Source organism: Elephas maximus, chromosome 1, assembly GCF_024166365.1.
Source record: "Elephas maximus indicus isolate mEleMax1 chromosome 1, mEleMax1 primary haplotype, whole genome shotgun sequence".
Lineage (NCBI taxonomy): Eukaryota > Metazoa > Chordata > Mammalia > Proboscidea > Elephantidae > Elephas > Elephas maximus.
In genome coordinates this window covers 13,253,551-13,541,908 of record NC_064819.1, presented here as the reverse complement: position 1 = coordinate 13,541,908, position 288,358 = coordinate 13,253,551, and the positions used below count along the sequence as shown (strand labels likewise).

The 288,358-nt window shown below is 40.5% G+C and overlaps 4 protein-coding genes across 6 annotated transcripts; 2 read left to right on the top strand and 2 right to left on the bottom strand.

The window, feature by feature from the left end:
- Positions 1-46,059: 46,059 nt before the first annotated feature.
- SLC49A4 (solute carrier family 49 member 4) lies at positions 46,060-144,522 on the bottom strand. 3 transcript variants are annotated; one of them, XM_049878220.1, is made up of 9 exons: positions 143,848-144,520; positions 132,187-132,280; positions 100,927-101,192; positions 96,229-96,358; positions 79,862-79,970; positions 72,956-73,023; positions 69,048-69,175; positions 56,255-56,437; positions 46,060-46,370 (listed from the first exon to the last, which is right to left on the bottom strand). In XM_049878220.1, exons 1-9 carry the CDS (start codon positions 144,323-144,325, stop codon positions 46,255-46,257), a joined length of 1,572 nt encoding a protein of 523 aa, XP_049734177.1. In that variant the 5' UTR covers positions 144,326-144,520; the 3' UTR covers positions 46,060-46,254. The 3 variants fall into 3 exon arrangements, with proteins under 3 accessions (XP_049734177.1, XP_049734186.1, XP_049734196.1); XM_049878239.1 differs by lacking the exon at positions 46,060-46,370 and adding an exon at positions 58,850-58,949 and having other exon boundaries at positions 56,348-56,437; positions 143,848-144,522; XM_049878229.1 differs by lacking the exon at positions 56,255-56,437 and having other exon boundaries at positions 143,848-144,521.
- Positions 108,403-110,030, top strand: LOC126057174 (60S ribosomal protein L31-like). Its single transcript, XM_049852622.1, has 2 exons — positions 108,403-108,445; positions 109,567-110,030. The coding sequence occupies exons 1-2, from the start codon at positions 108,403-108,405 to the stop codon at positions 110,028-110,030; spliced, it is 507 nt and encodes a 168-aa protein (XP_049708579.1).
- A 1,112-nt stretch (positions 144,523-145,634) lies between the features above and the next one.
- On the top strand, positions 145,635-222,057 carry HSPBAP1 (HSPB1 associated protein 1). Its single transcript, XM_049878135.1, has 8 exons — positions 145,635-145,878; positions 163,582-163,767; positions 179,236-179,417; positions 192,342-192,478; positions 204,337-204,508; positions 207,125-207,208; positions 220,927-221,037; positions 221,157-222,057. Exons 1-8 carry the CDS (start codon positions 145,815-145,817, stop codon positions 221,679-221,681), a joined length of 1,461 nt encoding a protein of 486 aa, XP_049734092.1. The 5' UTR covers positions 145,635-145,814; the 3' UTR covers positions 221,682-222,057.
- Positions 222,058-227,178: 5,121 nt separating this feature from the next.
- Positions 227,179-284,319, bottom strand: PARP14 (poly(ADP-ribose) polymerase family member 14). Its single transcript, XM_049877988.1, has 17 exons — positions 284,096-284,319; positions 279,527-279,660; positions 278,569-278,602; positions 263,741-263,992; positions 261,085-261,321; positions 256,012-258,260; positions 253,404-253,640; positions 252,318-252,539; positions 249,481-249,559; positions 246,997-247,146; positions 241,440-241,502; positions 240,955-241,122; positions 237,190-237,396; positions 236,509-237,108; positions 234,991-235,124; positions 228,769-228,943; positions 227,179-228,428 (listed from the first exon to the last, which is right to left on the bottom strand). The coding sequence occupies exons 1-17, from the start codon at positions 284,280-284,282 to the stop codon at positions 228,139-228,141; spliced, it is 5,418 nt and encodes a 1,805-aa protein (XP_049733945.1). The 5' UTR covers positions 284,283-284,319; the 3' UTR covers positions 227,179-228,138.
- Positions 284,320-288,358: the final 4,039 nt, after the last annotated feature.

The window sequence follows — 288,358 nt, the reverse complement described above, 5'->3', positions numbered from 1 at the left end:
GTTGATACACACATTTTTGGGGGGACATGATTCAATCCATGACACCTTACAACTTGTCAGCCACTCCTCCATGCCCACAGGAGACAATAGTATGTTCCCTTGAGACAACAAACCAGAGAGACACTGCACTTGAGGATACCAGCCATAGAGAGTGTGTGGTGAAAAGCTGACTGGACAATAAGGGGTTTGAGTGACTGTATGTGATTATCTGTGAGATTTATTTACCACGTGCCTTTTTTTTTTATTATTATTGAGGTAAAATTCATATAACAAAATTAACCATTTTTTAATTTTTATTGTGCTTTAAGTAAAAGTTTACAAATCAAGTCAGTCTCATACAAAAATTTATATACACCTTGCTATATACTCTTAGTTGCTCTCCCCCTAATGAGACAGCACACTCCTCTCCACCCTCTATTTTTGTGTCCATTCAGTCAGCTTCTGACCCCCTCGGCCTTCTCATGTCTCCTCCAGACAGGAGCTGCCCACATAGTTTCGTGTGTCTACCTGATCTGAGAAGCTTACTCCTCGCCAGTATCGTTTTCTATCCTATAGTCCAGTCCAATCCCTGTCTGAAGAGTTGGCTTTGGGAATGGTTCCAGTCTTGGGCTAACAGAAGGTCTGGGGACCATGGCCTCTGGGGTCCTTCTAGTCTCGGTCAGACCATTAAGTCTGGTCTTTTTACTGGAGTTCGAAGTCTGCATCCCACTGCTGTCCTGCTCCCTCCTGGGTTCTCTGTTGTGTTCCCTGTCAGGGCAGTCATAGGTTGAAAATTAACCATTTTTAAAGTGTACAATTCAGTGTTGTCATTAGGTGCTGTTGACCCGGTCCCGACTCATAGCGACCCCATGTACCACAGAACAAAACACTGCCCGGTCCTGCAACATCCTTACAATCATTGTTATGCTTGAGCCCATTCTTGTAGCCACAGTGTCAATCCATCTCATTGAGGGTCTTCCTCTTTTCCTCTGACCCTGTAATTTACCAAGCATGATGTCCTTCTCCAGGGACTGATCCCTCCTGACAATAAGCTCAAAGGTATGTAAGATGCAATCTCACCATCCTTGCGTCTAAGGAGCATTCTGGTTGTACTTCTTCCGAATTCATTGCCATTTAGCATATTACGATGTTGTACAACCACTGCTTCTATCTAATTCCAAAATATTTTCATAACCCCATTAAAAAACCTCATACTCATTACACAGTCAATCACTATTATCCCCTTCCTCTCAGCCCCTGGTGACCCCCAATCTATTTTTTATGTCTATAGATTTGCCAATTCTGGATATTTATATAAATGGAATCATACAATATGTGGCCTTTTGTGTTTGGCTTCTTTCACTTAGCATAATGTTTTCGAGGCTAACCCATATTGTAGCATGTATCAGTACTTCACTCCTTTTTATGGTTAAGTAATATTTCATGGCATATATATACCACGTTTTGCTTATTCATTCATCTGTTGATAGACATGTGGGTGTTTCCACCTTTTGGTTATTGTGAATAGTGCTTCTATGAACATTCATGTAGATGTATTTGTTTGAGTGCCTCTTTTCAATTCTTTGGGGTATATGCCTTGGAGTGGAAATGCTGGGCTATATGGTAATTCTGTTTAACTTTTTGAGGGGCCACTAAACTGTTTTCCATAGCAGCTGCATTATTTTTACATCCTCATCAGCAATGTATGAGGGTTCTAATTTCTCCACATCTTTGCCAACACTTGTTATTTTCCCTTTTTCTTTATTTTTATAGCCATCCTAGTGGAAGCAAAATGTGCTTCTTGGCCATTAGTATATCTTCTTTGGAGAAATGCCCATTCAAGTCCTTTGCCCGTTTTTTGATTGGGTTATCTTTTTTATTGAGGTTTAAAAGTTCTTTATATATTCTGGATACTGGACTCTTACTGGATATATGACTTGCAAGTATTTTCTCCCATTCCGTAGGTTGTCTTTTCATTTTATTGATAAAGTCCTTTGATACACATGAAAAAATTTTTTTTTAATTTTGATGAAGTCTAATTTATCTATTTTGTCTTTTTTTGCTCAAGCTTTTGGTGCCATATCTAAGAATCTATTGCCAAATCCAAGGCCATGATTTACCTGTTTGTTTTGTTCTAAGAGTTTTGTAGTTTTAGCTCTTATATATAGGTTATTGATTCACTTTGAGTTAATTTTGGATATGGTGTGAGGTAGAGGTCCAATTTTTTAAATATGTGACTGTCCACTTGTCCCAGTACCATCTGTTTGAAGAAACTATTCATTCTTCACTTAATGGTGTTGGCAGCCTTGTCAAAAGTTAATTGACCATCAATTTATGGGTTTATTTCTGACTCTCAATTCTGTTTCATTGGTCTGTATGTCTGTCCTTTATGCCAGTCCACACTGCTGTGATCACTATAGCTTTGTAATAAGTTTCAAAATTGGTAAGTGAGAGTTTCCCATCTTTATTCATCTTTTCAAATTGTTTTGGCTACTCTGGGCCCCTTGCAGTTTCTTATGAATCTGAGAATTGGTTTTTCCTTTTCTGAAAAAAAGGCCACTGAAATTTTGATAGGAATTGCATTGAATATGTAGATTACTGGGTAGTATTGCCATCTTAACAATACTAAGTCTTCTAATCCATGAATACAAAATGTCTTCTCATCTATTTAGGTCTTCTTTAATTTCTTTTATCAATGTATTACACTCTTTAGTGTACAAGTCTTTCACTTCCTTGGTTAAATTTATTCTTAGATATTTTACTCTTTTAGATGCTATTGTAGATAGAATTGTTTCCTTAATTTCCTTTTCAAATGTTCATTTCTGTCCTATAGAAACTCAACTGATGTTTGTGTTAAGCTTGTACCCTGCAAGTTTGCTGGCTGAATTCATTTATTAGCTCTAGTGGGTTTTTTGTTTGTGTATTCTTTGGAGTTTTTTATATATAAGATTACATCATCTGCAAATAGAGACAGTTTTATTTCTTCCTTTCCAATTTGAATGCCTTTTGTTTCTTTTTCTTCTCTAATTACTCTGGCTACAACTTCAGTACAATGTCGAATAGCAACATTGAAAGTTCACAAGTTGTCTTTTTCAGCTAACTCCGAGACTCTGGCACAGGCTTCTACCCCTCAGGCAAGAGATCAGAAAATGATTCTTTGAAGAAACAAAACCAACCCAGAGCAAAGACATATGGATTATGAAAGAACAAGTCAGTTGGCCACTGGTGCAGCAGTCCTACATCGAAACACACTCCTTAGCAAGCTGTGCCCATGTACAAAGAGCTTGCAGTTAGGTTTTTAGTGCCTCACCCTTAAATATGAATGGACAGCCAAGGATCACAGACATCAGAGAAAAACTCCAACATGAAAGACAGACCAAAACAAATAAACAGACAAATAGGAGCTCAGTGAAAACAAAGAAAATATAGAGAAGAACACTTCAAAGGCAAAGGCACCATAATTCTTCAGAGATAAGTGAACAAGTGGCATTCACAAAATAAGAACAAGATACTATTAAAAATAAGAGCAAATGAAAGCTCTTAGAAATTAAAAATATGACAGCAGAAAAAATAGTAAAGGGATTAAAAAATAAAGTCAAGGACATTTCCCAGGAAATTGAACAAATAGACAAAGAGGTGGAAAATAGGAGAGAAAAGATAAGAAGATTAGTGGATCGATTCAGGGGGTCCAACAACGCATTAATAAACTCAGAGGAAGAAATTATCAAAAAGAACAGAAGAACAAGAGACACAGAAGGTTCCAGTTAAATGGGATAAAAAGTAAAATGAAACTCAAAAAAGACCAGACTTACTGGATTGATAGAGACTGGAGGAACCCCCAAGGCTATTGCCATTTTAACCTGGAATGGAAGCGACTCCTGGAAGTCACTTTTCAGCCAAATAATAGGTTGGCCTATAAAATAACACCCATGAAGAATGCGCTCCTTAGAACAATCAACCATATAGACCAAATGGGCAACACTTAAACAAAACCACAGATGAAAAGGCAAGGAGAGGCAGGATAGAAATGGGGAAAGTGTTGACACATTGCAGGGATACCAACCAATGTCATGGAACAATTTGTGTACAAATCGTTGAATGGGAAACTAATTTGCTGTGTAAGCTTTCACCTAAAACACAATAAAACATTTAAGGGAAAAAAAAAAAAACAGGAAAATTTCCTAGAACAAGAGAATGGGTTATCCAGATAAAAGGGCCTACCTAATACCTAACATTATTAATGAAAAAGAGCTACACTGAGGCACATAATCATGACAGTTCAAAACATCAAGCTTGAAGAGAAAATTCCAACATAAACAGAAGAAAAAAATAAAAAGATTAGGAACACAAATGGCATAAAACCTCTTACAAGATTTGAAGCTAAAATACAGTGGGAAAATGTCCTCAGAAGTCTGAAGTAAAAACAGTGTTTATTTGTGAATTTTATACCTAGTCAAACTATCACTTAAATGAAGTTAAAATATATTTTCAGACATACAAAATCTCTAAAAATACATCTCACATGTGCCCCTGTTTCATTAAAACAAAGAAAGAAATGGTGGACCCAGGAAAGAGGGGATCTAGCACAGGAAGGAGGTAAAGAGGGGTATCAGGCTGACAATCATAAAACAGACCCTGAGAGCAACCAATACAGATTAGTGTTGGAGGATGACATGCACTCAGAGGGATGCCTCCAGGAAAAAAATGAAATATATTGGCAGGTTTTTATGGGAAAATGTGTTTGTTTATTTTACAAAACTACTGGGGGTGTATGGAAAGATTTAAATTTGGACTCAAAATAAGCAAATAAAAAAGAGGCTTTTGTTGTTATTATTGTCATGTGCTTTTTTTAAAGCTTAAATAATAATAATACACAGATACAGAGAAACCACACAAAAGTATAGCTTAGTGAATGTAAAGCACACACCCTTATACCAGCCATCCAGGTCAAGAAATAAAACTTGGACAACCACCCTAGAGTACCTTTCTTGTCCTCCATTCCTGTCACAGTCCCCTTCCTCCCAAAATGAGGTAATTATTAATGGCAGGAAAAACAAAAGAGCAAATAAGGAAAAAAAAAAAAATTTTTTTTTTTTTTTTACTATAAGAAAGGAAATGTGATCAGTCTACCACTTGGTTCAATCATGAACGTATTTTGTATAATCATAATAATTAAAATACTGTTTGTGGATTTAATTATAACTTATTAAATGGATATATTATAATTTTTCATCATGAGAAGACATCGCTTGAGGAGCAAGTTAGCTTTTGGTGTAACTGAAAATGTATATTGTGAGAGACCCTGGTGGTGTAGTGGTTAAGTGCTATGGCTGCTAACCAAAGGGTCGGCAGTTTGAATCCACCAGGCGCTCCCTGGAAACTCTGTGGGATAGTTCTACTCTGTCCTATAGGGTCGCTATAAGTCGGAACCAACTGGACGGCACTGGGTTTGGTTTTGGTTTATTGTAAGAGAAAGGAATAAACTTGAAAAAAAAAAAATTTAGTATTTTTTTCTGATTATAACCATAATACATGTTCATTAAAGAAACTTTAGAAAATTAAAAAAAAAAAACGTACAAATAGAAACTAGAAATGCTCTCAAATCCAACTAAGAAACAACCATCATTATTTTGATATATTCTCCTTCAGGCACTTTTCTATGGCTATGTATGGGCCTGAGAATGTTTTATAAAATTAAGACCAGACACGTATATGTTTTTTTATTTTGACTTTAACTTTGACCACTATATCAGTGTTTCACCATATTGTTAAAAATTTCTCTGCAAGCCTCAAGACCCCTTTCAGGGGCTACTGTAGGGGCAGCAACTGGGGAGACACGGCCTCTTTGGCAGAGCCCCACAGGTATCAACTTGTCCCCTCTCCCCCACTTCAGCCAGAGAACATTTGATTTTTATGTATTTCCTTTGTTTACACCACTAAGAATTACTTTGAAAAAATTTGCACAATGGTATCCTGACCTAAAACATTCTATTACATAATTCTATTCCTACTACATAGATTTATCTATTCTATTGCATAAATTTATTCTATTCCATAAGTATATCATTATGTTACATGTATCATACTTTATTTAAGCCATTCTCATTTGTTGAAAAACTTTCCTTACCAAAGAATATTATTATGGACCTCCTTTCTGACTATGTCCTTAGCATATATTTGCAGAAGTGAAGGCTCTTAACTTTTATGGCCCAAGTTCTCTTTCAGGGGATTCCTAGTGTTTTACACTTCCACCAGCTGTGTATTCTCATTTTGTGGATACTAACCATGCTAGCTAACACTAATGAGTGCTTATCACCTACGAGCACTATACCACGTGCCTTGCCTTGATCATCTTAATTAGTGCTCACAACAACCCTAAGAGGAAGATATTACTACCATTCCCAGTTTACAGATGAGGAATGAGAATTTCAACTAAGGCAGTTTGTGTGTGTGTGTGTGTTTATCAATTTGATATATTTTTTAAATTTAATTGTTTAAATTCTTATTTTTAAATAGTGAGTGACCACCCCCTCCCCAGTTTCCCTCCATATACATTTGGATTTCTTCTTTCCCAAAGGGGTTGTTATGTATTGAATTATGCTCCCCCAAAATACATTGTCTTAGTTATCTAGCGCTGCTATAACAGAAATACCACAAGTGGATGCCTTTAACAAATTTATTTTTTCGTAGTTTAATTTGTTTTAGTAGGCTAGAAGTCCAAATTCGGGGCGTTAGCACCAGGAGAAGGCTTTTCTCTGTCAGGTCTGGAGGAAAAGCCTTGTCATCAATGTTCCCCTGGACTAGGAGCTTCTCAGCACAGGAACCTTGAGTCCAAAGGATGTGCTGTGCTCCCAACGCTACTTTCTTGGTGCAATGAGGTCCCCGTGGCTCTCTGCTCACTTCTCTCTTTTATATCTCAAAAGAGGTTAGCTTAAAACACGATTTAATCTTGTAGATTGAGTCCTGCCTCCTTAACATAACTGCCTCTAATTCTGCCTCATTAACATCGTAGAAGTAGTATTTACAACACACAGGAAAATCGTATCAGATGACAAAATGGTGGACAAGTCACACAATACTGGGAATCGTGGCCTAGCCAAGTTGGCAGATATTTTGGGGGGAGACAGCTCAATCCATGACATATGTATCGTAAATTCTAACTTCTAGTTGGAATCGACTCAATGGCAGTGGTTAGAGGTGATGCCTGTGGTTATACTACAATTTGGGAATGGATTGTCTTTGTTATGTTAATGAAGAAGGCTTAGAGTAGGGCATATCTTGAGTCAATCTCTTTCGAGACATAAAAGAGAATAAACAAGTGAGCAGAGAGAGAAATAAGGTAAGATAAATGCCAAGACACAGAGATCTCCAAGTCACCAGGAAGCAGAAGCTGAAAAGACAAAGAATTTCCTCCAGAGGCAAGAAAGACAGAAAGCCTTCCCCTAGACCTGACACCCTGAATTTGGACTTTAAGGCTCCCAAATTGTGAGAAAATAAATTTCTGTTTGTTAAAGCCATCCTCTTGCGGTATTTCTGTCACAGCAGCACTAGCTAAGATAGGAATATCCTGTTCCTTTTCTCTTAGATGATCACCTTTTCCTATTGCTTTTATAAGAGCTCTTGTATACAAACGATATTAATCCTTGGTCAAAAATATTTAAAGATTAAAAAAATATTTAAGTAACCAACCCTCTGCCTGTTTTGATACACAGATGCTTAAATTTTTTACACAGTCAGATCTACTGATTTTTTTTAATGAAATTTGCACTACTTTTACATGGATGACCCTGTAGTAATGAGTCTTCTTTCTGTCATCCCCATTAGTCACAGGGATGTAGATTTGGGGGAACACATTTCTCACCTTCTGCATACCCTGCATGGTGGCAGTTACCCCAACCAAGTAAAGGCAGGGTCCAGGCTGGGGGCCTGTTAGTTTTGGGTTTGACTTTGGGGGACTCATATCCTTGCACACTCCAGAGGGAGGGGGATGCCCGAGAGTGAAAGAAATAATAGTGTGGGTGGAGAGACACCCTTCTTTGGGAATCGGAATTATCAGCCAGGCTTCTAGGAGGACAAGCAAGGTTTAGAGGAGAAACCAAAACCACAGCTCCTCTCTGGTGGCTGAGACTGGTCCTGGTGGTGGGCAGTTAGTTGGCTCCAGAGTACAGGGTACCCTTGACTCATAGCTGGGGAAGCCGGAACCCCTGAGCAGGTAAAACCTAACCCTCAAGCATCCAAGGTTGTTTTTAGTTGCCATCAAGTCAACTCCAATTCATGGCTACCTTATGTACAAAACAATGAAACTTTGCCAGGTCCTGCACCAATCTCATGCTATCAGCATGTTTAAGTCCATTGTTGGAGCTGCTGTATAGTGCTTTCCAGCCTAGGTGGTTTCATTTTCCAGCACTAGATTGATTCTGTTGTGATCTATAGGGTTTTCATTGGACAATTTTCAGAAGTAGATTGTAAGGCCTTTCTTCCTAGTCTGTCTTAGTCTGGAAATTCCATTAAAACCTTTCCACAATTGGTGACCCTGTTGGTATTTGAAATCCTGGTGGCATAGCTTCTAACATCCCTGCAACACACAGGCCACCATAATACAACAAACTGACAGATGAGTGGTAGCATTCAAGGTTAAAAAAAAATTAGGAGCCCATTAATGATGCCAGGAGAGCATCACCCCCACATGGCCCGGGAGGTGGTACACCTGGGTGGGGTCAAGACTTCTCTGACTGGATGCTGGCTTCCAAAGTCCTGATTCCAAAATTCTTCAGCACAATTCAAGCCTGTACTATTCAAAATTGAACTTTATTCGGACATGGGATATGTCCTCTGGGGACAGGGGATATTGGCCAAAATTTGCATTGGCAGTTGGCAGTGGACAGGCACCTATTTGTTGAATGGGAGTAGGGATATTGGACAAGGAATTAGGGGACCAGAGTCTAGCACTAGTTTTACCACCCACCAGCTATGGGACCTTAGGCAAATCCCTTCCCATCTTTGGGTTTCTCTTTTCTACTTTATGTAATGATAGGATTGAGCTCACAGTTCCTGTCAACTTTCATGGATGGGTCTAAATTCTATGACTCCCTGAGTTTTAGGAGAAAATCTCATACATCCTGTTTATTCCTCTTTGGATGCTTTTGTAGTCAAGAGCTCCTGTGTTGCTCTGGGTCTGGGCCTTTCTCTGCCACCTGTAACTTGTCTCAGAGTCCCATTGGTACTCAAGGATGGGTCATCTTCTGGGGAAATCAGGCACCCTGTGGAAATCAGGCACCATTCTCAAACAGGAATCTGGGACCACCAACTGGACATGTGTTGTCTCCCTGAACTCCAATATTCCAAAGGGAGGCTTTCCAGAAGAGAAGAGACACATAACCAATAATACCGAACAATGGGTCACTTGCCTAGGTCCAACGCCCCCTGAATTCCTAGGACTTGGTACAGTTCCTGGGGAAGGGCCTTTCAAATGGAGGCTAATCAGACCTGGGCTCCCTGTGGCCCTGGGCCTCTCACAGGCCCAGCTGCTCTGTCCCAGCCTGGCCCCTGCCCAGTCACTCTGTCATCTCCAGGTAGACCACCAGGTTGCTCCTGGTGATTTACTGGAGAATCCTTGTGTGCTGGCTGAGACCAATTCCTCTGGCAAAGCTTCTCTCTTCACCCTGAGCTGTCAACAGGTTGCTCACTGGGGTCTTGGGAGGTTGTGCTTTTAAGCCCATGGCTGTGCTGACTGTGCTTGTGACTACAGGGGGCTCAGGATCTGATCTGATGCCTCTGAAAGTTGTTGGAAATGCCATCTCTACCCACGAGGGCCTTCCAAACACCCCAAAATGGTAATATGCCCCCTAGAACTGCACCCCATGTCCAAGGGTTGTCGGGACACAAGACCCCCACCGTACTTGGGACTTTCCTACTCAGTTTTGTCCAGCCATGAGCATTTTCAAACACAAATGTTCCACTGCCTTTACCCTAGGTGAAGCTCCCTCACTAGATTCCCAGGTGTGCAGGCTCCAAGTAGCTTGTGGCTTGAAACTCTCCTACATGTAACCAGGTAGTACAGAATTCCTGCTCGACCACTTGCAACTTCAACAAACAGAATTTCCTTACTTGAATGTAAGCTCACAACTTTGTTCAATATATATGATTTTATCAATCCCTTTAATGAGCATTAAAAAAAAAAAACAGTTGCTGTCGAGTTGTCTCTGACTCATGGTGACCCCATGTGCCTCAGAGTAGAGCTGTGCTCCATAGGGTTTTCAATGGTTGTAATCTTTTGGAAGTAGATTGCCAGGTCTTTCTTCCAAGGTGCCTCTAGGTAGATTTGAACCACAAACCTTTAGGTTAGCAGCCAAGTATGTTAACCATTTGCACCATCCAGGTACTCCTTGGTCTTGATATTCAAGCAAAAATCTGTGGATTGGACTTCAGCCTGTTTTTGGAAGTCTAAATAGCTGAATTCCTAACTCAGCATCATTTATGGTACCCCGGAACTTGTGCCTGATCTGGAGATGGGATTACATAAACTACCACCAGAGCTAATCAGGGTATCAACATTAGTAACGTACACAAGCAACACCTTTGGATTTATTGTTAATATATCACACGTACTATAAATGTCTAGATGAATCTTGAGGTGAAAATGTCTTTTATGCTTCATATATTAAAATCCTATCAGTCAGTTGAAGTACAAATGTATACAGTGAAACCTGTAAGAGCCTGATATGGATTGAATTGTCTCTCAAAAATATGGGGTGATGGTCAAGATTGTGTGTCAGCTTGGCTGGGCCATGATTCTCAGTGTATATATGTGATCACTCCCATGATGGGATCTGCTGTGAGCAGCCAATCATTTGAAAGGGAGTTTCCTTGGGGTGTGGCCTGTAGCCGAATATAAGCAGATGTTCTGGGATTTTGCTCACTCTGAATCCTGCGGCTGCCTCCTGTTTGTCTGACCTCCAGTTCTTGGGACTTGATTATCTGCCGATTTTGGGATTCATCAATCTTCACGGCCTGTGAGCGGAGCCCTGTTCTTTGACCTGCTGATCTTGGGTTTCCCAGCCCCTGCGGCTGCATGAATCGGGAGACACTCCTATCCTAATCCAGACTTGGGACATTTCAGCCTCTACAATCATGTGGGCCATTTCTTTGAAATAAATCTCTCTACATATATATTTGGAAACCCTGGTGGTGTAGTGGTTAAGTGCTACAGCTGCTAACCAAAAGGTCAGCAGTTCGAATCCATCAGGTACTCCTCAGAAACTCTATGAGGCAGTTTAACTCTGTCATGTAGGGTCTCTATGAGTAGGAATGGACTTGACGGCAACAGGTTTGATTTTTGGTTTTATATATAAAACTGGTTTTGCTTCTCTAAAAGAACCCAGCCTAAGACATATGTGTTGTAAATCCTAACCTAATGAGTTGTAAAACCTAAATCTTAATGCGTGTGGGTATAATCCCATTTGGGAATGGGTTATCCTTATTATGTTAATGAAGGATTAGTGTAGGGTAGTCTTTTGAGATGTAAAAGAGATTAAATGAACAAGCAGAGGAGAGATGGGATTAGATAGATACCAAGACACATGCAGCTCTCCAGGGAAACAGAAAGCAGAAACTGATGAGACAATAGAGAGAGAAAGCCTTCCCCTAGAGCCGGCGCTCTGAATTTGGACTTCTAGCCTCCTAAACTGTGAGCAAATAAAATTCTGTTTGTTAAAGCCATCCACTTGTGGTATTTCTGTTATAGCAAAACTAGATCACTAAGACAGAATTTGGTACCAAGAAGTGGGGGTGCTACTCTAACAAATACCTACAATGTGAAACTGGTTTTGGAATTGGGTAATGGATGGAGGCTGGAAGAATTTTAAGGCGCTTTTAATAGTAAAAGCCTAGATTGCCTTGAAGGGACTGTTGGTATAATTATGGATGTCAAAGGCAATTCTGCTGAGGGCTCAAAAAGAAGTGAAGAGAGGTATAGAGAAAGTTTCTATCATCTTAGTTTTATTGTTAATATACCACATGTATTATAAATGTCTAAAGGGTCGCTATGAGTCAGAATCGACTCGACGGCACTGGGTTTTTTTTTTTACTATAAATGTCTAGATGAATCTTGAGGTGAATACATATGGTGCCAGCAACAGAATATTGCTATAAATGTGGATGTTAAATGTACTTATGATGAGGCTTTAAAAGAAAACGACGAATGTGTGATTGGACAATGGAGAAAGGGCAATACTTTTTATGCAGTGGCAGAGACCTTCTCTGAATTATGTTTGAATGTTTGGTTGGGGGTAGAACTTGTAAGTGATGAACTTGGATATCTGGCTGAGGAGATTTCTAAACAAGATCTTAAAGGGGCCATGTGGTTTCTTCTTTTCACTTATAGTAAAATTCAAGAGGAATGAGATGGACTTAAAAAATGAATGATGGAAAAGGAAAACAGAACTTAAAGATTTGGAAAATTCTGTTCTATAAACTAAGGACACATGTCCAAGACCTGGCTACACAATCTTTTGTTAAAGAGATTAAGCATGTGGCTGATGGACCTAACCAACCACCACAGCAGAAAATCCATCAACTTAGGCTGAAGGGGACAGAGAAAGAAGGAAAGGAAAGAACGCTGTTTGCCTCTTGGAATTTTACCAGCAGGAAACAGACCAAAGGAGCTACATGTGTTGTCCTCTAAGAGAAGAGAAGAACCATCTCTGCAGCAGCTCTGAAATCAACAGAACTGTTGGAAGGAGCACGGGAAGCAGGGCCTTCTCAGTTTCAAAGGGTGGGGTCAAAACATCCTAGGTGTCAAAGAGTCAGATCTTTGCCAACTGGGTTCTGGAGTGTGGGGCTGCCATAAAGGCGTGCCAGGAGGATGGGGGCCGCTGCCCAAAGCTGAGGGGATGGGGTGCCATGCCCAAGGGGCTAAAGAATGGGGCTTGCTGGGGCTGAGGGTTGGGGTCACCACTCAGATGGACTAGGAGAATGTGGCTGCCTAAAGCCCAAGGAGCAGAATTGCCATTCCAGTGGGCCTGGAAGGCAAAGCTGAAGCCCAGGACTGAGGGTCTCCCTCCCAGAATCCAGAGGGTATGGCCAACACCCAGAGTCTGAAGGGCGAGGCCATTGCCCAGATGGTCTTGCAGAACAGAGATTTATTTCCAACACTTGAGAGGTAATGTTAATTGTTCTGCTGGGTTTTGAACTTGCTTGGTGCCCATTATCCCTTCTTTCCCTTCATTTTCTCCTATTTGTAATGGGAATGTTTACCTTGTATCTGTTCCACCACTGTACTTAGGAAACAGATAATTTGTAATCTAGATTTCACAGGTTCACAGATGAAGAGGAATTTTGCCCTAGAATGGAATGTGCCTAAAGTCTCATATTTGATTTAGATACCTCAGAAGATGAGATTTTTTTTTTTTTTTTTAAGACCGTTGGGATGACTGATTTAAAATTTAAGACTGATTTAAGACTGATGGGGTGAATGTGTTTTGCATGTGGGAAGAACATGAATTTTGAGGCCTAATGGGTAGAATATTTTGGGTTGAATTATGTCCTCCATGAACTACATGCTGTAAATCCTAATCTCTATGACTGTGGTTATAATCCTGTTTGGGAATGAGCTGTCTTTGTTATGTTAATGAGATATGAAGATATAAAAGAGATTAAACAAGCAATCAAGAGTAGCAGAGATGGGGGAAAAGAGATGGCAAGCCACATGAAGATTGCCCAGGAGTAGAAGCTGAAGAGACAAGGACCTTCCTCCAGAGCTGACAGAAAGAGAAAGAGAAAGCCTTCCCCTAGAGCTGGCACTCTGAATTTGGACTTTCAGCCTCTTAAACTGCGAGAAAATAGAATTCTATTTGTTAAAGCTATCCACTTGTGGTATTTCTGTACAGCAGCTCTAGATAACTAAGACAGAGCCAGAACTCAAGGGGCTACCTTGTTTTTCCGAGAGTTGCAAGTTTCCCGCCCTTGAAAGGGTACTTACAACTTTTCTTTCACTCTTTATTAAGAATTCTACCTCATAAACACCCAGTGGGTTTTCCTTCTCTGACAGGTTTCTACCTTACACAGGTTCCGGTTTTCACCGGCATTACTGTATTTAGTATTGCAATAGTAAAATGCCACAATACTTAGTGATTATTTTATTTTTTTAAATTTTAGTAATTTTTCTAATCGTGCTTTCAACAAACCTTTACAGAACAAACTAGCTTCTCCTTAAACAATTAGTACACATATTGTTTAGTGACATTGGTTGCCAACCTCACGACATGTCAACACTCTCCCTTTCTTTTTTTTTTTAATTTTTATTGTGCTTTAAGTGAAAGTTTACAAATCAAGTCAGTCTGTTATAGAAAAACTTATATACCCCTTGCTATATACTCCTAATTTCTCTCCCCCTAATGAGACAGCCCACTCCCTCCCTCCACTCTCTCTTTTCGTGTCCATTCCACCAGCTTCTGACTCCCTCTGCCCTCTCATCTCCCCTCCAGATAGGAGATGCCAACATAGTCTCAAATGTCTACTTGATCCAAGAAGCTCATTCTTCACCAGCATCTTTTTCTATCCCATTGTCCAATCCAATCCCTGTCTGAAGAGTTGACTTTGGGAATGGTTTCTGTCTTGGATTAACAGAAGGTCTGGGGGCCATGACCACCAGGGTCCTCCTAATCTCAGTCAGACCATTAAGTCTGGCCTTTTTATGAGAATTTGAGGTCTGCATCCCATTGCTCTCCTGCTCCCTCAGGGGTTCTCTGTTGTGTTCCCTGTCAGGGCAGTCATCGGTTGTAGCCGGGCATCATCTCGTTCTTCTAGTCTCAGGCTGATGTAGTCTCTGCTTTACGTGGCTCTCTGTCTCTTTGGGCTCATAATTACACTGTGTCCTTCGTATTCTTCATTCTCCTTTGATCCAGGTGGGTTGAGACTAATTGATGCATCTTAGATGGACGCATGCTAGCGTTTAAGACCCCAGATGCCACTCTCCGAAGTGGGATGCAGAATGTTTTCTTAACAGATTTTATTATGCCAATTGACTTAGGTGTCCCCTGAAACCATGGTTCCCAAACCCCCCTGCTACAGTGTAGCCCCTGCTACACTGGCCTTTGAAGCATTCAGTTTATTCCAGAAACTCTTTGCTTTGGTTTAGTCCAGTTGTGCTGACCTCTCCTGTATTGTGTGTTGCCTTCCCCTTCACCTAAAGTAGTTCTTATCTATTATCTAATTAGTAAATACCTCTCTCCCTCTCTCCCTCCCTCCCTCCCTCCTCCCTTCATAACCATCAAAGACTATTTCCTTCTCTGTTTAAACTATTTCTTGAGTTCTTATAACAGTGGTCTTATACAATATTTGTCCTTTTGCAACTAATTTCACTCAGCATAATGCCTTACAGATTCCTCCATGTCATGAAATGTGTCACAGATTCATCACTGTTCTTTATTGATGTGTAGTATTCCATTGTGTGAATATACCATAATTTATCTATCCATTCATTCATTGATGGGCACCTTGGTTGCTTCCATCTTTTTGCTATTGTAAACAGTGCTGCAATGAACATGGGTGCGCATATATCCATTTGCATAAAGGCTCTTATTTCTCTAGGATATATTCCAAGAAGCGGGATTGCTGGGTCGTATAGTACTTCTGTTTCTAGCTTTTTAAGGAAGCGCCAAATCGATTTCCAAAGTGTTTGTACCATTTTACATTCCCACCAGCAGTGTATAAGTGTTCCAGTCTCTCCACAACCTCTCCAACATTTATTATCTTGTGTTTTTTGGATTAATGCCAGCCTTGTTGGAGTGAGATGGAATCTTATTGTAGTTTTGATTTGCATTTCTCTAATGGCTAATGATCATGAGCATTTCCTTATGTATCTGTTAGCTACCTGAATGTCTTCTTTAGTGAAGTGTCTGTTCATATCTTTTGCCCATTTTTTAATTGGGTTATTTGTCTTTTTGCAGTATCATGTAGATTTTTGAGATCAGGCGCTGATCAGAAATGTCATAGCTAAAAACTTTTTCCCAGTCTGTAGGTAATCTCCTTACTCTTTTGGTGAACTCTTTGGATGAGCATAGGTGTTCGATTTTTAGGAGTTCCCAGTTATCTAGTTTTTCTTCGGCATTGTTAGTAATGTTTTGTATACTTTTTATGCCATGTATTAGGGCTCCTAACATTGTCCCTTATTTTCTTCCATGATCTTTATTGTTCCCTTTTGAGTTAGTTTTTGTGCATGGTGTGAGGTATGGGTCTTCTTTCATTTTTTTGCAGATGGATATCCATTTATGCCAACACTGCTTTTTAAAAAGACTCTCTTCCCCATTTAACTGATTTGGGGCCTTTGTCAAATATCAATTGCTCATATGTGGATGGATTTATGTCTGGATTCTCAATTCTGTCCCATTGGTCTATGTATCTGTTGTTGTACCAGTACCAGGCTGTTTTGACTACTGTGGTGGTATAATAGTTTCTAAAATCAGGTAGAGTGAGGTCTCCCACTTTGTTCTTCTTTTTCAGTAGTGCTTCACTTATCTGGGGCCTCTTTCCCTTCCATATGAAGTTGGTGATTTGTTTCTCCATCTCATTAAAAAATGTTGTTGGAATTTGGATCAGAATTGCATTACATCTATAGATTGCTTTTGGTTGTACAGACATTTTAAAAAATGTTAAGTCTTCCTATCCATGAGCAAGTTATGTTTTTCTACTTATGTAGGTCTCTTTTGGTTTCTTGCAGAAGTGTTTTGTAGTTTTCTTTGTATAAGTCTTTTACATCTCCAGTAAGATTTATTCCTAAGTATTTTATCTTCTTGGGCCTACTGTAAATGGTAACACTCACCCTTTCTTGACCTCGGGTTCCCTATTATCAGCTTTCCTGTGCCTTCCTGCCTCCTAGTCCTTGCCCATGGGTTGGTATACCCATTTGGTCTCGTTTTGTTGTTATGCACCTGGCTAATCTTTGGTTGAAGGGTGAACCTCAGGAGTGACTTCAGTACTGAGCTAAAAGGATTTCCAGGGGCCATACTCTCGAGGTTTCTCCCGTCTCTGCCAGACCAGTAAGTCTGCCCCCCCCCTTTTTTTTTTTGCAGTTTAGAATTTTGTTCTACATTTTTTTCCAGCTCTGTCCAGGACCCTTTACTGTCATCCCTGTCAGAGCAGTCAGTGGTGGTAGCCGGGCACCATCTAGCTGTACTGGATTTAGTCTGGTGGAAGCTGTAGTACTTGTGGTCCATTATTCCTGTGGATTAATCTTTCCCTTTTGTCTTGGTTTTCTTCATTCTCCCTATCTCCAGATGGGGTGAGACCAGTGGAGTATGTCAGATGGCCACTCACAACCTTTTAAGACCCCAGATGCTACTCACCAAGGTAGAATGTAGAACATATTCTTTATAAACTATGTTATGCCAACTGAGCTAGATGTTCCTTGAGACCATGGTCCCCATAGCCCTAAGTTCAGTAATTCGGTCCCTCAGGGAGTTTGAATATGTCTATGGAGCTTCCATGACTTTGCCTTGTACAAGTTGTGCTGCCTTCCCTAGTATTGTGTACTGTCTTACCCTTTACCAAATTTATCACTTATCTATTTTCTATTTTTCCATTCCCACCCTTCTCCTCCCTCATACCCATCAAAGATTGTTTCTTTTTGTGTGTAAACATTTTCATGAGTTTTTGTAGTAGTGGTCTCATACAAAATTTATCCTTTTGTGATTGACTTATTTCACTCAGCATAATGCCTTCCAGATTCATCCACGTTGTGAGATGCTTGGCAGAGTCATCATTGTTCTTTATCATTGTTTAGTGCTCCATTGTGTATATGTACCAGAGCTTGTTTATCCATTCATCTGTTGATGGGCATCTACATTGTTTCCATCTTTTTGTTACTGTGAACAATGCTGCAATGGAACATGGGTGTGCCTATGTCTATTCCTGTGATGGCTCTTATTTCTCTAGGATCTATTTCTAGGAGTAGGATTGGTGGATCATATGGTATCTGATGATTTTATTTTTTAACAATGATTAAGGACTTTTAAATAGTAGACAAGGGACAAGATTGAGTTGAAAAGAATATTGAGAGAGGGTGTTATCTAGATAACTTAAGAACAATATTTTTTGTGTGTCAACAAATGCTAAATAATTAAATAATACAGGGCAGAAAAACAGGCTCGATTAAATCATAATTCTAATCTTTGTCACCTGTTTTAGTGTTTATCTTGCATTCATTGTATTAAACAAAATAACCTTTAAGAATTATGTTCAATTTTTGGTATTTAATTCCATTTAGTCTATGAGTCTTTCAGGAATAAATCCTCTTTGGGAATTCGCATCTTACAAAAATGAATTTAAAAAAGTAATGTCAGCTGATGGTGTGAGGAATGAGACTTCGTAGGCTAAAACACCTTTTAAACAAGTGAGACCAGGCTTGAGAAACTAAGTCAATATATCATATCTCCTTCTCTTCAGTTGATATTTGTTGTTAGTTGCAGTCGAGGTGATTCCAACTCATGGCAACCCTATGTATGTGGAATAAAACTGCTTCATAGGTATAAAAAAAAAAAGAAAGGTCAGCTTCTCCACGTCAACATTTCATAAGCATAAAAAACCATGAAATCCATGATAAATCACCTTTCATCCAGACATAATGAAGCAAATGGTATAAAGAAGAAAGTACTGAAAAATGTAGTAGACAAAAAATATCTGGCTTCTCCACTATTCTCAGTGGAAAGTGAGCATCTGTTTAATATCACAAAACTGTAGTGAAGTGATCACGGGGGCCATCTTGCAGCTGAATATACCGAGAGATTACTCTTCTTGCACTGTAACGTCAAACTGAAAATTTTACAACTAGCAATTTTAATAATAAAATACTAATAACTTCGGGATAAAATTAAAAGGAGTGCCGGTGGTGCAGTGGTTAAGTCCTCGGGCTGCTAACTGAAAGACTGGCGACTCGAACCACAGGAGAAAGATGTGGCAGCCTGCTTCTGTAAAGATTTACAGCCTCGGAAACCATAAGAGACAGTTCTACTCTGTCCTGTAGGGTCACAATGAGTCAGAACCGACTCAACAGCAGTGGGTTTTGTCTTGTCTTGTTTTGGGAGTAAAATTTCAGATTTAGTCTTGCATCCCAGAAGTCTCATTCTGCGACGGTCATATTTAGCTTTGGTCTCAACTTTAACTGAATATTGATTTTAACATTTGCCCAAGTTGGTATCCTGTGCAACGTCCAAGGCCACCTGTACATGCTGTTCTATGCCAGCTTTTTTCACGATGTATCTTGGAAAGTGTTCCCTGTCTCTCTCTCTCTCTTAGAAAGTGTTCTATATCTCCAGCTCCTTCTCTTGTATTTACTTATTTAATCAGGCCTCTGATGATGGATTTTTTAATATTTTATTACAATGTTGCAAAGACTATACTCACGTGTCTATGGATGTGTATGATGATATCTGCAGAACCAATTCCTAAAAGTAGAATGAGCTGGGCTGCTATCACACAAACACTGTAAATGGGTGTCTTTAAAGAACAGAAATTTATTTTCTCACGGTGCAGGAGACTAAAAGTCCCCATCAGGCTCTCAGCTGTATATTTGTCCCTTGTCAGTAGCCTTGGGTGCTGCTTGGTTCCTTGGCGATCCTCACATGGCGTCTGTCTTTACCCGTGTGTGTGTGTGTCTCTCTGTGTTTAATCTGCTCTTTTCATAAGTCAGAGGTGATTAGATTTAAAACTCTCCCTACTCAGGTATGATCTAAGTAACACAACAAAGACAATCCTATTTTCAAACAGGATGACATCCACAGGTAAAGGGGTTCGAATTCCAACACATATTTTGAGGGGGACACAGTTTAATTCATAACACTCAGAGTACACATTTAAAATTTTGACAGATTGCCCAACATATTATTACATTAGACCTTTTAGTTCATCTATCTCTATCTCTCTTTTAGCGGTAATTCTCCATTTTTAGTAGCAGGGCTCACTCTGATGGAAACAAGAAATTTGGCCAAGGTGATAGCAGTGTCCCTCCATCTCCGAGGAGCTCCTTTCTTCCCCCTCTGCCCCTGGTCCCTCATGACACCTGACAGATCACACTTAAAGACCCCACCACAGCTATTCTTTTTCTATCAAGATTTGACTATCCTGATGTCCTAGTTTTCCTGAATCCCTGTTCTCTAAACTACCAATTGGATAAGCTGATTCCATTTTAAGTGTGACTGGTTGACAGGGCATTATAATAAAGGCTTTCAAGACCTAACCTCAAAGAAGAAAATGATGCTGTAGGTGAGACAGACATTTTGGGCAGAGGGATTCCCAAACCTTTGTTCGTCAAATGAAGCAGGGAAGTGCCTGGTATGCTACAATCCTCCCTTTGTCTACCCCCTTTCTGTATTTACTTTTTTAACGGGTTCCTTACTTCAGGGTTTTGGAAAAGGCCTGAGGTTTCTAGAATTCTTCTTTGGCTCCTCCCTAACCCGCTGCTTCTAGCACTTTTAATCTGGGCAAAGATAAGATACTTCCTGTTGCTTAGGGTATTTTTTTTGGACTTAGAAAATTCCTGTGTTCTCTTGATCTTAATTTTAATGTCCATATGAGAATCAAGGCCTTTATTTCTACTTGATTTGTGGGAGGGGATTGGGACAAGCCAGTATGGGGAAGATCAAGCTTCCATCCCAACCCCAAAGTATATACACTCAACTGGACCTGTCAGTTACAGTTGTTTCTAATCCAAGATTCTGAAACCTCTGAAACAGTCCCCTTCCAGCACCCCTCCCATGAGGCAAGTAAGGTTAGACTGGTCTTTGCACAAGGGGACACCGACTGGCTGACACAGGTGGCCTGGCATAAAGGGCTCTGCCCAAAGGCCCAGAGGGAAATCTGCTAAGCCAGCCAGACCAGCCTCTGTGGTATTTGTGTGGGAAAATTAAGATTGACCAGTAGCAATGGAGCAGATACACAGAATCTCTAGGAGAAACATCAGGCTGGTGGAGAGAGAGAGAAAGAGATAGAGATGTGTGTGTTTATGAGAGACAGAGAGAGTATCTGCCTCCCGCCACCCCGCCATTGGCTCCAGTTCACACAGTACGTACCACTTTCTTCTTAAGATGGCCGACGTGACCCCGTGATTCTTGTAATCATGGGAGCACACTATTCCCGTACTTCCATGGGCGTGGCTTAGAACTCACGCTCCTGGTCTATGTATTTTTCTACCTCTTCCTCTACCCAAATATCCTGCCAAGAAGATTCTCCACCCATGGGGTGTAAGATTGGCTTCGCTTATGGTCTTTACTTCAAATTCCCTTTTAGAGAAAAGAGGAGTATGCCATATTTGTGTTTACCTTCCCGGGTCATATCCAGAAAGAAACAGTCTATATCCTGAGGTAAATCCAGCTTCCTGAACATCCTATCTCCCTCCTTAGGGGCAGGTGCCCAGCATTCAACCAGCACCACGCGTCCACCTGCTAGCTCTTGTCTGTGAGGCAGTACCTGGAGCAGTGGCTATTACCATTACTACATTTTTTTTTTTTTTTTTACCACATACTTTCTAAGAAAGTTTCGAAAAATGTAGTTACCCCTGCACAACTTTTAAGTTGACATCTAAAATTTTTCATTATGGCTTAAAGAGCTGCAACGGATATAATTTCTGGCATATCATCAATATTGACATTTTAAAGTAAGAATGCTCTTTTAAATGGAGCCCATAGAATCTAAAAAGCATACCAAAAACCAAACCAAACCCACTGCCATTGAGTCGGTTCTGACTCATAGCGACCCTATAGGACAGAGTAGAACTGCCCCATAGAGCTTCCAAGGAGCACCTGGCAGATGAACAGCCGACCCTTTGGTTAGCAGCCCTAGCACTTAACCACTACGCCACCAGGGTTTCCAATCTAAAAAGCATAGCATTTAAAAAGATCCAGGAAGAGCTGTTCTTTAACAATTGGAAAATTTACATTGTTCTTTTACCCCTTGAACTTGTATATCTTTCCACTTCCCCTACAGAATTTTATCCTAATATATTTTTAAGCTTGTAAGTTTTTTATTGTTTGCTCTATCCTACTTCTCTGCAGATAAACTATGTATATGAATTATCACATTAATTTTTAAAATCTCCTATGACCATAACATCTCAGCTAAAACATTTATTTAGGATTGAGGTACCATTATGATTATTATTAATACCAAGCATTATAGAGATATTTACATTTTGACAGTTGCTAAATATAAAGTAAAATTTTAGAAAGCAAGGGTTTGAAACGAATATTACTTATTACTAGAAATGAGAAAGAGTAAGTGAAGATTAACAGCCAAAAAAAAAAGAGCAAGAGAGAGAGATTGATAGAGATGGTCTTAGAACATCAGTAAATATTAGGACCTAGTTATTAATCTTGTTAGGTAGTGATGATTGTGATTAGGTAGAAAAAATGTCCTATTGTTAGAAATGCCATTTACAGTGAAATGCCGTGGTACATATGGGATTCCTTTAAAAGACTTCAAGAACAACAACAAAAATGGATGAAGCAAAACGAGCATTGATTGCGGCCAAGTGCCTTATTTACAGCAAGAATTCACAATGTACTCATGCTAGGGCACAAACACTGAAATCTATGGGAGGAACAGAAAAAACTAGAGAAGCTGGCAATAATAATGAGGAGACTTGCACTCAAGTAAAAGGTGAATATGGATTTATAATATTCAATAACTTTCAACAAAATTTAATGAAAGTGATCAAACTTTTAGAAGGGAAAAAAAAAAAAAGAGAAAATCTTTGTGACCTTGGTCTAGGGAAAGCTTTGCTATGACACTGAAAGCATAATCCGTAAAAGAAAATATTGATAAATTGGGCTCCATGAAAATGAAGCAATTTTAACTTAAAAGCCATTGGCCGAAGAATGACAAGATAAGCCACAGACTGGGAGAATATATTTACAAACTTAGAATATAAAAAGAACTGTAAAAATCGAATAATAAGAAAACAAAAACCCAATTAGAAAACAGGCAAAAGATTTGAGGAGACCCCTCACCAAAGAAGGTTTATGGGTGGCAAATAAACACGTGGAAAGATGTTCAATAACATTAGTCACTAGGAAAATGCAGATTAAAACCACAGTGAGAGAAGACCATATGCTATTAGAATGGGTAAAATTAAAAAGGCTGATCATACCCAGTGTGGGGAGGATGTGAAACAACTAGAACTCTTGGTACACTGCTGATAAGAATGTAAAATGAAACAATCACTTTAGAAAACCTCTCGGCAGTATCATTAGTAGTTAAAGATACACTTATTGGATGACGCAGCCTTTCCATTCCTAGGTATTTACCCAAGAGAAAAGAAAACATGTGCTTACACAAAGACTTGTCCACAAATGTTCACAGCAGTTTTATCTGTAAGAGCCAAAAACCAGACAGCCCAGCTATCCATCAGCAACTGAACAAATAAACAAATTGTAGTATATCCATACAATGAAATACTAACCAGCAATAAATAGGATTGAACTATTGATGCGTGCAACAACATGAATGGATATCAAAATATCAAAATAGTTGTGCTGAGTGAAAGAAGCCAGATTAAAAAGAAGTACGTACTGCACGACTCCATTTATATACAATTCTAGGAAATGAAAATTAATCTATAGTGACAGAAAGCTGGTCGGAGGTTGCCTAGAGATGGGATATGGGGACAAGAGGGCTAGAGGGATATGAAAGGGGGTGACAGATATGTCCACTATCTTGATGGTGGTGATGGTTTGTGGGTGTGTACACGTGTCAGAACATCATATTTTACACTTTAAACATGTACAGTTTATTGTACGTAAATTACGCCTTAATAAAGACATTTAAAAAGTTAATGAAGCCATTTCTCCCACAAGTGTGAACATGAAAATATAAAATCCTAACTTACCTTTTACAATGTCCTTTTACTTGGTGGTGTAGTCTTCATCTATCAGAAGTAAATAGAGAATTTCCCACCTAGTGAGAGCAGACCTGGTTTCAAATCTTAGCTACTGAGCAAAATAAGGATAGGATTGGGACAGGTTATTTCATTTTTTTAAGCATGGTGTTGCTCATCTGTATACATTAAAAAAAAAAAACTTTAACTATGGAATATGAAGCAGTAACTCAAGTATCCGTAGAGTTGCTGACGGTGATATCAACCGAGAAATGACCACTGTTCATCAGTATACCTCTGCCATGCTCTTGGCATTCATTTCAGCTGCAGTTTTCTCATGTTTTATGTTTTATTGCACCACGATTTCCTAAAGCACTCACCAGAACCAACCTAGAGATTCTTCTCCCTCATGTGGCTATTTATTTCCCTTTTTAAGTTTTATTGTGGTAAAAATACACAACAAAACATTTGCCATTTCAACGAAAATGGGGCCAGTTATCATTGCCAACGGAGATGGGAAGCCCAAATCGAGGGATGATTTCATTCAGGAGGTGTTTCACAACCTCAGTGGCCTTTTTAGTCCTCTGACGTTTTTAAGGGCCTGGAGCATGGCAATGAGCTTGGCCTTCTGGGCAGAGGTACCTGGGGGAAGCTCATTAGCTTCTAAAATCTCCTCCAAAGTGACTACCACATACCCAGCTTTTCTTTTTCTTTGTTTCGTATAACTGTTTCCATGAGTGAACAGTTCAATGTCTGGGTTTTGGAGTGGCTGGTCAGTGAGGTCAGGCCGACTGGCATATACCAGGTCAATGGTCTTTAGGCAAGCATGTTTTTTTCTTGCTTGGCAAGGTAGGCAGTAGGGTGGCTGGGCTTAAACTGATGGTTTCTTGTAAGGTGATGGCTGGGTCATTTAACAGCGCTGCCTGGTAGGGGCAGGGCGTAGGGAGGGGACAGCATGGGTCCTGAAGCGACGTGAACTGAAAGATCTTCTTCAGGGCCAGGAGCGAGGAGGACTGGCCGTTGTGATTTATCAGTCTCTTTCTAAACTAATATTTTACTTTTTTGGTAACTTTTTGTTCTGATACAGAGTCATAAAAGCTTTCACATAATACTTTTCATCTCATTTATCCTCTCGAGTATAGGAAAGATCAAGGTGGAGGATAGTATAATTTAGAGACCAATTTGTTGGTCACTTTTCTTCATCTGCCAATTCATATTGAGGCCATGTGGTGTTACAAAGGAAAATCACCTTTTTCTTTTTTATAGGGTCTGACCTGAAATATTCCCCGTTCTTAAAGATGGATCCTAATGGGCTACATTTTAGGATCCCTTTTTTTTTTTTAACTTCTTCATTGTCCGGACACACACATTACACATTCACACAACCTACTTCGGTGCACCAACAGAAACCTAGAGCCTTTTATGCCCTCAATGGTCAATACTCCTGTTTATTGGGACTCTTGTAAGGCCTTGCCTAGGAATTACCCTGTTACTTACCAAACCTAGAGTCTTTTATGCCCTTAACGGTCAATACTCCTGCTTCTTGGGACTCTTCTAAGGCCTTACCTAGGTACCAGTCACGTCTCATGTCACAGAGTCGCTGTTGGGTCCAAGGCTGGTTGGTGTTTAGAACTGCCCTAAGGTCTCCTGGAAAACTCTCCAGGTTGCACCAGACGTCACGCCTGGTCCCCGGCATGGCCCATCTCAGGAACCGAGCAGTGACTCCTGGCTGGCTCACCAGAAATGTTGCCAGGTGAAAACCCCAGGTTTTGCTCAGCGTGGCTTGTTACAGCCAATAAACAAGAGGCTGAGGTGGGAGATCAGAAAGACACCTTTATTTCAATATACAAGGAAAGGAGCAATCGGGGCTGCTGCCTCCAAGGCTGCTCACAGGCAGCTTGGGGAGGTGGGCTTTTACAAAGAACAGACAAGGAAATGCAAATTCATCATGAATATTCAGGATTGATCCTCATGCAGGTGCTCAGAGCTTGGGGATGACTATGCATTTTCTTTAGACAAGGGTTAGATCCCCCAGGATAGAGGAAAGGATGAACTTTTCCTCATTAGGATGTTAAGCCCCCACCCAGAGGCGGGTTGAGGCCACCTATGACCCGTTCTGTGGTTATCTTGTCAAGGACAACTTCAGAAGAAAGGGCAGCTGATTTTTGCCTGCAGTGGGAGGATAAGTCAGAGCAGGTGTCTCTCAGAAGGGTTGGGCTCTGAGGCTGCCTGTCTCAGTTATAACAACAAAAACATTTTTTCGTAAGCCCAGCTTACGTGTATCAATATACCTACAAGGCTAAAACTCTATGCTGATTTACTTTTTGAACCTTCTAGTGCACTCGGGCCAGAGTTGTCATTATTAACCAGTTACAATGATGCTTCAAATCACGTGGTTCCGTCTGCACATGTTACAAGCAGGAGCTGTTGTTTTCATTGCTGCAGGTGTTTTTATAGTCGCTGATTTTGTCAAATTTTCTGGTGTTTTAACTACAGGGTTGTGGTGATTAGTATTTGTGAACCTGTATCAGTAACTTCTTTGTGAATGTAGTAGTAATTAAAGGAAAAGGAGGAGAAAAATTAAAAAAGACTTCCACTCAGTTACTAATAATGTTGTAATTCAATGTAGATTTTATGAAACAATTTTGTTGTTAGTATTCATATAATCTAAGAAATATTACATTTAATAAAGCAATTTACAACTATATCACATATTATTTTATAACTAAAATTGATAATAAACTTTACTAAGGATTTCTTATGGTCTGGTATGGGAGGAGGTCCATGGGGGTGAGGGATGGTGATGCCATGAGTTACCAAACTGGGTGACAGCAACCCTAGTGATGCCACTGAGATATTTCATGTAAATGGGAACATACAATATTTGTCCTTTTGTGTGTGACTTATTGCACTCAGTATGTTTTCACAGTTCATCCATGTCATAGAATGTGTCAAAACTTCATTTCTCTTTATGGCTGAATACTATTCCATTGTATTGATATACCACATTTTATTTATCTGTTGATGAACACTTGGGTTGTTTCCACCTTTTGACTATTGTAAATAGAGCTGCGATGAACACTGGTGTTCATGTATCTGTTTGGATCCCTCCTTTCAATTCTTTTGGATACATGCCTAACAATGGAGTTGCTGGATCATATGATTATGTTTAAATTTTCAGGAACTATCAAACTGTTTTCCACACAACTGTACCATTTTACAATCCTACCAGCAAGGGATAAAGGTTCCAGTTTTTCCACATCCTGGTCAACACTTGTTGTTTTCCATTTTCCTGATAATAGCCATTCTAGTAAGGGTGAAGTGGTATTGCATTGTGGATTTCATTTGTATTTCCTTAATGGCTAATGAGGAGTTCCTGGGTCGTGCAAAGTTAAGCCCTCAATTACTAGCCAAAATATTGGCAGTTTGAGCCCATCCAGAGGCACCTTGGAAGACAGGCCTGGCAATCTACTTCTGAAAGGTCACAGCCTTAAAAACTCTACGGAGCTGTTCTACTCTGCACTCATGGAGTTTCCATGAGTCAGAATCAACTCAGTGGCAACTAACAACAAGAAGAAATGACTAATGACATTAAGTATCTTTTCATGTGCTCAATGGTCATTTATATATATTCTTTGGTGAAATGTCTGTTCAAGTCCTTTGTCCATCTTTTGATTGGGTTGTTTTTTTTGTTGTTGAGTTACAGGAGTTCTTTATATATTCCAGGTAGAAGACCCTTAACAGATATATGATTTGCAAATATTTTCTCCTGTTCTATAGGATATCTCTTCTTTGTTGATATAGTTCTTTGATTGACTTTTTTTGTTGTTCTTAATTTTGATGAAGTCCAATTAATCTATTTTTTTCTTTTGTTTCTCATACTTTTGGTGTCATATCTAAAAATCCATTGTTGAAAACTAGGTCATGCAGCTCTACCCCTATGTTTTGTTCCAAGAGTTTTATGGTTTTAGTTCTCACATTTAGGTCTTTGATCCATTGAGTTAATTTTCATATGGTATGAGGTATAAGTCCAACTTCGTTCTTTTGCATGTGGATATCCAGTTGTCCCAGCACCATTTATTGAAGAGAGTATTCTTTCCCCATTGAATGGACTTAACACCCTTGTCAAAAATCAATTGACATATATGCATGGGTTTATTTCGAGAATCTCAATTCTATTCCATTGGCTTATCGCAGAATATTTTGATTACTGTAGCTTTATAGCATGTTTTGAAATTGATAAGTGTGAGTCCTATTTTTTTTTTTCTGTTTTCAAGACTGCTTTGGCTATTTGTGTCCACTTACAATTCCATGTAAATTTGAATATTGCTTTTCCATTTCTGTAATGTTGCAATTTTGATAGGGACTGTATTGAATCTGTAGCTTGCTTTGACATCTTAACAATGTTAAGTCTTCTAAACCATGAACACACAATGTTTATTTCCATTTACTTAGGTCTCCTTTAATTTCTTTCAGCAGTGTTTTATAGTTTTTAGTGTACATGTCTTTCACCTGCCTGGTTAAATTTATTCCCAGGTATTTTATTCTTTTAGATGCTATTGTAAATGGATTTTTTTTCTTAGTTTACTTTTCAGATTGTTCATTGCTGGTGTATAGAAACCCAACTGTTTTCTGTATGTTGACCTTTTATCCTGCAACTTTGCTGAGTTAACCTATTAGCTCTAGTAGCTTTCTTGAGGATTCTCTGGAACTTTCTATACATGGGATCACGTCATATGCAAATAGGAATAGTTTTACTTCTTCCTTCCCAATTTGGATACCTTTTATTTCTTTTTCTTGCCTAATTGCTCTGGCTGGGACTCCTAGTACAATATTGAATAGCAGTGGTGAGAGTAGGCATTCATGTCTTGTTCCTGATCTTAAGAGGAAAGCTCTCAGTCTTTCTCCACTGAATATGATGTTAGCTGTAGGTTTTTCTTTTTTTTTTTCACAAATACCCTTTATCATATTGAGGAATTTCCCTTCTATTCCTGTTTTTTTTGAGTGTTATTCCTTGATTACAGGGAAAGTCAGTGGCCTAGGAAGAGGTGACTTTCTTCAGTGAGCCAACCTCCTGAGAGATGATACTGAAGGTAGGACTTGCAAGATCTGTTGCTGGCTGCAGTGGCTCAATTGTTCTAAGACTTCTTGGTACTTTCTTTACTGGAGAGCTTTTTTTCTTCATATGGCTTTGAGCTTCTCTCTCTTGTCGTTTCATTTCAACCTGAAAGACTGCCTTTAGCATTTCTTGTAGGGCAGGTCTCCTTGTAATGAACTTCCTTAGATTCTGTTTATCTGGGAACGTTTTTATTTCACCCTCATTTTTGAAGTTTGGTTGGACATAGAATTTTTGATTGACATTTCTTTCAGCATTTTAAATATGTCATCACACTGTGTCTGACCTCCATGGTTTCAGGGAGAAACCAGCACTTAATCCCATTGAAGATCCCTTGTCTGTGACAATTTGCTTCTTTCTCTCTTGCTGCTTTCAAGATTCTCTATATTTGCTTTTTGAGGGTTGGACTATAATATGTCTTACTGTGGATCTCTTTGACTTTATCTTACTTGGACTTTCTTGAGCGTCTTGTATATTCATGTCTTTCATCAATTTGGGGATTTTTCAGCCATTATTTTGTCAACATTTCTTCTGCCCCTTTGTCTCTCTCTTCCCTTTTTGGAACTCCCATAATGTGTATATTGATTTGGTTTATGATGTCCCACTGCTTGGTGAAGTCCCTTAGGCTCCATTCACTTTTCTTCATTATTTTTTCTTTTCACTCCTCAGACTTAATCATTTCAATTGTCATGCCTTCAAGTTTGCTAATTCCTCTGCCTGCTCAAATCTGCTATTGTACCCTTCCAGGTAATTTTTCATTTCAGTTATTGTATCTCTTAGCTCCAGTATTTTTGTTTGGTTCCTTTTTATAATTCCTATCTCTTTTTTGGGAACCCTGGTGTCATAGTGGTTAAGAGCTATGGCTGCTAGTCAAAAGAACAGCAGTTCAAATCCACCAGGCGCTCCTTGGAAACTCTGTGGGGCAGCTCTACTCTGTCCTATAGGGTCGCTATGAGTTGGAATTGACTAGATGGCAATGGGTTCTTTTGGGTTTTATCTCTTTATTTATTTACTCATTTTGTTCATGTGTCATTTTTCCTGATTTCTTTTAGTTCTTTGTCCACGTTTTTCTTTAACTCTTTGAGTATATTTAATACTGTTGTTTTAAAGTCTTTGTCTAGTAACTAGTCCATTATCTGGGCTTCCATGAAGATAGTTTCTATCACTTTATTTTCTTCTTTTAAATGGGCTATTCTTTCTTGTTTCTTTGGATGTCATGTGATTTTCTTTTCTTGTTTTTGTTGAAACTGGGACATTTGAATATTATAACATGATAAATCTGGAAATCAGATTCTTTCGCTTCCCCATTATTTGCTGTTTGTTTTTAAATTGTTCAAGTCTGTAGTCATCCATTTGTTTAGTGACTTCCCCTATTTGTGAGGAAACAATTTTCTTGGACTTGTATGGACACTGAAGTCTCAGTTTCTTAGCTTGTGTTAAGCAAGTGTTTTGATAGAGATTTCCTTGAATGCTGAGGGATGGGGGACTCTCCTAGTCATTGCATATTGGGGAACTCATCTGGTCTTTGAATATTGGCTCTGTGTCTGTGCCTCCTTCAACACTTATCCAGACTTGCAATGAGCCTAGGGATCAGATTGAGGTAAAAGTTTAGGGTCTTCTCAGGTAGTTTCTGAGCATGTGTCTTGTCCTAGGCATGTGTGTGGCCTAGGATGCACTTAAAAGCCTTAATTTATGAAAGAATCTCTTTCCCTGGCTTCTTCATTCAGTCTTTAGGGACTTATTACATACCTGAATAACGTTCTTTAGCCCCAAGTGCTGGCTACAGGTGGTTTTAGCCCTAGGTTATGGACCACTGCCCTCATCCCTACGTGAATTCCAAGATAGGCCAAACCAAGGTGAACACCTCCTTCAGTCCTTCAGGCTGTCCCCAGAGATGTTATAACAGACACACAGTCATTTGTGAATAAAGTCTGCTCTTCTGTGCCAAGAGCCAGAGACCAAGCTCCCTCTCAAGGAGTTTCTTGCAAGCCTCTGATTTAAGACAGCCACACCAACCTGGTGAGGTGGTGGGGTGCAGCTGAGTAGAAAAACAAAGATTTCCTACCATCTAAAGATTGCCTTTTCCCTGATTCAGCATTTGCTTAGTTGCTGTAACCCTTTGACTGGTTCCCAGAGTTCTGACAAAGTTGATTCTGCCAGTTTCTGCTTGCCATTTTTTGGGTGTTTTTGTGGGATATGGGAGTGTGGAGCTGCTTATCCCACCATCTTGCTCCCAACTCTGACAGAATAGATTTCTCGGATGTGTAGGTTCATCTTAGTCTCCTCCTTTTTTTTTTTTTTTCGCAGCTAGGAGGATTTTACATCCCACAACCTTCCTAATATTACTAATTATGAGTGATACGCCATTTGTGTGTGAAGTAGAAGGAAGAATGTAAGAGAAAGGAGGACACAGCCACGACCCCTTGTTAACAGGAGCAATTTCAGATAAGTTTTAGGAAGACAGAGCTTGGTTTCCTTAAACCTATCATTCCTGTGAGTCTCTTTGTACATATGCCCTGATTTGAAGGCCACTGACACAGAAGGGTGATCCTGAACTTTTGAATTCTGACCCATCACTTATCAGCTATGTGATCCGTGAAGTGGAAGTAGGAACACCTACCTCACGGGGATTTTGTGGAGAGTAAGTTGATTATATAAAAGGGCTTGACACAAAGTCAGACAAATACTAGGTTTGTGCCCCCTTACCTGCCCTTGGAAAAGCTGTTTCACTTGTTTGGCAAATTGTTACTCAGAACCTACTACTTAGTGGTTGGCGTATGGGGCTCTGTGGTCACACAGCCTAGGCTCAGCTTCAGCTCCACTGTACACCAGCTGCTCTTCCTGGACAAAATGGAGTGAATAATAGAACCTACTCATAAGTTGGCTGTGAGCTCTGAAGAAGAGGAGGCATGGAAAATGCCTAGAATACTATCAGGCATAAAGCAAACACCCAATATTATTGTTGTTTCTGAGGTAAGCACTGGGGTTTAAGGTTTGTTTCTGCCATCTGAATCACTGGTATGTCAAAATAAATATTGAAAATATGATCTTCAACTTAAAAAACTGCTTCTTTGACAAAATTCCCAAAAATGCCCTAGCTTCCCTTGAAAGTACAAATAATACCAGTACAGTAAATTATGCGTGAAACAGCTCTCTAAGACACCATTAGTCATAAGCATCGCATATAGGCCTTCCCACCATTTATCTAGACTTGGCAATTCCCCTCCTCTTCTCCCTCACCTCCTACATTTCCTTCCTCCCTTTTATCTGCTAGAACTCAGAAGCCAGGCTCTTAAAGATCATCAGAGCCAGTGTTTTGATATAAGAAAGAACTAACAGGTTGAATCAAGGCCGGTCCATACCAAAGGTGTGTGGTTCATGAGAAGTGAAGGAAAGTACAGGAAGGGGAAGGGGGAGTGTCACCCTCCTTGTCACCTTTCCCACCAAAGCAGAATCCCTGAAACTAACTCATTTGCTGGTGGACACTAAGGGAGTTGGATAAAGGGTTCATTTAATCAGGGGATACAGGTCAGGAGCTAAAACTTTTCATAGTTAAAATAATTCTCCTTTTAGGCTTTTTTTCTAAGAAAATAATAAGAAACTAGGACAAAAATAAATATACAAGGACATATTTCCCAGATCCCATCTCCCCAGAGTCAACCTTAACATCCAGCAATAGAATTAAATATTTCAAATCATAAAAAGTTTCCCTTGTCATGTGAAAATGTTCACAATATAACATCTAGGATATAAAACAAAAATTCAGTATGATCTGTGCTATATTAAAAAAAAATATTTATGGCAAGAAGTAAATAAGCCATTGTACTTTTCTGTATTTTGAAAAATTTCCTCAGTTAACTGTGTATTCTTTCGTAATGGGAAAAAAATTTTTCTTTCCCCAAAAAATTCGAGCAAGAATTCTGCTTCCTGAATGGCAAAAGACAGACACACTGTGTGCTTCAGCCAGCCAGTGTTTACTGAGTAGACTCTGGGAGGGAGACAAGACAGGGGGAAGAGGGGGGAAGTTAAGAAGGCAAATGACATTTATTATGCACCCAAAATGTGCCAGGTGCTTTATGTGCATCAATTTATTTCATCACCACAAAAGTCAAGTGAGGTAAAGATGATTCTCCCCGTCCTTAATTTTTTTTTTTTTTTTTTAAGGGACAAGGACATGGAATCTCCAAGAGATGAAGAGATTCCCAGCCCGGGGCTCATCAGTGCACGAGCAGGATTTGGCCCAGCTTGTCTGTACCCAAGCTCCTGTTTTTTTTTTTTTCCCACCACATTTTGCTGCTCAAACGTTCCGGCAGCTTTGGCTCCACTTCTAACTGCCATTTGGAGTTTGATTAAAAACAAAATGCAGACCACGTTATCACGAGTGCTTTCAATACACATTTATTGCAAAACCACAAGGACTGTAACCATTATGTCAACAAAACCACACTCCCTAATTGAACGGGAGATCGCCATTTTAATAAGCGTTTTCCAAAGAAACGAGAGGCTTATCTGGAAGCTCACGCGCTGGGAGTAATGACTAGAACCCCCGTTTTGAACTAGGAGTTCTAAGCCGTTAAACATTTAATTATCACTTTGGTAAGGCAAAGCACATCACCATTTCTACACTGCAACAGCACAGAGATTTTAAATGCGTCTTTATTTTCAAAATCTTCAGTATTCACCAGGTGTGAAATGAAGCAGCATGTCAAACAAAATATTATGCCAAAACAGTTTCTTAAAAAAGTCACGATTCAAAGCAAGGAAAATTGCATATGAGTAATATTTATCAGTGTTTACAGCTGACATTAACTACCATTTTAAAAGAATAAAAGTACTCAAGACTTCAACATTTCCTTACAAAAGTATACCTGGTCACAAAATAAAAATCTATAAAACTCCAAATTTTACAAAAAGTAAAATGCAAAAAAATTTGTTTTATTAAAATGTAATAATACAACCTTTACATGGTAAGGATTAGTTAAAAACACACAGAACACTTAGTAAGCTATTGCAATAAGCTTCAGACGAGAGTTTATCACACACTCACGTTTTGACCGTTGCACAGACGCACCGGGTTGCAGAGCCAGGCCGGTGGCTGCACACACACGCCCAGCATCAAGTCTCAGAGTGGGCAGATGTAAGCCCCCTCCCTGCACCCCTTCCTGTCTGCACCATCCCTCCTGCTGGGAGAAGAGTTTGCCCAGGGACATGGGGTGTAAAAGAAGGCAGAGCACCTGCCATCAAGGAGCGTCTACATAAACCTGTATCTTGGGGTTTGTATTTTAAAGCCAGGTCTTGGAGCCGGAAGGAATCTCAAGACTTTATCTGGTCCATCCCCCGACTTGGCCATCTGGGACAGTGCTGACCAACTGTCTTACTTACGCTCCCTGGAGGTGGGGAGGCTACTGCAGCCTGCTGGGTCACTATTTCACTCTGGCAGTGAGAACTCAAGTTGTGTTCAACTGCATTCGTTTCAGTCAAAACTCATCCCAAGGTGCACCTGGGTCCCAAACAGGAAAGGACTTTGTTCTTCCACAGACCGAAAGCCTGGGACTGGAGGGAGGGAGGTGGTGGGGAAGAAGTGAGGGGAGAGCCACCTCTGGGGAAACCCTGGGGGATGAAGGTAAGAGGAGTGTGTTTGCCATGCTATGGCCCCAAATGTGGAGAGTGATGGCTAGCTGACTGTTGGGGGCTCCTCACTAGCCTCTACTCTCTGTCTGAACGCTGACGGCTGTTTCTGCAGCCATCCTACCTCCACTTCCTTCTGTCTGCCTCCCTGGCCTCTGCTTGCCTCCGTGCTGTGTAATGTAGTGTATAGCACCTGAGGCAAGCCAGATAACTAAGAACAGTGTAAAATTAGGCCAAATACACCGTGGCTTGAGAACAGAGGCAGAGCAACGTGCTTGGGATTCCAGATGGTGATTTGGGTTGGACAGGTGTTCTGGCTTACTTCCAGGTGTATGACCCAGTAGGTGGAGGCATATGGAAAAGTCTGAATGGAGTAAGAGATTGGAACCTGACTTGGATCTAAATCCTCTTGGACTACCCAAGATTTCTTTGCATCCAAGAATTGGTATGAGAAGTAATTACTCTGGCAGAGTGCATGACACACAATGAAGTGGGTACTGAAGGCATGCCTTCTTATGAAACTTTCCTGTGGCGGACGGAAGGGAGGGGGAATGGTGAAGGCTATAGACTTTTGAATAAGACACAGTTCCTCTCGGGAGGGGAGGGTGTCTAGGTTCACGCTGCTGTCTCAGAGCAGGACAGGAACCTCCACTGTGCCAGACAGGCATCTGTGAGGACAGGATTTCCAGATGGCTAGCTCCACTTTATCAAGTTCCTATATCCTATGGAGTCAGCTGTTCACATTTAGGTGAAACGAAGCAAGTGTGAAATTGAGAGGCTGCTTCCCCACCCCCAGCTCCTTTTCACATTGGGGTTCTCTGGCCTGATCTCTTCTGCCTGTCTGTCTTCTCTCTATTTCTTGCTATTCCTCATTCTTTGAAAGCAAGAACTTCTAAGTGCAAAGGGGAATGGCTCTGGAACAGATGACAGAGGGAGGCTGTAGAATCTCATTCCTGGAATGCTAAAAAGCAGTTGGCCAGACACACTGCAGCAGGATGTACTTGGAGGCAGGAGGCTGAGACACACGACTCAGTGAGAATGAGCCAGTTTCAGGGTTCTGTTTTCCAGAATCCTCTTTCACCACGCCATGCCTCCAAACCTCCTCCCCCACTATTGCTCAGCAGACACACTGATAAAATGTGGACCTGGCCTGTATTTTAATAATTCTTCCTCTGTGGTCTCTTGGATCTCTTTACATAGTTCCTGTCTCCCCCGTGCTAAAAGGTTCTCTCTGCCTAATTGCATGCCTGAACTAACACGAGCAGATCTGAAATTTTTACAAACTTGTTAGCTTTGCCTAAAAAACTTTCCACTTCTTTTCAAGCCACTGAAATGGATTTTTCTGGCTTTTCCTTCGAAGGCCGGCCAGCAGCATTTTTTACTCTACAAAGATCACACTTAACTATATGTTGATTAGGGATCAACAAGGATTTTTAATGGCCCAAGAGAATAGGATTTAGAACATATTTTCCCAAACAGTAAGATTCCACAGGGGAACCAAAACAGCTGTAGAGACGAGCAACAGGGCACGTAACAGTTCCTTGGAGGTGTTGCTAACTTTGACTTACAGCTTTTATAAACGGAATCACCGGAATGTAAATTTTTGACGGCCAGGGCAGTGCCTAACGCAATGCATCACATGCAGTAGGAGCCCAGTCTATGCTCCTCCATCCAGTGTCTTTATTTTAAAAGCCTTTACATTACCTGGCTCTCCTAGCATTTAACACTGGCTATTATGAAACCTCTGACTGACTTTATTTTAGAAGGTTCCGTTATGTTCAAATTGTATTATGAAGTACTCAGAAGGAAAAAAATCTTGGTCTGCTTTAAGATAAGAGAAGTGGTTTTTGTAAGCAAAAATCTAAGCTAAACAACAACAACATGAAATAAACTTGAGGACCCAGATAACAAAGAATTTACTGGTAAAGGAATACTGATAAAAGGAAATCAATCAGCAGCTGGCTCATCAGATGACCTTCTCCCCAGTTAGAAGGGAGGACAATCACAGAGTTCAGCACGGAGTCTCTTGTGCCTGGGGTCTATTTACAGTTTGAGTAAAAAAGGAACGAATACAGAGGGGCTTCTCTATTCTGAGATAGAAAGAGGGGGAAACATCAGGGCTAAGATATCAATGGATTTTTCTCCCTGAAAGGACAAGTGCAATTGCAAAAGAGGAGAGGAAGGTTGGGGTGTCCTGGGGGCATGGAGCAAGGGCTTCTGGGGTGCAACCATTGGACACGCACACCACTTGCTGAGGTGATCTCCTCAACAATAACTTACTGATCAGGAAGAGCAGTCCAATGTGAACTAGTGAGTGCAGGGAAGGACGAAGAAGAAACAGGCCATCCTCAACCCACGTTCTCTATTATTTTAGCTGGATTCCACTGGACAGGCCCAGTTCTGCCCATGGCAGGTGACATAGGATCGGTCACCTCTCATGGCTTTTTTCAGGGATTTTCTCTGAATCACGGGCCTAAACAGAAATAGGTAGTTACGTGCGTAGGCTAAGGAAGTGATTTTGTTTGCGACGCGTAGGTGCAATTTAGTAGGGTGGAAGCAGAGTTTTCTTAATACTTGATTTCCATAAGCCTCCAAAATGATATGTTTCTGGTGAGGAGGGAAGCAAATTTGGAATTGGGGACATTTGTGGTAAATAAAATCCTGTCTAGGAACCGAATCTGTGATTCTTACCTGCCTTTGTAAGCATTCTTTGGATTTCTGCAAAGGCTTAGGAGGACGGCACTTCACTAGCAATGCGTCAAGTGTGGCTTAGGCTTATCCACCGGTGGAGAGACAGGAAGGGCTTCTGCGAAGCCTCCAGCGCCCACCGAAGTAGCCCTTCTCCATCTTGCTGGCTGATGCCCCAGATTCAATCATTAGAAATACTTCCTGTTGGCGTTCAGGCTTTCTTCTTTGTAAAAAAATGCAAATTTCCTTTAGAAAGGAGATTCACAAAGCCTTATGAATATTTGCATCTTAGTATGCATGCATTTGTTAAAATTTGTCGAGAGGACATTCTGAGAGAAAAACTGGTACAAAGAGAATGAGGATGCTGGTTAAAGAACAGAGCACAGAAGAGAGAAGTTGGAAATGGTGTTGATACTTCCCAATGTCCCAAAGGAACACCTGTGAAAGGATGGTAGGGTTTGGAATTCCTCTTGCAAAAATCAATTCTATGCCCCCAGAGAGACCCAGGTCCTGTTTATGACAGAAATTTCAATGGAACAAAGTATACTTTCCTTGAAACCTGTTACAGTCAATGATGGGATGAGCAAAATATCTGGGTTCCTGCTGTGCGTAATTAAGTACTTGGGGAAACTGTCATCATTCTTTTTGAAACTGTTAGTTCAGGAGAATACTTGTTTTTTAAATCTGTCTGAAAGGTCCTGAAGGGTAGAACCACCTTTTCTTTCTCTAATTCTCTTTTGTAGTCACACTTTGCGCACATATACTTACTCTGTACGCAGGATGAATAAAAGGATAAATGAATGAATACGATGATAGCCTGAAACAATTTTTGTAACTACGACACTCAGAACTAAGACATAACTAACCAGGACTTGGAGGAGTTCCTCTTTGTTTGAAAAGATAACGTATAAACCGGAAGTGTTGGAGGAAAGGTACTGTATTCACATTGCTTTCTACTTCCTGTTATACATGACCCGTAGGTGTGGGATGGAGAACTATAAAGCTTTACAGCAGAAAGGAACATCTACTCTGACCTCTTACTGTAGAGGTGAGGAGCCCAGAGAGCACAGGCAACTTGCCCAAGGCCACTAACAGCTACAGACAGAGACTCAGGCCCCTGACTCCCAGCTGGTTTCTTTGGATTCATTTCTCTGACAGCTTTTATGCCCACGATAGTCACAATTAAGCCTGCTTACTAACACCTGTGTACAGATCATGCCTTGACATGCTGAACCCTGCCCTCATTCTGTCAAATATCTGCACAGCTCTCCTGGCAGAATCTGGCTGTGCAGAGAGATGGCATTGCCGCAAAGCAACTTACGATTCTTGGGTGACATAATTCTAGAGATGTAAGTTCAAGGATCAGCTGAACCATCTGATCTGACACTTTGATTTCTGCAGAGGCCAACCTGCGCCGACTCAACGGTGAATCAAACCACACCAAAGGACAGGTTCCTGATTTGTTCTGATGCCAGTGAGCAAATGCAGTGCTCTGACTTGGCTCCCGGGATGCTATCTCAACATCAGACGACAGATTTTTTGTTATTGCACTTGATAAATTTAATAAACCCTGCATTTCATATATAAAGTCCTTCGGGGAAAGAAGCAGCGCTTGCAGCTTATCTCCTACCAGACGCCGACGAAGCAGTTTTTTCTTGGTTGGATGTGTGTGTGGCGTTCACACATAGGAATTCACATGAGGAGGGACAGGAAGGTGCTGGGCGACTCTTTAGTTTTATGACTACATGTGTTTCAGCCACTTTCTAATAATATTTAAATAAGAACGGACTACAACGTCTGAAGTAGAAGCGACCTTAGGGAACAACTGTATCCTACAGATGAGGATAAATGAGAAACAATGTGACTTACTCAAGGTCAAACAGCTGAAGATGCGAGGCCTGGGATATGAGCCAGGCCCTGAGGCTCCTAAGTCAGGGTTCTCTCCCTGTGCCCTCTCCACTCTCTTCATGAAGGCACTGCTTGGCTAGCTCTGCTCTCTACGGCTGGCCATCCAGAAAACCTGATTTTCACCCAGTCTGCTTCCAAGCATGTTCAGAAATAAGAGGGAAACTATCAGAAAGAGACAGAGGACAGGAAAGGAAGAAGTGACCAAAGGAAGCTAAGTTCTTGTCCTACTACAGTGAATCAATTTTATGGGAAGCTTGAAAATTAGGATGGCTAAGGAAGTTGACCAGGAAAATAATAAGGATTGCCAGAACCCCATTAGCTATAATTTTTTAAGGAGTGGAATTGCACAAGCTTATTCTCTATATACTTCCTGCTTCCTACAGTATTGTGTGCCTGTGCAGAGATGGGGGAGCCGAAGAAGCCCAGCCAAGGAAATCTATTTGGATTTTGCAGGTGGGTCATTCGCTTCCTTCTTTCACAGTACACGGACCTCAATCAGTTGTATAAACACAGAGACTGTAGAGGCAGTAATAAAACAGGACATTGCATATTGGAATCCACTTTCAGACTTCAGAATATGATAGAGCTTGATGGCACATAATCGGGCCTGGAAATGTCTACATTATCAACTATTATATTTGATTAGGAGCGCTGGTGGTGCAGTGGTTAAGAGTTTGGCTGCTAACCAAAAGGTTGACAGTTCAAATCCACTAGCTGCTCCTTGGAAACCCTATGGGGCAGTTCTTCTTTGTCCTATACAGTTGCTATGAGTTGGAATCGACTCGAATGCAATGGGTTTGGTTTTATGTAAATGCACAGAAAAGTTTCTCAGATGATTCACAGGGGTTACACCTCTGGAGAGGAGCATGGATTAGACAGCACGGTGTAGGGAGGTGAACTTCATTTTTACTTTCTATATTTCTGAACTGGATATTTACAATGCCTATACATTCGTGGGAAACCCTGGTGGCGTAGTGGTTAAGTGCTACGGCTGCTAACCAAAGGGTTGGCAGTTCGAATCTGCCAGGTGCTCCTTGGAAACTCTATGGGGCAGTTCTACTCTGTTCTATAGAGTCGCTATGAGTCGAGATCGACTCGACAGCACTGGGTTTGGTTTGGTTTTTGGTTTATACATTCATGTAGTTCTTGTATAATTAAAAAAATAATAATAGAAGAAATGAAAGAAAATGTACCTAAAGGAATTTATATCTGGTTGTCACACTGATTGGATAAGAAAAGAATGCTGGTCTAGAAAATGGGTGACCTGCAAAAAGCTAACCAAAAAAAACCAAACCCACTGCCGTCGAGTCAATTCCGACTCATAGCGACCCTATAGGACAGGGTAGAACTGCCCCACGGAGTTTCCAAGGAGTGCCTGGTGGATTCAAACTGCCGACCTTTTGGTTAGCAGCCATAGCACTTAACCACTACGCTACCAGGGTTTCCTGCTAAAAGTTAGTTGTGTGACTTCTCCCAAGTCATTTTACCTAAAAAGCTCTCTGCTTACGTATTTGTAAAATGAGGTGGCCAGATTAGATCATCTCTTTGATTCTATGATTCTTCTAGGTAAATGGGAAGAGAAAGCCAACCTGAATTGCAAGTCTCAATTAAATAATAGTTTAAAAAAGTACCATTTTCCAACATTAAGGTAAATTAAAAGTGTATCCGAGTTACCCTTGCCATTTCGTTCAAGATGCAGAAGCCTCCTTTACAAATTAGAAGAACCAATAAGGAACCCTAAGAGTACTGAGATGTTTGGGTTGATTTTCTGGTATCTCCTTTGGAGTCCCAAGCCTTACAATGTACTAAGCCCAGCCTGGTTAGAGTTAAAATGATTTAAGATGTTAAAATCATTTTGCCAAAGTTCTCTGATAAGCTGCTGAAATAAATTCTATGCTTTGTTTTATTTTTTAGCTATGTTTAGGTGCAGCAAGAATGCTCCTCAGAGGCAAGGATGGCAAGACTGTGTCTTACATACTCTGGACATGTTGTCAGGAGGGATCAGTCCCTGGAGAAGGACATCATGCTTGGCAGAGTACAGGGTCAGTGGAAAAGAGCAAGACCCTCAACAAGGTGGATTGACACAGTGGCTGCAACAATGGGCTCAAGCATAACAACGATTGTAAGGATGGCTCAGGACTGGGCAGTGTTTCGTTCTGTTGTGCACAGGGTCACTATGAGTTGGAACCGACTCGATGGCCCCTAATAATATATAATAATGTTTAGGCTGGGGTAACTTCCTGCCCTCTCTTTTTGAGTGTGGGCTAAAATGGAAAGCTATTGTTTGAAACCTCAGGTTGCAAAGCACAATCATAAGACTCCATCAAGCAATTTAATTAGATCATATTCTAAAGGTGCAATAAATGATAACTATAAAAACTTGTTAAACCAAAAAACCAAACCCAGTGCCGTCCAGTCGATTCCGACTCCTAGCGGCCCTATAGGACAGAGTAGAACCGCCCCATAGAGTTTCCAAGGAGCGCCTGGAGGATTTGAACTGCCGACCCTTTGGTTCGCAGCTGTAGCACTTAACCACTACGCCACCAGGGTTTCCATAAAAACTTGTTAGGGACCTTTATAACCCCCATTTCAGTGAAATATTCTAATTTATAAGAGAGGAGAACTGTTAAATCTTTCTGGAGTGTCGGGATTTTCTTATGTTCTGACTACGCTAATGGCCTGTTCAGGAGAGGGAAGCCTAGCCATATGGCCCGTAAACTAGTTAGGAATGAGGCTGGATTTTCTGCTTGGGAGCTTAGGGAAAGGCTGAGGGTGAAGAAGCCTGGTCCAGGAAGTCAGCTTAAAGAAGTGGCGATCTGGGAGAGTCTCAGGTAGAGAGCTGCAATTAGGTTCATTCGACGATTCAGAAAGCTGAGTTACCAGACAATGAGGACCAGTGCCTCAGAAAACTCTTCAGTGAAAGAGGCTAATACTGATTCAGCACCCACCAAGAACAAGTTTAAATGGTTGGTAAAAAGCACCATGGCTCTCAGGGGAGAGTTTTAGGGCTACATCACTACCTGTACTCTCTGCCCCAGTCTCTATTGCTCCCATGCCCCTGACCAGAGCTGCCACCCTCATGGGTCTCCTCAGGTCATGGTGTTAGTTCCTAGAGGTCACCTTCTAAGTTTGAGGCTCCAAGTAAGCCAGGAGGATAAATGAAGGGAACACAACTCATCTCTGTTGAGCACAACACACCCCAGCGAATGTTGATAAAGCACTCAGAATTGCACTGTGAAGTATTCTCTTCTAGGACGGCCCAACACATTCCCCCAAGTATTGCTTATATTTCCTATGCAACTAGCAAACTGTTTGAGAGTATAGAAACAAACCTTATCTTATCCCTTTTTGTATGATTATAATTCCAAATTAAAATGGAATTGTAGTTTTTCTATATTTATAAAATTAAGTCTGTCCAGATTTTTTCATAGTTTTCTATGTATCTCTCTTTTTAATATAAAGCTTTCTTCATATCACAGCTTTTGCACTTGCTGAGTAATACAGTATAACTCCTGTATTATTTATTTCGGGGACAAATGTAAAATTAATATGATTTTTAACATTAATTTAAAGCAATCTACTCTGTATTTAATCTTGAGTTTAAAATGAAGCTTGCAGTTATGCAAGCAACAAAATGCATTCCTAGGTTTTAGCAGAAATACTAGTTAAAAAAAAAAACCTAATTAAAAGATAAGTAGATGGGAATTTAATCTCTTCAATCTAAAATCTCTTAGCCAGGATCCTTCATTAGAGGGGTTTCGTAAAAACAAGCTGTAAACATTCTTGATAATTAAACATGAATATATGATCTACGGTAAACTTGGCCCTTAGGCCATATATACTTAAATATACAAAACTACATTTGTATTTGATTCCTTCTTGTTTTTTTTATTAGCTCCATCCTCCAGGGAAATGCATCTGTGTTCATAACTGTCTTGTTCCTATACCTCCACCACGGACCATATTAAAAAATGCTTCTTCCCACAAACTGTGAAGTAGTCACCAATAAGCCACAGGAACTTACACTACGGAATGTTGTTGCTAATTAATAATGCTGTTGACTTGGTTTATGAGGATTGAATTATTCGTCAGGATCTTTTTATATTATGTCGCTACCAGCTAAAACTAAACAGATGCTGGAGCCCTTACAGGATAGTGATAAAAACCAAACCTGGCGCCGTGGAGTCAATTCCTACTCAGAGTGACCCTGCAGGAGACAGAGTAGAACTGCCCCACAGAGTTTCCAAGGAGTGCCTGGTAGATTCAAACTGTCGACCTTTTGGTTAGCAGCTGTAGCTCCTAACCATTATGCCACCAGGGTACTATAGGATAATGATAAAGAAAACAAAGTAATTTCACTGAAAAATCAGTCACGTCACTTTAATCCCTATACTCCTCACACTCAATAATGGTAATTGACTCTTAGGCCTTGTCATTTCTGCCCATGAAAGAGTATTTATGAACACCCAAAACTGCGAGGTAGGAGAAAACCCTGGTTTGAGAGTTAAGAAGATGTGGGTCTTAGGTCTGCCACTAACTAGTGTCATGACTGTCGACAAGAGACTTTACCTCTTGTTCCTATAAATTCTAAGATGAGGGCTTGGATTAGTGGAGCGTTAAGATTTCTTTCAGTTATAAAATTTCATTAGATGTCTATAATGTTTGTTGAGAAAGTGCAAAGATAGCAGCTGGTCTATTCTGACACATGCTAGAAAGAAAAACAACAAAAAATATGATTTGACATATTCAGGTGAATAAATAATGTGTAACCCTCCTCGAATCCCCCAAAGACTTTTGGTTCCCTTCCTATCAGGTGTGCTATATCTGAGATGTTGATCGTCTAAAGTCGTTACAGTGTGTGATTAGGACAATTACCTGCTGGAAGGGTAAGTGGAGACAATCTACATAGAGGGACTGGTGTATGCTAAAAACAATGGTTGGTTCCTGGCACACTAAGAGAAGTCATAATCACTACCCACTGGGGATACCTTTGACCTAATTAGTCATTTAGGTAATATTTTGAAAGCACTGTTCTTTCCTCGGTGTGAAAGTGGGAATTAAGCATAATTAAAATATTCCATATCAGAAGTTTTACTACTACAGCAGAATTTTATACAGCAATATCCTCAAACACAACAGTTCTGACTAACATTAAATACTTCATAATCCCCCTCCTCTCCCTCTGCTTCTAGACAGGAGGCAGACGTGGCTATTTTAACATGTGGGTCACAGTCTACTGACACCCTTAGCGGCTGCTTTTCAACCATCTTCAAGCATTCGACCTTCCTGTATTTTATTTTTATTTAAGAAGTATGCCAGAGTTACTGGGAACTAAGGCTAGCACTCCCAGGTTTTCCTCCTCTCTACAGCGACCTTCTCCAGCTCTGGCCGCTAAGTGAGCATCATGGGTACAAAGCGAGGTGATCTACAGGTGACTCAGGATGGGTGTTACATCTGAGGGTTTCCTTTCTTTTCAAGTTTCAAATTTTGGATCTAAGAAGATGGCCAGGTCGTACCAGAATCGTCCTCTCAGACTGAGGTGAGTTAGTGCACAGCCTGGAACTTAGTGAGCTAAGTGGGAAGGGAGGGGTGCTTGGGAATACCTACGAGTGTGTGTGGTGGTGTGTGCACAAGTAGAGATGAGCAGAATTAAGTACACGTGTGGAGATGAGCAGGCTTAAGCGCTGGCCAGTTCGCCTTACTGATAGAAGGGGCTGGCTTGCACCCTATCTGTCCAGAAAAAGACAAAGAAAATATATACTTAGCTGACAATGAAGGTACGATTTCACGTGCGAGAAAAATAAGAGAGGGTTGGAAGAGACAGAGAATAACACAGAGAAAGTATTATCCTTGACTTTTCTGGAAAATGTTCTGTGTTTCTGTGTGAGGGGAGTTAACACAAATGAGAATGAGGTAATATCATGCTCCCACCATGGCATATTTCATGGCATGGTAAGACAGGTTTGAGAACTATCTGAGTCACAGCTATTTTTAAAAAAGCTATCATCCACAGGAAGAAAACAGATAGTAGCAAAATGCCGCCTTCTCAAATAGACTGACTCCATACACAATTGAATATTTTACAACCTGAATTGAAAGACAAGAACGTAATTCAGACATCACTCAACAGATCTGAAAGTCTCAACGTTATAAATTGTTATTTTCCAACAAGGGTCATTTACTAAAATCTGACCCTGGTCAACGATAGTTGATGCCGGACTTTACATCCCATGCCACCACATACACAGGCTGAAGACATGGTATGTTCTGTGCAGTTTGTCATTTCACGTTTACGAAAAGTGCTAACTCAGAATGGAATTAAACTTTTTCACGCAATATTTAATGCGACTGTATTAAACATGGAGTCACCCTTACTATCGTTATTTAAGGGCACGGTAGATGACAGTGTATTTCACAGAAACAAGGGTAACTTTAGACCGAGATACAATGCGTGTGCTCCGAAGTCACTGGAAAGCACTTAGTCACCAGAATAAATGGCCAAAGGTTTCAGACCTGATTACAAAGAAGGAGTCATATAAGAAATGGCTTTATTAGAAAAGCTGTAGTGTACATGGGGCTAATTTCTATCATCTATACACCTCTTGGCTATTTTATAATTAAAATCTGATACAGGGTTTAAACTTCTTTAGAAGTTAGTGGCATTTCTTCCTATTTTGATATGCAACTTGGGGAAGGAGTTATCTTCATATCCTAGACGCCATTGATTTCTTCCCATAATTACAATTCATCCATCAATCAGTAGTTTAGCACTGGCACAAAACACAGAGGGAATTATTTAGGTAGTGTTTTAGGTGTGAGGCATCACACTTCCAACCCAAGAATCAGGCATCTCTATGCCATTTCTACAGTTTTAAAATTCACCTATTGCCACTTAAGTCCCGTGATATTACCTAGTAGTACTGAAGTTGACGGGATAACCTGTAGCCTAACAAGACCTCTGAATGAAGTTCCTCTCTTCTCCTTTTTTTTCCCGTTAGGTGTGCAATTCCAAGCAAATGTGCAGCACGCGGCATTGACTCGTCTCCGTTTAAACTCCCTCAAGTCTGTGTTATTAAACCGAGACAACCACGTCAAGATAGAGTCTGTCATAGGATTCCCTGAAGCACAGAACGAGGAGAAGACTGAGCAAACATGACCCGGGAAGGCACCAGTTGAACCAAGACAACTCTGTAAGACAAAAACATCCAGTTGTAAACATTCGTGTAACACCAGCTGAACACCGCCTGGATACCAGGAGTAGCCGCTCTGCATTCAAAAGCACTTAGAATAAATGTACCCCAGAAGGTCTGGAAACTGGCTTTCCATAAACAGTGACAATCTAGAGACTAAGAGATGCATGTCATATATTACAGGGCTTTCACGTGGAATATTTTTAATCAATGTTGCTCATAACATTTCATCAATTTAATTTTGGCTTTGGTGACAAATCTATTCAAAGGAAAAAAAAATCAATCACCTTTAAATGCTAGTTGGTTAATTATGTTTTAAGTGCCCTCTGACACCATCACTCTTGACCTGTTTAGAAATCTGATGGAGTACAAAGACAAATAAGTAAAATCATCTAAATTTTGAGATAATACTGTTATATTTTTGAAGCAAAATACTTGAGTCTCAGGAAAAATATCAAGTAGTAATCATTGCAAAACAGATTAGAAAATATACAGAAAAATAAAGTGAAACATAAAAATCGATCCTAACTCTATCCCCAGAGAAGCCCCTGTGAATATTTTGGTTTGTCTCTTTCTAGTCTTTTTTCCTACAAGCATAAGCGGCTATATATGATACCAATTACTGGAAAACCTACAGGAATCTAAACCAGCAAGTCTCTTGTTAGATTTAATGGTATCAAGAACGTGCTTCTTCATAGTGAGGGTCTGTTTACGGCAACTGGAGATTTGGCAGTGATTAGGGGTGGTGGTTACCCAACATAATTAATGTAACTGATATCACTAAATAACACACCTGAAAAAAGTTGCTTCGGCATATGTTGTGCTATATACATCTTTATCAAAAAAACAGAACGTGCATCTTCAAAAATGTTCTCTCATGAATCCAGGACTCTTCTGAACAACAGGATAACCCTCAAGCCCCAGGGACCCTTGGAACATGCTTTGGCTGGGCCCCCTCTACACCCACTGCCTCTGCCAGTTACCTTGTGGCTTTGGGGGCAGAAGTGAGCAGCCCTTTGGCATAAAGAGGTTGGACGACTTGTTTAATTATCCATTTAGTAGTTTCAATAAAAAACAAATGAGGGAAACAATTCCCTAGTACCTTTTTTTTTTTTGTCACTATTATAGGTTTATATTTTACCTTTGTACCTCTACAGAATGCTAATACTGACTTAATCTTCAAAAATCATGCCAAAAATTTCCACACTGCTGCTTTAGATTAATCCATAATTCATACGGCTAAAAGAGCAATTTATGCTCAGGAATGGAAAGCAGAAAACCAACTGGTAAGGAAAGGTACTGAAATACCTTTTTTTCTGAAATATGTTCACCAACACAGCCTCCCCACCTCTCAGTTTCTCATTTTAAAAGTCAGACATGCTATTCTATAGCATGCAACAAAGACATACATTTCAAAGGTATTTTCCTGCCAAGCCTATTCTCTGTGGATTGAATATAATCGAAAGACTCAGAAAGGCTGCCACCTCTGGCATCCTGTCTTTATTCTGATATTCCTGAAATGACAACCCAGGCATTTTCTGCTTTTATATTAACCACATAACCTCTGGATTTCTGATGATATTTTTAACAGGCAAAAAGCAGCAGTAAAAAAATAAGAAGGAAAAAGCGGTGAAATAGAGATAATAGCATACTGTAAGAATTAAAAGTGAGCATTCTGACTTCAAGGTAGAATTTTAAGCAACGTATAATAGAAAATACAGCACTTGACAAAACATCTACAACAAAGACATTTGCTAAACCTTAGAGATTGTATTTTACAGGGTGGGGCTAGAATACACATGTAGTAACAATAAACTTGTCCTTCTTATACCTAGGAATTTGTCAAATATTGCCAAAGCAGGCCTTTTATTTCATCGGAGTTGTAAAATTATTCCTTCTACCTGGGTTCAGATGAAGTCTTTAAAAATGCCTCCTAGAAGCTCTTCAGCGTCAAGGTTGGTTGATTGGTTTTCACTGGGTGCCTCTCTTGGAAAAGCCGAATCTACCTTTCGGTAAATTCACTCAGCTCAATCAGCTATGAGTGCTCTTTGAAAGTATTTGCCTTTTCAGAAAGCAAAGACCACAGACAGGGGAACCGCTAGATCTTGCCACTGAAAACCACTCACATAAGCCACAGCTTAACCCTGGTGGTGTAGTGGTTAAGTGCTACAGCTGCTAACCAAAAGGTTGGCAGTTCGAATCCACCAGGTGCTCCTTGGAAACTCTATGGGGCAGTTCAACTCTGTCCCATAGGGTCACTATGAGTCAAACTGACTCGATGGCAATGGGTCAACGGGTTAGGTGCTCTAACTAGCAGGAAACGGCTTCAAAGCTTAATTTGACTTAGCAGTAGCAAAGCCAATTGCTGTCCTTTCTGGGCCCGATGTCACATGATGTAGCTGAACCAACAGTACTGACCCATGACATTTTCTTATTCTTACCCTTTTTATCTTTTAAAGTTAACACAGCTCTCTACATTCCTTCCCTTTGCCTTTCAACAGAGGAATGTGAGTCCATGCTCTAAGACAGGCTTCCGTGACTCACCTCTATACTTCCGCTGGTACCACACTGTAGCCTGAGAACTCCTTGCCCATTTTTGGTGCAGAGAGGTGCTACATTTCCCTCAGTGAACTGGGCTCTCCATCAAGTTGTGATGTGCTCTTGGGAATGGACTAATTAAGAGTGTGCTCATCTACCATCTGTTTCTTCCAGACAATGCTACTGCACTTTCCACCTCATCTTTCTCTTCCATGATGCCAGCTTTTGGTTTCTACCACCTTCTAGTACTTGTCTGGACCCCGCTGCCACCCACTGGAACCAACCTTTTACTTTCTTCAGTGATTTAACAAAAATTATGATGATAGCAAAATTGTCTTTATCCGCACTAAGGCGAGAAGCCAGCTGGTGCCATGGCTTCAGGTTAACGCGCGGCTCCCTGTGCTGCACGTGAGCCACGCAGTAGGTCTCACCATCCTGTTGCCTTATTTTACCTCAGATATAAAATTACTTCTCACGAATCCACATCTACTGACTCTTCCCTTTGTTCTCTGGGTAACCGTTACTCTATGCTTCCCACCTCAGCCAGCCCCCTCAATCTTCAGAGCTACTCTGTAGCCACAGATTCACCGTCAGTCACTTCAGTGAAAGGACTGAGGCAAAAATCTTTAATGCTTTTAGCCAAAACTGACTACAAAACTTCTACAACAACAACAAAAATAGACAATATGAACTTCAGAGTAAGTCACAAGCTATGAAACACAAACAGAACACATTTCAGAGCTTATAACGGATATAGCAGCACTCCCAAAATCTGTCTGTGAAGTTATTAGAATATGCTGTCTGAAATAACCTGCTGAGACTCTCAAAGCAAAGACAGGAAGCAACTCAGTTTTACAAATATGCTCATATTAGGGTCCCATTAACCTGCTGCCGTTGAGTTGATTCTGACGCACAGCGACCCTGCAGGACAGAACAGAACTCCCCCTTAAGGTTTCCAAGGCTGTAATCTTTACAGAAGCAGACTGCCCCATCTTTCTCCTGCAGAGTGGCTGGTGGGTTCGAACCATGGACCTTTTGGTTAGTAGCCAAGTGCTTAACCACTGTGCCCCCAGGGCTCCTGATATTAGGAGCAAGGAACAACCTTTTTTTTTTTTTAAGTGTCTTTGAAAGAAACAAGTCAGAAAAACTCCAAGAAACTTCTGACATGGTTCCATGTACCCAAAGCATAATAGAAACATGATGTGGGAGACCCTGTGGCCAAGGCTCCAAATAAGCTCCACAGACACCCAGCACTGGGTGATGGCAGCCTGGATAGTGTTCACAGTCAGTGATGGTGACAGCCGTCATCTGCGAGCAAATCACCCTCTGAGGCCTGTCTCACTAGGCACGGCACTCTAATGTATCATTACCAAAAAAAAAAACCCTGCTGCCATCAAGTCAATTCCAACTCTACAGAGTCACTATGAGTCAGAATCGACTAGACAGCAATGGGTTTTTTAATGTGTCATTAGTCCTGGAAAATTATCCAGGATACAGTCACCTAGAGATAGCACACTGTGGGGAAAAAACCGAAAACCTAGTGAGGAAGTTTAGTACTTCCTTGAGAAGTGGCCTAAAAAAATCCCACATATCATTACGATGATTAAAAGCCAGACCTTAAAATCATGCAGCTAATAGGTGAATTTTTGACATAAAACTAATTTCTGGGTGAGTTTTTCAAGTTTCAAAATTAATTATGGCATTTGAAGACTGGCTCTAGTGGAAGGGAATTCAATTTGTCATATACAAATTTGGGGGGGTGAGACTCCAGAACTAGAAGTTATTTTTAGAAAACAGTTTTATAGAATTTTCAGATTTACAATTTGTGTATCATTATACCTCAACTATAGGTATAATGGACTTTTTGGGGCAAAGTCAATTAATTGTGTGTGAAAGTATTTCAACATAGTTTTCATAGTTCTAGTAACCACAGCTTCACAAATAAAAGCACTTGTTTAAAATAGAAACCTAGATGCTTAGATTCCTAGCATCAATCAGCTAACTATCTAGAATGAAACAAACATTTGGCAAGCGCCAGCTCTGTCCTGGGCTAGGCTCTTTCACATATTATTTTCCCATTTACTCTCTAAAACACCAAAATTTACTGAGACCTTTTTTTCCCTCTGAAAATTATCTGGGTGGTTAAAATAAATTATTATTTGAAGTTTCATTTTTGACAACAACCATGGAGTTTAGGTAGTGGAAATGGTACGAAGTGTTTCTTCTGCCATCTATGTCAAAGAAATAAAAATATCTGGTTGTAGTTGGTCACTATGAATCTGCAAAAGAAGGAGTGAGCACTGGCCGATGTCAGTTCTGGTTAGTTCACGTCACATGCCAGTGTTCGCTGAACAAATTGAAAGCTGTGGCTGGATCTACGAGAGTGACAGAGACACTCCACTGGCCAAGAAAGATGAAGTCACAAGATGGCCAGAGGGCACTGAAGTCCCCCACAGTCAGATGGTTCAGGGTGGGTACCATTACTGGTGTCTTCCCTGCCTTTACACATGTGTATTATATGCCAGAGACCACAGGCAAGGGATTCATTGGGGGATAAAATTATCTGGCATCTACTGTTGTCGTTTTTAATACTGTTGTCGTTGTTGGGTGCCACTGAGTCAGTTCCAACTCACAGCCACCCCACGTACAAAAGAATAAAATGCTGCCTGGTCCTGCACCATCCTCACAATCATTGCTAGGTTTGAGCCCATTGTTGCAGCCACTGTGTCAGTCCATCTCGTTGAGGGTCTTCCTCTTTTTTGCTGACCTCCTACTTTACCAAGCATGATGTCCTTCTCCAGGGACTGGTCCCTCCTGATAACAAGTCCAAAGTACGTGAGACGAAGTCTCGCCATCCTCACTTCTAAGAAGGATTCTGGCTGTACTTCTTCCAAGGCAGATTTGTTTGTTCTTCCGGCAGTCCATGGTGTATTCGATATTCTTCACCAATGCCATAATTCAAAGGCATCAATTCTTCTTCAGTCTTCCTTATTAATTGTCTAGACTTCACATACAGATGAGGTGACTGAAAATACCACGGCCTGGGTCAGACGCAGCTTAGTCCTCAGAGTGATATCTTTGCTTTTCAACACTTTAAAGAGGTCTTTTGCAGCCAATTTGCCCAATGCAATACGTCGTTTGATTTCTTGACTGCTGCTTCCATGGGTATTGATCGTGAATCCAAGTAAAATAAAATCCTTGACAACTTCAATATTTTTTGTTTATCATGATGTTGGCTAAATCCTCTAGTTGTGAGGATTTCTGCTTTCTTTATGTTGAGGTACAATCTATACTGAAGGCTGTAGTCTTTGATTTTCATCAGTAAGTGTTTCAAGTCCTCTTCACTTTCAGCAAGCAAAGTTGCGTTATCTGCATATTGCAGGTTGTTAACTGGGAGGACAAAAATCTATTTCCAGCAGACAGGAAAAACCAGGACCCGCTAGGCTGCATAGACCACTTAGCAAACCTGTGCCCATCAGTTAGAAAATTGTTTCTATCGCCCCAAGGGACCTCACATCCATCTTTGATGCTTTACCAGGCAAAAGAGAGGCAGTAAGCCTCTTAATTTCAACTATGACACAACTAAAGTGGATTAAATCTCATACATAATAATTGTTAGATGAGTCTGTTTAAAAAAACTAATTGGAAGCAAAGACCTTGGTCCAACATACCTGGTGATGATACCCTTCCCTAATGGAAACATACTTTTGCAGGGGGATAGCAAAGAGTGGTCTGAATTCATTAATATCATTGTCCTTCATATGATAAACCGAACTCATATCAGGTTTAGCAAAGTTGAAACCTACTTAATTTTCATTACTGACTGATAGAAACAATCTAGTATGTTGTTAATTATATTAAGAAACTCATAGATCAAATATTTTTCGCTATTAGAACAAAGTGCTGTGCCAAAAATGTACAAAACTCAGGGTAGGTTCAGTTTCATCAGCTTTGAAATTTCAAAAATGTATTGTCCAGTCAAGGAGGTTAGATGGTTATTATTTCAAATTACAAGCCTGCTAGAAAGTTTCTTAGAAACAAATGGGCTCTTGAAGTATCACACTTTAGAACACATCTTGCATTTGAATCTTATAAATTATCCAAACTCACTGGTATTTGATGAGTAGTTAAGAGAATATCGACCGAAAAAGGTGGTAATGCTAGGTTAAGATGACGGAATAAAATTGGATATAAACTTTGTGTTGTAGTTGTTAGGTGCTGTCAGGTCAATCCCAACTGACAGTGACCCTGTGTACAACAGAACAAAATGCTGCCCAGTCCTGCACCATCCTCACGATCATTGCTAGGTTTGAGCCCATTGTTGGAGCCACTGTGTCAATCCATTTCATTAAGGCTCTTCATCTTTTTCACTGACCCTCTACTCTACCAAGCATGATATCCTTCTCCAGGGACTGGTCCCTCCTAATAACATGTCTAAAGTACGTGAGACAAAGTCTCACCATCCTTGCTTATAAGGAACATTCTGGCTGTGCTTCCTCCAAGACAGATTTGTTCGTTCTTCTGACAGTCCATGGTATATTCAATATTCTTTGCCACCACCATAATTCAAAGGCATCAATTCTTTTTTCGGTCTTCCTTATTCATTGTCCAGCTTTCACATGCACATGAGGCAATTGAAAATACCATGGCTTGGGTCAGTTGCACCTCAGTCCTCAAAGTGGCACCTTTGCTTTCTAACACTTTAAAGAGGTCTTTTGCAGAAGATTTGCACAATACAATATGTAATTTGATTTCTTAACTGCTGTTTCCATGAGTGTCGATTGTGGATCCAAGCGAAATGAAATCCTTGACAACTTCAATCTTTTCTTCATTTATCATGATGTTGCTTACTGGTCCAGTTGTGAGATTTTTGTTTTCTTTATGCTGAGATGTAATCCATCCTGAAGGCTATGATCTTTGGTCTTCATCAGTAAGTGTCTCCTCTTCCCTTTCAGCAAGGAAAGTTGTGTCATCTGCATAGTGCAGGTTGTTAATGAGTCTTCCTCCAATCCTGATGCCCCATTCTTCTTCATACGTAGTTCAGCTATTTGGATTATTTGCTCAGCATACAGATTGAATAAATATGGTGAAAGGATACAACCCTGATGCACACCTTTCCTGACTTTAAACCATGCAGTATCCCTTGTTCTGTTCGAATGACTCCCTGTTGGTCTTTATGCAGGTTCCGCATGAGCACCTGTGTTCTGGAATTCTCACTCTTCGCAATGTCATCCATAATTTATGTTCCACACAGTCAAATACCTTTGCAAAGTCAATAAAATACAGGTAAACATCTTTCTGGTATTCTCTGCTTTCAGCCAAGATCCATCTGATATCAGCAATGATACCCCTCATTCTACATCCTCTTCTGAATCCAGCTTGAATTTCTGGCAGTTCCCGTTTTTGAATATCTTCTGCAAAATTTTACTTGCATGTGATATTAATGATATTGTTTGATAACTTCCATATTCCATTGGATCACCTTTCTTTGGAATTGGCATATACATAGATCTTTTCCAGTCAGTTGGCCAGGTAGCTGTCTTCCAAATTTCTTGCCATAGATGAGTGAGTGCTTCCAGCATTGTATCCATTTATTGAAACATCTCAATTTTTATTCTGTCAATTCCTGGAGCCTTGTTTTTTGCTAATGCCTTCAGTGCAGCTTGGACTTCTTCCTTCAGTACCATCAGTTCTTGATCATATGCTACCTCCTGAAATGGTTGAACATTGACCAGTTCTTTTTGGTACAGTGACCCTATGTATTCTTTCCATGTTTTTCCTGCGTCATTCAATTTTTTGCCCATAGACTCCTTCATTATTGCAATTCAAGGCTTAATTTCTTTCTTCAGTTCTTTCAGCTTGAGAAATGCTAAGTGTATTTTTCTCTAACTCCAGGTGTTTGTACATTTCATTAGAATACTTTGTCTTCTTGCGCTGCCCTCTGAAATCATGTGTTTAGCTCTTTTACTTCATCATTCCCATTTAAAACCCATATGTATAAATTCTTATTTTAAGATGTTAAAAAGAAACCTAAATAATTATGTCCTCATTTTCTGAACTGTTAAGAGAGTTTAAATCACAGAAGAGAGAATATAAGAAAAAACTAAACATCTGTGTAAAATGGAGGCACTACATACACACCTATGGAGATCAGTACCAGCTGGGCCTGCCTTCAATGTGGCGACTAATCTTTCCACCTGTCCCTGGCAGGGTCTCCTGTTATCCCCTCAAAGGTTATTTTAAAGTTTCCTTTCTTTCCTCAAGCCTTTCCTCCACTACCTTCCTACCAAGTCTTAGTAGATGAACTAGTTTCTACACAGGAATTTGGTGCCATGGAGAAGGAACTCCTTTGATGAGCTGTCTAGTACACGTTTCTGCTTCTGCAGACTGCTGTCTCTCCTATGTAGTTGAAGAGATGTGTCTTTTCTTATCCAAGGCTAACTCCTCCAACTGTATTCAAGATCCCATCCCTTCTTAATTCATAAGGATCTCCATCTTCTTCAGAGGGGTACCTGGTTTCTAACCTTGACCTTCTTTTTACTCTATACCTGCACTGTCCAATATGGTAGCCACTAGCCATATGAGGCTATTTAAATTTAAACTTTATTTAAAATAAAATAAAATGTGAAATCCAGCGCCTTAGTTGCACTAGCTACATATGGCCAGTAGCTACTGTATTGGACAGTGCAGATAAAGAACATTCCACGATCATATTTTTTTTTTAATTTTATTTTGCTGTTATTGTTGAGAATATATACAGCAAAACATACACCAATTTGACAGTTTCTACATGTATCATTTGGTGACCCTGATTACATTCTTTGAGTACTGCAGTCATTTTCACCTTCCTTTTCTGAGTTGTTTGTCCCCCATTAACATAAATTCACTGCTCCCTAAGGTCCCTACATAGAAAGTTCTTGAGTACTGAATATACACTCTACACTCCCCTTGGCTGATCTTCTCCCATAGCTTCCCAAGGCTTTAAACTACATAGAAACACCTGACATTAATTTATATTAAGACAGCAGATTCTAAGAATTTTTTTAAAAAAGCTATGGCCCAGTGGTTCTCAACCATGGCTGCATATTAGAATCATCTGGGTGGCATTTAGAACTACAGATGCTGGGCCCAGCCTAGGTTAATTAGATCAGAAACTCTGGGGGTGAGTATGCCTTAGATTAGCTTAGAATGTACTTCAAGAAACACAATATCACGATATTTTATTTTATTGGCGTGTGAAGATGCAAAGGAATGAGAATTCTCCATATAAACTCTGTAGACGTCAGTGCCACAAATCTCTTTCATAACACATTTAGATGGTAAATGAATACTCAAATTTCTTACCTGTATGATAAAATGTGAGAAAAAACAGAAGTACGCCCATGAACATATTACTTAAAAAAGTGACAACTCCACAAGTAAATCCTTCTGGAACTGGGTAGACAGTTTCCACAAAAAGCTCAAAAAATATAGGTACGCTGCTATTCAAGAATATGCCCAGGAGAATACAGGAGGTATACAGTGTCACTAAAACAAAAACACAAACATTTTAGTTTCATGGTAGCAGCAGTGAGTCATATCAAATAGATCTTCTGGGTATTCTCTTTCCTAAGTACCAACTCTGGAATTCCTTTTCTACAGTAGCTGATAAAGTTTGACAAAGCATCGCACATCTGTCAGTTCTCTTCTTTGCTCAGGTTTTCTGGTGTAGTTAGACAGAGGTCTTGTTGCTGGATGATGACCAGCTTATTTGCTTTATCTTTTTGGTGGATTATTCCAAAGCACAAAAATAATTTTATCACTATACTATAATTTAGAGAATTCTTTTCCTCTCAGTCACAGTCCTGACATATAGAGGAATAGATAAAATATAGTCACCTAATTTGACATATAGACTCATTCTATAATCTTAAAGAGAGTTTAAAACCTAAGAATAAATACAAGACATCGAACCTTACTGAAAACTACATATTTAAAAAGACTGGTTAATAGAGCTCTCAAGTACAGAATAAACATTACTCAATATGTAATTTCTGGAGAAACTCTTAAAATAGAATTATAGTCTTCAATTTTGAAATGACTTTTGTTCAATCATTTTGAAAATAAGTAACTCTTTGAGACACAGAAAAAACTTTCACTCAGAAATGACATCATCAGCAGTAGTTAGGATCCTAGACTGTATCATTAAAAAGTCTACTAACTCTATTCTGTATTGAAGTTTGTTAAGTATCCTGAAATGTTTAGGTGAATGAACCTCTCTACAGATAATTTTATCACTGTCCCTGTCTTAATCTGAAGGTGAAAATGGAACCAATGAGAAAAAAATGATACCCTATCTAGAAAGTTAAAATGCGTCCTCTGAATCCTAATATCATGTTGCTGTTGTTAGTCACTGTTGGGTCAATTTCTGCTGAAAATAAAGAGTAGAATTTATTCTAAGTTTCAGATTACAGGGAAGATTTTTTTTTTAACAAAAATAGTTGTTAAAAAAAATTTCTGTACAGGCACTGCAGAAAGTGAGGGAGTTACCCCAAATCTGTAACGTATTAGCCGTAGATTCATAGAACTTGCTAAATTACCAGGATTTATCATAACTGATTGCAATCATTAGCAGTCCACGACACTGTCAAAGCAGTAAAGGAAAATAACCGTATCCACTGTTTCCTCACAGAATTTCTCTAATTAACCTCTACTCCCCCTGCCCCATTATGCTAGCCTGCAGCAGGATTATAAAATATTTAGTATATTCTAATAACTCAAATAGCTGGTAATTACTTTGACCTTTTCTTGGAACAGAAGACAGGAGACATGAAAATACAAGAAAACGAAAGGATGGCAGTGAACAAAGAGCAGGATGATGGCTAAAGCCATGACCAAAATTAAACAGGTGGGGGAGCATCTGATAGTTACAATAAATATCATTTAAAACATCAAGTAATTTTCAAGAGATCCTGAAAAAAATAAATCAATAAAACCTAACACCTCATGCTCACTGTATGTTTGCTGGACACAGATCACAAAAAGCAGTCGACATATTCTATTTCACACATAGCTCATGAGTGGTATGTTAGGAAATCCAGGGATAGAACAGCACTTACTAGCTTTTCTAGAATATTCTATTTCCAAAACAGTTTATAATCATTTATTGGTCAGTCAGTGGTAATCAGAGCAGAGAGGATTATTGATCCAAACACAAATAAGCCTAGGAGTTTAAAACAAGAAAATACTGAAATAGATGACAGGAAAAATCAAGTCTTAAGGACCAGGAAGTGCAAGTCTTGGGAACTAAGCATAAATTCAGAAAACACTGATGGAATTACTGGTAGCTGTTTTCAGGAAACATGTTAAGAAATAATCCTTTCTATATTTCCATATATTACTTTTTCTGAAACAAACAAATCCCTCACATGTAATTTGTAATCAAATTACAATGTAATAAATATAAATAATCACAATCTGTATATAACAGAATAACTGTACTTTATAAAAGAAAGAAGGACGATAATGTAATGATAAACGCTGACAAGGACACTGTCAGTGTGGGGTCTTGAAAAGCGAGATTCGACTTTGTTGATTTTTATCAAGCAGGGTCCAAAAAAATGAGACATAGGACATGTCAGAAATCTAGTCTGGGGAAGCAGGGGACCTGTCTGAAAACCCTCAAGACCAGCCAGATCTCCTGGCCCTCATTTCATGCTTATTAAGAATCTTCTGATTTTGGTTTCCTAGGTTTCTTAATTTTGGGAAAGAAGTGGGAGAAGAGACATACACAACTGTCCCTATTGTTGCTGTTAGGTGCCGTCGAGTCGGGTCTGACTCATAACCGTCCTTGGAAAGATAACATTTCTGTGGCGGTTAAACCCTGTCGATGGACTTGTAAACAGTTCACCTTCTGGGGGGTAATCTGGGAATGCCTATCAAAATAAAAAAAGCACTTACTCTTTGACTAGCAATTCCACTTCCAGGGATTTATCCTACAGCTATGCAGGTACAAGGATACAAACAGCACTCGCTGCAATATTGTTTGTAGTACGAAAGACTAAAAAAAAAAAAAAAAACAACTAAGTGTCCACCAATAGCGGTTTGGCTGTTTAAAAATTTATCAAACATCTAAACAAAGACATACTATGCCACCATTAAAAATGAGGTAACTCTGTATGTATTGATATTGACATAGAAGATATATAAAGGAGTCTCATGGTAGCACAAACAGTTAAGCGCTCGGCTACTAAGTGAAAGGTTGGTGGTTTGAGCCTACCCAGAGGTGTCTCTGAAGAAAGGCCTCATAAGCTGCAAAAAGGTGCAGAAAAGTGTTATATAAATATATATCTGTTTGTAAATGTATAGAATTCTTCAGGAAAGTATGTAAGAAATTGGTAATGAAGATTCCGCTACAGAGGGAAACTAGGGGCCACAGGACAGCAGAAACTGACTTTTCCCTGTATATCCTTTTGTACTGCTTGGATTTGACTTTTTTACGATGTACACATATTACCTATTTAAAAAAAATTTTAAAGGGAAATTCTATTGTAAAGTAATGAACTGGCGTCTATTACAATTCTACTTCAGGTGAGTTTGCTAGCAGCTGGCTCAGAAATGATGACCATTGGGTAAGCTGACCCACAGAGTCGATGACTCAGAAATGATGACCATTGGGTAAGCTGACCCACAGAGTCGATGACTCAGAAATGATGACCATTGGGTAAGCTGACCCAGAGTTGATGACTCAGAAATGATGACCACTGGGTAAGCCGACCCAGAGTTGATGTATTTGACTTTTTTACAATGTACACATATTACCTATTTAAAAAAAATTTTAAAGGGAAATTCCATTGTAAAGTAATGAACTGGCATCTAATACAATTCTACTTCAGGTGAGTTTGCTAGCAGCTGACTCAGAAATGATGACCATCGGGTAAGCTGACCCACAGAGTCGATGTCTACACCCCGAAGCCACACTGCCCAGCCTAGATGCCGGATCCTTGACGGAAATATTTCTACTTCACATATTAGAATTCTGATTATAAGTGGAGCCCTAGTGGCCCAGTGGTTAAGAGCTACAGCTCCTAACTAAAAGGTCAGCAGTTCGAATTCACCGGCCACTCCTTGGAAACCCTGTGGGGCAGCTCTCCTCTGTCCTATAGGGTCGGTATGAGTCGGAATCAACTCGGCGGCAATGAGTTACAAGTTCAGTATAAGTAGAATAAATGGGCTGAGACAGATGACATAATTTCAGAGGCCAGTCATCAAAAAGCAAGCATTTTCACTGGACTTTCTCAATCTTGGTGCTGGCTTCTTATAGTATCATAAAAATGATGACCAATGGAAACAAAAGAATCAAAATGATTTATGCAGGAAAGGGTTAAATGAGATCTTCACAATCAGAATGGGGGTAAGATAGCTGCATCAGGACTGATTTTATTTATATATATATATATATATATATATATATATATATATATATATATATATATATATATATATATATACGTATTTTATATACTCCACAGTGTTCTGGGACAGGCATAAAGTAGAAGCTGATTATTAAGAGTCTGAATTTACTTCCATTTGAGTTTTCAGCTTAGAGTTTGATACAGTCTTTATACACCGGTTTGGCAGATCCAGCGGGTGAATGTCATCTATTAAAAGTCAGGCAGACAGGATAATTTCCTTCTTGTCAAAGGTGGTTCAAACTACAGGATCATTAAATATTTCCCTGGCTTTCTGTAGTACTGATACTAAAATTATAATAAACTGCCTTTCGATTAAAGAGTCAAGATAATTTAGCAGAACAAACACAACCGAAGTGCTGAGACAGATTTTTTTTTCAAGGAAGCTAATAATATTCCACAGGTTCACAGTTTAAATTGCAGAAAAACAAGGTCCCATGTAGCACAAAATAGTTACAATAGTTTCAAGCCCATGAATTGGGTCAGAGCCCTGAAGTACTCCCAGTGCTCCCCTACCCCCACTCTCAATGGCAAACCAAATTACCAAAATTTAGGAAACAAAGCTGTGTATGAATACATTTTTATCAACTAAAACACTCAAACCTTGGGTGATCGACAGTTATAAAACAAATTGCCAAATTTCAGATAAGAATAAAAACTACTTCTCAATCAACTTTTAATGAAACTATCATGGTATCATTGATAACAACTTCACCACTGCAGATTTATACTGTTTTTTGAACATTTTTTGAAACTCCTTCCAAATATTATATTTGGTTATCCTATTGGCTCAGCAGCCATTTATACGCACAAAGAAGTTATTTATTAATATCCCATTCTATTAAAAAAACAAAACAAAGCTATGTCTAATCATGAGACAGTCAACATGATAGCAACTAACGACAACAATAATCATAAGAAGCAACAGAGCCTCCCCTGAACTGAACACAGTTCAGGTCCCCTGTGCTGAACACAGCGGGAAAAGTGTGCTCAATCAAGTAACACGTTAAAAGATGACCCTGACAAGCTACCACAGGTCTAGGGGAGAGTGACTAGGCTGGTGAGAGGTATGAAATCCACGTATGATGAGAAATGGCTGCAAAAACTGGGAGTATTTAGATTAAAGACTAGGGCCAGACATGACAGATGTCTCCAAATGTTTCACGGGCTGTCAATGGAAGCCGGAGGAAGCGACCAGCTTTTCCTAGAACCCAGAGCTGTCCAATAGAATCGGCTGCTCTGTGAAGCAATGGGTTTTTACTAGAGGCAGTCAAGCTGAAGTTAGATGAACATACACCCAGGATGTTATAGAAAAGAGTCAATTATTGAATGGTATATAATATGAGGTACAACTATGGTCCATTTCGGTAGATCAATGACAAACTTAAATACACGTAGGTACCTGTATACCCATTGCTGTCAAGTTGATTCTGACTCATAGGACAGAATACAACTGCCCCACAGGGTTACCAAGGCCATAAATCTTTACGGAAGCAGACTGCCACATCTTTCTCCCATGGAGTGGCTGCTGGGTTTGAACTGCCAACCTTGCAGTTAGCAACCAAGCACTTAACCACTGCACCACCATGGCTCCTTACATATAGGTAGGAGAATAATGATATTAACATCGAAAATCTTATTGGTGTTTCTGGGCATATAAGAATAATAGAGAATTTGTTCAAAGTTTTATTAAGAAATAAGCATTATAAAACAATACAACAAATTCTTATTACATATTATCTTAAGGGTTAGAATCAAGAAATTTCCCTAAAAAGTATGTTTATAACATCAATATAGTTTACTGGATAAGTTTTATCATTGTTCATATTGACTAAATTTTTATTTCATGATAAAGTTAGGAAAGTTAACTGCGAATTATTAGACCAGACTTTTATTAAAATATTTTGACAATCTAAATTAAACTTCATATTATAAGTAAAAATACTTCTTTTGGAAATAATAACACATTTGTAAAGAGAAACACTAAACATTCACAATTTTTGTTAACTACATATTTTTTTCACAGGTTCTAGGCATGTTGAATGGGTCCCCGGGTGGTGCGGATGGTTAAGTCCCGGGCTACTAACCGAAAGGTTGGTGGTTGGAACACACCCAGAGGTCTCTTGGAAGAAACGCTTGGCGTTCTGCTTTCGAAAGGTCACAGCTTGGAAAATCCTACGGAGCAATTCTACTCTGCACACACAGGGTCGCCATGAGTCAGAATCAACTCAGTGGGAACTGGTTTGGTTTGGAGCATGTTGAATATACAAAATACATATATTGGTACACACATAGATATATTTCCATATGACTGAGCTGTGCCTCTCTTCTCAGCCTCACGTTTTCTTGCTAAAAAATGATTGCTGTGGCTTCCATGATCTATTCCTACCTAAAATATTCAGTACACGAAAAACTAAGGCTCCCAAAGAGGACGTGGGGTATTTTGCTGCAACAGTCATTAATGGCTATGATTTTCCTTTTTGCGTGTTATTCATTTTCTGCTTGAGTCTCTTTGTTGGTGCAGTTTAGTCCTACAAAGCTTGACAATTGCATTTAGAGTCCTGTATGGCTGGACAGAAGAATAATTGTCTCATAGAACGAAGCACAACTAGTAATCCTTTCAAATAGCAGGCCCAAGGTTAGAGACTGGTTGTGAAATCAGATTATCATAGCTATAGATCTATAAGGTTGCTATAGGGTCGCTATGAGTCGGAATCGACTAGATGGCACTGGGTTTGGGTTTTTTTTGCTATAGATCTCTCAGTAACTTGCAAGCTCCCCGAGAATTATTTACGGTTCTGAAGAAGGCGCTCTCTTATTAAGTCATAAAGCACTGACTGATCACCTGGTCAAGCTCTCTCTGGTCAAAAAACAGATTCTATTTGAAGACTTAATTTTTCTTCTTGAACATTCCCGTGGGTAAACATTATATGATCTTCCTCAATAGGCCCGTTGAGTATTTCATGATTCTTATATCTAAGAAGTCCTTTCACAAATCCATTCTGTTCTTTTAATTCATGTTCTATTTTTCTTTTCTTGGTCAGTCATGAACACGAGTAACCGTAACTTTTAGGTCATAAAACTGAAAGCAGTGATTAAGTCACTCCTTAGCTTTCTTTCCTTAAGGCTTAAAATCACTCATTTTCCTAATAATGTGCATTTCTTTAATGATGCTCTTTATTCTTTTTTGAATTTTCTCACTTTCCCCTATGATTCGGTAAGTCTACGCTTTTGTTTCTTTGCCTATTAAAATGGGACATAATTAATTATCTTCATAAAGGCAAAATACATGGGGACCTAATAAAAGAATTACACTTGAGCCCATATGTGTTACACGCCTTCTTAATACAATGGAGTATGTTTTTTCTTTAACTATCACTTGATGTCAGCTAGTGGTCAGCTATCACTCCAGGGGCTCGTGCCTAGCTAGTCACCACCCACCCTTCATCCCTCGCCCAGTATTTGCTTCTGACATCACCATTCTACTAACTTGAGTTAGATGAAGAACCTCTCCCAAGGCAACGTTAAACAGTCAAATTACATTGTTTTAGCGAAATCCACACCAAAGAGCTAACATTTTTCAAAATGCCATTTTCAAAGCGTTCATCTGTTCACCAGAAAATGGCTGTGTGAGTGGTGGCTCACAGGGCTAGACAGCTAGCTCTCAGACACGGTGGATAATATATCGCCATAATTCTGTTTATAGCATAAGTGTGAAGATTTTAAAACTCACGTTATTTAGTCATGAGGTTATTCACTTGCCCTCTTGTAAAATTTCAGTTAGTGAAGATATAATGCAATTTTAAGTACTGAGTTTCCCTAAGGTGGGGGGCATACTGCTGATAGCCTCCAAGAGGGTGTATGCAAGCAGGTACGTACGTCAAAATAGCATGCCTTTGGACAGGATTGATATGACTCAGTTTTTCTTCTGCAGGGATGGCAAAAGTAACATCAAGACCAGTGGCAATTGAAGGTTTTAATGAGACAGCAGCAGCACTCATGTAACACATGGGCTGGACAAAAATAAGTCGCTTTTCATTTATCATGTCAACAGTTACGATTCACGCGTCTATCTTCAAATGCTTTTCGTGTAGATTCTTCCCATAACAAGTAATAGAATACTAAAATAAATAAAATAAAATACTAAGAAATACTAAGTTTGCTAAAGGGAAAAAGGCTAGCTACTTCTCTGGTTAAAATGAGGACTCTGGTAAAAAAGAAACATGAATTTGCCATCGCTGACTTTAAAAACCAGCCTAAAGGTCTAAATTTGTCTGTAATCAGATTGTGTAGTAAGCTCCCTTTCGTGAAACCTCTTTTGCTTAAAAGGGATTAGGTCAGGCTTTTACAAAGGCAGTAAGGGTATCTTGTGACAGATTTATTCAAATTCTCCAATGTTCCACTAAAATGTGCTGTTTTGCCTCCCTGTAGCTAGTGCTGAATAACAAAGACTGGCTCAAGGCTGCCGTCTATCACTGCCAGTAAGTCACAGCTACTGAGGATCACAATGGCGATAACACACACTTCCTTCATTCACTCATTCCTGGGGGCCTGTGCTAGGTGCCGGGGTGGAGGTGGGACAAAATTTATAACGTACTAATCCCTGCTCCAGATTTTCAGACTGGTAGGGGAGTTAAGAATACACTCAAGGGACTACTAAGTGCTAAGTATGAGGACTGAGAAAAAAAGGCTATGATAACTCAGAGAAGGAATGCAAACCAATTTAGTCCTAACCTCCTCAGTGTATTTATAAGTTAAAAATTCATCTTTCAGCAGGATTGCAGTGACATTCAAAAGACTAGCAACCGAAAACAACAGTAGAATTTATAAATTGAGTGGTTAAGATGTCCACATCAAAGTCAACCTTTCGATTCTGACCTTGATTTCATTTAGAATTCTGCTTTCCTTCCTGTCCAGCATAATTATTTTCAACAACAGTCAATTACATCAATTTCTTTTAAGATATAAAAAGATGTTTAATTAAAAAAAAATGTTTTTTTTTCTGATTATAGAAGTAGAATATGCTCATTATATAAATTCAGACAAAAAAGGAGGTAAAAAATGAACTCCTAATACCCAGAGATAGATAGTTTTACCATGTTAAATAGAAAATATGTAAAATGTTATGAACATACTGTCGTCGTGGATGTTAGGTACTGTCGAGTTAGTTCCGACACACAGCAACCCTGTGTACAGCAGAACCAAACACTGCCCAGGCCTGTCCCTCCTCACAATCGCTGTTATGCTTGAGCCCACTGTTGTAGCTACTGTGTTAGTCTATTTCATTGAGGGTCATTTTGAGTCATGCCACATCAGCAAATGAAGGTCCCAAAAGCTTGATTCCATCTACATTATTAAGGTCGACTCTACTTTGAGGAGGCAGCTCTTCCCCACTCGTATTTTGAGTGCCTTCCAACCTGAGGGGTCCATCTTCTGCTGCTATATCTGAATGGGCCCCCAGGGAGGTCTGCTTTGTTGCTACTGGAGAGCACCCCATGGTATGCTGGCTGTGGATACAGCCTCCACTCAAAGTGCCTGCTTCCTAGAACATAGCAGCCTCAGGCAGTAATCCTCAGTGCTAACTGTAATGGGGAGCAGAAAGACCCAAACTGATCCCCAGGGAGGTCTATCCTGTTAGTTTCAGAGGCCTGAGCTTTGAGGTGCCCAGGGAGGCAAGTAGAGTACTGACTATGGGAGCAGACTCCACGGCGGGTTATCTTTGTAGCAGTTTTCAACAGCTTGGCAACCAACAATTACCAGGTAAGGGAGGGGTTGTCACTCTCTGGTCAGACTCCTATGAAGGTTTGCCTTGTTGCTATCAGAGTCCCCCCAGTAGATTGCTGGCCATGAGTGCAGCCTCCACTTAAGACTCCTAGTTCCCAACACACAGCAGCCTTAGTCAGTAGTCCTTGGTGCCATCAGAAGTGGGGGCAAACTAACCCTAACTGACCCCAAGGAAGTCTGTCCTGTTGGTTTCAGAGGCCAGAGCTATGGGGTACATAGGGAGGCAGGTAGAGTGATGACTACGGGAACAGACTCTACTGCAGCAATTCACAGCAGACTTGCAGGTGACAGTGTCTGGGAGGTGGAGGGTCTGTCACACTTCAAAGAGACCTCCAGGGAGGTCTGCCTTATTGCTATTAGAGTCTTCCCTATAGTATCTTGGCTGTGGGTGTAGCCTCCACTAAAGATGCCTGCTTCCTAGCACACAGCAGCCTCAGTCAGCAGCCCTCAGCACAGGCTGAGAGGGGAGGCAGACAGACCTGAACTGACTCCCTGGGAAGTCTGTCCTGTTGGTTTCAGAGGCCTGAGCAATGGGGTGCGCAGGGAGGCCCGTATAGTGTTTCTACGGGAACAGGCTCCACTGCATGGGCCTTCTGTAGCAATTCTCAGTAAGCTTGTACCCCACCAGTGTCTGGGTGGAGAAGGTGCTGGCGCACTCCAGATGGGTCCCTGGGGAGGTCTGCCTTGTCGATTTCAGTGAAGAAGCTTTAGGGTCCTCTCTTGTAGTACAGGTAGGGGCTACGGTGGTTAGGAAAGCAGATTCTTTCTCTAGAGCCACTACCCCAGTTCACAGCAGCTGGCAGTATGCATGGCTTGGGGGAGAAACAGGAAAGGGTGAAGAAGTGATTTTCCTGTTGTATGCGACTCATTATTGATTTGCTGATTCTTGCCTGTCTGCAGTTCCCTGCTGCTGTCCTCTGTTTCCTGATTCAGAGTTCCTCAAAGCTGAGCACCAATTCCTTGTTGTATTTGTGGCGGAGGATTGGAATGATGGTCTGTTTACACCACATCTTCCCAGATTCCTCCTATGCTATAATCTTTTTGGGTGTAGTTCATTAAGTCTTTTCTCCTGCAGAGTAGATGGTGGATTTGAACCTCCAAAGTTTAAATGGTTGAACAGCCAAGTCCTTAACCACTGTGCCATCAGGGCTCCTCGTAAAAGTGGTAGGAACTCTCAAATAAATATCTGTCTTTGAGGGATTTGATGCCTCTGATGTATAAACTGCTGGCTGTTTTATTACAGAGTTCATAGGTACAAACTGGGGAACGGGGTATTGTTTAATTATATGTAGACAAAAGGAATCCTCTTCGTCACTAAAGGCACCCATGGAATATATATGCCACACACAGCAACAAGGCCCCTATAGAGCCACTTTCAGACTCTTATTTACTCCTGCTTATACAAGTGCTTGTTTGTTACCCAAATAATCCCACAATTAAACACATAATCTGAAAGGTGGCTGAATATTACTCGCCATTGGATAAAAAATATGCATCTTAACTAGTCTTTCATTAGACGAAAGGAAGAGATAACAACAGAGTCCTCTTGGTTTATAAAAGACTCTGTCATGGTAATTTAAAAAAGACCCTTTAGTAGACAGAATAATGACCCCCCCAAAGATGTTCACGGAGCCCCAGTGGCACAATGGTTAAGAGCTTAGCTGCTAAACAAGAGGTCGGCAGTTCGAATCCACCAACTGCTCCTTGGAAACCCTGTGGGGCAGTTCTACTCCGTCCTATAGGGTCGCTATGAGTCGGAACCGACTTGACGGCACATAACAACAACAAAGATGGTCATGCTCTAACACCTGGAAGCTATGAACTATGTTACTTACATGGTAAAGGGTGTTAAGGGTGCAGATGGAACTAAGGTTGCTAATTGAATGACCTTACAATTGAGAGATTATCCTGGATTATTCAGATGGGCCCAATGTAATCACTAGGGTCCTTAAAAGTAGAAGAAGGAGGCAGAAGGAGAGAGTTCAAAGGGAAATGTGACTATGGGAGAAAGATACAGAGTGATGTGATGTGAGAAGGCCTGAGCCTGATGTTGCTGGCTTTGAAGATGGAGGAAGGGGGCACAAGTCAGGGGATGCGGTTTGCCTCCAGAAGTTGGGAAAGGCAAAAAAATTCTCCCCTACAGCGTCCCCTAGAGCCTGCAGGAGGGAATGCAGCCCTGCCCACACTTTGCTTTTAAACCAGTGAGGCCCATGTTAGACTTCTAGCCTAAAGAAATGTAAGAAAAATCTGTGCTGTTTTAAGCCACTAAATTTGTGATAGCTTGTTACAGCAACAATAGAAAACTATTATAGACCCCAAAGTGATATTAATACTATTAGTAACAATAAAAACAACAGCTAATACAAATGTTTCGGATCAATCTGATGAGCTAAGTAAGCTGGCTACGATATACTCCTAATAGGTGTTTCCAGTAAGTTCTCTCTTTTGCACTGATTCTGTAGTGAAACTAAACATCAAACTGTAAGTGCTGGTTTAAAGAACTTTACTGAAGTGTACTTCAAACCTCACAGTTTTTTTTTTGCCTTTGTTACCTTTTCCTTATTGTTCAACAATGGCTATCAACAAGGTAAAAATCTTCGTATTATACTCTGATAGGAACTTTAAAAAATACATAAACTTTTCCAAGCTCTCTGAGCTTGGGCTAATGATTATACTTACTTTCCATTTGCAAAAGACCAATGAAAATATTTTTAGTTATTTCTTGGACTCTCTTTAGATGGTATAATGGTTTGAGAGCCACACCAGGGATATTAACACATCTTCCTTTTTATATATTTAACAATTACCGATGGAAAGCAAGGAAAGAGTCCTACTGTCAGAGTAACTATACTTTTGCAAACCAAAAATAATTTATTCAAGGCTCTAAAATAGTCTGTATTCACCTGTGGTTAAAGGCAGGTGTGTGACACTGTTCAAACAGGTCAGGGTGAACCATGTGGATGACAGGGTAGCCCCAGTAAACAGGAGGAGGAGAATGAGCTTCAGCATACCCCTGATAAAATCTGCAAACCTGAAAAGAGACAATGTTCTATTAATTCTAACTGGATTTGCTCATACTGTTTAAATCAGTGACACACTTTCATTAAACAACAATTACTTGAATGATCTTCCATTCATTCTTTCGAAAGCAAGGCTTGTTTTTTAAAGAATTATTTCTGTGATAATTTTTTTTTTCTCTTACTCACAGGATGGGTTCTAAGTTTTAAAATGCCCCTTTTATTTTCTTTATATTTTCTATAATTTCCAAAGAGCCCTGGTGGCACAGCGGTTAAGTGTTTAGCTGCTAACCAAAAGGTCCGCAGTTCGAATCCACCAGCCACTCCTTGGAAACCCTACAGGTCAGCTGTACTCTGTCCTATAGGGTCGCTATGAGTCGGAATCAACTTGACGGCAACAAGTGTATGATTTCCAAACATTCTATAATTAGCACATATTACTTCTAGTTTTAGAAAGTAGGTTAATTTGTTGATGTAAACAAGTAAATGTGGCTCTCCCAAAACTCAAACTCACTTAGAACAAATACAAATGCCTAAACCAGACCCTGGGAGGCTCTAGACAACCTGGCCTCTGCCTCCACTCTCCCACTGTCTTACACTACTCCAGCTGGGCAGCCCCGTGTCTGTTTCCCATACACACTAAGGCCATTTCCCACAGCAGTGTATGGCTTTTGTACTTGTCCCATCTGCCTGGAAGCAGGCACTCCCAGATGACTTACTCCTGCTGGTCCTTTAGGTCACTTGGGTCTCAGCTCGAATTCACCTGTCAAAGAGGACCCCCATGCTCACCCAGTCTAAAGAAGGCCTCTCCATCCCATCTCCGTGCTCTGTTTTATTTTCTTCACAGTGTTTACCTGTATTGGAAATTCTCTTGTTTTGTCATTAGTTCACTTGTTCATTTTTTGTCTTCCCTATCAGGCTGTAAGCTTCATGAGGGCAAGAATGTAGCATCTGGAATAGCGAATACTAGTCCACAAAAGTTGTGACTAAAGTTTTGTAGATTTGTAACAAAATCGTCGCCTTTTCCTGAATTAACATTAAACTAAAAGGCATTTGGTAGAGATGTTTATCCTTTAGTCATAACCAAAAAAGTTTCCATTTGCCAACTGCTTTTCATCATCTGCTGATTAGCGCAGCGGTTAAGGCTACAGCTGCCAACCAAAAGGGTGGTAGTTTCAATCCACCAACCACTCCCTGGAGCCCCTGTGGGGCAGCTCTGCTCTGTCATTTAAAAGCTGGGCGTGCAGCACATGAAGGTGACTGTGCGAAAGAACTGGCTGCGAGCAGGGGTTGGTTCCATTGGTTCAAAGTAAGGGCAAATTTACATAACATTAAAGGTTACGTACAAGCTGTCCGTGAAGTCCAACGTTCCTAAACTGGGGACTGAATGTATAGTCTACTCTGTCTTTCAGAATTGTTCCTACTGTAGAAAAACTTATCCCACTCCAAGTATACAACATTTACTTTGCTAAAAGTATACCGCATTTACTCCATTTTGAATTTTTAAACTGATTTTCATTTCTACTGTAATTATGCGACTGTTCTTCTCAATACTTTCAATACCATCCTTTGCTTTGCACTTATCTGACATGATACGGTTAACCATGTTTGTAAGCGTTAGCTGGACTAATATGATTTCCTATGAGAACTGATGCCATCTTTTGGTGGGAAAAATGAATGCACTTTTGTCGGATGACTTAGGTATGTTCTCATCTAGACAAGTTCCCACATAGAAAATTCTTATGTACTCTGAAAAAGGCTCCACAATTTGATAGAAATGTCCCTCAAGGGCATCCAAAAAACTCTTTTAATTCTAGGCTCACCAAACACTTTTCTGATTTATATTTTGGTACTCTGCATGAATTTACTCATCAGGTAGGCAGATGACCAGATATAAAAGAAGAAAACAGCTTTCTGGTACAAATCAGAGTTGAGTACAGCTGAATAGCGAGTACGTGCCACAGAGCCTGACCACACAAGAATAAACTGACCACTGTGCTGTGCTATTTTCGAAGATCCAGTCTCTTCAAATGGGCCAACATCATCCAAGTATATTGTTAGGGCCAAACTAGTACCAAACATTCCTTGTACAACATAACTACAAAAAAAAAATCACTCAATGCATTAATGTCTATAAGAAGACCCCATTTCATAGATCCCAAAGAGTGTTATAAAAATAATTTAAAAATTGACTTTAGGCCCAGGAGATACCTAAAATTGATTTCAGATCCCAGAGTAAGGGTAGTGTTTTTTAGAACTTCCACTTCAACAAATTAAAAACAGAAGTGTCCCTGTTCTAATGTTTGCTTCTAGTTCTAGCTATATATATTTAAAATTAAGGGGTTGGAGAAAGAAAATAAAGAGAAAACGAGCATGTGAGACGTCATTTCTGATAACATAATGGTTCCCTCTTTGACCTATTTGGTGCTCAGAATAGTACTTGATCAATGATGACGCACTAAAACTGGCTGGGAGATTTAATTAGAAAAATTAGGTATGATTCTTGTCAAACGTGACAGGTCAATGCATTTCAGTATCAGTGCAGTGATTTCCTACAAAGAGCTATCTTCCTATCCCTTTCCTTCAGCTTTTAGATTTTATTCTTACATTTTCCCAACTTACAAAAACCTCATATAAAGTGATTTAGAAATTACAATGTCAATTTATTCTTTCATTATCCCAGAAACACCACACAAACTATAAGGTCTAGATATAATATTATCCTGTGTCAATTATGTTTAAGCATTTAGATATTGAGGTGATTTACATATCTTATTTGATCTCCCCAAATATGTAATTAGATTTTCCCTTCTTGGTAGAGTTGATTGCCTAATTTTGTTTTTGATTAGACAGGGTATAAGGATTTAGGAAGTGAATGAATATTATCTCCTTGAGAACACTAAGAATAGTTTTATAGGCAGTCACCTGAAAGAGTGACATTTTCATTTCTTTGCTTTTTTTTTTTTAGAACAAATGAGGCCCTTTTCTTCTAACTCATTCTAAAAATGTGTTGTCATAATGGCTTAAGATCAAAAGCAGTTTGATGAAACAGGAAGCCTTTGATGACATTTTTCATCAAAGTGGGATAACCACAGGAACATACCTGCCAAAAAAAAAGACCAGAAATAAACACCTGCTAATCAGGACACTGCCTTTTCATGACAAGTTTTGGAGATGCTCTTTCAAATGATGTTTTTTTCCAACTCTATTCTATCCTGATCGCAACCAATTTGTCTTTATCATTATATCGCCCTACTTTTGGCCCCATTTGTAGATGTTATTCCTTAATATTACCAAGGAAGGTAGCTTAATTACACCAGAAATGTATCTCCAGGCTCGAAAAAAGATTTTAGGGCTACCCCTGGGAAGGCTTCTTGGAGCAGCAAATGCTATCTGCTGCCTGTGAATTTTCTTGTAGCCTGAGCAAGCGCCCTTTTCTGACTTTTGTCTGTTTTACTTTTTCCTGATTTTTAAATGTTTATCTAAACCAAAACCACACCAAACCTACTGTTGTCGAGTCGACTGCAACTCATAGTGACCCTGCAGGACAGAAGAGAACTGCCCCGTAGGGTTTCCAGGGCTGTAAATCTCTACAGAAGCAGACTGCCACATCTTTCGCCCTCAGAGGGGCTGGTGGTTTTTGAATTGCTGACCTTTTGGTTCGCAGCTGAGCACTTTAACCACTGTGCCACCAGGCATAAATGTTTATCTTGGGAAGTCTATTTTCCTTTTGCGTTTTTTTTTTTTTTTTACCACTTCGGTTCACTCACATATGAAACTTAAAATATTCTTACCTTGCCATAGCTATTCCAACAACACAGCCTCCAACTATGGACCAGAATCCAATCCAGCCGGCATCTACCTGTCAGGAAAGTGGCAGACAATATTTAACACAAGACTACCATGCTACTATTTAGAAGGAGTGAAAAAAAACAAAGATCCTCTATAATAAAAATGTTCTAGCTAAAGGACAACAAATCTAGGAAATAGTATCTAAAATGAAAATTCATATGTGACTAATTAATACAAAAAAGTACTTACGTCTAAGTAATGTGTTTTTGATTTTTTATTGGAATATTTAAATCAATAAAACTATTGATGCCATCAAACAAATATTTTTCCAGTATGTAGGACCTGTCTAGCACTGTACCAGGAACTCTAAAGAAAATAGGAAAACCACAAAAGATGGGTCACCAACCTCAAAAAATTTAAATATAACCAACATACACAAAACACCTAGCAAAGAATAAAGTGATAAAACATCTGGCAACAACTTAAAATGACTTAAGAGATCAGAGAAGAGAGAGAGAAATGTGAGACTGAGCAACTGGGGGAGGATGGATAGAGAAAGAGATCTTGAGCTGAATTTCAAATGCAAAGCTCTCTCTCCCGAGAAAGCTTTTGTAGCCCTGCTACTTACTAGCTATGTGACCCTAGGAAAACAATGCCTTCTATGTTTCCTCATCCCTGATGAACTCTTATTATGACTTGGCTTCTATCCTAACCCACGCTCTAAGCCTTAGTTTCCTCATTAGTAGAATGGGGGATAATAACGTTTTATCTGAGGATTGCTGTTGTTGTTAGGTGCCATCAAGTCAATTTTCAACTCATGATGGCTCCCTGGGACAGAGTAGAACCACCACATAGGGTTCTCTTGGCTGTAATCTTTATGGGCAGGAGTCCTGGTAGCAAAGTGGTTAAGTGGTTGGCTGCTCACCAAAAGGTCGACGGTTTGAATCCACCAGCCGCTCCTTGGGAAAAAGATGTGGCAGTCAGCTTCCATGAAGATTACAGCCTTGGAAATCCTACAGGGCAATTCTAATCTGCCTACTGGGTTGCTACGAGTTGGAATCAACTTGATGGTAATGGTTTTTTTTTTTTTTTAATCTTTATGGGAACAGATCACCAGGTCCTTCTGTCACAGAGCCACCGTCAATCTTTCAGTTAGCAGTCGAATGCTTAACCATTGTGCCACCAGGGCTCCTTTCTGAGGATTAGTTACTAAATGTAAAATGCTCGACATGTTAGTTGCTGCTATTATTGAAAATCCACGTGTCCCTAACATTGCATTTTTATCTCCTTTCCTCTTCCCATGGTGACCACATACACTTGTTATCATATTTCTTACTCCTGGACTCCTGTAATAATTTTTTAAAAGGTCCACAATCTACTCTGTTCACCATTGCCAGAAAAATTATCTCAATCATTCCACTCACCTGCTGAAAAATAATCTCTGGCTTCTCTTGTGGCTAGAGGGCAAAGTTCAAACTTGAACTACCACTTGGGACCTGCCAAAACTAACTTCTACCTTTCATAATTTTTCCAGTCTTATTTTTCATTACACCTGTGACAGAGCTTGCCAGGTGTCCACTGTAACATAATATGTTTTCTTCAACCTGGGCATATAGATTACAGTTCCAGCTCCTAGTCGGTTACATGTGACCACATGGCTAAGTTTTCATTAATGGAAAAGTGCAGAAGTGAGGTGTGCTACTCCCAGGCTAGAACCTGGACAGCTGTGTGTCTCCTCTGTACTTTCCTTCTCTTTCTGACACCTGGAATCTGGATGTGGTTACACCAGCCTCAATCACACGTATAATGACAAAGTTCTAGGGGGCAGAAGAGCTGCAAAGTGGGAGCAGACTGAGTCTCTCAATCAGTGTGGGGCAAAGAACTGTCCACCAAACTGGGCAACTGTCACAGATTCTTACACAAAGTATCCCAGACTATATGTGAATGAGACATACATCTATTCTTAAGCCTCAGAATTTTGGGGGTCTACTTCTCACAGTAGCTTAGCGAACCCTAAGTACAGTCATGTACTGCATAACATCCATTCAGGCAACGTCCGACTGCATCTAAGCCTGTGGTCGTATTTTTTTGAAATTCGATTCCTTATTAGAACCCTTTAAATTCTTGTTTGTAAATATGTAACATGGGAAAAGAAAAAAAGCCCACCCCACCATTCTTAACTCAGGGGGTAGATGCAGGACCTATAAGAACTGGGTTCAAGACAGGGCTTCCATGTGAACCTCGGCATGGACTCCCTCCCGGGGCATGAAATACCCCCAAAGCTTGAGAACCCAGAGCTGTGCAGCATCTAGAGCCTGCTGGATGTCAGCCTCTGGGGCGGAGCCCTTCTCCGTACTCTGTGCCTGGTGCTGGTGGTGACAGTTGGCCAAGTTCATGATCATCTTGGCTATGAACTTCTGGTAATAAGGCCACCCAAATATCCAGATCTCAGCCTTGCCTTTGGAGTCCACCTGACTCAACAAGGGGAAGGGTCATTTTTACCAGCCATACCTCGAGGTGAACTCTATATAACATGGTGTTAGCACAACATCTAAATCACATAACATCCTATGTCACAGAATGTTTCGTAGACGCTGAGTGATACGTGACTGTAATATAATCACCTTACACAAGTCTTTTTTTTTACAAGTGTTTGCTGCCAAAAGCAAATATAAATCCTTTCTAGAGGAAAAAAAGACCCTAAATCTTAAATTACCTTTACAGTTTTCCAAATCATTGGCACATGGGGCAAGACAGTTCTCTCCTCTGCAGGGCTATCCTTTTTATCAAAGGGCATTTAACATCTTAGTTATCTAGTGCTGCTATAACAGAAATACCACAAATTGGTGGCTTTAACAAACAGAAATGTATTTTTTCACACTTTAGGAGGCTATAAGTCTGAATTCAGGGTGCTGGCTCTAGGGAAAAGCTTTCTCTTTCTGTCAGCTCTGGCTGGGGGGAGGTCCTTGCCTCTTCTGAGCTTCTGCTCCTGGGTAATCTTCATGTGGCTTGGGATCGTTCTTCTCCCATCCCTGTTTCTTTTGCTTGCTTGCTTAATCTCCTTTATATCTCAAAGGAGATAAACGCAAGACACCCTACACTAATCCTACTCATTAACATAACAAAAACAACCCATTCCCAAATGGGATTATAACCACAAGCATAGAGGTTAGGATTTACAATACATATTTTTTAGGGACACAATTCAATCTGTAACACATAGGAAAGAAAAAAAATTTAAGTTTTGGTCCTGCTGTGGGATGGGTGGTGTTGTAAAAACCCTAGACTTTAGATGGGGGTCCTGAAGGGCTATGCCCCAAGAGTAATGGAACAGTGAAAATATAACAGCACTCTAAGGAACTAAAATTATCCAGTTTAAAATCATCTCAATCTCTGAAACTAGTTTAAGGTGATCCCTAGATTCCTGCCAGAAGCAAACATAAATCCTCTCTAAAGGAAAAGAAAATCATCCTGAAGCTTAAATTATCTCTACAGCTTTTCATATACTATGTCTAGCATTCAATCAAAAATAGCCACACACATAACATGAATAAATACCAAAAACAGAAACAGACCCACAAGGAATCCAGATAATGGAATTATGAAATACAAACTTTAGATAACTACCTTCAAGAGTTCAAAAAAAAAAAAAAAAAAGACAAGATTGAGAATTTCTGGAGAAATTTGGAAACTATAAAAAAAGAGTCAAATGAACACTTTAGAACTTAAAATATAACAAGTGAATTTGGCAATTCATGCATGGATTTAACAGTATAGTACACAGTTGGAAACTGAAAGAGTGGGTTGGGAGAAAGGCCAGAATAAAATGCCTTGTCTGAATCATGGAAAGGAAAAAGGACGGACTATTTAGAAAAGAGTAAGAGATAAAGTGTGATGTTAACATATGTAATTAGAATCCCAGACCGAGGTGACAGAGAGAGTGAATATAAGCTTTGAAGGGATACTGGCTGACAATTTTCAGAAACTGTTAAGAGACATGAAGCCATAGATTAATGAAGCCCTACAAACGTGAAGCAGGATCAATACAACGAAAATCACTACCTAGTTACATCATAACAAAACTGCTGAGACCAAAGACAAAGAAAAAATTTTTAAAAGCAGCCACCTTTTAAGATTGAAAAGTGACTTCTCAATCAAAACAGGGAGAGCCAGAAGAAAATGGATTATTTTCAAAATGTTGAAAGAGGATAACTACCAACCAATAATTCTATGTCCAACAAAAATAAGCTTCAAAAATGAAGGCAAAATGAAGACAATTTCAGACCAAAACAAAACAAAAACTAAACTCAAGTGAGAGTATTTGTCACCTGCAGACCTGCACAAAAGGAAACATTTAAAGAAGTTTGCTATGGATTGAATTGTGCGCCCCCCCGCCCCCCCCCCCAAAAGTGTTGGAGTCCTGACCCATATACTTGTGGATGTAATCCCATTTGGGAATACAGTTTTCTCTGTTACGTTAGTGAGGCCATGTCAGTGCAGGGTCTGTCTTAAACCTAACCACTTTTGAGATATGAAAAGACCAGATTAGGCACAGAGAAGCAGGGACAAACAGGGAAGACAGATGTTACATGAAGATCACCAAGGAGCTGAGGAACAGAAGTTGCAAGAGAAAGCTCTTCCCCTAGAGCTGAGAGAGCAAGGGTCTTCCTCCAGAGTCAGTGACCTGAATTCAGACTTCTACTACCCTGAGCTGTGAGAAAATAAATTTCTGTTTGGTAAAGCCACCTACTTGTGGTGTTTCTCTTACAGCAGCACTAAGAAACTAAGACAGTGTTCTTTAGGCAAGAGAAAAATGATCACAGAGGGAAGATCAAAGATACAGGAAGATATGAAGAGCAATAGAAAGGGTAAATATAAGAATGAATCTCAGTGAGTACTGACAGTATAAAGCAACAATAATAATGTATTGCACCGTTTAAGGAGCCTGCGTGGTGCAGTGGTTAAGAGGTCCACTGCTAACCAAAAGGTCAGCAGTTTGAATCTACTAGCTGTTCCTTGGAAGTCCTATGGGACAATTCTACTCTGTCCTATAAGGTCATTATGAGTTGGAATCAACTCAGTGGCAATGGGTTTAATGGGTACAGTTTAAAAAACAATAGCACAGATGATGGAAGAGGGTTAAACAGAGTTAAAGGGTTCTAAGGGCCTTGACTGCCCCGGAAGAGGTAAAAGCACTCATTTATAATGAACATTGGTAAGTGTGCATGCTGTAGTTTCCAGCATAAAACTAAAAAAAAAGTCTGTAACTACCAAGCTAAAGGGGGAAAAGTAGAATAATAAAAAATAATCAATTGATTCAGAGGAAGGTAAGACAGGAGAGAAAAAAGATAGACTAGGCTGAATAAAATGAAAAACAGTAGTAAGATGGTATATTCAAACCTAAATTTATCAGTAATTACATTAAATGTAAATGGATCAAATGCTTCAATTAAAACAAAGATTATTAAAAAAAAAAAAAAAAGAAAACAGTGATGTGCTCCTTACAAGAGGCGTATCTAAAGAAAGTTTAAAAGTTAAAAAAAACATAAAAAATTACATAGTCAATTCGTGTTATTTATGGTAGTTACATTTTATGAAGTTGCCACAAACACTGAGTTAGTGATACTGAACCATTGCCCCTAGGGGAAATACAGGGTTAGGTTCCTGAGAGCCTCTGGCTACAACATTTTCATCAACTGATTAATACATAATCTTTTTTTACGTGTGCTTCTGTTTCATGATAACCTTACTGAATATATGTTGCTGACTATTTAAGGTCGAGGAGCTGATGCCAGTGCTGTGGTTAAGAGCACAAAAGGTTGGCAGCTCAAATCCACCAGCCACTCCTTGGAAACCCTATGGGCCAGCTCTACTCCATCCTATGAGTCAGAATTGACTTGACGGCAGTGAGTTTTGATATTTAACATTGAACTCATGGTCAACAGCCATGACTGTGTTCCTGGACTAAGCCCAAGTTGTCCAAGTAATCCTTAGCAGAGTACTATCTAGGTCCTCACTTCTAAAGCTTTGTCTTCATGACATATCAACAGGATCTCCAGTGCTTTAACAAAGTATTAATGAGCTTTTACTACTCTGGCTGGGCAAGAATGCCAGTAACTGCTTGACCTCTATTATTTTTGTTCTGCTTCCAACTCCATGACAGCCTCCCTCTGTTAAGCCTCTAGTAGCTTTGCCCTGTACACCTACCAAAGTATACCCACACCATAACCAGCAATTCTAGTCCTAGATACACATTCAACAGAAATGTGTACAGAAGTGCACCAAGAGACACGTAAAAAAACATTTATACAGCATTGTTAGGGACAGTCAAAAACTGGAAATGATCCAAATATTCATCAAAAGCAGAATGAATAAATTGTTGTTTATTCATATGATGGAATATCATACCAGTGCACTGGATTTCTTGCATTTATCCCTCCAAATCTCTCTTTACGCCTTTTTACCCTTCTATCTGGGAGCAAGGAGGAGGAATGGATGGGAGCAAGCTGTAACGGTTACTTTTTAAAAAATGACATAACCCTATCCTGCAACCAGAGAGAAAGTAAGAAATGAGAAGTAGGAATAGTCATATTTGGTGATGAGATCTTAACCTTCCTTATAAAGCATGAAGCAAGGATAAAGGACGAAGTCAACAAAACTAAGATTTTCCTTTATTTTTCCATCCGTTTATCAGCATCATTAATGACACCCAAAGAAATGTGAAATTCAAGGCTCTTAACCGAAATCAAGGAAGGAAATCAGTATTGTTTTACTATACAGCTATTCCATAAGGATCTAACTTTTTCAATAATGGTATAATGTATAACCTACGCTTTGCAGCTAAAACCAATATTTATAATTTAAATGAACGAAAATACCTACAATACATAAAGAAATAAAATACTTACTTGGCTCACATGCACTGGTGTTAAAATTAAGTCCAGAACTCCAGACCAGCCAGCGAATACACCAAGTGGTATGGCATATGCTAAAGCAATCATCAAAAATCTCAAATTGCTGTAAAAAAGAGTTGAAAGAAAATGTCATCACAAATTAAAACACCAGAATTTAAACTCTTACTCACGAAAAATGTAAGTCATTTGGAAACTGGAATACTAGAATCAGAAATAGAAAGTATTTGTCAATTTGTTAATTCAAAGTTATTTAAATTTTTATTTTTATGAGAATAATCATTTTTGTCATATTGCTTAAAATTGACCAATATTTATTTTATTACATAGATGAACAGCCAGCATTATTTCATAGAAATAAGTAGGTAGTTCAGTGAAGAGAAAGCAAACCTGTATTTGAAAGGACAAATGCTATTTCTCCCTATGAACAAGGTGTGGAGGGAAAAGGCAAAGACTCAACAGAAGTGTATAACTCAATAGTTTTATTATTTATTCACATGGTAACTTTCATTTTATTTTTCATAATTTCTGAAGTTTTTATTAATAAAATTTTCCAATAGGCAATACAATTTAAATAACTCAAAATCAAAAGGTATGAAAGTATGGGGCAAAAAAACAAAACACCTTCCTCTTATTTCTATCCCTTAGCCACACAGTGCCTTGCCCTACGATTACCAATGTTACCAGTCTCTTGGGTAACTGCCCAAAAATATTTCATAAATACACAAGCCAATACAAATATATACATTCTTTTCTCCACCTTTTACCACAAATGCTAGCATATAACCACTTGCTGAACCCTGCTTTTTTAACTGAATTGGGCTTAGAGTTCATTCCATCATCTCTACCCAAAGAGCTGTCTCAATCTTTCTAATACCTGCATAGTATTATATTGTCTCGGTGTATCGTTAATCATTTAACCAGCCCCCTCTACTGATTAAAAAAAAAAAAAAAAAGTGGGTCTTTCAATGAGATGGATACACACCGTAGCTGCAACAATGGGCTCAAGCATAACGATGACTGTGAGGATGGCACAGGACCCGGCAGTGTTTCATTCTGTTGTGCACAGGATCACTGTGAGTCAGAACTGACTTGACAGCACCTAACAAATAACAACTCTACTGATAGATATTTTGTTTTTTTCTTAGTCTTTTGCTTTTATGGTCATTTTACATGTGTGTTAGTGCAACTGTAGGATCGATTCCTAGAAGGTCAACTGCCATGTCAGAGAGTATGTAATTTTAATCAATATTACCAATTGCCCTCCACAGAGGTTGTACCAATTTATACCACCATCGGCAACTGTTTGAGAGTTCCTGTTTCTCCTAAACCTCACCAAACATAGGTGCTGGCAATTTGGTGAGGGGGGGGGGGTTCTTTTTTCCAATTTGATAAGTGAAAAGTGGTATTTCAGTATAGTTAAAAGTTTATCCTCTTATCTGAGATGTTTGCTTATTTTGACACATATAAATCATACGATTTTTCCTTTCTGTAAATGGTCTGTTTATATCCTTTGGCCATTTTTCTATAGAATCATTGGTCATTTTCTTATTTCTTTGTAAGTGCTCTTTATATACTAGGGTAGTAAGTTCTGTATTGATGATAACAGAAGTTAGAAATAGTCCCAGTTTGTCATTTTGATTTGTCAAAGTGGTTTTGCCCTGTAGAAATTCTTTGTTTTTTTATATAGTTGAGTTTATAAACACCATTAACTGAATAAATTCAAATAAATATTTGTTGAATTAATGGATCTATATCTCACCACCCCACACTTCTAGTTGAGATGCTATCTTTACTAAACATATGGGTTTATTTTGGAAATTTTGATTATATTTCATTGTTCTGTTTACTTATTCATTCACCATTTTAAATATTACAGCTTCATGAAATGTGTTAATATCTGATAGGGCTAGTTCCTTCTCATAACTCCTTTTTTTCAGATTTTTTAAAAGCTATTCTCACACATCTGTTTTTCCATTATGAACTTTAAAAATCAATTTGTATAATTAGGGAAAAACCCTGTTGACATTTTAAAATTTAGAAGCATGAGAAATGTACATTAATTCAGGGAAAAGTAACATCCTTTTGACGTGGAGTTTTCCAGTTGAAGAACATGGTAATGCCCCTCTATTTATCCGTATCCTCTTTTGTGCTCCTTAAAAACACTTAAAATACTTCTTTTTTAGACATATCATGATTATCATTACAGTTATTACAAGGTATTTTATCTTTTTTGTTGTATTGCAAGTTGGTCTTTTTTTTTTTTTTTGCTAACTGGTTGTTGTTTTTATATACAAAAGCTATTGTTTTCTAAACATTAATTCTCTTATTGTTCCAAACAAAACAGTAACCTTTGACATTGGAACGGCTTTAACTATAGGGACCTTGACTGATAGGACAATGATACACCCAAAGAATATCAGTAAAGGTAAAAATCTAAATAGTAATTTCTTTATAAAATTTATCGTATCAGTGTAGACAAGTTTGTACAGAAATACATTTCTGCTTTAAAAATATCCTACCACTCCATTTTGTCTCCCTGAAACTCCCCCAAATAGTTCCCTTTACCCTGTCATTCATAATATAATGCTCTGAAAACAAGAAAGTTGAATCTAATTTGTTTAGAAGCATTGAAAAATTACTAAAGAACAGGGAAATCCTAGATTTAGTAATTAATCTATAAATACTAATTTGAAATTTCAATCTCTGGAATATTTACCAATATCCTCTCCTTTTAAGCTAAATTTTTTTTTTTTTTTCAGACTTGGGCTGCCAGACTTTTCCTTCCAGCTATGACAGAGTAGTTGCAGCTACGACTGGTGGCACAGCGGTTAAGCGCTTGGCTGCTAACTGGCAGCTCACCAGTAGGTTGGCAGTTGGAATCCACCAGTCGCTCCTTTGAAGCCCTATGGGGCAGCTCCACTCTGTCCTATAGGGCAGCTCCACTCTGTCCTATAGGGTCACTATGAGTCGGAATTGACTTGATGGCAATGGGTTTATGGCGGAGAAACTGGCATCAGAACAGCCCTTGGGTTTTCTATTTGTTTGCCCAAATAAAACACAAAATCAAGCCCACACAAGTTCAAGGTACTTAGTCAGTAATCAAACTACCCACTAAAAGAAAATTTAACTGATTTTAGAGGAAGATAAGAGAATTCAGAGTCTCTATATTGTATCATCCATTATACACCCACTTAAAAAAAAAAAACCCACTGCCGTCGAGTCGATTCCGACTCATAGCGACCCTATAGGACAGAGTAGAACTGCCCCATATTATACACAGTATACAATAAAACATTTTTGGACATGCTATGGTAGGCAGGATTCTAAAGGTACCCTCCAAAGATTCCCATCCCCCAGTTATTCAAACACTAATGTAGGTACTGTTTTTTTTGAAGGGACTCTGCAGATATAATTAAGGTTACTAATCAGTTAATCTGGAATTATTAGGGAAAGCAAGATCCAGAGAGATTTAACAGAAGGGGAAGTTGGAGATATTCAACAGGTGAGAAGAACTCCATGCACTACTGCTGTCTTTGAAGATGAAGGGGACTATAAACTAGAAAATGCGGTGGCTTCCTAAAGTTGAAAACACTCCCAGCAACGGCCAGCAAGAAAAGAGCTCCATGGAACTGAATTCTCCTAATAACTGGAATGATTCTAGGAGAAGATTCCTCCAAATTTCTGGGTAAGAGGTGAGACTGACCGACAACTTGATTTTGGTCTTGAGGAACCCAGAAGAGACAAACCAGGTGAGTCTACTGGATTCTGTCCTAAAGAACTGTAATATAATATATTTGTGTTGTTTTAAGCTGCTAAATTGGTGACAATTTGTTAGAAAAGCAATAGAAAACAAACATACATGCAAGGAAATAAGAAATGTGACCCAAAGTCACACACAGACACACACACACACATACACACAAGCAGTCAATATAAACTAGCCCTAAGACAGCCCAGATGTTGGAGTTGGCAGAGGTTTTAAAGCAGCTATGTTTACTTATGTCTTACTGACTAGGCAAAGGCATTCTACTGTGTGGATCATAACAAATTATGGATAACACTGCAAAGAATGGGAATTCCAGAACACTTAATTGTGCTCATATGGAACTTGTATAAAGATCATCAGGCTGTCATTCAAACAGAACAAGAGGATACTGCATGGTTTAAAGTCAGGAAAGGTTGTGTCAGGGTTGTATCCTTTCACCATACTTGTTCAATCTGTATGCTGAACAAATAATCTGAGAAGCTGGACTATATGAAGAAGAACAGGGTATCAGGAATAGAGGAAGACTCATTAACAACCTGAGATATGCAGATGACACAACCTTCCTTGCTCAAAGTAAAGAGGACTTGAAGCACTTACTGATGAAGATCAAAGACCGCAGCCTTCAGTATGGATTACATCTCAACGTAAAGAAAACAAAAATTCTCACTATTGGACCAATAAGCAACATCATGATAAATGGAGAAAAGTTGTCAAGGATTTCATTTACTTAGATCCTCGGATCCATAATCAACGCCCACAGAAGCAGCTGTCATGAAATCAAATGATGTATTGCATTGGACAAAAGGCCTTTAAAGTGTTAAAAAGCAGAGATGTAATTTTGAGGACTAAGGTGTGCCTGACCCAAAAAGCCACGGTATTTTCAACTGCCTCATATATATGCAAAAGCTGGACAACAAATAAGGAAGACCAAAGAAGAATTGATGCCTTTGGATTATTGAACATATGGACTGCCAGAAGAATGAACAAATCTGTCTTGGAAGAAGTACAGCCAGAATGTTCCTTAGAAGCGAGGATGGCAAGACTTCATCTCACATACTTTGGACACGTTATCAGGAGGGACCAATTCCTAGAAAAGGACTTCATGCTTGGTAAAGCAGAGGGTCAGTGAAAAAGAGGAAGACCCTCAACAAGACAAACTGACACTGTGGCTGCAACAATGGGCTCAAACATAGCAATGATTGTGAGGATGGAGCACGACTGGGCAGTGTTTCATTGTACATGTGTTGCTGTGAATTGTAACTGACTCAACAGCACCTAACAACAACACTATAAGTATATTCAAAGAATTAAACAAAAAGACAGTCTTAATGCAAATGTTTCATATTTGATGAAAACCATTAATGTACAAAACCAACAGGCATTACTAAACTCCAAGAAAAATAAATACAAAGAAAACCATGCAGCTAAATATATACATCATAGTCACACTGCTAAAAATCAAGGTAAAACAGAAAATCTTGAAAGCACGAGAAAAATATACATACATAGGAACAACAACAACAACAAAAGGAACAGATGGAAAACAAATAGCAAAACAGCAGACTTAAACATAACCACATCAATAAGTATATTAGATGTAAAAGGCCTACATTTTAATTAAAAGGAAGACATTGTCAGACTGTATAAAAAATGAGACATCTATATGCTGTATGGACCACCGATGCAGTGGTTAAGAGTTCGGCTGCTAACCAAAGGGTTGGCAGTTCAAATCCACCAGCTGCTCCCTGGAAACACTATTGGGCAGTTCTACTCTGTCTTGTAGGGTCGCTATGAGTAGGAATCAACTCGATGGCAACAGGTTTACATGCTCTGTACAAAAGACACACTTTATATACACGGATACAAATTGGTCTAAAGTAAAAGGACGAAAAGAGGTAAGCCACAGAAACAATGGATATTTAGGGCAAACAGGAAAATTAAACATTAAACCAGGTAAATTTCTAGTTTCTGCCAAGGTGGTGATCTACTCCAAGGGTTAGCTCCTTCTATATAAAATCAATTTTGGACAAAGCAAAGCTGTGAGAGAAAAGCATAAATTCCAGGAACTTAAAAAAAAAAAAAAAAAGCATGAGAAATATCTGGGCAAACTAAAAGCTGTCTTGAACTTTAGTGTATGTGCACGTGTGTGAGTGCACCTTGGGGAGTATGGGAGCACCAGCCAGGCAAAGGAGAGAAGCCGAATCTGGCATATGATAAAAGTAAAAGTATGGAAAAAGAGAAACCATGGATACCCTAGCAAAAAGAAAGCTTAGTATGCCCAAATAAGAGAAAGCTGTATGACGTAAGTATCACACAACGTAGAAGTTAAAAAAAAAAAAAAACCTGTAAAAGACAAACAGGGGCTCATAATGATAAATGTTTCAATAAACCAGGAAGACACAATAAATGTAAAATTTCATATGCTTAATAATATGACCTCAAGATAGACAAAGAAAAATAGATCTACAAAGGGAGACAAATCCAGTCATTGTTCTATCATCTCAAAAATGGAATAAGCAGACAAAATAAAAAAATCAGTGAGGATTTAGAAGACTGAGAAACCTTATCAATAATGGAACCTAATAGATCCATATAGAATGCTATAACTCAGCAACTGTAGAATACATTCTTGGTAAGTACATATAAAAACCAAAAACCAAACCTGCTACGGTTGAGTTGATTTCAACTCATAGCAACCCTACAGGACTGAGTAGAACTGCCCCACAGGGTTTCCAAGGAGCCGCTGGTGAATTCAAACTGTGGACCTTTTGGTTAGCAGCCAAGCTCTTAACCACTGTGCCACATATAGAACATTACAAAACTCAACATATGAGTCATAAAATAAATCTCAATAAATCTATAAGAACTGAAGAACATGTACTAATCACAATGCAATTACTCAAGACAGCAGTAACAAAAACATAGAAAGAAAATCTCTGTGTATTTTGAATTAACACACTTCTAAATAACATAGATCAAACAGAAAGCATAACGGAAATTACAAGACTTTTAACTGGATAACGATAAATATATCAAAACTTGTGGGACATACCTAAAGCCATGTTTAGAGGGAAATTCATATTTTAAATGCATATATTAGAAAAAAAGAAAAGTTGAAAATTAATTATCTAAAAAAACCACAAATAAAGAAAGTAGGGAAAAGGAAGAAATAAAGGGCAGAAATTTAAAATTTTTTTAAAAAGCCAATAGAAACGATCAACAAATACAAGTCTGGTTCTTTGAGCAGACCAATAAAATTAATTAGCCTTTGACGAGCAATGAGAAGGAGAGAAAGCACAATTAATACCAGGAATGAAAAGGGGACATTGCTATAGATCTTGCAGGCATTAAAAAGACAATAAGATTGGTTTAAAATAAAAAATTGGTAACTGTTAATAGATTTAAAAAAATCATTATTTCAATAGATACAGAAAAAAGGTTTGAAAAATTGAACATTCATTCAGGATGAGTGTTTAGCCAACTAAAAATAGAAGGGAATTTTCTTAATTTGCAAACATCATACTGAAGTTCCTGGTCTGAGACTTGAGCAAGACAAAGATTCTTGCTATGACCACTTCTATCTAACATTGTACTGATCCTAGTAAAAGCAATGACAGGAAGAATAGGCAAAACAGAGAAAACCAGAAATGAAGAAAAAAATACTCATTATTTGCAGATATGACTAAACAGAAAATCTAAAACAATATACAGATAAATTATTAGAATTAGTTTGGTAATGTTGCCAGATACTAAAATGTCCTTTCTATACACCAGCAACAGACTGAGAATGTAATTTTAGAAGCTTATAAGCTTTTTTTTTTATAAGCCTTAGGAAAAAAACAAAACTAAGACTACACCTTAAAAATGTGTAAGAGTTCTACACGGAAGACTATGAAATATTATTGTTGTTGTTGTTAGGTGCCGTCGAGTCAGTTCCAACTCATAGCGACCCAATGCACAACTGAAAGAAACACTGCCTGGTCCTGCGCCACCCTTACAATCTCATTGTTCCAGCCACTGTGTCAATCCACCTTGTTGAGGGTCTTCCTCTTTTCCGCTGACCCTGTACTCTGCCAAGCATGATGTCCTTCTCCGGGGACTGATCCCTCCTGACAACATGTCTAAAGTATGTAAGACGCAGTCTCGCCATTCTTGCCTCTAAGGAGCATTCTGACCACGCTACTTCCAAGACAGATTTGTTCGTTCTTTTGGCAGTCCACAGTATATTCAATATTCTTCGCCAACACCACCATTCAAAAGCGTCCACTCTTCTTTGGTTTTCCTTATTCATCATTCAGCTTTCACATGCATATGGCGTGATTGAAGATACCATGGCTTGGGTCAGATGCACCTTAGTCTTCAGGGTGACATCTTCGCTCTTCAACACTTTGAAGAGGTCCTTTGCAGCAGATTTACCCAATGCAATGCGTCTTTTGATTTCTTGGCTGCTGCTTCCATGGCTGTTGATTATGGATCCAAGTAAAATGAAATCCTTGACAACTTCAACCTTTTCTCCGTTTATCATGATGTTGCTCATTGGTCCAGTTGTGAGGATTTTTGTTTTCGTTATGTTGAGGTGTAATCCATACTGAAGGCTGTGGTCTTTGATCTTCATTAGTAAGTGCTTCAAGTCCTCTTCACTTTCAGCAAGCAAGGTTGTGTCATCTGCATAATGCAGGTTGTTAATGAGTCTTCCTCCAATCCTGATGCCCAGTTCTTCTTCATAGAGTCCAGCTTCTCGTATTATTTGCTTAGCATACAGATTAAATAGGTATGGTGAAAGAATGCAACCCTGCTGCACACCTTTCCTGACTTTAAACCATGCAGTATCCCCTTGTTCTGTCCGAACAACTGCCTCTTGATCTGCTTAAAGGTTCCTCATGAGCACAACTAAGTGTTCTGGAATTCCCATTCTTCGCAGTGTTATCCATAGTTTGTAATAATCCACACAGTCGAATGCCTTTGCATAGTCAATAAAACACAGGTAAACATCCTTCTGGTATTCTCTGCTTTCAGCCAGGATCCATCTGACATCAGCAATGATATCCCTGGTTCCAGGTCCTCTTCTGAAACCGGCCTGAATTTCTGGCAGTTCCCTGTTGATATACTGCTACAGCCGTTTTTGAATGATCTTCAGCAGAATTTTGCTTGAGTGTGATATTAATGATATTGTTCTATAATTTCCATGTTCAGTTGGATCACCTTTCTTGGGAATAGGCATAAATATGGATCTCTTCCAGTCAGTTGGCCAGGAAGCTGTCTTCCATATTTCTTGGCATAGACGATTGAGCACCTCCAGCGCTACGTCTGTTTGTTGAAACATCTCAATTGATATTCCATCAATTCCTGGTGCCTTGTTTTTCGCCAATGTCTTCAGAGCAGCCTGGACTTCTTCCTTCAGTACCATCGGTTCCTGATCATATGCCACCTCTTGAAATGGTTGAACATCGACTAATTCTTTTTGGTTAATGACTCTGTGTATTCCTTCCATTTTCTTTTTTTACACAATTGAATTTTTTTCTTTTTTTAAATTTTTATTGAGCTTCAAGTGAACGTTTACAAATCAAGTCAGTCTGTCACGTATAAGTTTATATACACCTTACTCCATACTCCCACTTGCTCTCCCCGGAATGAGTCAGCCCTTCCAGTATCTCCTTTCTTGACAATTTTGCCAGCTTCCAGCCCTCTCTACCCTCCCATCCCCCCTCCAGACAGGAGATGCCAACACAGTCTCAAGTGTCCACCTGATACAAATAGCTCACTCTTCATCAGCAACTCTCTCCTACCCACTGTCCAGTCCCTTCCGTGTCTGATGAGTTGTCTTCGGGAATGGTTCCTGTCCTGGGCCAACAGAAGGTTTGGGGACCATGGCCGCCAGGATTCCTCTAGTCTCAGTCAGACCATTAAGTATGGTCTTTTTGTGAGAATTTGGGGTCTGCATCCCACTGATCTCCTGCTCCCTCAGGAGCACCTTCCATCTTCTTTTGATGCTTTGTGCGTCGTTTACTATTTTCTCCATGGAATCCTTCACTACTGCAACTCAAGGCTTGAATTTTTTCTTCAGTTCTTTCAGCTTGAGAAACACCGAGCGTGTTCTTCCCTTTTGGTTTTCCATCTCCAGCTCTTTGCACATGTCATTATAATACTTTACTTTGTCTTCTCGAGCCGCCCTTTGAAATCTTCTGTTCAGTTCTTTTCCTTCTCAATTCTTCCTTTTGCTTTAGCTGCTCGACACTCAAGAGCAAGTTTCAGAGTCTCCTCTGACATCCATCTTGGTCTTTTCTTTCTTTCCTGTCTTTTCAATGACCTCTTGCTTTCTTCATGGATGATGTCCTTGATGTTATTCCACAACTCGTCTGGTCTACGGTCACTAGTGTTCAATGCGTCAAATCTGTTCTTCAGATGGTCTCTAAATTCAGGTGGGATATACTCAAGGTCATATTTTGGTTCTCGTGGACTTGCTCTGATTTTCTTCAGTTTCAGCTTGAACTTGCATATGAGCAATTGATGGTCTGTTCCACAGTTGGCCCCTGGCCTTGTTCTGACTGAGGATATTGAGCTTTTCCATCATCTCTTTCCACAGATGTAGTCACTTTGATATCTGTGCGTTCCATCTGGTGAGGTCCATGTGTATAGTCGCCGTTTATGTTGGTGAAAGAAGGTATTTGCAATGAAGAAGTCGTCGGTCTTGCAAAATTCTATCATTCAATCTCCGGCATTGTTTCTACCACCCAGGCCATATTTTCCAACTACTGATCCTTCTTCTTTGTTTCCAACTTTCGCATTCCAATCACCAAATAATTAGCAATGCATCTTGATTGCATGTTTGATCAATTTCAGACTGCAACAGCTGATAAAAATCTTCTATTTCTTTATCTTTGGCCCTAGTGGTTGGTGCATAAATTTGAATAACAGTCATATTAACTGGTCTTCCTTGTAGGCATATGGATATTATCCTAACACTGACAGCATTGTACTTCAGGATAGATCTTGAAACCTTCTTTTTGACGATGAATGCAACGCCATTCCTCTTGAGTTGTCATTCCCAGCATTGTAGACTCTATGATTGTCTGATTCAAAATGGCCAATACCAGTCCATTTCAGTTCACTAATGTCTAGGATATCGTTGTTTATGCATTCCATTTCATTTTTGACGATTTCCAATTTTCCTAGATTCATACTTCGTTCATTCCAGGTTCTGATTATTAATGGATGTTTGCAGCTGTTTCTTCTCATTTTGAGTCATACCATAACAGCAAATGAAGGTCCCGAAAGCTTTACTCCATCCACGTCATTAAGGTCGACTCTACTTTGAGGAGGCAGCTCTTCCCCAGTCATCTTTTGAGTGCCTTCCAACCTGGGGGCTCACCTTCCAGCACTATATCAGACAAAGTTCCACTGCTATTCATGAGGTTTTCACCAGCTAATGCTTTTCAGAAGTAGACTGCCGGGTCCTTCTTCCTAGTCTGTCTTAGTCTGGAAGCTCAGCTGAAACCTGTCCTCCATGGGTGACCCTGCTGGTATCTGAATACAGGTGGCATAGCTTCCAGCATCACAGCAACACACAAGCCCCTACAGTATGACAAACCGACAGACACGTGGGAGAAATCTAAAAGGCCTAAATAGACCAAAATCAAAAAAATTGTGAAAAAAAGAATACAGAGCCCAGACACAGATCTCTGTAAATACGGACAACTGATTTATGGTAAAAGTGATTTATCCCTGCAGAGCAGTGGGAAAGGACAGCGCTTTCAGTCGATGCTGCTGGATCAATGGGAAATCCATGCAGTAAAAAAATGAATCACTTCTATGTCAAAAAATCAATTGCTAGCTGATTGTAAATCAATTCCTGGTTGATCTTTTTTTACAAAATGCAAAACAATACAAGTTTGAGAGGATAATCTATAAAAAGTGTCTTCATGATCTTGGGTTAAGAAAAGATTCCTTAGGCAAGATACAAAAGTACTAACCACACTGAAAAAATGGATAAATTTGACATACTAAAATCAAGAACTTGTGTTTATCCAAAGGCACACAATTAAGAGAGTTAAGAAGAAAGCCAGGGAGTGGAGAAGGATATCTGCAACACATATAACCAAGAAAGAGTTTATATACAGAATATAAATCTCAGAACAATACGGGGGGGGGAGGGGAGGATACTGTAAGAAATTGGGCAAGAAAATCAAATAGGCAATAAACAAACAAACAAAAAAGGAAATCCTATGGCCATTAACCTCCACATTTCAGTCAGTTTGTTGTACTGTGGGGGTTTGCGTGTTGCTGTGATGCTGGAAGCTATGGCACTGGTATTCAAATAACAGCTGGGTCACCCAGGGCGGACAGGTGTCAGCTGAGCTTCCAGACTAACACAGACTAGAAGGAAGGGCTCTTTGAAAAGAATTAGCCAGTGAAAACCTTATGAATAGCAGCGGAATATTGTCCGACATAGTGCTGGAAGATGAGCGCCTCAGGTTGGAAGGCACTCTAAATACGACTGGGGAAGAGCTGCCTCCTCAGAGCAGAGTCCACCTTAATGATGTGGATGGAGTCAAGCTTTTAGAGTCTTCATTTGCTGATGTGACACGACTCCAAATAAGAAGAAATAGTTGCAAACATCCATTAATAATCAGAATATGGAATGTATGAAGTATGAATCTAGAAAAATTAGAAATCATCAAAAATGAAATGGAACATCAATATCCTAGACATTAGTGAGCTCAAATGGACTGGTATTGTCCATTTTCAATCGGAAAATCACATGGTCTACTATGCTGGAAATGACAACTTGAAGAGGAATGGCGTTGCATTCATCATCAAAAAGAACATTTCAAGATCTATCCTGAAGTGATAGGATAATATCCATACACCTAGGGAAGACCAGTTAATATGAATATTATTCAAATTTATGCACCAACCACTAAGGCCAAAGATGAACAATCTGAAGATTGTTGTCAACTTCTGCAGTCTGAAATTGACTGAACACACAGTCAAGATGCATTGATAATTACTGATGATTGGAATGCAAAAGTTAGAAACAAAGAAGAAGGATGAGTAGTTGGAAAATACGGCTTTGGTGATAGAAATGATGCGGGAGATCGCATGATAGAATTTTGCAAGACCAACAACTTCTTCATTGCAAATACATTTTTCTATCAATACATATGGCAACTATACATGCGGACCTCACCGAAGAGGATACACAAGAATCAAATCAACTACATCTGTGGAAAGAGATGTTGGAAAAGCTCAATATCATCAATCAGAACAAGGTCAGGGCCGACTGCGGAACAGACCACCAACTGCTCATTAAAAGTTCAAGCTGAAACTGAAGAAAATCAGAACAAGTCCACGAGAGCCAAAGTACGACCTTAAGTATATTCCACTTGAATATAGAGACCACCTCAAAAATAGATTTGACACATTGAAGAATAATGACTGAAGACCAGGCAAGTTGTGGAATGACATCAAGAACATCATACACAAAGAAAGCAAGAGGTTATTAAAAAGACAGGAAAGAAAGAAAAGACCAAAATGGATGTCAGAAGAGACTCTGAAATTTGCTCTTGAGTGTCAAGTAGCTAAAGCAAAAGGAAGAAATGGTGAACAGAAGAATTCAAAGGGCAGCTCAAGAAGACAATGAAATGTGCAATGACCTGGAGACAAAAAACCAAAAAGGAAGAAAGAGCAGAAGAAAAAATTCAAGCTTTGAGTTGCAATACTGAAGGATCTTACAGGGAAAATATTAAATGATACAGGAAGCATCAAAAGAAGATGGAAGGAATACAGAGTCACTGTTCCAAAAAGAATCGGTTGACGTTCAACCACTTCAGGAGGTTGCATATGATCAAGAACCGATGGTACGAAAGGAAGAAGTCCAAGCTGCACTGAAGGCACTGGTGAAAAACAAGGCTCCAGGAATTGACAGAATACCAACTGAGGTATTTCAACAAACGGATGCAGCGCTGGAAGTGCTCACTCTTCTTCGCCAAGCAATTTGGAAGACAGCTACCTGGCCAACCGACTAGAAGAGATCCATATTTACACCTCTTCCAAAGAAAAGTGATCCAACCAAATGCTGAAATTATCAAATGATATCATTAATATCATACACAAGTAAAATTTTGCTGAAGATCGTTCAAAAGCGGTTACTACAGTACCTCGACAGGGAACTGTCTGAAATTCAAGATGGATTCAGAAGAGGACGTGGAAGAAGGGATATCACTGCTGATGTCAGATGGATCCTGGCTGAAAGCAGAGAATACCAGAAAGATGTTTACCTGTGTTTTATTGACTATGCAAAGGCATTCAGCTGTGTGGATCATAACAAATTATGGATAATATTGCAAAGAACGGGAATTCCGGAACACTTAATTGTGCTCATGATCAAGAGGCAATGAGTCATTGGAACAGAACAGGGAATACTGCTTGTTTTAAAGTCAGGGAAGCTGTGCATCTGGGTTGTATACTTTCACCATACCTATTCAATCTGCATGCTGAACAAATAATCCAAGAAGCTGGACTATATGAAGAAGAACCTGGCATCAGGGCTGGAGGAAGACTCATTAACAATCTGAGTTATGCAGATGACACAACCTTGCTTGCTGAAAGTGAAGAGGACTTAAAGGGCTTACTGAGGAAGATCAAAGACCACAGTCTTCAGTATGGATTACACCTCAACATAAAGAAAACAAAAATCCTCACAACTGGAACATTAAGCAACATCATAATAAACAGAGAAAAGAATGAAGTTGTCAAGGGTTTCATTTTACTTGGATCCACAATCAAGACCCATGGAAATAGTGGTCAAGAAATCAAAAGACGCATTGCATTGGGCAAATCTGCTGCAAAAGACCTCTTTAAAGTGTTGAGAAGCAAAGATGTCACCTTGAAGACTAAGGCGTGCCTGACTCAAGCTATGGTATTTTCAATCACCTCATAAGCACGCGAAAGATGGATGACGAATAAGGAAGACCAAAGAAGGGATGCCTTTGAATTGTGGTGTTGGCGAATAATATTGAATATACCATGGCCTGCAAAAGAACAAACAAATCTGCCTTGGAAGAAGTACAACCAGAATGCTCCTCGGAGGCAAGAATGGCGAGGCTACGTCTCACATACTTTGGACACGTTGTCAGGAGAGATCAGTCACTGGAGAAGGACATCATGCTTGGCAAAGTAGAGAGTCAGCGAAAAAGAGGAAGACCCTCAACAAGATGGACTGACACAGTGGCTGCAACAGTGGGCTTGGGCATGGCAGCGACAGTGGGGACAGTGCAGGACTGGGCAGTGTTTCGTTCTGTTGTGCATGGGGTCGTTATGGGTCAGAACTGACTTGACAGCAACTAACGACAACAACATGGCCATTAACTTAAAGAGTGACGATACCACATGTTGGTAAGGATATGGAGCAAGCAACTAAACTCTAAGTTACTGCTGGTGGAAGTAAAAACTAGTACAGCCAATCTTGGAAAATGTTTGGCGTTATTACTAAATCTGACGAAATACATACTCTGTTGTTGATTACCTGTTAAAATGATAATATTTTAGATATATTAGGTTAAATAAAATGTTGTTAAAATTAATTTTACTAATTTCTTTAAATTTTTGAGGCTACTAGGAATTTAAAATTACATATGTGGCTCATATTATATTTCTATTGGACACCATTACTATTATTACTACAGAGGCTACAAAAACATAGTTTGTTACCACAAAGGACTTACCATCTGGTGGGAGAGGTAGATCAGAAAGAACTAACTAGAGAGAAGTTGCTGAAGAATCAATAAAAATTCATGACAACTTACTAGGAAAAAACTCAAAAGATAAGTTCTAGTGGCCCAGTTGCAAATCACAATTGCAAAGATGGTCTCTAGATCCTAAGAATCAAATTTAGTACTAAAGCATTTGAGCCGTCAAGGGTAGAATTTAATCTAATTATATTTAAGTTATACCCAGAAAATACGAAAATAATGCATTACGTTTTTCTAAGTGTGGTCCCACGAGTGGTACACAAGATAATTTCAGGTTATATACGAAGAAACATTTATTTTGTTCAATTTGTATTGACTACCCAGTGTCGTCAAGTCGATTTCTACTCATAGCGACCCTATAGGACAGAGCAGAACTGCCCCATAAAGTTTCTAAGGAGTGCCTCGTGGATTCGAACTGCCGACCCTTTGGTTATTGTATTGACTAGCACCTGTTCATTGTAATGTACACCGGGTAAGTACAAAATGAAGAAAATAATTCGCATATTAGAAGAAATATAATAAACACATGAAACCCATGCATTTCATCAGGTACTATTGTTTGGTATGCTTCCTTGTAAATATTATCTAAGTAAAATATTTTATTTTAAAAATATTAAGTAAATAACAGTATAGGTGGTATGCAGACAAGGCAAAAAACCAGGGGTGTTTTTGTTTCTGGCATCAGATAGATTTCTGATAGGAAATCCTTCTAAAATATTTAATCAGTATTTCATTAATTATTTGGTTAATAGGTTGCTGAAAAATTACTATGATAGGTTATCTTAAATGTAAAATGATCGTGAAGGTGCTAGTCAAAAGCATCCAATGACTCTAAGCGTATTCACCTTAATAATCTACAGAAGCTCTGCCGGTAACTCAGCCGCTGGCTAGCTGCAGCAACGCTGGGAGGAAGAGGAGGCCGGGGTGGGAAGTAAGCTAGGGTTGCAGAAAATATCAAGCAGACAGCTCCAAATTCTGAAAGGAAAAAAAAATTAAAAATCAATAGAGTAAAATGTTAACCAAGTAACACAAAGAAAATGAACACGTCAAGTATTTACTTATTCGACAAGCGTGTATGGAGCATCAACTAAGTCCTATGGCTATAAAGATCAGCATTGTACATGACAGCCAAGGTAGCTCAGTTTAGTGAGAAAGATCAGTACATAAAGAGGTAAATCTCAGCAGGTCATTGGTAAAAAGTCACATCATAAGCCAAGAATATTATGGTACTATGGTACACCAAGGAGCCCTGGTGGCACAATAGTTAAAGCACTCAGCTGCTAGGTGAATGACTGTTGGTTTGAAACCACTAGCCACTCTTTGGGGGAAGATAGCTGGCTATTGGCTCTGGTGAAGATTCACAGCCTAGGAAACCCTATGGGGCCACTATGAGTCAGAATTGGCTCGATGGCACACAACAACAACATGGCAGTACAAAGACAAAAAGACTGAAGTAATTAAAAAATGTTACTTTAAGGAAAAATACATTGAAAACCAACAGTACCTACTATAAAAGGGACTTTGAAACACAGGTCTAGGATGATTGTTTAAAAAATAGTACTCAGAAAGAAAGACTATGATAGAAAAAACTGGTAAGAACAGGAGAGGGGAGGGTTTGGCTGATGAATCACAGGATAATACTATGAGGTATAGTGCAGGCCAGGCCCAATTTATATGTCATACTGGAAATGTGAACACAACAAGACAGCATCCAAAAATAAGAACCCAAGACACAGTAGAATTTAAACACAAGACTAGTAAAACAGTCAACATTCAGAGGTAAAATGAGCGTCCAAACAACCTCAGCTTGGCACCATTACAGAAGGAAAGGTTCCTGGGAGTCCCGATCATTCCCTCCAGAGTTCTGACGGGTACAAGTCTTAGCTTTTGTGCCCATTTAGTAAAAAAGATACAATATTCCTATACCAAATAAATAAATAAATAAACCATTGCCGTCGAGTCGATTCCGACTCATAGCGACCCTATAGGACAGAGTAGAACTGCCCCATAGAGTTTCCAAGGAGCACCTGGTGGATTCAAACTGCCGACCCTTCGGTTAGTAGCCATAGCACTAAACTACCACGCCACCAGGGTTTCCAATATTCCTATAAAACACTTAAAAAAAAAACAAACCGGTTGTGGTAGAGTTGATTCCGACCCATAATGACCCTAGAGGACAGAGTAGAACTGCCATGTAGGGTTTCCAAGGAGCGGCTGGTAGATCTGAACTGCTGACTTTTGGTTAGCACCCATATCACCTAACCACTGTGCCCCCAGGGCTGCAGAAGGCACTTAACCACAGATAATTTTATTTAATTCAATTAGAAATTGAAAGATTGTTAACACATTCAATTTTATTGGGGGAGGGGTGGTAGTCTCAATCTCTGTTAATCTGTAGGGTAACAAAAAGTTAACAAACTGTTTTAATTTACAGTTCTTTTAATTATTAGTGAGGAGCCCTCATGGTGCAGTTGTTAAGTGCTTGGCTGCCAACCAAAAGGTTGGTGGTTCAAACCCACCAGCCACTCCACAGGAGGAAGATGTGGCAGTCTGCTTCCGTAAAGACTTACAGCCTTGGAAACTCTGTGGGGCAGTTCTACTCTGTTCTATAGGGTCGCTACGAGTCAGAATCAACTCAATGGCAGTGGGTTTGGTTTCAGGGTTTGATGGCTATTTTCGTGACATTGGGCAGCACTGAGCAGTTGTGGTAGGGACTGCAAAACTTAAAACATTTACTATCTGGCTTTTAACAGAAAAGTTTGCTGATCCCTGTTCTATGTAGTCAGTTAACATCATTGAGTGTGAAGCTCTTTACTGAGTAGAAGCTATCTTAACTGGCTATTTAGGGAAATACAAAGAAATGAGATGATATGTCCCTACTTACAACTTACTGGGGAAAGAAAGGAAACCCTGGCGGCATAGTGGTTAAGAGCTATGGCTGCTATCCAAAAGGTCAGCAGTTTGAAACCACCAGGCACTCCTTGGAAACTCTACGGGGCAGTTCTACTCTGTCCTATAGGGTCGCTATGAGTTGGAACTGACTCAACAGCGATAGGTTTGCTTTTTGGTTTTGGGGGAAAGAAAAGAACAATGCAAATAAAGCAAATCCCGAAAATATCTTAACGGGTATATATATTTAACGGATTATATCTATTTGTGAGGGCTTTGAAAATTGTTGGACTAGTTTAGTTTAAGAGCCCATAACCTTTTAAGGTAGCAATTCTAGCAAAATATTTTTTAACGAAATGAAGGGGACAATATTTCAAGAAGGCAGACTGGCAAATATGAAAGCACTGGAGCAATAACTGGGAAGCTCTGAGTAGGAGCTTCTGCCTGACTGTGTGGGGACCATCAGCCAGAAGGGCATAGAGCATTAATATAGCTGTCTAAAACCCCACAATTTAAAAGACAATCATTGCTTAGGTTTTCAATAAAAAGAATGATATGACCGAAATGAAGTTTAAAACGTCGTATGTTTCACCTGCTTTCAATTTTATTCCCCTCAAACCATATTATGAAATGTAAATCTCATCGTATAACTTTCTGGTGTAAAATTCTTCAGAGTATTACCTGTGTAGGTGAACTTCAAATCCTTTAGCCCTGCTCAGAAGGCTTGCATGCCCTGGCTTACCTCCCTACTCATCTCTCAAGACTCCCATTAGATCTAAGCCATTCTGGCCTCCCAGCTGCCTGAATGTATCAGGCTCTCTTCCTCTAATGGGCTTCTCCTTCATGGTTCTCTCTCTAGTATATTCTTTCTCCTTCTCGCTGTATTTGGCTAACTCATCCCTCACTTCTCAACTTAGACGCTGCATCTCCAGGGAGCTCTACTTGACCTCCGAAACCCGGGCTAGGTGCTCCTCCTACGAGCGCTCAGGGCAATTGTAGGCCCTTGGTTACACAGCACCTACCACTCTGTTTTACGTCTGTGTTTTTGGTATGCACCTGTCAGTATCCCCCACAACACTGTAAGTTCTGTGAGGGCAGGAATCACATCTACCTTCGTGCCTTGCAGAGTGACAAATACGTAGGACCTCTAAAACATTTGTTAAAGTAATAAGTGAATCAATGAATTCATATAAAGTTCATCGTGATCTGGCCCCTTATCCCTCTAGCCTCATTTTCTGCCACTTGCTACCTACACCCAAATACTACATTTATACCACACCAGCCTTCCCAAATCACGAGCGGTTCCCCGGACATGTCGAGCTCTTTCATACCTTCCCCAACTTTGCAGCTGCTGTTCCCTCTGTATGGAACACCCTAACCCATTTGAACACTCGGTGAATTCCTAAGAAAGACTTAATTTTGTTCAATTATCACATCCTCAGTGAAGTCTTCCCTGATGCCTCAAGTCCTCCCCAACCCCAGGCAAAGTTAGGCCTTGCAACCTCTGTACAATCTCTACTTGTATTATAATTTTCTCATCATTCATCTATCATCTCCCGGTGCTTAGCGTAGTACTTGGCAGATAGTACATACTTAAAAAATGTTTTCTGAATGAAGAAGAAAATAATAAACGGGCATATGGGGAGAGAAGTTGCACTTAAGGAGATCTGTAGGAGACTGTAGGTCCCTAGGTGGTACAGTTTGTGTTCAACTACTAACCCAGTGGTTGGCAGTTCAAACCCACCCAGTGGCATTGCAGAAGAAAGGCCTGGCAATGTGTTTCCGTAAAGATTACTGCCAAGAAAACCCTATGGAGCAGTTCTACTCTGTAACATATGGTATTGCCATGAGTTGGAATTGACTCGATGGCAATGGTTTTGGGTTTTTTTTTGTTATTTTTTTGGAGGAGATTAATACAAGAGTGGACTAGGACCTGAGAAAGGATCTGAGAGCATGTTTTGGAAAGGTCACTATCCTCTATTAATAGGCTAACTATACAGCGAGGAGGGATGAAGAGAGGAATAAACTGTAGGCCACATAGGATAATGACGTTAGAGAACACGGACAATTACCAGGAAATTGCAAGAGAGAAAATGAGCTTAACGCCTCCCAATAGGTGCTTAACAAATGTTTATTGTTAATCATGATGATTAGTTTTAAGTACTGTTAAGATATCTAGAGAAGACTCTAAAAATGCATCATACAGTGTTAAATGTCAATGGATGAGAAGGAAGAGTGAAATTAAGAAATAACCTTTCATGTAGCAACAATGCATTTTCAACTTAACTGCCTAGAAAGGGTGCACGTGTTAAACTGGTATCTCCATGTTATGTGACGAGCAAAGCATATTATGTGTATCTGTACATATTAGTGGAAACCCTGGTGGTGTAGTGGTTAAGTGCTACAGCTGCTAACCAAAGAGTCGGCTGTTCAAATTCGCCAGGCGCTCCTTGGAAACTCTACGGGGCAGTTCTACTCTGTCCTACTGGGTTGTGATGAGTCGGAAACGACTCAATGGCACTGGGTTTGGTTTTGGCTTTTTGGTACATATTAGTCTTCTTAAATATTCACACGAAGTGATCTGGAATGCAAAAAGTAGAGCGAAGACTGGGATGCAAGACAGAGTATAACAGGAAGAAGACATTTCAAAATACCTGCGTATAACACAGTCTCTATGCGATCTTTAATCTGCGCCCTACTGCTCTCGGCAGCAAGAAGAGGCGAGGTCCCATTCGGAGCTGGAACAACAAGTGGTCCAACCAAGAACGCACAGGCGCCACCAAGATAACTGAGCATTGACGCGATAGCTGTGGCAGTGGCCCGTTCATCTGCAGAGAACCACGTCATGGAGAGGAACGGAGCTGCGTTCATTACCGTTGGACCTGCCAATCCATTTAACATCTGTCCTGTATGGATCAGTCTGGAATTAAAAAAATAAAACAGGCTGTGAGGTAGCCAAACCAGGCATCTGCTGAGACAGAAAAAAGTTAGCCCAACAGCGTTAAGTACACGTCTGTAAACAATATGACACACCTAAAAGGTGGAGAATGTTGACACTCTGTAAGGGAGAGCAAATACAGTCATAGTCAGACTTACTCATCTCACAAATATTTATTGAAGCCTCGGATTTGTTCCACATACCAAACTAAGTGCTTCCTGCAACCCCATTTCATTTAATTCTTACAATAACATTTTTTTTTTTTTATTACTATCCCCATTGACTGTTATCTGAAAACCTAGGCTTAGAAAAATTTAAAAACTTGCCCACGTGGTAACGGGCAAAGCTGAGATTTAATCAGTTGAGCTCAACATTTCATGCCCGTTTTGTGCCAGGTATTAGAAATAAAAAATAGAAAATAGTCTTTTTAGTATCCTCTAACAGAAAAACGGAAACCCCGGTGGTGTAGTGGTTAAGAGCTGTGGCTGCTAACCAAAAGGCTGCTAGTTTGAACCTACCAGACGCTCCTTGGAAACCCTATGGGGCAGTTCTGCTCTGTACTATAAGGTCACTATGAGTAGGAATAGACTCAACAGCAACGGCTTTTTAATAGAAAAGCAGTTGGTTGAGGAATCAGAGGACCTGGGTTCTGGCCCAGCTCTGCAACTAACCAGTTGAATGGCCCTGGGAATATATAACCCCACCTGTAAAATAAGGAGATTAGTCTAAATTCAATACACATTTATTGAACATCTGTTAAGGTATTGTAATCTTACGATCAGAATCCTTGGACGGTACAAACGGTTAACGTACTTGCCCGTTAACCAAAAGGCCAGAGGTTCAAGTCCACCAGAGGTACCTTGTAAGAAAGTCCTGGTGACCTGCTTCCAAAAACTTAGCCGCTAAAAACCCTACGGAGCCCAGTAGTCCTCTGACACACGAGGACCCCGTAAGTCGGGACTGACTTCGCAGCAACTGGTTTCTGGTTTAGTCATGGGATCGCTAGGTTTCTTCCAGCTCCAATCCTCTGATTCCGACTTCAGTTGTAAGGATTAGTGGAAGGAGTGCTCCCTTGCTTCTACCTTATCTTTTCTCAATATTCTACTAGCTCTCTATCCTGTGCCTTGCTGACCAAATTCCTTTTCCTTTTTGTGCACACTCCCATTCAAGAGTAGCCTTGAAGGAGAAAAGAAGCCAGAAGTCCAAAACTATAGGAAAGAAAGGGAGGCGAGTCAAACCTGCCTGGAAGGCAGAGGAAAGGGAAGGGGCAGTATATGTGACAGTACCAAGTACTGTTTCTGTCCCGTTTGTTTTGCTTTTTAAATACCACATGGGTATCAAATCCTCTTTTTTAACAGTTGCCACCTTAAGCCACTTAGGAGAAGTTTTCAGAGTATAGAAGGAAACAATAAACACGCATATTGGGGGAGGTAGAGCCCTAATGTGGAGCCCTGGTGGTGTAGTGGTTAAGAGCTCTTCTGCTAACCAAAAGGCTGGCAGTTCAAACCCACCAGCTGCTCCTTGGAAACCCTATGGGGAAGTTACACTCTGTCCTATATGGTTGATATAAGTCGGAATCCACTCAACGGTAATGGGTTTGGTTTGGTGTTATTTTAGAGCCCTAATATAGCCCTAATGGTATCCTTTCACCATACCTATTCAATCTGTATGCTGAGCAAATAATCTGAGAAGCTGGACTATATGAAGAAGAACTGGGCATCAGGATTGGAGGAAGACTCATTAACAACCTGTATTACACAGATGACACAACCTTGCTTCCTGAAAGTGAAGAGGACTTAAAGCACTTACTGGTGAAGATCAAAGACCACAGCCTTCAGTATGGATGACACCTCAACATAAAGAATACAAAAATCCTCACAACTGCACCAAAAAACATCATGATAAATGGAGAAAAGATTGAAGTTGTCAAGGATTTCATTTTACTTGGATCCGCAATCAACAGCCATGGAAGCAGCAGTCAAGAAATCAAAAGACGCACTGCATTGGGTAAATCTGCTGCAAAGGACCTCTTCAAAGTGTTGAAGAGCAAAGTTGTCACCTTGAAGACTAAGGTGCGCCTGACCCAAGCCATGGTGTTTTCAGTCGCATCATATGCATGTGAAAGCTGGAAAATAAATAAGGAAGACTGAAGAAGAATTGATGCCTTTGAACTGTGGTGTTGGTGAAGAATACTGAATATACCATGGGCTGCCAAAAGAACGAACAAATCTGTCTTGGAAGAAGTACAACCAGATTGCTCCTTAGAAGCAAGGATGGTGAGACTGCATCTTACATACTTTGGTCATGTTGTCAGGGGGGATCAGTCCCTGGAGCAGGACATCAGGCTTGGTAAAGTACAGGGACAGCGGAAAAGAGGAAGACCCTCAATAAGATGGACTGACACAGTAACTGGAACAATGGGCTCAAGCATAACAACAGTTTTAAGGACGGTGCAGGACTGGGCAGTGTTTCGTTCTGTTGTGCATAGGGTCGCTATGAGTCGGAATGGACTCGATGGCACCTAACAACAATAATGTAGAAGGATAAGTGAGTGGGAAGTGAAATATGCGAATTAAGTCTGCCCATATCTTCATATAATGTTGGAAAAACTACTTGAAGGCAAAATAGCCCCATGCATTATTAATATTACTAAATTAAGAAAACTGAAGACATTTTTTTTTTAATCTTCTTGTGGGAGAGAAACTATTTTCTAGATGACAGAAACAATTTAAACTGTTTATGAATCCAAATAACTCCTCCAAAACCCAGCGAATCCCAAGCTGTCACAGAGCAATGTCATCACAGAAATATTCTTGAAACAATGTCATTAAATGGTTTTAATTATGACCTGTGACAGCGTAACAATCAGGCAGTACATGACAATGCATAATAACTGTTTTGATATTTCTTATCTTTAATGATGCGTTCCTGGAAGATTCACCTCATCCAGAAAGAGAAGGATTGGAATGAGTAAATTTTATCCTGCCCAAAAATGTTAAAGGTAGGAGGAGAACATGGAAGAAATAATCTGTAAAAAACAAACAAAAAAACAACTGGTAAAACCACGCCGATCTTGAGAGTTACGTACGTTATAAAACTCAAATTTCAATAAGGCTTCACTCTTTGTTACCTCTCCGTGGAGCCATGAAAAGACTACTTTCCAATCAGGAAACACAGGAGTCTTCGAAAATGTGAAGCAGCCCTGGTGGTGTGGTGGTTAAGGTGTTCATCCGCTAACCAAAAGGTCAGTGGTTCGAACCAACCAGCTGCTCCTTGAAGGAAAGATGCAGCAGTCTGCTTCCATGAAGATTACAGCCTCGAAAATTTTATCGGGCAGTTCTACTCCGTCCTATAAAGAACATGTGAGCTTGGAGAGATTTTAGGATCATCTGTTGTTCTTGTTGTTAGGTGCCATCAAGTTGGTTCTGACTCATAGCAATCCTGTGGACAACAGAACAAAACACTGCCTGGTCCTGTGCCATCCTCACAATCATTGCTATATCTGAGCCCACCGTTGCAGCCACTGTGTCAATCCATCTCATTGAGGGTCTTCTTCTTTTTCACTGACCTTCTACTTTACCAAGCATGATATCCTTCTCCAGGGACTGATCCCTCCTGATAACATGTCCAAAGTACATAAGATGAAGTCTCGCCATCTGTGCTTGTAAGGAGCACTCTGGCTGTTACTTCTTCCAAAACAGATTTGTTTGTTCTTCTGGCAGTCCATGGTATATTCAATATTCTTCACCAACACCATAATTCAAAGGCATCAATTCTTCTTCAGTCTTCCTTATTCATTATCCAGCTTTTGTATGCATATGAGGCGATTGAAAATACCATGGCTTGAGTCAGGTGTACTGTAGTTCTTAAGATGACATCTTTGCTTTTTAACACTTTAAAGAGGTCTTTTGTGGCAGATTTGCTCAATGCAATACGTTGCTTGACTTCTTGACTGCTGCTTCCATGGGCATTGACTGGATTCAAGCAAAATTAAATCCTTGACAACTTCAATCTTTTCTGCATTTATCATAGTGTTGCTTATTGGTCCAGTTGTGAGGATTTTTGTTTTCTTTATATTGACGGGCAATCTATACCAAAAACTGTGGTCTTTGATCTTCATCAGTAAGTACTTCAAGTCCTCTACACTTTCAGCAAGCAAGGTTTTGTCATCTGCCTATCACAGTTTGTTAATGAGTTTCCCTCCAGTCCTGATGCCTCATTCTTCTTCATATAGTTCAGTTTCTCGGATTATTTGCTCATATACAGATTGAATAGGTATGGCGAAAGGATACAACCCTGACACACACCTTCCTGATTTTAAACCACACAGTATTCTCATGTTCTTTTTTTTCCAATTTATTTATTTATTTTTCATTGTGCTTTAGATGAATATTTACAGAGCAAATTAGTTTTTCACTCAATAGTTTGTATGTAAAGGGTTCCATGACATTGTTTTCATTCCCCATAATGTGTCAGTGGAAGCCCTGGTAGCATAATGGTTAAGTGCTACGGCTGCTAACCAAAGAGCCAGCAGTTCGCATCCGCCAGGCGCTCCTCGGAAACTCTGTGGGGCAGTTCTACTCCATCCTATAGGGTCGCTAGGAGTCGGAATCGACTCGACGGCACCGGGTTAATGTGTCAGCACTCTCTCCATTTCTGCCCTGGTCTCCTCATTTCCTTTCATCCAAATTTTCTACCCCTTCCTGCCTTCTCATCTTTGCTTTTGTGCAAATGTTGTCCTTTTGATCTCATATGATTGTTCGAAGGGACATATTCCTCTAGGGTGTTACTATTTATTTTATGAGCCTGTAAGAAAAAAAAAATTTTTTTTTTCTTATATTGTTTGGCTGAAAGGTGGTCTCCAGTAATGGCTTCAGTTCCAGGTCAGAAAGGTGTCTTAGGGCCATAGTTTTGGGGGTTTCTCCAGTCTCTGTCAGACCAGTAAGTCTGGTCTTTTTTGTGAATTTGATTTTTTTTCTACATTTTTCTCGCACTCTGTCCAGGACCCTCTGTTGTGATTCCATTAGAGTGTTGGTAATGGGAACCAGCCACCATTTAGTTCTTCTGGTCTTAGGGTGGTACAGGCTGTGGTTCATTAGTCCTTTGGACTAATTGCTCCCTTGAGTCTTTGGTTTTCTTCACTCTCCTTTGCTCTAGACAGGAAAAGACCAGTCGTATCTTAGATGGCCACTCGCAAGCTTTTAAGACCCCAGGTACTACTCACTGAAGTAGAATGCAGAACATTGTCTTTATGAACTATGTTGTGCCAACTGATGTCCCCCAAGTCTATGGTCCTTCGCCTTCAAGCCTAGGAACTTCGTCCCATGAGGTGTTTGGTTAGTGTTGGTTATGTCTAAGAAGTTCCCATGACTGTGTCCGTTGTGTGCTCTATTGTCTATATTAATATACATGCAGCAGCTACAATTACGTACGTAGAAATATCTACAACCAATCTTATATCTGCAGGTGGGTGTGCTCCCTTACACCTTCCCACACCTCTTTAGCATACCTATGTGCTATGTACCCATTCGTAAATTATTGTTTGTCACTGAGATCCAAAGCACGTATAGTATGAGGGGCATTTCTCATGAGCTCTTAGTCTAAAGGTCACTAAACTTAGGGGTCCAATCTAGAACATATAATTCACCAGAGAGAAAAATCATCTCAGGAATTCAAACAAGCAGGTTTTGTGTTTAAATGTTATTCACTATTGAAATGTTTCTTGCATTAAAAGTCACACACACACACACACACACACACACACCCCTCACAAATGAGCTCAGTGAGAGAACTGGGACCTAAGGAATCTTGGGGTTACCATCTGAACTCATGAGAAGTCTAACAGGGAAACCCATTCCAGTTCTTCCCAGTATCTTTTAGGAACTTAGGCCTGCTCCTTCTCACATCTGTATTCCAGAGTACCTCAGGGCTTGGCAGTTATCAATACTCTAACTGGTCCCAGGCACTTCTGCCCTAGTGCCCATCATGAGCACTGATAATCTAGTAATAATTATTAAGATGATGAGGATGTAACACAAATCTATAATACCTAGATTTTCATGTTTGTCTGACATTATTTTCTTTCATCTATCATCTATCATCTATTATTACCTATAGGGTCGCTATGAGTCGGAATCGACTCGACGGAAGTGAGGGTTTAGTGGGTATTATTACCTCGTATCAATTTATAAAATCAATTTGCTTATAAAAATACATTTAAGTATAAAACTCAGTTTTACATATAAAATTGAATTTTCTCATTTAACAGTAATACCAAATGTTTTCTTGAAAAATGCTGGCCTCCAGATTAAAAAAAAAAAAAAAAATCGCAAACTCTTTAAAATGACATGGAGATGAAATAGTTATAAAATGTTTAACATAAACATCATTCATTATTTAACTCAACCAACAAAATACGTATTATTTATTCACTGTATGCTGGGTAGGCACTGTGACAGGCACATGGGAATATAAAAACAGTACAAAAACAAAAAGCTAAAGCCCTTGCCCGTAAGGAACCCTCAGAATCACCTACCAGTGCTGTAACAGGAATACAAAGAAAAATAAGGCAATAATTAGCTCTGCCCCAATGTTTGTGGGGCCCGTGACAAGAGTAGAAATGGGCATCCCTGCATGTCCCTATTCTCTTCTGATCCCTGGCTCAAGGATTTCACATGTGTGGAGCTGAAGATTCAAACTCCATCCAAGCTCCATTCACCCCCTTCTAAATAGCTGCACCTTAGCTACCTCTTGGAAACCCTGGCAGCGTAGTGGTTAAGAGCTATGGCTGCTAACCAAAGGGTCGGCAGTTCAAATCCACCAGGCACTTCTTGGAAACTCTATGGGGCAGTTCTACTCTGTCCTATAGGGTCGCTACGAGTTGGAATCGGCTCGACAGCACTGGGTTTGGTTTGGTTTTGGTTCAGCTATCTCTTGGGCCTAGGGAGTGCACACCAGGGGTGCAGTCCACCCTTGGAAGAGCAGACCGGGGAGAGAGGCTTGTTGTGGGGATTTTGGGTATTGCATAGCCAGAGCATAGACTAGAATGTAGCAGGAAGGGTGGCCACATTCCCTTGGAATGGTAAGGCTGAAGAAAGTTAGAATAGGACATTCTCAGGCATGGGGTCCAGGACAGGGACCCTATGGCATAGTTCTAAGGCAGTACTGGTATAACAGGGATACAGAGGGCGGGATGGTTTTGAGAACTGCGAAGGTGGAACAACAGATACGGCTAGGTGAGTGATTGGATATGGGGGGGCACCCATAACTCTGTAAATATGTCCAATAAGTAGATGAATATAGGTCAGAGGCTAAGGAAAGAGGTCTGAACTGAGAGATATATGTTGAGGTTGGGCTGGGTTAGGTTTGGGAGCAAATACTGGAGAATACCAACAATTAAGGAATAAGCAGAAGAAATGGAGTCTATAAAGATGACTAAGAAGGAATATCTTATAGAGACAGGAGAAAAAAAAAAACGGGGAAGGACTGGTGTTGCAGAAACCAAGAAGAGGAGAGTTTAAAATTGAGAGTGAGTGTCGACAGTATCATATCAAACAGAAAGATCATAGATGATAACTGAAATATAACTGGTGGATTCAGCAACAAGGGCATCTTTTGTGCTCTGAGCAGACGCAGTTACAGTGGAATGCTGAGGATGGAAGTCAGACTCGTGAGGGAATGAAATTTGGATCTAGACTATTCTTTCTAGTAGTTAGAAGCAGATACAAGCTCAAAAAAAAATCTAAGTTTGGCAAAATGTCAAGAAAAAAACACCCAGCTTGAATGATTAGTCTGAACTAAAAAGTCCTTCAGCTTCACATATTAAAGATAAAATGCAACTTGATTGTTCTAGTACCTTCTAAGCACTCATGAAAGAAGCTTTCAGAACTTAATACCTATTGATCTGGACTGACTGTTAAAAATGACACAGAAACACAAAGGAGGAAAGATTAAAAATCTTTGGTAAATTGAAGTCAATTGCATAATTTAATGTTAATTTTTTCTGTGTCAGTCTCCATGTAGCAGTTTTGTTTTCCACGTAAAAGAGAAGTTCCTTGTGGGAAAGGGCCGTGGCCTCTGAACCCCCACAGAGCCCCACGAAGTGCACACACACACTGCAGAGGCTCTCTAGGAATGCCTGGACGGATCCAAGCACAGGCTAGGGCAGTCGCTGAAATACACAACCTAATTGTTTCTCAAAAACCTCACAAAGTTACCAACATGTATGAACTCAGTTCCGCTTCTAAGTTTTTAAAAGTTTAAATTCAACAATACAAAAGACAAGGTGGTTAACAAATATTCTGGGAATGAAGTTTTTTTAAAAGGACATGGCAGCTTCCTTTCCAACCTGGTCCAGGTACAACAGCTCCCGCAAAGAAGGATGGAGAGATGAAGAGTCATTCTGTTCTCAACGAAGCGGTGACCAGAGAGGGCACCATCAACATTCCCAGGTGCCTTCGTGGAGTGGGCTTCAAGAAGCGTGCCCCTTGGGCACTCAAGGAGAGCCAGAAATTTGCCATGAAGGGGATGGGAACGCCAGATGTGCACAGTGACACTAGGCTCAACAAAGCTCTCTGGGCCAAAGGAATAAGGAACATCCCATACTCTACCCATGTATGGTTGTCCAGAAAACATAATGAGCATGCAGATTCACCAAACAAGCTCTCTACATTGGTTACTTATGTACCTGTCACCACAGTCAAACACCTACAGTCAATGAGGATGAAAACAGTTAATTCTCAAGTAAAGATACAAAACCGAAAAAAAGACACGGAGAGCATTAAAAGCAATGGCAACTGGACATTAGTGTCTCAAGCATAGTGGCCTTGGGGGTGGAAGGGATGGACAGAATAGTGTGAAAAGGTAGTTTTTTTGTGGGAGACAGACAGAATAGTGTGAGTAAACAGTTTTTTGGGGGACTGGCAGAAGTTAACAGTGTAAGGAGGTAGTTTTGGGGAAGACAGGCAGAAGTAAAGAGTGCGAAGAGGTAATTTTGGGGGGAGGAAGACAGGCAGAAGTTAGCAGTGTGAGGTGGTTGTTTAATCTCCTCTGCAATAAACTCTGTGGCAGAAAGGGAGCTCTCCAGAGGTCAGCTAGTTAATTCACGTGAACTAGCTAACTCGTTTCCTTACCTGAAAATTCATGCCTGGTGAAGGTTGGAGTGTATTCAAGTTAGGGAGTTGGCCATGTCTCCTGCACTTTTGTAGATGAAACTGAGAAACAGCTGTCAAGTTCATTCTTCCTCTTGTCTCCTGTCATTGGCATTCGCTCTTTAACTCTGTTTGTTTTTCTTTTTCTTGTTTCAATTCCTTTTTCTTCCCTTCTCCCTTGGGTCTTTTTCCTTTTTCCTCTTACCTCCCTTCTGTCTACGTCTGGGGCCTGGTTCATCTCATCTAGGTGGAAGAAAGGATGAGAGATAGGAGAATTTCCCTAGCAGGCTAAGAGGAAGACTAATTTAAAGATACAGGAGCTTCTCTAGCACCTGGGGTGTTTCTCCAGTAGAACTGGGATGGTAGAAAGACCGAGTACTGCCCACTAGTGCAAGGACTGCTGAGCTTGCTCGCCTGCTACGGGCCTGGGGTGGGCTGCCAAGTCCTCCTGGTGCCCTGTGCACCTCCTGGCCCTCAATTAGTGCCCCTGCTGGCAGAGAGGATGAGGCTTGCAGTGGATCGCGGTACATCATTTGTCCACAGCTGCGTTCGTCTTCATGTTATTCAATGTCCTACAGCTTTCCAAACAAATGCCAGCAGCTAAAGTTCAAGCTGAAAATCTATAGTTCATGTTTTCTAATATACTTGACATTTTAGCTTGTATTTAATGATATTCTGATCTCTTAACCTTTTGCTTTTTGACATCCTGGAACAAATACCTAGGATTTCTATATTATTTTTACTTAAGATAATGTGGCGTTTAAGAATTAGAAACTTTATAGTTAAAAGGGACTTCATATCTCATCTAGATAACCACCCCCTTCATTTTATAGATATAAAAATTGAGTCCCAGATAGGTTAATAACATGTTTAAAATCAAATCTATAATTTTAGAACTTTCCTCTCTCCAAAAATGTATTGGGAAGAGCTACAAAGTCATGTAACTTAGCCAATGGCTGAGACAGGACTAGAAATCAAAATTAGAACTGATTTTATCAGTCCACAAATCTCTTCTACCTGGCCTCATTCTGAAGGTTCTATGTTTAAAAAAATATCAGTAGTAGTAATAATAAAAAAGTCATTGTTAAAATACTCTGAGGTTCTTAGATCCAAAGGTATATTTTTATTCTGTTTATAGTCCTACTTCATAAATCTCTAATTTATTAGAATTAACACTGGTGGTAACATTAGAACATAGGCCTTTAGAAATTTAGGCTGTAGTTATTTCCTCAAGGTAAGTCCAGTATTCTTAAGTCATATGTATTTTTAATGTGAAATAATTTGGAATCCATAAAAGTACTTATCTCTAAGATTTAATACACTAACGGTTCACAAACTTTCCCTCAATTCCTAATCACCCCACATCACAAGAAACTTACTTGTTATAGGATTTCTCGGGTGTTGAAAATGGTAAAAGTGCTAGAGATAGTTGTCTTTTATTTAGCCCAAGAAAAGACAAAGCAATAAAAAGGGTCAGAGATGTTATCGATAAATTACAGGAAAAAGGAAGATAGAAAGGAGAAACAAAGAGATGATGTTGGAAAAGGAAGACTCTGTTATCATAACCTCAGTTTACTTTTCTAAAACTTTGTTTCACTTCTGCATCCTTTAATAATTTTGGCCAATTAAAAATATCTCTTGCATACCTACTATGGTATGGGCAAGGCATCTGCAGCTAGACACTAAAGAGATGATAAAGACGAGTATTACAGTCTTGGCCCTGAAGAAGCTTACAATAACACTCATCAAGTCCAAGTTACAGAAAGTACATTCAAAACACAGTGGAAAGAAAACTGGATTAGATATCAGAGGCCTCAGCTTCTCGACTTAGCTATATTTATTCACTTATAATCTTCGGTAAATCACTTATTCTCTTTCTGTTTCAATTTCTAGGATACTTTATCTGCTCTCATAGGATTTTTATTAGGGTCAAATATGATAATCTCTCTGTAAAGCAGAAGGGAAAAATGGACTTAGTTGTGGTCTTTGAGATGCCCACCTCCCCCCATTTTGTCTCCTAACTTTTTTTTCTTGTCTCATAACTTTTAATTTATTCTCTTAGTAAGGTGCCCTGGTGGCACCATAGTTAAGTGCTCTACTGCTAACCAAATGGTTGGCAGTTCGAACCCACCAGCCACTCTGCAGGAGAAAAGACCTGGCGATCTGCTCCCGTAAAGATTACAGTCTAGGAAACCCTATAAGGCAGTTCTACTCTGCCATGTAGGGTCGCTATGAGTTGGAAGCGACTCAATGTCAACAACAACAACAAAAAAAACAAGTAACAGCTTAAAAGTAATATACATGCATAATAGGAAATTTTGAAAAGAAATGCATAAAGAAGAAAAAATCATCCATAAATTCACCACCTCAATTTAGACAACAACCACTACCAATATTTTCATTTTTTTCAGTCTTTTTTTTTAGTACATCTCTCTCTCAAGCAATACATAAGCAGAGGTAATCTCAGATATCATATTGAATATATGGTTTTACGCACAAAATCTTTTTAACTTTACAGCATATTATGAGCATTTTCTCATTTCATTAAAGATTCTTTATAATAATCGTACACAGCTTCCTCAAATTCTATTATATATTAAAAAAAACATAATTTTTTTTTTGAGATGTAAAAATTCATTTAACTACTTCCCTAATGTTAGATCTTTAAGCTGTTTCCAAGAGTTTATTTGCTAATATTAACAAGATGTTATGGCGATCTTTATACGCAAATATTTGCTGTTTTCCAAATGGTTTCTTTAGGGTCAATGTCAAACAGTATGAAATTTTAGGCTTTACGAAACATACTCACAATTTGTTTTTCAGCAGGGTTTGTAGTAATTTATATCCCACCAGCAGGTTTGTCAGTGCCTCCTTCACCCGCATTGAGTATTACTACTACAACAACAACAACACACACACACACACACACACACACACACACAACTTGGTATATTAGTTTTCCGGTGCTGCTTTAACAAATTACCACAAACTTAGTGGCTTAAAACAACACAGATTTATTATCTTATAGTTCTATACGTCATAAATCCAACAGGGGTTTCACTGAGTGAAAACTGAGGCATTAGCAAGGCTGTGTTCCTTTCTGGAGGCTCTAGAGGTGAACGTTTCCTTGTCTTTTTCACTTTCTGGAGGTCACCCACATTCCTTGGCTCCTGGCTTCCTCTCTCCAGCTACAAAGCCTGCAACGGTGAGTTGAGGTCTTCTCACATCACTCCTTTTTGACTTCCTCTTCTACCTCTTTTAAGGACCCTTGTGATTACACTAGGCCCACCTGATAACCCAGGATAATCTCCCTATTTTAAGGTCAGCTGATGAGTAACCTTAATTCCACCTGCAACCTTGGTTCCCTCTTGCTATGTAACATGACGTATGCACAGGTTCCAGAGGTTAGAACATGATCTTGGCAGAGACATTACTCTGCCTACCACATCTGGTAGAGCCAAAAGCCATCTCTTTGTTTTAATTTGCGTTTCTTTTTTGATTACTGGTCTTTTTTTTTCCTATTGCTATATTAGTTTTTCTTATTTTGAACTAGTGCTTTATGTATTTATCTACATTATGTATCTGTTATTACTCCTATTTTGAGAAATACTTTTTCCAGTTGATTTATTTTTTAGACATATTTAACAATTTGTAAGTAGTAAATTCTACCAATTTTTCTCCTTATAATTTCCCTTTGTTTCCATGCTTAAAAAAAAGTCTTTGTCATGTAGAAATCAGATCAATATTCCCATAGATTGTTTTTCAGTTAAATATTTAGCCATTTAGTTCATCTGGAATTCATTCTGATACATGTTATGAGGTGAGGATCCAAAATGATCTTTTCCTCCCAAACAGGCAGCCAATTTACTTGTGGTGGAGACAGCTATCCCTCAGGGTCCATTCTCTTTCTTTTCCTTTTAGTTACAGACCACCCCAAGTTTTTGTTGGGGTAAGCTACAATCTATGCTTCCGAGTCCCCTTTGCAGCTAGGTGTGGGCTAGTGCGCTTAGAGTGAGGACTTAAGTTTGCTTCCATGAAGACAAAACTGCTCTCCCTTTCCCACTTCCTGATGGATGAAACATGACTACGGTGCAGATGAACCAGCGTTTGACTGTACTTGTCAAGGTCATTTCCTTAGGGGAGCAACAACATAGAGGGAACTTAGATCCCTAGATGACCTTGGAGAGCAGAGCTGTCTACCTACCCTGGCCCACTTGTCAACTCTGGACAGTTAAATGAGAAATAAATCCTACCTTGTCTGAGCCATTGTATTTTTGGGGCCTCCTCATGATAGCAGCTTAACTTGTGCCCCAATAGAAAAACTGGCTCCAGAATTGGGATGTTGCTTTCACAAAGATGTAGAATATTTGGCATTGGCTTAATGGTTAGGTGACAAGTTAAAAAAGCAGACCACTAGTGAGTCACAGGTAAACCACTGCTTGTTGATAACTTGGAACTGGTTGGAAAAAATCAAAATATTACTCTGTGTTTCTGGCCCTTTTATGCTTTGAGGATGACACTACAAGAGATATGAAGTCAGGCAAGTATTAAATGGTTTGTAAACAGAGATGGAAGGGACAAGAGCTCTGCTAAGACTGTCTCTCTGCCTGAGGCTGCAATCTCAATTTAATGAGAATCCAGGAATTTGGAGCCTCAGGTTGCTTCTGTGTCCTAAATGGCAGGAAATAAAATTGTTCCTGAGGCCAGTCTAGGTGCAAAGATCAGATAAAGGGTGTTATTTTCCTACCCAACGCTACCTTTTTTTCAAATGTCATCCAAGCAGCCACCACTACGTTGAAGGAACAGGGATAGGCTGAGCACAAAAGGCAGTAAAGAAAAAGATGCAGCAGGTCTAAGAACCATAGCCGAAAGCAAAACTCCTTGTGGCTACATTCACATGGACCTACTGGATGTAGACAGACCAGAAGTCTACCAAATATTTGAGAGAACTGTATTGCTAACAACACTACAAGACAGTTGTAAAAACTTTCTGAGATTGTTTGATCCCTAAAGCAATACCCAGGTCCCCAAACCAACACCAGGCAGGAAGTGAAATGCGCGAGCTGCGTAGCCCCACAGAAGGGTGTGTGCTCCCTCAGTCACCGCAGGTGTGGCCGCTGAGAATAATGGACAAAAAAGAGGCTCCCAGAGGACAAAGCCAAAAGCCACGGAGGACAATCAAAGGAGTTACTCCCAGAGAGCTGCAAAGACCTGATAGAAACCAGAAATTCTGGATTTTGAGTTGGATGCAATAATTGGAGAGGACTGTGGTTTTCTCTTTCTTGGAAAGGATGCATGTTTTCTGCATGAGAAGAGTGAAGTGCACGGATACTCAGAGTCACACACTACTATCCTCTAGTATCTATTCTCCATTTCTTTAATTACACCATCCTTGTTTTTCTTGTTGTTGCTGTTTTTATTGTGTCTCTTTAATTTACTTTTTTTTTAAGTCTCATTTTTTTTATTTTATTGTAGTTTAGATGAAGCTTTACAGAACAAACTAGGTTCTCATTAAACAGTTAGTATACATGTTGTTTTGTGACACTGGTTAACAACCCCACAACATGTCAACGTTCTCCCTTCTCGACCTTGGGACCCCAATTACCAGCTTTCCTGTCTCCTCCTGTCTTCTAGTTCTTGCCCCTAGGTTGGTGTGCTCCTTTGGTCTTGTTTTGTTTTATGGGCCTGTCTAATCTTTGGCTGAAGGGTGAACTTCAGGAGTGACTTCATTACTGAGCTAAAAGAGTGTCCGGGGGCCATACTCTGGGGGTTTCTCCAGTCTCTTGTCAGGCCAGTAAGTCTGGTCTTTTTTTGCAAGTTAGAATTTTGTTCTACATTTTTCTCTAGTTCTGTCTGGGACTTTCTATTGTGATCCCTACCAGAGCAGTCGATGGTAGTAGCTGGGCACCATTTAGTTGTACTGGACTCAGTCTGGTGAAGACCATGGTAATTGTGGTCCATCAGTCCTTTGGACTGATCTTTCCCTTGTATCTTTAGTTTTCTTCATTCTTCCTAGCTCCCAAAGGGGTGAGACCAGTGGAGTATCTCAGATGGTGCTCACACGCTTTTAAGGCCCCAGACAGTACTCACCAAAGGAGAATGTAAAACATTTTCTTTATAAACTATGTTATGCCAATTGAGCTAGATGTTCACTGAGACCGTGGTCCCACAGCAACTCAGCCCCTCAGGGAGTTTGGACGTGTCCATGGAACTTCCATGACTTTGCCTTGTACAAGTTGTGCTGGCTTCCCCAGTATTGTGTACTGTCTTACCCTTCACCAAAGTTACCACTTCTCTATTGCCTATTTAGTGTTTTTCCATCCCCACCCCTGCCCTCCGTCATAACCATCAAAAGTTGTTTCTTTCTCTATGTAAATCTTTTCACAAATTTTTACAGTAGTGGTCTCATATAATATTTGTCTTTTGTGATTGGCTATTTCACTCAGCATGATGCCCTCCAGATTCATCCATTTTGTGAGATGCTTGGCAGATTCTTCATTGTTCTTTATCATTACATAGTACTCTACCGTATGTATGTACCACAGTCTGTTTATCCATGTATCTGTCGATGGGCATCTAGGTTATTTCCATCTTTCTGCTATTGTGAACAATGCTGCAATGAACATGGGTGTGTGTATGTCTATTCATGTGACAGCTCTTATTTCTCTAGGATATATTCGTAGGAGTGGGATTGCTGGATCATATGGTATTTCTGTTTCTAGCTTTCTAAGGAAGCGCCATATTGTTTTCCAAAATGGCTGTATCATTTTGTATGCCCACCAGCAATGCATAAGTGTTCCAATCTCCCCACACCCTCTCCAACATTTGTTATTTTCTGTTTTTTTTGGTTTGTGTTATGAATGCCGGAGTGAGCTGGTATCTCATTGTGGTTTTGATGTGCACTTCTCTGATGGCTAGTGATCACGAGTATTTCCTCATGTGTCTGTTGGCCACTTGAGTATCTTCTTTGGCAAAGTGTTTGTTCATTTCCTTTGCCCATTTTTTAATTGGATTTGTCTTTTTGTTGTAGAGGTGTTAGATTTTCCTGCAGATTTTAAAGATTAGACCTTTGTCTGATTTGTAAGAGCCAAAATTTTTTCCCAGTCTGTAGGTTCTCTTTTTACTCTTTTGGTAAAGTCTTTTGATGAGCACAAGTGTTTAATTTTTAGAAGATTCCAGTTTATCTTGTGGAATTTGTGCATTGTTGGTTATGGTTTGTATCCTGTTAAAGCTGTGTATTAGGGCCTCTAGCATTGATTCTATTCTTTCTTCTACGATCTTTATAGTTTTTGGTTTTATATATAGGTCTTTGATCCATTTTGAATTAGTTTTTGTATACGGTGTGAGGTACGGGTCCTATTTTATTATTTTCCAGATGGACATCCAGTTTTACCAGCACCATTTGTTAAAAAGACTGTTTTTTCCCCATTTGATGGACTTTGGGCCCTTGTTGAAGATCAGGTGGCCAGAGGTGAAAGGATTTACATCTGGGTTCTCAATTCTGTTTCATTGGCCAATGTATGTGTTGTTTTACCAGGACCAGGCTGTTTTGGCTAACGTAGCTGTATAGCAGGTTCTGAGGTCAGGTAGTGGGAGTCCTCTTAATTTATTCTTCTTCAGCAGTCCTTCACTTATCCGGGACATTTTCCCTTTCCATAGAGTTAATGATTAGATTTTCCATCTCTTTAAAGAATGTTGCCGGTATTTGGATAGGGATTGCATTGTATTTGTAAATTGCTGTCGGTAGAATTGTCATTTTCACAATGTTGAGTCCACCTACCCATGAGCATGGCATGTTTTTCCATTTATGTAGATCTCTTTTGGTTTCTTGAAGTAATGTTTTGTAGTTTTCTTTGTATAGATCCTTTACAGCCCTGGTTAGATTTATTCCCAAGTATTTTATTTTTTTAGGGGCTATTATAAATGGTATTGTTTTCCTGATTTCCTTTTCATTGTTCTATTTATTGGTGTATAGGAATCCAACTGATTTTTGTATACTTATCTTGTATCCTGCTACTCTCCTGAATCTTTCTATTAGTTCCAGTAGTTTTTCTCATGGAGTGCTTTGGTTTTTCTATGTACAGTATCATATCATCTGCAAATAGGGACAGTTCAACTTCTTCATTACCAATTTGGATGCTCTTTATTTCTGTTTCTTGCCTTATTGCTCTAGCTGGGACTTCAAACACAATGTTAAATAGGTGTGGTGATAAAGGGCATCCTTGTCTTGTTCCTGTTCTCAAGAGGAATGTTTTCAGCCTCTCTCCATTAAGAATGATGTTGGCCATTGGTTTTGCATAGATGGCCTTTATTATGTTGAGAAATTTCCCTTCTACACCTATTTTAATGAGTTTTTATCAGGAATAGGTGTTGGACTTTGTCAAATGCCTTTTCTGTGTCAATTGAGATGATCGTGTGATTCTTTTCTTTCTTCTTATTTATGTGGTAGATTACATTGATGGATTTTCTAATGTTGAACCACTCTTGCATACCCGATATGAATCTTACTTGGTCGTGGTGTATTATTTTTTTATATTCATCAGAGATATTGGTCTGTAATTTTCTTTTTTTGTGGTGTCTTTTCCTGGTTTTGGTATCAGGGTTATGCTGGCTTCATAGAATGAAATCCGAAGTATTGCTTCCTTTTCTATGTTCTGAAATAGTTTGAGTAGTACTGGTGTAAGCTCTTTTCTGAATGTTTGGTAGAATTCTCCAGTGAAGCCATCTGGGCCAGGGCATTTTTTTGTTGTTGAGAGATTTTTTTTATTACCTTTTCAATCTCTTGTTATGGGTCTGTTCAGATTTTCAAGATCATTTTGTGTTAGTTTGGGTAAGTAGCATGTTTCTAGAAATGTGTCCATTTCCTCTAGGTTTCCAAATTTGTTGGCGTATGTTGTTGTTGTTGTTAGGTGCCATCAAGTCGGTCCCGACTCATAGTGACCCTAGGCACAACAGAACGAAACACTGCCCGGTCCTGAGCCATCCTTACTATTGTTGTTATGCTTGAGCTCATTGTTGCAGCCACTGTGTCAATCCACCTCATTGAGGGTCGTCCTCTTTTCCGCTGACCCTGTACTCTGCCAAGCATGATGTCCTTCTCCAGTGACTGATCCCTCCTGACAATACGTCCAAAGTAAGTAAGACGCAGTCTCGCCATCCTTGCCTCTAAGGAGCATTCTGGCTGTACCTCTCCTAAGACAGGTTTGTTTGTTCTTTTGGCAGTCCATGGTATATTCAATATTCTTCGCCAACACCACAATTCAAAGGCATAAATTCTTCTTCGGTTTTCCCTATTCATTGTCCAGCTTTAACATGCATATGATGCAATTGAAAATACCACGGCTTGGGTCAGGAGCAACTGAGTCTTCAAGGTGACATCTTTGCTCTTCAACACTTTGAAGAGGTCCTTTGCAGCAGATTTACCCAATGCAATGCATCCTTTGATTTGTTGGAGTATAGTTTTTCATAATACTCTGTTATGATCTTTTTTATTTCAGGGTTTTTTTTTTTATTTCAGTTGGGTCTTGTTGTAATGTCACCCATTTCGTTTCTTATTTGGGTGATTTACATCCTGTTTTTCTTTTGTCAGTCTGGCCAGTGTTTTGTTGATTTTGTGGATCTTTTCAAAGAACGGGCTTTTGGTTTTGTTGATTTTTCTATTGTTTTTCTAGTCTCTATTTCATTTATTTCTGCTCTGATCTTTATTATTTCCTTTCTTCTGATGGCTGTGGGCTTCTTTTGCTGTTCTCTTTGTATTTTTTCGAGTTGTGTAGCTAATGTTTTGATTTTGTCCCTTTTTTTTTTTTGATGTGTGTACCTATTGCTATAAAATGACCTCCGAGCACTACCTTTGTTATGATGTATTTTCATTCTCGTTTGATTCTAGGAATTTTTTTTTTATGCCATCTATGATTTCTTCTATTACCCAGTGGTTTTTAAGCAGGGTTTTATTCAGTTTCCATGTAATTGATTTTTTTTTCCTTGCTCTTCCTGTTGTTAATTTCTACTTTGATGGTGTCCTGGTCAGAGAAGATACTTTGTATCATCTCAATGTTTTGGATTTTGTTGAGGATTGCTCTGCGGCCTAAAATGTGGTCTATTCTGGAGAATGTTCCATGTGCGTTGGAAAAGAACGTGTACTTTGCTGTTGTTGGGTGGGGTGTTCTATATATGTCTACGAGGTCAAGTTGGCTGATTGTGTCCTTTAGATCTTCTGTATCTTTGCTGAGTTTCTTTCTAGATGTTCTGTCCTTCATTGAGAGTGGTGTGTTGAAGTCTCCTTGTAAACTGTCAATTTGTCTTTTCAGTGCTGTTAAAGTTTGTTTTATGTATTTTGGAGCCCTGTCATTGGGTGTGTAGATATTTGTGATGGTTATGTCTTCATGATGGATCGTCCCTTTAATTGTTACATAGTGTCCTTCTTTGTCTTTAATGGTGGATTTTGTTTTAAAGTCTATTTTATCTGAGATTAGTATTGCCACTCCAGCTCTTTTTTGGTAGCTGTTTGCTTGATATATTTTTTCCTGTTCTTTGATTTTTAATGAATTTATGTTTTTGTTTCTAAGTTGAGTCTCCTGTAGACAGCATATTGATGGATCCTGTTTTTTATTCATTCTGTCACTGTCTCTTTATGGGTCCGTTTAGGCTATTCACGTTCAGTGTGAGTTTACTGCTATCATTTTGTAGTGCCTTTTTTTTTTTTTTTTGTGGTGCAGATGTTTTGTTACTTTTACTCTCCTGTGCTGAATTCCTTTTGTTTGTGGAGTTCTTTCTTTCTTTCTTCTTTTTTGTCAATTTTGTTTTTACTGAGACTTTATGTTTTTCTTCTCTATGTTGATGATTGGTTTGTTAACTTTCTTTGTGGTTACCTTGAAATTTACCCTTATCCTCCTAGGTTTGAACCAGTCTATTATTACTTGGTATTGCCTTGCCTTCCTCTCCATTAGAAAGTTCTATACCTACACTGTTCAGTCCCTCTTTTATTGTTCTGATGTTGCTGTCATTTATAAATTAACCTCTCTGGTTCCCTGTTATAAATCTTTTGGTTTTTAATAGTCCTTGAGAGTTCATTTCCTAGGTTTGTATCTTGCTGGTGCAATCTTACATTCCAGATTCAGGTTGTGAACTGATGTTGTTTGTTCTCAAACAAAGGACTCCCTTTAATAACTCTTGTAAGTTTGATTTGATTTTTACATATTCCCTTAATTTCTGTTTATCTGCATATGTCCTAATTTCACCATCATATTTGAATGAGAATTTCGCAGGATATATTATCCTTGGTTGGCAATTCTTTTCTTTCAACGTTTTATATATGTCATATCTCATTGCCTTCTTGCCTGCATGGTTTCTGCTGAGTAAACAGAGTTTAGCCTTATTGTTTCCCCCCTGTATGTGACTTTTCATTTTTCTTGAGCTGCTCTCAGGATTCTTTGTCTTTGGTTTTAGAGAGTGTTATTATGATATGCCTTGGTCATTTTGTTTTGGGGTCTATCCTATATGGGGTTCATTGAGCTTCTCGGATGGTCAGGTTTTCATATTCTATTATATTAGGGAAGTTTTCTGTCAGCAGTTTTTCAATGATCCTCTTTGTGTTTTCCGTTTTCTCCTGTTCTGGAACTCCGATTGCTCACCAATTTTTGTTTTTGATTGATTCCCACATAATTCTCAGGGTGTCTTCATTTTTCTTCATTCTTTTTTCTGATTTTTCCTTAAACAAACTTGTATCCAATATTTTTCTTCAGTTTCGCTGATCCTGTCTTCCACTGTTTCAACCCTGCTCCTCAGACCTTCTGTGACACTGTCCATTTCTGAAATCTTGTTGTTTATCTTTTGGATTTCTAACTGTTGTTTTTGTATGATTTCTAGTTGTGAATTTGACATTTTGTTCCTGCATTATTTTCTTGAATTATTCTATTTTTTGGTCTGTATTTTCCATGAATTTGTCTGCTTCTTCCTTGAATTTGTCTATTTTTTCCTCATTTTTGTCTGCCTTTTGCTTCAACTCTTGGATAGCTCTGAATATTAGAGGTTTGAATTCCCCATCAGGTAGTTCTAGGGCCTTTTCTTCTACTGGAAAGACACCTAGTGTTTTATTTTGGATGCCTACTGGAGCCATCCTGTCTTTTTTTTTTTTAAATACATTTTGATATTGTCTGCTGTCTTCAGGACATTCTTCATTTATTGATTATAGGTTTGTTTGTTTTATTGTGCTCTTTTGTTTTATTTGGTTATGTCTGAGCAGGTGGGCTATGTGTTCTTTGTTGTTTGCTTGTCTTTGGGCACAGTACTTTTCACTCCTTGTCCAATGGGCAGGGCCAGTCACTCAGCTTTGGTGCAGGAGGGCAGGTCCAGCTGAAGGGGAGGAGCTGGGATGGGTTGTTTGTGGCATATACTGGGACCAATAGGGTGGGCTGGTGGTCGGTGCAGGGCAGGTTCTGGCAGGCCATGTCTGTGCTGCTAGGGGGTGTGATGTTCAGTGCACAGTGCAAGTAGGCAGGAGGGAGGGGGGAGGTTGTGATTTGTGGAGGTAAGATGGGTATGGGAAAGAAGAGAGTGAGGAAAGAGAAACAGGAGTCAAAAAACAAACAAAAAATGTGCTGAGGGAACCTGGAGTGGAGAGTCGAGAAACCAAGAAGTGAAGAAAAACAAAAAGGAAAAGAGAAATAAATACAAATTAGAAAAGAAAATGAAATGCCCCCTAGGGATCCCACCAGCCACTGCGGAAGTGGCTCGCATGTCTCGGGGCACAACCCATCTAGAAGGGGCAGAGATGGCACACAGTGCCAGGTATTCAGGAGACAGGAAAAGAGGGAAAGCAGAGAGAGATGAGGAACTGAGAAATGAAGAAAAAAAAAAAGGAAAAGAGAACAGAAATACTAAGTTTTAAAAAAAGAAAACAACGGCCCCCAGGGATCCCACTGGCTCAGGTGCAAAGACCGGGGAAGTGGCTCCCAAGCCATGCAGTACAGTCTGGCTAGAAAGGGCAGAGATGGCACACGGTGCCAGGTATTCAGGAGACAGGAAACGAAAGTAAGTAGAGAGATGAGAAACCGCGAAATGGGGAAAGACGAAAAGAAAAAAAGTAATAAAAAGTAGAAAGGAAAAAAAAGAAAAGCCCCGAGGGATCTCAGAGGCGTGGCTGCACAGACCAAGATAGCAGCTCCCAACCTGTGCGGTGCAGCCTGGCTAAAACGGGCAGAGATGGCACACAGTGTCAGGTATTCAGGAGACAGGAGAAAAAGGTAAGGAGAGAGAGATGAGAATCTGCTAAATGATGAAAGACAAAAAGGAAAAAAAGAAAGAAATCCCCCAGGGAATCCCACCAACACGGCTGCGGAGACCGGGGAAGTGGCTCCCAAGCTGTGCAGTACAGCCCAGCTAGAAGGGGCTCTCAAGCCATGAAAAGAAAAAGAAAACAAGCAAACTAAAGAAAAAAAAAAAAAGAAGACCCTGGCGATCTCACCAACGTGGTGGTGCGGACCAGGGAAGCAGATCCCCAACCTAGCAGTGCTTCATAGGCTGTCAAGAAGAAGCAAAGATGGCACACGGAGCCAGATGTTTGAGAGAAAGGAGTACGAGGAGAGAGTCAGGGAAGATACCAGAAGTAGCCAAAAAAAACAACACCAGCAACAATGAAATGGCACTGAAGGAGCCGGCCTGTGCGGATGGGGCAAATCAAAGCGGCACAAAGTCGATGCCTTCTGGCCAGTCAAGCAACCTCAGCCTGCTGGGAAGTGGTGGATGCTGAGCAGGGGGAAGAAGGATGGGGGTGGGCAAGTGTATGGCTGGTTACCGGGTGCTCTGTCTCCTGCTGGGAGCTCCGTGAAGCTGCTTTCCCATACTCCCTGCCCGCCAATCTCCGAAAGGCGTCCAAGATGGTGAATAGGTGACCTCCGCTCCTATCTTTCCTCACTCTCTGCTCTCTGTCAATTTCTTATTCCATTCAGTGCTTGGCTGAGTTCTTTATCTCTTCATTTGATGCTTAGGGTTTCAGGATTGACACCTGCCTCTGTTTTACTTAGTTTTTCAGGTCTTTAGTGAGGAGAGACAGCATTGTGCTTCTGTCTATAGTGCCATGTTGGCTCCGCCTGCTGCATTCTTGCATTTTAACTGGGTACATGGCTGCTAAGCTACAGTTCCCAATCTCTCTTGCAGGTAGGTGTGGCCAGGTGACTAAGTTTGTACTGATGGGATGTGAGTGGAAATGATATATACAACCTTTGAAACATCATCTTAAAGGTATAGCCATTTGTCTAGAACATCCTCCTTCCTTTTCCAGTGGACCAGGATGGAAACATGATAATGAGACAGCTTCAATCACATGGTCAAGGATATCACCCCAAGGGATGATGGAGCAACAACGGAGAAGGAACTTGGGTACCCTGGAGGACCAGGTGGAGACAATTTCTCCTACCAGCCTTTCCTATCTGAACCCCACATGACCACTATCCAGCAATACAGTCATGAAACCCAAGCCCTGGAGTTTTAAGAGCCAAGCCAGGACAAGTACAATTATTAAATAAGGTTAAACCTTAATCTGCTTCAAAATGAAACGTTAAATATATGATCACGCTGTAAGACAGGTAGGTATAGTGCAAGCTGCTTAATCCATTACTATTTAAAGTGAGGATGCTAAGTACCTAGAACAGTAGTTCCCAAACTTAAATGAGCATAAGATTTAATAAAGGAGCTCATTAAAATTTTAATTCTGGGGGTTCACCCCAAAGCCTAGTTCAGTAGAACTGAGGTGGGACCAGGAATTTGTATTTTTAATAAGCAGGTAGTATTAAGTTAGGTGCAAGTATGGCTTTATAACTGTCTTTATTTAGGATTCTGTATGGTATAAGGAGATGTGTACAGGTGCCAACGGGTGGACTCTAATAGTTAATGTTACGTGTCAACTTGGCTAGGCCATGATTCTCCACGGTTTGGCAGACATTTGATCTGCTCACACCAGATCACAAAATCACCCTCCATTTTGTGATCTGGTGTGAGCAGTCAATCAGTTGGAAGAGGAGTTTCCTTGGGAATGTGGCTTGCATCCAATATATACGGATGTTCTGGCAAAGTTCACTCTCTCTCTTTCCAATCCTGCATTCGCCTCGCTATCCTCTGACGTCTGGTTCTTGGGACGTGAGAAGCCTTCAGCCTGCTGCCTGATCTGCAGTTTTTGGATTCGTCAGCTCCCACAACCCTGTGAGCCAGGCAGCCTGCCACCTGCCCTGAAGATTTGGGGTTGGTCAGCCCCTGTAACTACGTGAATCAGGAGAAGCCTCTAGCCTGACGTCTGACCCACAGATTTGGGACTTGTCAGCCTCCATAATTGTGTGAACCATTTCTCTGAAATAAATTTTTCTCTATATGTTTATATATACTCTTTCCTAGTTTTGTTCCTCTAGAGAGCCCAGCCTAAGACACACATAGTAAAAAAAAATAAAAATAAAAACAAGTCCCAAAGTAGGAAAATATATAAAATAAAAAGTAAATCTTATTCCCATCCCATGCTGCAGTTCCTCAGGCTCCTAACCAATGGTAACGTGGTTTCTTCCAGAAATAGTCCCTGCCAAATACTGACATTGTTTATCCCTCTTGCTTTTTCCTAAATCCGTTCCAGTGCAGTTCCCATCGAGCCGATTCTGACTCACGGTGACTCCACGTGTGTCAGAGCAGAACTGTGTCCACGAGGTTTTCAATGGCTGGTTTTCCGGAAGCAGGTCATCAGGACTTTCTTCTGAGGTGCCTCTGGGTGGACTCGAACCACAGACCTTATAGTTAGCAGTTGAGTGCATTAATTGTTTACACCAACAGAAACATTTTAAACACTATGTGCTACTGAACAACGTATCTCAGAGATATTTCCATATCAGCACTTAAAGGATTTTTGCTTCCTTTTCCCAACGGCATACTATTCAACTACATACTGTACCACCAGTCCTCTCTTGAGGGGCTTTGGGGTGCATCCAGCCTTCTGCTATCACAAGCAATGCTGCATAAACATGGCTGTCCTTGAGAACTAGGAGAGGTATATACATGGGCTAAACTTCTAGTGCAAAGACTGGATCAGAGGACACGTGTATTTTCAATTTGATAAATATTGCAAACTTTACTCCAAATAGGATGCCACAAACTACTCACATCTCAGCAGTGCGTGACTTTCCCTATACCTCAGGCAACACAGCATATTATTATACGTTTTCATCTTTGCCAATAAACAGAGATAGCTAATAAGCCAAACCCCAAACCCACTGTCATAGAATCGATTCCAACTCATAACAACCCCACAGGGTTTCAAAAGCTATAAATCTCTACAGAAGCAGACTGTCACATCTTTCTCTTGCGGAGCTGCTGGTGGTTTTGAACTGCTGACCTTTCAGTTGGCAGTCGATCACTTTAACCACTGCGCCGCCGGGGCTCCCTGAGATAGCTAATAGCTGTTTTAATTTTCATTTCTTTAATTATGATGGAAAATTGAGCATCTTTTCTTAAGTTTATATCACTTTCATTTCAATTTCTGAAATTGCTTGCTTGTTTCTATGGCCCGTTTTACCATTGTCTTTCTTACTGATTTGAAAGAAATCTTTTAAACTAAGAAATTACCTGTTTGTCTCATTGTTGCAAATATTTCCCAGTTCTTCATTTACCTTTTGAGTTTGCTTTATGGTATATTAGAACATGCAGATGTTTTAAATTTTTATGTATTCATGTTTATTGATGTTTTTACGATGGCTTCTGAGGTTTGTATCTTAGTTGGAAAGATTTCTCCACTCTAAGAATATTAAAAATGATCTAATTTTTTCCTAACATTTTTAAGGTTCATTTTTTACATTTAAATCTTTGATCCCACTGAAACTGCTTAAGTAGTAAAACAGAGATAGAACTTCTTTTTCTTCATTTTTTCCCCCTCGATAGCCAAAGAGTTGTCACAAAATCATTTACCGTTACGGTCATTTTAAATGTAATTTTGCCAGCTGCAAAGCATTTCTGAATGGAGTGTATTTCTAGAAAATACTATCTATCTCCTGCAGGTTAGGAAATGTTATCTAGTATTAACACTAATGAAAATTACTGTGAATTGAAAGACGATATGGCACATGTTACGGGAATCACCGGATACCCTATGCTTAAGGGCAGGTACAACTCACTACTCTCAGCCCACCTTCCAGGACCTTCTAAATTGTTTGCTGGGCATGCAATACTACATCTCACACTATAGAGTAACGCCACCCATTGCTACAAACAAATGCCATCTATAATTTTTTTGTATGATTTGCTTCTAGATTTTAGAAGAAATATTTTTTAATGCATTATTCTAAATTCCTTACTTATCTATGAGGTTAATAAAAAGTAACAAAGTCAGTTTCTGAATCTTCATCGACACTATGTGGATAAAAGAAATATTAATATGAGGCAGAGGTAGACCAGCATTAGGGAGGCGGTAAGAAGACCTCTGACTGAGGAAAGGGCTTGTTGGAAAGCTGCTTATGGGAGCCGAGATACAGAACTCAGGGGTTCAGGGGCACCATTCCAGAAGGCTGGATCAGAAGCCTGAAAGGGTCCAAGTGAAACAGGGGCACAAAACACAGACTGCTACATCGTTTCCGTGCTGGCTAAATGCATATTAAAGGCCTCTACCCCTTCCTGCTCAGTGTCGGATAGAGACTGAAGCTTAAAAGCGACTATCTGCTAAACCTGCTAGGAAAAAATGCATTTCCAACGATGACATTCTCATTTTATAGCTGCAACATGCACTGTTAAAAACTGCTTAGAAGAATAGTGTGTGAACGCGAAACGCAGTCTTATTTCAAAGGGATGGTACTCTTACCGTTCTTTACAGGTGAACACACGAGGATGGAGAAATTCAATTTCTACCCTCTTTTAATGAAAGATCCAGTCTTTCTGAACTCTTTACACCTTTTTTTATTGCTCCTACATTTTATTTACCTTTCTTCACGTGTTCTATTTCTTTTTCATAACAATTCTCCATCGAGACAGAGAGTGAACTCTGCTATTCCTAGAAGTTTATATCTGGAAGGGATACAAAAGGTTATCAGGGAAGAGAGAAGGAGTAGTATGGGTGGCCCTGAACAGAGGAAAAGCTAACAAAATATTAAGAGGCATTTTTAAAGAACGTATTGTTCAATTTAAGCGTATGCTGAAACGTGTGCTGAGAGAAACGTGGATGTTGGAAATATTGAGAGTACCTCAAACACAATAACGAAACTCATCTGTTAGGATCTAACACAGAAGTTGGGAAATGATGCCCAGTTTTCCACAGTAACCCATATGAGTCTGCTGTCTTTCTTTTAAAATACGAAATACTTATAGCCTAAATTTTCTAGAAAGAGAGCACGTTTAAAAAACAAACGGCATTTATATCAAATTGTAAAATTCTGTTCCAAACCGAAGTCAAGATCTTGTTCCTAAAATCCACTCCTCCCTCTTCTGTTCCCTAGCTCTGTTAACCTTAAACTGGATTCAGAAGAGGATGTGGAACCAGGGATATCATTTCTGATGTCAGATGGACCCTAGCTAAAAGCAGAGAACACCACAAAGATGTTTACCTGTGTTTTATTGACTACGCAAAGGCGTTCGACTGTGTGGATCCAAACAAATTGTGGATAACATTATGAAAAATGGTAATCCCAGAACACTTAATTGTGCTCATGAAGAACCTGTACATAGATCAAGAGGCAGCTGTTCATACAGAACAACAGGATACCGCACGGTTTCAAGTCAGGAAAGGTGGGCGTCAAGGTTGTATCCTTTCACCATATTTACTCGATCTGCATGTTGAGCAAATAATCTGAAAAGCTGGACGACACGAAGACCGGGGCATCAGGATTGGAGGAAGTCTCATTAGCAACCTGCATTACACAGATGACACAACCTTGGTTGCTGAAAGTGAGGAGGACTTGAAGCACTTACTGATGAAGATCAAAGACCACAGCCTTCAGTATGGATGACACCTCAACATAAAGAAAACAAAAATCCTCACAACTGGACCAACAAGCAACATCATGATAAATGGAGAAAAGACTAAAGTTGTCAAGGATTTCATTTTACTTGGATCCACACATGGTTGCAGCAGCTAAGAAATCAAATGATGCATTGCATTGGGCAAATTTGCTGCAAAATCTTTAAAGTGTTAAAAAGCAAAGATGTCAACTTAAAGACTAAGGTGTGCCTGACCCGACCTATGGTGTTTTCAATTGCCTCATATACATGTGAAAGCTGGACAATGAATAAGGAAGACAAGAAGAATTGACATCTTTGAATCATGGTATTGGCAAAGAATATTGAATATAGCATGCACTACAAAAAGAACAAACAAATCTGTCGTGGAAGAAATACAGCCAGAATGCTCCTTAAAAACAAGGATAGTGAGACTACGTGTCACATACTTTGGACATGTTGTCAGAAGGGATCAGTCCCTAGAGAAGGACATCATATTTGGTAGAGGGTCAGCAAAAAAGAGAAAGACCCTCAATGACATGGATTGACACAGTGTCTACAACAAGGGGCTCAAGCATAACAACGATCATGAGGATGGCGCAGGACTGGGCAGTGTTTCATTCTGTTGTGCATAGGGTCGGTATCAGTCAGAACTGTCTCGACAGCATGGAACACCCCCACCACCACCATCTTGGCCCAAACCGCCATCAACTCACCTGAATTATTGTTCTAATTTCCAAACTGGTCTAGCTTTGACCTCCAATGTCAATCTGCTCCCAATATAGCAGCCTGTGATTACGTCACTCCTCAGCTCAAACCTCCAGTGAGTTCCTAGCTCAGGAAAAAGCTGAAGTTCTTATAGTAGCTGACGAGCTCTTCAAGGATCTGGTCCTATACTCCCACCATTGCCCCTAACTGCTCTGATCTCATTTTCTACCACCCATCCCAGAAAGTCACTCTCTGGGCTCCAGCCACACCAGGCTCCCTACCAGGTGTCTCCTCCCTTCCGCCCTTTACACTCACTGCTCTCTCTGCCAGAATGCTTGTCCCCTAGCTACTGATCGTCCATTACTTCCTTTAGGTCTTTACTCAAAAAACTTATTTTTCTGTAAGGTTTTCCCTGGCCATTCTTTTGGAAATTTCACCATTCTTCCTCCGACATTTCAAACCTTTTTTCCCTATTTTATTTTTTTCTGCACAGCACTTATCACTATCTAACATACAATATAGTTGACTTATTTACCTAGTTTATTATCAGTCTCCCTGATGGGAATATAAACTCTAAGAGGTAGAGATTTTTGTCTGCTGTATTCCCAATGCCCAGAAGAGAGTTTGGCCCAAAGCAGAAGTTCAGTAAATTTTGTCGAATGAATGAACTGATAAATGAAACTACAAACAAAAGAACGACTCCAACTTGGGCTCTCATGGCACCTTTCCTGGTCTCCTGCCAGCAGTCTCTAACCACCGTAATCAACCCTACATACCTCACATTAGTAGTTTACCCAACACAGGTCTGATCCTATTGCTGCTCCGATTAAAACCTAAGTAGCTCTCAACAGTCTCGTGAGGAAAATGCAATTCTTCAGGATGGTATCAAGAGCCTTCCTAACCAGGATACCCTTTTCTAACCTCATCTCTTTATATCCCATTCTTATGCCTTATACTCTAGACCAGTGTTTTCTAAACTTGAGTAACTTAAGGGTTCTGGTTAAAGGAAAAAAATTTCCCAATGACTCTCAAGGTCATATCCAAGGACTCCAGTTTGAAAAACACTATTTAAGAATTGACATCTTGGTCAATAAAAGCATCTTTTAATTGCAGATTATTACTGGTAAAATAATTTTGAATACTATAACCAAATGAAACAGAATTTTGAAGTCTTCATATACTTCATACTCCCTGAGAATAAACCCATGAACGCCAGCTGCAGAAATACTGCTGCGCACAAATGATAAACTACCTGCCTGTTCCAGAGAAGGCCTGTGCTTACCTGCTTCCATGCCTTCACACCTGCTGTTCCCCCACCCTATTCTTGCCCTAACTATACTTACCAAAATTCTACTCATCCTTCAATGCCGAGTTTATTTATGAGTTCCTTCAAGAATGAACTCTTCTTGCTGATAACCTCAGCCAAAACTTCTCTCAGTCTTGGGGCAATTTTATACCTCTTCTATGGCATTAATTAAGGAGCTCTGGTGGTACAGTGCCAAGGTGCTTGGCTGCTAACCGAAAGGTCGGTGGTTCGAACCCACCAGCAACTCTGTGAGAGAAAGGTGTGGCAGTCTGCTTCAGTAATGTTATGGCCTTGAAAACCCTATGAAGTAGAAAAATTCTACCCTATCCTATAGGGTTGTTATGAGTTGGAATTGACTTGGCGACAATGGGTTTGGTTTTGGGCTTATGGCATTAACTATAGTATTCTCGCTCATGTTATACTATTATTTTCCCACAGTTATTGCAGGTCCTAGATAGCATGAGGATTAACCTGTCCTCTTTTTATTTCTACAACAGCTACTATAGTATCTTGTATATAACATCTAACAAATGTCCTCTGAATTAATTATCATGTAGGAGAAAAAAAGTGCTTCTCTCAAAATGACCCTTGTGCCACAGTGGTTAAGAGCTCGGCTGCTAACCAAAAGGTCGGCAGTTCAAATCTACCAGCCACTCCTTGGAAACCATATGGGGCAGTTCTACTCTGTCCTATAGTGTTGCCGTAAGTCAGAATCGACTCGATGACAATGGGTTTTGTTTTTTTTTAATTCATCCCTTTAAAAACGGAACCGTTCTCTAAAAGCCTTACCCAAACACAAATATACTCATAATAAAAAAAGAAAAATGTGGGAAACATTTTTGAAGTTATTCATAGGATTTACCTTCTTTTAAGTGTTAAGTCTGATACAGGTATGCATCTTAGACCAGTTCCCAAAACCATGAGGAAGGATGTCAGAAGCACAGTTATCCGAAGACCTAAAAGAAAACAAAAATATTCAGATTATTTTCTATTTCCTAAGTAAGTTCAATGTTAAGAATAAGGATTTTAGTCAACAATACTAATATCATATTCCAGTATTATGGCTTTTCTTTATAGCTCCTAACATGGGGGTGAAAAAAAAAAAAAAACCTATATGCTGAAAGTGAAAAGCCTCTAACTTTAATAGAAAACTTGAATAATCACATCAAGGAAAAGAAGGAAAACTTCTATTAGGTCCAAGTTTTCAAAATGAAGGAATACAATCTTTTGTTTCAATAATAGCTATAACCCTAAGAAATACAGAAAATAATTTTAAAAGTCTAGTTTTACATCTCCAATATAAAAATTCTAATTTCAAATGTAAACTGCCAATAAAAACCTCTAAATTGTCCCTAAAAAGTATTTTAGGGTAACAGATGATTGCTTAAATTTTCTCAAAAAATGACAACTGGCCAATTACATGTTTTATCTTATAATCAGAGCAAGCTGATACTTGCTGTAGGGTCAAAGGAAATGGCCCTTTAGAGCTCTCTGATTGTAAATATAATCACGGTCCTTTCCTTGATTTACCTGGTAGTTTTCAACTTATAGAATGACACTATTTAAAAAGAAACAAAACAAACAAAAAAGGCATGGCTTAGAACTTCAGAATACAATGTAGATCAGACAGCTTTTTCCTTTGTATCCCAAATAAATCAATTATTTTGAAAATATGTGCCAGGGGTCAGTCACATGAATAATAGGCCAAAAAAAAAGAATATCTGTAAAAAATCAAAGCACATTCCACCATAATACTCTCTTCATCCATGAAAAATAATATTATCTCATCGTATGTGATTCTCAGAATTCTTTCTAGCCTCAAAGAAGTTTGTTTCCAAAACAAGTATTTCTCACTCTTGCAAAGTACACGTACATGGCCACAGTCACATGGCCCACTGTGGCTATGAAGTTGTATCCCATATAGGTGCTCCTCATTTTTCACTTCCGATTTTCCCAGCACAGTTGGGCATACTACCATCTTTGTAGCTCTCTAGGTTGGAGATGGAAACCCTGGTGGCACAGTGGTTAAGTGCTACGGCTGTTAACCAAAAGGTCAGCAGTTCAAATCCACCAGGCGTTCCTTGGAAACTCTACAGGGCAGTTCTGCTCTGACCTACAGAGTCACTATGTGTTGGAATCGACTTGATGGCAACAGGTTTGGTTTTTTTTTTTTAGGTTAGAGATATGATATCACTTCTTTAATCCTTTGTCTCTTTTAATAAAATGCTGAACTCTTGTTTTCCAACCAGTGCTTCGCATTCCATCCTGATTACCACGATTCACTGAAGTCTTGGAACATACTCACTGTGCCCCATTCCCAGCTCTGCAGCACTGGATGAAGACTTAGCCTCTGATGTGGGGGTCTTCCCTATTCCATCTACCTCACCTGCCTTTGTCTCACTAAAGTGCCTGCATGAGCTGTCCCCATATCCATGTGTTCATTCCAGTCCTCCCACATCTGGGGTAGCTCCCTTACACATCCCGTCCCCAACTGACAACTCTTCCCTTATCTTCAACAAATAAATTGATTATATTCCACAATGAATCCATTCCACATTGACATCTTCCAATAACTTTTTTTTTTATTGTGGATGGATATATATAGAGAGAGAGAGCCCTGGTGGTGCAGTGGTTAAAGCGCTTGACTGCTAACCAGAAGGTCAGCCGTTCAAAATCCCCAGAGGCTCCATGGGAGAAAGATGTGGCAGTCTGCTTCCGAAGAGATTTACAGCCTTGAAACACTATCGAGTTGTATGAGTTGCAATCGACTCAACGACAGTGGGTTTTTTGTTTTTTTACATACTTTTTAAAATTACATATATATATATACACACACACATACATGTGTATACATATCCCCTAGTGACTAATGACGTTAAGCATATTTTCATGTGCCTGTTGGCCAACTGTATACTTCTTTGGTGAAATATCTATTCAAGTTCTGTGTCCATTTTTTGATTGAATTGCTTGTCTTTTTATTGTAAGTTGTAGGAGTTCTTTATATATTCTAGATACTAAAATTTTATTCAATATATGTTTCCAAAAACTTTCTCCCAATCTGTACATTGCGTATTCACTTTGTTGATGAAGTCCTCAGATGTACAAAGGTTAGTAATTTCTTCTTTGCATTGTTTATATCCTTCAGCTTTAGTGCATACTTGCTACTCCTGGTATATGTGTGTACATGTTTGCGTTTATGTGTGTGTTTTCTCACTGTCTCCTATATCCCGTGGGTCCAGATCTCATTCATTGTATTTCTTCCGAAACACAGGATCAGTGAAGCATTTTATACCCAACCTTTATTTGAATAATTTCAGTAAGTGAGATTTTCCTAGTTCATGAGGTAACCATTGCATTGCTGGGCAGCTCTTATTTTTAGAAATTTTTTTCTTTATGTTGGCGAGAGAAAGATGTGTCAGTCTGCTTCTGTAGAGGTTTACAGCCTTGGAAACTCGATGGCGTAGCTATAAGTTGGAATCAACTTGACAGCGGTGGGTTTGGTGTGGTTTTGGTTTTTATGTTGACTTAAATTTGCTTTCCTATTGCTTCAAGCTCTTTCCTCTGGAGTTACATGGGAAAAACATTCCAAGTGCTTTGAACTATTCCTTTCATGACACAATATACAGGTCCTTTTCTACCCTTAGATACGTTACAATTTATAAGTATTCTTCTATAAAAAATAAGGTAACCAAAAATACGCACAATATTTTAGCTATGGCCAAAGTAATATGATGAGACGATGTCTTCCTACTGTTAGCATGCTACCCTTCTGTTAATACAGCTAGTAACACCTTACTGTTGGCAGCAGGCGCATCACACAAGTGGCTCATACTAGGTAGGAGAAGCAAAAGTAACCACATTTGTTCAAATTTTTCCCGTACCTAACAGCTCCTTGAAGCCGTATCAAACAGAAAATAGCCTTAAACTGATGCAAGTTTTTCTCTTTTTAAAATCCTTTTTTTTTCTTTTTTGGGCAGGGAGAAATGACTACGTTTGGTTTTCAAAGGGCTTATCTGCTTGAAGGAAATTGAAAGTCAACAAGACTGTAATTATGCAGATTAAACATAGCAAGGAAAATAAACTTGGACCCAGATCAGTTACTCGCATGCCACATTGAGGATAATTTGTGATATGAACTGTGTTATCTTCGTAATATTCTTATATACTCTGAATACAGTTAGTACAATTTGGTAGAAGGAATACTATGGAAAATTGTGCTCCTCGGTAACAAGTAATGCATACAAACTGCTCATTTAACTTCTCTACTAACAGAACACAGATTTTTAAACCACATTATAGCCATAGGAAACAGGCTGTAATTAATAAAAAGTACATACATGGTCAGAAATATCCTAAAATTGCAAAACGCTGCCTTCGAAAGGTTATACGGGGTGTCCTATGAAATATTTAATAAAATTTTATAAGCTATTCACTGGGTTTTTGGGTTATGTGATTTTTTTTTCCTAAATATTTTGCTCGCAATTAAGGTAAAACAGCCAGCGAGTGCGAAATGGCGCCTTATTTATGGCCATGTGGTGGAAATAACCAGGCGTCCGACTCCTTCAGCTGAAGATTAGCATACTTTTCTACTCAATTATGCTTTTTATCAAATATATGACGATGTAAGAACTAATACGAACACTTAAAATTGAAGAATTTGTGACAAGCTGCTTATTAAAGCAGTCTCACAGGTACAGTCTGGTGGCTTTGTTACTTATTTTTAACTGTTTCTAAGTGTTGCTTAATCTGTTCGATTCTGACTTATAGCGACCCTATAGGACAGAGTAGAACTGCCCCATAGGGTTTCCAAGGAGCGGCTGGTAGATTTGAACTGCTGACCCTGGGTTAGCAGCTGTAGTACTTAACCACTACACCACCAGGGTTTCCGTTCCATTGATGCCCAACCTGGAATAAAATGCTTTCTTCATCTCGTCCAAATCTTGACAAGGCATGACTTTAAAATTCCAGGTAACCAAAGAGATATCAACTGACCTTGTAGAAGAGATGTATAAAGATTTCAGGAATATAGGCTTATGAGACATCTAAGACCTTCGTACAAATAGGCCCTAAATGATTACAGTGCTAGGGTGTGAGGGCAAAAACCATCCGATGAAAGGTATTATTAGAACAATTTTGGAAGAACCAACATGACTGGAAATAAAAATAAATTCTATTCAAACATGGCACCTAGATACTGGGGGAAGCTTCCTTTCGATGAATGAGATAATGCCCTTTTCTGGGGACCTATTTTTTTATTAGCAACTAGGAGCCCTGGTGGCGTAGTGGTTATGAGCTCAGCTGCTAACGAAAAGTCTGGCAGTTAGAATCCACTGGCCGCTCCTCGGAAACCCTATGGGGCAGTTCCACTCTGTCCTATAGGATTGCTATGAGTTGGTGCCGACTTGACGGCACACAACTACAACAACAACATCAGCAACGAGCAGGTCCCTTGGTGGCACAAATGGTTTGCATGAGACTACTAACTGAAAGGTTGGCAGTTCAAACCCACTCAATGGCACCGTGAAAGAAAGGCCTGCCAATTTGCTTCCATAAAGATTACAGCCAAGAAAACCCTATGGAACTCAGTTCTACTCTGTTTGCTGTGAATCGAAATCAACTAGACAGCAACGGGCTTAGTCTGGTTTTATCCTCACTCATTAGATGATAATTTTGCTCCCTATTGTCTGAGAAATACAAACAAAGATGACTTCTACAAGCTCCCGCCACTCACTGTCTGCAGCTGCAGCTATTGAAGAATTAACTGTGAACGCTTCTAAGGCCAACCTCTCTATCCCATCCCATTTGCTTACTCAAGGGCATGGCTACAGCAGTTTTTTCCTCTCCTTCCAGCATCATCAACTTCTCCCTATCTACTAGATCATGAAGGAGCCCTGGTGGCACAGTGGTTAAGTGCTTGCTTGCTAACCAAAAGGTCGGTAGTTTGAACCCACCAGCCACTCCATGGGAGAAAGATGTGGCAGTCTGCTTCTGTAAAGATTTACAGCCTTGGAAACCCGATGGGGTGGTTCTACTCTGTCCTATAGGGTCGCTATCAGTTGGAATCGACTTGCCGGCAAGTCGCTTGGTACTGGATCCATTAAGATACAGCATTACGGAGATATACTTTAATATCTCTTATTTAAAACAAAAACCTTTTCAACCCCACATTCCCTCTGGCTGTTATCCCATTTCTCTGCTGCCCCACGGCAGAATTTCTGGAAGGAACATATATGCTCACTGTCTCCAATTCTTCTCCTTGCATTTTGTTTTGAGATCATTCCTACCACTCCACTAAAACTGTTCTTAAAAAAAACACAGAAAATATTGTTGCTAAATCCAAGGCTCTACGCTCAGTCATTAGCTAGCTCTTCCTTATCTCCCCAAAGTCTAAATGTTGGAGTGCCCCAGGGCTCAGTCCTCTGATCTCTTCAGGAGTCACAAAGCTGATCTCATCCAGTCCCATTTAAATACCATTTAAAGGCTAACAACTCCCAAATTGATAGCTCAAGTCCTCTCTGGCTCACTCCTGAACTCTGTATTTGTATTTCCAACTGACAATTTAACCAGTCTACTTGGATGTCTAATAGGCTTTCAAACTCCTGATCTTCGTGCCATCTGCCCCCAAATTGCTCTGTCCACAATCTTCCACATCTATTTTCCAAATTACTCATGCCAAAAAGTTGAGAGACATCTTAGACTCCCCTTTCACAGTTCACATTCAATCCATCAACAAATACTGGTTGGTCTACTTTCCAAATCCATCTGGAATCTAACCATTCTCAGAGGAGCCTTGGTGACACAGTGGTTAAGTGCTTAGCTGCAAACCAAAAGGTCCGTGGTTGGAACCCACCAGCTGCTTCGTGGGAGAAAGATGTGGCAGCCTGCTTCCATAAAGATTTAAAGCTCTGGAAACCCTATGGGGCAAATTCTACTCTATCCTACATGGTCGCTAAGAGTTGGAATAGGCTTGGTGGCAACAGCTTCGGGTTTTTGGTTAAGTACTTCTCAAATCCTCCACTATTATCACTCTGGCTGGAAGCAACATCAGCTCTCATCTGGGTTATTTCACTAGCCTCCTCACTGGTCTCCCTGCCTCGAGTCTTACTCTCAAAACAACAATAGTCATAGCCAATCTCCTTACAATGGTCTACATGATCTGGTCTCCCACTACCTCTCTGTCCTCATCACGTACCAATGACTTCTTCACTGGTTTTACCCCAGTCACACAAGACTTACTGCTGCTTTCTTGGATGTGCCAAACAAGTTTAGGACCTTTGTCCTTGCCATTCACTTTGTCCAAAATAGTCTTGCCCAGAAATGACATGTTCAGACTTCTTTTTTCCTTCAGGTCTTCGCTCAAACACACCTTACCAGGGAGGCCTCCCCTGACACTCTATATAAAATAGAATACCCTTCATCCGCATTCCCTATCTCCCTTACCCTGCCTTATTTTTCTCCGAAACATTTATCACCATTTGACAAACGAAATATTTAATTGTATTGTTTGTTGTCTGGATATTCTCACTAGAATGCAGGCTCTGTGAGGGCTGTATTTCTAGTCCTAGCACACAACTGGTTGCTATCTCCTTCTTGAAACTTTCTTTACTTGGTTTCTAGGGCACACTCCCTTTGGTTCTCCTACCATCTCCCTAGTTGATTCTTTTCTGTTTCCTTTGCTGGTAAATAAAAAGGGGCAGGGAGGTGCAAAACTTTTCTTAGGCAGTCTTCTACATTAAACTAGGTAGGACCTATGGCAGCTGGAAGGCCAGACCACTACCTATACTTCAGGAACCAAGACACACCCAGGAATGCTGAGAACTTGCTTTGTATGTGTGCAGACAGGACACCTGCAGCAGGAGAGCCAACATAGGGAACTGTATTACCTTTCTCCTTCAACGGGATGGGCCCTCTACCAAAAAGGAAAATTCCTTCTTAAAAGAGAGGACTTTTTAATTCATTTTTTATTGCTTCAACCAGTAGAGAATATAACATTGAATTCACTGTTGAGTGACAAACGTATAAACCAAGCCCATTGCCGTTGAGTAGATTCCAACTCACAGAGACCCTATAGGACAGAGTAGAACTGCCCCATAGGGTTTCCCAGGAACGGCTGGTGGATTAGAACTGCTGACCTCTTGGTTACCAGCCTTTGAGCTCTTACCAAGAACTATTCAAGAACTCCTACAGTATCTAATCCATAATTTATCTGGTCATGTATAGTAGATGCAATCCTAATTACAAGGGCAGAAAACAAACATTTTTTCTACCATAACAAGGTTGACTAAACTTAGGTAACTATATTGAAAAATGCTCCTGATAAAAAGATAAGTAAAAAGAAACTACAAAGTAGCATTTTCTCCTACATTTAGCCAACCTTGTAAAGAATGACTATGAACTATCACAAATTGGAGGAGACTAAGGAGAAATTTTTTTTTTCTTTTTTTTAAGGAGAAATAACAACTAAATACAGGATTATTTATTATTCCTAGACTGAATCCTAAAGGAGAAAACAGACATTAACGGAAAAATTAGTAAAATCTGAATAAAGTCTATAATTTATTTATTTTTATTATTGTACTTTAGATGAAGGTTTACAGAACAAACTAGCTTCTCATTAAACAATTAGTACACATATTGTTTTGTGATATTGGTTACCAACCCCATGATATGTCAATACTCTCCCTGGGTTCCCTATTACAAGCTTTCCTGACCCCTCCTGCTTTCTAGTCCTTGTCCCTGGGTTGGTGTGCCCTTTGGTCTTGTTTTGGTGTATGGGCCTGCCTAATCTTTGGCTGAAGGGTAAACTAAGCAGTGACTTCATTTCTGAGCTAAAAGGCTGTCCAGGGGCCATACTCTCAGGGTTTCTCCAGTTTCTCTCAGGCCAGTAAGTCTGGTCTTTTTTTCGTGAGTTAGAATTTTGATCTACATTTTTCTCCAGTTCCGTCAGCGACCCTCTATTGTGATCCCTGTCAAAGCAGTCAGTACTGGTAGCCAGGCACCATTTAATTGTGCTGGAACTCAGTCTGGTAGAGGCTGTGGTAGTTGTCATCCATTAGTCTTCTGGACTAATCTTTCCGTTGTGTCTTTGGTTTTCTTATTCTCCCTTGCTCCCAAAAAAGGTGAGACCAGTGGAGTATTTTAGAACTTTGGTGAAGGGTAAGACAGTAAAGCCTATAATTTAGTTTAAAATAAAACAAACAAACAAGAAAACCCAAGCAAACAAAACCTCCACTCAGTCCAAGAAGCCGTTCTTCAGCATTTAGCACACTACCACCACAACCACCGTCACCACTACCAGCTGCCATTGCGTTGACTTGGCTCATGGCAATCCCAGGTGTGCCGGAGTAGAACTATGCTTATCTAGCACACATTCTCTGCATAGTACTTGCTCTACCTAGAAGCTCTACACCTGTCATGACACATCCTTCCAGGGCTAGATGCCTTTAATTGTTAGAAGGTTCTCCCTTGTATTGCTTCAAGTTACAATGGTTTGCAACTTCACTCAGTTAAGTTCTTCCTTCTAGAACTACATACATTAGGTCTAATTCCTCTTTTGCTTGGTTGCCACACATTTTACATTCTGTCTCAAGTTTCCGTATGAAGCTTGACACACCCATTTTCATCTTACATGTCGTGATTTTTATACCCTTTAACGTTCTTGTCACACAACTTTTAAAGTACTCCAGTTTGCCAATGGCCTTCTTAAAATTAATAATCAGAACTAAACACCAATGTAGAACATATCAAACTCTTTCTTTTTTGGTTTTGGATACTATGCTTCTATCCCTAAAACTTCCCCCTCCCCCTTTTTTGGCAATTACATATACTGTTAGTCATTAGCGAACTTAAGCACCAACAATTCTTCAGTCTTTTCCATATGGGTTACTATGCAAAACTTGTTGAGAAAGAAGAGAGCCCAGCTACTAACAAATAGTCTCTACTATTCTCTTCTCTCAAGAACAAATATCTGAGTGTGATGTGTAAGACAGGGAACCTTCACGGCCCAGTAGACAAATGGTCACCTGCTATCTTAGTCATCTAGTGTTGCTATAACAGAACACTATCTAACCATGTAGATCTCATGGATAGAACTGCCACTAATCCATCTCATTACATCATAGTGATAGCATTTACAACACAGGGAAATCATATCAGATGACAATCATACAATACTGGGAACCATGACCTAGCCAAGTTGACAGATATTTTGGGGGGACACAATTCACGCCGTGACGTTCTACCCTTTGACCCCCCAAAATTCATGTCCTTGCCACATGTAAAACATATTCACCCCATCACAGCGTAGCAAAAGTCTTAAGTCAACTCCAAATCCAAAATCCAAAAATTCTTCATCTGTGAAATCTAGAATACAAGTTATCTGCTTCCAAAGGTACAATGGTGCAACAAGCAGGTATAAGCTAGACATTTCCATTCCAAATGGGAGAAATTAGAGGGGAAAAAGGCATACTAGGCACCAAGTGCATCAACAGAACATATTATATTACCAGTCAAAGCTTCGAAAATAATCCTCTGTTCTCTGAGACTATTTACACAATGGCCCTGCCCTCTAGACTCTAGGTATTGGCCACACTCTCCGGATTCTGACTGGAGGGCCCTCGGCCCTGGGCTTCAGACCTACCTTCCAGGCCCACCGGGACAGCAACTCTGCCCCCTCAGCTTTAGGCAGCCCCATTCTCCTAGTCCATTTGAGTGGTGACTCCACCCTTAGAAATACCAGAGGCCATGGCTCCACCCTTTGAAATGCCAGAGGTCCAGGCCATACCTTCTGAGACTGAAGCAGCTGGGCTTTTGTGTTCCTTGTCTCTTCAGCTTCTGCTTCCTGGTTCCTTGGCCTCTCAGCCCTCCGGCCTTACACCCCCATCTGTCCTGCTGGGGCAAGTGTTCCAAAGCTCTGTAGCTCCGTTAAGTGCCTGGAGGCATCCCACTCCGCCAGCAAACTTTAGCTGGAAGGCACTCAGCTCTCTTGCTCCATGGGTCTGCAAGCCTAGCTCCACCAATATGTGCCCAAAGGTATCCAACTTCACCAGGAGGAAGCCTCCTGCACACAGGGACTCAGCTCTCTCGCTCCATGGGTCAGCTCCAGCAGCACCGTCTGGCACAGGTCTCCTGGTTCTGCTGCTGCTGGTTCTCTGTCGCTGCCACCTCTCTGCTGCTGCCACCTCTCTGCCGCTGCCAGTCCTCTATCCATTCACAGGTTGAAACTGCTTCCATATTTTCGGTATCTGTTAGAGCAGCACCCCGCTCCCAGTACCAAATTCTGTCTTGGTCATCTAGTGCTGCTATAACAGAACACTATCTAATCATGTAGACCTCATCAATATAACTGCCACTAATCCAGCTCATTACATCATAGTGATAGGATTTACAGCACATAAGGAAATCACACGAGATGACAAAATGGCAGACAAACATACAACACTGAGAATCATCACCTAGCCAAGTTGACAGATATTTTTGGGAGACACAATTCAATCAATGACACTTGCAAACCTAAAGGACGGCTGTTTGAACCCACCAGCTGCTCTGTGAAAGAAAGATGCTGCAGTCTACTTCTATAAAGATCTACATCCTTGGAAATCCTGTGGGGCAGTTCTACTCTGTTCTATACTGTTGCTGAGTGATTTTTTTGTTTTTAATATGTCAGACAATTCGTACTTACCCCCAGTTTCTGAATCTAACTAAAAAACTCATTTCAACAAAACTTATGAAAGGTTAGGCCAACACAAAAATAAAGTAGTTCCCAAACATTATCCAACTAACGAATCTAAAATCTTCCCCAACAGCTTCTTGAAGGCAGCCTATCACTACCAATTTGCTGATACTGATTATGTGTATAATTCAATGACTTATCGCTCAGTCCTGATTTCCTTTCCTCACAGAATCACAGTAGCAATCGTTTGTACAGTCTGTCCACAGCATCCCTCTGTGAGAGACTCCACTCATCCACCAGCTTTATCTGAGAGTCCTAAATCTCAACTGAGGAAACCAAGTCACATGTGCACCACCTTCCCCAAAGCGTCAGATCTGAGTTTCCCAACAGCTCTTCCTGGGTTGGAGTCATCTATTATGCAAAGCCAACTCATTTCCTTACACCTAGGCATCATCAGTCTATTTTCTGACCTTTCACCCTCAACATTCCCAAAGCCCTTTGAAGTTAAAGCATCCGTCAATTCCGTCAGGGGGAACAAACATACATAACACATGCGTGGGGATGCTCTGATGTCCACGGTATGCAAACACGAGCATTTAGAGATCGTGTAGTCCCTGATGTCCCATAATGGACAGCCGTGATAAAAACATACATATTTGCAAAGAAGCTTCTCATATTTGTCCCTTCAGGGACGGAGGGCTCTTGGCAGGAATGCGATGCCAGCAGCACTTCGTCACCTCACACAACCCCTAAAAGCAGAGGGAGGGAGGCGGCCCGCGGGCCTGGAGACCGGCGGGCTCCGGGCTCCTCCAGGAGGGACGGCGTCGGCCGGCGCTCCCGCGACCCCCTTACCTCTCTTGTCCATGAGCCACATGAACGCGAAGCAGGGCAGGAAGCCTATGGGCCCCCACAGCACCAGCAGCGCGATGTCCCAGCTGGAGAAGCCGTAGGCCTGGCGCGCCGAGTTCTGGATGGGGCCCCAGGTATTCCAGACCAGGCCCTGCGCGAAGGCGAGCAGCGAGAAGAGCAGCAGCACCAGCCAGCGGCGCCCGTACACCCGCCCGGGGCCCGGGGCCGCCGCCGGCAGCACCGCGGCCGCCGCCGCCGCCGCCTCCCGGCTTCTCCAGGCAGCCCCTGGCCTAGGCCCAAGTCCGGGCCCCAGCAGCGGCTGCCGCTCCTCCTCGCTGCTCCAGCTCGAGCCCATGGCCACGCGCGAGCCGCGGGGCCTCCGCCCGGCGCGGTCCGGCTCGCCGCCGACCAGCCCCGCGAAGTAGCAGCTGCTGGCGGTGGAGGCTGCGCTCGCTTTGGTCGCCCTCGGCCTCGCGGCCATCAGCCTGCGCCTGCGCCGCCCAAGCCGGCCGGTGGCTGGGAGGCGGGGCAGGCGGAGAGGAGGGTGGGGTGCCCGCCAGGTGCCGCCCCCCGGGGGGTGCTGGAGTGGAAACCGAGGAGATGGGTGGAGGGGAGCCGGGGGCCCAGAGGGCGGAACTGGAAAGGCGAGGAGTGGAGCGACTGAGCCCGAGGAAAGGGCAACTCCCAGAGAGACTGTCCTGGGGAAGACTGAGCAATGAACCCCGGGTTGGCCTGGAGGAAGTGCCTCAGATATCTATCCTGTGACTAATAAACAACTCGGTGATCTCTGGTCCTTTAGTCTAATGCGTCCTCATATATTGGGTTCATTCTTATTTTTGTTGGGTTTACAACTTCAGAAATTATAGGAGGAGATAAGATAAAACGGAAGCGTAGTGAGAACCCAGGAGGTCATCGCATGAAAAAAAAATTTTTTTTTAATGTACAGTAAGTTCTGCCTGGTTTGTTACCTTTTTGTGTCTTACATACCCAATGAGGTTGCAAGGATATATATACACACACATATATACACATATATGTATATACATATAAACCCATATATACAACCTTATAATTTCATTGGGTATACAAACACACACAATCTTTCTACCCATTTTGCCTGTCACTTAATAGGCGAGCAATTAAGACGTGTTGATTAAAGCTGGAGGATTTCTGCTCAAAAGTAACCTATATCTATCTCCATTTACGATTTTGGCCAAACGAAGAGGAAACAGAGGAGAAGGTGGAGGTCGTTGATTTCCTGATCAAGCAGCAGTTTATTTTGATACGCAAATCCAGAGCCTGACAGCTGCTGGTTCGTGTCCTTGAAAACCTTCATCAAGAGATCTGGCTTGGCTGGGTCGGGAAATGAGTCATGGGGGTGCGATTAAAGGACACTTTGCCTGAGGTTTGTGTTGCCGGGCAGCACAAAGAGACCAGAGTCACACTGCTGCCAGCATGACAAGAAAGGTAGAAGAGAAGTGTAAGGAGCGTAAGCTATCACGGTATCCACGGTTGGTAAAAGCTGCTGCAGGACAACCAAACGCAGAGACACCTTCCACGGCCCCGAGTCCCTGATAAAAGCAAACCATCCGCCCTAAAACCCCGAGTACTGGTGGGTGGAGAAAGCGCCAAGGTGGAAACGAAGGACCTGACTTTCTAGGAAGAGAAGCAGAAACCAACCCAAGAGACGATAACATTGAAAAAAGGCTAAGTTCTGGGGAGGGACCGAAAGCGCCACAACAGGGACCACGTGCTTGCAACCGAGGAACGAAAACAAACCCGCTTGGTCCCGCCCGGCGGCCGTCACCTGACCCCGCGCGCGCGCACGCTTCCGGGGGGAGCCTGGTGGTTGCTGGGCGTTCTTCCCGTTCGGCCGCCCCCGGCGCTGGGCTTTGTTACCGGGTCGGTACCCACGTCCCCTCCGCTGCCCTGCACTCTTGGGTCCCCAGGGAGCCCGCCTCGTAGTAGCTATGGCAGCAGGCCCGGGAGCGACCACGGGTGCGACCCCTGCGTCGGGAGCTGCAGGGGAGGAAGGTAGGTGCCAGGCTGAGGTCGGACGCTGAGTAGAAGCTGTGCCACCGCCCACGTGGCGTTCAGGGGTAGCCGGATCGAGCCCCTAGCCCAGGTCTCCGCGGCTGTTACGGGCCCTGCATTAAACTGTGAAGAGAGTGGTGTGTTTTCCGGTCGGCGTGGCTTTTCTCGAATTTTGACATCAGATTTTTGGTCAGGGGACAGCCTCCCTGTTCCCGCATCCTAGCAGAGCCGTTTCACGTGTAAGGGAGTTTTGAATGTCAGAATGGATTAAAATTAAATTTGTGAAATTGGAGCTTACCCTTGAAGTAAATGGAAATATCTGGGAGTTCTGCAAACAGAAATATTGACCTATTCGTTTGATTTCTGTGGAACCCGTGAGGTTTGTGGGCCCATGAGCCCGAGACCTCTGGTGACATTTATTGAATGGTTGCTCAGTGCGTGACACTGTTCTGGACACTCCCAGGGGATCCAGAGACTTTTGCCTTTCCCAAGGAACTCCCAATTGGATGAAGGAGCCTGGAAAAGTAAAAAGAATGGCTAACGTGTGGTCGAATGTGTACCATCAGTAGTACACCCTGGTTGAGGGCTTTCAAGAGGAGGAGAGATCCCAGTGGGGAAAATATAAATGGGTCAGTGAGGATGTAATTTGATAAAAGTCTTAATGATTGGATGAGATTGTGACAGACTCAGGTGGTGATGGTGGGGACCTGGGAAAACACAGAGCGGAAAGCCCAGGATGGATGTGCTTGGAGGTCAAATAGTCAAGTTTGCTTAAAGTACAGAGTAGGACAAATTACTGAGAGGTAGATTTGGGGCGAAATTGTGATGTGCTGTGATGCCAGGGTGAAAAATTTTGGAGGCAGTGGGTGGCCATTGAAGTGTTTTTTGTTTGTTTGTTTTTTTACTTCATTTTGTCTTTTAAGAGAAATTATGTACCTCCTCAGAGGCCTTATTGGCAACAGTGTATAGAATGATTGGAATTAGGGATCCTGACCCTGGAGAAACTATTTAGGTTACTCAGATGTGGAGGAATGAGTGTGTGAGTAAGGTGTTGACAGTGGGAAAGAAAAGAAGCCAGTGAGGTATAGTGGAAAGGTTCTATATATTTGGAGTTAGGACTACCTGAGTTCGAATTGTGGCTCTGTCACTCACTAGCTGTGGAAGCTTGGGTAGTTCAGTCATTATTATTTATTGAGCACCCATTATGTCCCAAGAACAGAATAAATGTTTTCCCTCCTTTAGGATCTCCAACTCCAGTCTATTTTATACACAGTTACTAACCAGGCAGTCATGATTCCTGCTTTCTCAGTGCGTGCAGAGTAGAGAAGACAGGCTGTTACACATTTAATTATAGTGGGTATGATCAGTGCTATGAAAGAAGCAGCACACCATGGGTGTCTGTCTCATCCAGGTTTCAGGGCTCAGGAAAGAGTTCTTAGAAAAAGTGACTGCCAAGCTAGGACCTGAAGGGTAAATAGATATCATGTAAAATTACAGGGCAAGGAGATGACCATTCTAAGCAGAAGAGCCAAATTACAACTTCTTATCTGACCACAAGCTCCTGCTTTTTATAGCATCGTTACTTAGGTATCCTAGGGAGATAATTCTCGAGCTCCACTTAATTGAGTCTTCCGTTTTCTGTCCATCTGCACCCCCTTCTCCAGTTTACAGCTTGTCATGGTTTATCATTATAATCTCTCCCACGAAAACACAGTATTCTCTTGTCCCTTCATTTTATTCTGGCAGAACCCTTGCCCTGGATGAACCTAAACTTCTGCCCTCTTTGCACCTGTATGACTGAACTTTGTTGAAAAGGTCCTGAACAAATTGATTCTACTATAAAATGAAAAGGGCCAGCCTCTTGAAAAATCACTCAGCATGGGCCTGAGAGCCTTTAAATCCTCTTTTTCTCTGATAAGACTACTTTCTAACTTTTTCAAACAACAATCCTTCAAACTCTGTATAGTCTCTCTTCATCTCTAACTTCTAACTGGTTACTTTGCAAGTCAGACCAATTTTGCATCTAATCTGTCCACTTTTTTTCCTCCTTCATTATCAGGCTCTAGTCCAAATCATCATCGTTGCTTCCCAGCTTACTTCCCTGTTTCCTATGTTGTATACTTCCAACCTCTTCTCCATCTAGCAGTAAAAAATGACACTCTCTTACTTCAAATTCTTCAATGGATTCTACTGCACTTAGAATAAAATCTTAATTCCTAACCATGGGCTACAAAAGTCCTTGGTCTGGGCTCTGCTGATGTTGCCAGTGGCAACACTTTCCACTCACTCAGCTCCTCCTATCTGCTTTTCACATAGCCGGCTTCTTAATCTTCAAGTTTCAAAGTATTTTATCTCCTGAGTCCTTACCAGACCACCTATCTAAAATGGCCATTATGACTTTCCCCTATCCCCAAAACCAAACAAAACCAAACCCAGTGCTGTCGAGTCGATTCCGACTCATAGCGACCCTATAGGACAGAGTAGAACTGCCCCATAGAGTTTCCAAGGAGCGCCTGGTGGATTCGAACTGCCAACCCTTTGGTTAGCAGCCGTAGCACTTAACCACTACGCGACCAGGTTTTCCCCCCTGCCCCCCAGCCTTAAAAAAAAAAAAACTACAAAACCAAACCAGCTGCCATCAAGTCAATTCCAACTCATGGTGACCCCGTGTATGCGGAGCAGAACTATGCTCTATAGGGTTCTCAAGGCTGTGGTCTTTCTTCCAAGGAGCCTCTGGGTGTCTTCAAACTGCCAGACTTTTGGTTAGTCCTCGAGTCATCTGTAATTGCTTGTTTATTATCTGTTTCTTTCAATAGACCTTCAGTACCTGAGGGCAGGGACTATGTCTATTTCATTCACCACCATGTGCCCAGCAGCAGGTACACTACCAGGCACATAATGAGCACTTAATATGTATTTGTTGAGTGAATGAATAACGGAACCCAAATCCAAAGGCAAGAGGAGATAGGGCATGACATGGTCCAGGAACTCAAGAAAGTTGTGTGAAGGAGTGGTGAGAAGGAGAGATGGTAAAGAACACCTTATGTCAAGTTAAGGAGTCCGGACTTTGAGACAATGGGAAGCCTTTAAAGGGCTTTAAGTGGGGAAGTGACGTGATCCGGTTTGGTTTTAGGAAGATCACTCTGACTGTAAGGCAAGGATAGATTGGAGGGAGAAAGACCAAAGGACAAGGTACTTAACCCCTCCGAGTCTCAGTTTCCTCCTCTGTAAAATGCATGGTCTTGAAAATGAAAGGTAATATGTAGATAACCCAGCTTTGTCTCTGGCAGGAATTAGGCATTCATGAGCCATAACCATTTTTATTATTAATAGTAAGTGCCAGCCTTGGTGACTGGTTGATGGAAGAAAAAAATTGGATATATCGCTGAAGTTTCCCAGCCTGAGAAACTAGGTGCGATTTAGGAAACTGAAGGAAAGGAGGTGGTTGGGAGCAATGTTGAGTTTTAATATGAATGCGTGGAGTTTAGGTATGGGAGGATGATGCGAAAGAAGATGTCACCTATGTAGCTGGGGAAAAGGAGGTCATGTGGCTTCAAAGAATGTGGCAGAACTCACAGATATTAGGAGTAGGTTGTGGGCCCTAGGATTATTTAAACTGGTGGTGATTTTTTTTTTTAATTGAATTTTTTTTTCTAGTATTCACATACTAGAAAGTTCACATTTTAAAGTATACAATTCATTGGTTCTTAGTATATTCACAGGGTTGTACAACTATCGCCACAACCTAATCTCAGAACATTATCATCGTCTCAAACCCATTAGGAGTCAGTCCCCGTTCTTTCCTCCCTGTACCTGTTGCTCTTGAGTCGATTCCAACTCATAGGGTAGAACTGCCCCATAGGGTTTCCAGGGAGTGGCTGGGGGATTCCAACTGCTGACCTTTTGGTTAGCAACCAAGCTCTTAACCACTGTGCCACCAGGGCTCCACTCTGAGTTCCGCTCTGGCAATCACTAATCTGCTTTTTGTCTCTGTGGTTTACCAAAAACCAAACTCACTGCCGTCGAGTTGATTCTGACTCATAGCGTGGGTTTACCTGTTCTGGACATTTCATAGAAATGGAGTTATTCAACATGTGGCTTTTTGTGATTGTTTTCTTTCACTTAGCAGTGTCTTCAGGGTTCAACCATGTTGTAGTATGTATCACTACTTCATTTCTTTTTCTGTCTGAATTATATCCATTGTATGGATGTATCACATTTCGTTTATCCTTTCATCAGTTCATAGCCTTTTGGATTGTTTCCACTTTTTAGATATTATGAATAATTCTGCCGCGAACATTTGTGTGTAGGTTTCTGTGTGAACATATGTTTGCAGTTCTGTTAGGGATATACCTAGGAATGGATTTGCTGGGTCATATAGTAACTCTAGGAGACCCTGGTGGCATGGTGGTTAAGTGCTACAGCTGCTAAACAAAGGGTTGGCAGTTCGAATCCACCAGACACTCTTTGGAAACTCTGAGGGGCAGTTTTGTGTTGTCCTATAGGGTCACTATGAGTCAGAATCGACTCGACGGCAACGGGTTTGGTTTTTTGACTTTTATAGTAACTCTATGTTTAACTTTTGAGGAGTCCAGTGATTCTTAATTTTGAAGGCCTAAGGGAAAAAATCTGGTGAACAGTTTGAATCTGCTACCCAGAAAAAAAAATGCCGTATGTGTACACATTTTTTGCAGGTTACCTCAAATTTTCGTATTGAAGGATTCTCTGAATTCTGTCTGTGGAATTTTTGACCCTGCTTTAAGCTGTCACCTTCCCCAGAAACACCACTTTGGGGTCACTTTGAACAAAGCAAGTTAAATGAGCAAAATCTTTCTGTAAGAGAGGCTTTGCTTTAAATTAGGCAAGACTAATGTGAACAAAGGGTAAGGGAATTGCATACAGTAAATGCAAGTGAAAGGGTCAGTATGTTCGATACAATAAATATAGTGGAGATCAAAGAAAAGTTTATTTTTAAGCAAACTTAATACCACGTCATTATAAAATAAAATATTTGAATGTACACTGTAAGTAGGGGACTCTTCATACAGAGAGGTAAAAGATAACCCTTGACCTGAATTAGCTTATAAATATAGTTTGGGAGAAAAGACAGATAAAAAGTTGTAGTTTAAAAGCTATCACAAGGTAGAATGCAATTAGCCGGGATATAAATATCACACATTCAGTGTTGTTGAGTGCTGAGAAGAGAAAGAACTAATACTAGTTGGATTGGTGTGCGCTTCATAGAGAAATTTTTTTGAAGGTTTGTTATGGTTTGAATATGAAAGTTAATGGGTAGATATATGTACGAATAGATATATGCACTCCCATGTTCACGATAGCAAATAGACGGAGACAACTTAGGTTTATGTCCCCATAAACAGACGAATGGATAAACAAATTATGGTACATACACACAGTGGAATACTACGTAACGATAAAGAACAATGATGAAGCCACGAAACATCTCACAACGTGGATGAATCTGGAGGGCGTTAGGCTGAGTGAAATTAGCTGCAGAAGGGTGAGTATCGTATGAGACCACTATTATAAGAACTCGAAAGTTTTAAACACAGAAGGAAACGTTCTTTGATGTGTACGAGGGTGGGGAGGGAGGGAGAGGAGAATTCACTAACTGGATAGTAGACAAGAATCATCTTAGATGAAGGGAAGGACAACACACAATGCAGGGGAAGTTAGCACAATCAGACTAAAGCAAAAACTAAGAAGTTTCCTGAACACAACCAATACTTTGAGGGACAGAGTAGCTGGGGTTGCAGTCTGGGGACCATGGTTTCGGAGGACATCTAGGTCAATTGGCGTAACAAAGTTTATTAAGAAAATGTTCTGCATCCCACTTTGGTGAGAGGCATCTGGGGTCCTAAAAGCCTGCGAGTGGCCATCTAAGATGCATCAATTGGTCCTGTCCCACCTGGAGCAAAGGAGAATGAAGAACACCAAACACAGAAGGAGAATATTAGCCCAAGAGGCTAAAGGGCCACATAAACCAGAGACTTCATCAGCCTGAGACCAGAAGAACTAGATGGTGCCCAGTTACCACCAGTGACAGCCCTGACAGGGAACACAACAGAGAGTACTTGATGGAGCAGGAGGCAAGTGTGGAGCAGAACTTAAATTCACATGAAAAGACCAGACTTAATCATCTGGCTGAGATTGGAGGAACCCCCAAAACCGTGGCCCTTGGACACTCTATCAGCTCAGAACTGAAACCATTCCTGAAGCCCACTCTTCAGACAAAAATTAGACTGGACTATAAGACATAATACTCCTGAAGAGGGTGCTTCTTAGTTCAAGCAGATACATGAGACCAAATGGGCAGCTCCTGTCTGGAGGCAGGATGGGAAGGCAGGGAGGGACAAGAGCTGGTTGAGTGGACATGGGAAATACAGGGTGGGAAGGGGAGGTGTGTCGTCACATTATAGGGATTGCGACTGGTGTCACATAACAGTATGTGTATAAATTTTTGTATGAAAAATTGAGCTATAAACTTTCACCTAAAAAAAAAAAAGCACAATAAAAAAAAAAAAACTAGATATCTGATAAAGGATTTGTGTCTAGAGTATATAATATATAAAGAACTCCTACAACTCTGTAATAAAAAGAAAAATAATCCAGTCCAAAAATGGGCAAAGAATTTGAATAGACGTTTAACCAGAGACAGCATATTAATGGCTATAAACATTTGTTGTTGTTATCAGGAAAATGAAAATTAAAACAGCAACAAGATACCACTTTACATTCAGTAGAATGGATATAATAAAAAGATTATAACAAGTGTTGGTGGGGGTGTGGAGAAATTGGAACCATCATACCTCTCTGGTGGGAATGTAAAATGTAACGCCACCCAGTAGTCTTAAGAAATAGAAAGAAAAAAAAAAAAGCAAATGGAAGAGACCATTTCCGGTAAGTGAGGGGATGAAAACCGAAGGCATGTTGGGGTGGAAGTATGGAGGCCGTGACAGAGAACACAGGTGAAAAAAGGAAAGTTTATGCCCACTGAGACCAGAGGGCAGGGATAAAAGCAAGTGTTGAAGTGGAGAAGAGAGAGAGATCGTGATTTCAGTGTTTTCGGAAGCATAGAGCATGGCACCAACTAGAGTGAGGAAGTGGAGAGATGCACTGGGGGGTTGACAGTGAAGGCACTTTGCAATGGATGGTGTAGTGGGGAGGGTAATTATGAGTCAATAAGTCAGAGGAGGAAAGAGCAGGTCCAGAACCCAAACCAAAGAACCAAACCCATTGCTGTCGAACCGATACCTACTCATAGTCACCCTATAGGACGGAGTAGGACTGCCCCATAGGGTTTCCAAGGAGCACCTGGTGGATTCGAACTGCCAACCTTTTTGTTCGCAGCTGTAGCACTTAACCACCATGCCACCAGGGTTTCCAACAGGTCCAGGTGAGTATGAAATTGAACTGACGCTTTGAGACTGTTCGTGGTTATGCTCAGTAGCTCATTATGAAGAGCTGAGAAATCAAAAGATAGCTGTATTTTTGTCTCATTTTTTCAGGGCACATGCAGCTTGCATTTATTACATTGCATTATGCATTGTGTAAGGAAATAATTGAGTCGCATTTTTGTAGTATATTTTATATACCATATAATGAATTTTGTAACATCATCTTCATCTTGGCAAAGTATATTATTTTTTGAAAAGTTTTATCGTGATAAGAATATACAGAACAAAAACATAAGCCATCTCAACAATTTCTGCATATATAATTCAGTAACATCGATTATGTTTTTCAAATTGTGCAGTCGTTCTCACTATTCTTTTCCAAACTGTTTCACCACCGTTAACATAAATTCAATATCCCCTAATCCAAAACACCCCATGTCCCGCTCCCTCCTATCCCTGGTGTCATGGATTGAATTGTGTCCCCAAAAAATATCTTGTTGACTTGGTTAGGCCGTGATTCCCAGCATTGTGTGGTTGTCCTCCATTTTGTGATTGTAATTTTCCTGTGTTGTCAATCCTAATCTCTGCCTGTGGTTAATGAGGCAAGATTAGATTATGTTAAAGAGGATTAGGGTGGGATTTTAACACCCTTAGTAAGGTCACATCCCTGATCCAATGTAAAGGGAGTTGGTGGGGGGGCAGCACCACCTTTAATCTTACAAGAGATGAAAGAAAAGGGAAGCCAGCAGAGTGCTGGACCTCATACTACCAAGAAAGCAGCACGTGGAACAGAACGTGTCCTTTTGACCCTGGGTTACTGCGAGGAGAAGTTCCTAGTCCAGGGGACAATTGAAGAGAAGGACCTTCGTCCAGAGCTGACAGAGAGATAAAGCCTTCCCTGGAGCTGGTGCACTGAATTTGGACTTCCAGTCTGCTAGACTGTGAGAAAATAAATTTCTCTCTGTTAAAGCCATCCACTTGTGATATTTCAGTTATAGCAGCACTAGATGACTAAGATACCTCATAACCACTAATAATCTTTGGTTTCTCTATATTTGCTTATTTTATATAAGTGAGATTATACACTATTGGTCCTTTTGTGACTGACTTATTTCATTCAGCCTGATGTTTCCAAGGTTCATTCATGTTGTGGCACGCATCGGGACTTCATTTCTCTTTCTGGCTGAGTAGTATACCATTGTGTGTATATACCACATTTTGTTTATCCATTCACCTGCTGGTGAATATTTCGGTTACTTCTACCGTTTGCCTATTGTGAAAAATGCTGCAGTGAAAATTGGTGTACAGGTTTCTGTTTGCCTTGCTGTCTTCACTTCTTCTGGGTATATACCTAGGATTGGGATTGCTGGATCATATGGTACTTCCATGTTCAACTTTTTGAGGACTCGCCACACTGTCTTCCACAATGGCCATACCATTTTACATCCTCACCAGCAATGGATGCAAATTCCGGTGTCTCCGCAACCTTGCCAACACATGTTGTTTTCCCTTTTTTCGTGTTGCCATTCTAACGGGGTGAGGTGGTATCTCATTGTAGTTTTGCGGAAGATGAGTTTTAATAAAGTTTTGTGCATTACGAAGAATGAGGTGTGAATTCTTATTGAATTAGTTATTCAGAAAACACTTACGTAGCATCAGTTTGTGCCAAGCGCTGAGCTTTAGCGTTTGCTATACCATTCTGTGTAGCATTAATTTCACTTAAAATATAGATTTACTTTTCTTGATTTAGGCTTAGGGCTGGTATTGCCTTTTGTTACGTATGGGTCAGATGTTTTCGGTTCATAAAGGGGTTAAACTGGGGAAGAGAAGACAAATTTTCTGGGTTAGCTGGGCAAGGGTTACAAGCGTAAGGGAATGGGAAGAAGCTAAAGGCTTATGAACCTTGGTAGCTCTCCAACATGTAACTGTCTCCTGTGCCCAGCCAGAACCTGCTTCAGCGTTCAGTACCACAGCAAGTACAGGTAGTGAACGGGTTACGCCATGTTATGGATTGAATTGTGTCCCCCCAAAATGTATATCAGTTTGGCTAGGCCATGACTTCCAATATTATGTGATTGTCCACCATTTTGTCATCTAATATGATTTTCCTATGTGTTGTAAATCCTGCCTCTATGATGTTAATGAGGCAGAATTAGAGGCAATTATGTTAATGAGGCAGGACTCAATCTACAAGATTGTGTCTTGAGTTAGTCTCTTTTGAGATATAAGAGAGAGAAGTGAGCAGAGAGACAGGAGGACCTCATACCATCAAGAAAGCAGCACCAGGAGCAGAGCGTGTCCTTTGGACCTGCGGTCCCTGTGCCTGAGGAGCTCCCCGACCAGGAAAAAATTGATGACAAGGAACCTTCCTCCAGAGCTGACAGAGAGAGAAAGCCTTCCCTTGGAGCTAGTGCCCTGAGTTTGGACTTCTAGCCTACTACACTGTGAGAGAATAAATTTCTGTTTGTTAAAGCTGTCCACTTGTATTTCTATTATAGCAGCACTAGATAACTAACACATGGCTATAACGACCTCAGTACTTCAGTTTATGGTTTCTTCAGTGACCCCACCTTCTAACCCTTGAAATCCAACGGGTGTGTGACTATTCATCATTTTACTTAAGCATTATATTACCTTTCAGGAACTTTTCTTAGTTCGTATCGGCATTTTTAAGTAGTGACTTTAAAATAAAAAATTATCTTTGGTTCAAGTTTTACCATTTGGTTTTTGGTACAAATACAATCATTTTATTAAATAGCACTTACATAATACTGTCAGCATTTTTCTGACATGGTCCAAATGTTCATTATTTTTTACGCTAATATCTCCCATTCCTAATATTTACCATTCCAGAAGCTTTTAGATTTCTCATATTTATACATACACACACACGATAGTTGTCATGTTGATGAAACCATTATATATGTATATGGGCGCAGCTGTGGTTCAGTGGTAGAATTCTCAATTTCCATGCAGGGGACCTGGGTTCAAATCTTGGCCAGTGCATCGCGAGCACAGCCACCACCTGTCTGTCATTGGAGGCTTGCATGTTGCTATGATGCTGAACAGGATTCAGTGGAGCTTCTAGACTAAGAGAGACTAGGAGGAAAAGCCTGATGATCTACACCTGAGCAATCAGCCAGTGAAAACCCTATGGATCACAATAGCCTGACCCCATTGTGCATATGGTTACCGTGAGTTGGGGGCTGAGTCCATGGCAGCTAACAACAGCTTATACGTATGTGTGTATATGGATATATATATATATACACCAATATGTGTGTATATGTATATTTACCTAGACACACACACAAATATATATTTGAAAATAAATTAGCTTACCATCCCAGGACCCAGTTTTTATTTATGCTGAATCTTTATGGTGAGTCTCTCTGTTGTAACTTCTGACTTATTCTTATGTTACCTTCTAAAAGACTTTGTGGGCGTGTGCGTGTGTTGTCATGATTTTATTATTCCGTCTTAGTCTGTTATGCAATGCACTGAGCCCCACTTAAAAAGCATTTAATGAATAGTTGAAAAGTGTGTTGCCGAGGTGCCAAGAAATCCTTATTGGAAAAAAAAAAAAATTTTTTTTTTTTTTTGGAGCCTGGAAATCTCTGGGTCGCAGCAGAGGGTTGACAGTAAAAATACCTTCCATTTATACAACATTCAGTTCACTAAACACTTTCATCAGTTTACCCTTGAAACAGTCTTTCTTGTGGTACAAGGTATGAACACAGTGTAGAGTGCAGTCACTTGGGGAAAGTAAAAGGAGTTGGAGGAAGGGAACCTTTAAGAATTACTGAGTCAGCTGTTCTCCTTGTGGAACGAGCAGGGGCTTAGAGTCTGCAGTTCGCTAGCTCTGTGATCATGAGCAAGTCACTGTGTTCTAAGGGTTTTATAGTTTTAGCTCTTACCTTTGAGCCTTTGATCCATTTTCAGTTAATTTTTGTATATGGTGTGAGGTAAAGGTTAACTTTATTCTTCTGTCTGTGGATATCCAGTAGTGAAGAGACCGTTTTTCCCCTAAATCATCCTGTCACCCTTGTCAAAAATTAATCGATGTAGATGTATGTGTAGTTTATTTCTGTGCCCTCAATTCCATCCCATTGATCTATATGTTTATTCTTATTCCACAATGTTTTGATTACTGTAGGTTTGCAATAAGTTTCGAAATCAGGAAGTGTGAGTCTTCTAACTCTGTTCCTCTTTTTCAGGATTGTTTTGACTCTTTAGAGTCCCTTGAAATTTCATATGAATTTTAGGGTTGGGTTTTCCATTTTTGCAAAAAAGGTCATTGAGGTTTTTGATAGGGATTGTATCGAATCTATAGGTTGCTTTGGGAATTATTGCCATCTTGATAATATTAAGTCTTTCACTCCATGAACACAGCGTGTCTTTCCATTTATTTAGGCTTTCTTTGATTTCTTTCAGTAGTGTTTTAATCTTCCAGAAGACTTTTAATAAGTATAATTTTTCCATTAAAATTGTATCTGACATGAGAGACACGAATTAACTTCAATTTCAGAATCTTTGTTATATTCGTCAGTAAACCAGAAAACCAAACCCATTGCCATCGTAGTCGACCCTGTAAGGACAGGAGTAGAACTGTCCCATAGGGTTTCCAAGGCTGTAATCTTCATGGAAGCAGGCTGCCACTGAGCAGTTGGTGGTTTGAACCACCAACCTTTCAGTTAGCAGCTGAGCTGTTAACCACTGTGCCAACCAAAAACCCGTTGCCATCGAGTCGTTTCCAGCTCAGGGCTCATTATGTTCCTCAGTACTAGGAGACTGTCGTGAAAACTTGGTAAGTTTTCCTGTGCTCGTCTTGAATTCTAAATCTCAGATACAAACTGAGGCCAAGTATTAATTGACTGGAACAGATTGCCGGCAACAGAGAATTAGGTTTCCAAGTATCTTGTACTTTGCATTGATTAAAAAAAAAAAAAAATTACTGAGAAAAAAGGCAGTTTGCTTTTTGATGGTGTTTTGCTATCTCCACAGAATTAGTTGTATCTAGGGCTGTAGTAAATTGACGGAATAACATTGTACATTTGAGGGAGAGAAGCCTGCTGTGGAACACCTAGATCACGAATCTGTTTTTCCAGCAGTTTCTAAGTCATCTAGTTAGAAATTGCTGCTTACTGCAAGTTTAGACTAAATATACTTATCTTTTAAAGGCTGTCAAAGTTGCTTCAGAATTTTTATAGCTCTTGGCAGATATCCCTGGAATGGAATGACTGGGTGCACCCCTAGGCTATTTAATTAATGCGATATAGCATTGCACTCTTCTTTAAAGGAAATGGTAATACTTAAATTTGTTCATTTAATGGCCCAGTTCATTGTTGATTAAACCATCAGAAGCCAAATTAGTTCTATTTCACAAGCAGCTGATTGTTTTATGTCACTGGTGGGCCTGAAATTCTCTAAGTACGCTTATTTCCCTTTATGGTGAACATTCCGCCGCTCCATTCTGCGTACGTTTTATAGTACTTTCCATTCATTTAGCAAATGTTTGGGCGTTTAGTATATGTCAGTCACTGGGCCAGGTGCTTTCTCAGCAAATTTTAGTTTTTAGGGCCTTGTATTAAATAGTCTCTGGAATGTCTGTGATTTTTAGATCAGTCATTAAATATGTTTTTTTTTTTTTTTTTTTTTTAACATTACATTAGAGAACAATATTTATATACTTCTTTAAAGCTATCCCATCAAAACAGTACTCACGTGTTACTAATGCCAATGTGCTGATTTGGGGAAGAGTACCAGACATATTTTACCCAAAGATGAGCTTCGTTTTGAGAACATTCAAAGTCATTTGATCTCTTGGCTCTGGTTTAAGATACTCAGAATAAGTAAATCCCCACCCTAAGGGGACTGGTGTTTCATTTTTTTCTCTGCCCTTTAAAGTTCTAGAAGCAAGATGTTCAAAGCTTGGGTATTTTACAAGTTTAGGATTGAAAGAATGCTCTGGTGGGTCAGATAAGCCGTGATGCAGCCAACCTAAGCTACAAAGCACTTTATAGAGAGAGTATCATTGTCCTTGAGAATAGCAGCCTCATGAGGTGAGGTGTTATATCAGTAATGAACTAATAGCAGAGCCTTGCTTTTAAGGGTTTATTTTCTGTATAAAAGGCTTTAGGAAGTAGAAGTTCACTGGTGTTTCAGTGGCTCTAAGGTGGACGAACATCTGCGTTCTTTTGGCTGAGGTCTCCAGTTCCCCAGGCGTTTGTCTTATGCATCCAAGATGGCTGTTATGCTCTCACCATTATGTCTGCTTTCTAGGGAGCATGTAGGCTATGAGGATAAGGGCAGAAAGGCCAACTCAGCAACTTGTAGATACATCTCTGACCACTTCTGTTTGCAAAGGAGACTGGGAAATGTTATTTTCCTTTTATGCCTGTTGCCCAGAGTTGTGTTAGTAAGGAAGAAGAGAATAGGTATTGGGTAGGTAGGCAGCTAGCAGTCTCTACTGCAGATATAACTGCCCCCGACACACCCCAAAACCTTCCTCTTTCCCTAACAAGACGCATGAATTTGTCATCTTTGAGTCAGTCTAAAGCTTTTCTGAACCTACTTATCTTTTCAGGTTATATTAACTCTTCTATGAGTTTTCAGTCCTAGTTTAAGTCGCACAGTTTTAATTCCCTGGAAACAGAATTGTGCAGTACGGAGATCACTGGACTTGGACTCAGGGGACTTGATAACTAGTTCATCACTGGTATGTTGACGTCTGACATCTGAGTCTCCATTTCTTCCCTTGAATCATGGGAATAAAATACTTTCTCTGCACATTTCCCAAGTTTCTGATAGTATCTGACGAGCACTTTCGATGTATAAACAGTAAAGTGTTATACAAGTGAATATATAGTATTGTAATGATGATAATTTTTAAAGCAAAGTCTTCCCACCAAGGACTAGCTGTTGCTCCTGACTTCCTTTTTTCCTTATGGCAAGTCACCAAGTCTGGAAACCCCAGTCTTAACAGCTACATCTGCCTCCTACCCCACATCTCTTTGGTTGTAATGTTCTTTGACATTATTCTGTTAGTATTTCTCTATTTCTACCAGCTCTGCCTCCCTCGCTGCCACCCTTGTTGTTCAGGGCCACATTATAACACTTTTTGCTTGGCTATCACTATAGCTTTCTTAGGCAGTTCCACTCCCTGCCCACCCTTCCTATCCCATGTCTCTACACATTTCTTTATAGCCATTATATTTGTTTTAATGGATGTACTGTATCATGGAACTGTTACATAATAATTTAGTAAATGGAAATCCTGGTGGCATAGTGGCTAAGTGCTACGGCTGCAAACCAAAGGGTCGGCAGTTCAAATCTGCCAGGCACTCCTTGGAAACTCTATGGGGCAGTTCTACTCTGTCCGGTAGGGTTGCTATGAGTCGGAATTGACTCGACAGCACTGGGTTTGGTATGGTTTAATTAGTAAATATTTTTCTGCTTTTGGATGTTAGGATGTTTATATTTTTGGTGTTGCAATATGTTGTTGTTGTTAGATGTCCTTGACTCGGTTCCAACTCATAGCGACCCTATGTAAAACAGAACGAAACACTGCCCCGTTCTGTGCCATCCTCACAGTCATTATACTTGAGCCCATTGTTGCAGTCACTGTTGACAGTCCATCTCGATGAGGGCCTTCCTCTTCTTCACTGACTCTCTACTCTACCAAGCATGATGTTGTTCTCTAGGGACTGGCCCCACCTAATAACATTTACGGTAGTGGAAATTTTGTGTGTACGTGTATGCGTATGTATAAAACGTATATATATATAACTTATGATTAATTGTTTTGTTAGAGCATAGTCCTATAACAAAAGTTACTGGGATAATGGGTAGTTCTTTGAGACTTCTGCTTAATTTTTCTAGTTCCTTCCCAAAAGGAGGGTTCCAATTTATATGCAACCAACAGGAAAGTATATCATGACTATAGTATAGCTTTATCATAGTTTAAAAAAACTTAAAAAAGATATTAGAAATGCACCTTGCTCATTTTCATACATGTGAATCCAGGAATTCCAAGTCTGGGAAGATTTGGTGCCTTACAATCTGGATAACCTCGTGCTTAGGTTTGTAGCCTGGTGCGTTAGTTTCCTAGGACTGTTGTAACAAGTTTGGTGGCTTAAGCAAAAGAAGTTTCTTCTTTTACAGCCTGGAGGCCAGAAGTCTGAAATCAAGGTGTTGGCAGGATTAGTTCTTTCTGGAGGCTTGAGGGAGAATCCATTCCATGCTGCTCCCAAGTTTTTGATCTTCTGGTGGCTTTCAACAATCCTTGGCGTTCCTTGGCTTATAGAAGCATCATTCCAATCTCTGCCTCCATCCTCATGGTCTTTTTCCCCTTGTATCTCTGTGCTTTCTCCTTTTCTGGAGGCCTGGTGGTGCAATGGTTAAGCATTCAGCTGCTTACCAAAATGTTGGCTGTTCGAATCCGCCACCTGGTCCTTGGAAACTGTATGGGGCAGTTCTGCCCTGTCCTGTAGGGTTGCTGTGAGTCGGAATTGACTCCACGGCAACAGGTTTTTGGTTTTGTCTCTTGCCAGGACACTTGTGATTGGATTTAGGGCCTACCCTGATCCAACATGATATCATCTTGAAATTCTTACCTTAATTACATCTTCAAAGACCCTTATTCCAAAGAAGGTCACATTTTGAGGCTCAGGTAGGCATATTTTTTATGGGACACAATTCAGTTCACTATACTCTGCCCTCTGAATTCCCAAATCACGGCCATCCACTTGCAAAATACATTCGTTCACTCCATCCCTACATCTGCAAAAGACTCAATCGAGTCGTTTCTGACTCATGGTAACCCTATAGTGACCCAGTAGCAGCCCTGGCGGTGCAGTGATTAAGAGCTATGGCTGCTAAACAAAAGGTTGGCAGTTTGAATCCACCAGCCGCTCCTTGGAAATCCTGCAGGGCAGTTCTGCTCTGTCCTATATTGTCGCTATGAGTTGGAATCGACTCAGTGACACCGGGTTTTGGTTTTCTGTGTTCTTCACTCTGTATATTCTCCAATTCTTCCACCTGTCCTTTCCCTCAAAGCTTCAGAACTGATTTGCTCCTCACTTGGGAGCAGTGGCTGTGTCTGAAGGTAACAGAGTATTCTCACATGTTTACGGTAGAGGGGTTAGAACCTGTCTACCTTCACCTAGGGCTTTGAAAAAGATTCCAAGGTTTTGCACTTCCTGTCTGAGAAAGGAGGCCAAATTGATTTTTTTTTAATTTTCACTTTCTTAAAAAATACAAGTCTTTCATTTAGACCAGCACAAATTACTCAAGTTCCTCAATGAATTCCTCTCCCATCCCGTTTCCTTTTACCAGAAAATATAGAAGACAGTTGGGTGGTGGAAAAATCTGTGTTATTTATGGCCTTTTCTTAATTTTTCAGTGATTACAGATTACGTAACTGAAATGGAGGTTTAATTGATTGTTCTTGAGGTTCATAAACATATGTGGTAGGAGTCTGAGTATGAAGCATTTTTAACCGCCCTCCCCCCGCCCCAGCGCAAAGAGCCTTCTGTCTTAAGATGTCTTTAAAGTGAAATTTAAACCTGCTTTTTTATTTAAGGAATTCTACTCTTTACTTATAGGGTCGCTGTGAGTCGGAATCGACTCGATGGCAGTGGGTTATGTTATAGTCTTTACTCTCCCACCCAGGGTTAACATTTCATGGTTCTGTGAAATTTATTTAAGCATTTCCCCAGAAAGTTACGGCGTTTGTAGATCCATTTGAAACCTAAGATTAACATCAATTCCACCTTAACACATCTTTTATCTTTTTAAATCTTGAAGTAAAAATAACTTCCTCCTCCCAGACTGACTGCTGTGTTCATTCTTTCATGTGCCTCTTTTTTGGCTTAAACATGTGATGTACCAAGTAGAATTGTTGCTAACTCCAGCAACTTGAGTTGTTCTAGAGTAGTTCCCTTCAGCGTTTCACACGTAAACTTCTATTTAGGAGATCATATTTTCAATTTTTTGCATCATTTAAGATTTATAGAAGTAATTGGAAAACTTTTTCCACTAAAGCTTCAGTTTTAACATTGAAAATTGTATTTACTGACATTTAAAATTTAATATGAGAAGAATTATTTAAGAATTCTAGCCCTTTAAAGCCAAATGTTACATAAACAGGAAAAATGAAGTGTAAATGCGAGGCAATTTCATAGAAAGATTGACCATAAGACAAACGATATTAGCTTTTTTTTCCTTCAGATTATACGAAATAATTTTATAGTTGTCTATCTGTTGCTTTTATTTCCCTCCCTAGGTGAACGTGTTAAACCTTTCACACCAGAGAAAGCAAAAGAAATTATAATGTCTTTACAACAACCTGCAATCTTCTGTAACATGGTCTTTGATTGGCCAGCACGACACTGGAATGCCAAACACCTTTCCGAGGTCCTTCATGGAAAGCAGATACGATTCAGAATGGGAAGGAGGAACACAGATACAGGTAGGACTATAGGTAGCCAGAATAATGTCTCCTCAATAGCTTTCCTACCTTCTCAGCAGTGGTTTCCCTATCTCTAGAGAATCCTTTATTTCTAATCGTTTTTTTTTTATTTGACCATTCACTCTACGAAGATGAAAATTTTATTGGAAGTTTCAGAAGGCCAGTTTAGCCTAAGGGTTGGTTGGTTTGTTTTTAAGACTAACTGGTCTATAGTTTACAATATGTATTTGTTTATGTATCTGTTCATGTGTTATATATGCACATTTCTAGACATTGTGCAAACAGTTAAGGACTCAACTACTGGCCGAAAGGTTGATGGGTTGAACTCACCCAGAGGTGCCTCAGAAGACAGGCCTGGTGATCTTCTTGTGAAAGGTCACAGCCTTGAAAACCCTATGGAGTGGTTCTATCCTGCACACATGAGGTTGCCATGAGTCAGTCTACTCGATGGCATCTAACAACAACAGCATTGAATATGGTAGATATTTAATATTTGTTCTGAGGGTCTTCTGGGTGAGTTCAAACCATCAGACCTTCTCTTAGCAATCAAATGCTTAACCATTTGCCCAGCCCAGGAACTCCTAGATATTTTTTCATGTGCTATTATTGATATTCCCACATTATTGAAAAAAAAATGCTAATCTAATAGTCCCTTCTACTTCTGACTCATGTAGAATGTGTCTTTTTATTTGTGGCTTCAGGTGCTATTTATGATGCTTAGTCTTGGTTGTAATTTTATTCCTCCGCCTTGTCAGCTGCCTGACCCGTATTTGCATTGCACAAAACATGAAACATACGCAAACCTGCTTTTTTCGTTCTCTTAAGTAACTCGATTTTGCCTTTTCCCTCGTCTTCCCTGAAAACTTCTAACATTTCATGTCTTTGACATATAGTGAGATAAAGCAGTTACTGTCAACTCTAAAGTGGAGTTAATATACAGGAAAAAAACAGTGCTGTAACGAATCAAAAGACTCCATACCCTAGAGGTTGTCTAACTGCAGAATATATGTTTAACTTGTATTTAAATATGGGTAAGCTTAGTAGTCTAGACATTGAGTGTTTTAAGCACTGTGGTGAAGTTGCTCTATGATATCTGTTAATGATTCAAGAGAAACTAGAAAATTACCCAGGCTCCCTTCCGGCTTCTCCGTTTCTCTCTCTCTCGTGTTGGTCTGTAGCATATCTCAAAGAATTGTTCAGGTTTTGGTCTCTAGAACCCACTTGCACTTCCATCAACCAGTTGCTGTTCAGTCGATTCCAACTCACAGCAACCCTGTGTGTTTCAAAGTAGACTTGCCCTCCACGGGGTTTTCGTGGCTGTGACCTTTTGGAAGCAGATTGCCCGGCCTTTTTTCCGAGGTTCCTCTGGGTGGACTTGAACTGCCAGCTTTTCAGAGCTTAACAGTTTGCACCACCCAGACACCCCTCATGATAGGTGTAGCGGGATTAATATACTGAAACTCTTCAGCATCTCATACGAATCACGGACTGAAATGTTTACTGCGTTCTAACATTAAATGCTAGGTCAGCAGTAACAAAAATCATCTCATGCTTCTTCCTTTTTTTATTTTAGTCACATAAACCCGCCACTCACTGCAGGGTCTGTTAGACACTAACTTGGAAAGAAACAGGAATTGTAATTTTTTTTTCACATCCTAATTAGGCTCCAAATCCAATACGACTGCTAATGGGGAACATTTTTTGAGAGGTATTGTGTCAGGCACTGTTCTGAGCACTTTACATGTATTTACTGTCATAACCAAAAAACCCGTTGCCGCTGAGTTTATTCCGACTCATAGCAACCCTATAGGAACTGTCCCATAGGGTTTCCAAGGAGCACCTCGTGGATTTGAACTGCCAGCCCTTTTGGTTAGCAGCCAAGCTCTTATCCCCTGCACCACCAGGGCTTTGTTTACTCTTAGTCTTCTTACAACCTTATTGTTTTCAGGTGCCATCAAGTCAGTTTTGACTCATAGAGACCCTATATAACAGAGTAGAACTGCCCCATAGGGCTCTCTGGGCTCTGATCTTTACTGGAGCAGGCCACCAGATCCTTCTCCCACTTTAAGCCATTGGGTGGGTTTCAACTGCCCGTCTTCTGGTTAGCCGAGGGCTTAACTGTTGAACCACCAGGGCTCCTTTCAAAACCTTCTCATGACAGCACTTATTACGATCCCATTTTATAGATCAGGCATAGTAATTTGACATTTTCAGGTTAATACTTAAAGGAAAAGGAACGTAAGAGAAATCTCTGCAGCTGAGAGAGACTGCTCTGAGTTTTTTAGTACAGGTGATTATTTGTTCTTTTTATTGAAGTAAAATTTATGTAACGTAAAATGTACCGTTATAGCCACCTTTAAAGTGTGCCATTCAGTGGTTTTTAGTATATTCACAGTGTTGTGTAACCATCACCTCTGTCTAGTTCCAGAACATTCTCAACACCCCATAAAGAAGTCCCATACCTCTTAAGCAGTCACTCTTCATTGCCCCCTCCTCCCTGCTCCTGGCAACCTCTAATCTGCTTTTCCTCACTACACATTTGCCTATTCTGGACATCTTACATAAATAGCGTTGTACAGCACGGAGCCTTTTGTGTCTGGCTTCTTTTACTTAGCGTGATGTTTCCAGGGTTCATCCATATCACAGCATCTATCACCACATCCTTTTTATGGCTGAGTCATAGTCCACTGTATGGATATACCACATTTCATTTGCCGATTCATCAGTTGATGGTCATGTGGGTTGTTTCCACTTTGCAGCTATTGTGAACAATGCTGCTGTGAATGTTTGTGTACAAGTTTTTGTGTTGTAACAGGGTGGAGACCCCAGGTTCTTGTTTGACATGACTCATATTGGCCAATAAATGAGAGACCAAGGTGGGAGAGCAGGAAAGGTGCCTTTATTTCATTGTACAAGGAAATGGAGTCAGTCGGTGCTTACTGCTGCCAAGACTGCTCGCCAAGGGCGGGCAGGCAGGCAGGTTACTATTAAAGGGGTTTACAAGTGGAGAGTTCATACAAGTCACATCAGCAACATTCTTAATCATATTACGTGGGTGCAATGGGGTTTACCTATAACCTGCAAGCAAAAGCAGGATTCAAATGCAAAGCTGGGGGGTGGGGAAGCCCAGCAAAGGAAACAGGGTTTTTAATACAATACTGTGGGGGCTCTGTCTCACTCCTCTCATTTCTTTTGGGACATTGGTCATTCGAGACCAGTGTCCATTTTGAGCTATAGCTCGGCTTGGAATTGTTTTGCATAATTTCGGGGAGGGGCATAAATACTGGACCTAGGCCTTTCGTTGTGGCTACTGACCTCTTGTTGGTTTATAACTATTTACTAAATATTAAAAGAAAAAGAGTGGCTTTTATGCCCTGTTTATGTGACTATTTCCCTAAAAGATTTTTATTCTCTTAGCTATTGTCTTTATACCTCAGGGCCTAATTGATATGTCTTTTGAGTCTTTGTGAGTCCAGCTTCAACTGGGTCACATTCTCTATGCTCAAGGATAGGGGATATGGCTCCAGTATTATCTCCTAAATCATTCTTTTCTTTTGATCAGAGCTTGGAGGTAGCACATTGATGATTAATACCTGGACTTAGTTGAGCCCTTAGATGGCGGCCGTGGCAGGTTCTTTAAACACAAGGTGTTGGTTTTCCACCAGATACCATCTGGTTCTTCACCAGGGTCTTAAGTAAGAGTTATGTTCTCATCAATCCCTTTGCCAAAGTGAGCAGACTCAATGTACATCAACATTTTAGCATAAGGCCTTCTTTTGCCTTTTAAATGTGTAAGACAATAGAAGATAAGTTTAACGTGCCTAATACTAGGATGCAGACTAAGAATATTATTGTTCCTTGCTGTAGTGATCTAGCCCATGTACTTATTCCTGATGGTAACCAGGCAAATAAATACGGTGTTTGTAAGGGTGTTACAGCATGTAATCAAGTAGCTCGTTGCCTAATTCTATATATATCTTGTTCTACTTGTCTTGTGTTATTTACCCAAGTGCAACAAGAGGTAACTAGGAGGTAGAATAGAAACGGTAACAGTAATATTAGGCCAGTTGTCTGAAATAACCAGTGAAACCATGACCCTAAGGTCTTTGAACCAAGGAAAGAAATCTCTTGAGGTGTTCGTCTGCACATAAGCAGAATCAGTAATGGCTTTTCATGTGCCTCAGCGACAACTCCATTCTGCAGACCTCAGACTGAGTGTTAATATAAACGCAGCAACATCTGTCTGTTAAGGCACAATCAGCTCCTCGGGAGAACTAATAGGAAATCTAATGCTGTTCTGATTTGTAAGATCATGGCTCGAATTTCAGACACATCTCAGGTTATGATAGTTACAATTTTACTAAGATTACCACCAAGAACTTTTAAGAATTACAATATGTAAACCCATTAGTTAGATGATTTGGGAGAAAGGAAAATGGTTTCTTATATCCAGAAAGTAGGACTTTAAAACATCAGCAGTATCCCCACATAAAACCCATAGTTTCCTTTCATTTACTCAGTCTCATGTAGTTCATTTCTGTTCCACGTGATTCAGGATCACCTGCAATCTGTGAACCTGCCGGCTTCGGCACAGGAGTTCTGGAAATTTTATTCAGTCTAGTCACAGTCCTTTTCTCCAGTCCAGTATAGTCCATCTTTTTGCTGAGATATTTTGGTTAAACGTTTTCAGCAAATCAACAAAGTAAAAACTTATCTGCAGATGACAAAATGTAATATGGCCATGATTAATTTATAAAAATAATACTCTTATAGTGAAAGACCTGAGAGAAATTAATTATAAGCATAACGTAAAGGCCAAATAAAATCAGTTAAAAAAAAACTTTAGATAAAAATATTTCTAAATATAACCATTAACCATATTTTTAAATATTTTAAATTTGAAATTATTTTAAAACTTAAATTAAAAATTTAAGATTATTTAAATATTTTGAAATTTTAAAAATAGCTTCAGATATGATACATAATAATCTTGGCACATACTACCATATCATCAGGATATGCCAAGAATATACCAAGATTATCAAGTCTCTAAATACCTGAATAGTAATTAAAAAAAAAAACTTCATGGGTAAGTGGTATGAATTCTACAATCAAACCATTGGCTTTGATAAAGTTGTGACCAAATTAGTAATTAAGAAATAATAAAATTATGGCATAATATTATGCATTTGCTGTCTAATATTAGGCAAAAACGCAAGAGGAAATACTAACATAAATTTTAACCCCAAGAGAATCAGGCGTTTCTCTTGATTTTGACAACACGTTCTGTGTAATTTATTAAATGAAACTTTATAGCACTTTCTCTATATAAAAATTTTTTGTGGTTTTCCATGAAGTTTCAGAGTTGTCAGGAGTTTATTATAGGTCACTGAGAAATTAAGTTATTTAACTAAAGATCTTAAAGGTAAAAACCTTAGCTTTTTTTTTCCTAAAGTCATGTGGCTTGGTTTTCAACTAAGAAACCTTATTCTAATGAGAGACCAAACCTTTGTCTTTGAGGCAGATTACACAAAGAATAAATTAACCCTTCAACTCAGAAATCAAAGAAAATTTTGTTATTTTAACAGCAAGAAACTCAGTTCTTTGTTTTATATATTATTTAACGTTAAAGCTCCTAAAAAATCTCATAAATTAAACCATCAACTTTAGTCAGACAGATAAAACTTGACCATATCAAGTAAATTTCTTTTTAATAAACCTCTTAAAAGTTGCCTTTGTTGTATACCTTTTATCCCGTTAATCCTGTTACGCCCTTTAAATGGCAAAAAGGAACACACTCATAGCAGACCCAGATATACATATATATGTCCTTTCTTTTGTGGCATAAAAAGCGAAAGTGTATAAGCGTAAATTATGACAAATTATCTATTAATTCAATTTAACATCAGTAAGTTACCTAAAAGGTCTTAGAAATTATTTTAAGCCTGTATACTGTAAAACATAATTGTTGTTGAAAGAAAGTCTGTTTAAACATTCTGTTTTCATTCAGCTTTTACTATTTTCCCAGTCTAATTTTAGCCCTTAAAGATTTTATCAATAGCTTTGGAAATCACAGAGTCTCTGCTTAACTGACCGAATTCACTGATATGGATATAACCTTAAGTGTCTAGCTAGGGTTGAAAACATTTTCCCAGGCCATTTCACGTGTGTCTCATTGTGATTTCTATTTTTTGGCTTCTTAAAATTCCCCTACAATAGAGAGAACTTGTTTATAGTTCTTTTAGGATTGGGCTCCACCCAATTTCTGTTAACTGTAGTAACTTCCTGGAGCTGTATGACCCTGGAGACTGGGGACGGAGGAGGCCTGATGTTGCCCCACCCTTCCTGTTTTCGACTCGTGGTATAAGACAAGATTAGACCATTCTGATTCATTTACATATATTTAAATTGATCTATAGGCATTTTGAAAGCTTGTCTACCAGTAAATACCAAACCTCTTCAGCAATTTTGTAAATAAATCCATCCATTCTTGGCTAGCAAGATTGGGGGCTGGGGGGCAGGTTCATCCCAATTCGTTTACCTATGTGTAAATTGATCTAGGCATTTTGAAAGGGAAAAGAGAACTAATTTCTAATAGTAAAAACTATTCTCTTAGAAGGCAGTTTTGCTTTCTCTTTATCACAACCTTTTATCTACCCAGTAAATACCAACTGCTAGAGCAGTTTTTTTGTAGGCTTGTCCTATGCCTCTTTTTCATACTCTGGAACTGTTAGTTTTACTTTAAGACAAAATTAGCCTTTTTCTTTAAGTAAAACACATTTCATGTAATATCTAGCTGAAGTTACTTAGAAAGGCCCTGCTTTTACAATTGACTTAAACATAAAGCTTTTCAACATAGCTACTAAAAGTCTAAATCATAAGACAGACACAAGACACAGTTTTTCTTGGATGAGGAAAGAACTGAGGTTCTTTCAAACAGCAATTCTCAGCCGTAGCCTCCAACCTGATGCAAGACAGAAACTTAGACACAGCGGTGTAGACCAGAAGCAAGCTCTCAGAACAAAAGGAGACAGAAAGACCACATAAACTCACTGACCAATACCACAGAGAACAAGGATACGGGGATCCTGTCTTAAAGTGTATATAGAATTTTTGGTAAGATCAGCTCAATACAACAGAGAAAAACAGGTTCTAGAGAAAACTTATTAATTTGCCAGAACCTCAGATGGAGGAATATTAGACCTTTTGACAAAACCTGAGCTTCAAGCAACAGTTACCCAAAGAGAAAAGATAACACGAACGAAAGCTCATTATCCCAAAGTGGTCACTGAAATTCTGAAGTATTTCTAGTGTACTCGGTTTATAGCGTTTTTAAATATCAACCCCAAACCAGTGCCTCAGAAGAGCAGGGGGGAATACAGGCTTATTTATCAAAGATATGAAGGTCTAAGGTTCAAGCTTTTGGTTTCCTTCTTTTTTGAACTTTATTCACTCTGCTGGCTGGAGACCTAGCCTCTTATTTTAGACCTTAAATATACTAGTTCTTCCTGGTGGAAAGTAAAGCAGCTACTGATGACTTTAACACTGTGATTCTTTACTGAGAAACTGTATCATAAAGCAGGTCAGGAGCTACCACTTCTCCCTGGGAATTTTATAAAACAGGTCATGAGCTACCACTTCTCCCTGCAGATTTCATAACACGGGTCAGGAGCTGCTACCTTCCCCTGCAAATGTGGCAAAACAGAGCACTGTTTTCCAGGTTTTCTCTGAGTCACAAAAAGAAACTTAACGAGGAACACCGTGGGCTTTGGACAGTGTTCTACTTAGACCAGTGTGTACCTTCATTGTCTGAGAGTTTGCTTGCTGGTGACAGGCAGCCGAGTGCCCTAGCCTGTCTCGTGACCACCTTATCCTGTCACAGGAGTCTTGAACACTTATGATAAGTGCCACCGACCACCCTAATGGCTTTTACTGGTTGACCCGTACCCAAATTTTTGAAGCTGATAGTGACTCAAAGCTCTTTGAAAATAGAATTACCTCTTTAATGTTTCATATGCTTGAATCCGGACCTAAACTGCAGTTCACCAAGAGTTGCTAGATACCACTCTTAAACAAACGATCAAGCAAAAAGCTAAGATTGTCTTTAATCAAACAACTGGTTTTTCAAACAAATATGCTGAACAGAACTTAAGAAAACATGAGAAAAAGAGCAAAAAAGAATAAGCAAAGGTTTGTTTTCTGAGAGCACTCACCCCGTTGCTGTCAAAGGAATGTGGCGTGTGAATGCTCGGGTCCAGAAGATAGGACCTCTCTTTTTGTCCGCCTCTGCTCCGCAGTCCGAGGCTCCTTGAGATTGACTGGATTCATGGTTTGAGAATCCCTGCAACAACCACACCATTAACTCTTGTAGGGTGAAAACACCACAAAGTATAGTAAAACAAAAAGAAGGGTTTTATTTGGCATGTATTTAGAGAGACAAAAGTAGGAAAGGGACAAGCAAGCTCCCAGCGTCATGTCTGTCTGAGTCTCTGTTCCCAGTTCTTAAGGATGCATCTTAGCAGGCTGCACGCTGGGATCCCTTGGACATTCTCCATTCTCTGGATATACACACTTACACACTCGCACAACCTAATCCAGTACGCCAACTTAACAGGTACCTGAGCCTTTAATTCCTCCCACCTCTTGGGATTCTTCTAAGGCCTTTCCTAGGAATTACGTTGTTACTTCCAAAATAACCTGATGCCTAATCCCTTCAATGGTCAATTTCTCCCACTTCTTTGGACTCTTGAGGCCTTACCTAGGTACTTACCAAACAACCCAAGAGCATTTCGTGTCTCCCATCTAAGCCATCATTTGGGTCTTGGGGGGATCAGCTTTCAGAGCTGCTCCAGGGTCTCCAGGAGAAATCTCCTGGTGGTGCCAGATGTCAGGGCCAGTCTGTTTTCTGATCTACCTCAGGAACCGAGCAGATGGCTCCTGGCTAGCTTGCCAGAAACGTTACCGGGTAGAAACCCCAGGTTCTTGCTTGGCATGACTCATATTGGCCAATAAACAAGAGACCCATGTGGGAAAGCAGGAAAGGCACCTTTATTTTGTTGTACAAGGAAAGGAGTCAGTTGGAGCTGCTGCCAAGACTGCTCGCCAAGGATGGGCAGGGAAGTTACTTTGAAGGGGATTTACAAGTAGGGAGTTCATACAGGTTACATCAACAACATTCTTAACCATACTACGCAGGTGCAGTGGGGTTTACATATAACCTCCAAGCAAAAGCAGAATTCAGATGCAAAGCTGGGGGGCCGGGAAGCCAGCAAAGGAAACAGGGTTTTAGTACAACACTGTGGGTGCTCTCTCTCAGCGTGAATGTATATTTTCAGTTCTCTTGGGTATATCCCTAGGAGTAGAGTTGCTGGTCATATAGCAACTTCCTGTTTAGCCTTTTGAGGAGCTGCCAAACTGTTTCCCAAAGCAGCTGCACCATTTTACGTTCCTCCCAGCAGTACATGAGGGTTTCACTTTCTCCACATCCTCCCGAACACTTTTTATTTTCCATTTTTTAACTTATAGCCATCGTAGTGTGTCATACTATACCCATCAGTTTGTTGTACTACAATGTCTTGCATGTTGCTGTAATGCTGGAAGCTATGCCACTGATATTTCAAATACTTGCAGAGTCACTCATGGGGACAGGTTTCAGTGAAGCTTCCAGACTAAGACAGACTAGGAAGAAAAAGCCTGGTGATCTACATCCAAAAATTAGCCAGTGAGAACCCTGTAGATCAGAACAGATTATTGTCCACCTGAACTGAAACCTGTGAAGGTAGCACAGGACCAGGCAACATTCCATTCTGTTATGTGAACCGTGAGTAAGGAAGACTGAAGAAGAATTGATGCCTTTGAATTATGGTGTTGGCGAAGAATATTGATTATACCATGGATTGCCAGAAGAATGAACAAATCTGTCTTGAAAGAAGTACAGCCAGAATACTCCTTAGAAGTGAGGATGGTGAAACTTGGTCTCATGTACTTTGAGCATGTTGTCTGGAGGGATCAGTCCCTGGAGAAGGACATCATGCTTGGTAAAGTAGAGGGTCATTGAAAAAGAGGAAGACCCTCAGTGAGTTGGATTGACACAGTGGCTACAGCAGTGGGCTCAAACAAAGCAATGATTGTGAGGATGGCACAGGACTAGGCAGTGTTTTCATTCTGTTGTACACAGGGTTGCTGTGAGCTGGAACTGACTTGATGGGGCTTAACAACAATGACTAATGGTGCTAAGTGTCTTTTCATGTGCTTATTGGCCATTTGAATGTCTGTTCAAATCCTTTGCCCTTTTTAAAACTCTGTTGTCTTTTGTTGTTGAGTTATTTTTAATTCTTTTATATATTCTAGGTGCTAGACCCTTATCTTTATCAAAAAAATATTGAATATTGATTTGCAAATATTTTCTCCCGTTCTGTGGGTTGTTTTGATCATTTGTTCTTTTTAAAGTTATTTCTCTGGCCGTAAACAAAATACCCCTCCCCCCAAGCAGTATAGGTTGGTGCTAAAAGAGAGCTGATTCTGGAGTCAAATTTCAGCTTACTGTGAGACCTTGAAGAAATTACTGTTCTCGACGACACTGGGTTGGGTTTATTTTAGAAATGTTTTCCAGATTAAATGTATTCATATGCACAAAGCATTTAAAACAGTACCGCCCAGCACATAGTAAGTGCTTGGGAAATGTTATTAAAAAACAGAAATAATTAAAAAACGAGAGTATGGCTTCCTCATTATAGAGAAAATTGAAAATACGAAAAGACTCAAAGTAATTTAAGAACACCTGGTCCTGCTACCCAGAGATAACCACTAGCTACACTTTGATATATGTCCCTACAAACTTATTTTGTATTTTAAAAATAAAGTGTTAATTTTCACAGCGTGCTTTTTTTGCTTAACGTATTCTGAGCAGCTCCTCTTACACGCCAGTATCATAGTTCATTAAAGTTTTCCTATATTGATTATTTAGATTACTTAGAAATTTTAAATTTAAAACTTTCTAACTTTATAAATAAGATTATAGAGAACAGCTTTGAAAACAAATCTTGTCTAAGTTTCTGATTATTTCTCTAGGATAGCTTCTTAGGAAGAGGATTACTGGGCCAAAGGATGAGAACGTTATCATCGGGGCAGTTCAGTGAAACTGCTCACACTAGAAACCTCTGAGTCTTCTGGTTGCCTCTCTTGAGCGGTGTCTTGTGACTTGGTGACATACCTCCTAAATATCTAGTGTCCACGCAAGTCTGTTCTTCTCCAAGGCCACCGTCTAATCAGTGTTACTGTGCTCTCTTCTGGCCTCCAAACATGCAGTAGCCCTGGTCTGTCTACCCTTCCCCCCACCCCCCGCCCCCTTGGCCTACCCATGCAGGCTATTTTTCATACTGAAACCAGAGACATTAAAAAAAAAAAAAAATCTAATCTTTTTTTTTTTTTAACCTGCACAAAACCTCTAAATAGCTTCTAATTACCCTCAGGACCAAATTTTTGTTGTAGGGTAGAAGGCTCTATATGTCTCAGCAGCATTATTCGTCTCCCCAGTCTCAGGCTAAACATGTATTTTTTTCAGTTTCTGTATTTCCTCGGTCTTGCTTTTCTTACCTCAGAGCCCTGGTGGCATAGTGATTAAGAGCTCAGCTGCTAACCAAAAGGTCAGTAGTTGGAATCCACTAGCCAGTCCTTGGAAACCCTGTGGAGCAGTTCTACTCTGTCTTACAGGGCTGCTATGAGTCCAAATCGACTAGATGGCAGTGAGTTTGGTTTGGTTCCCTGTATCTGGCCAGTCTTCTCTCTCTTCTCATTTCACCCTCCCCTAGCTTCCCCTAGTTAATTCCTCTTCTTCACATCTCACTTCAAATGTCATTTTCTCACTGAATCCTTTCCTGACCACCAAGACCAAACCCTTCACCTATTACCGGTCTGTTGAGATTTTCCATTTCTTTTTGAGTCAATTTAGGTAACGTTGCCATGAGCCTGAATCAATTCAACAGCAATTGGTTGGTTATGGACTTCTAATAATTTGTTCGTTTCATCTAGGTTATCTAATTTGTTGGCGTACAGTAGTTCATGGTATTCTCTTATAATTCTTTTAATTTCGGTAGAATCAGTAGTAATGTCCCCACCTTCATTTCTGATTTTAGGTATTTGTGTCTTCTCTCTTTTTTCTTAGTCTAGCTAATGGTTTTCAATTTTATTGGTCTTTTTAAAGAACCAACTTCTGGTTTCGCTGATTCTATTGTTTTTCTATTCTCTATTTCATTTATCTTCACTCTGATCTTTGTTCTTTCTCTTCTTCCTGGTAGATGTGGGCTTAGTTTGCTCTTATTTTTCAAGTTCTTCAAGTTTTAAAGTTAGGTTATTGCTTTGAGATCTTTTTCCTTTTTTAATGTAGGCGTTGACGTAGGCTATAAATTTTCCCCTGACCATTGCTTTTACTATATCCATAAGTTTCGGTGTGTTGTATTTTCGTTTTCGTTCATCTAAGTATTTTCTGGTTTCGATCTTGATTTCTTCTTTGACCCACTGGTTAAGAATAAAAGGCTTTTGATGCCTCTGGCCAAGTCCTTTGCAGAAAGGTGGTTTCTATTTACACTCCTTTCAAAACATATGACAGGGGCTTTTTTGCCAGTACTTTGCCAAAACAGATTTAGCTTTTAGAAATAAATTTTTCTGATAGGTGAAAAAGGTATCTCAATATTCTTATTAAAATTTTTGATTGCTGATGATGCTAAACATGCTTTCCTATGTTTTTTACTCATTTGTACTTTTTTTTTCTTAATTGTTCATTCTCTGCCTTTTTCCTTATTGAGGTTTTAGATTTTTTTCTTAATTTTAAAGAAATGTCTCATATTAAAATCCTGTATTTGTTATTGATATGTTTTCCAGCTCATTGTTTGCCATTTAATTTTGCTAGTTTTATATTTCTATATGCTTATATCAAATTAAATAAGGATATTTTATTAAAATTTTTATTTTCATTGATTTTATGCTTAGAAATTCCTATTCCTGAGAAGAGAATAATATTCACTAATATTTTCTTCTAATAGTTTTATGATATCTTTTTTACATTTTACTCTTATTTTGTATTTATTTTGGCATATGGTATTCACCTGATTGTCCCTAAATAGTTACGCTGGAAATAACAATACTTTTTGTTCTAGTACCGTTTACTAAATAATCTTTTTTTTACTATACCAACTTTAGAGACCACCTTTATTATATTACTATATAGTATATATACCAGCATCTGTTTCTGGGCTACATGTTGAGCTATCAGTTTGGGGGCCAGTAAAACACTTTAAAAATTATTTTCACACTGGTATATATTTTAATATTTGAAAGGACAATTCATCTCCCTTTAATACTCATTTTCTTAATATTTTCTTAGATATTATTGAATTTTATTCTTCTAAAGGAACCATAGAATTATTCCAACTGCTCACGTGAAAAAATCCTGTTGAGATTTTAAATGAAAATTCTTTAAGTTATATAAATTAATTTGAAAAAATTCACATTGTTATAAATTTTATCTTCCTACACAGGAACATGGTATCTTCACTTATCAAGCCTATTTTGTCTCTCAGTATAAAGGTTTATAGTTTTTATATAGGTCCCAAACATCCCTTAAAGTATTATAAAATTTTTATAGCTATTAGGAAGGGAATAGTTTTCCCTATGTTAGTTTTCTAACTGGTTGTGATAGGTACATAGATAAAAGCCATTTATTTTTTGTATGTTTATTTTGTATCCAACCACTTCCTAGTCTAGGTAGTTTTTTAGTTTATTCCTTATGGGTTTTCTAGGTCAATAGGCAACTGGTCTTATAAGTAATGGTAACGTTTCTTTCCTAATGACTTATGTATTTTTTATTTCTGTTGGCATCCTTGAATGTAGCATGTTTCTTAGTTTACTTTTGGAAGTATACAATGAACTTCAGATTTCAATTGTTATTGAACTTGCAGTTTTTATTTTTTAGATGAATATACCCTAGTAAAGTCTCCCACTTCTTAGAGTCAAGTGAGAAGTTGATAAAGTAAGTGAGTTAAGATGACTCTTTGATGTACACCCTACCCTCTATCACCTCTCCACCATTCTGAGGCTTGAGGGGAAAGGGAAAATATGGTTGGGATACTCCAGTGTAGGATAGGCAAATATGGAGGGAAAAGATAAAATCTGTCAAAAGAAGAATTAGATTACCTTTCTCCTCATTTTACTGATTCAACTAAAAGGACTCTGAATAAATATATGAATGAATGAGAAGAACCAGTACCTGACCATTTACTAAGCATCCGCTATATGTCAGGCACCATTCTAAATGATTTTCATGCATTAGATCTTTACCCTTTCTTGAAAGAATTTTGTGTTTTGTGTATTTAAAATATGTTGCTAGTTGCAAATACCTTATTTTATGACTATTTTTTAAGAACAGCACTTATATAAATGAGTCACACTCACAATAAGGAACCACTGTAGACAGATAATAGATCTCTTGAAGCTCTCTGTCGTCTCTGGAGGTCTTTGCCTTTTCCTAAGTGTCTGTGACACTTATAAGAATTCCAAAACATTTTGCATGTAGGTATACAGTCCCTCACATTCTCTAAGGCTTTATCTTTTTCTGAATATAGTCTAAGCTCAAGAGTATTGTCTATTTCTTTTATGTCTCCACACCTTAGCACAGTGATTACAAATTAGGTGTTTGATAAATGATTCTGAAATAAATGAGTCCATGGATAAATGAACAAGTCTTTAAATTGCTATTGTCGTCTTAATGATTCTGAGGAGTTGTACGTGATACATGTGCAGTATAAAGTCAAAATTTTCAAAAGGCAGCTTTTTTGGGTTTCAGTTTTTTTTGTGTGTGTCTTTCTTATCTAAAGCTGGAGTTCTCAAACTTTTTGGTCTCCGGACCCCTTTACACTCATAAAAAATGAGTACCCCCAATGAGCTTTTGTTGATGTGGGTTATGTCTAGAGATACCATATTAAAAATTAAAAGTAAAACATTTTAAAACCTGAGAATACTCCACTAGCCTTCAGAGCAGTGACATCACCACATGTCATATAGCTCTGGGAAACTCTGCTGTACATTTGTGAGAGAATCGGTGAAAAAGCAGGTAGTATTCTTAGTATTATTAAGAAAACAGTTCTGAACTCACACACCCTAGAAGGTCTTAGAGAATTGATAATCTAAAGTACTCCCTGTATTACTAGGTTAGGCACCCAAACCCAGAAACCCAGTGCTGTCGTGTAGGCACAGTAGTCGTTAATTTAAGAATAAAACTGTTTTTACTTTAATCATGAGTATTGTGAGGCGAGTGATTCTAATTATATAGGAAGTACAACATTAATTTAATTTGTAATTATTGTTAAACAATGGTTAGCATTTTTTAAAATTGTTGAAATTATCTTCCTTTAAAAAACATATTTGGAAACTGTGTTCAATGTATATTTAAAGCTGGGTTCTCTTGCATTGCAGTTCCTCAGTTTGAAACTACATGCAGTTACGTGGAAGCTACACTCGAAGAGTTTCTGAACTGGAACTGTGACCAGTCTGATGGTTCTGGACCATTTAGAAATTATGATCATTCCCAGTTCTGGGCTTATGCTGACTATAAGTATTTTGTCCGTCTATTTGAAAACAAGACAGATGTTTTCCAGGTAAGTCAATATGCTACTTTTAAATTTGCTCTTGAGAAAAGATCACAGATTAGACTCTCCCTGGTACTTTTTTTAAGATTTGTACTCACTCAAGAGAAGTATAACGTTTTACTCACATATGTGAGCAGCCTTCTCACCCATGTTTTTCCTACTCATCAAACCTCCTACTATACTCCCTCTTTTGCCTTTAAACAGCATCTGACCTGATGCGGAGTATGTAAAAAGCATAGGTTATATATAAGATTTCATTTCCTCCTGACCTACATACAAGTTCTTGTTCTATTAACGAAACAGATAGAGGTACAAATCTGATTACAAGAAGAAGCCTTCCTAGGACTGAGACCCAAGCCACTGCTGTCATTTCTCCCTGCCCCAGGGATTTAGTACAGCTATTTCTCTGCGGAAACCCTGGTGGTGTAGTGGTTAAGTGCTATGGCTGCTAACCAAGAGGTTGGCCGTTCAAATCCTCCGGGCACTCCTTGGAAGCTCTATGGGGCAGTTCTGCTCTGTCCTGTTGGGTTGGTATGAGTCGGAATCGACTTGACGGCAGTGGGTTTGGTTTTTTGGTTTATTTTCTCTGTTGGTTTATGGCTGCAGCAGACGGTGCTGGACTCCTGGTATTTGGGAGTGGAAGCCCCGCAGAAGTATAGGAGTGACTTGCAGAAATCAGAATGTGAAGTTCTTTGCCATGTGCTGACATAGTTGACAGCAGAGTTTGCACACCACCATATCCTCTTCTCTTTTAAGTGTTTTTTACCTCACACTGCCAGTTTATTTTGTGGGATGATTTTGCAAAACTCCCTGCTTTGTTTTCTATGTCTGTCTTAGGCCTGAGGCAGAAATGGCAATGTCCCAAGGACTTGTTTGGATGACTCTGCCTGGCCCATAATCTGGTCAGGGCCCCAGGGACCTTGGTCCTGCTCCTAATACCTTCTGAAAAGAAGTATTTGACCATCACTGCAAGCTCTTCACCCCTTGCTCCTCTCTCCCTGCTTGTCACCACCACCCACTCCCTGGACTTGCCTCTCACATAGGCTGATAGGCCTTTGGCTCCTGAATAGTTTTCCACTTAGCCTGTATTTTTCTTTTGGATCTTAAGTGAAGTTATAGATGCCATTGTTTTTACATGGTTATTATAATACAACTACCAATACTTTGTAGCTTTCCTTTATTAAATTTTTTTAATATTGACTTTGGTAATTTTGCTTTTCATAAGAGAAGAAGAATATGTTCCCTTTGTCCCATCATGGTTAGTTGAGGATATATTTTTCTTATAGCTGTGAAAGAAGCGCTTTGGTTTTGAAAACATTCAGTAAATGCTTTCTGAATCCAAAGTCCATGCTAAATCTGTGTTCTTGTTTTTAAATAATTTTGAGATAGACTTAACCTGTTTTCTTATACCCTTAGCTGTGATTACTTTATGAATCTTCTTCTCTAGAATTTGTAGATTTCATGGTTAATTTTTAGAGAATTTTGCTGTATTTCCCATAGTCTTTCTTGTATATTACAATAAAAACCTAAACCAAACCTGTCTTAGTCATCTAGTGCTGCTAGAACAGAAATACGACAGGTGGACGGCTTTAACAAAGAGAAGTTAATTTTCTCACAGTCCATTACGCTAGAAGTCTGAATTCAGGGTGCTGGCTGCAGGGAAAGGCTTTCTCAGTCTGTCGGCTCTGGACGAAGGTCCTAGTGATACATCAGCCTTCCCTTGGTCTAGGAGCATCTCCGCATAGGGACCCCAGGTCCAAAGGACGCGCTCTGCTCCCGGCACTGCTTTCTTGGTGGTATGAGGCCCCCAACTCTCTGCTTGCTTCCCTTTCCTTTTATCTCTGGTAAAATAAAAGGTGGCACAGGCCACACCCCAGGGAAACCGCCTTCACATTGGATCAGGGATGTGACCTGAGCAAGAGTGCCGCATCCCACCCTAATCCTTTTTAACTACAGGCAGAGATTATGATTTATAACACACAGGAAAATTACAAAATGGAGGACAGCCACTCATGGCCTAACCAAGTTGACACCTATTTTGGGGGGCACAATTCAATCCATTACAAAACCTGTTGCCATCAAGTTGATTCCAACTAATAGTGACCCTATAGGATAGAGTAGAACTGCCCCATAGGGTTTCCAAGGAGCACCTGGTGGATTCGAACCGCCTACCTTTTGATTAGCAGTCTTATCTCTTAACTACTGTGCCACCAGGACTCCGTGTATTGTTATACAATTTTTTACCAGAAATATACAATTAAAAGGTGTATTAGAATGGTACTTTTTTACTCCATATTTCAGGTAAAAAACTGTATAATAGAAATATTTATCAAGTACTTATCCTTGCCACTTTTCTAAACGTTTTGACGCCAGCAGTTTTCCTCACCGTTACTCTTGTACCGTTACTGCAAATGTCAACACAATGAAATAGGCAGGTAACGTCTTAGAAGTATTATGAAAAGAGTTTTGACAACTTAGCTGCTAACGAAAAGGTCAGCAGTTCAAATCCGCCAGCCGCTCCTTGGAAACCCTTTGGGGGAGCTCCACTCTGTCCTGTAAGGTCGCTATGAGTCAGAATCAGCTCAACGACAAGTTTGATTTATCCTCTGAAAGGGTCTCAGAGACCCCCCGCCCCCAAGAGATCCACAGATCTACTTTAAAAACCTCTGGCCTGTACTGTTGTTGCGTGCCGTCAAGTTGATCCCAACTCATAGCAACCCTGTGGGACAGAGAAGAACTGCCCCCTAGGGTTTCCTGGGCTGTAATCTTTACAGGAGCAGATTGCCAGTTCTTTCTTCCACAGAGCTGTCAGTAGGTTCAAACCACCAACCTTTCAGTTCATAGCCGAGCGCTTAAGCGTTGTGCCACCAGGGCTGCACTTATCACTTATGGAATTATATACTCTATTTCTCCAGTTCTGACTTTCTCTAATTCTGGAAGTTTCTTATGAAAATACATTTCCAGTCATGCTCCAGATTAAATATTGAAATATGTAAATCATGTTCACAAACACTTCAGGACTTAAAATTGTGTAAGGATATCATTTAAGACCCTCCCCAGGATGACTGACCCTACCTGTCTCCTCTTCAGAAACCCCAGTCCAGGCTCCTCACCAGGTGCTGGATGGACATACCATGTCCTCCCTCACCATTTGGCCTCTGCTCATGCCCTTCCCTGTTTCTGCTTGTTAGGGCAGGCCTGAGATTCAGCTTGACCACAAGGCCATCTCAGCCACTCATACCCACATCAATCCATCCACGCCTGCATTCCTATACTTTTATCTGGATTGTTATTTAAATATTTATGACATAGAATGCCTGTGTCTTGTACCTCTAACAGTATAGTAAGCTCTTTGGTAACAGGGACTAAATTTTATAATTTTTAGTTCCCCAAAACTGTTAGCATGGTGCTGAATACATAATAGGTATTTGAATGATTACAAAAATATATTTTTTCCTGTTCTTACCATTTCCTGTTTTAATATTTCTTTGATCTTTAGGGGTCTTCAGAGAATATTTTCACATAAACCCTTAAGTTCATCCTTGTTAAATTTTCTGTGACTTTTAGTTAAGTGTAGCATTTGACAATCTTGATAAGAATTTCTTGGCTGTCTTCGGCCTTCTGCCAGTTTTATAAGTTTACCTATAACCTCTACTCGAAGTTACCATCTTTTAACCTTTTTCCTCCACATGTTAAATTCATCCAGGCTACCTAGCTTGTGGTTAATTAACTGTGAATTTAGTGATTAAATCCACTGCTAGACTTTTCAGATGCTTCTAGCATTTGTACCCTTTCTCTAAGCTGCCACTTTTTATATAAGTACATCACTGATGAACATAGAATACATATATAGAGATAAATATAGTGGTAAATATACTGACATGATTGGAAAGCATCGTGTAGGCATAAAGGTGCCCTAAAATTATGATTTAAACCCTTAATTGACTTGCACGTGTGATAAGTGGAATTAGTCTCATTGCTTTTTATTTATATATCATATCATTGACTATGTAAAACATTTATTTTGAACTTTTTTTCTCTGCTTCCCGAGGGATGTAGGGAATTTGTGACAGTAGCCCATAAAATTTCTTTATTTATTGACTCATCAGGTAAGAATATCAGGCTTTACCTTTTGCAGTTGTCAATAAGTATCATTGTAATTGAAGCTATTATCAATCAACATAGACAAAAGGGTTTTTGTCCCAAGACCATTTCCCGGATAGATTCTATTTTATGTTGTGATTCAGACTGGCTACTGAGAATCAAGAGCCTTCTTAAGTCATGAGAACACAGAATCCCAAAATGCAATAAGTGGAAGATTAGTTCTGACCTGCCTTGGACTTCATAGCCTAGTTATGAGAGTCTGTTGAAATTGAGGCAGGTGATTTGGTAATGATTAAAGGGGTCTGATGGCTAGTGATGCTTTCTGATGAGACAAAGTGGCGTGAAAGAATTTGAGTGTTTATCTAGACTGTCTGTGAATGGAGTTAACTACCTCTTTTCTGTTTGTGTTATCCCTGACTCATAGCGACCCTACAGGACAGAGTAGAACTGCCCCGTAGGGTTTCCAAGGCTATAACCTTTACAGATGCTGACTGCCACACCTTTCCCCCGTGGAACAGCTGGTGGGTTCGAACCTCCAACCTTTCAGTTGGCAGCTGAGTGCTTTCTGTAGTCTCCCACTCTTTACTTAAGTACATCACTGATAAACACAGAGTACATATATATATCGATAAATATACTGGTAAATATACTGACATGATTGGAAAGTATCATGTAGACGTAAAGGTGGCCTAAAATTATGATTTAAACGCTTAATTGACATGCGTGTGTGATGAGTGGAATCAGTCTCATTGCTTTTTATTTATATAGCATATCATTGACTATGTAAAGCACTTATTTTGAACTTTTTTTCTCTGCTAAGGTAATTTTTCCTAAGGAAAAGAAAACCTTAAGTACTTGCTAATTTATAATGATATGGAGTTTAGGACCAGCCAGACCAAGCTGACACATGTTTTTGGAGGATGCAATTCAGTCCATGACAGGCACATATTTAGATTGTTTATTTATGTTGTTATTTCAAGTTGATGTCTTCAACTAGACTGTAAAGATCTTGATAATAAAGATGTTTGTGTATTACACTTTTTTGAATCTCCCTCCTTGATTAGCATGTTGTATGTTAACAGCCAGTATTTGTTGATTCAACTATATGTGGGGTAGCAGTGATTCTCAGCCATTTCAGATACTGCTTTTCCTTCATGATCTTGAAATGTAATTTGTAGATGATATAATTGCACATTTAGCTTTTAAAAAAAGTCATTAAAATGCCTTAGGTATAATATAGGGAGAATTTAAAAGGAAGTGATTTATAATAAAATAACATATATTTTGATGTGTAAATACTCAATGACTACACTAGAAGACATAATAGAGTAAGATAACTGTTGGTCTACATTGATCTAGGGTGACCAAGATACCCCAGCACCATATACACCAGAGCTATATTTGCCAAGAAAAAAAAATTCCAGTAACAAAACTAATAAATGTTCACCCAATAAAAAATACTAGGTATTGTCATGGATTGAATTGTATCCCCCAGAAATATACGTCAACTTGGCTAGGCCATGATTCCCAGTATTGTGCGGTTCTCCTCCATTTTGTGATCTCATATAATTTTCCTATGTGTTGTAAATCATAGACTCTATGCCTAAGGTTATGATCCTATTTGGGGGGTGAGCTGTCTGTTATGTTAATGAGGCAGGACACAGTCTACAGGATTAGGTTGTATTTTGAGTCAATCTCTTTTGAGATATAAAAGAGAGAAGTGATCAGAGAGGAGAGGGACCTCATCACCACCAAGTAAGAAGAACCAGGAACAGAGTACATCCTTTGGATGTGGGGTGCCTGTGCTGAGAAGCTTCTAGACTAGGGAAAGATTAATGACAAGGACCTTTCCCCAGACCCAACAGAGGCAGAAAGGCTTCCACCAGAAAGCTGGCACCCTGAATTTGGACTTCTAGCCTCCTAACCTGTGAGAGAATAAATTTCTGTTTGTTAAAGCCATCCACTTGTGGTATTTCTGTTACAGCAGCACTAGATAACTAAGACAGGTACCAAAGCTGAGGAAAGATGAATGCAGAAACTAGATTCACTTTGTATGTAACATTTTGAAATAAGAGATAAGTAAGCGTATTTGTATATATACGTGTAGAGTTTTCATACATATACGCTACATATATACAAGTGAGACAGTCAAGCTATGGACCTATATTGGTGTATGTATTGCTGGCCCAAACGTCATGAGTGTTAATGGTGTTGGTGTCTTCATTTTTCAAAATAGTGATAACTCTTGGTAAAGCTACAGAAATACAAAGTATATCTTCCCTAATTTATTTAGTTAATTATGTTTTTGGAGATTTCAGTATGTATTAAAACCATGCAAAAATACTTTGATGATGTGTGAGTTAGAGTTAGAGCAACTGGCAGATAATGAAGAACAGATTTTTCAGCTCTGTGAAAGTTGAGTGAACTTTGGTGTGTGGGGCTGCATCCATGGCCCCATCCACTTACTGCCAGTAGCACCCTTCCCCATTCGTTGTGACAACCAAAAATATCTCCACTTTTTTTTTAACAGTGCCATCAAAAAGACAGTACTTTCCGTTAGTTGCCACGTATGCAAAATAGGTATGTTGTTGTTGGGTGCCATCGAGTTGGTTCCAACCCATGGTGACCCTATGTACAACAGAATGAAACACTTCCCAGTCCTGCGCCATCCTCACAATCATTGCTATATTTGAGCCCGTTGTTGCAGCCACTGCATCAATCCATCTCGTTGAGGGTCTTCCTCTTTTTTTCTCACCCTCTGTTTTATCAAGCATGATGTCGTTTTCCAGGGAACTGGTCCCTCCTGAAAACATGTCTAAAGTATGTGAGACCAAGCAAGTCTTGCCACCCTCCCTTCTAAGGAGCACTCTGTCTGTACTTCTTCCAAGACAGATTTGTTTGTTCTTCTGGAACTCCTTGGTATATTCAATATTCTTCGCCAACACCATAATTCAAATGCATCAGTTATTCTTTGTTCTTCCTTATTCATTGTCCAGTTTTCACATGCATATGAAGCAGTTGAAAATACCATGACTTGGGTTGCATCTTAGTCCTCAAAGTGATATCTTTGCTTTTGAACACTTTAAAGAGGTCTTTAGCAGATGTGCCCAATGCAACACGTTGTTTGATATCCTGACTGCTGCTTTCCTGGGCATTGATTGTGGATCCAAGTAAAATGAAATCCTTAACAACTACATTATTTTCTCTGTTTATCATGATGTTGCTTATTGGTCCAGTTGTGAGGATTTTTGTTTTCTTTATGTTTTGGTATAATCCATACTGAAGGCTGTGTCTTTGATCTTCATCAGTAAGTGCTTCAAGTTCTCTTCACTTTCAGTAAGCAAGGTTATGTCTTCTCATATCACAGGCTGTTAATAAGTCTTCCCCCAGTCCGGATGTCATGTTCTTCATATAGTCCAGCTTCTGAGATTATTTGCTCAGCATATAGATTGAATAAGTATGGTGAAAGGATACAGCCCTGATGTGCACCTCTCCTGATTTAAATCACGCAACATCCTCTTGTTCTGTTTGAACTACTGCCTCTTGGGCTATGTACAGGTTCCTCATGAGCATAATTAAGTGTTCTGGAATTCCTGTTCTTCACAGTATTATCCATAATTTGTCATGACTCACACAGTCGAATGCCTTTGTATAGTCAAAAAAACACAGGTAAACATCTTTCTGGTATTCTCCGTTTTCAGCCATGATCCATCTGGCATCAGCAATGATATCCCTCGTCCCATGTCCTCTTCTGAATCTGGCTTAATTTCTGGCAGTTCCCTGTCGATGTACTACTGCAGCCGCTTTTAAATGATCTTCAGCAAAATTTTATGTGTGCGTGATATTAATGATATTGTTCAATACTTTCCACATTCTGTTGGATCACCTCTCTTTGGAATGGGCTCAACTATGGGTCTCTTCCAGCTAGTTGGCCAGGTAGCTGCCTTCCAATTCTTTTGACATAAACAAGTGAGTACTTCCAGTGTTGAATCCGTTTGTTGAAACATCTCAATTGGTATTCTGTCAATTCCAAGAGCCTTGTTTTTCACCAATGCCTTAGTGCAGCTTGAACTTCTTCCTTCAGTACCATCGGTTCTTTATCATGTCCTGCCTCCTGAAATGGTTGAACATTGACCGAATCATTTTGGTACGGTGACTCTGTGTATTCCTTCCATCTTCTTTACATGCTTCTTGCTTCATTCAGTATTTCGCCCACAGAATCCTTCAGTATTGCAACTCAAGGCTTGATTTTTTTTTTCATTAGTTTTTTCAGTTTGAGAAATCTCAGGTATGTCCATCCTTTTGGTTTTCTAGCTCCAGGTCTTTGCACATTTCATTGTAATATTTTGTCTTCTTGAGCCACCTTTGCAATCTTCTGTTCAGTTTTTTACTTCATCATTTCTTCCATTCGGTTTGGCTACTCTGCGTTCAAGAGCAAGTTTCAAAGTCTCTTCTGACATCCATTTTGGTCCTTTTTTTTCTTTCCTGTCTTTTTAATGACCTTTTGCTTTCTTCATATATGATGTCTTTAATGTCATCCCACATCTGAACAGGTCTTTGGTCATTAGTGTTCAATGCAACAAATCTATTCTTGAGATGGTCTCTAAATTCTGGTGGGATATATCAGTGTTGTACTTTGGCTGTCATGAACTTGTTTTAATTTTCTTCAGCTTCAACTTGAACTTGCATATGAGCAGTTGATGGTCTGTGCCACAGTTGGCCCCTGGCCTTGTTTTGACTGATGATATCAAGTTTTTCTCTCGCCTCTTCCCACAGAGGTAGTCATTTTGATTCCTGTGTATTCCATTTAACAAGGTCCGTGTGTGTAGTCACCATTTATGTTGTTCAAAAAAAGGTGTTTGCAGTGAAGAAGTCCTTGGTCTTGCAGAATTCTATCATGTGATCTCCAGTGTCATTTCTGTCACCAAGGCCATATTTTCCTACTACTGATCCTTCTTTGTTTACAACTTTTGCATTCTAATCACCAGTAATTATCAGTGTATCTTGATTGCATGTCTGATCAATTCAGACTGCAGAAGTTAGTAAAAATCTTCAATTTCTTCATCTTTGCCATTTGTGTTGGTGTGTAAATTTGAGTAATAGTCGTATTAACTGGTCTTCCTTGTAAAACCTGTTGCCGTCTTGTAGGGGTATGCATATTATCCTATCACTGACAGCGTTGTACTTCAGGATAGATCTTGAAATGTTCTTTTTGACAATGAATCCGGTGCCTACCTTCATTTTAATAAGGATTCATTGAGATGACACATATAAAATGTAAGGATCAGGGACTCTGCTGTAAGGATTCAATAAACAGGTGAATGTAACTTGTTTTCAGTTGAAAGTAAAGGTCTAGACTAGAGATAAAAGTTTGGGAGTTACATACAGAGGTTGATCTAAGCACAGTAAAAAATCAGGCCAAAGCTAACAATATTAAATATAAGAGAGATAAATGTAGAATCCTATGGCTGTTTCCTAAAATCTGTAAGTCAACACTGAAGAGACATGGCTAGGCAACAGTTCATAAGAAAAGGATTTAATATTTTCTATTGGCTACAGGCAAGCCCAATATTATTCATGGTATAATTCACTTGGCTTAAAAAAAAAAAAAGTGCTGATACTGCAAGATCCAGGTCATGGGATGGAGCAGTCCCATACACGGGGTACTGTGTGGGCTGCGTCTGGAATTCAGTTTAATAGCCCTGCTTTAAGGGACCTGCTGACAAAGTAAAGAGGTTGAGAAAAGAACAACTAGAAGGATAAGTTAATGTTACTGAGCATAGATTTTAAAAATAAAGAAGACATGACAGTTTTTCACATAATTTAAAGACAACAATTCTTGGCAGAAATGAAAATAGACTTGTTTTCTGTATCCATAGGAGGCAGATCTAGGACGCTCCTCTGGAAGTTACCAGAAAGCAGATAGCAGTTTTGTAGTAAGCAGTCAACCAGACACTTGATTGTTTTTTTTCAGGGATGGTGTAGAATAGAATTTTATGGGGATAGATGACTTCTAATGCCTTTTCCAACTCTTGAAGTGGATGTGACAGTGGTCTCTCGTGTGTTACCACCCCACTCATTGCCTGTGCAGGATTAAATGATGTGGTAGCCAGACCAGGATCCCGTTTCTAGCAAAACTCAAAGCAGATTCCCCCTGGGCCATCACTCATTTTAGTAGCTGAACTCAATTAACAAGAACATACCAACTCTCAGAAACCTGTGGCAAAAAAACAAAATAGGTACACGAAATGCTATTTTCTGACATATTTGACTCACTCACCCTCTGCTACTCCATCTCTTTCCTCCACTGCTCTTTGGCTTTCCCAGCTGATCTGCACATGGATTTTAGGCAGTTTAGGACTCCCTAATCTGATCATTCTAAAATAATTTTGGTTTTTTAGTCATTACTCTGCCAGAGAAGAGGTCAGGACAGCCTTAGTTTTTCGTGCAGTAACCCCTCACCCTGTAGAAAAATCTTCCTTCTGTGGTTCTTTCTGAAGCAGGGTTCTAGAACACAGAGTTTTTCACCTGGGGTCCATCAGCTCCCTGAAACTAGATATGAAATTTTGTGTGTATGTGTATTTCTCTGAGGAGAGGGGCCTTGGCATTCATTCATTAGCTTTCCCGAAGGGTATATGTATAAGAAGATTAAGAACCACTGAACCAGCCTCTTCTTAGTGTTACCTGATTAGGGTCCGTACCCTGGAGCAGTCGAGCCAATGAAACATACTCCAAGTCAGAAAGAGTGAGAAAGTTTATTAAGGAGATGTCTACATCACTGGGGACCCAGCAGCAACACAGCCTGTCTCTATGGAGTCCCAAAAAGCAATTTTGACATTGGAGCTTATATAGAATCTTACAAGAGTTACAAGTGTCTTTGTAGTCCCCTGCCAGACATTTCTTTATTAGGCTAAAGATATCCATATCTGATACCTGGGCTCCAACTTTCCTGTGGGGATTGTATGCCACAGGTAGTCCGGGCAGAACAAAAGGTTATTTGCATCGGTTTTAAAAAAAGAACAAAGTCATTAACAGAGGTATGTGAAGGAGGCAGGCAGAGGAAGAACAACTTATAGGTTTATGACGGCCTTAGTTACGTTAAGCTCTCAGGTGCCCATTTTGAAAAAGGAGAAAACATACTGGGGAGTATTGGGGTCACGTTAGCCAAGGCGAGTCTCCTTTTTTTCCTGTTTATACTGATGTCTTTTAGCTAAATTTCTCAAACTGAAGTGTGGTGAATTAGCACCAGGTTAACTGGAACCCCCCCCACCCCACCCCAAGCTCCCTTATTTCAAGGCATTTGACATATTAGACTGAAGCGTTCTGTTTAGGGGCTGTCTGCCTTAATAGACCTAAACGGTAAGGCCCCAGCACCCAGCATCATACCAGGTATGTGGTAGATGCTCAAAAATATTGACCTGGACGTTTACCCCTGAGAAGCCAGCAGATTCTCCTTCCCCCCCAGCAGCCGTGTTTTAAGCCAGGCACTGTGTTGAGCACTGGGGATACAGATGTCAGCTCTCTGCATGGAGCTTAGGGGCTCTGTCCGGAGGAAGCATGATTTTGGCCACCCCCGGAGCTGCTGCACGTGAGCCACGTGCATTTACAGTGGTGCTGACCTTGCCAGAGCTCCCCTGCGCTACCAGAAATTAGTTAGGTGCACATATTCAGCTGTTTTTGTCCCTCAGAAATGAAAACATGCTTCCTAGTCATCCTCAAAATGATCCATTAAAGGTCTCTTCAGAATCCTCTTTCTTTAATAATACAGCTGTTAATGGTTTGCCTCTAAAAATAGAAAACAGATCGCAGACCCTGATGAAAGACGTGTCAGCATTTAGGTCCGCGTTCTGCACGTAGACTTTCTTTTTTCTTTTTTTTTTAAATACAATAGGAAAAACTCATGATTTAAAAAAAAAAAGCAAAAAGTTTCATGCCTGGTTCACTAGTTTTTTGTTTTTGTTTTTCCTAGCTTATGAATATTTTAACACATGGATTTGGGTTCCTGTCTGACCCTCTTTTCCTGTTGACTTTTCAGTATAAGCTGTTTCCAGTAGTTGACTTAGCCATCAAACCAGGCATAAAGAGAGCCCAAGTCTAGAGCACTGTGTAGTCTCTGTCTGAGAATTGATTACACTTAGGAGTACATCCCTTTTGGGAGTATGCCAAATTGTCTGTGGATATGTGGTTCAGAATACATGCTGTGACACCCCTACTGGGAGATCGTGATTCCGTAGGTATGCACGAAGGCTCTGACATCCATTCGTTTTCAATAACTCCGTTAATGTAGGAGAAAGCTTCTTTTATGTGGCATTTGAGGTGTAAAAAGTTAATAAGTTACTTATGCCCAGAGATGTCCGCACTGCTTCCAGGGAAGACGACTTTCTGACTTCCTAAATTGAGCTGCTTAAGGGTCATTAGATCTATTTTTTAAAGTACTATTTCCATTGCCGCTGCCAGCAACGCTGTTCCCCCTGGCTACCTGCCTAATTATGTCTGTTATGTATTACCAGTCTCCTGCCTCTAAACTGTGAGCTTCATCAGGGAGGCGCGTTTGTTTTGTTCATTGACTAATTACAAGCTTCTAGAACAGTGCCTGGCACACTGAGTATCTATCTACTCAGGAAGTATCTGTTGAATGACTACTTAGTACTAGTGAGATAATTCAGATGTTATTGGTTAAAAACATCTTGGAGGGCTCTGAGATCTAACCTCCTCTATCTGTAGACTATCCCAAGTACCAAAACCAGGGATGCAAGTGGAAATGCACGAGACTGCTGTATAGAGGAGTTGGGTAGCTCTTGATGGACTGTAACTTTATTTTCAAAACAGGATGTGCTATGGTCTGACTTCGGGTTTCCTGGAAGAAATGGACGAGAGAGTACGTTATGGATTGGCTCCCTGGGGGCCCATACCCCCTGTCATCTGGACTCTTACGGTTGTAACTTAGTATTCCAGGTACAAGGAAGGTAATGTGTGCGCGTGTATGTTGCACAGGATGGAGAGATGAGTACTGAGCAGTTGGCAGGATCCCAGGGTTTAGTCCCAGGTCCAACCCTGTCACCTGCTTGGTGGCCATAACAAAGCTCTTAAATCTCTGGTCCTGTTTCTTCCTTTATGAAATGAGGGGAAAATTTAAATGGTGGTTTTCCATATGTGCCTCATAGCCCTGATGAAGATTGCCTCCAGAAAGCTGATCCTAGAACCCCAGGATTTCACTCCCAGTTCAGGTAGACAGCTCTCTACTTAGCTCTTTTACAGACTTATAGTTTTTAAATTTTTATTTGAAAGTTCTTCAAACTTAAGTAAGTGCAGAGCAGTTGCGTTGAAAAAAAGAGGCTTCGCTTCTACCCTTAGGCCCCTGAGGGGATGCCAGGAGCCTGGTTTGAAAAATGTGGCCCAGATGGTATTTATGGCCACTTTCAACTATAAATTTTAGTTTGTGCCTACCAGTAGACACAGGTCAATTTTCGTCTGCATCTATCTGAAGACCATAATAGATAGAAGGGCCAAGTCAAGCAATACTTTTGACAGTCCCTGGTTCCAGGAGTTAAGTGAAAGTGTGTTTCGGCCTCAAGGAGGATATACTCACTACGCTATAGATGTGGCCTTATTTCCCCCAATTAATGATGCCCAGTCTCCTCCTGGCCTTCAGGACATTTACAGGGCAGCACAGAGGGAAAAGAAGAAATGGCCATGTGCGAGTTCTCAGACTCTTTAGACACAAAAAAGGTTATGAGTGGACCTGAGAGAAACAATAAGTGCATGATTATATTTCACACGTGAGGAACTCCAAAACTACAAGATGACATAAGGTGGTCCACACCTTCATTCATCAAGACTGTTTTAATAGGTCTAGAACATGTCAGGTACATGGCTATGCACTGGGGATGCAGCAATGAATAGAGTGGGCCTGGTCCCTGCCCTGGTAGAGTTAACAGTCTGAACCTTCAGCTTGGTAAGAGGGGTATCATTTTAAGTAGCCACTTTCCATGTGTTCTAAATTGGGAAATAAGCCAAAGAAATTTCAGTTGGGGAAAAAAAATGAGGAAAAAAAAATTACCTGAGTTCTTTCTGTGATATAAGGTTAATAGAGCTTTATTTTAACTTTGCAATAGAGCATATTTTCTGGCCTCATATAGCTCTGGATTAGTACAGTAAATTTTCACTAAATATTCATTGAGCCCCCTCCAGCACAGGTACCAGGTGTTCCTGTAAGAGCAGAGATGAACAAGTAAGATACCCTCTCTACCCTAAGAGTTTACAGCTAGGGTTCAGGCAAGCGCGCAGAGAGCTGTGCTGTGAGGCAGAATGTACCTGCTCTTGAGGAAGGTTTCACAGAGCTGTGGAACGGAAAACTTGAAGAGATCTTACTCCTGTTAGAAAGATCGGGGAAGATTTTATAGAGGGGCTGTCATTTGTGATGGGCTTTCAAGGGTAGATTAGCATTGAGAAGACAGAGGTGGGAGGGCCAGAGGGACCAGCATGAGCTGAGCCCTGGGAAGCAGACCCTGTGAGTTGTGCAGTTGGAGCATTGGAGACAGAGAGATTGTGCTGGAAAGGCAGGTTGGAGCTTGAGGCCTGAAGTGTCTTGATTCCCAGGCTGCGGGTCAGGGGATGACGTGATGATTGACTACTTGTTCTGCTTAACAGGAGAAGGAAGCATGCAGCTTGTATGGGACTGTTATCATTATGGCTATTCCTTTGGGAAATACAGCCATGATGCAGGGGAAGGAGCCTGGACCTGGAGAACTGAGGAGATGTGGGACCTAGTTCTGGTTCCATCACTAACTGCTAGCCCCATCAGTGTCACTGAGCAAGCACGGGGTGTCTCTTCCACTCTTGTGAAAATGAGATTAGACTGATAATCTCTAAGAGCCCTTCCAACATTCTAAACTTTCTATGATTATTAGTATTTTTGGAGTCTGAGTAGGAAAATATGTATTTCAAGGTAGTTATCAAGGTGAATTGCACTTGCAAATAATTGGTGGTAAGGGAACTCAGTTTTTTGTTTTTTTTTTAATTGTGCTTTAAGTGAAAGTTTCTCATACTAAAATTTATACACACATTGTTATGTGACCCTAGTTGCTCTCCCTATAATATGACAGCACACTTCTCCTTTCCACCCTGGATTTCCCATGTCCATTCAACCAGCTCCTGTCCTTTTTGCCTTCTCTCGCCTCTGGACAGGAGCTGCCCATTTAGTCTCATGTATCTTTTATCCAATTGAGCTAAGAAGCGCACTCTTCACAAGTATCATTTTATGTCTTATAGTCCAATCTAATCTTTGTCCGAAGAGTTGGCTTCGGAAATGGTTTCACTTGTGGGCTAACAGCGTCTGGGGGCAGTATCTTATGGGGTCCCTCCAGTCTCAGACCGTTAAGTCTGGTCTTTTCATAAGAATTTGAATTTTGCAACCCACTTTTCTTCTGCTCCCTGAGGGACTCTCTGTTGTGTTCCCTGTCAGGGCCGTCATTGGTGATAGCCGGGCACCATCTAGTTCTTCTGGTCGCAGGCCAATGGAGTCTCTGGTTTATGTGGCCCTTTCTGTATCTTGGGCTAATATTTTCCTTGTGTCTTGTGTTCTTCATTCTACTTTGTTCCAGGTGGATTGGGACCAATTGATGTATCTTAGATGGCTGCTTGCTAGCTTTTAAGACTGCAGACGCCACTCACCAAAATGGGATACAGAACATTTTCTTAATAAACTTTGTTGTGCCAGTTGACCTAGATGTTCCCTGAAACCATGGTCCCCAGACTCCCACCCCTGCTACTCTCTCCCTTGAAGTGTTTGGTTGTATTCAAGAATCTTCTTAGCTTTTGCGTTAGTCCAGTTGTGCTGACTTCCCCTGTATTGTGTGTTGTCCTTCCCTTCATCTAAGATAATTCTCATCTACTATCTAATTAGTGAATACCCCTCTGTTTCCCTCCCACCCTCGTAACCATCAAAAAATGTTTTCTTCAGTGTTAAACCTTTTCTCGAGTTCTTTATAATAGTGGTCTCTTACAATATTTGTCCTTTTGCAACTGACTGATTTCACTCAGCATAATGCCTTCCAGATTCATCCATGATATGTTTTGCAGATTCATTGTTCTTCTTTATTGTAGCATTTCATTGTGTGAATTTACCACAATTTCTTTATCTGTTCATCCGTTGATGGGTACCAAGGTTGTTTCCATCTTTTTGCTATTCTAAACAGTGCTGCAGTGAACATGGGTGTGTGTTATATCGATTCATGTGAGGGCTCTTATTGCTCTAGGATATATTCCAAGAAGTGGGATTGCCGAATCGTATGGTAGTTGTATTTCTAGATTTTTAAGGCAGCACCAAATGGATTTCCAAAGTGATTGTACCATTTTACATCCCACCAGCAGTGTGTAAGTGTTTCAGTTTCTCCACAACCTCTCCAACATTTATTCTTTTGTGTTTTTGGATTAATGCCAGTCTTATGGGGGTGAGATGGTATCTCATTATAGTTTCGACTTGCGTTTCTCTAATGACTTGTGATCGTGAGCATTTCCTAACGTATCTTTTAGCTGCCTGAATGTCTTCTTTGGTGAAGCGCCTGTTCATATCGTTTGCCCATTTTTTAATTGGGTTGTCTTTTTGTTGCTGAGGTTTTGCAGTATCTTATAAATTTTACAGATTAGATGCTGATTGAATTTGTCGTGCCAAAAATTTTTCCCAGTGTGTAGGTTGTCTTTTTACTCTTTTGGTGAAATCTTTGGATGAGCATAGGTGTTTGATTTTTAGGAACTCCCAGCTACCTAGTTTCTCTTCTGGTGTTTGTACATTCTTAGTAATGTTTTGTATACTGCATATGCCATGTATAAGGGCTCATAGCGTTGTTCCTATTTTTTCTTCTATGATCTTTATTGTTTTAGATTTTTTATTTAGGTCTTTGATCCATTTTGAGTTAGTTTTTGTGCATGGTGTGAGGTATGGGTCTTGTTTCACTTTTTTGCAGATGAATATTCAGTTATGCCAGCACCATTTGTTAAAGAGACTGTTTTTTCCCCAGTTGATGGACTTTGGCCCTTTGTCAAATATCAACTGCCCATAAGTGGATGAGTTTACAGTCTGGATTCTCAATTCTATTCCATTGGTCCGTGTATCTGTTGTTGTACCAGTACTAGGCTGTTTTGGCTACTGTGGTGGTATAATAGGTTCTAAAATCAGGTAGCATGAGGCCTCCCACTTTGTTCTTCTTTTTCAGTAATGCTTTACTTATCTGGGTCCTCTTCTCTTTCCATATGAAGTCGTGATTTGTTTCTCCATCTCATTAAAAAATGCCGTTGAAATTTGGATCAGGATTGCATTGTATCTGTTGATCCCTTTGGGTGGAACAGACATTTTCACAATGTTGTCTTCCTATCCATGAGCAAGGTATGGTTTTCCACTTATGTAGGTCACTTTTGTTTTCTTGCAGTAGAACTTGCAGTTTTCTTTGTATAGGTCTTTTACATCCCTGGTTAGATTTATTCCTTAGTATTTTATCTTCTTGCAGGCTATTATAAATGGTATTGATTTGGTGATATCCTTTTCAAAGTTCTCTTTGTTAGTGTAGAGGAATCCAACTGATTTTTGTATGTTTTTCTTGTGTCCTGGTACTCTGTTGAACTCTTAGTTTCAGTAATTTTCTTGTGGATTATTTGGGGTTTTCTGTGTGTAAGAGCATATAATCTACAAATAGAGATACTTTACTTCTTCCTTACCTATTTGGATGTGCTTTATTTCTTTATCTAGCCTAATTACTCTGGCTAGGACCTCCAGCACAATGCTGAGTAAGAGTGGTGATAAAGGGCATCCTTGTCCTGGTTCCTGTTCTCAAGGGGAGTGCTTTCAAACTCTGTCCATTTAGGATGATGTTGGCTGTTGGCTTTGTATAAATGTCCTTTATTATGTTCAAGAATTTCCATTCTATTTCTATTTTGCTGAGAATTTTTATCATGAATGGGTGTTGGACTTTGTCAAATGCCTTTTCTGCATCAATTAATAAGATCATGTGGTTCTTGTCTTTTGTTTTGTTTTGTTTATGTGATGGATTACAGTGATTGTTTTTCTAGTGTTGAGTCATCTCTGCATACCTAATATGAATCCCACTTGGTCATGATGAATTATTTTTTTGATATGTTGTTGAATTCCGTTCGCTAGAATTTTGTTGAGGATTTTTGCTTCTATGTTCATGAGAGGTATCGGTCTGTAAGTTTTTTTTTTTTTTTTTGTGGTGTCATTATCTGGTTTTGGTATCAGGGTTATGCTGGCTTCATAGAATAAGTTCAGGAGTGTACCATCCTTTTCTGTGCTCTGAAATACCTTTAGCAGTAGTGGTGTTAACTCTTCTCTGAAAGTTTGGTAGAATTCTCTAGTGAAACCATCAGGGCCAGGGCTTTTTTTTGTTGGGAGTTTTTTAATTACCGTTTCAATTTCTTCTTTTGTGATAGGTTTATTTAGTTGTTCTACCTCTGTTTGTGTTAGTATAGGTAGGTAGTGTGTTTCTAGAAATTTGTCTTATTTCCTCTAGGTTTTCAAATTTGTTAGAGTACAATTTTTCATAGTATTCTGTTATGATTCTTTTTATTTCAATTGGATCTCTTGTGATATGCCCCGTCTCATTTCTTATTCAGATTATTTGCTTCCTCTCCTGTTTTTCTTTTATCAGTTTGGCCAATGGTTTATCAATTTTATTGATCTTTTCAAAGAACCAGCTTTGGGTCTTGTTAACTCATTCAGTTGTTTTTCTGTTCTCTATTTCATTTAATTCTGCCCTAATTTTTTATTATTTGCTTTCTTCTCGTGCCCGAGGGCTTCTTTGTTGCTCTCTTATTTGTTCGAGTTGTAGGGTTAATGTTTTGATTTTGGCCTTTCTTCGTTTTGGATGTGTCCATTTATTGCCATAAGTTGACTTCTGAGCACTGCTTTTGCTGTGTTGCAAAGGTTCTGGTAGGATGTATCTTCAGTCTCATCTGATTCTGTGAGTTTCTTTATCCCATCCTTAATTTCTTCTATAACCCAGTACATTTTAAGCAAGAGGTTTTTCAGTTTCCACGTATTTGATTTCTTTTCTTGCTTTTTCTGTTATTAGTTTCTACTTTTAATAGCTTTATGGTCAGAAAGATGCTTTGTAATATTTTGATGCTTTGGATTCTGTTAAGGCTTGCTTTATGGCCCAATATGTGGTCTGTTCTGGAGCGTGATCCACATGTGTTAGAAAAGAAAGTATACTTGGCTGCTGTTGGATAGTGTTCTGTATGTGTCTATGAGGTCAAGTTGGTTGATTGTGGCATTTAGATCTTCTGTGTCTTTTTTGAGCTTCTTTCTGGATGTTCTGTCCTTCACTGAAAGTGGTATGTTGAAGTCTTCTACTATTATTGTGGAGCTGCCTATCTCTTTTAATGCTGTCCTTGGGTGCATAAATGTTTATTATGGTTATGTCCTCCTCGTGTATTGACCCTTCAATGATTATATAGTGCCCTTCTTTATCCTTTCTGGTGGATTTTACTTTAAAGTCTGTTTTGTTAGGGATTAATATTGCCGCTCCTGCTCTTTTTTTATTTTTTATATATTTTTTTCCATCTTTTGAGTTTTGGTTTGTTTGTGTCTTTGGGGTGTATCTCTTGTGGGCAGCATATAGATGGATCATGTTTTTTATCCATTCTGCCACTCTCTGTCTCTTTATTGGTGCATTTAGTCCACTTACATTCAGCGTAATTATGGATAGGTATTAGTTTAGTGCCATCATTTTGATGTACTTTTTGTGTGTTATTGACAGTTTCTTTGTTCCACTTAATTTTCTGTACTGAGTCGTTTTTATGTATTTTCTTTTGATCTTTTTCATTGTTGTTGATTTTGTATTTGCTGAGTCTTTATGTATTTCTTGTTTTTTATTTTGATGTGTAAGATTATTAGTTTCCTTTGTGGTTACCTTAATATTTACCCCTGTTTTTCTAAGTTTAAACAAATCTTTTATTTCTTTATATTGCCTTGACTTCCTTTCCATATGAAAGATCTATGACTGCATTTTTTAATCCATTTTTTTTTTGTTTTAATATTGTCATCTTTTACATGTTGATGTCTCTGTTTCCCTGTTTTCTGCATTTTAGCTTTGATTTATTTTTGTGATTCCCCTGTCTGGGTTGATATCTGGTTGCTCTGTCCTGCGTTCTAGTCTTGGGTGGTTATCTGATGTTGATTTTCTAACTGGCAGATTCCTTTTAGTATTTCTTGTAATTTTGGTTTGGTTTTTGCAAATTCCCTAAACTTTTGTTTATCTGGAAATGTCCTAACTTTGCCATCATATTTGAGAGACAGTTTTGCTGGATATATAATTCTTGGCTGGCAATTTTTTTCCTTCAAGGATTTGTATATGTCATCCCACTCCCTTCTTGCCTACATGGTTTCTGCTCAGTAGTCCAAGCTTAGCCTTATTGACTATCCTTTGTAGATGACTTTTCATTTATCCCTAGCTGCTCTTAAAACTCTCTCTTTATCTTTGGTTTTGACAAGTTTGATTTTAATATGTCTTGGTGATTTTCTCTTGGGATCTACCTTGTATGGGATTCGGTGAGCGTCTTGGATAGCTATCAACTCATCTTTCATGATATCAGGGAAATTTTCTGCCAACAAATCTTCAACCGTTCTCTCTGTATTTTCTGTTATCCCCCTTGTTCTGGTACTCCAATCACTTGTGGATTACACCAACAAATCTTCAACCGTTCTCTCTGTATTTTCTGTTATCCCCCTTGCTCTGGTACTCCGATCACTTGTAGATTACTCCTCTTGATAGAGTACCACATAATTCTTAGGGTTTCTTCTTTTTTTTTTTTTTTTTTGATTCTGTTATCTGACTTTTCCTCAAATAAGTTGGTGTCAAGATCTTTATCTTCAATCTTACTAATTATGACTTCCATTTCCTCAGTTCTGCTCCTATGACTGTCTATTGAGTTGTTTAATTCAGAAATGTTATTGTTAATCTTCTGGATTTCTGTTTGCTATCTCTGTATAGATTCTTGCAGCCTGTTAAATTTGTCATTGTGCTCTTCTATAATCTTCTTAAGTCCTCGGTTGCTTTCTTTGCATGTTCCTTGACTTGTTCTGAGTGTTGCCTGATATTCCCGATCTCTTGAAGAGTCCTATATATTAATCTTTTATATTCTTCCTGCAGTAATTCAAGAATTTTTCTTCCTCTGGAAGATTTCTTGATTCTTTGTTTTGGGAGCTTACTGAAGCTATCATTATCTGCCTCTTTATGTGATTTGATAATTGACTGTTGTCTCCAAGCCATCAGTAAGTTATTATATTTATTTTATGTTTACTGTGTCCTAGCTTCTTGTTTTGATATGCCCAAATAGGCTCCTCATGTGAGCTAGTTTGATTATTGGCACCTTTGAAGCTCTAATGTCCTGTCACCAGGTGGTTAGATCTGTTACTAGGTATATGGGCCCAGGAGTGTGCTTACTTTTCTTGTATGGATTCAGCTCAGGTGTCCAGGTAGTCGATCACCAAGTGTGTGATGCAGTCTTTTATCTATAGTATTAGAAGAGCAGGGGTGATTGGAGTAGGTAGAGGTATGTGGCTGTAGTAGGAGGTCACATGCTGAGCAAAGCAGGGTGCTAACAGCTGCCCCTGAGTGTATGGGAGGAAAGCGTGTCTGTGTTTCCTAGAATGTGTAGGTGGGTAGGTTTTGCAGCCAGACTATGGGTATCCAATGCTCTTGGTGTAAGGACTGGGAGGCACTATTCTTGGACCCCTGTCACAGGTGGCTAGGTGGTGTGAGTGGAGCCACCAGTCCCCAGGCCACTGATGTGGGTAGTGAGGACCCTCCTTAATGGGCAGAAGGGTGTCAAATGTCACTGTACCATATAATGACATAGTGAAGTTAGGCTTCAGATATATATACCCCATTGTACTGTGCTGATGAGGGCCTGTGGTGTTAAAATGGACCCACACAGGTCTGTTCAGGGGTGAAAGGCATTCAAAATTTGTGGACCCCTTATGCTTGTGCCTTGGCAAAGGAGCTGTGCCTGCCCTGAGCTCTCTGCTTAGGGGAGCTGGGAGATTATTTTTTCCTTTTTGTTAATTTGTTCCCTCTCCAAGGCTGGGAAAATGGCTCAGGGCTCATGACAGGTCCTACTTCTGGCCCGGGGAAGTGGCAATTGGCAGCCCCTGAAGCTGGCCTGGGACCTGACGCAGAGCAGAGAGGGAGAAGATAAATAGGAGAGAGGTTTTTCCCAAACCGGGTGTTTTTTGATCTGTGCAGTAGGATAGATGCAATTACTTATCTTTTGCCAATTGAGCACCGCTTGTCACTGGTTCTGGAGGGGAGGCTTGAGTAGGCTCTCCACCGCTTGGTCTCCCCTGATGTGGAAAAGCATCCTGAATACAACTGCTTGCCTCACTGTGCACACCAGGCGATCTGGCCTGCGGGGTGCCGGTTCCCGTCGGCTCAGGTCTGGCAACTCCTTGCTGCTTCTGAACTGTCTCTCCCTTCCCCTCCCTGCCACTCAGTCTGATTCCTCAACTTTTCCTTTGATGTTCAGAGCTCCTAGATTGTCGTATATAACTGATTCACTTATTTTTGGGGGGGGTCTTTGTTGTAAGAAGGACCACCAGAAGTTTCTGGCTACTCTGCCATCTTGGCCCCGCCTCCTGACTCAGTTTTAATTTTTATCATGCAAATCCTGAAAACTGCTCCCAAACTAGTCTTAGGTACAGTGGAATGCAGCAATTTTATCCATAAAGCTTTGAGATGAGGCTAACAGCTTTTGAATATCACTGATTTTTAAGCCGATAGGCTATGTAAATTGATAGGCTGCCTTATAGTTCCAACGTGAATTTCTAAAAAGTAAAGTATTTCATCATTCCTATAAAACCTTCAAATTTCCAAGGCAAAACTTTAGTATATACATCTTAGTTTGAAAATAGAAACAAACTGCTTCCCATTTCTGAAAGGAAATGATGGCCCCAATGTAAATGCAAGGGGTCTCTAGAGGGTTTTAGAATTCTCTCAGAACTAGGTTTCTTTCTCCCTCTTTGCTTCCCTGCGTGTGTATTCTCTTTCTTTCTTTCTCACACCTCCCCCTCTCTATTGTTTAGGAAAGTGAGGCTGGGTCATCCAGTGGTGAAGCACTTGGTTGCTAACTAAAAGATTGGTGGTTCAAACCTACCAGCGGCTCTGCGGTAGACCTGGCACTCTACTCCCGTAAAGATTACACCTAACCAGAGGAACGAGATGGTGCCTGGCCACCACCACCAACCACTCTGACAGGGATTGCAGTAGAGGGCCCTGGACAAAGCAGGATAAAAATGTAGAACAAAATTCAAATTCACACAAGACCAAAGTTACTGGTCTGACAGAAAGTGGAGAAACCTGAGAGACCATGGCCCCCAGATATTCTGCTAACTCAGAACTGAAGCCACTCCTGAAGTCCACCTTTCAGCCAAAGATTAGACAGACCTATAAAGCAAACAATAACACATGTGAGCAATGTGCTTCTTAGTTCAATCAAGTATATGAGACCAAGTGAGCAAAACCTGCCCACAAGGAAAGGCGAGAAGGCAGGAAGGGACAGGAAAACTGGAGGAGTAGTCATGGAGAGCCCAGAGTGGAAAGGAAAAGGGGGTGAGTGCTGACACATTGCAGGGATTACAACTAGTGTCACAAAACAATTTGTGTATAAAAATTTTGAATGAAAAACTAATTTGCGCTGTAAATTTGCACCTAAAACACAATAAAATTAAAAAAAAAAAGATTATAGCCCAGAAAACCCTATGGGGCAGTTCTGCTCTGTCATATAGGGTCTCTGTGAGTCGGAATTCACTCAGTGGCACACAACAACATTGGCTTGAAGTAAGTAAAGATGTGTCTAGTGTTTTGTGAGTTGAGCTCTATCACCTCCCATTGGCAAAAAAATTTCAAGTGCCTGGAACCTTTCAGTTTTCTCTCAAAAAAATCTCTATATTGTACTACTTATTAGTTGTGTGACATTATGTGAGCGTTTCTCTTCCTTAACAGATTAACTTCACAAATGTTTAACTTAAGGGATTTGTAACCCAGACAGGAGAAGTCTGAAAACTACTTGTCTAACGGAAGTGTGGATGGGTGCTCTGGATGAGAATACAGATACTTGAAATGGTGAGGGCTATTCTGTGTAGCTCTAGAGTCAGGAATAGATCTGATTTACGAGGAGGCAGATTTTGATTTGAAATAAGAAAGAGCCATCTTGCAAATGAGATCCTGTCTCATGAGTGGTGATCATTGCACAACTCTGAATATACTAAAATACACTGAAATGTACACTTTAAAGTGGTGGATTTTATGGTATGTGAATTATATTTCATTAAAAAAATGAACTGGCAGCTATGTGAGGCAAGTTGGTCAAGTCAAAATTCTTCAGGTTGGTAGTACATTCTTGAGTGTGAAGGAAGAAGCAGGGAAAGAGCCAGCAAGAAGGGAGGGATGGAAGTAAGACAGGCAGGGGAGACAGGGGAAGTAAGTAATCAAGGGAAAGTCTCTTTAAGAGGGAACTAAGAAAACCTTTCAAAGTGTTAATAATATATCAGGCAGCAAGTGTTAACATTTTAAAGGAAATTTCCCTTACTGGGGGTCATGAGATGTCCACTAGTTGCTACTCCACCTTGCACCAGGTATCTGCAATTGGGATTCTAGCATTGAATGAGAGGGGGACAGGTAACCACCGAGATTCCTCCCTATATTCCTACGTGAGTTGAATTAAAACGAGTAAAAAATGAATGCTTAGCTGCTGCCTTGTTAGGTGTTTTGTTTAAAATTCAGAGTACTAACTTATATCTTATTTTTTTAATTAGGAAAAGATGGCACCTCTTCCCTCCTGAAGATACTCCTTTCCTTTATCCAACAAGAATCCCTTATGAAGAATCTAGTGTGTTCAGTAAGATCAACGTTGTCAATCCTGATTTACAACGTTTTCCTCAGTTCCAGAAAGCTCGAAGACACATGGTCACACTGAACCCAGGACAGGTAATGGTGGTGTCTTTAAACATTGATGGCCTGTCAGTGGACACTACAGCTATAATATCTCAAATCCTTATGCCACATGCCCCCACCCCTACCCCAGTATAAATGGGAATGGTTTTCTTCGTGTCTGGTCTGCTCTTGGAAGGAAGCTTCTCCAGCTACAGGCTTCAGACCCGTATATCAGTTTCACAGGACATGGAAAGCAGATGGAAGGAGGGAACACAGCTCCCCCTGTTGGTAAAGGGGAGAATAAACTTCGGAGGAAAAACAAAGGCACTGACAAAACCATTTTTATTCAGATTAAGATAAAGTTTCAAGATGCTGGCACTTGAGCACCTCTGGAACTCTTAGTCCCAGTTAACATCTGTTCAACAAATAGGGAACCCAGACACACAGGTTGGAATACACGTGGGGAGTAGGCCAGTAGAGATAGAATGATCTGAGAATGGTTTGCTTTTAAGCGAGAATGGATTTTGTTTCGTAAATGACTTTCTCTGAAACATTTCCAAAGTTAATATATTTAGTGCTGTTACCCAGTAAGGAAAATTTCCTATAAAATGTTAACATTTGCTGTCTGATATGTTATTAACAGTTTGAAGGTTTTCTTAGTTCCCTCTTAAAGAAACTTTATTCCCTTGATTACCCCTCTCCCCTGCCTGTCTTCCATCCCTCCCTTCTCTGCTTCTTCCTTCACACTCAAGTATGTACTACCACCTTGAACAATTTTGCCTTTACCAAGTTGCCTCACGTAGCTGCCGGTTCATTTTTTTAACTGAAATATAATTCACATACCATAAAATCCACCACTTTAAAGTACACATCACAGTGGATTTTAGTATATTCAGAGTTGTGCAACCATCACCACCATCTATTTCTAGGACATTTTATCACCCCCCAGAAAGAAGCCTGGTATCCATCAGCAGCCAGTCCCCATTTCTTTCCCCCAGCACCTGGCAGTTTGAATCTGCTTTCCGTCTCTATGGATTTGCCTGTTCTGGACATTTTATATAAATGGATTCATACACTATGTGGCCTTTTGTGACTTCTTAAGCATAATATTTCCACAGTTCATCCGTATTGTAGCTTGTATCAGTACTTGATTCCTTTTTATGTCTGAATAGTAGTCTATTGTATTGTGGTACAGTGAATTACTTAACACGGCCCTTCTAGCCATCGTCTTTGTAACTCCCCCCAAATGACTAGGTGGGACTATGCAAATGAGGTGCTTGTAGCCCACCAAGGGGATTGGATAGCTTGCTGATAATGCAGATAAGTTGCATGGCACCCTTGTAGAGGTGGAACCATGCAAATAAGGTGATAGAACCCTACCAAGGTATTGGTCAATTTTGCCATCTTGCTAGGCTTAAAATGAGCCATCTTAGAGGCGGAAAGTGGCTGGGCTTCACTACCACCAAGAAAGAAGAGCCAGGAGTGGAATGTGTTCTTTGGACTCAGAATCCCTGTGCTGAGAACCTCCTAGACCCAGGAGATAGAGACTGTAACACCAGAGATGGCACAAGACGGCGAGAAGCAGTGCCAAGCGTGGCAGAGAACCAGCAGCAGCAGAACCAGGATACTGGCAGGAGATGGCACAGTGGCCTTCACAGTTCATGGAGCAAGAAAGCTGAGCACCTTTGGGCAGGAGGCTTGCTGGCAGAGTGGGTGCCTCCAGGCACTTGGCAGAGCTAGACGTGCCAACCCAAGGAGTTAGAGAGCTGAGCACCTTCAGGCCGAGGTTACTGGTGAAGTAGTGTGCCTCTGGGCACTTATAAGTGGAACTAAAGAGCCCTGTGACACTTGCCCGAGCAGGGTAAAGGCCAGGCCAGTCCAAGAAACCCGAGGGGCTGAGGACCAGGAAGAGGCCTGCCTGTGGGCGTGGCTGAGAAGCTGTCCTGACCAAAGAACTGTATCCTGAGTCGTTCTTGATCCTGAATTGTAACTTGTTTCTTCCCTAATAAACCCTGTAATCATGAGTGTTGTCTGTGAGTTCTATGTGTCCATTGCAACAAGTTATCGAACGCAGCAGAGAAGTAGAGCGCTATGGGAAGGACAGCTGCTGTCAGAGTTGGTAAAAAGGGTGGAGAGAGGAGGTGTGTCTGACCTCCGCTTCACAGGAATCAGCCATGGGCTGGTCTTGATTCTTCCCCCTTGGAAAATTAGGTGAAGAGGTCAAATGACGAAGCCGCCCCCACACGTTCGTACAGAATACTGCTCAGCCGTAAAGAAAAATGAAGTCCTACCACGTGCCACACCGTAACTGAAACTGGCAAACACTATGCTGAGTGAGATAAGTCAGTCACAAAAGGACAAATACTGTATGATGTCACTTACATGATGAGATAGGTATAGGTTGAAACCAAAGCTTTCTTAGTGGTTACCAGGAATGGGAGGGGACGGGTGTTATTACATAGGGGGCACTGAGTTTCTGTTGATGGTAGTGGAATAATTTGGAAAAGAATAGTAATAGTGATTGAACGTAAAGAATATAATCAATATCATTGAATAATACATGTAAAAATTGTTGAATTATCAAATGTTTTGTTGTATGTATTTTAACTGCCATTAAAAAAAAAAAAAAAAGTCCTGTTCTTACGCTAACAATTTTTTGTTTGCTTTCAGGTTCTGTTTGTTCCCAGACACTGGTGGCATTACGTGGAATCCGTTGATCCTGTTACTGTCAGTATAAACTCATGGATTGAACTGGTACTTTTTTTTTTTTTTTAATATAATCCTTTTTAAGATACACAAATCCTCTTTATAAGACTTGGTAATTAATATTTTTTAACCAACACTCCAGTATTACTTTGTTTTGATGCCCTATAATTTATGTATTCTGTCCTCTGTTGGAGAGCCCTGGTGGCACACTGGTTAATAGCTCAGCTGCTGACAAAAGGTCAGTTCTACTCTGTCCTAAAGGGTCGCTATGAGTCAAAATCGACTCAGCAGCAACAAGTATCCTCCACTGGTGGACGTTTAGGTTGGAAATAGGACCCCTAGTGATGTGCCATCCCCTTTTAAGGGCACACAGTGTGTGCTGATGTTGGCACGTAGGGTCCTCTCCCTTGACCTGGATTGTTAGAATTGTATTGGGTTTGGATGAATCTGCCGTGTATATCCCACATTGCTAGTCCCATCCCATACCATCTGGGCTGGAGTGCTTGCTTCTTGGTTCAGGATCCTCATTACTAATTGGCAGAGTTCTCAATCTTTGCTTATACATTTGGTCAAAGCAGAGTCTTTCTAGTGCCAGGTTTTTATCATGTCATTTATGCCAGAGACCACTTTTCCTCCTATATGGTATGCTGCCTGCACTGCTTGATAATTAAAATGGTTGCATATTACTGCTGATATCTGGCTTTTAAACTTGAGACCACACTTGCATCTGTGCTCTCTTTAACCTAAGGCCTTGATTGCATCTGTGCTTTCCCTCACCCAAGCCTTGAGATTAAGTAGCCATCTAGGTTACACAGATAAAAAAGACATAGGCCTCTAACTAAAATCTATCTGATTCCGAAGTCTATGTCCAGAAGATGATGAAGAGTCTAAAGAAGAAGTCACTGTTGTGGGTTGAATCGTGTCCCCAAAAAATATCTGTCAACTTGGCTAGGTCATGGTTCCCAGTATTATAAGATTGCCATTTTGTCATCTGATGTGATTTCCTTACATGTTGTAAATCCTGTCACTATGATGTTAATGAGGTGGACTAGTGGCTGTTGTATTGATGAGATCTACAAGATTAGATAGTGTCTTAAACCAGTCTCTTTTGAGACATAAAAGAGAAAAGTGAGCAGAGAGACGGGGGACCACATACCACCAAGAAAGCAATGCTGGGACCTGGGGTTCTTGTGCCAAGAAGCTCCTAGTCCCGGGGAAGATTGATGACAAAGACCTTCCTCCAGAGCTGACAAAGAAAAGCCTTCCCCTGGAGCTGATGCCCTGAATTTGGACTTCTAGCCTACTAGACTGTGAGAGAATAAACTTCTGTTTGTTAAAGCCATCTACCTATGGTATTTCTGTTACAGCAGCACTAGATGACTAAGACACAATTTTGTACTGGGAATGGGGTGCTGCTGTAACAGATACCTAAAATGTGGAAGCAGTTTTGAAACTGAATGGATAGAGGACTCAGAGGAAGTGAGGAAAACTGTTAAACACAAGAGACAGTGTAGATGGTGAGAAGCAGCAGCAGAGAACTGGCAGCAGAATCAGGAGACCAGTGCCAGGCAATGCTGGAGCTGACCCCTGGAGTGAGAGAGCTAGGTGCCTTTGCGCCGGAGGCTTCCTGGTGGAGTGGGGTGCCCTCGGGCACTTATTGGTGGAGCAAGGCTCTTGACCCACGGAGCAAGAGAGTTGAGTGCCTTCTGGCCACAGTTTATTCATTGAGTAGAGTGCCTCCAGGAACTTATTGGTGTAACTACAGAGCTTTGGAACACTTGCCCCAGCAGGGCAGATGCAGATGTGAGGCCCGAGGGCCAAGAAGCCAAGCAACCAGGAAGCAGAAGCTAAAGAGACAAGGAACGCGGAAAGCCAAGCTGCTTCAGCCTCAAAGGGTATGGCCACAACCTCTGGGGTTTCAAAGAGTGGAGCCATGGCCTCCGATGTTTCTAAGGCTGGAGTCAGCACTGAGATGGACTAGGAGAATGGTGCACCTAAAGCCAAGAAAACAGAGCCGCCATTCCAGTAGGCCTGGAAGGCAGAGCTGAAGCCCAGAGCTGAGGGGCCTCCACTCAGAATCCAGAGAGTGTGGCCAATACCTAGAGTCTAGAGGGCAGGGCCATTGTGTACATGGTCTCGGAGAACAGAGGATTATTTTCAAGTCTTGAAGGTGAACGTAATATGTTCTGCTAACTTGCTTGGTGCCTCTTATGCCTTCTTTCCCTCCAGTTTCACCTGTTTGTAATGGAAATGTCTATTTTGCGCCATTGTTCTTTGGAAGCAGATAACTTATATTCTAGATTTCACAGATGAAGAAGAATTTTTGGATTTTGGACTTGGAGTTGATTTAAGACTTTTGCTATGATATGATGGAGTGAATATGTTTTACATGTGGCGAGGATGGAATGTTATAGATTGAATTGTATCCCCCCAAAATGTCTGTCAACTTGGCTAGGTCATGATTCCCAGTATTGTCTGATTGTCTGCCATTTTGTCATCTGATGTGATTTCCCTATGTGTGGCAAATCCTATCACTATGATGTTACTGAGATGGATTAGTGGCGGTTATACTAATGAGATGGGAGGAATACACAGAGTCATTATACCAAAAAGAATTAGTCGATATTCAGCCATTTCAAGAGGTGGCATATGATCAGGAACCGATGGTACTGAAGGAAGAAGTCCAAGCTACTCTGAAGGCATTGGCGAAAAACAAGGCTCTAGGAATTGATGGACTATCAATTGAGATGTTTCAACAAACAGATGCAGCACTGGAGGTGCTCAGTCGTCTATGCCAAGAAATATGGAAGACAGCTTCCTGGCCAACTGACTGGAAGAGATCCATATTCATGCCTATTCCCAAGAAAGGTGATCCAACCGAATGTGGAAATTATAGAACAATATCATTAATATCTCACGCAAGCAAAATTTTGCTGAAGATCATTCAAAAATGGCTGCAGCAGTATATCGACAGGGAACTGCCAGAAATTCAGGCCGGTTTCAGAAGAGGACATGGAACCAGGGATATCATTGCTGATGTCAGATGGATCCTGGCTGAAAGCAGAGAATACCAGAAGGATGTTTACCTGTGTTTTATTGACTATGCAAAGGCATTCGACTGTGTGGATCGTAACAAACTATGGATAATATTGTGAAGAATGGGAATTCCAGAACACTTAATTGTGCTTATGAGGAACCTTTACATAGATCAAGAGGCAGTTGTTCGGACAGAACAAGGGGATACTGCATGGTTTAAAGTCAGGAAAGGTGAGCATCAGGGTTGTATTCTTTCACCATACCTATTTAATCTGTATGCTGAACAAATAATCTGAGAAACTGGACTATTTGAAGAAGAACGGGGCATCAGGATTGGAGGAAGACTCATTAACAACCTGCGTTATGCAGATGACACAACCTTGTTTGCTGAAAGTGAAGAAGACTTGAAGCACTTACTAATGAAGATCAAAGAACACGGCCTTCAGTATGGATTACACCTCAACATAAAGAAAACAAAAACCCTCACAACTGGACCAATGAGCAACATCATGATAAACAGAGACAAGATTGAAGTTGTGAAGGATTTCATTTTACTTGGATCCACAATCAACAGCCATGGAAGCAGCAGTCAAGAAACCAAAAGACACGTTGCATTGAGCAAATGTGCTGCAAAGGACCTCTTCAAAGTGTTGAAGAGCAAAGATGTCACCCTGAAGACTAAGGTGCGCCTGACCCAAGCCATGGTATTTTCAATCACATCATATGCATGTGAAAGCTGGACAATGAATAAGGAAGACCGAAGAAGAGTTGACGCCTTTGAATGGTGGTGTTGGCGAAGAATATTGAATATACCATGGATTGCCAAAAGAATGAACAAATCTGTCTTGGAAGAAGTGCGGCCAGAATGCTCCATAGAGGCAAGGATGGCGAGACTGCGTCTTACATATTTTGGACATGTTGTCAGGAGGGATCAGTCCCTGGAGAAGGATATTATGCTTGGCAAAGTAAAGAGTCAGCGGAAAAGAGGAAGAGCCTCAACGAGGTGGATTGACACAGTGGCTGCAACAATGAGCTCAAGCATAACAATGATTGTCTAAGGATGGCTCAGGACCGGGCAGTGTTTCGTTCTGTTGTGCATAGGGTCGCTATGAATCAGAACCAACTCGATTGCACCTAACAACAACAACATACTAATGAGATCTAGAAGATTAGATAGTGTCTTAAGCTAGTCTCTTCTGAGATATACAAGAGAGAAGCGAGCAGAGAGACAAGGGGACCTCATACTACCGAGAAGGCATCCCCGGGAGCAGAGCATGTCCTTTGGACCCAGGATTCTTGTGCACAGAAGCTACTAGTCCAGGGGAAGATTGATGACAGAGACCTTCCTTCAGAGCCGACAGAGAAAACCTTCCCCTGGAGCTGATGCCCTGAATTTGGACTTCCAGCCTACTACACTGTGAAAGAATAAACTTCTTTTTGTTACAGCCATCAACCTTTGGTATTTTTGTCATAGCAGCACTAGATGACTAAGACAATCATGTGAAAAATATAGCTAAAGAAAAGATAGGTTTTGAACTTGGAAGAAGAAAAGATAAGGGGACATATGAATCCTCCCCTCAGTCAAGGTTTTCCTATCCTTTGGTAATTAGAAGGACTTTGGAATGGGTGGAACCTAAGGAATGTTGTAACAGGAGGCTGTGTTATGTGGGCTTAGAGAACAGCTGTAGTACTTGGGGCTTAGGTGAAAGGTACGGCAAGAGAGCAATGACTCCAGTTGGAAATTCTGCTTGTAGTTTGCTGAACTGGAGTAGGAGCAGATGTCAAGGTAGAGTCCACGGAGTCCACGTCTACACCCAGTGCCCAAGTCACACCTACAATAGCCCTGACAGATACTTGGTCTCCAAGGTAGCTCATTCTGTTGTTAAACAATGCGTCACCTGTCTCCTTCTAAACCTACCCATTATTTCTCAAACTGTCCCAATTTGTTTCTTTTTTAAATATTTGAAGATAGCTGGCATATATTCCCTTAATGTTTTCTTCTTCCAGAGTCAAAACCTATGGTTGCTTTAGCTATATTTTTTACATGACCTTCTTTTTCAGACTGTCCATCCTTCTGGTCATAGACTTTGGAATCAGACAGATTGTAGTTACCGGTCTATGCCTTCATTAACAGTGTAACCTAGATGGTTACTTAATCTCATCAAGCCTCAGTTTTCTCACCTGTGAAGTAGGGATTATAATTACACCCTATGTGAGCAGAGTGGTTGTGAGGCTTAAATTAGGCAATACATGCAAAGCATCCAATGTAATGCCTAGCATATGGGAAATGTTTGAAAAATAGAAATTCCTATGAGTAGGAGGAGGGGGAAGAAGAGCTATTATGTCAAGAGTAACTCTCTTAAAGTACAGGACTTAAAATTAAACACCTCATTTGGTAGAATGTAAGATCTCTACTTCACGTGACTTAGATCCTAAACTTCTTCAGTGCTGCCTATGATATTGCATTGCTTTTTTATAATTTTAACTCACTTTGAGCTCATATTCAACTCTAAAATATCCATTTTTTTTCACACAAACATTTGCCAAGTCGGTTTGCCCCTCCGTCCCGTGTCTGTAATGTTGATTCTTTAAACCTAAATGCAGTACTTCACTGTCATCCCTGTTCATTTTCCTCTTGTTAGTTTTTTCTTAGCATTCCAGCTTGTCGAGATAATTTTGAATTTAGATCTCTTCCATGCTTTCAGGGAAACTCCTTCAACCTGGCCTGTGCCCTCTTTATATATACCTATTAATTGGTCTTTGAGTGTTTCCTTGCATTCTGGCACAAGAAATATCCCAGAATCACCTTGTACTTTTCCTGCCCCAGACGTTGAAGTCAGTAATTTCTCTAGGCAACCATTGTTCCTTTTAGTGGGGAATGGTATTTAGAAACCAAGATCTGGGCTCTAAGGGTGCCCATTGCTGCTGGGGTGTCAGTGACACAACTAGAATGTAATAGAGAGAGATAGACAGATAGAGAGATAATAGACATTGGAAATTTATTCTCTCACAGTCTAGGAGGCTAGAAGTCTGAATTCAGGGTGTCAGCTCCAGGGAAAGGCTTTCTCTATGTCAGCTCTGAGGGAAGTTCCTTGTCATCAGTCTTCCCCTGGTCTAGGATCTTCTCAGCACAGGGACCCTGGGTTCAAATGATGCAGTCCACTCCTGGCTCTTCTTGCTTGGTGGTAATGACTTTCCTGTATGCTCACTTCTCCCTTTTATGCCTCAAAAGAGATTGACTCAAGATACAACCTAATCCTGTAGATTGTGTCCTGCCTTACTAACATAACTGACTCTTATCTTGCCTCATTAACATCATTAAAAAAAAAAAAAAAAAACCCATTGTCGTCCAGATTCTGGCACATAGTGACCCTGTATGAAAGAGTAGAGCTGCCCATAGGGTTTCTGAGGAGCAGCTGGTGGATATGAACCACTGACCTTTTGGTTAGCAGCCAAACATTTAACTGTGGCACCACAGGGCCCTGTTAACATCATAGAGGTTAGGATTTACAACACAGGATAATTCCATCAGATCACAAAATGGAGGACAAGCACACAATACTAGGAATCATGGCCTAGGCAAGTTAACACACATTTTTTGGAGGACACAATTCAGCCCGTAACAGATATTTGATATATATTGTACTAATACTACTACTAACTATAAAACTAGTGAGTGAACCAAGATAGTGGCTCCACCCTTTGAAATCTAGATGGCAGCCCCACCTTTTAAAACTCAGGAAGTGGTGGCCCTGTCCCTCATGCTCCTTTGGGCAGCCCTGCTGGCCTTTGAACTGCACCTGGACTCATCCTTTCCTCTTGTTGGGGGACAATAGATGCTTGTGGCCAAGTGGCTCCATTGGCCTGTTTTCTGCCTGTAGAATTCCAAGGATCAGAGAACTTTTCTTTATTTCATCTCATCTCTGTCTCTGTAAGCTGACAGCATTTCTACTGAGATGCTTGATTGGATTTATGAATCACATGTCTGTCTTCAAGTTCTAGTTTCTTTTTGCCTAACAGTCCAATTCTTAATCTGTCTCTTTCCTTTGCATTTTACTATAAGTAGCAAGGAGACACCACGTTGCACTCTCAAGATTTCACTAAGAAATTTCCTCAGCTAATTATCCAGGTTCATCATTTACAAGTTCTACTTTCCACAAAACATTCGAACATAATTAAGAACAAGTTCTTTGCCACTTCATAGCGAGGATATCTTTTCTCGAGTGTTCAATAGCATGCTTACAATTTCCTTTAAAAGCCTCACCAGAAGCACATTTAACGTTCTCATTTCTAGCAACATTCTGTTCGTGATATTAGAAGTTTTCCCCATAGCTCTCAATTCTTTCTGAGCCTTCATCAGAGCTGCCCCTAATGTCCATAATTCTACCAACAGGCTCTTCAACCAATCTAGGCTCTTTCTATCAAACTCTTCCAGCCTCTAGCGATCACCCAATTCCAAAGCTCCTTCCACATTCTTAGATATTTGTTACAGCAGCACCTCGCTTCTCAGTACCAAATTGTCTTAAACAAAAACAACACAGTGCCATTGAAATTGTCTTAGGGTTCTCTAAAGAAACAGAACCAGTATATGTATATATTTATGTATATTTGTATGTATATGTATATACACATACACACATACGGAGAGAAATTGACTGATTTGAAGGAATTGGCTCACACAGTTGTGGGGACTGACAAGTATAAAATCTGTAGGTCAGGTGATAGCTGGGGATTCCTGCAGTCTTGTGTCCTAAAATCTGTAGGTCAGGCAATGGAGAAGAACAGAGAAGTTCTGGTAAAATGTCTATCTATGGTCTAGAGGCACAATACTCTTTAGGGAAACCTCCCTTTTTACTCTTTAGATGTTCAGCTGATTGGATGAGGCCCACCCACATTATGGAGGATAATTTGCTTTAAGGCCAACTGATTTAATCCCATGTAAATACTTAATAACAGCATTTAGACTCGTCTTTGACTAAACAACTGGACACCACAGCCTAGCCAATTTGACACAGAAAATTAAGCATCATTCATCTATACATAAGTATGTGTATATGTGTGTGTGTGTGTGTGTGTGTGTGTGTGTGTCTGTATGCATGTATGAAACAAACAAACAAAAAAAAATCCAAGACTATTACCACTGAGTTGATTCTGACTCGTAGCAACCGTACAGGACAGACTAGAACTGCCCCATAGGGTTTCCAAGGAGTGGCTGGTAGATTCAAACTGCCAGCTTTTTGGTTAGCAGCCGGGCTCTTAACCACTGTACCACCAGGGCTCCATCCATGTACATAAAAGTATCCCTCAATTCCATTTTATTAAGTATTTTTTGTTTTTAAATCAGGAATAAGTGTTAAATTTTGTTGAATGCCTTTTCTGCATCTATGGAAGTGATCATATAATTTTCTCTTTAGTAAAATAAATTATATTAATAGATTTTTTAATATTGATCCATCCTTAATTTCTGGAACAAAGCCTACTTGGCCATGATGTATTATTTTTATGTGCTATAGAAAACTGTTCGTATTTTATTTAGGACTTTTCTATCAACAATTACGAGATTGGCCTGTAGTTCTATTTCTCTGTGTACTCTTTATCAGTTTTAAGTAACAGCGTTTTCCCATTTTACAAAAATGTTTTGTAAGTCTCTTTTTCTACACTCTGGAACAGTTTAGTTACTATCAGTCAGTGTATAGTATATCTTTCTCCTTCCTTTTACTTTTAACCCACCAAGTAAGTCTCTTTTAGGCAGCATATATTTGTATCATGCTTATTTATCCAGCCTGACAATCTCTGCCCTTTTTTTCTTTTGGAGTCCTAAGTGATTTTTATGATTTATTAATTTTGTTGTGTTGTCATGAGTATACTCAGCAAAACATACACCAGTTCAACAATTTCTGCTTGTACAACTCAGTGACGTTGATTATATTCTTTTAGAGGTGCAGCAATTCTCAGCCTCCTTTTCTGAGTTGTTCCTCCCCATCAACATAAACTCAGTGCCCCCTAAGATGCCTGTCTAATCTTTTAATTTGCTGTTGTCACTTTGATCCCATGTAGACAGTCTCTGCCTTTTTAATTGGGATGTTTAGACAGTTAATATTTAGAGTAATTATTGATCTATTTGAGCTTAAAATCTATCATCTTGCTATTTTATTTCCAAAAATCCGATCTGCTTTTTGTTCATTTTTTGCTTTTTCACTGACTTCTTTCGGATTAACTGATTTTTTTGTTGTTGTTGCTGTTTATGATTTTATCGTATCTCCACTATTGGCTTATTCGTCATCCTTTTTTTTTTTTAGTGGTTGTGCTATAATTTATATCTTTAGTTTGTAAAACTCTACCTTTAAATAATATTATACCACTTCCTATATAGTATAAGAAATTTATAAACTCATACTTCCATTTACCATTTCTTTTTTTCCCTTCAGCACTCCTCTGTGGGATACCTCCCCTTTTTAACATGCCTCCCTCTCCCTGGACAGTGCATGCAGTTAATGTGCTTGGCTGCTGACTGAAAGGTTTAAAGTTTGAGTCCACCCGGGGGTACCTCAGAAGAAAGTCCTGGCCATCTACTTTTGAAAAGTCAACCATTGAAAATTTTATGGCGCACAGTTCCACTCTGACACGCATGGGGCCACCATGAGTCCAGGTCACCCTGACAGCAACTAGCAGCTGGTACTTGCTCTCCTAGGTAGTGTTTTCCTAAGGCCGCAGCCTCTGGACCTACACGTTTTTCAGGCTCTTTCCTCTCAGCTGTTCAGTGGGCACGCTCTGATTGACCAGGCCTCAGGCCTGCTTTCAGGATAGACATACCCGCTGAAGTTCTCCCGACAGAATACCTTTTGGTGCTTAATACCCAGACTCTGTAGAATGTATGTCTCTCTCATTTCTACACTTTTTGACAGATTTTTATATGAAACATTTACATGCACTTCCCCCAAACCAAATACATTTTTAGAAAATTATCTATGGGAAAATTCTCAAAACACATTCTAAATACAGTTGATAGTATGTCAGAATTACACATAGAAGTTTTGAAAACCATGAGGAATGTCAACAAAGAGGGTGTGCCTCCCAGCTGTTACTGGTGCTGAGAAAGGCCATATTACTGCATGTCTTATTGCTAATGCATTATTGCATATGTATACTACATGCTATTAAATGCTACACATAGCAATATATGTGTTTACATGTTACGGTACATATTGCATGCAGTAATATATAGTAAGCAAATGTTGTTAACAACCATATTCATTATTTGGGGATCAGAAAGATTTTTACATCTGAATATTATAGTTTGGTACTTACATGTAGGCATTTTACTGTGTTACAGTCACTCTTTAGGGAATCAGGGTTTGGGTTTGATGTATAATACATTGTAATTTTCGCATTTAAACTACTAGGAAATAGACTCCTGGTTAGCATTTTCATATAAAATATCTGATTTTTAGAAACAATTACTGATGTTAAATGGGAGATGCCAGTGTTTCCCCACCTAAGAAGGGTCTTTCTTCTTCTGAAGTGAGTTCTAGTCAGTGTGACCACTTGGATGCTGCCTCCCTTCTTCCACAGTCTCCAGCAGACACTTGCCTTCAGTGCGGGCTCTGGAGCCAGCTTTTCTAGTCTTTAGTATTTAATTTCTTGCTTACATTTAATTAGAGTTTATTGTACCTTCTTTCTCCTAGCTACTCTGTAGGCACGGGCTCAGGGTGCGTTGGTGTTCTTTCCTTGTTGACCGCCCTGGTTTTTAGGAGGATGTGTGGAGAGATATGAATTTATATGGCCTTAGAACCTTGGAAGCCTTCACCATGGTCTTTTTAAAAGCTGGTTATATGTCATCTGTTAAGTTGTATCTCTAGATTTTTTCATAGGATGGTGTCATTAAGTATAAACAGGTTCCTAGGTGGTGTGTACAAGTTCAGTAGGTAAAGACTGTATGCTGATTTAAAGCGGACTCCACTTTAAAGCTAGCACTCCAGTTTCTTCTTTAACATCTTTCTGTACATGTCACAGTTTGAAGACCATTCATTCTTACTTGAAAAACTAGAATGCAAAATAGAAGTTGAGTAATTGTATCTTCCTCCGACAAGTGGTAGTAATTCTTCAACCTCCTCCTTGTTGCCAAGTTTAGCTTCAGAGGCCCATGGGTTTTAAAGTCCATTTCATACAACTCAAGCCAACTCCAGGCCCTGGTCTTCCTGTCGTGAGTCCCACAGATTTGAAGAAGAGTGGAGATTCTAGTTGTGTTCAGGTGATGCAATATTCATCCCTTCTCAGCTTCTCTGATAAGGAAATGGAGAGTCTGTCTGTTCTAATATGTTCTGAGAGATAAAGGATATTGTCAGTCCTTCTCTATGGTGCCTTTATCACCCTTTCTACCTCCTTATTCTTTAAGTATGGAAATGTGTTTGTTTTATCACTGTGTTTTTTCAAACTTTCTTGGTGAATGTTTTTGTTAATTATTAAAGGCTTTCCTCTCTCAGTTTTTCCTTTGTTATGTCATTTATCACACTTATACATGTAAAAGAATACATACGTGACATGTTGGTACGATATAAAAGGATAATGATATAACAAATGCCAGGAACCCATCACCTAACCCAAAAACTGAAATGTTACCAATCACTGGCATCTACGTTGTGCCCCTCCGCATGTCCTGTCTGTCCGCTCCCTTCACTGTTCTCATTCTCTTGCTTAAGAAAAAAAAGGAGTTCCATCACATATTTATATCTCTGCATATATCGCTTTGTTGTGCTTGATTTTGAGCTTTATACAAGTGAAATCATAGTTAATGTAGTCTTCTAGATTTGCTTTTTTTTTAATAACAGTCTTAACTACCGTTTGCCATCAAGTTGAGCCCAACAGCTTTGTCGAGATATAAGTCTGTGTTGATTTGCCAATTCTAGACATTTCATACAGATGGCATCAGGCAGTATGTGGTCTTCTGTGACTTCTTTCGTTCAGCATAATGCCTTTGGGGTTCACCCATGTGTCAGTACTTCATTTCTTTTTATCATTGTATCGTATTTCACTGTATGCTATACCATGTTTTGTATAGCCATTCATCAGCTGATGGGCATTTGGATTGTTTTCCATTTTTTGGCTATTATGAATACTCCTGTGACCATTTGTGTACAAGTTTTTGTGTGAATGTATGTTTTCAGCTGTCTTGGGTATATACCTAGGAATGAGGTTGCTGGACCATATCATAACTGTTTAGTCTTTTGAAGAACTGCCAGGCTGTTTTTCAAACCAACTGCACCATTTTACTCATCTTCACAAGCACTTGTTCTTATGTGTCTTTTTGATTATAGCCGTTCTGTTTTGTAGTGGGCGTGAAGTGGTGTCTCACCATGGGGATTTGCTTTTTTAAATGTAATATTTTGTTTCTAAGATTCGTCTGTGTTGTCACATGTAGCTGTTGTTCCTTCATGGTGGTATAATATTCTCTCATATTAATGTACAACAATTTTTTGTCCATTGTTCTACTGATGGATAATTGTGTTACTTCTATTTTTCTGCTATTATGAACAGAATGTTCTTGTACAAGTCTCTTACTACACATGTGCCAGCGTTTTTCTAGGGAATATGCGTGTGTGTGTATGTGTGCATGCATGTGAAGGGAATTGTTGGTCTGTAGGGTATATAATATTTAACCTTACAAGATAATGCCAACATTTTTTCCAAATGGCTGTATCAATTTGCATTCCTACCATCGGTGTATAAAACTTTTGCCTATAAATGCACATTTCTGTACTACTTGGTATTATCAGACCTCCTAACTTTTGCCAGTTTCTTGGGTTTCCCAATCTTCATTTCTCTGGTTATTAGTGAGGTTAAGTGTATTTTCAGATGTTTATTGTTTATAGGATTGGTCCTTTTTGAAATGCTCGTTCGTGTCTTTTGCCTCTTTTTTTAAGTTGGGTTGTTTGTCTTACTGATGTGCATAGGTTCTTTATATATCCTGGATATTAATCTCTTACCAGTCATACGTTGCAGACAGCAAGTTCCCCCCCCCCCTTATGGTGTCTTTTGATGAACAGAAGCTGCTATGTTAATGTAATTTATCATTAATGCTGTGGTTTGTACTTACTGTGTCTTAAAAAAAACATGTTAAGATGGTTAGTCATCTCATTCCTTTAACCAAGTATATTCATGATAATTTTTCTCCCAGCTTTCAAACAGTTTGCTTATTAAACTCTGTAAGGATTATTCCTCTGTATGTAGTTTTTTTGTTTTTTTTTTTTCAACTTCAATCCCATGTGAAAAAAAATGGAAAAAGCATCATAAGATGGTTCATAGGTCTAAGTCTTATAGCAGGATATATACTAGATGGCAGGTGATAGTGAATACATAAAAATTGTGTTTCTTCCAATGGCATATTCATTCCTTCTGTAATAAAGCTTATGTTAATGAAAGAATAGAACACACAATTAAGGGAGATTCTACTCTCTGTTTTTGGTCCCTGGCCTTTGGTGGTAGAGATGGTTTGCTCTAGGCTACTAACCAAAAAGCTGGCTATTCAAATGCACCCAGCGGCACCATGGAAGAAAGGCTTGACAGTCTACTTCCACAAGATTATGGCTGAGAAAACCTTGTGGAGTGCAGTTCTACTCTGAAGCACGTGGGGTCACCATGAGTCTGAATCGACTCAACAGCAACAAGTTCGTTTTTGTTTTAAGCCATGAGACACAGAGACAAATGATAAAAACGTTTTTGTCTCTACTCAGGAAGAGGACCACCAAGCCCGGGTAGAAGAGGCGATCACCCGTATTCTCGTATGCGCCCTGAAAACCGCAGAGAATCCAGACAATACCAAAGCGTGGTTAAACCCAACTGAGGTAGGCCGCTTCATCGTGGCAGTTAGTTTTCTGTGATAAATCAACCCTGACTAAAACATTTGTTCTCCAGTTTAACTAAATACATATGACCATTCTAAAGGGTTTTTCTGTTTCCTTAGGTTGAGGAAATATCCCACGAAGTCAATTGTCACTACTTAAATGGAGCTGTTTTGGCCCTTTTTGATCATTACAGAACATCTAAGGAAGTTGAAATTCAAGCTTTCGGAGCAAATGGAGAGCACACAGAAAAGGAAAAATTAAATGTGCACGACCACATGGAGGTGGAACAACCACACAGCCAGAACTTAACCACAGGAATCATAAAACAGGAGTCAGCAAGTCCCTTTGGCCCTGATCTGGTTCCTGTAATGCCAAGTTCCGAAGAACCATCCACAGAAAGGGGAAGCATTTTTGAAAGTGATGGCAACACTTTGGATGGCGAACACTTTGGAAAATTACATTGTACAAAGAGGCAACGAATGATGTATAAAAGCAAGGACGCAGCTGTGGAACAAATTGCTTCAAATAGTACTGAGGCCCCTTCTCAAACATTTATTTCTACAGATGACTTGCTGGACTGTTTGGTGAATCCACAGGTAACTAGGATAGTGGCTCAACTTTTGATACAAGGAAGAACTTTATGATTCTAATAGAAGATGAGTTTTTAATTAGTATTTTTAAAATATTTTTTAATAGTGTGATTTTTAAATAAGAGGGAGCAGCAAAAGGTCAATCTGTACTTGCTTGTGAATGCGCTGGTTGTTACCAAAGTAAATCTCAGAGTCTCTTGCCACCTTCTTTCATTTACATTGCTCTCTGGCCACACTGGCCCCTTGTCATTTGTAGGACTTCTTTCCTCAGTGCCTTTGTTCATAGTTTCCTCCTCCAATCCCATTCTTCCAGTCAGTCTCAATTGTAGGCCCGTGTCTCCATCAGCCTAAACCAGGGCTCAGCAAACTGGGGCCCACAGGCTAGCCTAATGTCTGTCTTTGTAAATAAAACTTTATTGAGACAATGCCACACCCATTTGTTTATATAATGTCTTTGACTGCTTTAGGGTTACAATAGCAGGGTTGAGTAGTGACAGGCTGTATGGCCTGCAATGCAGAAAATATTTGCTATTCACAAAAAAAGTTGGCCAAACCCTGGCCTGACGGATCCATGAGCTGAATTCTATCCTTTATCCAACGTGATCTCACTTCTGATACCTGTACCATTCTCACTGGTAAATCCCTGTCCTCCAGAGCAGGACACCAAGCAGGAGAAAAGTAGGTGGTCAAATATGAGCCCCCCTTATGGAAGGAACTGAACATCTAGGAACACCAATCCTGGGAATAAAAAGAATGGGATGCTACTGACTCCTGAAACAGTGACGAAAAGCTTAGGTAGGTGAAATTGATCCCTTCTCATTTAACATTTGCAGGAAGACCTGGGGAGAACTATTACCATTATTGTCTTAAGTATGAATTTGGAAATTAGAGACATACTGATCTCTGAGTAACCAAGCATGAAACAAACACACAGTACAAAAGATATGCAGTGTGACCTCTTGAGACTACTTGACTACTGGTCCCACTCTATTGTCTTCAGACTGACAGTATCAGTAAATTAAAAAAAAAAAGCCTTCCTAAAAGAGGGAAGGTGGTGTTGTATGAACATACTGAGGAAGAAGGGTCTTAGAAGAACCCTTCTGTAGCACTTATCACCATCTGACCACTACTTATTGACCTATTTACTTGACTATTGTCTATCTTACTCAACTGGTATGTAACTCCATGAAGGTAGAGAGACTTCATTGTTGTATTTGAAAATCCTCAGTTGGTGCCCAGCACATAATAGATGTTCATCAGATATTTGACTGAATGGATACTTGGAAGGAGACCTCACTGGCAATGCTCCATCAACTATATCAGGGCAGAGCATGTTGGGGCTAAGGGTAAGATGTCCATTACTCAAATAAGGTACATTCTTATCGTAGGCATAGGCGTGTCTTTTTCTTCAGGAGTTTTAGTTTTGATATTTGTTCCTCCTTCAGCCAGTGCTATTCAAACTGCAGGTTGTTGCCCGTTAGTGAATCACAAAATCAATTTAGTGAGTGAGACAAGCAGTTTTTATAAAATGTAATAGATTGTTTCAGTGAATTGCAGTAGTAAGTAAAAGTATTATTTTGTGTAACTTTCCAGGAAAAGTAGTATTTCAGGGTAAGTCTGTTTCATAAAAATTTTCGGTTGTATATGTGTGCATGTACTGGGCTTGGTATAAAATGTATTTCTTAGTGTGGACTGTTGTCAGAAATGTTGGAAAGCTACTGTCCTGAGGGAAAGCATTTAATTCAGGTTGAGGTAAGTCTTTGACACACAGTTACCTGAGAAGAGAGTTAAGATGTTAGTGTGAATGGATTCCTAAGTGTAAATTGTGATGGGAGTTAATTTCCTGATTTTATGTCATTGTTGGGTGTTGGTTGCAGCAACCCCATGTAACAGAGTAGAACTGCCCCCTGGGGTTTTTTGGCTATAATCTTTACAGAGCAGATCTCCAAGTCTTCCTCCCACAGAGACACTGGCTGGGTTCAAATCACCAGCCTTTCGGTTAGCAGCTGAGTGCTTAACCATTTCACTACCAAGATCCTCCCTGATTTTATAGAAATTATGAAACAGCAAGAGATCCCAGCTACCTGCAAAGAGGGATTGTGAAAGTGAGAAAAGATAGTAAAGGGGGAATGCTGTCAACCATCAGGATCTCTGGGTCCAGTTTCATCCTGCATTTTACAGGTGAGCATACCTGAGTGAGGGAAGTCAGTTATTAAATACTTTGACCCTCCAGTGGCCAAAAGGGGTTAAAGAATACAAGCTCAGCCTTACACCCGACCTCACAGTATGAAGGTATCAGCAGGACTACCTTATCCATTAGGCACAGCAGTAGGCAGGGTAGGCTACGGCTGTGATGCCTTTAGGGGCCTTTAAAAATGCTTTAGTTTCTTTGAAAATCAGGGGAAAAAAAAAATATATATATATATAATCCAGCTTCAGCTAACATCAGTACAGCTGTAAAATATTTTTGTTACCGTGGTACAAATATAACATTTCACCATTCAACATTTTTTACTTGTACAGTTCAGTTACCTTACGTTCCTCATGTTGAACAACTGTCATCAGTCTCTATTTCCAAATTTTCCCATCACCTTAACAGAAAGAAAACCCTGGTGGCGTACTGGTTATTTCGGTTTTTTTTTTTTCTTAGCAGAAACTCAGTTTCCCCCAGGCAGTGCCCTCCCTGCTCTTTTCCTCGCCTCCCTGCACCTGTAACCACTAGTGAACTTTGGTCTTCATACATTTGCCGGTTCTGGATGTAAGTGGGATCATACAGCAGCTGTCATTTTGTGGCTGATTCCACTCAGCGTGTTTTCAAATGTTTTTAGTTTCTTTAAAGTAAGAAAAAAAATAGAATATAATCTAGTCTCAGCATTCGTCTTTATAACAGCATAGTTGTAAAATATAATTTATATATATATATAAATATATATAGTTGTTGGCATAGTCAACCTTGCCCTGAATTAACCAAACCGCTGGAGAACAAAGGCAAATTTGAGAGCAGGTCTCTCTTTTTTTTTTTAATTTAATTTAATTTCTTACGTTTATTGTCAATGCTGAGTTAGGATGCCAATGGCCAGGAAGCCACTCTCAAGCAAAAGGGGTCCTTGCCAATCCACTTAAACAGCAACAAGAGAAATTTCAACCTGTCTTTGTTAACGGAACAGCCGCAGTGGTTCCCTCAACCACTTTCACCTGATAGGCCCCCAGTGGTCAGGGAAGAGCACCTTTATCCTCCAAGCGACCCTAGCATCAGAGAGTATCATTTGTCCTGGCTCCACGTGAGGATCATCTCTGGCCCCTTACAGAGCTTTGGGGGAAGAGACTGCAGTGGAAGCCAAAGCCAGAAGGAGGACAAGGAAACAGGAGGTAATTTGAGGGTTGTCTGATGTTCCTGAATCAGTAACATTAACAGGACACCTGCTTCGGTGGCACGAGCAAAGTGTTTGATGTCACAGGGACCAAGGTTCTGTTGATTTGAGGGCTACTACCTAGGTTATGTTAGGCAAGGGAGTGTCTTTTTTCTTTTTATTTTATTATACTTTAGATGAAGGTTCACAGAACAAACTAGCTTCTCATTAAACAATCAGTACATCTATTGTTTTGTGACATTGGTTGCCAACCCCATGACATGTCGACACTGTCCCCTTCTTGACCTTGGGTTCTCCATTACCAGCTTTCCTGTCCCTTCTTGCCTTCTCATCCTTGCTCCTGGGCTGGTGTGCCCATTTAGTCTTGTTTTGTTTTATGGGCCTGTCTGATCAGGAGTGACTTCATTACTGAACTCAAAGGGTGTCTGGGGGTTTCTCGAGTCTTTTTCAGGCGAGTTAGAATTTCATCCTACATTCTTCTCTAGCTCTGTCTGGGACCCTCAGTGGTGATCCCTGTCGGAGCAGTCAGTAGTGGTGGTAGCCAGGCACCATCTAGTTGTGCTGGACTCAGTCTGGTGGAGGCTGTGGTAGTTTGTAGTCCATTAGTCTGACTGATCTTTCCCTTGTGTCTCTGGTTTTCTTCATTCTCCCTTGCTCCAGATGGGGCAAAACCAGTGGAGTATCTTAGATGGCCACTCACAAGCTTTTAAGACCCAGATACTACTCACCAAAGTAGAACGTAGAACATTTTCTTTATAAACTGTTATGCCAGTTGAGCTAGATGTTCCCTGAGACCATGGTCCCCACAGCCTTCAGCCCAGTAATTCGGTCCCTTGGGGAGTTTGGATGTGTCTATGGAGCTTCCGTGACCAGGCAAGGGAGCTTCTTGACCACTCTGAACATCAGCTTCCTCAACTTTAAAATGGGGGTATAATTCTTACCTCAAAGGGTTGTTTGGGGGAATAAATAACATGTCAGAGCACCTGTGTGAATCTGTCTGCACTGCACATGCGACAGACTGTGCCTCCAACTTCAGGTAGACAAAAGGCTGCTAGGAATGAGACACGTACACCCACTGGCATTGTGTCATGGGTACAACATCCATTTGTGATCAAGCTGGACACACAAGACACTTAACACAGTGTAGAGAATGTGGAACTATTATTGTTTATAGAAAGCAAACAGTAAATAATAAAACAGATTCTCAAAGGGGAATGCCTACCCTTCTCCAAATTACCCATGTCTGTTCTTAGGTTGCTGGGCAGGCACGCAGTGGTTCAGGTCAGATGTCACCACTGCCTCAGCTCAGGCTAACACCACGCTGTGGAGTGGGGGAGCCTCTGCTGCTGGGCCCTTCTAAGCCTCTGCCGCTGGCTCCTGCCATGCTACACAGGCCGTGTGGTTCTCTCTCTTGCCACCTGGACCTGCACTGCCCGAGGGCCTGCGTGACTTCCACCATATTGTGCACCTGCTTGGAGGCACCCAGCTCAACCCTTTTGTAGGGAGAAGACTTCTGCACAGGATCTTCTGAGCTTCTGCCAGCGACCCTGCACAGGACACCTGAGGTCTCTGTCCCGTTCAGGCAAGTGTTACAGGTCTTTAGCTGCACAGGCAAGCCTCCTACGCAGAGGTGCTCACCGGCTCACTCTCTTTGTGGGCCAACAAACCCATAGCACTCTCTTTCCATCTTCAGTGTTACAGCTCTTGCTTCTGGATCTAGAAGGTTCTCAGCACAGGGATCCCATGCATGTCCAAAGGAGGTGCTCCACTCCAGACTCTTCTTGATGGTGGTGAGGTGCCCCGGAACCTCTGTGGGTTTGGCCCTGATATATACCTACTAGGATGTCAAAACCTGATGCACCCCCTAGCTGGAATGCAAGGGGCTCAGTCTTACTGGCTCAATTACCAAACCACTATCTTCATAGTCTGTTTAGTAATCCCTTGCAGGATTGTTGTCCAGCCAATCATTTTGTGGGAGTCACAAGACCACAACTAGAAAAGTCATATAAAAGTGATTCACTGCATCACAGCACCTATTATACCACCTGGTACAATTGATGTGCTCAGTAAATGGTGTTTGAATCTGAAATTTACTTGGGGAAATTTTAAAAACAAAAACTTGCCTTTCCATTACCATTCAATAAATACTGAATTAGCAAGTTATTAATAGACGGCTTAACTCCTTTGGTTTATTTATCTACCACAAAAAAACCAAACCCACTGCCATCAAGTCAATTCCAACTCGTAGGGTTTCCAAGGCTGTAAATCTTTATGAAAGCAGGCTGCCACAGACACAATTCACCTGGACCACGTGCCAAATCACTGCCCCTAGAGCTGTGAGGGCACAAGCTGCCCGTGAGCCCAGGGCCCTGACGGGCTGTCCTGCAAGTCAAGGATGATGGTGAATAAATAGTTTCTACTTTGGGTGGGAATTTGGGCTTTTCCAATCTTAACTGGTTCATCAAACATTTACGGAGCATCTCTTATACATCAGGAGCCCCAGGGGCACAGTGGTTAAGAATCTGGCTGCTAACCAAAAGGTCAGCAGTTCGAAGCCACCAGCTGCTCCTTGAGAACCATATGGAGCAGGTCTTCTCTGTCCTATAGGGTTGCTGTGAGTTGAAATCAACTCGACAGCAATGGGTTTGGTTTGGTTTTTCATGTACATCAGGCACAGTCCTCAGCTCAGGGATAAAAACATGAAGAAGACAGCATTCCTCCCACAGGGAAAAAAGTAGCCCTCAGCCACTTGGTAATGCTGTCCTCCCCACAGCAATATGGCCCCCTGACGTGATACTGGCTGTCTGCTCAGTGGCAGCTGTGCCTTCTGCCTTTGTGATGAACCTTATTTTCTCCCTCCTCAAGATACAAACCTGTTCTTATACAGTTTTGATGTCCACACATGTGATCACAGAATTATGACCAAGTTATCTGATTTAAATTCTCAAATTTATTTGCTCTCAAGATAGGTTCATTTCAGATTATGAAAGGGAAGCTGAAAAAGTTTAATTTCAATGACAAAGAAGAATCCTTTGAGCTTAGGAAAATACAGTTTAAAAAAAAAAATAGTAATGCTAAAACTTGTTTTACAACTAGGCATATACAGATCAGTAATGTCTTTTGGGAAGGAAACCAAAATGTTATCTTACAAAAGTAATGAGGTACTCTGGGTAAGCCTGGTAGTCATAAAAAACCACAAATAATTTTGGACTTTGTACATTATCTGTGACAGTGTCATAAAGGTCAGTAGGATCTTGGGGATTCTTTGAAGGAGGCACAATTAATGAGTGATTTCCTACTGTGTAGATCCCAGTGAGAACGCGCACATAATACATGTGTTTTTCCCCCACACTGTCTGGTCTGGAGTACGTGTCGCTGGCAGAATAACTGGCATTGACAGCAAAATAGGTCCCCTTTCCATATGCCACAGCTGTGAAGAGAAAAAGCATTTTGTAAGAATTTCAAATTGCTGTAAAATTTGACATGTTGGCCCAATATGTCAAATAATATTAATGTTCAGTTTTTCCCTCTAAAGCCTCTTTTTTCCTAACAATATATATATTTTTTAATTTGTAAAAATCAGTTCGTCTACCCAGAAGGCCGGTCAGTCCCCTTTGGGATGAGACAGCACATCCTACCCTGAAGTTTTGGCTGCAACGTGTCACTGCCCCCCCCATGAGGGAACATAATGCAGCCGACACTGTCATGAGCCAGCCTGGGTTCTCGTGGCTGACCCTCATTGGGAGCAGCTAGATTGCTCACTTCCTTACCATTCTTGCCAGCATAACTGCGGTTAAAGCCATTTTGGTTGACATGTGGCACTGAGTCTGCATCTGTCCCATGGAAGAGGAGCTTCTCGTTATTTATCTGACTATTCTTGGCATCCATGGTTTTCTTCTTTGCCTGGTAGCAGTTCCAGAGATCTGGATTCTGGACCCTTTCAATCTATAAATTACAAAAAGAAAAAAAAAATCTGCCAATGACAGGAGTACTTGTCTAAATACAGCAAATGAAAAGGACCACTGTTGTTCTTGTGTGCTGTCTAGTCGATTCCGACTCATAGCAACCCTATAGGACAGAGTAGAACTGCCCCCATAGGGTTCCCAAGGAGCGGCTGGTGGATTCACACTGCCGACCTTTTGGTTAGCAGCCTGAGCTCTTAACCACTTTGCCACAATGAAAAGGACCACGATTTATCATAAGTAAAAGGTACAATGAAGAGCAAATTCAATGCCAAATAGCAGCTTTCTGTATTCAGGAATATTTTTAGTTCCAGTGTTTTCTAAAAACGGGCCTTAGGAAGAATGTTAGTTTAATTTTTAACTTTTTTGAATGTACCACATGAAAGCAAACAATGTTTAGGATCTTAAATACTTATTATAATGCAAGTTATAAAACAAGTACAAAGTATGTTACCTTTCATGTAATAAAGAAACACAAAAGGATAAATCAGAAATTAGTTAAATCGATTACCTACGTGGGACAGTTAGGACTGGGGTAGAAAGGGCAGGTATAAAAGAAAGGTTTCCCTAAAGACACCTTGGTACATACTTTTGATTCTCTAACCATGTAAGTGTTTTACATATTCTGAATTTAATATTAAATGAAAAATTAGAAAAGGAAATCCTAAATCTGAATAAAGCAAAACCACTTGATAACCAAAGAAAATAATGATTTGATGAGATAATGGCCAAAATATTTTAAATTTGAAGAAAACTATAAACCTGCAGATCCATGAGGTTCAGGGAACTCAAAACACAAGAAACAAGGAACGTTCACCACACCACATCACAATCAAATTGCTTAAAACCAGTGGTAAAGAGAAAATCCTGAAAGTATGCAGAAAACAAGGGCATGTTACACATAGAGGCGCAAGATAAGAATGACAGCAGGCTCCCGGTTGGAAACAATGGAAACCATAAGACAGTGGAATAACGTCTTTAAAGTACAAAAAAAATGCTATCCTAGCATTCTATACACAGTGAAAATATCTTTCAAAAGTGAAGGTGAGATAGACTTTTCCAGACATAAGAACTGAAATAATTCAGCAGCAGCATACCCGCGTTTTAAGAAAATGTGAAAGGAAGTCCTTCAGGCAGGAAGACCATGACACCAGATGCAGCACCAGAAATGGCAACTATGTAGATAAACATACATCTTTTTCTAATCACTTAAATCTCTTTAGAAGATAAACATCATAACAATGTAGAGCTTATAACACGTAAAAGTATTATGTATCACAACAATAGCACAAAGGCTAGGTGGGGAGAAATGAAAATACACTGTATAAGAGTCTTATATGTAAAGTGGTATAGTATCACTTGGAGGTAGTCTGTGCCAAGTTAAAGGTGTACACTATAAACCCTAAAGCAACCACGAAAACAACACAACAGAGGGTGACAGTAAGCCGACAAAGTGGATAAAATTAAAATCATAAAGCAGGATTCTTCTCTCAGTTTTCCTCTTTCATGCTTCAAATTCATTTTTCTTAAGCCTGCTAGCTCCTTTAACACTTGCCTATCTGCATTCCTGTTCCCACAATGTTAAGTTCTCTTTTCTGCCACTCTCTCTGCCCTGGTGGACATAAGCTTTCTTTAAAAGTCCTTTTTTCTATCATTTTACTGGTGTTTTCAGAAGGAGTAAAAGTGTTCAATATGCTATCTTTACCTAGAAGTATCAACATAGCCTTTTTGAACTACAAATTATGGCAATAGAACACAACCCCCATTCTTTGCTGACCAATTTTTATTAAAACTTAAGCAAAATCCAGTGAAAGTTATGGGACACCGAATGTAGTATGTCCAGGAGCTCAAGTGGTGCCAGCAGCTAATTGCTTGGCTGTTAAATGAAAGGTTGGGGGTTGGAACCCACCCAGCGGCTCTGCAGGTGGAAGACCTGGTGACCTGCTTCCAGATTACAGCCTAGAAAATAATTCTGCTTTGTCGCATGGGGTTGCTGTGAGTTGAAATTGACTCAACGGCACCTAACAACAACAACATATAGTGTGTTGCCTTTCATGTAAGAAAGAAATACAGAAAGGATCAAACAGAAATAGCTGATTACCTATACGGGATGGTGGAAATGGGGTGAAGAGAATAGCAAGATTTCTCTAAAGATAACCTTTATATATAGTTTAACTCTTTAATAATGTAAGTGCTTTACGAATTCTGAAATGAATACTGAATCAACAATTAAAAAAGCAATTCCTAAATTTGAATAAAATAAACCCACTTAATAATCACAAAAATAATTATTTCAAGTAATTTTTTAACACAGTAATCTGACTCTCTATTCCTACTGGGCTAAATTCTAAGGTCAAAAAAACACTGCCAATAAATCCTAAACTTTACTTGGTACATTTACTATTAGCAGCAGGCTTCTGGTTTTTTGTTTTTTTTTTTTCTGGTTATGGTTGACTAGCTTATATCAGACCAACCCTCTTGCAAACAGCTACTCAAAGCTAGAAAAGAAAAAATTCCGTTTGAAGGCACTAAAAAAAATACCAAGGCAGCAAGGATTCTTTCCCAGAGAGAAGGGAAAGGAAGTGCAGAGAGAAATAATAAACTCACAAGACAATGGAATAACTACTTCCAAGTGCTTAAAGAAAACAACTGCCAACCTAGAATTCCAAGCCCAGTGACAGTATCCTTCAGAGAAAGAAGATGAAATAAAGACATTTCCAGACAAACAAAAACTAAAAGAGTTCATCACTACCAGGTCTGCCCTAGAAGAAAAAAGCCAAAAGGAAGATGATCCCAGATGGAAGCATGGAAATACAAAAGATGTGAAGCACAGTGAGAAAGGGTAAATCTAAATGTACTGACTATATAAGAAATTACAGTGTTTTATAGGGTTTCATAGAGACATAGAATTAAAATACATGTAGCAGTAGCACAAAAGGCAAGAGGGAGATTAAAGGACCTAAAGTGTTCAAAGGTTACTGCATTGTCTGAGAAACGATAAATGTACTAATTAACATTAGTGTTTAGTAAGTTAAGGATGCCTGTTGTAAACTCCAGAGTAACCAATGAAAGAATTGTAATAGAATGTATAACCAAGTACCTAGCAGAGGTGAACATGGAATAATAAAAATACTTAATCCAAAAGAAGGACGGGAACAAATGGATGTGATACATTGAAAACGAAAAGTAACATGGTATAATGAAACCCAAACATATCAATAAATACATGATGCAGACAGACAAAGTACACCAATTAAAAGATAGATTACCTTTTCATTTATTCAGGCTGAATGAAGAAAAACAGAACTCAACTATATGCTACTACCAAGAGATACATCTGAAGTACAGGTTATAGAAAGGTTAAAAGAAAAGGGGTAGGAAAAGATACAACATGCTAACAATAGCCAAGAGAGAGCTGGCATAGCAATTCTAACATGGTTAATAATAATGTCGGCATTATATTTTTGAAACAATTTTATGTAGGTTAAAACAAATATATATTGTTATTGGGAACCAAAATTTCTATTGTACAGGAAAAGAAACAAGTATAAAATATTAAGAAAAATCTGTAATATTAAATTTTAATTTAAAACATCAGTGTGAACTCATGATTTTCTTAGCTCTGTTCATGAAAGGGCCTGGAAGTAATGACACCTCATGAGCAGTGAGGACACCCAGCACACACATCTTGGTTTATCATGACCATTCTCCACTAAAAGGAATCAGGGTTTATTAGAGAAATGCCTGATTTCAGGCCTGGGAGAGGGAAAGTAAAAGGTGAGTCTGAAATATTTTGTGCCAGGAAGTAAAGAAGTGTTCAAAAACTAAAGGAATCATCAAAAAGTTATGGGACTGGTACTGATAAAACAACAGATAAATAGACCAATGGAACAGAATTGAGAATCCAGACATAAATCCATCCACGTATGAGCAGCTGATATTTGACAAACGCCAAAAATCCATCAATTGGGGAAAACACAGTCTCTTTAACAAATGGTGCTGGCATAACTGGATATCCATCTGCAAAAAAATAAAACAAGACCCATACCTCACACCATGCACAAAAACTAACCCAAAATGGATCAAAGACCTAAATATAAAATCTAAAACAATAAAGACCATAGAAGAAAAAATAGAGACAGTGCTAGGAGCCCTAATACATGGCATAAACAGTATACGAAACATTACTAGCCATGTACAAACACAAGAAGAGAAACTAGATAACTGGGAGCTCCTAAAAATCAAACACCTATGCTCATCCAAATACTTTACCAGAAGAGTAAAAAGATTACCTACAGACTGGGAAAAAGTTTTTAGCTATGACATTTCCCATCAGCATCTGATCTCTGAAATCTACATGATACTGCAAAAACTCAACTGCAAAAAGACAAATAACCCAATTAAAAAGAGTAAAGGATATGAACAGGCACTTCACCAAAGAAGACATTCAGGCGGCTAAGAGACATATGAGGAAATGCTCACAATCATTAACCACTGGAGAAATGCAAATCAAAACTACAATGAGATTCCATCTCACTCCACCAGGGCTGGCATTAATCCAAAAAACACAAAATAATATATGTTGGAGAGGTTGTGGAGAGACTGGGACACTTATACACAGCTGGTGGGAATGTAAAATGGCACAACCACTTTGGAAATCAATTTGATGCTTCCTTAAAAAGCTAGAAATAGAACTACCATACGATCCAGCAATTCCACTCGTTGGAATATATCCTAGAGAAATAAGAGCGTTTACACGAACAGATACATACACACCCATGTTCACTGCAGCACTGTTTACAATAGCAAAAAGATGGAAGCAACCAAGGGGCCCATCAAGAGATGAATGGACAAATAAATTATGGTATATTCACATAATGGAATACTATGCAACGATTAAGAACAATGATGAATCGGGGAAATGTAGCATGGAGGAATCTGGAAGGCATTACACTGAGTGAAACTACTCTGTTGCAAAATGACAAATATTGTATGAGACCACTATTATAAGAACTCTAGAAAAAGTGTAAACATAGAAAAAATATTCTTTGATGGTTACGAGGGTTGGGAGGGAGGGAGTGGGATGTTCCCTAGACAAGAATTATTTTAGGTGAAGGGAAGGACGACACACAATACAGGGGAAGTCAGCACAACCAGACTAAACCAAAAGCAAAGAAGTTTCCTGAATACAACAAAATGCTTTGAAGTCCACAGTAGCAGGGATGGGAGTCTGGGGACCATGGTTTCAGGGAACATCTAGGTCAACTGGCATAATAAAATCTGTTAAGAAAACATTCTGCATCCCACTTTGGTGAATGCTGTCTGGGGTCTTAAACGCTAGCAAGCGGCCTTCTAAGATGCATCAACTGGTCTCAACCCACCTGGAGCAAAGGAGAATGAAGAACACCAAAGAATAAGGTAATTATGAGCCCAAGAGACAGAAAGGGCCACATAAATCAGAGACTATATCAGCTTGAAACCAGAAGAACTAGATGGTGCCTAGCTACAACCAATTACTGCCCTGACAGGGAACACAACAGAGAACCCCTGAGGGAGCAGGAGAGCAGTGGGATGCAGACCTCAAATTCCCATAAAAAGACCAGACTTAACGGTCTGACTGAGACTAGAAGGACCCCGGAGGTCATGGTCCCCAGACCTTCTGTTGGCCCAAGACAGGAACCATTCCCAAAGCCAACTCTTCAGACAGGGATTGGACTGGTCTATAAAATAGAAAATGATACTGGTGAAGGGGGAGCTTCTTGGCTCAAGTAGACACATGAGACTATGTGGGCCGCTCCTGCCTGGAGGGGAGAAGAGAAAGCAGAGGGGCACCAAAGCTGGCTGAACGGACACGGGGAATACAGAGTGGAGAAAAGGAGTGTGCTGTCACATTAGAAGGAGAGCAACTAGGAGTACATAGCAAGGTGTATATAAGTTTTTCTATGAGATACTGACTTGATTTGTAAACTTTCACTTAAAGCACAACAAAAATTAAAAAAGAAAAAAACTCCATTTCAGCAGAAGACTTACCTTCACTATTTTGAAGTTTGAGCAGGTCTGATGGAACTCTCTTGCCACAGTGTCGTATTCTGCATGACTAGGCTGTAGCTCCACCAAACGGGATGTCTGCTGCTTCATATCACTCCAGTTCGTGGGGATCTCAACTGCAAAGCATACATATTTCACGTTCCTGGGATGCCTTGAAAAACTGAATATCATATGTGTCCTTGCTTCACAATCTCCTCATTCTACTTCTGGAAGAGCTTCTCTAGGAGAATGTTCTCCAAAATGTGGACCGCAGACAATCAACATCAGAACCAAAAAAAAAACGAGCCCCACAGATCTACTCAATCTCTGGAGGGTAGAGCCTGGGTATCTGTATCTTAATAAGTTTTGATGATGCTAAGATCGGAGAACTGCCAGGGTAATATAACTCTGCTGCATATTCTGTTCAGTCTCTAATTATCATAATAATATAACGAATTATTTCCCTACAATGTTTTAAATGATAGTCACTATTGTTTTGTTTGGAAACCCTGGTGGCGTAGTGGTTAAGTGCTATGGCTGCTAACCAAAGGGTCAGCAGTCTGAAGCCTCCCTCCAGGCGCTCCTTGGAAACTCTGGGGCAGTTCTACTCTGTCCTATAGGGTCGCTATGAGTCGGAATCGACCCGACGGCACCAGGTTTGGTTTGGTTTTGGTTATCGTTTTGTTGACAATTACATGGGGTTTTGCTAGAACTCACCACCACCACCACCACCACAATTTACCCATTTACTATTCTTCACAGTGTCCTTAAGGGTTGGGTGACTGATAGGTTGTGGTGGCAGCTCTGTGTACTCTGCTAAGCAGGACACTAGATTTGTCATTTCCCCAGGACAGCTCAGAGTCTCAGGGATTAGTTCCCACTGAAATCACAAGAGGTGCATATAGTGTACTGGAAGTCAATTTACGAATTTTCAGTGGGGTTTCAAGGCAAGACTGGCTATCTACATAAGACAGGCATTCCTGTCCCGGAGCACAGAGCCAGTCAGAGAATCCAAAGGCTGCCTCCTGATGTGTGTGTCATGGAACCTTATGCTCAGGAAAGAGGTGACTTCTGGGAGAAGCTGCCACAGGCCCCTGATCTTCCTGGGTCATCAGTCACAGACACAGAAAGTGCCCACTGCCTGACCAGCCTGTCCTCTCCATTTCCTGCCCTTTTGTTTTAGAAGACAATGGGCCACTATTCTTTAAGCCCATGGCTTTCCCTCCCCTGACTGAAGCAGATAGTACCTCCCAGCAGAACTGACTCTGGGAAGCTTGTACAGCCAGAGAGATGGGAACAGACGCAAGGTTTGGCTATCGTTACCACTGAGATGGTCATCCTCAGGTTGCTGGACATGTCCAAGCCATAACACAAGTTCCTTCAGCTCACTGACCAAGTTTTTAAATTTATTCTGTAAGGCTTATTTGAATTTTATTTACTCGAGTAAAATTTTGATGTAGGTATAAAAAAGTCAAAAGTAGATGTAAAATAATGGATGACAAGCATGGAAGTTTAACTCACCTTCAGATTTCACGAGACGCTGAATAGGTAAACTGTATCCCCCTCCACCTGTAGCAGTCATTGAGAGCAAGTCCACTTCGTAGTTCCGGTTATGGATTTTGACATCGACTGTCTTTCGCTTTGCTCTCCTTGCATCCTCTAATTGCAGGTTGGTCATTTTGTCAAAAGGATAAAAGCTGTTCCCGTTAGTATATTGCCATTCTATAAATTCACTGATACAATCAGCCCGAGATTCCTGTTCTGTGTACGCTCTAACTCTCTTGATCATTTCCTCAATTGTACTTGCAGCTGTCACCACATCTCTGCAAATTCCTGAAACTTGAATTGAAGGTTTCTTAAGATCCAGGGAAATTTTAATATTGAAGCTCTTCTGCAGCTCATTTAATTCCTGATATTCCTTTTCATCAAAGTTTCGGATACACTTATCTTCACTGGTGTGAGTAAACTGTTCCTTTTCAATCAGATCCTGTATCCAGGAGATAGCACCTCTCACATTTTTTTCATTTTCACCACACACCTGAAAAATTGCTGATTCCGTTTTCTTTTCCAAAACCAAAGCAGCCTGTTTTTTGGGAGTCTGCCGTGAGAAACCCAAAAACGCTAAAAAAAAGAAAAAGATGAGGAATTTTGCATGTGACATCATTGTTAGGGACATGGATTTCACAGAAATGAACAACTTACATGCAACTTTAGACATCATCGATGGCTGGGGAGGAGCCTGGGACCCTTCTCTGTTCTTCATGTTGGCATAAAACACATCCAGTACTTGGGGCAGAAGGATAACAACTTTAACTCTTTTCACAGAGTGGACTGATCCTTTCTGAACACTGTCTTCAATGGCATCCATTATGGCTTTGGCAACCTTATCTGGGTCTTGCTTGGCATTCCCTAGAAAAATAATAAAAATGACTCAAAACAAAAGACCCAGCTAGAAGAAGCTGAGGGATAAATGAGGGATTCAAATTCTCCCAGTATAAATGCCCACTCGCCAACTCTCTCATCACCGTCAAATTTTCTAGCAGTACCTCAGCAAACGCTTTTCGAGTCTTGGAGGTAATGGGGAGTTTTTGGTCCGGGGTGTCAGGAAGCCAACAGCCCAGCAATGAGCAAGGGACCTGAAAGCCTGAACAGCTGGTGTCTGACATTCCTATCTGCTCAATTCAGCTGATCCCAGCTCACTGTGTTCCTCCTTCCTATGACAGGACACAGTCAACCTTTCTTCTTAGCTTACTAGTGTCCTCAAAAGACCCACAGAAAGCAGACGTTAACGGATGTTGAAACAGCATGCTGTTTAAAAAGAAAAACAGTATATTTTGTCTCAGTCGTCATTTGATTTTAGGTATATATCCTTATTCTCCCAGATGTCTTTGGGGGCCTGATTTAAACTAAACTAATTTTGTAAGAGACTAGAAGCTCTAAGTTATTAGTTACAAGCTATAACTATTTGCACACAGGTTATCCAAGAGCCTCTGGAAAGTCTTTCCTCCCACATCCAGTGAGATTTCAGCTGTCAAGGTTGCCACCCTGAGCAGGTCCTTTCCTATAGTCAGCATGCTGTATATCCTCTTTGTCAACCTATGTAAGCCACTACCTAGGTAAACCAGTTCCCAGCAACGGAGACAGTCCCATACGAACGGCAGCTGGCTAAGTCACCTATTTGTGGACAATGTAAAAATCTGAGAAAGGTGGTGAGATAGGTTAAGGGCCTACTTGGATTACTCTTGTTGAGAGTACCCACCATTATTGCAGAAAATAAGAGTCGATCCCTTTGACTTGGCTATGTAGACAATTGTGAGAAGTGCCCAGATAAAACTAACCAAGAGGGTTTGTTCTACTTTTTTTGATTATATGATCAAGGAAAGAAGAAAATTCTCCTTTACAAAGCTGTGTGTTAGGGAGGTAGTTATGTTGATGAGGCAGGACTCAATCTACAGGATTAGGTTGTATCTTGAGCCAATCTTTTGAGATATAAAAGACAGAAGGGAGCAGAGAAGAGCGGGACCTCATACCATCAAGAAAGAAGCACCAGGAGGCAGAGTACGTCTTTTGGACCCAGGGTCCCTGAGCTGAGAAACTCCTAGGGCAGGGGAAAATTGATGACAAGGTCCTTCCCCGAGAGCCAACAGAGAGAAAGCCTTCTCCTGGAGCTGCTGCTCTGAATTCGAACTTCTAGCCTCCTAAACTGTGAGAGAATAAACTTCTGTTTGTTCAAGCCATCCACCTGTGGTATTTCTGTTATAGCAGCACTAGATAACTAAGACACCGTGGTTATCCCAGGTATATGGGATTTAAATGGAAGTTTTCAAATACATTCATTCACTCTCAATAAACATTTACTATATCCCGTCACAAGGCAGATGATCAGCTCGGCACTTAAGGTAGAGAGGATAGATGGGGATGAAGAGGTATTCAACAGAAGTATGGAGAACTGAGGGATAGGCTTTGCCAGAAAGAAGTGTGTAACAGGGGCATGCTGTGTTCAGCCTGGCATGTTCAGGGGAACAACCCTGTTTCTGCGAAAGATGATCCCGGAGGGTGTGGAGGAGGCGCTGCAGCAGGCAGCATAGGTCTGGTTAAGAGGCTACAACAAAAATTTTGGCAAAAGATGAGCTGAACAAAGAGGAGGCCACAATGAAGACTAGGGTGTAAAGATTCAGGAGACATTTAGGAAGTAAAGTCAGCAGGACCTAATGACCAATTGGGTTTATCTTTGACGCTGCTGTCCCCCTTCTTTGACTACCCACACACCTTTACCCTATCATGAGTCACACTGTACTGCAGTTGTTTGTTTACATGTCTGTCTCTCACACTAAATTAGGTGCTCCTGCAGACTGGACCATTTTCTTAGCCATCTCCAGAGCCTAAGCATCGTGCCTGGCTCATGGCAAGCACTTAGTAACTAGTTAATCAAATTAATTAATAAGCTAATGAACACAGGAATGATAAAGAGGGTAGACTCAAGAACTCTAGATGGAAAGTGATGCTTTCAATATGATTGGGCATATAAGAGAAAGGCCAGGCTTTCAGGGAGAAGATGATGAATTGGAGTTTGCACTGAGCTTGAGTTCCGTGGAGTATTGTTGCCCACGCATTCTCTCCTATGCAGGTGTCTTTGAAGAACAGGAAGGGGGCCTCCCTTACTGCCAGAGGCCATCTTGATCTCAGTTCCAGTTCAACTCAAACACCACTAAGGGAGACAACTCCTCATCCATTAGTCTAAGAACCATCTTGGATGGTGAGATAGAGATGGGTAAAGAAGACAAGCAAGGAGAAACTGCTAACCCTGATTTATTCATTGGTGGGTGTGAAATAAAGAAAGAAGGAAAGAAAGGAAGGCAGACAGACAGATAAAATGTTGGTTAACTGCTAGGAATGATACCCCAAGGGGAATGAAAACATACAGGGATCAGAAATTATGCTTTCAGAGTGGTCCATGTAGGAGCATTGCAAGGAATAATCGAGAATTAGAGAAAGCAACAGATGGGTCAGAAGATTAGAAGAAGGTCCTGAAGGTGACAAGGATGGTTACGTTTATTAAGGCTAAACTTTTGGAGTGCCTAGAATGCCAGTCTGAGAAACTTAAGATTTCCGAGCAATGGAACGACAGATCCTACGCTGAGTGCTCTCTCACCGGGAGCAATCAGCTCCATTCCACTTCAAGCCTGAGAGTGTGTGCCACCCCTGACCAGCTCTCTTACAGTTCATAAGAGAGACCAAGCAGGAAATCCTAATCAATGCACAGAGATTCCAATTCCTGGGAAAATGGCTCAAAGAGCCTCCCCATACTAACGATAAACCCAAAACACCATCCTTATATATGAAGAATCCCACAATCATTATATAGTTTGATGAAAATAATAAACTCAGAGAAGGCAAGTGAGCTAAAAAGAAGGGGGAAAGTTGAGTTCCTGATCCAGTAGGTTCTGGTGAGTGAGAAGGCTCCACGCCCACGGTCAACTGACCCAGCAGACTGTTGAGGAGAAGGAATAGGGCTGGAAGTGCTCGTCTACATCTCGCCACAGAGGGGTGGAAGGTGACAGACGTACTGGGAGTGAACAGTTCTCCAGGGAGAGAAGACAGAGGAGGAAGTTAAGGACTGAACAATGGAAGATAAGTAGGGAAGTGAAAAAAAGAGAAGAGACAGACTAAAGAGAGGCACAGCCTTTCCCTCTTTTGTCTTCCCCTCCTTCCCCTCCCCTCTCTTCCCTTCTTTCTGTCTCAAAATTCCAACACTGTCTCAAAATTCCAACACTGTCTCGAGTTTTCTTTTTTTTTTTCCTCTCTTCTTAAACCACCCACAGGCTTTGCTCATTCTTCCAAGGGCTGCCTTGGGGTGAGGAAGCTGCTCTCACTGAGACTGGGCATTAGCTCCATTAAGGTTCAGCACCAAATCTAAGGGGAAGTGAATGCCTGGGGATTGAACCTTGACAGCCAGAGGCTACAAACCTGTCCCAATGGCGGGAAGGCAAATGGATGCATAATTCCGTTTTTCACACTCTTGCAAAAGAAAAGACATAGATTTCTTGACATCATGTCCTCCAACGACGTGAATTATATTCTTGCACCTCAGTAATCCACCTTCTGTAATTATGTAATCATTTTTGCCCTGTTGAGCTGGGAAACAGAAGTAGCAAAATTAGACACTGAACCCATTCTTTGTTCAGAAAGGAAGGTGTCTACTTTGGCTAACAAAACATTTTATATGAATAAGAGACTCTGGAAATACTATCTTTAATGGATTTTTTTTTTAATTTCTTTTTCAGAAACGGTAAGATTACTTATTACTTCTACTTCTCTATGATTGGAATTCGTTAGTAAACCGTATGGTTTTAAGGACTGCCTTGGTGTTGTCTCCCCAGTCCCAAGACACTTCCCAGCCTCCCTGCAACCCCCCATGTTCAGTCTTCCACAAAAACAGCACTGTGCCTTACCCTGAAGAGAACACTGCTGTTCGACATCTCGTCCAGCACCTTGTAAAATTGCTCTGGAGACCCCTACGTGAGAAAATCAAGGTTATAACAAACATGAGTCAAAAACCCCAATGTGCATTTGGATTAGAACCATTGCCTTGTTATCTAAATGCTTTCAGCATCATCAAAGAATCTTGTAACCTGACAACCAAGCAGAGAAAACAGTCCTGCAGGAAGCTGGTGCAAAGCTCCGTAGCCTTGGGCTCCAGATTTCAGCTTCTGTACAGTGGACCCATCCATCCTCGAGAAATGCAGTTCTAAGGAGCAACATGGCTGGTAGGCTTGATGGCAAGAGTGCCTTGCTGATACGGCAGCAGCTGTGGCCCTGTGGCTAATAGCTTATCGTCTGTAATGGCCACTAGCTGGTTCTCCTAATCTTGGGCTGATACAGACAGAAGTAGGCACGGCAGAAAGCAAGTATGGAGAGCAAGGTGGACCCTACCCTAAATTCTCCACAGAAGAAGGTACTCCAAGTGTGTCTTCTTTCTAAAGGAATAAAACTATTCCTTCTCACGACTTTCTTTTTAAGCTAAAAAATGCAAACAATATTTTAATATACCTATTTTTTTTATTATAAATGGGAGGAAATTAAAAAATACTGTAGCAACTACATTTCTAGTTTTGCCACTAGTGAACTCCTTAAACTATGTAAACTAAGGAAATCCATGTTATTTTCATAATTTATGTACAAAGCAGAATTTTATTTAGTGTTATTTCCCCAAATCTACGAAAAAGGGATAAAAATATTTCTGCAATACTTGTTCAATACAGAAAGCTTTGTACATCATTTCACAAATAAACCATTTAAAATTTTTTTTTTATTTCAGAAAGTCTGACAGCAGTAATTTTTCATCTACAGATTTTATGGCATTGTCATGGTTTATTTTATCTGTCCACAAATGTCCACTGAAAACCCAGAAAACTGGTACTGGGCGGGAGGACTGGTGAAATGTGGCGACGGGGAAGACAAAAGTCCTTGCCTATAATGCTCAGGGCTTCTTGAAGTTGGGCATTTAGTAGCGTACTTTCAAGTCACTGAGGCTAAAATGTTGGTGTTATCTTTGACACCCAGCCTCTCTTTTTCTCCAAAATGCAGTCAGTTATAAAAAAAAAAAAAGAGTTATGGCTGCTAACCAAAAGGTCGGCAGTTCAAATCCACCAGTCGCTCCTTGGAAACCCTATGGGGCTGTTCTACTCTGTCCTATAGGGACAGTCGGAATTGACTGGATGGCAACAGGTTTGGTTTTTTTTTTTTTTTTTGGACTCTTTTTTTATGTTGCCGTCTTAAAACTGTCCCTTTCCCTGCCCACGGTGACCACCTAGTTCTGCCTGCTTCCCGTCTGCGCTGCCTCTTCTTCCTACCCTTCCTGTAAGTCCTGCCAGCTGCCATCAGAGGGAGCGCGTTTATTTGTCAACCCCTTGCTTTCTGTGCCTAAAAATCCCGAACTCCCTAAACCAAACCCGTTGCTGTGGAATCGATTCCAACTCACAGCGACCCTATCTAACCTCCAAGCTGAATTTCTAACACTGCCCTTCACTGTTTCCTTCAGACTCTGTCTGCTCTATCCATTTAATCCTCGTTCCCTGCGTGTTCATCAGTGTTTCCCACCTGTCTGCCTCCTACCAAGGAGCCCTGCGAGTCTTTCAAGTTCTGCCTGATGGGCAGACCCCCAGTCCTCTCTGGCTCACATTCCCTCAGGTCCCCCTCATTCACCTGGTGCTTATACTGACTCACGTTTTTATCATTGTCTTTATATGATATGGAAACCCTGGTGGTGTAGTGGTTAAGTGCTACCTACGGCTGCTAACCAAAGGATCGGCAGTTCAAATCCACCAGGTGCTCCTTGGAAACTCTATGGGGCAGTTCTACTCTGTCCTATAGGGTGGCTATGAGTCGGAATCGACTCGATGGCACTGGGTTTGGTGTGGTTTTATACGATATGAGCTTCGCCAGCTTTTAACAACAACAGGGGAGAGACACTTTGAAATTAGGAGACCCAAAGAGTCCCCACAGCACCAGAAGCATGAGCTGCTTCCACAGAGAGGAATTTGGTGGCTGGCACACAGTGCTGGGAAGAAGACATCTCACATTATGTGCTTTTATGCATTTATTAACTGTGTTCCTATCCAAGTTTAAAATTAGAGAGAACGCATCAGTGAGAGAATCAGTAGACCCATTCAGTAGTTACAGTGCAAAATGCTGCTGAATAAACCAAAAAGGGGAGGGGGGACTGAAAAACTAAGCTCAGGAAAAATGAGAAAACAGTTAGAAGGAGTTTCTTTAATACTAAAGCTGAGGGTTTGGAGAATCCTAGCCCCTATGCTTTAAAGCAGATAGGTCAGACAGCCCAGCAGTAAAAATTTAGGCTGTTCTAGAACTAAATGAAGGAGCCCTGGTGGCACAGTGGTTAAGCGCTAGGCTGCTAATTTACCGAAATGTCAGTGGTTCGAACCCACCAGGAGAAAGATGTGGCAGTCTGTTTCTGTAAAGATTTACAGAGCCTTGGAAGGCACACAGGGCAGTCCTACTCTGTCCTACAGAGTCACTATAAGTTGGAACAGACTCCGCAGCAGTGGGTTTGGTGAGTTTTGGGTAGACTTAAAAGAAATATCAGACGTCAGCTGCACCTGCCCAAACTTTGATAGCAACCGAAGGGAAATGGTATGCGGCTTTTAGCCAATATCAGCTATTGCTATAAAAGCATTAGGGAAAAGGGTATTTTGATATATTCTTTTATACTTCTTAGTCATATGAAATCATTGGCTGCCTGGCAACCAATTTTTCTGTCAGTTTCCCAAAGACCTTGAAATTAATGAGATATCAAGCTATTATCTTCCAAATAGGGCAGCTAAAATTTGTCTGTTCATATCTTAGACGTCCTTCCTGCTCAGAGAAACATTCTGTTTTTTCTCACAGTAGTTTAATTGATCTTCAAAATTAGGTGAATAAAGAGGTTAAGCTGATTAAAAAAAAAAGTGCCCTTGGGTTTATCATCCGTGACCCAGGCAAAAGCAACACAGAAGGAGAGTGGATACTAACAATTTAGAAAGTAGTTAGAAAAATTAAATTGAGTTGATTTAAAAATAAGAGGCTTTAAGTGTGTGTATAAAAATAACAGCCTAAGGATTCAAAATTCAAAGGAAACCCAAGACAAAGCAATACTTCGGCACTGTAACAATTAATTAATATTTATTTTCTATAAATACGTGAGTAGGAAGAGACAGAGAAGGATTTCAAGGATATCTTATCATTAAAAAAAAAAAAATTGGGGGGGCATAGGAAGTTGCTTAACTATAACATAAAGGAAAAGAGATAAGAAAGTCCAAGCTGATTAAGCTTACATTAAAGTGAACTAAAGGAAGAACAGGAGTGGGGGACAGCAAGAGGCACAAGTGGTGGGAACTGCAGCCCGTTTAAAATACTGTAGGGTAGAGCACCAGCAGGCCAGGGAGAGATCTTGAAGACCCATCTTCAAGGGTCAGAGGTCACGACCCTTTATGATGAGTTGAAGCTGGAAAAAGGGTGCTGAGGTGTAACCTCAAGGGGAGCTGCCAGTAAGGGTCAGCTTGAGATGGTTCTTGATTTATTGGAAAAGAGAAACTTTGTAGGCAATTGGGGGGGCTTTAGGTGAAAGTTTACAGAGGAAATTTGTTTCTCATTAAACAATAAACAAATTGTTTTGTGACACTGGCTGCCAACCCTGCAAAGTGTCAACACTCTCCCCTTCTCCACGCCAGGTTCCCTGTTTCCTTTTGTACAGTGTTCCTGTCCCTTCCTGCCTTCTTGTCTTTGCTTTGGGGCTGGTGTACCCATTTAGTCTCGTATACATGATTGAACTACGAAGCACATTCCTCACGTGTGTTATTGTTTGCCCTATAGACCTGTCTAATCTTTGGCTGAAGGGTGAACGTAGAGAGTGATTTCAGTACTGAGTTAAAAGGGTGTCCACGGTCCACCCTCTCAAGGTTTCTGCAGTCTCTGTCAGACCAGCAAGTCTGGTCTATTTTGTGTGTGTGTGTGAATTTGAATTTTGTTCTACATTTTTCTCCTGCTCTGTCTGGGACCCTCTATTGTGATCAAAGAAGCTTTTCTTGTTGGTACTACTAAGAAGTTAGGTTAAAAGCCTGGGGCTGCTGGCACCTACCTTGACTTCATAGGGGAGATGCTATCTGAGAAAGAAGCCAACCTGGAAAAGTGAACCTGACAGATGGAGGGAGTGAAACTAAGTGCTAATGGTATCACTTGGGACATCTGGATACAGCCATGCCTGAAACTGACTACTCTTGAAGACAGGTCAATGAACCAATAGATGCCTTCTTCTTCAGCTAGATGAATTAGATTTCCATGACCTAAAGGTGAAAAAGCTGTGACCACTGCAAAGGGGATCACACTGAGAGCGAGCAGCAATATGGGGACCTGAGCTCCTGTTCTAAACCACCATGAAACACTGCTTCCCAAACATTTAAATACCTATTTCCATAGTTCATTAACTTTAATAAGTAAAATTTTTTCACACCTTTTCATCTCTGAAATCAGAATGTCTTACAACCATTGGAGGAGGTATCATAACTTAAGTGTTATTCTTTTTCTTAGTGGTATATAAAAAAAGATTGCGTCATAATTGATGTTGTCTTAGATTTAATGAAGTATGGTTTATGTTTAAGACACTGAGTTAGATATTCATAGGGGCCAAGATACGGTCCCTGTCCTCAGAGAGCATATGGCCCTACTGGAGTAAACCAAAAAACCAAACCCACTGCCATCACGTCAATTCCGACTCATAGTAACCCTACAGGACAAAGTAGAACTGCCCCATAGGGTTTCCAAGGAGCAGCTGGTAGATTCAAACTGCCAAGCTTTTGGTTAGCAGCTGAGCTCTTAACCACTACACCACCAGGCTCCAGCCCTACCGGAAAGGCACTTCATATACATAAAATATGAGGAGAATCACCTTACTGCACAGGTAACTCAGTTTTACCTGGTACTTTGTCAGCTTGGCCTAAATCAAATTTTTCAAAAAAGAATTAATTGAACCTCGCAAACATTTAAAACATTCATATTCTTTCTATAAAGATGCACACGAAGCAGGGGTAATTACCTAAATAATATTCTGCTTAAAAAAAAAAAAAACACTGACTATGGATTTGAGGAATCAGTAGTCTGACTGATCATCAAAAGTGAACAAATGCACCGAAAAACAACTTTCCTATTTACTTCTCCTGAAGAAACAAACCTATGAATACTGAAGTTTATTTCATTGACAAACAATCCATTCATTCAGTTTCTCAGACTTTTAGAATCATTTACAAATGAAAACATCGGTATCTGGGTGGACAAATGATGAACAGTCAAAACATAAAACTGTAACCATGAGTAACCATGTCAAAATAATTTGAAAATTACTGATTAATATTAACAAGACAAAGTTGTGAAAATCAGTTTTGGCTATGGAAACTGTCCTTCATGGGATCTATCACGTTAACTCTTACGTTAGCCAAAATCCTACAAGAAAAGTACCTGCTTTGAGGTTAAATGTGTTCGATGTTGAATTTACGATCACATCTGCCTCTTCCTTGGTGATATCTCCAGAGGCCACCTGGAAGATGACGGAACCAATATTCATCTCATGCACCCCTAAATCAGGGCTAGAAACAGCACCATAGAAAGCTGAAAAGAAAAAGAAAATGGAGTCAATAACCAAGCAGGCAACATCAAGGACTTAGGTCTCATGCTCCTTGAGTAAGTGAGTCTGTCCTTTCCCATCAGATCCCATCCGTCCCGTCTGTCCATCTCTCTCTCAGTGACCTACGGTCTTAACCCTGGCCTTGACCCTGAGTTCTATTTCTGACAAACGGTTAGAAAATATAATCAATGTAAAACATGGACTTCTGGTGCTGGCCAGGGAGAAGTAAGTCCACTAGAGCCTATCTCTCCTGCCAATTACAACCAAAAACTTTGCATAAATACAAAAAGCCACTACCTGGGGACTCTGAAAAGTCAAAAATTGTAGGCAGATTGAGGAGGGGAGTCAAAACATCAAGAATCAACCCGTATAGCGATAAGTACCCTTTGTCATTGCTGTTGTTTTATTCCTATTTTCTCTCTCCCAGCTTTGACCCAAGGGCGGCCCTCATCACAGAACCACACAATGGGTGGCAGCAAAATCTCTGAGAGAATTACTGTGGCCAGAGCACTGGGAAAAGGAGTCCCTGTGAGCTGAAGAGTGCGAAAGGGAATATCAATTTTTTCTTCTCACTTTTTTCTCCAGGCCCTGCCCCAAGGGTGACCCTGGTTGCAGAACTTCACAGGGGCACCGCAGGGAGCTAAAACTCTGAGAGACATTCTGCATTACGGGTCAGAGGAATCAGAAAAAGGGACCCTGCAGTCTGGAGAGTGTGTGTGTGTGTGTGTGTGCGTGTGTGCTTGCATGTGTGTGTGTGTGTGTTGTTATTTTTTTTTTTTTTCTCTCTCTCTACTTTCTCCTAAGAGAACCCTGTCTTTCTGGCCACAGGACCTGGAAAACGGGCCCCACAAGACAAAATATGAGGAGAATGCTAGAGAGAAGAGAGCTGGAGAAGGGGATCCCCTGATTCTGTGTATGGACTAGAAGAAGTCCCTGGCTCACCCCTGAGCTGTGCGGCCATGGCGCAGACCCAAAGCAGCAAAGCATAAGTTTTAACAACAGAACTGACATTTGAACTACTGCCACACAGAAGGGGAGACAGAACTTGCACTATGAACTTAACCAATTGACTGCCTGCTAAAACAAACCCCTCCCCCAAAAAAATCACCATTCTTCAGAGAATTTTAATAGGACCCAGAGTCTCACCATATTGCCTGTAATCCAGAATTGCTCACCAGCTCACCACACAGGGAACCAGGAAAATGTACCAATTCTCAAGGATAAAGACAATCAACAGATGGCAACCCCAAGATGATGTAGATGTTGGAATTATCAAAGACTTCAAAGCATCTACTATAACTATGCTCCATGAGGTCAAAGTAATTACAATTAATTAATTAATTTGTGTCTGTCTGTATGCCTGTCTACCTATTTATCCATGTATACACACACATATATGTATAAAATATATGAAAATGGACATTTTAGAACTAAAAAAATATATCTGAAATAAAAAATTCACTGGATGGGCTCAATAGTATAATGGAGAAGTCAGTGAATTTGAAAGATGATCAGTAGAAATTACCCAATCTAAAGAATAAAGAGAAAAAATTGTGTGTGTATTGGGGGGGAAATTCACAGGGACCTGTGGGACACCATTAAAAGGTTCAACATTCATGTTACAAGAGTCCCAGAAAGAGAGAAGAAAGAGATTCGTACAGGAAAAAAAATTTTTTTGAAGAAATAATAACTAAAATATTCCCAAATTTGATGGAAGACGTACATTTTCAGATTCAAGATGCCTTAGAGAACCCCAAACAAGATAAACTCAAGATACCCAACCCAGAAAAACCCAGCGCCATCGCGTCAATTCCGACTCATAGCGACCCTATAGGACAGAGTAGAACTGCCCCATAGAGTTTCCAAGAAGCTCCTGGCAGATTCAAACTGCCAACCCTTTGGTTAGCAGCCATAGCACTTAACCACTATGCCACCAGGATTTCCAAAACTCAAGATAGCAGTAGTTATTTCCATATTATCTCAGAACATTAGGCAAAGGAAATGCATTTGATGTGGTATTGTCTTTCTAAATGTCTATTTCTAAACAAACATGTCACATCATCCTTAGACAACAGGAGTCTCATCATGATTTAAAAACTGTTACATGGTTTATATAACTTGGCCTGCCTTCTCTTTTTCCCCAGATCACATGAACGTGGCCAGTGTCTTGCGTGCTCAGGTGTATGGAATATAATTTCATATCTTACTTATCACTAATTGACTTTTTAAATAAAAATCATCATTACCTTCTTTCATCTACCACTGAATAGTTACTTAGCAACTAGAAATAATTTCTCAACTGCAAAGCTTTACCAAACCTTGTGTGCCTTCAGCCTTGGGAATTTTGTCACTGATGAGATTTCCACTAGCTCTTCTGGCAAATTCATCTGAAAATGCCTAAAATACAAACACAGTTTTGATCACTACAATCCTCAATAAATGCAGAAGTTTCATCCTCAGTCTTTAGATCCAACATGCACACATATTTAGGAGAGAACAATTCTCAAACAGTATTATTTATTTTCATTATTGATTTTGAAAATTATGAAAACAATACATATAATTCCACAAGAGTCCCCCCTGATCTATAGGGGGTATGGTGCAAGATTCCCAGTGGATGCCTGAAACCGAGGACAGTACTGAACCCTATCTATACTATGTTTTTTCCTATACATACATAACTGTGATAAAGTTTAATTTATAAATTAGGCACAGAAAATTACCAAGGATGTGAACAAAGACATAAATAGAAGGAAGTTCTTTAGACTGCTACTTGTAATAGAAAAAAAAAAGAAACGATTTTAATATCCAATAGGAAAATGGTTAAATTTTGGCATATTCATGTGTTGGAATATTTAGCAGCCAAAAAAACGATATTTTTACAGACTACTTAACGGAATAGGAAATGTTCATTTTATATTAAGCGAAAAAAGAAGGATGTTAAATTACATTTATAGAATTCTACTTAAAAAATATACATGTATAAAAGAAGACTGGAATAAAATACAACGAAAAGAATTTATACACTTAGTATAGTTTAAAGCTTTTACAATGAACATGTATTACTTTCATTAACAGTAAAAGCAAGTAACTTGCAAACTGTAGAAAATACAGTGTTAGGAGAAAGAAAAGCACAAGGTCCCAAACACTGCAGTCTTCAACTTCTTCATACCAGGAGATGAAAGGCTAAGGGCATGATACTTTTTGGAGCAAGTGGCTAGTGTATATATATTCTAGGGTTAATGAACCTGTAAATTTCATCTCTTTACCTTGTAGTGACAACTTTCTTCCTCCTTGTAAATAAGCAACAGACCTTTATTGGGAAAAACAGAGAATATTTTGGCTAAGAGTTTGATCCAATGATGGGAGAGGAACCAGGAGAAACTATAGAACAAGGGTCTCCAAAATCTCAGGCCTCCAGGGGCCAGCTCCAGGGGCCAGGGCAGGTGACGGTTCAACTCTAGAGAACTAGAGAGCACCTTCGACTGAGCCACAGCTAACTGTGCCAGGCAGAAATTCAAGTCCAATGTGCCAGAACTCGTTAGTTTTTAGGTCACAATGGGAATCTGGATTTTTATATGAAATTTTTTTTATTTCTAAATGTTAGCAACTGATTTTTTTTTTGTTTTGTTTTCAATAATAGCCCAAACAAAACAAATCTAGTGGCCATAATCAGACCAGGGCTGCTGTTCTGCAACCTCTTTTCCAAAAAGGTTCAGGTCCCTGTCACAGGACTCACTCAACTACTCACTCATCCATTCATTCAATAAATACTTACTGAGCCCTTCCCATGTGCCAGGCACTGTGCTAGGGAGCAGACAACTGGCAGAGACTGATTACCCTTCCTAACCATTCTCAGCCTTTACTGCCTCTAATTTAGTTAGTTTTATGTATATAAAGTCTTGAGATTTACAGGAGGAAACAGTGTGTTACTGAGCCTGTTCGACATGATTTCCCATAATGTAAGTCATAAGGACGTTGTTCAAAAGCATCTATTGAATAGAAGTTACTGTACAGGTCACTAAATGGACCACATATTTTGTTCTTGTAGTTTGGCTTTCCGATTAGAATTTGGGTTAGATTTGCTTGCTTCCAAAGAAAATAATAAAAATATGACCTAAAATTTCAGATGGTCCAATGAACCACGGGAAATTCTCTTGGGTTGCTGGTCTTAATCTGTTTGTTTAATTCTTGCAGTATCATGAAACTTTTCAAAAGTTTCTATCATCTATCCCACTGGATTGTAAGGACTTGGAGGACAGTGATAATGACTTTGATGCCTCCTGCTGAAACATAAATGTCTAGTCCAGTATATCACCCACAGCTGGTACTCGGTAAATGTGAAGTTGGTTGATGTACTCTTTATACCCAAAGATGGTTCTAGTATTTCTGGTTCTAACTCTACTACTCCGGTCTTAATGTGGCGAGTTCATTCTAACCATATCCTTCAGTTGTATCCTGCCTAGTTGTACACTATTTGTTGCATTTCCTACAACTGTGCTTTCACATTACATATTAAGAGTTCTCTGTCCATATGGAAGGGAATTCTATAGATTGAAAAGAGGCTTAAGAGAGATGTCAACTCTTGCAATATGTGGACTGTATCTGAATTCTGATTCAAACAAGTAAGCTGTAAAAACAACATAAAGCAAAAAGAAATAACTTGGAAATTTGAACACTGACTTGATAATTGAGGAAGTGAAGGAATTATTTTGCCAGTTTCTTTTAGGTATGGTAGAGTATATTGTGGTTTTGTTCCTTTTTTAAAAGAATCTTTAAGAAAAATACTGAGTTATTTATGGGTGAAAGATATGTATGGGATTTGCTTCAAAATAACATGGAAGGGAGGGAAATAAAGATGAAACAATACTGTCCATAATTTAATAATTGTTAAAGCTGAGTGGCAGATACAAGGAGGTTCATTATACTTTCTTTTGTCTATATTTGTATATGTTTGAAATTTCATTAATAAGCTGGTAAATGTTTTCTATATCCATAAATTTGTTGGAAATTTGCCATGCTACAGCTAATTTACACTACTTCCTTATTTTTCTATATGAACAATACTTGAAAGAAGCAACTTATTAGACCAGGAAGACATTTGAGAACATTAGGGCTCAGTTGACAAAATAACCATAAACAAGTGAGACTGTACCTGAATATTTCCACGATCACTTGGTTGTAACAGAAAGTGAACCTCTTCTAAAGCTGTCAGTTGATTCTTGCTACTGAATCTCAACACTTCCAAAATGATTAATTCAGCAAAAGTGGTTTTAGGAAATCCCAAATTTCCTGTTCCTATAGCTGGAAATGTGATTGATTTTAAGGACATCTTCTCAGTGATCTTCAAACACTCTTTGATTATGTCTTTCATAACCTAAAAAGCACAAAGCACATGATTAAAAATCTTGGCTGAGAAATAGGAGTTAGAACAAAAAGAACAACAATTTAGCAACTTTGACTGTGATGTCTATGGACTCCTTTTTGGTTTTAACCAAGGCTTTGAACTGGTTCATTCTGGTTAAACCCCTTGCTTATATTTCTGCCCCGGATATAGTGAATCAGAATTTACATTTTAACAAGATCCCCAGGTGATTCTTATATATATATATATATGGATATGCATATGCATTATGTAGATATAAGAATATACATAAGAATGCTTACACATATATAAGAATATACATAAGAATCACCTTGGGGACCCTGTTAAAATGTAGATTCTGACTCAGTATTATCTGGGGTGGAAATTAAGTTCTCAGCAAGGGGTTGAACTGGAATGAACCAGTTCAAAGTCCTGGCTTTAACAGAGACTATGCACAGTCAGAAAGGGAAGGAAAAATATAGGAATAAATGAGGAAAAAGAAAAGAGAAGGCAAGAGACTCTCCAAAAAGATTCAAATTCACTTAGTAATGACAGGGAAAACCAAAGCAACTGCTGTTCTTACCCTTAATTCTCTTTCCACTCTTCATACGCTCATTTCCCTTTCCTCACTGAAGTATGATCTTCAATAACCCTTCCCTGAGCCCCAATAATTCCTCAGCACTCTAATCAATTTATATTATTATTTAGTCCTCAGGAAAAGTCAGCTACAGCTGAAAGAAATGGCCGTAATGATGGAAGCTGCCAGGAATGTGACATTATTATAGAGAGAAACAGACATAATCCAATCTACATTATGCTGAAAGGGCAGTCCAAAGGGTAACCCAATTTTCTAGTAAACTTTAAACCAGGCCCTACCTTTTGTGCAGATGCACTGTCATTTCTCCACTCCAGAGGCACCACATGAAGCACGTGCTGGCAGTATAGATTACAACCACTGGTTTTGAGAACTGTGCCCACGTTGACTGTCATCCCTTGTCCGGATTTGTTCAATTCCTCCTGGAGCTCTGGCCCAGCTTTTTCTAAGATGGCCCGAGAAAGGGGGCCTTTATCAAGTGCAAGATCCAGGGGAATGGAGTTGACAACAACATCGGTCTTGAAGACAAAACCAACAATTTGTTTCAAATTCTAACAACAAGCGTTCATCAAGGATTATGATATTCGAGCCACTGGTCTTGGCACAATGGGGGAAGGCTAAGAGGATTAGAGCTTCAGAGACTGAAACAGCTGAAAAGTGAGTAAGCACACGGTATTTAAATAACACTGCAGAGCAAATTAAGAACTGTCATAAAACAATATAAAAAATGGTATGGGACTGCTGAAGGAGTCCAGAAAATAGGTGTTGGTGGGGGGTGCAGGGGCGGGGGGCAGAATTGTAACCCTCATACATTGCTGGTGGGAATGTAAAATGGTATAGCTGTTTTGGAAAACAGTACGTTAGTTCCTCATACTAAACCTAAGTATAACCCATAGTACCAGCTAGGTATATACTAGCAGGTACCCCTAGGTCTATGCTCAAAAGAACTGAAAACAAACGTCCACACAAACACCTCTGCACAAATGTTCACAGCAGTATTCTTCACAATAGTGAGAAGTGGAAACACTTCACATGTCCATGAACTGATGAATGGATAAACAAAATGCGGTAACCAGACAATGGAATACGATTCAGCCATTAAAAGGAAATGAATCAGTGATATATGCAATGACATGGATAAACCTGGAAAACATTATGCTAAGTGAAAGATGCCAGACACAGAAACGGCACATATTACATGATTAAATTGGTATGAAATGACCAGAACTGGCAAATCCATTGGTCGGACATTAGATTAGTGGCTGCCTAGGCCTGGGGGGTGGGGGGAGGTAGTAGGGATGTCACTACTAGTACATATGAAGTTTCTTTTTGGGGTGATAAAAAAAAAGTTCTATAATTGATTGTGGTGATGGTTGCACAACTTAGTGAATATACTAAAAGCCACTGAATTTATTGGGTATGGTATGTAAATTATACCTCAATAAAGCTCTTTACACAAAAAGGAGGATGCCTGACCATGACTGTTAAAAAGTCTGCCTTTTCTCAAGACACGTGCTGTAAAGACTATGCTCAACAGGTTAGAGCAGTCTCCACTGTGTCACATTTTACACAATTTGGATGGATGCTTAGAGATACTTTTTCTTGTAAAACAACTCACAGCATTTGGCAAGTTTGTTAAATCTAGTTCATCTAATATCCTGTAGAGCATAGCCAATTGTGTTCCATTTCAAGATAATGAGGACAACTGACACTCAATGTTGATAAGACTCTGATCATGGCCTTGAACAAAACATTCAGGCCTTGATTAAAATTTCCATTGAATTGTGATTTTTGTTATTGTGCTAGGAAACTTGTTCAATAAATCTTCCTATTAAAAAGTGGGGTGCAAAAGAGCCTAGTAGCAGTGTGGGGGACAATGGGGCAAGGTGGGAATTCACAAGGCACGTGTCCCAGACTCCCTCTGTGCCCTGGGCACTTCCCCCAGAAGTAGCCAGAGGAAGGCTGGGGCAAATATTCACTGGAAGGCCCAACTCTGGTCCAGCCAGCTATTAAACTACAGGCAAATGTCTCTATTGGCTGGTCCATGTTCCACTTTTTTTTTTTTTTTTATTGTGCTTTAGGTGAAAGTTTACAACTCAAATTAATTTCTCATTCAAAAATTTATACACACATTGTTTTGTGACATTGGTTGCAATCCCTCAATGTGACAGCATGCTCCGCCTTTCTACCCCGGGTTCCCGGTGTCCATTCAATCAGTTCCTGTTCTTTCCTGCCTTCTCACCCTGCTTTTGGTCAGGAGTTGCCATACGAGATTGAACTAAGAAGCACAATCCTCACCTGTAGTATTTTTTGTTTTATGGGTCTGTCTAATCTTCGTCTGAAAAGTGGGCTTTGGGAGCGATTTCAGTTCTGAGTTAGCAGTGTCTGGGGGCACATTCCACTTTCTGTGAACCCTCCTTACTAGCGTTGAGTGCTGATGGTCCCTCAGACTCTGGACCCCATGCTCACCCCTCCTCAGCTCCACTAAGAAGGCTCCTGTCCTCTGCCTGCCCCACACTCTAATTTGCTACCTGTAAATGTGATAGGAAATTAATCTTACATTTGCCATAATCTGACAGCTGTAGAGTCACTGAAGAAGCATACAGAGCTGTGCAAATTTGAGGCATTAGTATGATTTCCCAGTTACTGGTGATCTGATCTGAATATACTTATATTTCCCAGAAATAATTGGCCAATCTTTTAGTAAATGATATGGTGAAGTAGCTCCATTATCCAAGTGAGCCCGTTTCCAGCTAGGGATGGAGGCATGGAATTCTCTCCCTGGATATCCCCACGTAATACGGTCTCATCTATTGTCCCAGATGAGAGAACAAGGAACAACGTGGAGGTCACAACCTCTTGGTGGAGTCTGTGAATTGGGACACTCACCCTCACATCCTGCACATCTCCTTTCACCAGACGGACCCTCAGGCCTTCAGGGGACATCAGAGTGTTGCCGTCCTCAAGACCTTTCCTCAGCCTGGGCTGGACTGCTGCTGGTACACTGGGCAAGAAAGCATCATCAGGCACTGTGTCTTTAAACATAGTTTTCACAGCTGCAGCAAAAGCCTCAACTGTCTTCTCAGATGTATCCACAAGGTAAATCTCTTTCAAGGTGCATCCATCCCTGTAATTTTGGAAGCTCTCCTTGATGGCCAAAATAATGGTCTTCACACACTGCTGTAAGGGAAAGCCAAAAATTCCGGAACTAATAGCCGGGATGGCTATGGACTTGTACTTGTGTTTTTCAGCCAAATAAAGACTTTCTTCCACCACTGTCCTTAACAGGTACGTACACCTTGGTGCATCATTCACCTTCCACATGGGCCCAACTGCGTGGATCACGTGGCGGTATGGAAGCTTTCCTGCTTTCGAGATAACGGCACTGCCAGGTGGGATCTTGCCCTTCTTCTTCACTATCTGGTCACAGTCGGATTGGAGCTCAGGGCCAGCTGCTTTTGAAAGAGCAGCGGCAAGGCCACCGACGTGGTTGAGACTTTCATTTGATGCATTCACCACCACTTCTACGGGAAAGTGAGTCAAGTCACCCTGCTGGACCACCAGCGAGACTCCAGGGACCAAGTCTACCCGAGCACAGCACTGCTTCCCACTTGGGCCACCACCCTCCGTCTTTTCTTCATCTTCCTGTAGCTCAATAGAACAACCAAAGAGCCGCCTGGCCTCAGCTATGTAATACCGTCCTTTATCCCGGAAGAACTGGCTAGCTCCTGGCTTATCAATGCTAGTGACTCTAATGCATACAGAGTCCCGGATTTGCTTGATGGTGTTCATTCCCTCCAGGACTTCAGCTTTTGGGCCAATTAGTAAAATGCCTTTTTGCTTGTTCTCGGGGTTGAAAATTACCCGCACATTTTTCATCTTTATCTTTGACCAAATTGGCTTCTTTTCTGTCCTTAAATACTCAACAACTAAGGAAGGCTTTAGTTCAATCATTCTCTCTATTTTTGCGTGTTTTTCTACAAAGTCAAAAAGCAAGTCATAGGTTTCATTTACGTTTCTGGCACAGCCTGCAATGATGACCTTAGCCATGGGTCCTGAAGTCAGCTCATCGATGATTACAGTTTTTGAGGCGGAATTATGTTTCTTATGCAAATTGCCAATGTGCCGCTTCCATCTCTTATCTTTAAGAACGTCTCCATCCTCCACGTCAATGCATTTATAATTTAAGGCACTGGCCATTTGCTCTTCAGCTTTCTGTAGCACATCAGGGGAACAGCTGGTTAGGAGCACAGCTGTACCCTCCAGGGCAAAAACGGCAAGGATGTCCTTTGCTATGAAAAGAGACTCAGAGTATTCTTCACAGTCCACCTGCTGCAGAAACTGGAAAATCTCAGAGGGAGCCTGAACGCTTTTCTGAACCATGGTGTGCACCTTTTCCTGAATTTCACACTTCACTTTATACACATCGGCAGGAAGCCCGTTAAGGCATACGTGTCCAGTGCCTCTATCGTAAGAAATCTCTACCTCTGGGCACTCCTTCCGTAGACCCTCCAGCAAACCACTGTGCCACAAAACAGAATATTTTCCTGGAGAAACGGCCACTTTTTCCTTCAGGCTTTGCTCTTCCCTTTTGATTTTCTGGATGATGCTTTCTATTAATTTCCTGGTTTGTGGCTCCATGTGTTGCATATCCTCTGATTTTCCTACAATGGTTACTGTCTCCTTAAGTGTATCAAACTCAATCAAAACCCTACTATCTTCTAAATCATTTTTTATGTTGTCCCACACGATTGGGTCCACATCAAATGTGATATCTTGATATTTCGATATGATAACAGAGAATGCTGTGGCAGCCTCTTCACTCCACGAATTGAGTCTCTGCCTTCCCTGATTGACTAAGGTAGCTGCAGGCCTGATGGTAACAACACTATCGAGTTGGGGCCAGATTAGCTCACAGTGGCAATGTCCCATTTCGCCATTTATCTCCTCAATCAGGTGATTCTTTTTCTGTAAGAACTTCCATATGGGAAGAGCCAGTGGCACTTCCAGTGGTGCTGGGAGCTTGATCAGAGGCTTCTCCTTGCCGTACAAGGCCGTACCCAAAGAAGGATAGTACGGGAACACAGAAAGCGGCAGATTATTGAAGACAAGTTTCTTGGTCATGATGGTGTCTAACACTTAACAGGAAAGAAATAAAAAAAATTAATCTCACTGTGATATATTTCAAGTCAATAAAAACTTTCCTATTTTAGAGGAGAAAAAAATCCCATGTTGGTAGAACTTGGATCATGCTATTTGTTCCTTCTTATACAGTCCCACAATTTTAGGCTTCACAGATGACTTCAATTCCATTGATTCCTCAAAGGGGAAGAGGATAGCAGTAGTTACTATAGCTTACCACGTGTCAGACGCTACTCTAAGTGCTTTCTATATACATAGTTCATTTAATCCAGACCAAAAACTTTGAGGTACAGACACCATCGTTATCATCCATATTTTACAAATGAGGCAACTGGGGCTTGGGAAAGTTAAAAACGTGAATCAATTATATGGACTATTCAAATCTGAGCTAAAATTCAAACCAGTGTCTAACTCCAAGCTCATGCTCTTGTCCCTGTAAAACGGGTTCCAAACCAACATGCCCCTCCAGTCGCCGGAGAGCCCAGCCCTGGAAGTTTTCACTCACTAAGTCCAGAGCAGGGGGCTGGGAACCTACATTCTACTGCATTGACGTACCCCTACTACAGTCTCCCTCCTGCGCCTTTACTAGGACAACCCCGTGTGTGTGTGTGTGTGTGTGTGTGTGTGTCTGTGAGACAGAGAGAGAGAGAATGTGTCTGAGTCCCTTCTCACTCCTCCAAACAACTCCTCATTTTGTTTTAGTTTTGACAGATACGAGGGGTCCAAGAAGGAAGGGTTAAGAACAATGAACTCCAGGGATAACTTGGATTAAAATAGAACTCTTCGTAGAAAGATGTTAAGAATAATTTCACCCGTGTGTGATTGGTCCCTAGACCTGGGGCCAGGCATGATGAAATGAGCATGGGCTTCAGAGGCCCAAACACACAGCTTCAACTTTCCAACGTGGCTGTAGAGGCTCTGAAGCCTGGGTGGGCAATACCAATGATCACTAACACATACTGAGCACTCGCCATGTGTCTTGGCACCGTGCAAGTATTCTTTCATTTACTCTTCACAACAGTCCTCTGAGATAAGTAGTAACACAAGCCCCATTTTACAGATGAGAAAACAGAGGCTTTGATGGGTTAAAGGAACCTGCCCAAGATCATGAAACCAGTAAGGAGCAAAGCCGGGATTTGAACTCAGTGCTGCCTGACCTGAGAACCATCACATACGCTACCTTAATGTGCCTTAAGGTTCCGATCCTGCTTCCCTGTCTATGAAGAATGGGTAACTTTATCTAACCATGCTGATTATGAGGGTTCAGCGAGATGTGGTGACAGAAAACACAGCAAAAGATATCTCATACAATAGGTGTTCAGTAAGAGTTCCCTCCCTTCCTTATAAAATAAATCCAACTTGGTGAAGTTGAACCAAATAATTTCAAGTAAACCTATTCCTCTCAAGTGACTTACGTAAAATACAGCCCCAAACCCATCACCTGTTGAGTCAATTCCGACTCATAGCATCCCTATAGGACAGAGTGGAACTGCCCCATAAGGTTTCCAAGGAGTGGCTGGTAGATGCGAACTGACGATCTTTTGGTTAGCAGCCAAATGCTTAACCACTGCACCACCAGGGCCCCTACATAAAATATAGTATTGCTAAATAAATTGTTTTTAATCAAGCTCCCTTTGGTGCTTCATTTGCAGAACAGGAATGCTAAAAATCACAGTGCTCATAAAAGGACTGCCTGCAAATGAGCTATGTATCACCCTGAAAAGGTGCGTGAATGTTAAGTTATAGAAAGAGAAGCTACAGAGAAAAAAAAGGAAAATCAGCGTATCTCAGATGGTGGAGTCCAGGGTATGAGTGAGCTTAAGGAGGAAACATGGTCAACATAGACAGTGCAAAGAAGCCAGGGAGCGGGGACTCTTTGAAGTACCTTGTACTGTTCATATGTGTAACTCTAGCATAAAATAAACCTTAAAAGTACCTATTATTAGTCATATAAATGTAATATAGACATTCTGAAGGACAAACTCAATATCCCCAGGCCTCAAGATGTTTGAAAGCCCTGAAATTGTCAACTCCTAGCCTAAACTAGGAGGTTAACTTCTAGAGTAGACAAATTTATGTAGCTCTTTCCCTGGACTCAAGACCAAGCAAAGGGAGATTCCAAGAAGATGTAACAGAAGCTCTTCTTCTGTACCTTTGTCCAAGGAAAAATGGGTCTTTCATTGCACTTTGATCCAAACCATATCTTGACCCATCTTCAACTCATAAAAGTCTGGTGGCTAAAGGGAGGTTCTTCTGAGTATCCCCAAGAAACGATCTATCTGAAGTGATAAATGATCCTGTCTTATGCCCCCTGGTTAATCCCAGGCATAATGTTCCCTCCTCCCCTAACAAGTCTGGTTCTCTAATTCCTACTTCTCAGCTTCAACCTCTGAACATCCGTGCATCTCCCAGATGACTTCACACATGCTTCAGAAAGCTAGCAATCTATGTCTACACAACCCTCATTAATATTTCCCCAAAGTTCAGCTGGACATGGTTTTCACAAGGTCACTCTAAACACTCTAATCACACAGTATTAATACAGTATTTTAAAATTTCTAAAAATTATATATACTTCTCAGTCCCTCACAGGTAGAGAATCTCATGAAGGAACCTCCTTATATCTTCCAAAAACTTGATGTCGCTGTCTTTAAAAGTTAGAATCATTGGACTCAGTAAGCACCATATCCCAGATGTATAGGATTGTTAATTAGATTTCCAGTGAAATATGTGAGTAAACAAATAAAATGCATCAGAATTCAACTGACAACTGCTAATTATGCCAGCTCTAATTTACTAAATCAGGCTTATAGGTATTACCTTTTCTGTCAGAAAATTCAATTAGAGCTGAACTCTCTTTAGGAAAGTATTCAACACGGACAACTGTTCCCCCTCCATTACGGGGATTTTCAAAGAAAAGTCTTAAATAATATTCTTCAGCACCAGGTGGTAAGTTTTCAATCCTGACGATTTTTGTCATTTCCAGAAGTCTTGGAGAAAGCTGAAGTTGCTTAGCTGGATGATACCTGGCACAATCACTAATAAATTTCATGGTATCTACAAACAAAAATATTAGAAAATTATGACAGTGTTTTTGTATTATATGGAAGGAAGAATGTCTGAATATTAACTAAGAGAAAAGGACAAGCTAAGCACCCCATTTTTAGATTTAAGATTTGAATTCCTGTATGAGAATTTACATGTCTAAACCTCCTGATATCTGAACAATGATGCATATGTTATATGAGTATCTTACCTGGATTATTGCCACTGAGCTTGCCTCCCTGTCTGCAGTCACAGACCTCCCCAACCCACCTGGACGCTGCCACCTGAGTGCTCTCTATACAGTGCAAATCTCACCATTTTACTCCTTTCTCAAGTCCTCTAACGGCTTCCCATTACCTGCAGGAACGAGCTTACACGCCGTGGCCAGGCTTACAATGCCCTTTCCTATTTGGCTCCAAAGGAATTTTTAAGAATCATCTTTGGTTATTCCCTGTCATTCAATTTATTTTCCACGTTGTCACAAAAACTAGTCACGGTGTCTGAAAACCCCCACTCTCTTTTGCCTTTGTAGACACAATTCCCTGTGCCTGGAATGCCCTTCTCCAATTTTTTACCCTGTTCCTGTTCACCCTTCAGGACTCAGCCCAAGTATCTCTTTCAAATTAATAAACATTGATGGTGGACCCATGATGTGCCAGGTGCTGTGTTAGGTTCTGAGGATACAGAGATCAGTATGACAAGTCTTTGCCCTTAAGAAGTTCGCCATCCATGAGGGAGGACATCTTGAAAGCAAACAAACTGCCTTTTGTGGGAACAAATGAGGTGGGAAAACTGATACTGGGAATCAGAGGAGAGTTCCCAGAGTAAGTGGTCTCTATTCTGGTTGTGAAAGGTGAAGAGAGGTTTACCCGACAGGTAAGGGGAGCAGATATTTCAGACAGGGAATAGCAAAGGCATGAAACAGCACAGGCATTTTGGGCCTGATCAATTGGTATTGCTGGGGTATCAGCTTCATAGAAGGGAGCAGGCAGGGCAAGGCCCCAAGTCACCTTGTTTGAGTCCCTCTTCCTTCCATTTCCCTCACTTTCTCTTGCACTTTCATTTCATTTGCATATAAGTTTCGGTCCCTGACCCCAGGCTGTGAGTTCCTCAAAGGTAGGAACCATGACTTACTCAACTCTGTACCCACAGCACCTAGACCAGTGTCTGGGACATAGAAGTTGCTCAAGCTTTCTGACCAATTAAAAAAAGCAAGTCATTTTGTTTCACCTTTATAAGAAATAATCATAAAATTGAAATAATAATAGCTCCCTTTATTGAGTCCTTACCATATTTTTTTTTTTTTTTTACCATATTTAGGGACCATATTAAGTGCTTTTCAAACATCTCATTTAATTCTCATAGCAATTGTATTAGGTAGGTATTATCATCCCTATTTCACAGATGAAGAAACTAAGGAACAGAGAGGGTAGTAACTTGGCCAATCTCGTAACCATTTAAATGGCAGAGCTGGAACTTTGACTCTAAGGTCTATGCTCTGAATTAAGCCCTCTGATGCCATGGCCATGGAGAAAATTGGAAAATTTCTTTGTTGTAGATGGAGGTGGTGCTTCCCAAGCTCAGAGACTGTCCACAGACTCCATTCCATGACCTAAAGTAGGATTTTTTTTTTTAGCATCACAAGCACTTCCTCGTTCCTGCCTATGTGAATGCCCACAGCTGTAGAGCTAGGCTTCCTGGGTTCAAATCCCAGTTTTTCCATTTATTAGCATCTCTGAGTCTCTGTCTCCTCAACTGTAAAGCAGCGATAATATTAATAATGTCATAAGGTTGTTGAAAGAAACAAATGAGTTAATACACATAACGAATTTAGCATAGTACCTGACTTACAGTAAGCACAATATGAGTGTCTGCTAGTATTATTACCTTTCAGTAGTCCATTTTGGCAACAATGAGCAATACTTACTTTTCCTAATGAGATAACACAGATGAAAATGCCGATTCTACAACCTGGAATTGCTCTAATAACCTTACAGAGTTTAGATTTCTTTTTGGTTGTGGTAACACACACACTTTCAAGAATTCATATGATAAAGTTCTGTCATATAATAAGTATACCAGAATGTGGTTTCGAAACAAATTTCCTTCTCTTTCAAAATAACAAAAAGCATCTATATTAACTTAGGATCCTCTTAGGAGCTACTTGAAAGAGTCAAATTTTCAGAGATGTTCCATTAGCTGGGTATCCCAAATCTGACTCATAGCAACCCCATAAGACAGGGTAGAACTGCCCTATAGGGTTTCCAAGGCTGAAATCTTTATAGAAGCAGAATGCCTCATCTTTCTCCCACGGAGCAGCTGGTGAGTTCAAACCACTCACCTATTACCAGCCAAGCACTTAACCACTGCGCCACAGGGCTCCTTCCCAAATCCCAAGGAGAATGGCCGATGGAGTGTCACTTGCTCTTACCTATGTGTTTTTGGAAGGTAACTACAGCCACATGACAATCTCGTACTAATTCCACTTGAAAGTCACTGTTTCCTGACAGGCCACTTATATTTTCCACCAACAGTGTTAACATAATGTCAGTCACATTTTCCTTGAGATTTTCAAATGCAACCAAAGATGGAATATTCTCACATTCTTCTGGGGTGTCTTCCATGTTTTCAGCTCTTCTATTGAGAGAGAGTTTTATATCCCGTTCTTCTGACACATCTGGGTCTAGGGAGGCAGAGGGGTACAAGATGTTATATTATCTACCATGGTCTTAACAAAGCAAGCTATTGTAAGACACTGCTCTCTGTCCTTCCCAATGTCTTTACTAGCTCAGATAAAAGCAAATCTTGGAAGCCTTTCTGCTTTATTGAATTAAAAATAAAATACAGCACTTAAAGGTTTTTTATTATTAGGTTAAGTTTGATTTTATTACACCCTTTCTGTCTTGTCTCTCTGACAAACCTGCCTTAACCTTCAGAGCACTTGATACCTACTTCTTTTTTTTTTTTTTTAATTGTGCTTTAGGTGAAAGTTCACAAGTCAGTCTCTCATACAAAAAGCCATACATGCCCCGCCATGCACTCTCAGCTGTTCTCCCCTTAATGAGACAGCACATTCCTCCTCTCCACCCTGTATTCCCCGTGTCCATTCAACCAGCTCCTGTCCCCCTCTTCCTTCTCATCTCGCCACCAGACAGAAGTCACCCACATAGTCTCATGTGTCTACTTGATCCACGAAGTTCATTCCTCACCAGCATCACTGTCTATCTTATAGTCCAGGCCAATCCCTGTCTGTAGAGTTGGATACCTACTTCTAACATAGCACCATGTTATAGTTTTTGAATTCAGCTTCTAAAACTCAAGGGTCATGTTAATTCATCCTTATACTGCTCGGACATGGTATATAGTTTGGGACATGGTACATAGTTGAGGCCAATAAATGGTTGCTGAATTGGAGATTTACTGCTTGGTCCACTAAAGGAAAGCAAAAACGTCTGATGATGGATGTCATCTAATACATTATACTCCTGAAAAGCACTACATTCCTATCACTAAAAAGAAAAAAAGATACTTGTAGTGACTGACTAAGGAATACATGTGGAAGATAAAATGCCCTAACAATCTGTATGTATACATCAAGTTCACTGAATGACAAACACTCTACCTTGTTTTCCATCAGTCTATGCTTGTCCACTGAAGTCTGATGCTTATACTTGGCCTTCAGACATTCTATGAGCAACTATTCAATTATGTTCAAGACACTGGACGTTTGGAGAGGGGTGAACACAAAAACCACCAGATGAGGATATCTGCCAGTGATAGGTTAATACCCATACGCCTACAAGGAAGGCCAATTAATACAACTATTATTCAAATTTACGCACCAACCACTAAGGCCAAAGATGAAGACACTGAAGATTTTTACCAACTTCTGCACTCTGAAATTGATCAAACGTGCAATTAAGATGCATCGATAATTACTGGTGATTGAAATGTGAAAGTTGGGAACAAAGAAGAAGGATCGGTAGTTGGAAAATATGGCCTTAGTGATAGAAAGGATGCTGGAGATTGCATGGTAGAATTTTGCAAGACCAATGACTTCTTCATTCCAAATACCTTTTTTCAACAACATAAATAGCGACTATAGACATGGACCTCACCAGATGAAATATACAGGAAGCAAATTGGCTACATACATGAAAAGATATGATGGAAAAGCTCGATAACATCAGTCAGAACAAGGCCAGGAGCCAACTGCATAACAGACCATTAATTGCTCATATGCAAGTTCAAGCTGAAGCTGAAGAAAATTAAAACAAGTCCAAGAGAGTCAAAGTACAACCTCAGGTATATCCCTCCTGAATTTACAGAGCATCTCAAGAATAGATTTGACACACTGAACACTAACGACCGAAGACCAGACGAGTTGTGCAATGACATCAAGGACATCATACAAGAAAAAAGAAAGAGGTCATTAGAAATCAGAAAAGATAAAAACGGATATCAGAAGAGACTCTGAAACTTGCTCTTGAAAGTCCAGTAGCTAAAGCTAATGAAAGAAATGATGAAGAGAAGATTTCAAAGGGTGGCTCTAGAAGACAAAGTAAAGTATAATGAAATGCACAAAGATCTGGAGTTAGAAAACCAAAAGGGAAAAACACGCTGAGCATTTCTCGAGGTAAAAGAACTGAAGAAAAAATTCAAGCCTCGAGTTGCAATATTGAAGGATTCTATAGGGAAAATATTAAATGACACAGGAACCATCAAAAGAAGATGAAAGAAATACATAGTCACTGTACCATAAAAAATTGGTCGATGATCAGCCATTTCAGGAGGTAACATATGATCAAGAGCTAATGGTACTGAAGGAAGAAGTCCAAGCTACACTGAAGACATCGGTGAAAAACAAGACTCCAGGAATTGATGGAATACCAATTAAGATGTTTCAACAAATGGATGTCGTGCTGGAAGTGCTATGGCAAGAAATTTGGAAGGCAGCTACTTGGCCAACTGACTGGAAGCCATATTTATGCCTATTCCAAAGAAAGGTGATCCAACCAAATGTGGATATCATCAAACAATATCATCAATATCACATGCAAGCAAAATTTTGCTGAAGATCATTCAAAACTGGCTGCAGCAGTCTATCGACAGGGAACTGCCAGAAATTCAAGCAGGATTCAGAAAAGGACATGGAACTAGGGATATCATTGCTGATGTCAGATGGATCATGGCTGAAAGCAGGGAATACCAGAAAGATGTCTGCCTGTGTTTTATTGACTATGCAAAGGCATTCGACTGTGTGGATCATAACAAACTATGGATACCACTGCAAAGAATGGGAATTCCAGAATACTTAATTGTGCTCATAAGGAACCTATACATAGATCAAGAGGCAGTGGTTCAAACAGAACAAGAGGATACTGTGTGGTTTAATGTCAGGAAAGGTGTGTGTCAGGGCTCTATCCTTTCACCATACCTATTCAATCTGTTTGCTGAACAAACAATCTGAGAAGCTGGATTATATGAAGAAGAATGCGACATCAAGATCGGAGGAAGATTCATTAACGACCTGCGATATGCAGATGACACAACCTTGCTTGGTGAAAGTGAAGAGGACTTAAAGCACTTCTGATGAAGATCAAAGGCTACAGCCTTCAGTACAGATTATACCTCAACATAAAGAAAACAAAAATCCTCACAACTGGCCCAATAAGCAATATCATGATAAACAGAGAAAAGAGTGAAGTTGTCAAAGACTTCATTCTACTTGGATCCACAATCAACACCCATGGAAGCAGCAGTCAAGAAATCAAAGGACGCATTGCATTGGGCAAATCTGCTGTAAAAGACCTTTGTAAAGTGTTCAAAAGTAAAGATGTCACCTTGAAGACTAAGGTGCACCTGACCCAAGCCATGGTGTTTTCAATTGCCTCCTGTGCATGGGAAAGCTGGGCAATGAACAAGGAAGACCAAAAAGAATTGATGTCTTTGAATTATGGTGTTGGCGAAGAACACTGAATGTACCATTGCCTGCCAAAAGAATGAACAAATCTGTCTTGGAAGAAGTACAGCCAGAATGCTCATTAGAAGTGAGGATGGTGAGACTTTGTCTCACGTACTTTGGATATGTTATCAGAAGGGACTGGTCCCTAGAGAAGGACATCACGTTTGGTAAGGTAGAGCGTCAGCAAAAAAGAGGAAGACCCTCAACAAGATGGATTGACACAGTGGTTGCAACAATGGGTTCAAGCATAACAACGATCATGAGGATGGTGCAGGACCAGGCAATGTTTTGTTCTGTTGTACATAGGGTCGCTGAGTCAAAAGTGACTCTATGGCACCTAACAACAACAAGGAACTTATCAATTTTCTAATGGAGGTGTACAAGAAAAATGAGAAATGGAACTGACATTTTCAAAGGTTCCCTGTGGCACGGTAAAATGCTGTGTGCTCATCAAATAATTTGGCAACATGTTCCAGACTTTTATAGTTAAATTTCTGGAGTATAGTTCACATACCTAATGGAATGTGGGTGGAAGTGGTGAACTCCACTTCCAGGCCTGGCCAATACAGGTCTCCCTTTTATGAATTCTCATTCTCCCCTGCAGTGGCCTTGGAGGCCACGTACTAAAGATAATGGTGTCAGATAATGGAAAGACTCTGCGTTCCTGAATGACTGGGTGAAGCTGACTATACTCCCCCATCACCTCAGCTTCTGACCATGTTAAACAGTGATATGAGGGAGAAATAAAGCTTCATTGTTTTAGGTCACTGATTTTAGGGGTGGTTTGTTACAGAAGTTACATTATCTTGACAAATACCCTTATTATTTGCTGCATATGACACCATACACACACTTATACCAAATAAAAAATAGTTTAAGAATTAAATGACAACATAAAGTACATTAAATGAGTCACGTATGACAAAGCAGAGTGACTACTAGGCTGGGAGTGAAGCTCTGTGAGTCTAACCCCTGACTCTGACACTCTTTAGCCATGTGACATCAGGCAACTCTCTTGATTAGAAAATGAAGGTATTAAACTAAGTGAACTGCAAGAGTCTTTCCAGCAATATAGTTTTATAACCCTATCACTGTTAGTAGCTTCATCACAAGAGACTCTTGGTTAACTGCCAAGCAAAGAGCATCGACAATCAAGCTAAGGGTCCAAGAAAGAGTGATAAACCGGTTGTGCTGGTCTGGAAAGGCTTCAGAGAAGAGAAGAAAACTGAGCAGTTCTTAAAGGATGGTCAGAATTTAGATAAAAGGAAGCAGACAGCAATGTGAGCAACAGAAGCAAAAGTAGAGTGCCTTGAAAACTCTAAACTATTAGGAAATGTCAATTTGACCAATGTGGTTCAAAAGGACTTATGCGTACAGATGTAAGAAATGAGGGCAGAAAAGCAGGTTAAATTCAGAATGGGGTCTGGACTTTATCCTACAGATGGTGGGGAAGGTGAGTCATGGAAGGTTTCTGTATAAAGGATAACAGGCTATTTAGCGATAGTGCAATGGACTGGTCAAGTTTAAAGAGAAGGATATCGGATACAGAGGGATCAAGCACAGAGATCCTGCCACACTGGATTTATGAGGTTATAGGGAGGGCCTGGGGTGAGGAAGGAATGGATGAGAGCCATTTAAAAAAATTAATTGGGAGCCAAGATGGCGGACTAGGCAGACGCTACCTCGGATCCCTCTTACAACAAAGACACGGAAAAACAAGTGAATCGATCACATACATAACAATCTACGAACCCTGAACAACAAACACAGATTTAGAGACGGAGAACGAACTAATACGGGGAAGCAGCGATTGTTTCCAGAGCCTGGAGCCAGCATACCAGTCAGGTACGGCACAAGCACAGAGACCTGCTCCACCCCCCTGAACTAACCCCGGGAGGGGGACTAGCCTGTTCCACGGGCGGCGTGGGACGCAGCCGTTAGGAGAAGTCCCCGGGAGGCAGTGACTGATCTTGGAGCAGAAAGAGCAGCATCCGAGCCGGGGAACCATCCCACAGGGATTTGGACTGCACGCAGGTACGCCATAAACACGGAGAGTTGCTCCACCCCCTGAACTAACCCCGGGAAGGTGACCATCCGGGTCGCGCGGGCGGCGTGGGACGCAGCCGGTAGGAGAAGTCCCCGGGAGGCAGCGACTGGTATTGGAGCGGGGAGAACAGCGTTCCAGCCGGGACACTCGGTCGCGGCCCAAGCACGGGGAGCTACTCCACCCATCTGAACTAACCCCGGGAGGGGGCCCACCTGGTTCACGGGGGCGGCACGGCCACGCGGCTGGAGGGACGAGAAGTCCCCGGGAGGCAGCGACTGATTTTGGAGTCGAGAGTGCACCGTCCCAGTAGGGGAGCCTTGACGCTGGGCGTGGGGCTGGAAGCGGAGGATCTGACCGTGACTCCAGCGGGCCAGACCCCCCGGGGGCAATCTCCACACAGACAGCACACATAGGCGACGCGCCCGCGGGAATCTCAGATATAATAGTCATTCCAAGCAAGACAAGCAACTCTGGCTATATTCTGAGGTGCTACTCTCCTATCTCTCTGTTCCCTCCCCCACCCTCCCCAGGCGGCTTCATTAACATCTGAATAGCCTGAGCCAGAGGGAGAACTCTGATAGGGATCTGACTGCAGTTTTTTTTTAGCGGATTTTCTGGAAAAACTAGTTTCCCAGTGATGGCTCGGAGACAACAATCCATATCAAACCACTTAAAGAAGCAGACCGTGACAGCTTCTCCAACTCCCCAAACAAAAGAATCAAAATCTTTCCCAAATGAAGATACAATTTTGGAACTATCAGATACAGAATATAAAAAACTAATTTACAGAATGCTTAATGATATCACAAATGAAATTAGGATATCTGCAGAAAAAGCCAAGGAACACACTGATAAAACTGTTGAAGAACTCAAAAAGATTATTCAAGAACATACTGGAAAAATTAATAAGTTGCAAGAATCCATAGAGAGACAACATGTAGAAATCCAAAAGATTAACAATAAAATAACAGAATTAGACAACACACTAGGAAGTCAGAGGAGCAGACTCGAGCAATTAGAATGCAGACTGGGACATCTGGAGGACCAGGGAATCAACACCAACATAGCTGAAAAAAAATCAGATAAAAGAATTAAAAAAAATGAAGAAACCCTAAGAATTATGTGGGACTCTATCAAGAAGGATAACCTGCGGGTGATTGGAGTTCCAGAACAGGGAGGGGGGACAGAAAACACAGAGAAAATAGTTGAAGAACTTCTGACAGAAAACTTCCCTGACATCATGAAAGACGAAAGGATATCTATCCAAGATGCTCATCGAACCCCATTTAAGATTGATCCAAAAAGAAAAACACCAAGACATATTATCATCAAACTCACCAAAACCAAAGATAAACAGAAAATTTTAAAAGCAGCCAGGGAGAAAAGAAAGGTTTCCTTCAAGGGAGAATCAATAAGAATATGTTCTGACTACTCAGCAGAAACCATGCAGGCAAGAAGGGAATGGGACGACATATACAGAACACTGAAGGAGAAAAACTGCCAACCAAGGATCATATATCCAGCAAAACTCTCTCTGAAATATGAAGGCGAAATTAAGATATTTACAGACAAACACAAGTTTAGAGAATTTGCAAAAACCAAACCAAAGCTACAAGAAATACTAAAGGATATTGTTTGGTCAGAGAACCAATAATATCAGATATCAGCACAACACAAGGTCACAAAACAGAACGTCCTGATATCAACTCAAATAGGGAAATCACAAAAACAAACAAATTAAGATTAATTAAAAAAAAAATACACATAATAGGGAATCATGGAAGTCAATAGGTAAAAGATCACAATAATCAAAAAGAGGGACTAAATACAGGAGGCATTGAACTGCCATATGGAGAGTGATACAAGGCGATATAGAACAATACAAGTTAGGTTTTTACTTAGAAAAATAGGGGTATATAATGAGGTAACCACAAAAAGGTATAACAACTCTATAACTCAAGACAAAAACCAAGAAAAACGTAACGACTCAACTAACATAAAGTCAAACACTATGAAAGTGAGGATCTCACAATTTACTAAGAAAAACGCCTCAGCACAAAAAAGTATGTGGAAAAATGAAATTGTCAACAACACACATAAAAAGGCATCAAAATGACAGCACTAAAAACTTATTTATCTATAATTACCCTGAATGTAAATGGACTAAATGCACCAATAAAGAGACAGAGAGTCACAGACTGGATAAAGAAACACGATCCATCTATATGCTGCCTACAAGAGACACACCTTAGACTTAGAGACACAAACAAACTAAAACTCAAAGGATGGAAAAAAGTATATCAAGCAAACAATAAGCAAAAAAGAAGAGGAGTAGCAATATTAATTTCTGACAAAATAGACTTTAGACTTAAATCCACCACAAAGGATAAAGAAGGACACTATATAATGATAAAAGGGACAATTGATCAGGAAGACATAACCATATTAAATATTTACGCACCCAATGACAGGGCTGCAAGATATATAAATCAAATTTTAACAGAACTGAAAAGCGAGATAGATACCTCCACAATTATAGTAGGAGACTTCAACACACCCCTTTCGGAGAAGGACAGGACATCCAGTAAGAAGCTCAACAGAGACACGGAAGATCTAATTACAACAATCAACCAACTTGACCTCATTGACTTATACAGAACTCTCCACCCAACTGCTGCAAAATATACTTTTTTTTCTAGCGCACATGGAACATTCTCTAGAATAGACCACATATTAGGTCATAAAACAAACCTTTGCAGAGTCCAAAACATCGAAATATTACAAAGCATCTTCTCAGACCACAAGGCAATAAAACTAGAGATCAATAACAGAAGAACGAGGGAAAAGAAATCAAATACTTGGAAAATGAACAATACCCTCCTGAAAAAAGACTGGGTTATAGAAGACATCAAGGAGGGAATAAGGAAATTCATAGAAAGCAACGAGAATGAAAATACTTCCTATCAAAACCTCTGGGACACAGCAAAAGCAGTGCTCAGAGGTCAATTTATATCAATAAATGCACACATACAAAAAGAAGAAAGAGCCAAAATCAGAGAACTGTCCCTACAACTTGAACAAATAGAAAGTGAGCAACAAAAGAATCCATCAGGCACCAGAAGAAAACAAATAATAAAAATTAGAGCTGAACTAAATGAATTAGAAAACAGAAAAACAATTGAAAGAATTAACAAAGCCAAAAGCTGGTTCTTTGAAAAAATTAACAAAATTGATAAACCATTGGCTAGACTGACTAAAGAAATACAGGAAAGGAAACAAATAACCCGAATAAGAAATGAGAAGGACCACATCACAACAGAACCAAATGAAATTAAAAGAATCATTTCAGATTATTATGAAAAATTGTACTCTAACAAATTTGCAAACCTAGAAGAAATGGATGAATTCCTTGAAAAACACTACCTACCTAAACTAACACATTCAGAAGCAGAACAACTAAATAGACCCATAACAAAAAAAGAGATTGAAACGGTAATCAAAAAACTCCCAACAAAAAAAAGTCCTGGCCCGGACGGCTTCACTGCAGAGTTCTACCAAATTTTCAGAGAAGAGTTAACACCACTACTACTAAAGGTATTCCAAAGCATAGAAAATGACGGAATACTACCCAACTCATTCTATGAAGCCACCATCTCCCTGATACCAAAACCAGGTAAAGACATTACAAAAAAAGAAAATTATAGACCTATATCCCTCATGAACATTGATGCAAAAATCCTCAACAAAATTCTAGCCAATAGAATCCAACAACACATCAAAAAAATAATTCACCCTGATCAAGTGGGATTTATACCAGGTATGCAAGGCTGGTTTAATATCAGAAAAACCATTAATGTAATCCATCACATAAATAAAACAAAAGACAAAAACCACATGATCTTATCAATTGATGCAGAAAAGGCATTTGACAAAGTCCAACACCCATTTATGATAAAAACTCTTACCAAAATAGGAATTGAAGGAAAATTCCTCAACATAATAAAGGGCATCTATGCAAAGCCAACAGCCAATATCACTCTAAATGGAGAGAACCTGAAAGCATTTCCCTTGAGAACGGGAACCAGACAAGGATGCCCTTTATCACCGCTCTTATTCAACATCGTGTTGGAAGTCTTAGCCAGGGCAATCAGGCTAGACAAAGAAATAAAAGGTATCCGGATTGGCAAGGAAGAAGTAAAGTTATCACTATTTGCAGATGACATGATTATATACACAGAAAACCCTAAGGAATCCTCCAGAAAACTACTGAAACTAATCGAAGAGTTTGGCAGAGTCTCAGGTTATAAAATAAACATACAAAAATCACTTGGATTCCTCTACATCAACAAAAAGAACACCGAAGAGGAAATAACCAAATCAATACCATTCACGGTAGCCCCCAAGAAGATAAGATACTTAGGAATAAATCTTACCAAGGATGTAAAAGACCTATACAAAGAAAACTACAAAGCTCTACTACAAGAAATTCAAAAGGACATACTTAAGTGGAAAAACATACCTTGCTCATGGATAGGAAGACTTAACATAGTAAAAATGTCTATTCTACCAAAAGCCATCTATACATTTAACGCACTTCCGATCCAAATTCCAATGTCATATTTTAAGGGGATAGAGAAACAAATCACCAATTTCATATGGAAGGGAAAGAAGCCCCGGATAAGCAAAGCACTACTGAAAAAGAAGAAGAAAGTGGGAGGCCTCACCTTACCTGACTTCAGAACCTATTATACAGCCACAGTAGTCAAAACAGCCTGGTATTGGTACAACAACAGACACATAGACCAATGGAACAGAATTGAGAACCCAGACATAGATCCATCCACGTATGAGCAGCTGATATTTGACAAAGGACCAGTGTCAATTAACTGGGGAAAAGACAGCCTTTTTAACAAATGGTGCTGGCATAACTGGATATCCATTTGCAAAAAAATGAAACAGGACCCATACCTCACACCATGCACAAAAACTAACTCCAAGTGGATCAAAGACCTAAACATAAAGACTAAAACGATAAAGATCATGGAAGAAAAAATTGGGACAACCCTAGGAGCCCTAATACAAGGTATAAACAGAATACAAAACATTACCAAAAATGATGAAGAGAAACCCGATAACTGGGAGCTCCTAAAAATCAAACACCTATGCTCATCTAAAGACTTCACCAAAAGAGTAAAAAGACCACCTACAGATTGGGAAAGAATTTTCAGCTATGACATCTCCGACCAGCGCCTGATCTCTAAAATCTACATGATTCTGTCAAAACTCAACCACAAAAAGACAAACAACCCAATCAAGAAGTGGGCAAAGGATATGAACACACATTTCTCTAAAGAAGATATTCAGGCAGCCAACAGATACATGAGAAAATGCTCTCGATCATTAGCCATTAGAGAAATGCAAATTAAAACTACGATGAGATTCCATCTCACACCAGCAAGGCTGGCATTAATCCAAAAAACACAAAATAATAAATGTTGGAGAGGCTGCGGAGAGATTGGAACTCTCATACACTGCTGGTGGGAATGTAAAATGGTACAACCACTTTGGAAATCTATCTGGCGTTATCTTAAACAGTTAGAAATAGAACTACCATACAACCCAGAAATCCCACTCCTCGGAATATACCCTAGAGATACAAGAGCCTTCATACAAACAGATATATGCACACCCATGTTTATTGCAGCTCTGTTTACAATAGCAAAAAGCTGGAAGCAACCAAGGTGTCCATCAACGGATGAATGGGTAAATAAATTGTGGTATATTCACACAATGGAATACTACGCATCGATAAAGAACAGTGACGAATCTCTGAAACATTTCATAACATGGAGGAACCTGGAAGGCATTATGCTGAGCGAAATGAGTCAGAGGCAAAAGGACAAATATTGTATAAGACCACTATTATAAGATCTTGAGAAATAGTAAACCTGAGAAGAACACATACTTTTGTGGTTACGAGGGGGGGAGGGAGGGAGGGTGGGAGAGGGTTTTTTTATTGATTAATCAGTAGATAAGAACTGCTTTAGGTGAAGGGAAAGACAACACTCAATACATGGAAGGTCAGCTCAATTGGACTGGACCAAAAGCAAAGAAGTTTCTGGGATAAAATGAATGATTCAAAGCTCAGCGGAGCAAGCGCGGGGGTCTGGGGAACATGGTTTGCGGGGACTTCTAAGTCAATTGGCAAAATAATTCTATTATGAAATCATTCTGCATCCCACTTTGAAATGTGGCGTCTGGGGTCTTAAATGCTAACAAGCAGCCATCTAAGATGCAGCAATTGGTCTCAACCCACCTGGAGCAAAGGAAAATGAAGAACACCAAGCCCACATGACAACTAAGAGCCCAAGAGACAGAAAGGGCCACATGAACCAGAGACCTACATCATCCTGAGACCAGAAGAACTAGTTGGTGCCCGGCCACAATCGATGACTGCCCTGACAGGGAGCTCAGCAGAGGACCCCTGAGGGAGCAGGAGAGCAGTGGGATGCAGACCCCAAATTCTCATAAGAAGACCAAACTTAATGGTCTGACTGAGACTGGAGGAATCCCGGCGGTCATGCTCTCCAGACCTTCTGTTGACACAGGACAGGAACCATCCCTGAAGACAACTCATCAGACATGAAAGGGACTGGTCAGCGGGTGGGAGAGAGACGCTGATGAAGAGTGAGCTAATTATATCAGGTGTACACTTGAGATTGTGTTGGCAACTCTTGTCTGGAGGGGGGATGGGAGGATAGAGAGAGAGGGAAGCCGGCAAAATTGTCAAGAAAGGAGAGACTGAAAGGGCTGACTCAAGACGGGGAGAGTAAGTGGGAGTAGGGAGTGAGATGTATGTAAACTTATATGTGACAGACTGATTGGATTTGTAAACGTTCACTTGAAGCTTAATAAAAGTTATTATAAAAAAAAAAAAAAAAAATTAATTGATAGATCTCTGTGACCAACAGATTTGAAAGCTTAAAGAGGAGAGATTAGTTGTATATTTCAGGAGAAATAAGGAAGCCAAAAGAGGACGCGGGTTTGGGAGGAAGAAGACTTGGCTCTAACATATTTTCCAACAGAAAGTTCCAACAAAAGGTTTGGAATTTAGAAGGGAGTCCAGCCTGGAGATATAAATTTGGAAATACTAGAATTTGCCAACTATAAGTGACCGATACTTTTCTGCTCTCATGCTTATCTCTTCTCCCGGTTCTTCCAGTTGTTAGTATCCACCTGTCAGGCCCAGGTCAACCGAGCTTAGCCTGTAACAGGATGCTGGCTCAGGGCTCCTATCTCCTGACGTTGGTGTGTGCCTTGTCCCCGTGCTGTCAACGCCCACAGATTCCTCAGTCTCCAACTTTCTGCTTCGGGTTTCAGGCATGTCTAGCGCCCAGTCATGGTGCTGGACCCTCTGCTTTCCTCATACCTGAGATACAGAACCTATTAAATAACTACCTTCTACCTTCATTTTGCTTAGTTCTGAAAACTGTCTATTTCATTCCAATTAATTTCCAGAGTGCTGGGCTTAGGGCCATTGTCAGGATTTAGTACTGAGCAACCATTCAACAAAGGACCGCCTCTTCCATCTCTTTTGTTGTCGTTGTAAGGTGCCATAGAGTGGGTTCTGACTCACAGTGACCCTATGTACAACCGAACAAAACACCGCCTGATCCGGCATCATCCTCACAGTCATTGCTAGGTTTGAGCCCACTGTTGCACCCACTGTGTCAATCCATCTCATTGAGGGTCTTCCTCTTTTTCGCTGACCCTCTACTTTACCAAGCATAATGTCCTCCTCCAGGGACTGGTCCCTCCTGATAACATGTCCAAAGTATACGAGACAAAGTCTTCCCTTCCTTGCTTCTAAGGAGCATTCTGGCTGTACTCCTTCCAAGACAGATTTGTTTGTCCTCCTGGCAGTCCATGGTATATTCAATACTCCTCACCAACACTATGATTCAAAGGCATCAATTCTTCCTGGTCTTACTTACTCATCACCCCTCTTTCGCATGCATATAAAGTGACTGAAAATATGGTTTGGTTCAGGCACACCTTAGTCTTCAAAGTGACATCTTTGCTTTCGAACAGTTTAAAGAGGTCTTTTGCAGCATACTTGCCCAATGCAATGCATCATTTGATTTCTTGACTGCTGTCTCCATGGGCATTGATTGTGGATCCAAGGAAAATGAAGTCCTTGACAACTTCAATATTTTCTCCTATTTATCATGATGCTGCTTACTGATCCAGTTGTGAGGATTTGTTTTTTTCTTTACGTTGAGATGTAATCCATACTGAAGGCTGTAGTCTTTGATCTTCCTAACTAAGTGCTTCAAGTCCTCTTTGTTTTCCAAACGTACCTATCTAGTAGTTTTGCCAAGTAAAACAAGTGCCATTTTCAAAGAAAAGAAAGTTACAAAAAACTAAACATATTCTCAAGACCTTCAATTTTAAGGTATAATACACATTTTTGGAATTCCTTTTCCCTAAAATTTGAATATATGTATCTGTAACACTTTATCTGTTGCTCAGCTCATTCAGCATAGCTCATCATTTTCTCCCCCTTTCTACTGGCATGCTTTGCCATAAAAACTAGTCACTTCTTTAGGAAATGTCAAATGGCACAACAGGCCAGCCCTCAGTCCTAGTTAAGTGGCAGAGCCAACACAACAGCTACTAGGCTGTAGGCTGTTTCCTGCACCAGATGGGATGAGAAAAGCCATGGTTGCTCTGGAGGACTGCGCCCACATCCTGTCTCTTGTACTCAGAAAGCTTTCGTCCACACCGGGGTCACACCTGCCATTTGTGGCTCCAGAGGACAACATCCTGCACACTCAGTGCTCAGACAGCAGTGCTAACCGACTTAGCCACACCCAGCACCCCTGACATGTCACGCCCTTGCTTCTCCATGCCCAGGTAGGCACAGGTGGGCTCTAAATGTCATTCATCACCATCTACTAGGCACCCATCTGTCCTGCTCTCAATTGCAAGGTGTCTCCTAGTCCTCATGGAGAACTACTCCCTCCCACTCTTCTGACTTGAGTTCCTAGGAGCGCCTGGGCTCCCCCCATGACCTTCCTCTGCACAGCTGGCTCAGACTATGTCGATGACAATGCCCAAGATGTCTCCAAGCTGGGTAAATCCTGCCTGTGGAGGTCAGGAAGAGAGGAGTGACCTCCACAAGTGCCTTCTTTAATAAAAGCAAAACTGTCGGGGAATGTCAGAGTCATCTCAACTGAGACTTTACCTGGTTCTCTGGCATCTTCATTGGTGTTGGATTCCTGAAATCCAAACAACGTAAGGCAGCATTAATAAATTACTAATAACTTCTTTACATTAAGAAAATGTCCCTGGGACCAACGGGGAGATGTAGGGTAAACAGAAACTATGAAAAGCTCTGGCAATGATGCTGTTGAATGCATCTGAAGCTATATGTAGTGACATATCCACTCACTGGTCATAAAAACCATTAGTAAAAATGAGACACACATAACAGATACCCCAACTAATACCAAGTATCTGGGATAAGACCTAAATCAGTTTAGCTCATTGTTTTTCCCCATTTAACATTTATTGCTTGTTTACTATATAACAAGCACAGTGCTGTGAGCCCTGGTTGCACAGTGGTTAAGAGCTCTGCTGCTAACCAAAAGGTCAGCAGTTCAAATCCACCAGCTGCTCCTTGGAAACCCTATGGGCAGCTCTACTCTGTCCTACAGGGCCGCTATGAGTTAGAATCCACACAACAGCAATGGGTTTGGTTTGGTTTTGGCTATCCTGTTCAATCCTCACAACAACCCAATGAGATAGATACCAATATTACTCTAACAACTGAGAAAATCATTACTACATGTAGTATGGATCACTGTCCCCTCAAAACGATGTACAAACATCATAAATAAAGCAAGTTGCAAGCGATTAAGCACCCAGAAAAAATAGATCCAAATTTTTACATTCCAAACCTCCATTATTTTAATCTCCAAATCTTGACTTTTTAAAAAGCATCTAAAATCAAACAAGTGTCCCTTTCTCAGTCTTCCCACACCTACCCATCACCTTCTTCCTCCCTCCTCATTCATGTTTCTCATCTCACTCCAGTTGGGTTTATACCTCTCAGTCCACTATATTTTTCTCACATGATTCCCACCCCCACCCCTTGGGAGAACATGTTGGTTCCCTTCCAATCACTCCTCAAGTTTACTTACCTTTGTCGGAGTTTCCCTCCCAGAGACATCAAAGTTTTCATCTGGGGGCGTTGGCAACTGAACAGTTAACTTGAATGTTCCTTTTTCTGGCCATACTAACTCATGGTTCTCTCTCTCCAGAACTTTCTGCCGAACTGAAATGTCCAACAACAACAAAAATCAAGCAACAAGCAATCTGTATTCACAAGATTATTCTATGATTTCCATAGGCTTTCTCATCATCAATCAATAACTTGGTCAGTTTCCCAAGAAAGACTCTATGTAGTGAAAAGAGAAGGCGTTTAGCAAGCAGACATGGATTTGAATTCCATCTCTCTATTTATTTTGTAATCTTCAGCAGGTTCCTTACTGCTTAAGCCCCAGTCTTCTTGTCTATTAATAAGGTTAGTGAAGACTACCCCATAGAAGCGTTATGTGGATTTAACTGAAGAAACATTATAAAGAACTAGTTAAGTACCTGACACTTAGTAGGCACTCAGAAAGGTAGGAATTTTTTACTCTACAGTGAAATAATTAAAGCATCCCTTGTGCAGAGCCAGTGAAGATCAGGTACTGGGGCCTGGCATGATGCCAGTGGTGTTTTAGGAGGGTGACTTGGATAGCCACGAGCATTGGTGGTAGAGGGACTGGGGGCAGGAGCCTAGTTTAGAAGCTGTTTCAATAAATAACTTAGCCTGTGGTGGCACAGTGGTTAAGAGGTCAGCTGTCAACCAAAAGGTCGGCAGTTCGAATCCACCAGCCACTCCTTGGAAACTCTATGGGGCAGCTGTACTCTGTCCTATATGGTCACTGTAGGTCAGCATTGACTTGACAGCAATGGTTTGTTCTTTTTTTTTTGGTTTGGTGGAAATAAGAGCCTTATAACCACAAGGATGATAGTAAACGGAGCAGAAAACAAGGGATGGAAAACGTTTTACAAAAGAAGAATTAGCACATCAGGCGGCTGGGCTGTAGTGAAAAAACAGGACAGTCATCAGAAGAGTACAAAAACCTGGATTCAAATTTCAACTCTGCCACTAATTAGCTGAGTGACCACAAGGAAGTACCTTAACTTCTCGTGAGTCAGTTTCACTTTAAAGGAGGATAATAAAGTCCATAGAGCAGTGTCTGTCAATGTACATCGTAAAACCCTGAAGAGCTATGCAAATGTAAGTTAATTGTAAGGAGCAGCCAGAGAGAAGAAAGGAAAATCAGTGTATCTCAGATGGTGGAGTTCAGGGTAGCCGAGTTTAAAGGAGTAGGCGTGGCCAACATAGTCAGATGGTGCGAACAGATCAAGGAGAGGGGATTCTCTGACAGTGCCCTGTACTGTCCACGTGTGGAGCTCTGGCATGAATGCTGGGTTACCTTCTTGGATTCTGATACGGTTGGCTTGATGACGCCAAGGATATGGATCGGAATCTTTCATAAAGATTTCATGACATCTTTCCCACCCCAATTATCCATGAAGGGGTGGGGATGTGGGACCTTATCTGGATATCGACTCAAAACAGGCCTCAGACACAAGCTGAGAAGGAACTCCAAAGTCTGGTTTCATTCTTTATGAGGATGGCAGATGTTTTCCCAGGGACTCCTGAGGGGCACTGCTAAGCTACAGTGAAGACTAAGGACTGATAACAACCACAAAACCCAAGGCAAAGTGAAATTTTATAAGCCAAGTTACCAAGAGTCACAGAACTCAGTGTCGCATTCCTTTTATTATTCCCTAAAACCTAAACCAGTGGCTATCGGTTCTGATTCCTGGCAACCCCATGCGTATCAGAAAAGAACTGTGCTCTATGGGGTTTTCAATGGCTAATTTTTCAGAGGTAGATCACCAGGTCCTTGCCAGGCTGTTCTCCGACTGTGCGCACGTATGTGGGCACAACTCTTTCAGGGGAGCAGGTATAGCAACACCAGTAAGTGAGCGTGGACGAGAAAGTGAATCTTGGAGGAAAAAGAGCTGAAGCTCTCATGTCCAGCACCCTGATCCCTGTGGACAGTCTCTCCTGCACCAACCTGAGATTTAACTAAAATTGCATTTGATTTTATTGAAGAAGAAAATGGGTTCCTTCAACCCCAGGAGACCAACGCATTATTCTGGAGCAAAATTAGGACCAGAAAGAATGATAAAACGTACACATCTGAAGCAGGGTATTAAAACGCTCTAAGTGAACTTACACTCAACTTTTCAGAAATCCACTGAACGATATAAAAATGAGATACAGCTGCCTATTACTTCGTGTCTGCTAGGCTCTAATTTCTACAGAGAAGTGCTGTTCAGCTCATTCTTACATGAATATGACGATTACGTGAATAAAATTGTGTTACACTATAGGCCTGCACCCATTAAGGCCACTTCTGGGGGCAGAGGAGAGAGGGGAGGGTGTCCTCGGCAGGGAAGACAAGAAGAGAAGAACATATTTCCTAGGTCCGCGAGGGCCGGTCAGTCAGTGTCTCCGTTAGTAAATTCTCGGCAATGTGCTGAGAAAGTGGTTCCTCAAATAGGAAACTGAAACTGAACAGGGACTTTCCATGCATGAGACGTTGGACCTTAACAGGTTTTGAGTTTAGTTAAGTTTCGAGTCGTCTTATGCCGGGGGCTCAACAATTACGGACCATTGGAACAGCCAAGGGGTAGAGGAAGAGGGTGGTGGGTTGAGAGCTGGGAAGGAAGAAAGTCTGGCAGGAAGACTGAAATCATTTCCACTTTGGGAGGTTGGCATATAATTATTTTATATTTATTTATATTTTGTGCTGTTTGCACTTTTATGCTGTTTGTAGTTTCTATAATTATCTCCTTCTGTGTTCCTCCAGGGCTGTCAACAAACAACAGGGATTATTAGACTTTGGAGTACACCAGGGTCACCTGGAGTGCTGCCGGTTCAACCCGCAGATTCCAACGCATCCCACATCGACTATACCTGAGTATCTACAACAGAGCTGGGAGTGTGCATGTTTACTCTGCTCTCCAGGTCATCGGATGCAGGTGATTTGCACCCCCAGTCTAAGGGCTACTACTGAGGACAACGGGATTCTAAAGAAGGAAGAGGTCTCCCTAAGAGCCAGGTCCATAGTGATGTTGACAGTTGGAATCAAAGCAGGAAAACCCCTTGTGGAAAAGTGAAACCCAGGGAGAAGATGACTTCCACTAGGACCCTTGACAGCACTCTTCGAAGAAGCCAATGCTTGGAAAAATGTGTACTTCCTGTTCATAAGGCCATGTGAGCCAAGCAGGTCTCCTGTCCCCACTCTCCCTCACTTCCTTCAAACCTATCTCTGTGCCCTCTCCTCTTTCTGTTCCATTTCTTCCTCTTGGATTCCTGCAGTGGCATTCCAGTTGCTCTCAAGGCCTTCTAAGCCTCCTGCCCTCTCCTGTGGCCCAAATGTTTCTCCAAGTCTGGCGCCAAGGAGGCAGGATGAGGGATTGTCCACATCCTCCAGGTGCCTGACAGATCACGGCCTGTCTGTGAAATCGGGGTGGAAACATGCCCACTCTGGGAGCAGCAGCAGGTCACTTGCCTGCCAGTACAGCGGGTGTTTGGAGCCAGTAGAAAATTGGTGGGCTCTTGTCCTTCCCCCTCCCGAATGGAAATGGCAGAGGAAAGACAGAACTCAGCCACTTACTGCTTGTAAGGAGGAAACTTTTACCCCAGAGCTCGGAAGTCGCAACCCACGATCAACCCAGATCAACACAGAATGTCACCGCTGGCTCCCTATCTTGAGGCCACCCTGGGAATGAGGAAAGAGGCACCCTCAACAGATGCTCTGTGGTGAGAAACAGCACGGCCGCAGTCCTCCACTGCGAAGGCCACGGCAATGCCTCGGTACTTAACCCAGACAATTTGCTTCTGCACCTGTCCCACGTGGCCCCCAAACCACTAGAATCTCCATAATCCATGAGGGATCCCCGTGATCCTCAGGTTTCTTAACCCCTTTCCTTGTTGTTGTTGTTCTTGTTGTTAGGTTCCGTCGGGTCGGTTCCGACTGATACCAAAACCAAACCAAACCCACTGCCGTCGAGTCGCTTCCGGCTCATAGCGACCCTATAGGACAGAGTAGAGCTGCCCCACAGAGTTTCCAAGGAGCGCCTGGCGGATTCGAACTGCTGACCTCTTGGTTAGCAGCCGTAGCCCTTAACCACTACACCACCAGGGTTTCCCTTTCCTACTTCACCTAAAAGTAACCAGGAAAAACGAAAAGGCGTAAAAAGGGAGATGGAAGAAAACGCAGAGCGGCCTGGGGTTAACCCAGGAGCTCCGCGCGTGTGGCGCGTTTGCCCGGCCCAGGCTGCCCTCGGTGACCGGGTAGGGGCGGGCCGGCCTCCCGGATGCGCTGGGCCTCTGGGCCCGACAAGCTCGCTAGCGGTTCCGGCGCCCCCTCGAGGCCGAGCCGGGAAGTGTCGCTCAGGGGGAACGGCAGCGCCCCGGGTGCGCCCCGCGGTCCCCACGGCCTTCTCCACTGCTGTTGTCTCCTGGGGACGGATTCTCCCGCTGCGTGCCCCCACCCCAAGTTTCCCCCTGGGGAAAAGCTCTGCTCCCCCCCTCAGCACCCACCCCTCGCGCCCGCCGGGCCCCCGACGCCCCTTACCGTCCTCCCGAAAGAAGAGCGCCAGGAAGGCGAGCGGGTTCCCCGGCTCCTCGCGAATCACACACTCCCCGCCTCCGGATCTCTTCCGGCTCTGGAAGTACACCTGCAACTTGGTGCGCAGGTTCTTCGGGGGGTCGGGGCCCCAGGACCCCTCGACCAGGAGCGGGAAGGAGTCACGCGCAGCCATCCTCAGCTCTGCGCGTCCAGGCCGGACTGCCGGTCCCGCCCCCAGATCCCTCTGATAACTTGACCTCCTCTTTCGCTTTCGTTTCACCGAAAACCCCTCCCTGGCCTTAGTTTCTGCCTTTGGCTGTAAACAGCTGACCTCGGGTCGGACTGGTCACCTCAGTTCCTCACGCGCATCTCAGGGCCACAGAAAGGTGGGTTAATCCTTTGGGGCTGACCATGGCCACTTGCTGGCATCGCGCCTCCATCCCTTCACCTGTGCACCGCGGTCCCCTAGGTTGGACGACACCTTCCTGCTTAGGACACTCTGCCACTCACCCAAGCCACTGCTGACAACGGCAGCTTTGGGCCACCGGACCTTGCGCAAACACAAAGACAGCTTCATTTTTGCTGCAGGTCGACATTTTACAAGAAATAAAATGTCACGTAAACTACAAAAAAACCCTTTGGAATATTCACTGCCCACTTACAGGTTTCTTTCAATAATCGATGTCATTTTCAGAACTTTGCTTTCCCTTTTGGGGAGTTTTGTTCCCTGATCCTTTAATACTATAGGTCTAGAAATCGGGGCAGGGGGTGCGGGGACACAGACATTCGCCAATTACTAGAGGAATATTAACTAGGTGCCCAGCACTGGAGACTGAGTCAACAAACTGTCCCTGCTGTCACAGAGCTGACGCTGCTGTGGGGGACACAGAGAAGTTCTAACAGTGGAACCAGTGCTCTTGGAAGGTGTTCCTGGAACAAATTAGGAGGGGCTCCTAGCCCACGTGTGGGGGCTGAGGGAGGTGACATGTAGCCTGAGATCTAAGAATGATCAGGGAACACACTTGGAGGGCTGAGAACTAGGGAGTGCCATGACGTCATGCGCTTGTAGCAGGATCACTGGCTGTGTGTGGCGGTGAGAGGGGGGACAGTGAGGCCAGCAAGAAGGCTACTGTAGTGTCCCAGGTGACTAATGGGGGTGACTGGGACTAGGGTGCTAGCGGAGGAGGATCAGGAAGGGGTCAGATTCTGACGGAGCAGGAGAAAAGTGGGATGCAGAACTCAAATTCTAATAAAAAGACCAGACTGAGAATGGAGGGACCCTGGATCACATGACCCCCTGGAATCTCTGTTAGCCGCAAACTAAAACCATTCCCAAAGCCAACTCCTCAAAGATTAGACTGTACTATGGGGTTTACGGGGATACGACTTAATGAAACCCTGGTAGCCTAGTGGTTAAGAACTACGGTTGCTAACCAAAAGAAAAAGATCATCAGTTTGAATCCACCAGCTGCTCCTTGGAAACCCAATGGGGCTGCTCTACTCTGTTCTATAGGGCGGCGCTATAGAGTCGCTATGAGTCGGAATCGACTCCACGGCACTGGGTGGGTCATGAGTCAGAATTGACTCGAGGGCAACGGGTTTTGGGTTTTATAAGACATAAAATGATAATCGTAAAGAGCGCTTCTTAGCTCAAGTAGATACATGAGACTAAATTGGGCAGCCCCTTTCCGGAGGCGAGATGAGAAGGCAAAAAGGAACACCAGCTGCTTGAACCCATGCGGGAAATTTGAGGCGGCAAGGAGGAGTGTGCCGTCACATTACAGGGAGATCAGCTAGGGTCACATAACAACGTGTGAATAAATTTTTGTATGAGAAACTAACTTGAACTGTAAACTTTCTTAAAGCACAATAATAATAAAAAAAAAGAACGGGTCAGATTCTAAACTGACATTGAGGGCAGAGCTTGAAGGAGGTGGGCAGTGAGAGAAGGTGAAGCTTGTGGATAATTTCATGGTCATACGTGGATGGAGAACGTTAGTGGCATTTACCAAGATGGGAGGATCAAGGAATAGCCAGAGACGTGGGAGGGAAGCCAGGAATGTGTATGTCCTTGACCCAGAATAAGAGAGCCTTTCAAGTCAGAAGGAGGAATTATCATTCAAATGCTATTGATATATCAGGAAAGAGAAACATCCACTGGACTGCTTCCTGGGTGGTATAAATGGTTAAACAATAGGCTACTAACCCAGTGGCTTGAACCCACCCAAAGATGCCTCAGAAGATAGCCCTGGCCATCTGCTTCTCAAACCGTGGAGTGATTCTATTCTGCACACGCTGGGTTGCCATGAGTCAGAATAGCCTGGAAGGTAACTAGCAACAACCTTGGGCTGTTGCTGACTTGGCGCTCAGTCTTTCCTGGTGAGGGGGGTGGAGGACGGAGATGGCAGCGGGCTTAGTACTGAATGAAAGAGAAGGAAATGGAGGCAGCGTCCTCGGCTCTTCCAAGAAGTGTGACTGTGAATCCAAACGAGTTACGCAGTACCTTGTGGGGTTAGAAAATCAGAGTTGTTATTTTTGCTTTATGACTTTTTAAAATGTATTTTTAAGATGAAAGGGTCTTCAACATGTTTAAATATTACTGAAATGGAGTAAAGGGAAGGATGAAGATACACGTTGTAAGAGCAAGTGGGAGGGGATCCTGGAGTCACTAGCCTTAAGAGCAGGACAGTCCTACTATAAAGGAGGCAAGGAGGGAGAGGGGGAGTAGAAGCAGGGGCAATCTGAATGCAGAAGGGAAGTTATGGGGTGGATTCTGTTTTCTCAGTGAAGGAGGTGGTGAGGTCTCTTAGACGCTGCCAAAATAAGGGCTTATTCCCCCTGCAGGGGTAAGCCTTACATATTGCCTTTTTTTCTTCTTCTTCTTCTTTTTTTTAAATTTCTATTGTGCTGTAAGTGAAAGTTTACAAATCAAGTCACTCTGTCATACAAAAATTTATACACACCTCTTTATATACTCCTAGTTGCTCTGCCCCGCCCCAATGAAACAGCACACTCCTTCTCTCTACCCCCTATTTCCATGTCCATTCAGCCAGCTCCTGTCACCCTCTGCCTTCCCATCTCCCCTCCAGACAAGAGCTGCCCACATAATCTCCTGTGTCTACTTGAGACAAGAAGCTCACTCCTCATTAGCATCATTTTCTATCCTATAGTCTAGTCCAATCCCTGCCTTAAAAGTTGGCTTTGGGAAAGGTTCCTGTTTTGGGTTAACAGAAAGTCTGGAGAACATGACCTCCAGGGTCCTTCTAGTCTCAGTCAGACCATTAAGTCTGGTCTTTTATGAGAATTCGATGTCTGCATCCCACTACTCTCCTGCTCCCTCAGGGGTTCTCTGTTGTGTTCCCTGTCAGGATAGTCATCCGTTGTAGCTAGCACCATCTAGTTCTTCGGGTCTCAGGCTGATGCAGTCTCTACTTTATGGGGTCCTTTCTGTCTCTTGGGCTCATAATTACCTTGTTCTTTGGTGTTCTTCATTCTCCTTTGCTACAGGTGGGCTAAGACCAATTGATGCATCTTACATGGCCACTTGCTAGCATTTAAGACCCCAGATGCCACTCTCCAAAGTGGGATGCAGAATGTTTTCTTAATAAATTTTATTATGCCAATTGACCTAGATGTCCCCTGAAACCGTGGTCCCCAGCTCCCCAGCCCCCAACTACCCTGGCCTTGGAAGCATTCGGTTTATCCAGGAAACTTCTTTACTTTTAGTTCAGTCCACTTGTGCTGACCTCTCCTGTATTGAGTGTTGTCTTTCCCCTTACCTAAAATAGTTCTTGTCTACTATCTCAAACAAATCTGTCGTGGAGAAGTGCGGCCAGGATGCTCCTTAGAGGCAAGGATGGCAAGACTGCGTTTTACATACTTTGGACATGTTGTCAGGAGGGATCAGTCCCTGGAGAAGGACATCATGCTTGGCAGAGTAAAGGGTCAGTGGAAAAGAGGAAGACCCTCAATGAGGTGGATTGACACAGTGGCTGCAACAATGAGCTCAAGCATAACAACGATTGTAAGGATGGCGCAGGACCGGGCAGTGTTTCTTTCTGTTGTGCATAGGGTCACGATGAGTCGGAACCGACTCCATGGCACCTAACAACAAGAACTATCTCGTTAATGAATATCCCTCTCCTTCCCTCCCTCCCTCCCCACTCTCTTAACCATCAAAGAATATTTTCTTCTCTGTTTAAAGTATTTCTTGAGTTCTTACAATAGTGGTCTCATACAATATTTGTCCTTTAGCAGCTGACTAATTTC

What these genes read in the sequence shown, in the direction of transcription:
- LOC126057174 (XM_049852622.1), top strand. Translation starts at nt 108,403, where the DNA reads ATGGTTTTGAGAACTGCGAAGGTGGAACAACAGATACGGCTAG. An exon ending in GGAACAACAGATACGGCTAG is followed by an intron (nt 108,446 to 109,566) that starts GTGAGTGATTGG and finishes AACCTGGTCCAG; the next exon opens with GTACAACAGCTCCCGCAAAG.
- SLC49A4 (XM_049878220.1), bottom strand. Translation starts at nt 144,325, where the DNA reads ATGGCCGCGAGGCCGAGGGCGACCAAAGCGAGCGCAGCCTCCACCGCC. An exon ending in GTTGGAATAGCTATGGCAAG is followed by an intron (nt 69,176 to 72,955) that starts GTAAGAATATTT and finishes GTCTCTTTTCAG; the next exon opens with GTTTGCAGATTTTATCAGGG. An exon ending in TCTCACATTTTATCATACAG is followed by an intron (nt 46,371 to 56,254) that starts GTAAGAAATTTG and finishes TTTGTCTTACAG; the next exon opens with AGTTGTCTTGGTTCAACTGG.
- HSPBAP1 (XM_049878135.1), top strand. Translation starts at nt 145,815, where the DNA reads ATGGCAGCAGGCCCGGGAGCGACCACGGGTGCGACCCCTGCGTCGGGA. An exon ending in ACAAGACAGATGTTTTCCAG is followed by an intron (nt 179,418 to 192,341) that starts GTAAGTCAATAT and finishes TTTTCAAAACAG; the next exon opens with GATGTGCTATGGTCTGACTT. An exon ending in CGTGGTTAAACCCAACTGAG is followed by an intron (nt 221,038 to 221,156) that starts GTAGGCCGCTTC and finishes CTGTTTCCTTAG; the next exon opens with GTTGAGGAAATATCCCACGA.
- PARP14 (XM_049877988.1), bottom strand. Translation starts at nt 284,282, where the DNA reads ATGGCTGCGCGTGACTCCTTCCCGCTCCTGGTCGAGGGGTCCTGGGGC. An exon ending in GTGATCGTGGAAATATTCAG is followed by an intron (nt 249,560 to 252,317) that starts GTACAGTCTCAC and finishes TTTGTATTTTAG; the next exon opens with GCATTTTCAGATGAATTTGC. An exon ending in CCTTCCCGCCATTGGGACAG is followed by an intron (nt 237,397 to 240,954) that starts GTTTGTAGCCTC and finishes TTATTTTTCTAG; the next exon opens with GGAATGCCAAGCAAGACCCA.